The sequence below is a fragment of the Myotis myotis genome, unplaced genomic scaffold (assembly GCF_014108235.1).
Source record: "Myotis myotis isolate mMyoMyo1 unplaced genomic scaffold, mMyoMyo1.p scaffold_m19_p_3, whole genome shotgun sequence".
In the NCBI taxonomy this organism is placed as follows: domain Eukaryota; kingdom Metazoa; phylum Chordata; class Mammalia; order Chiroptera; family Vespertilionidae; genus Myotis; species Myotis myotis.
The window spans coordinates 177,417,539-177,705,896 of NW_023416335.1; the positions used below are offsets into that span (position 1 = coordinate 177,417,539).

At 40.8% G+C, this 288,358-nt stretch overlaps 5 protein-coding genes across 22 annotated transcripts; 1 reads left to right on the forward strand and 4 right to left on the reverse strand.

Annotated features, from left to right (window-relative positions):
* Window positions 1-4,592: 4,592 nt before the first annotated feature.
* On the reverse strand, window positions 4,593-36,437 carry MRPS35 (mitochondrial ribosomal protein S35). 5 transcript variants are annotated; one of them, XM_036299353.1, is made up of 9 exons: window positions 36,259-36,396; window positions 33,795-33,904; window positions 32,566-32,612; window positions 31,150-31,317; window positions 29,733-29,793; window positions 22,651-22,790; window positions 14,068-14,177; window positions 13,055-13,124; window positions 4,593-4,947 (listed from the first exon to the last, which is right to left on the reverse strand). In XM_036299353.1, the coding sequence occupies exons 4-9, from the start codon at window positions 31,291-31,293 to the stop codon at window positions 4,678-4,680; spliced, it is 795 nt and encodes a 264-aa protein (XP_036155246.1). In that variant the 5' UTR covers window positions 31,294-31,317; window positions 32,566-32,612; window positions 33,795-33,904; window positions 36,259-36,396; the 3' UTR covers window positions 4,593-4,677. The 5 variants fall into 5 exon arrangements, with proteins under 5 accessions (XP_036155246.1, XP_036155245.1, XP_036155247.1 ...); XM_036299352.1 differs by having other exon boundaries at window positions 33,780-33,904; XM_036299354.1 differs by lacking the exon at window positions 33,795-33,904 and adding an exon at window positions 35,709-35,823 and having other exon boundaries at window positions 36,259-36,394.
* Window positions 36,438-42,699: 6,262 nt separating this feature from the next.
* Window positions 42,700-44,212, reverse strand: REP15 (RAB15 effector protein). The gene has a single exon (XM_036300695.1). The coding sequence runs from the start codon at window positions 43,738-43,740 to the stop codon at window positions 43,036-43,038; it is 705 nt and encodes a 234-aa protein (XP_036156588.1). The 5' UTR covers window positions 43,741-44,212; the 3' UTR covers window positions 42,700-43,035.
* Window positions 44,213-44,658: 446 nt separating this feature from the next.
* Window positions 44,659-212,509, reverse strand: PPFIBP1 (PPFIA binding protein 1). Of its 13 annotated transcripts, XM_036296582.1 has the most exons (33): window positions 212,293-212,508; window positions 173,460-173,535; window positions 155,914-156,005; window positions 151,373-151,495; window positions 108,156-108,254; window positions 100,366-100,571; window positions 92,566-92,652; window positions 90,824-90,937; window positions 89,844-89,975; window positions 84,983-85,075; window positions 84,568-84,660; window positions 83,048-83,162; window positions 81,329-81,361; window positions 79,814-79,875; window positions 76,500-76,584; window positions 74,503-74,657; window positions 66,702-66,814; window positions 66,084-66,140; window positions 62,166-62,226; window positions 61,769-61,798; window positions 59,925-60,096; window positions 59,427-59,459; window positions 57,174-57,324; window positions 56,741-56,869; window positions 54,959-55,109; window positions 54,132-54,243; window positions 53,916-54,004; window positions 50,662-50,784; window positions 50,008-50,133; window positions 49,084-49,272; window positions 47,398-47,577; window positions 46,624-46,689; window positions 44,659-46,511 (listed from the first exon to the last, which is right to left on the reverse strand). In XM_036296582.1, the coding sequence occupies exons 5-33, from the start codon at window positions 108,217-108,219 to the stop codon at window positions 46,425-46,427; spliced, it is 3,108 nt and encodes a 1,035-aa protein (XP_036152475.1). In that variant the 5' UTR covers window positions 108,220-108,254; window positions 151,373-151,495; window positions 155,914-156,005; window positions 173,460-173,535; window positions 212,293-212,508; the 3' UTR covers window positions 44,659-46,424. The 13 variants fall into 13 exon arrangements, with proteins under 13 accessions (XP_036152475.1, XP_036152473.1, XP_036152474.1 ...); XM_036296580.1 differs by lacking the exon at window positions 173,460-173,535; XM_036296581.1 differs by lacking the exon at window positions 151,373-151,495.
* Window positions 138,733-140,119, forward strand: CUNH12orf71 (chromosome unknown C12orf71 homolog). The gene is made up of 3 exons (XM_036299020.1): window positions 138,733-139,460; window positions 139,672-139,675; window positions 139,777-140,119. The coding sequence occupies exons 1-3, from the start codon at window positions 138,733-138,735 to the stop codon at window positions 140,086-140,088; spliced, it is 1,044 nt and encodes a 347-aa protein (XP_036154913.1). The 3' UTR covers window positions 140,089-140,119.
* A 29,500-nt stretch (window positions 212,510-242,009) lies between the features above and the next one.
* SMCO2 (single-pass membrane protein with coiled-coil domains 2) lies at window positions 242,010-277,093 on the reverse strand. 2 transcript variants are annotated; one of them, XM_036300684.1, is made up of 9 exons: window positions 276,217-277,093; window positions 272,750-272,867; window positions 266,115-266,248; window positions 265,110-265,256; window positions 260,242-260,332; window positions 247,833-247,889; window positions 246,258-246,314; window positions 244,901-245,076; window positions 242,010-242,239 (listed from the first exon to the last, which is right to left on the reverse strand). In XM_036300684.1, exons 2-9 carry the CDS (start codon window positions 272,843-272,845, stop codon window positions 242,041-242,043), a joined length of 957 nt encoding a protein of 318 aa, XP_036156577.1. In that variant the 5' UTR covers window positions 272,846-272,867; window positions 276,217-277,093; the 3' UTR covers window positions 242,010-242,040. The 2 variants fall into 2 exon arrangements, with proteins under 2 accessions (XP_036156577.1, XP_036156578.1); XM_036300685.1 differs by lacking the exon at window positions 247,833-247,889.
* Between the last annotated feature and the right edge of the window lie 11,265 nt (window positions 277,094-288,358).

Consider the following 288,358-nt stretch of genomic DNA (forward strand, 5'->3'; position numbering starts at 1 on the left):
GATGGCAGCTGTTATCTTTGGAGGCGGTTTTGTATTAATCTTACAGCTCTAAGAGTTTGTGATCCTAGGGTCAAGCCTCAGTCCGAGAGCCTTCAGGTCAGTTAGCTAAACTGCAAAGGTTAAAGGTCACAGTCCTGTACAAGACCATCCTCACTTCTGACACCAACTCTAAATTCCGGGTAGGGCAGGAGTTCCCAAACATCCTCAGGTTCAATAACTTACTAGAATTCACAGAACTCAATGAGAGCTGTCATACTCACAGTTGTGGTTTATTATAGGGAAAGTATACAGATTAAAATCAGCCAAGGGAGAAGCTCATAGGATGAAGTCCAGAAAGATTCAAAACTCACAGCTTCCCCAGAGATCAACCAAAGCCATTATGCTCAATTAATATTTGACAAAAGAGGCAAAAGCATACAATGGAGTCAAGGACAGTCTCTTCAATAAATGGTGCTGGGAAAATTGGACAGATACATGCAAAAAAATGAAACTAGAACACCAACTTACACCATACACAAAAATAAATTCAAAATGGATAAAGAACTTAAAGATGGGAAACCATAAAAATCTTAGAAGACTCCATAGGCAGCAAAATAGCAGACATATGTCATAGCAATATCTTTACTGATACAGCTCCTAGGGCAATGGAAACTAAGGAGAAAATAAACAAATGGGGCTACATCAAAATAAAAAGCTTTTGCACAGCAAAAGAAACCATCAACAAAACAACAAGAAAGCCCACTGCATGGGAGAACACATTTGCCAATGTTATCTCCCATAAGGGTTTAATCTCCAAAATGTACAGGGAACTCATACAACAAAAGGAAGATAAACAATCCAATCAAAAAATGGGCAAAGGACTTAAGTAGACACTTCTCAAAAGAGGACATACAGAAGGCCAAGAGACATATGAAGACATGATCAAAGTCACTAATCATCCGAGAGATGCAAATCAAAACAACAATGAGGTACCATCTCACACCTGTCAGGATGGCTATCATCAACAAATCAACAAATCAACAAACTTGACAATTGCTGGCCAGGATGCAGAGTAAACGGAACCCTCCTGCACTGCTGGTGGGAATGCAGACTGGTGTAGTCATTGTGGAGAACAGCATGGTATTTCCTCAAAAAATTAAAAATGGAACTTATATTTGACCCAGTAATCCCACTTCTAGGAATGTATCCCAAGAAAACAGAAACACCAATCAGAAAGGATATATGCATCCCTATGTTCATAGCAGCACAATTTACCATAGCTAAGATCTGGAAACAGCCTAAGTGCCCATCATCAGATGAGTGGATTAGAAAACTGTGGTACAGCTACACAATGGAATACTACACTGCTGTAAAAAAGGAGTTCTTACCACTTGCAACAGCATGGATGGAACTAGAGCATGGGTGGGCAACCCCTGGCACGCGTGCCAAACATGGCACGCCAGTAACTTTTGCTGGCACGCGAAACCCTCTCTTATAATCTTCCATTTTCAATTTTCTTAATATCAACTTTTTTATTTTTCAGATAAATTCAGTCTAGGTGCATCTTAGATAAATAATTTTACATAACAAGTTATCTTAAAGACCATAGACATGGATTGACGAGAGAGGGGAAGAGCAATTTCTATGCCTCTGCCTTAACTCTCCCTGCCTTCCTAGATCCGACCAGTGTTTTGGTTTCATCCACATATGCTTGTGAATCTTTGTTCTCAGTGATGAATTTTGTTAAGTCTCTTAATAGGAGTAGCCTGACGGATGAAAGTAGTAGCTCGTGCATATCTCTGAAGGTCATGAAATATAAACCTGATGTAAAATCTCTGTCATCAGTGATGCAGCAGCAAAAGTCCCACTGATAATATCAAACGGAGTCATAAAGTTTTCTATCAGTGTACATGTATACATTAAAAAGTAAATGTATTTTTCATCATCATATACTGTGTTTTTGTCACTCGAATGAATTTTATTACTTCTTCAAGGTCCTTCACATATGTACACCTTAAGAGATATCAAGTAGGCGTAACATGTTCTCAAAACATTAGGGTTGGCACGCAGAAGAATTTTGAGCCAGTGGTTTTGGCACGCACTCACAAAAAGGCTGCCCACCCCTGAACTAGAGAGTATTATGCTAAGTGAAATAAGCCAGTCAGAGAAAGGTAACTATCACATGATTTCACTCATTTGTGGGATATAGTGAATAACATAAACTGATGAACAAAAATAGAACCAGAGACATAGAAGCATCGAACAGACTGTCCAACCTATGAGGGAAAGTGGGGGGTGAGGGGGTAAGAGATCAACCAAAGGACTTGTATGCATGCATATAAGCAAAACCAATGGACACAGACAGTGGGGGGGGGGGTGGGGGGGGGTGAGGTCTTGTGCTTGGGGGAGGAGGTGGCAGGGGAGAGGTCAATGGGGGGAAAAGGAGACTCATGTCATACTTTAAACAATAAAGAATTTAAAAACAAAAAACAAAAAAAACTCACAACTTCTGGTGTCCTCTACCCCTGGAGGCAGGATGGATTCCTCACCGTTCCAGGGTCTGACATGCCCAGAGTATTGCCAAGCAGGAAAGCTTGCCTGAGCCTCATGTTTAAAGTTTTTATTGAGGCTCCATTACATAGGTATGATTGACTGATTACCTGTGGTTGATCTCAGTTGCCAGGTGCACTGATTTACCAGATGACTCAAAGCCCCCACCCAAAATAACATGGTTGGTTTTTCTGACATGCCTAAGACTATCAGGTGTGGCCAGCCCCACCCTAAAAATCATTGTGAGCAGCTCAGCGTTAAACAAAGACACTTCTATGAGGTATGGCATAGATTACCTCCCAGAAGCTACAGGGAGAAGCCAGACCTTTGGGAAAGGTCAAACTCTTTTATTACACACTAGAGGCCCAATGCACGAAATTTGTACAAGAACAGGCCTTCCTTCCCCTGGCTGCCAGCACCGGCTTCCCTCTAGCACCCAGGACCTGGGCTTGCTTCCCTCTGGCCGCGAGCAGGCACCGGGGCTTCCCTTGCAGCCCCGGCTTCATCTGGAACAGCCATGGGCAAACTACGGCCCGCAGGCCGAATCCGGCCCGTTTGAAATGAACTAAAAAAAAAAAAAAAAAAAAAAGACCGTACCCTTTTATGTAATGATGTTTACTTTGAATTTATATTAGTTCACACAAACACTCCATCCATGCTTTTGTTCCGGCCCTCCGGTCCAGTTTAAGAACCCATTGTGGCCCTCGAGTCAAAAAGTTTGCCCACCCCTGATCTGGAAGGATGGCTGTTCTAATTTGCATATTACGCTTTTATTATTATAGATCATTTCTGCCCCTGCTGACACCTACACTGTACTATTACTATAGGACTGATGATCCTAATCCACCACCTCTTCACATGTTCCTTCCAAATGTTTCCTTCTTTAGTCCTGTTTCTGCAGCTGAGTTTTCCTAACTCTGAGTCTCTAAAAATGTAACATTTCAATGCACTCATGTATGCTTGAAACCTGATCTAAAAATTCAGTTTTATCTACTTTGCTTTTCATTCAGTATTTTCATCCAATGAAATACAACATACCTCTCCTTTTTGCACTCAAAGCCATATTGTTGCCCTTTCTAACCTACCAACTTTTGGGCTTGCTAATACCAAAGCATACCTTCATTTTATATACATCTTTTGGGCAACTGTTTTGAAATTCCTTTTGGCTTTCATTTATGTCCTCTAATTCTGTCCTCTAAAACAAGTCTTAGGTAAAGAAACTCAATAATGCCTTTATTTTTATTTTAAGTTAATCACTTGTGGACAACTTTGGAAGTGTTAAGAAATGACCTCCAGATATACTTAAAAATCCTGAGTTGACAGCTAAATGGAATAGAATGCTTCTTAGGGCATTGCTCAAGTGAGCAAGGCTCTGCAGGAAGGCCCAGACCCTCCCTGTGTGGTGAGCATTGCTTGGTCCTGGCTTCCTGGGGGAAGGGAAGTGGGGGAAGATGGGTGATCTGTCATTTATTCCACTTACACTCCTTATGCCTCATCTCTTTCCTGAGCTGTGGGAGCTCTCCCTGGGGAATCAAGCAATGAATACCAGTTAATCTCCATTTTCAGATTGGGTTTGGAGAAATGAGGCCCAGGAAATAGCAAGTAAGATACTAAACAGAAATGAATCAATATAAAGTGACCCCAAAATAGAGGGATGGAACCAATTTTTTAGGTTAGAAAATACTCCCAAAGACCTGATTCTAATCAGAACTGACATCTGCAAAAATGCATTGGGTGGACAGCAGTTATGTAAACAAAACACTGACTGCGTGGGGCCCGGTTCTAGACCTCACTTCTGAAATAATCACAATTACAATTCAGAAGCATCCAATAAGTGCTACTGTGTAGGGAAACAATGTAGCAGGTGACAAAATAAATATATTATCTGCATTTAAATTCTAAAGTTGTTATAATAGAAGTAAAATCAAAACATGTTAGAACCAGAAGAAATCAGAGATCTAATGAGTCTAATTGCCCCAGAGTATAGTAAGAAAATTTGTGAATATTCATTGTCTTTTGTGCATTAGTATGAAAGGAATAATTTTAACTCGAAAGTAAAACAATATTTTTTAACATTTTCAACTTTATATCAAATTAGATAATTACATATAGGTCATAAAATAAACCAAGCATATTTTTCTACATAATTCATGTCAAATTTAATAGTCTCTTCACTGAGTCTTTGTACTGAGAAAGAGTATTTTCACTGTCCCCTTCGTTCTTAAGACTAACAACGCACTTTTTGTAATCTTCAATCTCTTTAGTTCCAAGGAGCTCTTCTTTAGTTACTTCCAGGTTTTTCTCTGCGGCTTTAATTTGGAGAAGTGTTTCCAGGATATTTTTTTCTGAGGAGCTATTTGTCCATATATACTCTTCCATGTCTGCTTCAGTCTTATTTTTCTCCCAGTCCTCAGTTTTCTGAAAGGAAAGAATGAGTTCTGAATTCTGAGAAATATTATCCAAAGAAAAGACTGGGGTTTTTAGGGGAATAGAAGTTGGCAAAATGTGAATACTCTGTATGTACACTTTGATTTCCCCCTTTATCCAGCACCGCTCTCCACCTGCACCAACAGCTTCAGGATGGCACACGGCTATGTGAACACTCCGTTTCCACTCACTAGTTCTAATTCCACTTATAACGCAATACTGTTTTCCAAAAGATACAGAAAAACTCCTTTTTTGCAGCTTTCTAGTCCCTAAATGCTAACACATCAACAGTTTACATTTCTGTGGTTAAAAATAATGAGAGTGGAGACTGTATTTATCTTTGTAACATGCCTGTGGGGATGACAGGAAAGACCAATTATTATAATAAAATTAAAAATATGAAGTACGTGTGTAATACATAATTTTCAGTCATAATGACTTCATATATTCTGGAATTTTGTTTTGGTATTATCTTCATTTTCTGTTCCTACAATGGAAATAATTTTTGTTACCACTTGTTTTTTTTTCTTACAAAAATTATTACCACGCTATTGAGGGAACACTGGTAGGTTTCATGGTCACACAATTCAGCTTATGACTTAAATGAAGATGTAACATTCTGTGAAAAAGCAAGCAATGCAGCTAGTAAGTAATATGCTCTGCTTCAAAGAAGTGCTGAATACCAACCTCATTCTTTCCAAATTAACAGGGTAAGATTGTGAGTGATAGGCCATTATAAAATCATCTACTATTCTTACAACTTTAAGAAGTTATAACATTTTGAAGTATTAGAAGAGTGGTAGATTTATTTATGAAAACTCCTCTTAAAAGAGACCCCCGCCTGAGCAGACAGATCTCCAAGGCTCCTCAGAGCTACATGAGCAGCAAGATGAGGTAAACAGTTCCACCATGCCTTCCGCCCACCCCCACCCCCATAGAAAGAGAAGTGCACTGGAGATCTGTCCGTCAGAGGGTAAGAGAGAAGCCCCACCAAACGCAAACAGGCCACTGGGATGTCGATGATCCAGCAACCCCCACTGAGCCCTAGGAGAGCGGCTCCCAACCACAGAAACCCCCCAAAAGAAATCCTCCATTTATACTTCAAACTGAGTACCCTCTTTCCTCCAAGGGAAACTAATAGGATGGAGAATGTCTCCTCTGATCAACAAATTCCTTAGCCAATACAGGGTATCTGTACTCACAGCTCCCTATACTGTCTGCCCACCTCTCTGCACGAAATCTATGGCTGAAGATGATGCCTCAACTTATGTTCTAGAAATATCTGGTTGAGAATCAACTCTGTGCTGCCTTCTTATCTGGTAATGAGCTTTAGGCTTGCCTGAGGGGAACGGAAATAATGGAAAATTTTTCTTAGTGTGCCCTGCCCACACAACACTGTGGCAAATAATTTCTAATAGCAAATTTTGATTTTGTGCATTAAAAAAAAAAAAAACCCTGAAAAAATTATCCTACCCGCCTAAATTTAACTGTAATATTTGAGGAAGAAATAAATGTCAGCCACTTTTAAAAATGCTCTAGATGGTTTTATCTACCCTTAGAAATACTTTAAATGTTTCAAGACAATGTCATGGTTTCTTCATAATTGTAATTTACAAGTGAAGCATATTTCATTTAAGAAGTCAACAAATACATTTTATAAAGCATTAAGTAAAATAGTTACTCTATCTCATTCTTGACTGCTAGAGGATAAGTCGTTCAGAGACTTTTATTTCTAATCAAGTAATTAATAAGTTGGCATTAACAGATTACTAGATTAATAAGTTAAAAAAGACTACTTAATGGTTTAAAAAATGTTTCACCTAGATTTATCAAGACTTTCTTAACTGCTTTGAAACAGATGCTTAAACAGGAGGTAACCAAAGTAATAATAATTTCCAACATTTATCTTCTCCTGACATTTGGTATAGAATTCTACACTGGTTTGCCAAGGTGTGTTAGAGATGTGATGTGCCATAATATTGATTCCCTTAGACCTCAGGTGGCTATGTGAGCCTGGAGCAGTCTTCATTTATCTCAAAAATTATACTACGGTGATAATCAGCAAAATTCAAATGATGGAAAACGTACAGCAAAAAACAAACAAACAAGATTTCTTAAACAAATTTTAAGAAAACAGCTCAACAGACAAGACTCCCTTTTGGTTTGTGACTGCTAAGGGACACCTGTTCAAAAAAACATTTACTGAGAACCTACTATATGCTGGGCAGAGCTAGGAGAAGCTCGATGTCTCTAGGCACCCTAGCTAAAAACTAATTCATACCCATACATTTTATGTAAAAGGTACATTTATGTGCTTGTTCATACTGGGCATCCGCTGAAATTACCCTTCAGATGAAATTAAGAACAGAGCTGGCTAAAGCAAAAACCTCATTATTCAAATGTGATAATGCTGAGACTGGTACAAAATTAATTTAATTTTTAAGCTAATAATTTATGAGGCTCTTTAACTCTACTAAATACAATTTTGTTTTTGTGATTAAAAACTCTATTCTAGGAAATTTCAAACAAATACAAAAGTAAAGACAACAGACTGTGAACCTCATGCACCTATCATCCAGTTTCAACAATCAACTCATAGCCAATCTTGTTTTAGATCAGTGGTTCTCAGCCTGTGGGTCACGACCCCTTTGGGGGTAGAACGACTCTTTCGCAGGGGTTGCCTAAGACCATTGGGAAACACATATATAATTACATATTGTTTTTGTGATTAATCACTATGCTTTAATTATGTTCAATTTGTAACAATGAAATTGGGGGGCACCACAACATGAGGAACTGTATTAAAGGGTCGCGGCATTAGGAAGGTTGAGAACCACTGTTTTAGATGCTTCTCTCTATAAGAGCATATAGAAAAGCACTGTTCCCTTATCATGCATTCACTAAATTATTTTGAAGGAAGTCTCAGACTCTGTCATTTTATCCATAATATAGTAGTATTTTTCTTTAAAAAAAGGACTATTTAACTTGCCCATCTGGCCACAGTTCTGGACAATGCCTGACTGAAGCAGAGCCCCCCGCTTGGAGTTTGAATCCAAAGAGAGAATTAAATTTAGCTTAGTTTTGTTTTTAGTTTTGTTCCTTTGCTCCCTTTTTCCTCACCTCAGCCTTCCCCCTCCCCGGGATGACTAGTCCTATAAGATTCTGAAATAGTGAAGGTCACTCTTTCTGACATATAGACTGGAGGAAGAGAGGAAATCAGTCTTCAGACAAAAAAAAAAAAAAAGGCAGCTGCCTGTAGAGCAAGAGCCCACAGAATAAAAACAGCCCTCGCATAGTCTCCTTTCTGTTCATGCCCATTCCTGAGATTTTGTGGGATCCTTGCAATTGTATCTTTTCTGCTTAAGCCAGCTTGAGTGAGTTTCCATGGCTCTCAACAGGGGGTCTCAACTAACACGGTGCTCAGGAGAGAGGTCTGACAATAAGAGTTTGGACTTGGCAGTGTATACAAGATAGAGTGCATCACCTGGGAGAGGTAGAGACTGGGAAAAGGAGGAAAAGGACAAAACGTGGGAAACAATGAGATGTAACTGATTTAGACTAAAACATAGCAGACAGCCCAACATGGCTCAATGGTTAGAGCATTGGCTTCCACATGGGAAGGTCTCGGATTTGATTCCTGGTCAAGCGCACGTACCATGGTTGCAGGTTTGATTCCTGATCCCTGTTAGGGTGAGTGTGGGAGGCAACCAATCGATGTGTCTCCCTCACATCGATGTTTCTTTCTCTCTACCCCCCACTATCCACTTCTATCCACTCAATGGAAAATCCAAGAGAGAAACAGAGATGTGAGAGAGACACATTGCGCAGGGGTTGGGCCTGCAACTGAGGTTTGTACCCTTGACCAGAATCCAACCCGGGACCCTTCGGTTAGAGGGCCAACACTCTATCCACTGAGACAAACTGGCTAGGGCTCTCCTTTTACTTTTAAAGGATAATTTCACTGGATATTGTTAAAATACAAAATTCAACCAAGTAAAAAATAAATAAAGTCAATGGGAAAAAATATCCTAGGGTGAGGATTAACAAAAAAAAAAAGAAAGAAGAAACAGAGCAGACATTTCTAGAAACATGACACATTCAGTTAAAAATATTAAAGTTAAAACGGCTCAGTTTTAGTTCTAAATAAGCGGTATCTCCAAAATGTCATATTTAATAATAATTTTGAAATAAGATTTTTACATTTGTGACTTTAAATAGCCTTTCTGGAAGTTTCCTTTAAAAAAAAAAACCAAAACACATTTTTCTTTAACTTCAATGTCTTTAAGCAAAAGTTCATTGTTATAGTAAGGGCCTCTAATAACAGGGGTTAATGCTAAAGGAATAATTATCCAGAACTGATTTCAGATATAGTATCAGCAGGCTGCAGTTCCATATACAGCTTCCACAGAAAAGATGAAAATTACTGAAAAGGAAAGAAATAACCTGTAATCCTACCACCTCAGGATAACCAATCAGTACTGGTGACACATCATGCATGTCCTAAATCCGTTTTAAAAACACTGCTATGATTAAACTTTATTTATGATGTATAACTTATAATTCAGTCAAAATTTTAGCTTCTAAAATAACACCCAAGATTCAAAGTGGGCAGTTGTTTGAGAGTTTCTTTTTTTTAAGTGTAGTTGGAATGTATTAATTTTAAAGTGTAAACAATAGCATAGTCAAATACTGGGGGACAATAAAAATACCATTGTAAGCTCTAGCTGATCACTTAGGCAAAGAATTTGATGCCTATTTTAATACTTCAATCACTGAATATAACTTCACCATTTAATTTATAAGGGTGGATATTATACACACACATGTATATACATATAGTGTATGGTCTCTCTTTTCTTCCCTCTACGGTGAGAGAACCTGCTCTGACTAGAGTCACCCTAGGAAGCACCTTGCATTCCACAGATACTATTCTCTTTTCCACAGCCAACTCGATTCTTACACTTTAATTCACTCGGTAAATACTGATTGCACAACTACTGCGCTGGACACTGCGCTGGCCTGGAACTGCCAGTCTAGGAGGAGACTTGGAGTTGAGTAGAGGCCAGTTAGATAAAGATTGGGATCCCAGTGGAGGAAAAAGCCGATAAAGGCCTAGAGGACGGAAGAGCTCAGTACATTCGGGGGACTGAATTCAGGCCCGAAAAGGAAAGTGGCATGGGATGAATCTGAATAGCTATTAGAGTACTTGCTATTCTAAGCACCTTCCATATATTAACTCCTTGAACCTTCCCAGCAATCCTATGAGGTAATACTGTTATGCCATCTGTTTTACAGAGCAGGAAACTGAAGCCCAGGGCAACTAAACAATGTGCCCAAATCACACTGCTTGTTAGTGGCAGAACAACATGTTCCAGGGAACACAGAGACATGGTAAAAAGAATATAAAAAGAACAAAAGAATAATTTAATTTGAACCTATTTCTTTCTTCCCCTTGCAAGCATAAATTCAATACAAAGAACAACATATAATAATAGCTAATTCATGCCCTGGTCAGTGTATTCTAACAGAAAGCAAAGAAATATCTGTTCCACTAAAAACACACATTTGTCATCTTCTAACATCTTATTTACAATTCCTTTTGCCTAGGACATGAATCTCAGTAATATTCCACTTCTCATGATTACAAGAAAGACATTGTGCTATTTAAGGGAAAACTGTTTGACCATTACAAATTCCCTAAGTTATTTGAAAATAATAAAAAAATAGATAAATATGCATAATGAATAAAAAGTTATCGCCAATTCTTTCAGTTACCACAGCTAAATTTTTATTTAATATGTCAAGAAGTTCAATTCAATCCAAATCAGTTTTTTAAAATTTTACTGATTGTTGATATGCCGGACAGTACTAGATGCTAGAAATAGAAAGATGAATAAAATGTACAGTCCTTCATCTCACACCTGTCAGAATGGCTATCATCAACAAATCAACAAACGACAAGTGCTGGAGAGGATGCGGAGAAAAGGAACACTCATGCACTGCTGTGGGAATGCAGACTGGTGCAGCCACTATGGAAGACAGTATGGAGTTTCCTCAAAAAGCTAAAAATGGAACTCCCATTTGACCCAGTGATCCCACTTCTAGGAATATATCCCAAGAAACCAGAAACACCAATCAGAAAGGATATATGCATCCCTATGTTCATAGCAGCACAATTTACCATTGTGAAGATCTGGAAACAGCCTAAGTGCCCATCAGCAGATGAATGGATTAGAAAATTGTGGTACATCTACACAATGGAATACTATGCTGCGGTAAAAAGGAAGGAATTCTTACCATTTGCAACAGCATGGATGGAACTGGAGAGCATTATGCTAAGTAAAATAAGCCAGTCAATGAAAGAAAAATACCACATGATCTCACCCATTTATGGATAATAAGGACCATTACAAACTGATGAACAAAAATAGACACAGAGGCAGAGCAGCCTCGAACAGACTGTCAAACTACAGCCGGAAGGCTGGGGAGGGTTGGGGGGCAGGCGGGTGTGGTAAGAGATCAACAGAAGGACTTGTATGCATGCATATAAGCATAACCAATGGACATAAGACACTGGGGGGTAGGGGAGGCTGGGGGATTGTCAAGGTGGGGGGGGGGAGGAGACATATGTAATACTCTTTGTAATACTTTAAGCAATTAAAAAAAAATGTACAGTCCTTGTCCTCAGTGATGTCGGAGTCTGATGGAGTTAGGCAGCCATGCACACAGACAATTACCATAAAAGTAACTGAATGAGGAAGGAGTGGAAAAAGATGGACAGGAAACATATGAGAAGTAACAGCTGAGGTGTATTAAAGGATTCATATGAATTTGTAAGGCTGATATTTGAAAAAAATAAAAGATTATAAGCAAAGAGAACAGCATATGCAATGTTATGAAAGAACACATTATGCTCGTTATGGCTGAGGTATAAGATATATAACCCACATTTCCTGAGTAGCTGATAATGAGGTAGCAATGACTGTGAACAGACAGACAAAGGAGTTTACATTTAGTCCTAGGTAAAGGGGAATCACTGAAGGACGTTATAAAGAAATATGACACAACAGACTTGTTTTTTAGAACAATTACTTTAACAGGAACATGGAAGATGGATAAGACAGGAAAATCAGTAAGACTATTGCAGTTTTTGGGGTAAAAAATGAAGACCTATACCTGGGTAGTAGCAGGAGGGATGAAGAGGAGAAAATAGTTTAACAGATATTTAAAGGCTAACACTGAGAAGACCTAGTGACTAGATATCAAGGGAGAAGATAAGGGAAGAAAAGAGTATAATAATGCTCACATTCATGACTTCAGCCACGGGGTGGGAAAGAACACAAACTTTCCTAAAAGTCTTTAAGTACATGGTAGGCTCTTAAACATGAGAAGTAAAAGGAAATCTTGCCTGAAGGCAAAGAGACATGGGACGCATCACCCTCACCGTATCATTTTCCCGTTCAGGAATCTAGAACAGTTGCCATAGCCTACTACCACATCAAGTCAAAAATATATTTTCTGTCATATGTCTGTCTCCATTTTCTAGACCTCTCATTCATATTTTCATCTGCACCCTCAGCTCTAATACTAGATACATGTTTAAAAAAATTATCTTACAAGAGATATACCAACCTTCTAATCAGTTTCTTTATTAGCAACACTCAAAAGCTAGGGAACTTATTCACAGTCAGAGCTCAGCATCAGAATCACCCGTGGAGTCTAAAATGAAACAAGCCTGAGCCTCCCTGCTAGAGATTTTGATTCTATAGGGGCCAAGCATCTGTAGTTTTAAAAAGCTTCCTTCATGCCCGCAGACCTAAGACTAATTAGCCAATTTTGGTTCAATTCCAGTCAAGGGTACATGCCCAGGTTGCAGGCTCAATCTCCAGTAGGAGGCGTGCAGGAGGCAGCCAATCAATGATTTTCTCTCATCATTGCTGTTTCTATCTTCTCCGTCTTCCTTCCTCTCTGAACTCAATAAAAATATATATTTAAAAAAAACCACACAACTGAGTACTTGCCACACAGACTGTTTTGAAAGGTCAGAACATCACCTAATTTACAGATAAAATGATTAAACATTCACACAATCACTTACCCAAGACTCATGGTATAAAACTGTTAGCAGATACATTGCATAATCATAATTCTGTCTCTTTAAAGGACACCTTCAAAAGAGAGAGAGGGAGGAAGTAAAAATTCTAAAAATTCAATACACAGAATTATTTGCAAAATATATAAATACTAAATATAAAAGAATAACTTGCATTCAGATATTCCTTATCTGCTTTATAAAAATTGTTCTTAGAATAAGAATAATCTGTGTAATTCACTACTTCCACCTCCATACTGCTGCCCTCTCACATGTGCGTCAGGCTACTTCCCACCACCAAGCAGGATATAAAACCTAAGTGGTAATGACACTTCCAAATGCTCTGAAACTGACAAGAAGGGGGAGAGGATAGCGGCTCAATTGCTTTCTCTAAAAGCATGACTTTTATATTTTGACATAATTTATAGATAACCAAAGTATAATTCTAGAAATAAAGTAGCCATTTAGTAAAACAATAATAATAATCTTTCTTTACCTCAAGTGACTTAATTTATACATTTATATAAATTTAATGCTACTTTTATGAATGCTATGCTAGTATTAAATTCTGCTTATTTAAACAAGTACCTTGATAAATTAAATTTCTAGTTAATTTAATAATTTTAATTGTGAACTATGAGATTTTTATATACTTTGACTCTGTAAACACCTGTTTAAGCATTAATTGCTAGCAAATTATACTTGTTTTCTTCTAACCTCTTCTCTGAGTTTTATATACATGGATATATTAAAATCAAGATTAAAAATCACAACAACAAATAATTTAACTCATCAGGCAAGCCTCTCCATGTATATAAAGATCCCACAGTAACAGTAGGCCAGTGTGAGGACATTAAAAATATAAACTAGACAACTTCTCTTGACCTAACAAAGCTAATATAAGTCGATATAAAAGACTATCCTTATTTTCAATGTAATTTCTTTAAAAAGGACTGCTAGGGTATGGGAGGACAATAAAGCAACACATGGCCGATAGGCTGAACTTTTCTTTCTTTTACCTATCTGTTTTGATGGTAAGCACATCTGTGGTCTTGCAGTATCGTTCTCCTACAAGTTTAATAAGTTTCTTCTTTGCATGATCATCTAAATTCAAACTGGAAAGTTTAACCTTAAAAATACAAGAAAAAATTTATTTGAAAAAGATTATTTCATATACTTTCTTTAATGAAAAAGCAGTATTAATATTAAATTAACATTAAAATGAGCAAAAGGAATCCCTTTCAAACTCCTTTCTATACAGAGTTAGCAACAGCATGCATTATGAAGCCTGATCTTACTCATGGAAGAAAAGGGGGGAGCAAACTGTTTGGTGATCTTTGAAAGTGTTGGGCATTCATACCTTTCCTAAAAGAATCAATGGCATGTCTCTTAAATAAATAAAATTAGGCTGCTTATGAGTAGCATTAACTAACAGAATTAAACTGAATTAGTAATAGTAAAGTTGGAATATAGGAATAAATTGATAAAACATAAGGAATTTCTATCATACAATTATGAGACCCCTATCATTCCAACTAGCTTAGGGGCATTTATTTTAAAAGCTACAGATCTCATGGAGGGAGCAAAGGATCAAAACATTTGAAATAACATAGCTCAATATTTCTCAAAATAACAAATCTAGCCCCACAAGCTCCTAAGAATTATTTCTTTAAAAAGACTATCTATTGAATGCATTCAAGAAATGCTGAGTTAAATTGGATTCCCTACAATAGGATTTCTTAGGAGATAATATGCTAATAAACACTGTGAAATTTCAAGATGCAGGGTTGTTATGTAATGATTCCCACATTTATTTGACCTCAGATTCTACTTTTTAAGGGACAGTTCATGGAATTAGTCTTCCTTAAAACATATTTTGGGAAGTGATGGACGAAATGAAAACACTCGTTAATTTGCAGAGAATTATGGCATGGCTGAAGGTATTATCTAGAGATGAAGAGGCTTGACATAGGAGAATAAGTTAGACACTAGAATACAGTTAACCCCTTGAGTGCCAACCAATATCCTAGGAACTATGCTAAAATTGCCAAGGCATTTTTGCTGATTTTACAGCAGTTTAGGAAAAAAATTATGGATCGCAAGTAAATGAAGTTACATATTCAAAAACTTAAGGAAACCTTTACTACATTGACATATTTAGCAATATCATCATCACTAATAAAAGCAGACTTAGAACTGGACGCCATTTCGAAGCTTTGATAGCGCTCCCGGCACTTTTGGCGAAATACAGGAAGAGTGTGATTGCGCTCCCCAGCACTCTAGGGGTTAAATAGGGTAAACCACAGATTATTTTTCCATGGAGAACACTAGGAATAAGAAAGAGTCATAACTGTAAGAAGAAGAAAAAAGGCTAAATAATAAATAAGATTTTGAAATCCCATCTATTTCTTTTCTCTAACTTCTATAACGCTATACTTCCCTCAGGACACTATAACAGAAGAGCTTATTTATTTTTCCATTTTTCCCACTAGACTGCAAACTCTTCAGGGTAAGAATGATGTCTGTCTTGTTCTTGGCAACGGCTTACCACTTAAAAAGCATGTAACACATATTTGCTGAATGAATACATAAGTGAAAACAGGAGAGGGTATACTGTTTTTTTAAGCACTGTGAATTTCTATTTGAACTAGAGAAAACAGAAAACAAATAAATAAATGCAAATGCAGTCTTAAAAGAACACGGATTATTAAATATCAATCCAATAGAATGGTTATATGTTGAAGACAATGTGAACTTCCATAGTCCCCTGGAAAGAATATATATCAACAACCAGGTTATCAGCTTGATTGGTAAAATATGCCATTTTATGCTGGTTATTAAAAATATGGAGAATTATTTATAAGAAAACCATAGAATGGACCTACATTATGATCATAATTATGAAAATATATGCACATATGTATAGATACAGTAGAAAGAAATGAATGGTTTTTACATTAGGATAGTGAGAATGTAGACATTTTTCCCTTTTAAAACTCCCTTTGATGAAATCATATTTAATAATAAATTTTAAAATGTAGCATTTACAAAATTTAAGAGTTCTAGCTTTTCATATGAGAAGTAGTCAAAAAAATGGCAGCAATGTTGACCATTATTGTAACAACTGCTTTAAAACCTGTTTACATTAACATTTTAATGTTCAAAAATTATATAGAGTTTATGCTAGAAACTCATGAACATTTTAGGCACAGCTGTGTGGTGCACTCACGCCACCTGCTAGCACTCAAAGGCACTGCAAAACTGGAGTCTAACCTGGATAATGATCTGATTTTGAAGTTGAGTGGCATCTGTCATTATTCTTTTTTCCAAAATTCAAAAGAATCTATAGGCCTTTCTTTTTTCAAGGTGCTATATTTTAAAGAATCAATACTGTACTATTAACATTATAACCAAAATAATGTTGACATTTAATATAGGAGGTTGTGGTTATTACATATGTATGTTTTTTCAAATGCTCATATTTAAAAGAGCTACATTAATTGAGCAATGTCTAAGTGTGTGAAATAGTTTCTCTATAAGAACAGTGCAGTTAGTTAAGAACTCTGGTATTACACAAAAGACAAGAATTGTGTTTGACTTCTAGATTTGCTACTTATTGGCTAACTCACTTTAAACAATTCATCTGATTTTCCTGTTTCCTCATGTATAAAACAGAAAGGATCCAGAATTTTTGTTAGGAATAAATCAGATTAAATAAAGCATTTTTAAAAATATATATTTTTATTGATTTCAGAGAGGGAGAGGGAGAGAGAGACATCAATGATGAGAGAGAATCATTGATCAGCTGACTCCTGCACGCCCCTACTGGGGACCGAGCCCACATTTTTTCAACATTCTATCCACTGAGCCAAACCAGCTAGGGCAAAGAAAGCACTTTTAAAGTAAAGTCCTATACAAATATTAAGGTAGTTTTAATTTGGAACTACTTTTAGAATATTAAGAAATATGTACCATCTTTCTCTGAATTTAAAAATTTGAGTATCTCTAAATAATACTTTATAATATTTGATTACCTTCACAATGTTGCTTAAGTCATGTCTTGAACTCCATGACACCATTAAGGACACCACACTGAGCCCCAGCAGTCAGTGGGTACAGTGAAGTAAGTCCAGAACAGCAGATATGAATCAGGAGGAAAGGACATAAGGGAGCATGATATGATATAAGTGATATCTGGTGGCATACTTCAAATAAAGCAGTGAGGTTATTGTTTTATGAAATAAAATAAGCAAACTTAAAACTAAAAGGGAATTTAGATGTCTATTCTAGTACTGAAGACTAAGGCCCATAGGAAGGAAGGTGAAACTTAGTTTCCTGACTCTTAGTTCAGAGATTCTCCTTTTATCATCTAATACAGAGCTCAACAGCTGTTTATTGTTGTTGGTGTTATCATTATTATTAAGAGAAGTAACGTTTATGAAGTTCTTAAAAATGTATCAGGTATCATCACTCTATAGGCACTTTATATTACCCTGTCAGTCGAAGGAATGATGTCAGCAGAGTAGAATTTTAAGTTTTCTCTTTTCCTTTTGCTTATTAGACTTTCTAAAATTTATACAGTAAATACATATTGTCTTCCGTAATTATAAAATATTTTCAATTTCTCTAAATGCATAAATATATTGCTATGACATTTACATTACTCTGTGGAATAAAAAAAGGCTGGAAAGCTTCATAAATTCTTTTCATAAAGATGCCATGACCCTGATACCAAAACCTAGCAAAAAAAAGGGAAAATTAGAAATCAATCACAGCTGTATCACTAAAAAAATTACAGTCTATTTGTTAGCATATAATGTAAAAATGGTTGCAGAGATTTTTAACAAATTTTTGCTATACTTAGATGCTCTGATTTAAAATACAGAATAAATGAATAAATAAATGGAAAATAGACAAATTTCCCATATAGAAGAATTCCAAATAATTTATGTGATATTTTTCCCTCAAGAAGGTGGAATATCACTCCCAATTCCTTAAGTGTGGGCTGTGAAAAGTGACTTCCTTTGAAAGAGTACAGTATGGAAAGGAAAAAAAATAGTAATTTTACAGTGGGGAAAACTGGCAAATACGATCTCAGCCAGGTGATCTAGGCTAAGACATGGTAAGAGCCTACACCCTTGTTATCATGTGATGAGAATAGCATTTTTTTCTGCGGTTTTCTTCCCTAAAACACATACCAGTCTAACTATGAGAAAAAGACTTAACAAATCTAAATGGAAGTCATTCCAGAAAACTAGTACTTTTCAAAACTGTCCATGTCATTAAAAACAAGAAAATTTTGAGAAATCATTACAGCCAACACAATAACTAAATGTAATGTGGTACCCCAGATAGGATTATTAACAGAAAAAGAACATTAGGATAAAAGTAAAGAAATGCAAATAAAGTATGGAATTAAAGAATAATGTGTCAAAATTGACTAATTAGTTGTAATGAATATACCATAGTAATGTAAGATGTTAACAACAGGAGAAATTTGGTGTGAAATATAGGGGAACTCTGTACTATCCTAGAAACTTTTCTGTAAGTCTAAAGCTATTCTAAAATTAAAAATTTAATAAAAAAAAGTACATCGGTAACTGCCCCATTCGTACTAAGTTAAAAAGATGTGTTGTGAATATCAAGACTCCTTAAACGAAGGAAACTAATGGTGGTTTCAAGGACTAACTTAAAAGTTACTAGAGCAGAGACTTGCAACTGCAATGGCATATGGCATTCCCTTGGTGAATGAGAGCAGGGAGTTGATGTTTCTCCAAAGCCATATAAGATAAGCACAAATGATCCTAAATGTTCCAATGCAAATGGGACTCTAAAAAAGGACACAGGAACCAACTTAAAAGAGTTACCACAGGCCAAAGTTAGGATATACCCTGAACATCAAAAAGAGTAATGGTTTTACTTGATCAAAACTTACTGAATATATCCACCTAAGGATTACCTGTTCAAGAGAAAAGCAAAAAACAGATAACTTCACAATTGAGAGATCAGGTTGTCAGCCTCTTAGCCAAGAGATCAGTTTTAGCATATTAAGAATGAGGCAACCAAACGTTGTGCCCTCTCATGTACTACAATATAAAATACATGGCAACATCTACCAAGTGACCCCATCAAAATATCTTACTGTACTCTAATCAGTTCTTTACAGCTAACTTCCACTTATCCTACATAATAAAAGGGTAATATGCAAATTGACCCTAACAGCAGAAAAACTGGGAATGACTGGTCACTATGACACACACTGACCACCAGGGGGCAGACGCTCAATGCAGGAGCTGCCCCTGATGGTCAGTGCGCTCTCACAGGGGGAGCTCTGCTCAGCCACAAGCCAGGCTGATGGCTGCCAGTACAGTGGTGGTAGTGGGAGCCTCTCCCGCCTCCTCAGCAGCGCTTAGGATGTCCGACTGCAGCTTAGGCCTGCTCCCCGCTGGCAAGTGGACATCCCCTGAGGGCTCCCGGCCTGCCAGAGGGATGTCTGACTGCCAGCTTAGGCCCAATCCCCCAGGGAGTGGGCCTAAGCCAGCAGGTGGTCATCCCCCAAGGGGTCCCAGACTGTGAGAGGGCACAGGCTGGGCTTAGGGACCCCCTGAGTGCACAAATTTTTGTACACCGGGCCTCTAGTATGAAATATAAGAGATTGAGAAATAAGGTGAATGACATTAGGACACATTCAGACAAACTGAGGTAGGAAATGCTACAGGATAAAATACCTATCTCTTTAACAAGTCTATGCCTTGGGGGAATGAGGAGTAAAAAGAGTAGTAGGGAGGTCCTTTGCTGTTGGAGATTTAAAAAGACATAAGAAACATTACAAGCAAATGCATTAGTCTTTGACTGGATTCTGATTTAAACAAAAGCTATTTAAAAAAACATTTTGGCCGAAACCGGTTTGGCTCAGAGGATAGAGCGTCGGCCTGCGGACTGAAGGTCCCAGGTTTGATTCCGGTCAAGGGCATGTACCTGGGTTGCGGGCATATCCCCAGTAGGAGATGTGCAGGAGGCGGCTGATCGATGTTTCTCTCTCATCGATGTTTCTAACTCTCTATCTCTCTCCCTTCCTCTCTGTAAAAAATCAATAAAATATATTAAAAAAAAAACACAAAACATTTTGGTGAGACTATTTGGAAAATCTGAGTGTGGAGTCGATATTTTAAATAATATTAAATAATTACTCAAACTTTTGTTAGTTGTACTAATTAATTACATTGGAATTATGTAAGAAAATATTTTTAATTTATAGATATAACACTTAAGTATTTTAGTGTAGTAGTAATTTTAAAGAAACACTTAAACAAAAACCACAAAAACATACACATGTATTTCAGTACATGAAGCACTCGATATTTTAAATTTGTCAAAAGGTGCCATGTGTGTTTATTATACTAACTCTATGTCTCCATACATTAAAAATTTTATATAATAAAAGGTTAAAAAGAGAACTTGGCAAAATAGAGAAGTGAAAAGTTAAAAAAATAAACTATGCCATTTTTTATAAGGGTGGCAAGATAATTCAATGAGGAAAGGATCATCTTTTCAACAAACAGTGCTGAGACAGATGAATATCCACATGCAAAAAGAAAAACAATGCTCAGTGGTTGAGCATCGACTTATAAACCAGCAGGTTAGGGTTCAATTCCCAGTCAGGGCATATGCCCAGGTTGCAAGCTCGATCCCCAGTGTGGAGGCATCTGATCGATGATTCTCTCTCATCACTGATGTTTCTATTTCTCTCCCCCCTTCCCTCCCTCTCTGAAATAAATAAAAATATATTTTAAAAATATTATAACAAAAAAAGGAAAAAAATGGACCCCTACCTTACACCATATACAAAAATTAATTTAAAGTAATTCATATACCTAAATGTAAGAGACAAACCTATAAAATTCTTAGAAGAAAACATTGGACTCAATCTTCATGACTCTGAATTATACAACAGTTTCTTACATATGGCACTAAAAGCACCACACCAAAAACAAACAAACAAACAAAAAAAGCCCACAACAAATACATACACTAAACTTCATAAAAAAATGAAACTTCTGTGTTTAAAAAGACACCATCAAAAATGTGAGATGGCCGAAACCGGTTTGGCTTAGTGGACAGAGCGTCGGCCTGCGGAATGAAAGGTCTCAGGTTCGATTTCGATCAAGGGCATGTACCTGGGTTGCGGGCACATCCCCAGTAGGAGATGTGCAGGAGGCAGCTGATCGATGTTTCTCTCTCATCGATGTTTCGAACTCTCTATCTCTCTCCCTTCCTCTCTGTAAAAAATCAATAAAATATATTAAAATAAAAAAAAATAAAAAAATAAAAAAGAATGTGAGATGACAATCCATGGAATGCGAGAAAAAAATCTGCAAGATATATATCTGATAAAGAATTGGTATCCAGAATATATAAAAAACACACTGAACAATGGCAACAAAATTTAATTTAAAAATGGGCAAAGGATTTAAATAGATTTCTCCAAAGAAGATATACAAATGGTCAATAAGTATGAAAAAAATGATCAACATCATTAGTTATTAGGGAAATGCAAACTAAAATCATATTGTATGAGACAATTATATGAAATGTCAAGAGTAGGCAAACCACAGGGACAGAAAGTACTTTAGTAGTTAACAGGGTCTTGGGGGTGGGGAAGAAGAGGGATAATGGGGGATGACTGATAACGGAAATGGGGCTTCTTTTCATGGTGATGAAAGTTTCTGTTAGGTGGTGGTGATGGTTGCACAACTCTGAATATACTAAAAACCACTGAGTTGTACACTTTAAAAGGGTAATTCCATAGTATGTGAATTATATCTCAAATGAGCTGCTAATAAAAAGAAAAAATTAGTATAAAAAATCAATACACCATCAAAAAGGGCAAATGACCCCCCCAAAAAATGCTTTCACAAAGGAATAATTTCTCACCCTCATTAGAATACAGAGGCACAAATTTTAAATAAAAGATCTATTTTTTTACTATAAAATTAATAGGTAATAATAATAATACCTAGGTTGGTGAGGGTACAGAAAAACAGGCTTTCTCACAACCTGTTAGTGCTGTATCTGTTACATTTCCTGTTGTATTTGTTACATTGCAGGAGTTTATAATATAAAATCAAAAAAACGTTTATAATATATATCAAAAGCATCAGAAAGTCTAAAGGTCCCATAATATGGATAATTTAAACAAATTATGGTAGATCTATGTTGTGGAATTACTTGTTTGTATCTCCCACTTCAGTCTCAGAAAAAGGACCATGTCTGATAGATCAACATTGCACTCCAGCTTCAAACACTCTCTTGGTACACAACAGACCTTCACTTAGATGCTATCTTATGTAGTTATTAAATATAATATAAAAGAATTTTTAATATCTTTGGGAAATTTTAAATTCATATTACTAAATGAGAAATAGTATTATCCCATTAATATACAAAAGGTGGATTGCACATACACTAAATTGAGCTCTCACAGTCAATAGTGGTTATTTATAAGTAGTGGAATTATAGGTAATTTTGCTTTATACTTCAAAACACTTTATATTGTTTAAATTTTCTATAATAAATATGTATCAGTTTTAACCATTTCTTACCCTTAAGGTTACTACACGTGCTTTGGGGTTTCGAATAGATGGTCCTGCTGAAACATAATCAGCTGTGTCAATTTCAATTGGAAAATGCTTCTCACATTTTTCATCACTGTCTAGTGCAGCTGGCCACTCAGTGCAGAAATCTGAGAATTAAACAAATTATCTCAATTATAAGTTTGCAAGTAAATTCTCATTGTAATGCATGCTACCAGACAAAACCAAATTATTGAGCTAGATCACTCTCAGTTTACATGAAGTGGAAGAACAGATTCTACTCTGGACTTTATACATGTATCATCAACTCTCTTAGGTGAATCCTATTAGGGAATTTAAGAGAATGATCTGAATAGTTCAGGTTTGGTGGGGAGCAGTTTGTTCAGTTAAAAGGGAACTGTGACTTGATGGAAGCTTATTATAGCTTTGCACATACCTGTTTTAATTCCTCCTCACCAACTAACACCATACAGTTCAGAGGGCCCAGAGCAATACTGTTTTCAAAAAGGCAATAGATAATATTATTCACTTCCAAATGAAGATTACTAAAGATAGCTGAAGGGAAATAAAAGAGGCTCTGAAAAAGCTCTAAGAGAAAACTGAGATATGGTCAACAGTCTTTCAGATATTGAGTTGAATAGGGCCTCAAGATAAAACAGGTCCAAAAGCCTAGGTCATCCTTAAATGGGTTCTTATTATAATTCATGTTTCTTCTATGTGATTTCTGAGCCACTGTGACTAAATGTTAAGAGGTACAGACTTGTCCTCATTTTCAGGCAAGACAGCTAGCCTAGAGAGGAGGTGGAATTGGGTCTGAGACCTGGGTCACAGTAAGAAATTCTCAGCAGCGGGAACATGACCCATTATCTCCACAACACAGAGATATAAACTTGGGCCTCAATTGAGGAGGAAAAAAAACCCAAAACAACCACCTTAGAAGGAAAGGAAATAGCTCCCAGCCTCTACACAACTTTCAGAAATGAGGGACTCCACAGACAGGTAGTGGATTTCATTTTGCCCTATTCCTATTAAGTTAGTGTGAGAGAGGGAGGGCTCAAGCTTGGGATGAAACTCCAGGCACTATCAGGTTCCCTCAATGGAAATCTCATTCCTTCAACAGCCTCATTCTAAGAACAGCTAAATGTAGTCGGCTCCATAGATCAAACACATTAGACCTCAGAGATCCGTACTTTCTCTAAAAAAGCAGGACTGCAAGAGAGACTGCTCACAATCATAGGCAGACCCGGGAGCTCTTCTAGATGATGGTCTAAGGAAGAGTGAAAGGTACTTTGCCAACAACACTTTCCCCAAGCTCACAATTTTCTTATAGTAGGTATTTTATTTAGCTCCCTTTTAGGCTTTAATATCAGAGTCAGAAAATGTCATTTTGGGTTAGAGAGACTTTACAAGATCTGGGACTAACTATATGCTAGCAAATAAGTGTACACAGCTCATACCATTCCCTAAACACACTGTTTAAGAGAGATCAATACTCAGACACCTGGAAGGGAAAGAGAATATCTTTGCAATTAAGAACAATTTGAGCCCAACCAGTTTGGCTCAGTGGATAGAGCATTGGCCTGCAGACTGAAAGGTCCCAGGTTCGATTCCAGTCAAGGGCATGTACCTTGGTTGCAGGCACATCCCCAGTAGGAGGTGTGCAGGAGGCAGGTGATCGATGTTTCTCTCTCATCGATGTTTCTAACTCTCTATCACTCACCCTTCCTCTCTGTAAAAAATCCATAAAATATACTTAAAAAAAAAGAAGAAGAACAATTTGAGCCCTAGCTGGTTTGACTCAGTGGTGAGTGTCAGTCTGCAGACTGAAGGGTACCAGGTTTGATTCCGGTCAAGGGCATGTACCTCGGTTGCAGGCTCCCGGCCCTGGTTGGGGGCATGCGGGAGGCAATCAATCGATGTCTCTCTAACATTGGTGTTTCTCTCTGTCTCTCCCTCTCCCTTCCACTCTATCTAAAAATCAATGAAAAAATATCCTCGGGTGAGGATTAAAAAAAGTAAAGAACAATTTGACATTTAAACAAAATGAATAAGATTACTGAGGTAATTTCATTTCTATCATGGACTAATTCCAACATCCCACACTGTAAGAGCAACAATGCCAAGCAAGTACTTAATAAGAGAGACTGTTTGGGGAATTTTATGAGTTTCTGAGTTTGTACTGAATCTTTTTTTTAAAACTCTGAATAAGTCATTTCAATCACCAGATGATAATTACAGCCTTTATATTAAATGACCTGATTACATGTTTAAAAGAATGCAGCCAACTGGAAAGTACCTAATAGGCCTCTATTAGCCTTTATTCATCTGATAGGTAGAGTAATGACTAGACTTCAGAAAACCTTGGTTTTTTACTTAACTTCTGCCACTGATTATTAAAACTTTGGTAAATTACCTAACTTTCCTGTACTTCAGATTTTCCATCTGCAACTTAGATATAAAATCTAAACTGACCTACTTTGAAAGAAAACTAAGAAGAAATATTTGAAAACCCTTTGAGTTATTTAGAAGATACAATCTACATCCAGAAGCTGGCAGAAGTGTAAAGGCAAAATTAAGGAAAGATTAAAACACTCAAAAGCACTGTAAAATATAATGCTACTCTTCCGAATGTGCTGTATAAAAGCCTTACATTTAAAAACTATAAAGCACTTTAGAAATATCTCATTACAATGATCAGTGTCCAGATTATAAATGCACACTTAAAAATAGTGTTTAAAAAATGCAATTTATCAGTGTAATGCATTTGTCACCTGGATTTACAAAGGATTCAAAAAGTGATATATGATTTGTTCCAGTGAACACAAATTTGTAAGTGTCAGTCTAATACCAGGCACTAATGGATACAGAAACATATAACCTAAAGGGATTGAAAAGCACTCTAATGTCCCAAAACAGAACACTACATAAATGAGAGGAGATAGAAGAGATTTTCTTTCTTCCCTCACTTCAAGAGTAAGATAATTACTCCTACTTTTCAAGACCTCTTTATCTCTTCTTCCTAATACCCTTTTTTAAAAAATATATATTTTTATTGATTTCAGAGAAGAAGGAAGAGGGAGAAAGAGAAACATCTATGATGAGAGAGAATCATTGATCGGCTGCCTCGTGCACACCTCCTACTGGGGATCCAGCCCACAACCCAGGCATGTGCTCTTCACTGGAATCGAACCAGGGCCCTTCAATCCTTAGGCTGATGCTCTATCCACTGAGCCAAACCAGCTAGGGCACAAAGGTACTAACTCTTAAACTACACATTCAATCACTAATAGTCGTGTAAAACAATTCAAATTTGCTTATTCTAGATAGTCCAATGCAAATGAGATCAGAAATTAAATTGGAATATGTACTTATTTTGAGAGCATACATAAAACCATGAGCAAAAAAATGGTCTTTGTCCCTAGCTCCATGCATGTGGAGGATACGAGTAAAATCTAGATTGATATCTAGGAATCAATAGTTATTGCTCAAAATCAATAAATCCAGAATTGGAAGTATAATCATATTCAGGTAATGCATTATATATACTAGTATATACACCTACTATATAGAGTATACATAATATATACACAGAGAATACATACATATATGTTGATTTGATATACTTATATATTATAATATGATTACCACCATAGCTTTGGAAACACCTGTAGTACATCATATAATTACCATTTCTTTTTTGTGGTAAGGACATTTAAGATTTACTCCCTTAGCAAATTTCAGGAATATAATACAGTATTATTAACTATAATCACCATGCGGTATATTAGATTCCCAAAACTTATTCATTTTATAACTGGAAAACTGTACCCTTTGAACAGTATCTGCCTTTTCCCTCTAACCCCTAGGCCCCGCAGCCCATAGAAACCACCATTCTAGAAATTACACATGTGATATTATACAGTATTTGTCTTTTCCTGTCTGACTTATTTCACAAAGCATAATGCCCTCAAGGCCCATCCATGTTGTCACTAAGGACAGAATGCCCTTCTTTCTCACAGTTGAATAATATTCCAATATATATATTTTATTCTTTAACCATTCATCGAGTGATGGACACTTAGGTTGTTTCTCTATCTTGGCTCTTGTGAATAATGCTACATTGCATCTGGGTGTGCAGACATCTCTTTGAGATAGTGATTTCATTTCCTTCAAATAAATCCCAGAAGTGTGGTAGCTGAATCGTGTGATAGTTCAATTTTTAATTCCTTGAGAAACTTCCATACTGTTTGGCATAGACACTGCACCAAGTTACATTCCCACCACCAGGACAAAATAATTCCCTCACCAACACTAAACTCTCTTTTGTCTTTTTGCTCATAGTCATTCCAACAGGTATGAGGTGCTAAGTCATAGTATTTTGATTTGCATTTCCCTGATGATTAGTGATGCTAAACACCTTTTCATGTAACTTCAAACATTTGTACCTCCTTTTTGAAAAACGTCTATTTAGTTCCTCTGTCCATTTTTAAATTGAGTTATTTGTTTTTTGCTGAGTTGTATGAGCTCCCTATATATTTTGGGTATATTAATCCCTTATCAGATATATGATTTGCAAATATTTCCTCCCAATTTGTAGGCTGCGTTTTCATTTTGTTGATGGTCTTTGCTTTGCAGGAGCTTTATAATTTGATGTAGTCTCATTTGTTTATTTTTGCTTTTTTTGGCCTTTGCTTTCAGTGTCAAATCCAAAAAAATTGCCAAAAACAGTATCAAGGAGCTTACCCTGCCTCCTCCCCCACAAACCCATTTTCTTCTAGGAGCTTAGTTTCAGGTGTTACATTCAAGTCTTCAATTCATTTTGAGTTGATTTTCTTGTTAGGTGTAAGATAGGGGTCCAGTTTTACTCCTTTATGTAGCTACCCAGTTTTCTTAACATCATTTATTGAAGAGACTATCCTTTTCCCATTGTATATTCTTGGCCCCTTTGTCATAAAACTTAATTGACCATACATGAGTGGGTTTATTTCTGGGCTCTTCATTCTGTTCCAATGATCTGTTTTATACCAGTAACAAACATACTGTTTTAATTATGACAACTTTGTAATACAATTTGAAATCATTGTTCTTAAGGTTGTTTTGGTTATTCAGGTTCTTTTATGGTTCCACACAAATTTTAGTATTGTTTATTTCTACTTCTGTGAAAAATGCCATTGGAATTTTTATAGGAATTACACTGAAGCTATATAGGCACTATGGGCATTTTAACAATATTAGTTCTTCCAATCCATGAGCACAGACTATCTTCCCATTTATTTGTGTCTTCTTCAGTTTCTTTCACCTTGGTGCATAGATCTTTCACTTCCTTGATTAAACTTATTCCTAAGTTTAATCTCTGCCCCTGCCCCCCGCCATCGCCAGCTCCACCCCTGCCCAGGCCTAATGCCTGTGGCTGAGGCATCAGGCCCTGGCAGGGGACCCCCAGTGTCCCGTGATCACCGACTCCGCCCTTGCTCCCCGCCATCGCTGGCTCCGCCCCTGCCCAGGCCTAACTAACTCCTCAAGGTATTAGGCCTGGGCAGGGGACCCCTAGCTCCGATTGCAGCTGGGCACCTACATATGCAAATTAACCGCCATCTTTGTTTGGTTAATTTGCATACTTATCCGATTGGCTGGTAGGCATAGCGAAGGTACGATCAATTTGCATGTTTGTGTATTATTAGGTTTTATTTGAGTCCTCTCTCTTTTGTTTTTGGTGAGTCTAGCTCAGGGGTGGGCAAACTTTTTGACTTGAGGGCCACAATGGGTTCTTAAACTGGATTTAGAAGAAGGAGCTGCGGCCGTGTTTCCCGATGTTGCCATGTGAACACATTGTATGTGGGAAACATGTTTACACGTTTTACGTATTTATATGTTCTACCAGTGTAGTAGAGCGCGGGACACGTATTGATACGTTTTTTATAGACTAGCGGTAGAATGCGGGTAACGTATAAATACGTAAACTAAAGTTATCGTAATTTTACTGAACGTTACCATTTGCGCAAAAAATTAGCAAAAATGGCCCGCGCCACCTGTTAGCGCGCGATAAAAACTACCCACAAACAATGTGTTAACACTGCTGCTGGTGAAGGAGTGGAGGGGAGAGCAAGAGAACCCTCCGCTCTTTCGGCTCCGCGGGCCAGATAGAACAGCCAAACGGGCCAGATACGGCCCGCAGGCCGTAGTTTGCCCACTGCTGGTCTAGCTTATGGCTTGCGTATTTTGTTTATCTTTTCAAAAAACCAGCTTTAGTTTCATTTATCTTTTCTATTGTTTTTTTTTTTTTTTAGTCTCTATTTCATTTATTTCCACTCTGATCTTTGTTATTTCCTTTCTTCTACTAACTTTGGGCTTAGTTTGTCTTTCTAGTTCCTTAAGGTGTAAAGTTAGGTTATTTGAGACCTTTCTTGTTTCTTAATCTAGGCATTTATTGCTATAAACTTCCCTCTTACAACTAACTGCTTTTGCTAAGTCTCAAAAGGCTTGGTATGTTGTGTTTCCATTTTCATTTATCTCAAGATATTTTTTCATTTCTCTTTTGCTTTCTTCTTTGACCCACTGCTTGTTCAGGGCATGTTGTTTAATCTCCATGTAGTTGTGAATTTTCCAGTTTTCTTCTTGTAATTGATTTCTAGTTTCATACCACTATGGTCAGAGAAGTTGCTTGATATGATTTCAGTCTTCTTAAGTTATTAAGACTTGCTTTGTGACCTAACATGATCTATTCTGAAGAATTTTTCATGTGCATTTGAGGAGAAAGTGTATTCAGCTGCTGTTGAATGGTGTAGTCCTTAAATGTTAAGTCCACCTGATCTAATGTGTAGTTTAAGTCCAACATTTCCTTATTTTCTTCTGTCTGGATGACCTATCTATTGTTGAAAGTAGGGTAGTGAAGTCTCCTACTATTATTGTATTGCTGTCTATTTCTCCCTTCAATTCTGTTAATATTGCTTTATATATTTAGGAGCTCCAATGTTGGGTGCATAAATATTTACAAACATTGTATCCTTTTGATGAATCAATCCCTTTATCATTAGAAATCTGATTCTTAATATTGTGTTCAAAGTCAATTATGTTACAAAATAACCACTTACCTTTAAGAGCTTCACAATGCTTTTTAATTGCTACAGGAGTCAAATGCAAAAAATTGGGGATCTAAAGTAGAAAATTTAAAGGATAAATCAGCCAACTGTCTTAAAAACATGAAAAAAGATAATTTGCTCATACAACTAAATTATAAGCTCAACAAGCCTTATCATAAATAAAATGAGGCAGTTTCTTACAGTATTGTCACAGGTGTTGTGAATTCAAGAAATAAATTCCTGCTTAGCCAGTTTTGCTCAGTGGTTAGAGTGTTGGCCTGTGGACTGAAGGATCTCGGATTCAATTCTGGTCAAGGGCACATACCTCCATTGCAGGTTCAATCCCCGGCCCAGGTCAGAGCACATGCAAGAGAACCAACAGAGGTGTCTCACATTGATGTTTCTCTCTATCTCTCCCCCTCCCTTCCACTCTCTAAAAATCAATGGAAAAAGCATCCTCAGGTGAAGATTAACCAACAATAACAAAAAAATTTCCTTGAAATATAAATTCAGTACCAAGTATTTTAAAATGACAACATTCAAAAAAATTAGCATTATTTGTATAGTACTCTTCCTGTTATGAATCTACAGGTGTACATATTTCCCTTACAGAACTGAAAGGACACAGATTATTATTTAATCACTAGAGGCCCGGTGCACGGGTGGGGTCCCTCTGGGTGGCCTGCAGGGATTGGGCCGAAACCCACAGTCCAACATTGCCTGCCATTCCCACTCATGCTGGTCCCACTGTGCCTGCCGCAGGCTTGCACCCAATCAGTCCCGGCCAAAGGGAATGGAAGGGAGGGGGAGAGACAGAGAGAGTAAAACATCAATGTGAGAGAGACACATCCATCGGTTGCCTCCCGTACCCACCCTAACCTGGGGCCAAGGATCCAGTCTGCAGCCTGCAACTGAGGTGCGCACCCTTGACCAGAAATGAACCCAGGATCCTTCAGTCTATGGGCTGACACTCTATCTACTGAGCCAAACCAGCTAGGGCAGTTACATCCTTAAATGCCTAGGATTCTTTTGAGGGTTTTTTTTTTTTACCACAGAAAATCAAAATATAGCATCTATTATTACCTGAGAAAAAATTTTAAATCAAACACAAGCCCAGTTGGTGGGGCTCAGTGGTTGAGAGTTGACCCATGCATCACTGGTTTGATTCCCGGTCAGGGCACATGCCCAGGTGGTAGGCTTGATCCCCAGTGGGAGGCTGAAGTTCCTCTCTCATCAATGCTTCTATCTCTCTCCCTCTCCCTTCTTCTCTCTCTAAAATCAATAAAAACATATTTTTTAAAAATAAAAATACCCATAAGAAGCTGCTATACACTTAACTTTGAAATATAAGAGGTATAAGGGCAGTGGGAGGAGGATCACTATTTATTTGAACAGAGGTCTTAGCTAATGAATCAGTAACTTATCTTACCTTTAAAAGTTCTAAATTTCCCTCCTTTGCCATGGGCACCCCCATTTTTACTGGGTAACCCATTCGAACAGGAAGAGGTACTGCAGAGGGTTTAAATGGTGCTGCAACGGGGTAGACACTAGGCCAATCCTGGTCAACAGCCATTTTCTCTGTCCTAGGAGGTAGTGCCTAAGAAATAAAAAACAGTTTAATATTTTAAATATAAATATGCATTTTAATTTTAAAGCAAAAGAAAACATGCAATTAAGAAAAACACTAGCAGAATTGCAACCTAGGTAAAATCTGACCTCCCACAAAGTTGCTGCTGCTCAAATGAAAAAATAACAAATCTACCTAAATATTTCTGTACTGTTTCCTCAAACCCTCTGGGGCACGAGGGATGTCCCCTTTAATACAACTTCCATCACTAAAAGCATATCTATCTTATTTATTTACACAGACTTTTAGCAAAGTTTTTACATTTTATTTATGAAGGAGGTGAATAACAATATATTTTGAAATAATTTTTAAAACTCCTTTCATGGAAGTCAGAATGAGGTGACATTGAGAACTTGGAAATAAGTAAATTAAGGTTAAACTAACTGAATAAATACATAAGAAATTATATACCTTCTAGGCCCAGGGAATAACTACATGGTAGCTTAGTTAATCACAATCTCTCTCTCTCTCTCTCTCTATATATATATGACCTAATATGCAAAGTGTCCCTTCGGGAGTTTGACTGACCGGGAGTTGGAGTTCAATTGTTCGCTATGACGTGCGCTGATCACTAGGGGACGGCACGGAACACAGGCAGGCCCTGGCTGGCAGCCGCTAGGGACCCTACCCGTGTACAAATTTTGTGCACTGAGCCTCTAGTATATAATATACTCAACAGAAGGGGATGACCAGCATATGGTTTAAAGAGGCAAAATTTGGCAACACCTACCTAAGCAATACTAGTGTAGCATGTCCTGAAGCAGGTAATATGCCTATGAAAATGACTACTCTAGACAATTATAATTTGATGCCATTTAATGTCCAACTAATATACCTTTGTTTTGACTCCATGCCAACTGACTTTATAATTTGGATTCCTTCACAGAGATGCCCACAGAACAAACTACTAATATTCATGCATATATCCCAGGCTACAAGACTGTTACAAGCATCATCAAAAGTAATTCTATATTCTGGTTTAGGTACCTATTTCCTGGGAATACGTGGGTGAGTCCATCTCTCAAAGATGATCCATTCTCAGGATACTGACAAAGACCAGACCAAGATTAGAGTCAAGATTGTGATAGTCACCAAGTGAACACCCTCTTATGTACCTTTCTTGGGATGTACCCTCCTGCCTCATTGTGAATACCTTCCTCACTTTAGAACTTCAGAAACCATTAAGATAACATATATTAGAGTATGTTAATTGTTCACCTTTCTTCTTGGTGGCCTGTCAAACCTGGATGTTCTTTCTGTTGTACCTAAAAGACAACACAATAGTTAGAGAATTTTATAACATGGATTTATTCAACTGATCGTGATCCTATGATCTGAATACAATTTAAAGTATTCAGTAACAAACAAAGAAACAATAACCCATTTTCTGTAAGCTGAGACTAAAATCATCTTAATGAAAATGAAATGTCAGAAATAGTTAAGAAAATTCCAGTTATTAAGATATAAAATGAAATCATCATATAAAGAAAAACTTTCAATTAATTCTAAGGTTCATAGTCAAATAAACTCACTTCCTCAAGTTAAAATATCTAGATAGAAATAAGTACTTTGTGCCTTTAAAGATAAATGGTTTGAAAGGTTCTAGTTTTAAGTATACCTGCTCATATTTGGAATTATTCTGGTCTTTCTACCAACAACAACAACAAAAAAAGAAAATTGTTAAATTTTTCCTTTTCTATTACATATTAGAACTGCCAATGCTACAATAACAAAAATCACAGCCATTCCTAATAAATCACATAACTGTAGAAGAGGGCAGATTACTTATATACAATATATACCTTTTAAAATATTATTGTATGCCTCTCTAAATAACTGTTTTTGCTATTCTAAAATAATAATAGCTTTATTTATTGAGCACTTGCACATGCTAGATGCTGTGCTAAATGCTTTTCATTACCTTATTTAATGTTATTCTTCACAAGAACTGTGAGTACTATCACTATCCTTATCTAGAAGTCATTTACGGCCAAGAAAACTAAAGACCAAGAGTTGTGAGAGTAGCACAGCTCACAAGACTCTTCAGACTCTGAACCTCACATCACTTTCTTCACACCTCTAGCCTCATTCCCCTTCACAAGGCCCCAAAACTACACTGAACTTCCCTTCAGTCTTTCTGAACTTTATGTTCTCTGCCTGGAATATGCTTCCCTCCCATCTGCTTGACTTCTGTCCCCTTCGGCCTCCCCACCTCAGTTCATGTAAAATTCTTATTCATCCCTCAGTGGTATATATCCCTCATCCCTTCAAAAGTTTTAGAGTGATATTGGGTACTAGAAATTAAGAAGGCAGCAAAGAACAAGAGAAACAAAGTTCTTACTCCCACAAAATGGAGAGTCTGTCAAAATAAGACAACTATTTCATAAGTAATTTCAATAAATAAACAATGATAAATATTAATGGAAACATACAGCAGGGGACCAAACCTAGTCAAATAGTTGGGGAAGAAGAAGTTCCCTGAAGAAGTTGACTTTAAGCTAAACGTCAAGGATGAACAGGAGGCAGCCCTGGGAACCGGCAAGTGAGAAAAAGTGTTCTAGAGAAAGAGAAGATGGAAAAATCAAAGTAAATGAATTTAATATGGTGGAAACTTCAGAGAAGAACAGAGAGTGCACTGAGAAAAGAGACTGGAGATATTTGATGCACATCTCAGATACAACACGTCATTGGCAGAGCTCTAGATTTTCTTCTTCAGTCTTCCCAATCCCTGTACATGGTATTGCCATTCATCCCATTATTCAGGACAAAAATCTAACATGCTTCCTGGAGACTGTTCCTCAAGCCCCATTTCAAATCCACCATTAAGTCTCATTAGCTCTACCATCAAAATGTGTCCCAAATTCAACCATAACAGCCTACTCCACAATTACCTCAACCCAAATCACCATCATCTCATTTGCACTACAGCAACTTCCAAACTGGTCTGCTGAGTTCCACTCTTTCCCTCCTGAAGTCGGCTCTCCACACAGCATCACTGCCCTGCTTAACATCTTCCAGTGTGACCCCAACTTAAAATACAAGTCAAGCCAAATGCCCATAAGCCGTTACAAGATCAGGCCGTCACTCACCTTTCTTACACTAGAACTCTCCTCTTTGCTCACTTAGCTCCAGCCGCGCTGGCCTTTTCTCTGTTCCCTGACCACACCCATAAGCTTATTCTCACCCTGGGCCTCTGCACTAGCAATTCCCAACTCCAACAATGCTCTTTCCCCACCTCAGCATGGTTCTGGGCTCTGCTCAAATGTCACTTCCCCAAGCAGGGGACGTCTTTCCAGACAATCTATCTTATCCAACCCTATAGTCACTACTCCTCCAATTCATCATTCCCAACATCCTGCTTTATTTTTTTATATGTATTTTATTGATTTTTACAGAGAGGAAGGGAGAGGAATAGAGAGTTAGAAACATCGATGAGAGAGAAACATCGATCAGCTGCCTCCTGCACATCTCCTACTGGGGATGTGCCCGCAACCAAGGTACATGCCCTTGATCGGAATTGAACCTGGGACCCTTCAGTCTGCAGGAAGACGCTCTATCCACTGAGCCAAACCAGTTAGGGCTTGCTTTATTTTTCTTCAAAGCACTAATCACTACCTTACATGGTGCTGACATTGTTTATCTATTTATAGTCTGACTTCCCTCAATGTATGTAAACTTCAAGAGGTAAAGGACTTTTGCTCTATTCTGGTATCTAGAGTATCGCCTAGCACACAGTAGGAATCAAGTATTTACAGAATGAATGAAAAATTAAAAAGATGTGTTAAGCCCTAACCAGTCTGGCTTAGTGGACAGAGCGTCCTCCTGCGGACTGAAGGGTCCCAGGTTCGATTCCCATCAAGGGCATGTACCTGGGTTGCGGGCACATCCCCCGTGCGGGGTGTGCAGGAGGCAGCTGATCGATGTTTCTCTCTCACCGATGTTTCTCTCTATCCCTCTCCCTTCCTCTCTGTAAAATATCAGTAACATATATTTTTTTAAAAAGCATGTTAAGACTATTAAGGGCCAATATAATACATTGAGGAATTTATCACTTATCTTAAAGCAATGAGGACTGCTTGTAGATTTTGAATAAGGGAGTGGCAAGATAAGATTTGCTATTTGAACACCTCACTCTGGCCGTTGTGAGAATGCAATGCAGGGAGCAACTGCGGAAATGGTAAAGCAACTGTTGCAGAAGCGAGAGATGGTGGCCTCGGCGGGGCTGTGAGCAGGGTGAAGGTCAGATCTTCCAGGAGGCAGCACGGGTAGCACCTGGTGTAACTGGACAGAGCTGTCCTCCCCTCCCGCGGGCTCCGCCACGATGCTCCTACAGAACCCCATTCTCGCTTCTTGTTAGGCACCTCACACTGAGCAGTCAGCGTTCACAAAGGTCCTCGATTCCTTTTCACTGATTCCTCCAGGGCGGGCGCGGCGCCAGGCACCCCTGCTCTCTCTGAGCGAAGGTCACCTCCAAGGCTGTGAATGAAGGTCATCCCATTTGGCGGCATGGCGAGGCCTGGATTCAGAACTGCAGTTTGTCCCGGGGCAGCTATATGTTTCCCTTAACACTCGAGAAAACCGAGGTTCAGCACCCCCTGGAAACGCTGCCGAGCACCCTCACTAGAGAGACCCGTGCCGGCGACCGCGAGACCGGCACCGAAGCGCGAGTCCTCGGGAGGGCGGGGCAGGCTGGTGGCGCGCAGAGGCCCCAGCGCAGCAATCCGCGGCTAGGAACGGGGCGACACCCGGGCGGCGGGCAGACCCACAGGCAGGGCTTTCCCGCCAGGCGGCAGGGCCAGGGACACCCCGGCCTCCCCGGGGCGGCGCAGGTTCCACCGCGGCGGCCTCCAGGGATCCGATATTCCGCCCTCACCTCCCCCAGAGCCCGGAGGCGACGCGGCAGACACTCACTCGGGCGTGGGTTCCCGGGGAGAGTGGTGGGAGACGCTGCAGTGGAGAAGGCACGCAGGGTCCTGGCCCCCGGCTGCAGGCGCCGCCACGCGGGGAGCGACGCGGCCGCCATGGCTGCGGAGACGGCAAGCCGGGCAGGCCAAGCGCGACCCCGCTCTTGGGGGCGGGCCTGAGGCCGCTACCGCGCATGCTCGGGCAGGACAAGCGCGATCCCGTTGGTCAGGGGGCGGGTCTGAGGCCGCTACCGCGCATGCTCGGGCAGGACAAGCGCGATCCTGTTGGTCAGGGAGCAGGCCTGAGGCCGCTACCGCGCATGCTCGCCCGCTTTGCCCCGCCCCTGGGTGCATAAACAGGATACACGTGGGCCTGGGAAGTCAGCGCCAGAGTCAAAAGTGCACCACAGAAAAGAGAAAAAAAAAGTCATGAAAAGGAAGCAAAACGCTTAAAAGATATATCGAAGCAGGCAGTCCAAAGACAATTGCAAATAATGATCATAAGGTGATGGAGAAATGTCGCTCACAGAGGGCAGGTGTGGTCTGGGTGGGACCTCATATGGCCCGGGTCTACCCTAGAGCCCTGCTCATTTGCAATGGCTGCTTTTCTACAGGTTCTTGCATTAAAGAATGTGTTCAGCTAGTGCAATGGACACATTCCAAGGGGAGAGGCAGTATCTGATAGTTAAAAGGATACTTGACTTTAAAACTTGGTTTCCCCATTTCTAGGCTGTGTGGGCCTAATAAAGTTAATATAGACAAACATCTGGGTACAATATTGGCCTACAATGAGTGTTATGTCCTCATTGGATGTAACTGTTTTCAGTGATTTGGTTAGTTCGTTTGTAGATGAGTTTAGAATTACAAAATTTCAGTATTCATCAGGACTTAGAATATAATGGTCATTCTTTTTCATTAGTTTTTTGTTTGTTTGTTTTTTACCCTAGGATGAATTAACATACAACCCTTAATAAAAATTATTCCCTATTTTTTTCAGCTGGTATGTATAATATTTAATCAAAGTACAAAATTATAATAAGAACAACATGGAACAAACACAACTGACTCTTGGTAAGCATGTAACTGGTGGAGCAGAAGTATGCTGGTGTCCCAGGGTATCCTATCTATGAGCATTCAGTGCGCATGGGCATCAATCAGTATGTGATGGGAGTGGGGTTGAGGTGGGGGTGGGGGGAATAGCATGATAGGGACAAGTATTTGTTAACGTGTGTGTTTTGTTAATCCTCACCGGAGGAGGATAGCAACTGGGACCCTTCAGTCCTCTGGCCAACGCTCTATCCAGTGAGCCAAATTAGCTAGGGCAGGGAGAAGTATTTGTAATAATCACCATTCTCATCTCTTTTGGCCTCTTACTATCCATTATTGTTCCAAAGCAGAAGTATTAGATGTATTAGTTTTCTAGAGCCGCTGTAACAAATAATACAAACTAGGTGACTTAAAACAACAGAGATTTATACTCTCACAGTTCTAGAGACTAGAACTTCAAAATCCAGGCATAGGCTGGGTTGGTGGTTCCTTCTGGAAGTTCAGAGGGAGAATCTGTCTATGCCCCTCTCTTAGCTTCTGGTGATTGTTGGCAATCCATGGCATTCCTTGGCTTGTAGACACATCACTCCAATCTCTGCCTCTATGTTCACATAGTGTTTTACCTTCTCTTCTATTTTTAAGATGAAAAGTATGGTGTTTTAACAGATGAATATGGAGTTTGAACCCAGGCTCTGCTTTTTTTGTGAGCTTGGGCAAGTCCACCTAACATCCCTGAGCTTCAATTTCAAAGAAAATAGAAACAATAATATCTTCCTCAGGACCACTGTGATTGAGTTATATTTCAGAAGGTGTAATATAAATGGTGGCCATTAGAATTAAGCTGAGTCAATACAGCAGCCAGTTTTTCTCTCTTGAGTTTGTATATTTTAGTATAATAAAGTGCAAGGCCTATACCATAGAAATTTAGAGACGAAAAAATATATGAATCATTATAAAATTAATTTTCATTCAGAGAACTCTCAATTTCTGAGTAAGATGTTAAGAGACTTAGGTCCTCAGTCTACCTTCCTATGCTTTCTGTCTTTTGTTTATTCTTTCTCTAAGAATAAAGTGGATAGATATGATTAGAGTTAGTGGAGCCAGAGAAACACTTATTGTTTTCCCAGGCATCAAGTACAATAAAGTTCATTCTATATTCATAGTTAAAAATCATTTGCAATGCTATCAACAGTCAATAGTAATAACTGGTTCATGCAGTGTAAAGAGTAAAGCATACTTTGGCCAGTGTGGTTGAGTTGGTTGGCCATTGTCCCATGCACCAAAAGGTTGTCAGTTCTATTCCTGGTCATGGCACATGCCCCTGTTGTGGGCTTGATCCCCAGCAAGGAGCCTGCAGGAGGCAGGGGATTAATGTTTCCCTAGCATCGCATCAATGTTTCTTTCTCTCTCTCTCCTTCTCCCTTCCCCTCTTTCTAAAAATCATCAATACAAATATTTTTTTAAAAGAGTAAAGCATGTACTATTGTGTACAAAGGAGTTACTAAGAATTACATAACTTTTTAATTGGAAAAGAAGTTAATGTGCAACCACTTACTATGATAAAAATCTTTCCTTCAGCCTTCATGACCAAATATCCCAACATACCTATTGTAGAAACAAAACTGGTTTCATAGGCATGTGACTTGCACTTAGAAGAGCCCTATGCTTGGTGAATGCTCTGCTGTGCATCTTGAAATTTTTTATAATTTTTGAACAAGGACCCCACATTTTCATTTCGCATGGGCATTACAAATTACGTAGCCAGTCCTTGTGTAGAACAATTTTAAGTATTAAGGTGTTTTTAATAATGGGCTTTTATTATACTTAAAACCTAGTTTAATCCAATGACTTTCCGTCTGAGCTATTAATCAAAACTAATTTCTTTATAAAAAGTGAATTAAGTATATCTATTCACAAGCATAGTAAATAGACAATATGCAAATATCCAGGTATGTGGATATACTTCGCAACCTAAATATCCATCAAAACAGTATTGGTTAGCGCAGCCAGTGTGGCTCAATGGTTGATCAATGTTTCCTTTGCTCTCTCTCTCTCTCTCTCTCCTTTTCTCTCTCTGAAATCAGAATTGGTTCAATATACTATGGTTTATACAATATAGAATACTATTTAGACATATGGGTCTTAATCCTGTTTGAACATTAGAATTATCTCAGAAGATACTTAAAAAATGGTGTAGGGTCCCTCCTTCTGAGATGCTGATCCATTGGTCTAGGTGTGTTTCGAGCAATGGTGTTTTATTGTTTTTAAGTTCCCCAAGTAACTCTAATATGCAGACAGGCCTGAGAAGCATTGATGTCAGCCTTAAAAAAAACCGTGTAGATATAAATCTATTAGCGTGGAAAATGGTCCACAATACCTAAGTTTTTAATGTGAAAAGGCATTTATGGATGATATGCTTCTGTTTGTATAAAATACTTTTAATATACAGTACAGGTTCTGGATGGGTAAAGAGCAAACTAGAGGGAGTGGCTATGGAGGGAGGGCGGGGAGGTGAGACTCTTGAAGACTTAACTTTCCACACTTCTGTACTTTAATTTTTATATCAGAATGCAGATTTTTAAATAAGAGAATACAGTATTATTTATTTATTTATTTATTTATTTATTTACTTATTTTTATTATTATTTTTAGGATCAATCTGTTTTATTGAGGGCCTTCAGGGGAGGATTGATGTGCTGGGAAGACAATGAGATCTGATGTCCTTGGCCCGGCCAGATCTCCCAAGTTTCACAGCCACAAAAAAAAAGCAAAAAAAAAAATTAAAAAAGCTATTTTTTAAATAAGCAAAAGCTTCACATTTTTATTTTAATTTAAAAAATATGGTGAGTCTTTGGTTTATATCACCCAGCTGATTATAACATGAAGACTTACAATTTGTACTAGACTTCAAAATCTTGGTAAGCTTATACTATAGTATAGAGAATGTCACAAGCATTGTCTTCTTTGAATTAGTTGAAGTCATTGCCATTTTCCAGATTAAAAAAACTCAAAGAGTTAAGCGGGTAGACTTTGCTCTTAAGAGAACTGAGACTCAAACCCACATCTGATTCCAAGTTGAATACTGGTTTTCCTATGCTACACCAACATCTTGATAGCTTATTATACACAGCATTGCTGCAGACAGGGGTCACTATATAACAAGGAAACATTAACTGGGTATTATAACCTTCTAGGAACAAAGTAGGAATAATTGTTTAACAGCTTCAAGAGATGTCTCCTGAGCCTATTCATGTTCACTTACTAAAGGCAGAGAGGGCTTAAATGCTTTCCTTGATCTTTGGGTTTCCTGGAATGAAGAAACATCAAAGGCAAATATAGTTCTGTCTTTGCATATATTCATAATATTTAAGAAGTTTGGAAATACAACATTGTAATTGTGATATACTTCATACTCCTCATCCAATCATCAGCCGTATGTTTTTAACCTTCAACTAGTTCTAAATCTGACCTCTTCACCCCTCCTCCTCCACCACTTTGGTCCAGGCCACACTTTTCTCTATCAAATGGTTTCCTTTAATAGCTTCCTACCTGTCCTCCTGGGCACTGCTGTCACTCTTTCCTCCCTACAGTCTAGTCCAGTGATGGCGAACCTATGACACGCGTGTCAGAGGTGACACGCGAACTCATTTTTTTGGTTGATTTTTCTTTGTTAAATGGCATTTAAATATATAAAATAAATATCAAAAATATAAGTCTTTGTTTTACTATGGTTGCAAATATCAAAAAATTTCTATATGTGACACGGCACCAGAGTTAAGTTAGGGTTTTTCAAAATGCTGACACGCCGAGCTCAAAAGGTTCACCATCACTGGTTCTAGTCTCTACCCAGCAATCAAATGAAGGCATTTAAAGGGTCAGTCAGAGCAAGGCATTTGTCTCCCCATATCACTCAGAATAAAATCCAGCCTTACAAGTCCTATCTGCTTGATGTGTTTGCTGGCTACCTCCCTGACCTCATCTCCTATTACCCTTCCCCTGGCTCACTCTGCTCCATCCACACCAGCCTCCTCTGCTATGCCTCAAACATATCAAATACACGCCCTTTTGCCATTCCCTATGCCTAGAACACTTTTCCAGATATTTGCACTGATATGCTCTCTCTTAATTCAATCCAGATTTCTACTTGGCCCTTTTCATTGAGGCTTTCCTTAACTACCCCATATAAAATAGCACCTCCTTCACTCTATCCTCTTACCCATGCTTTATTTTTCTCTACAGCACCTGTTATATTTCTTAAATATACATTTTAAACATATGTATATATTTTATTTTCTGTCTTCCACCATTAAGAGGGAAACTAACCCCAAATAGGATATGATTCTTTTTACTGCTGATTGTCAGGGCATAGAACACGGCCTTAAGATAGGCATTTAGCGATCAAGTGTGAATGAATCTATCTTCCGTTTACACTTCTAAGCACTCTTTGCTTCTACCATCTAGAGGAGTAGGGGAAAAACTATTTTTCCTCCCACCCAGGATTTGAAGCAAAGATGGTTTTAATATATGTATACATTATCTTTACTGCAAAGGCTAAATAAATGTTTAGCATTAGTACAAGTGATTGTTAAATGGGTTAGTGTGTTTAAATCACAGGACAAGGTAACACTGAAGCAGATCCCAAAGTGAATCCCACCAGGGGTTCAGATTCCAGAACCAGCAACGCCTCCCTGGACATCCCCACACCATTGCTCTGCTGGGAGGACATCAGCACCCTGAAGCCAGAGACTACACCTGGGGGAACTTAGCAGCTTTGGCACAGCTGATTCTGGCTTCATTGGAGTAGTGGCCCTTGTCCAAGGCCCTGAAGAAATGGAGGCACAATTTTTTAAGAAACAACTGAGGCATCAGACCAACTTTCTCCGCAAATCTTTGGAGCTTTCCTGCCATGCGGATGCCATATATTCCAAGACGATCAACCTGCCCCTCTGGAAAGCGGATGACTTCACTGTCTATGCCAACATGTCCCCTTTTTGATCGCCCCAGGAGGGCATTGCCAGACCACGTGGAATACACCTCCATTGTATTCCACTCATGGGAAGCCGATGAGAACTCCAGTGTGGAGTCAGACCTGCATCCCAGCTGAATCTGGATACAGCTTTTGCTTTAGATGTGTGTGTGTGTGTGTGTGTGTGTGTGTGTGTGTGTGTGTGTTTTAAAAAATGCATAAAACATATTCTAATGAAAAAAGAAAAAACTACACAGAAGAAGCAGTTTGAGGTGACATGGGAGCAAGGGCAGGGGTCAGAGGAAGAAAGCAGTTTGAGATTTCACTTGGTAGTCCTGAATTGAGACTGGTGTTGTAAATGTAACTAAACCTGTTCTGTAGTCTTATGCACCACCTCACCCTACCCATCTCTCACCCACAGCAGTCAAGTCACATTTTACACTGTCCAGAGCTAGACTTGTTATTTCAAACAAAGACATTTTTTTTTTTTGCAAATCAAACTTTAAGGGTGACTTTATTATTCTCCCCTCCCATTTTTATCATTGAGTAAATAAGTGAAAGAGTAAGCTAAATTGTCAGTTTTCCCAACAATATGGAAATCTCCATAATCATGACACTCATATGTTTTGTCCAGGTGATCATTTTCATTCAGTGTGGGAGAGGGAGGGGGAATTCCATGCTGGGATGATGCCAAGTGGAAGGGCTTGCTTATTAGAAGAAAATATCTTTTCCTTTTCATCTCACCGGCCAGTCTCATCACACCAATCTAGTTCAGAGGATGCGAATATAAACCTTGCCCACCTCCCGTAGCCCGTCTTTTTTACTCAGACAGCTTCCAAGCAGCTCTCTAACGGAGACACAGTCTTTAGTTTGCAGGACAAATTGTGCCACTGCCTTCCCTCCGGGCAGACGGCCCCTGGCCATCTCCCTTTTGACACTGTCCAGGACAACTCCCCTGATGTCTTTAGGCTTTCCTGGCACACCAAAGATGAGAAACAGGCCCAGACAATCCTCTCCTATCAAGCTACAGAATTCGTCCAGCTTTTCAAATCTACTCTTCCGGGAAGACTCTGCCCTGGATTCTGGGTTGGAGGACTCACAAGGCTTAGACTCTACAGGAGGAAGAGAAGACATCCGCAGGGTCTGTACCGCCAGCTGGAGCCTTATTTGCTTATCAGATCCCCAAAAGGTCCAAATCCAGTCGGCCCCAAACAGGAAGGCTTGGTGCTTGGTCATCTTGGTGGTGGTGAGCCACTCATCAACGCCCTTTTCTTGGCAGAAAGTGACGAAGTGGATTAAGAAGATCTCATTCAGAGTGTCTGGAGCTGGGCTCAGATTGCTCAGAGGGTCTTCAAATCCAAGGTACTCCTCCAATTTCTGAGCGGCATGCACGATAGCTCCACTGAACACCTCACAGACGCTGACAACCTCTTGGCTGTCCTTGGGAGGCGACTGTTGCGAAGGTTTCTGCCCCATTTCCTCTGCACTCAATCAATACCGCTTCCAAATATCAAACATGTGGCCTTCGATCAGAATGACTTCTTTTTCGGAGTGAACGTCTTGCAGTGAAGTCGCATCTGTTAATGTGGTCCCAGTTTTCTAACTCCGCAGCTTACTTGGTGTAGCTAAGCATATATGCATACAACTAAACAAATAGCTCTCCCTGTTTGCCAACTGGGTGTGTTTTATTCATGCAGATTGCTGCTGGTTTACTAAAGTGAGAGATACTTTCACAAAAAGCATCTGTTCTTCTCTGGGTATAGTCACCGTACTTTTCCTATTTGGTAATCTTTTCTAAGATATGCTGCATCTTTTCAAATTTCAGATCAGTTAAAAATAGCATTTAATTCCTTAAAGAACCATATACTTTCTACAACTAACTTCTTTTTAAGTGTTCTTTAAAAATTTTTTTTATTGGTTCAGAGAGGAAAGGAGAGGGAGGGATAGAAACATCAATGATGAGAATCATTGATTCGCTGCCTCCTGTACGCCCCCCATTGGGGATTAAGCCTGCAACCCCGGCATGAGCCCTGACCGGGAATCTAACCATGACCTCTTGGTTCATAGGTTGATGCTCAACCACTGAGCCATGCCGGCTGGGCTCTACAACTAACTTCTTCAAATCTGCAGGCGAGTCATTTCCCTTTGCTTTTCCAGGATCCTCTCTGCCATGACTCCTCATCCCCCAGCTCAGCGGCCCGTGCTTCCTTCCACACAAATGTTTCTCAACAAACGTCTCATATTCCTACCTGTTGGTACATGCTATGAATCCCACGCAAAATATTTTATGGGAGTTTGTGAATTATCAAGAGTTCGTTATTGTTCTCTATATCAGAAATAAAGCCTACTGGTTATACTGAACAAAGGGAAATAAAGTAACAGACAATAAAAATATGACGCAATTATCAGCTGACTTTATTTCTTTTCATATGGTGATACCAGCAGTGTATAATATTTTGTAAATAAAATATATCATCAAAAAAAAATTTAACCTCATCACATAGAATCAGTTATATTACAATGTCCTGAATAAAGAATATTTGGCCTCTGTAACAGTCTCCTGGTATTTTTAACCAGGTTGGAATATCAAATTTTTTTTTTCAAATGGTGACAAATATCCACATAAAAATAAAACACAAGTACATTAAGAGTCCCATACAGTTACCAAATAATGCATGGTAGGGAGCAAAAGATTATTGTTAACATCAAATCATTGTAGTCATGAATAAATAGTAATGTAGTATTATAGGTTCTTTGATGAAAAGCTTGGTAAGTTGCTGATGACTTGAAAGATCCTATCACTGACATTCAAATATAGTTTGTAAGTAAGCCCACCGGTGTATACTGAACTGCCCACCCCATGCCAATTTGTGAAAAACAGTCTTTACCACAGTTGGCTATCATGGTAATGACGTAGTACTGAATAAAAAAATAGAATATTATTTCTGATACCCCTAAAAAGAATAATAAACACAGTGACAGTTTTTGCTGCAGCTTTGTATTTCCTTTATAAAGAATATTTGGGCCCTGTGCTATGGAAAAACATGAACTACATTTTATTATCACAAGATAGGCATTCTTTTCCAGCCTCAGAGTTATTAAACTCTGATTGAGACAAAATGTTCAGGCAGATATTCGGCTTTTTAAAAAGGATTCCTTCCATTCATGGGTAGTCTGAGAAATGTACATTAATCAGGCTGCTGGTATTTTTGAGACAATGGTCTATTTAGCAAAGAGGAAAATAAGAAGCTTAATACTGTAAAGGTTTTTATTTTGGTTTCTTCAGAAATCATTTCTACAAAATTTGGGGAAGCTTCCGAATGCGTTCAAGTTAATAGAATGTAAATGTCCCTCAAGTTCTTCCTTATGAGTTTAAAAGAATCCAAGATTAAAGGCCAAAATTTTTAAAAAACCAACAATTTTGTCATGGGTCATCGAAGAAGAGTTATTTCACATACACTAATTTAGTCCGAGTGATCAACATCATTAAAATGCGGTTGTGGAGAAAGATTATCCTGACTCGTCCAAGAACCAGCTGGCACATGAAAAATTTGATCACCGTATTTTTTTCAATGTGATCTTTTTTTTTTTTTTTTTTTTTTTACCATCTTCCTTAGGTATGTCACAAAATAAAAGTTCTATGTTCTGTGTACTAAATATATACAGATATTTAGAAAAATATATAAAAATAGGACACTAGGGGGCAAGTGGAGGTGTGGCTGGCATTTAGTGGGCACGCTGGATCTTAGAGAGATTCCACATCCTGATTTTAAAAGCACGTGTTCTGCTTCAGTGGCTACACCGACCTGACAGAATCAGCCACCTGTGAGTTCCCGCTCTCCCAAGTCCTCCATACCGTGAACATGACCGGAAACACTATGGTAAAGTCCTCTCATAGTAAATGCAACACTTTAAATATAATATATCACAGATTTTTACATTAAATAGAGGAAAAACAATTATACTCTCATTCACCAGTGTCTCACTTTCCGCGGCAGCTTTAAAATAGGCACAGATCCCCGGCTTTCCATTTCCACTTCTAAATGAGCAGAAGTTGGTTGATTAACAATATACAACCCGCTACTTGCTGGATATACTGGGAGTGTAGAAATAAAGTGGAAAGGGACCAAGGGCGGCTCATGCTCGTCCAGGTGCTACGATCAAACGTTTGAGTCTTCGTCAGTAATGCTGGCGCTGGGGGACCGGGCAGCGAAATCTTTAAACATGTCATCTTCCTTTAGCATGTGCTGGGAAACAAAGAGACGGGAGTCACACACACTGCGCTCTACGTGCAGACCCTTGGGGTGATTTTCAAACGTATTCTTAGAATAAGATTTTAAGCTCATTTCACAAACCTACCGTGAGGTTGTTGATGCCTTCAGAGAATGCACCTATCTGCCTCACGGTCCCTTCGGAATCCTCCATCTGCAAAGAGCACACCATAACGTGACAAACTCATCTGTACAATTGCAAGGAAAGTGTGGCAAAATGAACAAACATCTGAGAAGAAATAACACAAGTTGTGTTGAATGGGAGAGGAGCAACGGAATACTTCTGATGATAATCACCTTGCACTCTGTGATTAGATGTGGAAATTCAGAAGAAACACTTCATTGGCACTTCTAGACAAAATGCTCTGATGCTGACAATGGCACCAAAGGATTACTGATTAAAGGACAATTTTCAGTCCCATGACTTCATACTGAAAAGGCTAAGTAGTATGAGCTGTCCATTCCTGATTCGTTTTCATACTCAGATTTCCTTAATACAGAGCTAGGGTAACGTAGGTAAGGCACAGGGTTGGGAGCCAGACTGGCAAGTTGGAATCCCAGCTCTTCTATCTTAGGTCAGTTACTTAATCTCTCTGTGCCCCAGTGTCCTGATCTCTAAAATTAAGATGAGAATACTCCCTATGCTTTAGGATTACTGTGAACATTAATATATGTTAAGTGCTTAGGAAAGTGCCTGGGATATAGTAAGCAGTCTGCAAGTGTTCACCATCATTTTATTATTACCTTTATTTTTAAGCATTGGAAGAAAACTTCTTTGCTTAGTGGAAACAATACGAAAAGTTTCCATTGAGTGTTTCAATGCTGGGAGAACTTGAAAATAGTTAGGTAACGTTGCACTTACCTGCTCTAACCGGTCCAAATCATCCTCGTCATACAGGCGCATCTCCAGGCCAGCTTTAGGTCCTTTCTTAGACACACTTCCTGAGGCCTGTCCCAATTCCATTGGGCAAACATATTCTTCCCCATCTTCCTGTTTCTTCTTTCTCAGATTCCCAAAATTGCTGAAGGTGAGCTTCCTTGGCTTTAAAACAAAGAAAACAGTAACCTCCAGGGATTTGATAAAATTCATATAAAAAAGGACTAATAACATGTATAATTTCATTTCATCATACAGAGAAAAGCAACTGAATGATTAAATTTGTATAACAAAAACTAAGGCATCCTAGGCCTATGGCTGATGCATCCAAATATGATCAATGATCCCTTAAAAATCTCAGAAGATTACATTTGTTCTCCTTATTCACTCCAACTAGCTAGGTAGTCACAGTTATAAAAGCAAAATATGTAAAGAGCCTTAGTTTTGCTTCAACAGGACTTAATGCAAATGAGATTCCTCGGGGCTAAATACAATTTTACAAGGTTTTCCAGTCTAAGATCAGCAAAAGAAAATGGCCCTTACTGTATTTTCTTTTTGGGTGAGGCTGTGATTATTTTATATGCCTGTTATGCTTCTATAACAGGGTGGTGACTGCTAAAAGAATCCTTGCTCTTTAGGAGAAAAAACTTCCAGTGAGACTTAGAAGAGAAACTACATCTTAGTCACTGGGTAGTTACGGAAACTGTTAAGTAGATGGTAATTGGCTGATGCAGAGAATTTGTATAGAACAGAATCTCTCAGAGTTTCAAATCTGGCACATCTTCTAAAGGAGAAAGGGAGGTGAAGAGAAAGTGTCAAGCAGGTAGAGGGGGTTAAAAAAAAAGAACTTGAGCTCTAGCTGGTCCGGCTCAGTGGATAAAACATTGGCCTGCGGACTGAAGGGTTCCTAGCTCGATTCCTGTCAAGGGCACATGCCGGGGTTGCTGCTTGATCTGCAGTAGGGGGCGTGCAGGAGGCAGCCAATCAATGATTCTCTCTCATCATTGATGTTTCTCTTTCTCCCTCTTCCTTCCTCTCTGAAATCAATAAAAATATATTTTAAAAAAAGAACTTGATATGTATTTGTGAAGGAGTCAATAAACCCTACATCCACATTAAGCTGGTTAAGATAACACGCAGAAGAGTTAGCTCAGGAATCATTTAAAAGAAGAAATAGAAGTCTGAAGTTCGTATGCTCTATGAATCCAGGCAAACTAGGAACATCCATTCTCTGCTGGCGTGCCTTTGTCTAACTTGCAAGGTTGGTCAATTATAGGCCAAACTGTAATTGTATGAGGAGAAAGCAAAATCTGTATGAGGAGAAAGGCAACTCATACATTTGATTTATCCACAGCAAAAATAGGACAACTGCAATCAATATTTGGGCCCAAGTCATGGGCTCTCTGCCTTGGCAATGTATCCATTACCGAGACCAACATCATGTTCTTTATTATTGTTAACCCTAATAAAATAAATGATTTTAGCAAAAATTCCCCCAGAAGAAAACCTTCAAAATTGTATTTTATTGATTATAGTTAAAGATGCACATGCCTTCAACCCATCCACAAAACTTAGTAAATCCCAGAAAATGGGATAGCCGGGTAACAGAACTGAGCCTTTGTTCTCGTTTTTGGTATAACCAATTATCAAATGATGCGAGCTTGAACTAACCTTCACTTTGGCAGTGGCTGTTAAAAGTACATAATCTGGTAACTCCATGGCATCACGCTTCTGGTGTTGGGCCTCAACACCAATCAGAAGGTTGAAATGAGTGGCCAAATGTCTTCTCAACAGGGTCTTACTCGGCGGGATGTTCAGCAGCTGAGCCATTGTCTCTACATTAAAACGGGGTTCTAGAACCTATAAGAAAAATAAAGGTGTGTAAGGTACGGTATAGCACACATGCCTGCACTGTGCTTTATAATTTGCAAAGCTCTTTCATTTAGTTTTCTCCAATGACCTACTCAGTGAGATACACTGCGTATAAACTTTAATCTTTAATTTCTTTTCTTTTCTTTATTCTGCCCAAGCTAGTGAGAAGAGAGCTGGTCCTGACATCCAGGCTTCTACCTCTCTGAGGTATAGCATTTGGGATGTCTTTGAATACAGGCGTTTGTTTAATTTTTTTTTTTTTTTTTAAAACTGATTTGAGAGAGAGATGAAGAGAGAGAAATATTGACTTGTTGTTCTACTTATTTATGCATTCATTGGTTGATTCTCGTATGTGCCCTGGCCAGGAATCGAACCCGCAACCTTGGCGTATGGGGACGATGCTCTAACCAACTGAGCCTTCCAGCCAGAGCAACATTTGGGATGCTTTTGGCAGCCAACTTCTTTGCAACATCTGCGTGCAGAAATACAATCTGTATCTTTGCAGAGGTTTTAAAACATGATCATATGAGGGCCAGCAGCCACATGTTATCCAACAGAAAAGAGGACAATGGAAGAGAGGGGTTTAAATCTGATCTAGAGTAAAAAATACGGGGGAAAAAAACATGCTGAAAGTAAAAATCCACTAGAAATAGTGCAGTAGGGTTGGGTTAGCCATCTTATCAAATGATAAGAAGTCAATTTCAAATTAAAACAGTTTTTTACCATGAGCCCACCATGAACACCACTGCCTCTGAGATTGGGGGCATATTCTGCCAAGTCCACGGAACGCAGCCACTCCATCACCCGGTGGTTGGTCCACTGCTGCACCTCTGATGGGGTGATGCTATTCTATGGGAACAGAGGAAACCAAGAGCTTTAGTCACTGACGATGGGATTCCTAATATCCCACCTGCACAATCCATCCAAAAGTCTGCCCCACAGAACCTCCCACTAAATGTTCACAGAAAGGGTAAAAAAGTGATTGCTAATTTGAATTCTCTTTGAAAGAATATTGGCACAAAGTTTCAAGCTTTTTTTTACACACCATTAGAGCAGGGCTTTAGGAAAGGAAGTCTTTAGAGTGATATTTAAGCTTCTGGTTTAAGGAGGAAGGAAAATAAAATACACTCAAGAAAAGGAGGAAGGGAAACTAAATCACAACCCTTGGCTTCCATGACACAGGTAGGACCGTCATGGGAAGGAGGGAAGGATACAGGAAAACAAAGCCAAAAACGTAAACGAGGCTGGATGTGAGGCTCTGAGGGAACCAGCAGCCCTCCCCGCAGTTTCCAAGAAGAAATGGGTTTCAGTTTTGCACACGCGGACAGTCGTATGCATGGAAGGCACGTGCTGAGTAACCCTCAACTCAGATGCTACCTCATCAGACGGCCGCCTCCGTAGACAGTTGGGTTCAAAGTTGTTGATCCTCAGGACCTGGATGGCCCTTTTGATGCTGAGATGGTGCAGCACACTCACGACCTTCAAAGACAGCAAGTCATCCTGCAGAAAAGAACAAAATGCAGGGCTCCTGAGCAGGACGACCTCCTCAAGGAAGTCTCAGAAAACGCACATAAAAGTGGAAAAGCCCCTCTCCTAATCGACCCCGAGGGCTTGTCATTGTGTTCAAAGCCTTTATTTAATAGCAAGACCCTTTTCCTTGTTCCAATCAAAATCTTCTCCAGGACCCCAATATATCAGAAAACCAAAATTAATGTTGTCCTGACTGACACTGACTTCCATCTATTTCTCTCCCAAACATTCTGGGATAGGCTTGTGGGACCCCTTCGCTCTGAAACACACAGTTTGGAAAGCACTCGCTGGGTCGTGACAAACAGTGACCTGCTTTGATAAAGCAGATAGCTAAGAGCAAGTGATGTTCATTGACTACCGAGGTTTGCGTTTCTGAGCTAACACACATCAGTTTTGGGAAAAACCATAAGAGTGGGCACACACTATCCCCCCAACCTCAAGAAATCCCTAGCTCTAGATCTGTATGTGTTATCCAGCAGACACTATGGAAATTTTTAGAAAATGTATGTCAGCCAAAGCAAAGGTCTTGTTCAGAGTTGAGTGTAAAGAAATTAAGAAGCTATATGTAAGTATCTACACATATCACCAATCATTTCCTTCCAGGAATAACTTTGGCCAGTCTGTGGTTACTGGGCACATTTCAAACATACCAAACACACCAAAACAAATTATTTTAGAAGAAGGTGATTTGGGTGGCAGTGTCAACATAAGCACAGGTTTACATCCAAACACACCCAGAAAATAAACAAAGAAAACATCCATGTTAGACACATCTTACTGATAACATTCCTTATGAGGAAAAAAAAATCAATCTATTATAAAAATATTTTCTAAATATTAGGCAATCAGTTTAAATCCTTAAAGGCTACTAACTGAGCAAAAATTCTTTCCTAAATTTTTCTGGATTAACTTCTTAAAGGTAGTGCCTTGTAAATTAGAAAGGACATTTGACAATCTAAGATTGAAACACCCATTTAAAACATTTGCATGTGGGCTATTTTCAACTTAAAATCTATCAGATTTAAAAAAAAAAATAAATGCATAATGTTCATAACATAAATAAAATTTTACTAGCTTAAGAAATTTTAAAAGTAGGGACCATTTCCTTTTTTAATCAAAACACTTTTTTGGATTTTTAAAAAATCTTTTATTTTTATGTACTATTAGATTTACAGAAGAGTTGCCAATAATAGTATAGAGAGTTCCATATACCCTTTACCCAGCTTCCCTTAGAGTTAACATATAACTATAACTTATCCACTAAAACTAAGAAATTAACATAGACAATAATAAAATTAAACAAACTACAGACTTCACTCAGATTTCAACAGTTTTGTCATGAAGGTCCTTTTTCTATCCCAGGATCCAACCCAGGATACCACATTAAAAACAGATATTTTATGACTTAGAACTTCCAGGATCAAATTTTCTAAGGTCATTTATTCATTTACTCGAGGCCCGATGCACGAAATTCGTGTAAGAGTAGGCTTTCCTTCCCCGGCCGAGGGCACCTGGGCTTCCCTTCAGCTGCCAGCACCTGGGACCTGGGCATCCCTCGCAGAGGGAGGTCCTGCCCACTTGCCACAGCCCGCTGGTCGGTGGCCTGGGCCTCCCTCTTTGGGGTGATCATGGGGTGATGGCCGGGTCCCCGACCAATCGCATCGCACCCGCCTTGGATGGCCTGGCACCAGTGGGTGTCATAGTGTGGTCATGGATGGTCCTCCGGATGGTCGTTCTGCTGTTCGACTGTTCGGTCGATTTGCATATTACACTTTTATTATATAGGGTAGCTATGAGAGTTATAGACATACTTTTTATAAAGATTTTAAGCCTGAATTTGCTCACATTCCTAGGGGAGCGTACTTAGACCTAGCTAGGCAGGCCAATATTTACTGAATTTGCTCCAGGTGGAGCTGTGAACTATCAAGAGCAGGGGTCTGGAAACTGCGTAGGTTCAAATGCCATATGATGTTTCTCCTACTCTGTAACTGTGGAAGCTTGGTCAAGTTACCTGATTTCTGGGTTCTTTCTCTTCCTCATCTAAAAACTGAGGATAATAAGAATGCTAGCTCAAGGACTGCCGAGACCTCAGTATTGATCCCAGTAAAGTGCCTGGCACACAGCAAATGTGCAACATACCACCTGTTAGTGTAGCAAGATGTGCCCACCAAGATATAGACTTGGTTCAATGATAGAGAAGAAAGCAAATCCCATGAGCTGATCTCCAAGTTTCTTAATATTGGATAATTCTCATTTAAGTTAGCTGTTTGAAACTTTCAGCTTATTTAAAGGAGATACTTATGGTAGTTGAATCCATAGCCCAGCTCACAAAAAAATAAAATAAAATAAAATAAAATAAAATAAAATAAAATAAAATAAAATAAAATAAAATAAATAAAATAAAATAAAATAAAATAAAATAAAATAAAATAAATTTTGTTTCAGTAAAAGTATGTCAGGTAGAACCCAGGTAGTACTGTGGCATCTAGAAAACGTTCTCCTGGAATCTATCTCTCCCCACTGTTGTAAAGCAGGGGAAAGTCCTTCTACCCCTGGGGCAAAAGGCTAGACATATGAAACCATAATGAAGGAATGAGAGTGAAAGTCAACCTTTCCCCTACTTCTTTACCCCAGGGTGACTCCCGCCCTAGCAGAACTGGGCAGAAGTGAGAAGGTTCCAGGTAACAGTTCTCAAATGTGGGAGGGAAGGGAGAAGACAAGCCCCTCTGGATTTCAGGCCAGAAGGGTAGCCTTTCCTGAGTGGTCACTGCATTTAGGAATATAAAATTTAGAAACTGCCAGGGATTAAAAACTCCACACTCTATTTTCAAAAAAACATAAGATATAATTCACTCACCATACAATTCGCCCATTCAAAGTATGCACTTCAATGTCTACAATATTGATTATACATGAAATCAATTTTCTGGATAGTTTGACTTAAATTAGGTTTTAAATCCTCCAACACTGTTGCAACCACCAAATCCTACAATTTAAACCTAACGGGAAATATTCCTGCCCCTATCTTCAAGTTAAAGCAACGTATTCAAACTTGGTGGATTCTTGTGAAAACCCCCACACCCCAGGAGGGAATCACTTACGATAGTCATGTAATGGAGCATTCGACCATCTACCCGGCCTTCATCAAACTGGGTCTTGTACTGGGGGAGGCCAATGTCATCCAACCACCCTAAAGGAGAGAAATCCGCGTTGTTAATGTGCCACAGAATACCTGTTCTTGTGATTAAAAAGGAAGAGTGGCATTATTTATTTGCTTGCTTCCTTATTTAGGAGTTCAAGAATTTAAAACCTCTTACTAGTGACCCAGTTGAAATCCAGCTTTCCGTGATTGGTTTCCTCTTCAGATCCCAGAGCTTGCAATGCCAGCTGGAGTTTCTTTCGATGAAGTGAATGCTTGATTCCAAGTTCCTGAAATAATAAACAGAAACACTGGCTTTACAATCCTGTCAATACGGGCTGGGTGCCACTGGCAATGGATGCAAATTCCTCCAAAATGAAGCGAACATCCGAGAGCCAACAATGACATTAAATCAGAATGCTAACTCTGGCTAGTAAAGAGTTGCTGAACAAAAGGCCCCTACAAGGCCAAGACCACTGGAGTTAGTTCAGTGGGGAGTGTGAGACATTCACTAGCAGGCTCCTTTCTGGGCAAGACTGGAACTGTAGGATGCAGAACAGGAATTCTACTCTTATTAAATAATTGGGAAATAATTGGGAAATGTTAAATGATGGAACATAAAATGTAGAGCTCTTTTTTTGTTGTTGTTGCCTTTTGCAAAGTGAAGTTGAATTGCATATATTACATTGGGGAGACGGGTTAATAACGATAAAGCCACAGAATGATTTTGAGAAATATGAGCTTAAGGTTTATTATTATGGCCATACAATTATTTTTCATTAAAATGCCCAGTGGCTTAAGTGTTCCATAAGGAATCATTACAACCAGACCCTTTGTTTTTAGTCCATGAAATAAAATAAGCACGAAGCAGGAAAACCAGACTTTTCCAAGAGCACTTACTGGTTCCTCCCATTCCCATTTAAGGCATAGAAAACAATCCTACATTCACATTCTCTATCTCTCTCTCAGAATTCATTATGTAAACAAAAACAAAGAAGCAGTCACCTTCTCTAGATCTTGTTGAGAAGCCTGCAAAAGTGTTTGGCCAGATGCAATCCAGTGCTTGCCAGAATTCAGGTAGGACCCCAAGCCCTGTTCCACAAGCCAATTGCAAACCTGCTCCTTGGTCCATTTGGCAAATGGCATATCCAAGTCACTACAGGAAAATGAACAATTGTATGAAAAACAATTCAAAGCCAATCCTATGGCTTATCATCAAGGTTGAACAACTGTATGTACAACAGATATGGGTATTTACTGGTGGTACACATTGGACTGTGCAAAGCTTAATATCAGTACATATTTGGAAGAGGAAGTGGCACTGGAGTTGAAAGTGACCTTGTGAGACCAATCTTTATTTCAAATGAAACCACAAAAGATGCAATGTGGGTTAGCAAAAGCATGTTCTGTAGAAGACCGAGTTGAACCAACAAGTCAAGTCATTGTACTAGTTTCAACCAATGTTGTTTGAAGACTGAATTCACAAACAGAAAACACTAGGTCAGATGAAAAGAAACTCAAGTAAAACTTGAATTAATTTTAGCAGAATGATGGTTTCTTTCCAGGTGGTAATCAACGAGAAGGGGGCAATATGTCATCACTGATTATAAGAAAGTATAATCAAAGCAAATTTCTGTTTTCTTTTACTTTGACACACAAATAGTATTCCTGTTTGAAAAAAAAAAAAAGTGGTGATAAGACTTTTGTTTGTTTTAGCAGCACAAGGAGGTTCTCTACTGTGTACCAAGAGAACATATGGCAAATGAACATATGGCTCAGTATTTGGAGAAGGCTAAATAGAGTTAAAAGACTTAGTATCAATGATTGGTGCTAGATGTTTGCCAACCCCACCCTTTTTATGCTCAGTAGGTCAGTATAGTACAGGTAGTTCCAAACCAGTCCTGAACTGTGGGAAAGGTGTAGGAAAAGTTCTTAGGCTCATAATAACTAAAACATTACATAGTCCTAATAAGTTTAAGATTTCTGATAGAATCTATATCTTTAGGTGCTTTCACAGGTTCCATTGTTTATTAAACAGTGATTTGTCAGATACTTAGCACAAATAAACTAATTTAATCTTCAAAACCATTTTTCGGGAAAGATACTAATACATACCACAAGAAACAGAGACACAACGCATGAAAGTAGCTGTTCAACGTTATCCAGCTTATAGAAAGTGGTAAGACTAGAAATCAGACCCAAGCAATCTGCCTCTAGAACAGTGGTTCTCAACCTTCTGGTCCTTTAACTACAGTTCCTCATGTAGTGACCCAACCATAAAATTATTTTTGTTGCTACTTCATAACTGTAATGTTGCTACGGTTATAAATCATAATGTAAATATATGATATGCAGGATGGTCTTAGGCGACCCCTGTGAAAGGGTGGTTCGACCGCCAAAGGGGTCGTGACCCACAGGTTGAGAACTGTTGCTCTAGAACCTACTTGTAAACCTACTTGTCCTATCTTTGCAAGGCTATGCTTTAGAGTACTTATAATTATTTTCTTTGAAAACTAAGTCTGATATTCATTCTAATACAGATGTTGCGGGCACTTCAGCTGTGGCTCCTCACCTAGCTCAGATAGCCCACATCTGCTGCACAGTTGTTCACCAACCATTGCCAAATTACACTGCTCTAAAGATGGCGGACCCTTCCAGTAGGCATGGCAGTAAGCAATGGATCTGACTGTGCAACCCAGGGACAATACTAGCATTGCTGGTGCCCATGAGACTCCCCCCTGATGATTGGGTAGAGATGCGGAAGTCCATTAGTTTGGATGTTCTTACCTATTAGATTGTCCCAAATCTCGAGACCAACCCAATCGGGGCCCAGCAGTTGCCCTCGTCCCTCCTCGTTTGAATTCAGTTTCAGACATGTCATCTGGGTTGAATGTAGTTGACTGACTTCTCCTAAGTCTGAAGAAAAGATACAACACACATTGCCTTGTATTCGACCTGAGGAGGCCTTAGACTAAGAGGAACATTTGTAATCGGTGTATACATTTGAGTTACTCCTCTTTGTCTGTCATTAGAGTAGACATTTGGATTTAAAGTTTGAGACCCAATGACTTAATGAATCCCAAATCACAATCTTCCTTCCAGAAGAGGAACACGGAAGCTTTACAATTTCATATCCATTTTCAGCCAATTTTCCATTTCTTCCTACGTTTGAACAACATATAAGACAAAGTCCATTCCACTTGTTCACCCTGTTACTTACTTCCCAAAGAGTTTCATGATGCCTCGGGATTTCTTTTTGGAATCTGGAGATGATGGGGACATCTGGAAGGGGCTGCTCCCCTGTGAACCTTTTGGCCGAGGAGATACACCAGCCAGGTCTAGGTGCTCGGCTGTCTCCTTTTCTGTTTCAGCTATTCCAAGAAGAGAAAACAAACTCAATGAATTTTAATATAGAAAATGAGCATGATTAGAGGTTAGGTTCTTGGCTTTAACAACTGGTAAGAATTCTTCTGTTGGCCTATAAACCCAAAAGCACCCTGTTCTACTCTACATCAGTTGTGTGTAAAGTCAATTAACTTAAGAAATACAACACCTTTGAGATTCAAAGGTGTGATAGGATTGCCATATTCTTTCCTTAAGTAATTTAATTCATAATGGAATTATCCTCAATATTGCTATACCATTTGGTACTGCTGACTATCTCCTACATCCTTCAGAGTCATCATCTTCCTTAGCTTCTTGGCATGACTCTCTCCTAGATCTGCTATCTGATAGTTCCTTCTTTGCTATAGCACCTGTTTTCCCTTCCTCCTCCACTCCACTCCAAGATTCTTTTCTAAGTTCCCTCTGCAGGATCTCTTAACAAGCCCACCCACTCTATGCTCAGCACTAAATGATGGCTTCACTCACTGATAAGCAGTTGGCATCAAAATCCATGGGCCTCATCTTTCTCTCCAGCCTCAGTATCTGCTGTGTATATTCCCAGTTCAGTGTGCCAGGGGTATCTCGGACTCAGCAAAATTCCCATACAATTTTTTTCTGAGTCTTCTCTTGATGTCCTTATTTAATATTTCATTGATATTAATTAATAGGTTCCTTGCACTCCAGTTCAAACTCTTTGTCATTTTCTTTTCATTCCTTCCTTACCTTTGGCATTTATTTCAAATCGGTTACCAAGTTCTGGCAATTCTTTATTCAAGAAATGTATTTTTGTTCATAACCTATTACATCCTAGGCACTGAGAGAAGAATGAACTGAATATGAATAATTTTTTTGTTTGATATAAAATTAGTGTCTGTTGATTCTGCCTTACAAAAATAACATCCAAATTTGCTACTCTTGGATCTCCAAGCATTAACTATTTTAGTTCTTTTAACTGTTCCTTAACGGGTGATCCCACACTAGCAAACACAAGGGCTACTGTTTCTTCAATGTGAGTTTTTACACTTTTATGGAGGAAAGTAAAAGTTGTACAAAAATCACAGGAGAAGTGTCTTAGAGAGTGGTAAAGGTTGCAGAGGTTGACTTTTCTATGAAGCAGAGCTGTGGTTATAGGTTACAGTAAGCAGCATTTTCCTCTTAGCATTGACAATACCTTTCTAAGAAAGGTAACAAAACATTTGAAAATAGTTATCTGGATGAATCAGTTTATTTTATTCATCCAGTGTTCATTTTAGACATTTAAGGCTACAAAGAGAGAGGAGTCACCTTTGATGACCCATGTGAACAGATATGTGGATATCTATACAAGGTAAGAGAGCCTGTTGGGAAAACCCAAAGGAACTTTCCATTCAAATCCTTACAGCCATGATGGGTATTGATGTTCCTGGAAAGTTGCCTACCCCACCCTCATTTCAAAAGCATCTCATTTTTATGTTTAGACTTTTTTTTTCTCCCCCCTCTGGGAAGCCTGCCCTTTAAAGAGGAAAACTGAACTTCCTCCTCGGAAAATCACTTTGGGGGCAACTCCTCAAAGAACACATTGAGTTACCTGTGTCATCATGAAATGTTCCCTCTATCTTCAAAGCAATAACATGTCAGGAGAACGTTCCCCTAAGAGAATTAAGTCTAAAAAACCATTTTCAAACTCTTCCACAGATCTCTCTATTTGGCTAAAAATATATCTTTTTGGAGGCTGGGGAAGATGGAAACATGGGGCAGGAACAGCAAGGACCTGGGCGTTAGCGTGAGAGGAACTGTGCTTCAAGGGTGAAAGCTGTTTAAATGCCAGGACACGCCTGCCCTGCACTCAGAGGGATGCTGTGTGCGCTGGATCCCCCCAGTGCTGCTCGCAAGGTGTCATTAGCATTGCTTACAACAGCATTTCCACTTGAAAGCAAAGGTTCTACAGAGAGTCCTTCTTAGCAGAAGGTGGAAAGAATCCTCCGGAGTAGAGAACTACATTTTTTGGATGCTGCCAGCGCGCTTTCTAGAGATCACAGATGCCAAGAGCAGGGATTAGCCCGGTTTGGAGCGCAGCGCTAGGCGAGGCTGGCATGCAGGGGTACGATACCTAAGGTGGGTGCACTGGCACTTCGTTTACGATCTTCAGATATCCCAACAACGCACACAATCACACGCAGCCCAATGGAGAGAACACAGGGGAATGACAAAATGAAACACAGATCAGACTCCTACTCCCAAAGTACACACGGTGGAGGGATGGCGAGTTCCACATGACTCCACGCGCAGTGTCAACATGGGGTTAATTTGTCCACGTGAAAAACAGATGGGAAGCTGGTTACAATGAAGTCAGAGGGAATCATGGTTTTAGGTCTTCCTTCTGTGTACACCCCCGAAGAGATAGCCAGGGAGTCTACACAGAGCTACCTTCAGCAGACTACTGAATTAAATCCACGGAAGCATTTTTTTTTGCTAATTTCCTCCCTACGTCATTCACCTTCATTTCTGAGAAAGAGAAATGCATAAATAGATGAGTTGGGGAAGGGAAGAGACTGTTCCCTTCCTGGTTCTGATGGAATTCGGGCAAAGGCGTTTTGGCCAGACCTACCCAAGTTCGGCGCACTTGCTGTCCTCTTATTACTTTTTATTTTAAAGAAGCCACGACCAAAGGAAGATCTGCCTTTTCGGGTGCCAAAGGGGTTGTCATCCAAGCAGGCATCGTGCCCTGGGGCTTTGGGCGGGAGGGTCCCAAACGGGCTGCTTTCTACTGAAGCTTTATCCTGAGAGAGAAATAAAAATAAATGAAGCAACACCAATGCACATAATTATGAGCACCTGTCAGGCACATACTGAATATGTTACATATGTGATTGCAGTTAAAGGAATAACTAAACTAGTACATTGATTATGAATACCAAGTGCCACATGAGAAGTTCAAAAAGTCAATTCTTAAGCTACTTAAGAAACAACAAAACATGCTTGTCACTAACTTATAATTCATATTTAAATATTAGGGACTTTAAAAATTAGGATAGACAGAGAAATTCTCAAGTGTTCTTTGCCTTATTCCCCCCCCCCAAAAAAAACACATAGAGATAAAAAACCAGAATAGCAATAGACTTCTTTTCCAATAATTATGACACAGATCTGGCTATGAGACAGTTCATAGTCTTTATAAATGAAATCCTGGGATATATTCATATCCTGCCTGAAAGTTGCTAAATTTGGATTAACAATTTTCAAAAACTGTGATATATTCAGATACCCTTACCTAAAACTAAACTGACTATAATTAAATTGTTCTTGGTTGATTCAGAAGCTACTTCAGATTTCTACAGTATTTCAGAACTTCCATTGTGATTAAATTATGCTTTTTAATGCTGCTTATTATTTTTAGCTTTCTGGTTATTTGAACTGGCAATTATAGTAACATGGTCTTTTATATGGTTTCAGTATTATGCAACAATGCTTTTGTTTGGATGCTCTCATTTCTCTAACATCTCCTGCCCTCTGTTTCTTCCGAAGTGGAGAAAAGGGCAAGGGGATGGATATAGGCTCTTAAGGTGGTTGGTTCTTTTACTCTACATATTTACTGCTCATAGTAACTAAAAGTTTACAGATGCCACAGATTAGTGGCACTAATATTCATGTCTTAGCGCTGATGTCAAAAGCACTCCGCTATTGAGTTGGCAGGGCAAAAGAACAGAGGATGGCTTTAATTACAGCTGTGCCCGCTGTCTGTGCTTCCTCAGCTCTACCTACACTATGACTCAAGGCACCGAGAGCCAATAGCCAATAAATTGCATCTGGAAGTAGCCTGTCTACCAGACGGTAACCTCTACGAGGCTAATGATCGAAAATCAGAGGAAAGAAGACCCAGAGCACATCTCAATGATGCCTCTAAAATAGCAGACTGCTGTAGGTGGACAGTGGTTGCATAAAATAAATCCCTGGTGATCTAAGAAGGGCCTTCTGTGAGGTCAAAGGAAGACCAGTGACAATCGCTAAGAACGTTAAGCTGCGTGACTGAGAGTTTGGCATTTTCTTTTTGTTTTTCCAATAACCTATTGAGGTGAAATTCATGTAACATAAAAGTAACTATTCTAAAGTAATGCAGTGGCATTTAGTACAGTCACAATGTGTTGCAAACAACCGCCTCTATCTAGTTCCAAAAGGCCTCCATGTTCTAAAGGAAAACCCCTTAGCATTAAGCGGCTTCTCCCGCTTCCACTCTCCTCCGCCCCTGGCAACCACCAGCCTCCGAGCTGTCTCTATGAATTTATCTAGCCTGGATATTTCACATAAATGGAATCATATAATACGCAATCATTTGTGTCTGGCTTCTTTCATTTAGTATGTTTCTGAGAGTTTTGTCTACTAGAGGCATTTAAGCAATCTTATGCATTAGAAGTCTAAAACATTTTTACATTGCAACCTGGACATGAAAATTACCTCTGGAGGCTTCTGAATAGACTCCTTTTCCTGTTCAAAACAACAACAGTTAAGATTGTTATAGGAATCCCTTATATATTCATAGTTTGTCACATACAATTCCATAAATTAAAATAAATTTACATATATATCCCAGCTTCAAAATCTGTTTCATTTATTTCCAACAACGTTTTATTATTAAAGTCTCTATTTTTGTTTTTATGCACTACTTTCAATCCTTCCTACCATACTTCTTGATATTTATCCTTAACCCAATCATTTCCTATTATCTAATAATTTTCCGTCAAGAAACCACAAGCTCTTCTTAAGAGTTTTACTTGCAACATGGGAAAAGATGAAGATCCCTAAATATTTTCTTCTCAGGGTAACAGACAGGAAAAAAAAACACAGAACCAACCCCATCTGATGACTCTTTCTTCAGATTGCCCAGGCTGCTAGACTTCTGCAGACTTGAAGTTCTAAAAATAACAATAATAATAATTAGGATTAATAATAAGTGGCTCTGGTGCCACTGTTTTTAAGTAGGATATCTTTGAAAGAAACTAGAATTGTGTGTGGGTTGAATCCTGGTAATAAAAGAACATCTGGATTCCGGCAGTCACTTATGTGCTTAAGAAAATTATAACATTTAGTTCTTTTAAAAGCAGGGGTGGTTAACTGTCCTGCCAATAACTGTAAACGTTCTGCACATGTTTGAGTAGCTGGAAAAACACTTAGGACTATTCTTGTGATGTCAATATTTGAAAATTTAAACCAGTTTTCCGAGGCCTAATGTTATATCCTTTGCAAATATACCTTTATACACTGGGAACTTTTTAAGTATTCATATACTGTCCTATCTAATAACAGACAAACATGGTAATTGACCATACCTTTGCTACACCTCCCATTGGCTAATCAGCACGATATGCAAATTAACCCAACCAAGATGACGGCCGGCAGCCACGCACTGAAGCAAGCAGGAGGCTTGCTTGCTCCAGTGATGGAGGAAGCCAAGGTTCCCCGCCTGCTGCAGCCCAGCTCTGAGCTCCGAAAGCAACAAAGTTTCAATTATAGAAGCTAAACAAACCCCAGCTACCTGCTTTCAGCAGGCCGTGGCCTCAGAGCTGGAGCGAGCAGGAGCCGGCTCTCAGCTCCAGTGACAGCAACAAAGTTTCAATTATAGAAGGTAAATAAATCCCAGAATAAAAGAAAAACAAAATGGAGAGGCTGGGAGCTTCAGTCGCTGGCCAGTCTGAAAACGGCCCTCAGCCCCTCACCCAGACTGGCCAGGCACCCTAGTGGGGACCCCCACCCTAAAGGGGGTGTGGCCAGCCTGAAAACAGCCATCAGCCCCTCATCCAGACTGGCCAGGCACCCCAGCAGGACCCCCACCCTGATCCGGGACACCATTCACGGCAAACCAGCTGGCCCCCACCCGTGCACCAGGCCTCTATCCTATATAGTAAAAGGGTAATATGCAAACTGACCCTAACAGCAGAAAGACTGGGAATGACTGGTCACTATGACACACACTGACCACCAGGGGGCAGACGTTCAATGCAGGAGCTGCCCTCTGGTGGTCAGTGTGCTCCCACATGGGGGAGCTCTGCTCAGCCACAAGCCAGGCTGATGGCTGCCAGTACAGCGGTGGTGGTGGGAGCCTTTCTTGCCTCCTCAACAGCGCTAAGCATGTCCGACTGCAGCTTAGGCCTGCTCCCCACTGGCAAGTGGACATCCCCCGAGGGCTGCTGGGCTGCCAGAAGGGTGTCTGATTGCCAGCTTAGGCCCAATCCCCCAGGGAGCAGGCCTAAGCCAGCAGGTGGTCATCCCCCGAGGGGTCCCAGACTGCGAGAGGGCACAGGCTGGGCGGAGGGAACCCCCCCCCCCCGAGTGCACAAATTTTTGTGCACCGGGCCTCTAGTTTACATATAATCCTCTAATTAAAATAAAGGATGAAGCCCTGGCCAGTGTGGCTCGGTTGGTTGGGTGTTATCCTGTGCACCGAAAGGTTACTGGTTCCACTCCTGGTCAGGGCACATGCCTGGGTTGTGGACTAGGTCTCCAGTAGGGGGAGTGCAGGAGGCAGCCAATCGATGTTTTGCTCTCACACCAGTCAATGTTTCTCTCTCCCTCTCCTTTCCTCTCTCTCTAAAAATCAATTTAAAAAATCTCTTACAAAAATAAATAAAGCATGAAATTTTACTTTTCAATTCTCAAAGAAATCGATTTTCTGAGTCTGACAGAGCACTTCATTTGTAATTCTGATCAAAGCATAGTAGAGGAATTCCTCTTACTGTCCGTATAAATTCATTTGCTATCCTCGTTACAGCAAAGTGACATTGTAAACATTCGAAGGCACTCTCTTTAACAGGAATAGCATTCAGTTTTATAGAGCTGGTCTTATTTAAAACTGAAGGCAGGAATATGTTACTAGTTTCAAAAGAGAGAGGAAAAAAGTAATACTTTTGCTCAAAGAAACAGAATAATATAAATACCAGGTGTACCAGTTAATAATGTAGATTTTGCAATCAAAGAAAACGTGATCATTTCAAGAGAAACATCAAAAGTGCTTTATTCAAAGTAATGTCCATCGCTAGCTATACATTTCCCCCATCCTTCAGGTAATTTGTGGGTACCATCTCAATAGAACGTTTTTTGTTTTGAGGCAAACATTTCAGAGACCCAATTTTCCCCTTCTTCGTACGTTTTGAAATGCTGCTCAGAGATTGCGTGTGCCATCATCAGAACAAGTGGTAATCTGAAGAAGCAAGGTCTGGTGAATACAGTGAGTGGGTTAATACTTTCCAGGCAATATCTTTTACCATGTCTTTAACTGGTTTAAATGTGTGATGGTGCGTCATCATGAAGCAAAATTACTTTGCTGTCTTCTGGCCCATTCTGGTCGTTTCACAATCAAATCGCGGTTTCAAATTGATTATTTGTTGTCGGTAGCGATCAGTATTAACGGTTTCACCTGGTTTTAGAAGCTCATAATACACCACACCTTCCTGATCCCGCCAAACACAGAGCATTGTCTTCTTTCCGAAGCGATTTGGCCTTGCAGTCGATGTTGATGGTTGACCTGGATCAACACATGATTTTGTGCGTTTGGGATTCTCAAAATAAATCCACTTTTCATCGCCAGTCACAATTCGATGCAAAAATGAATTTCTTTCGTGTCGTTGAAGCAACATTTTACTGATGACTTTTCGGTTTTCTATTTGTCTTTCGTTCAGTTGATGTGGCACCCATTTTCCTTCCTTTAAAATCTTTCCCATTGCTTGTAAACGATCAGAAATTGTTTGCTGAGCAACGTTTAATCTTTCTGCAAGTTGTTTTTGAGTTTGACATGCATCTTCATCCAATAATGCTTGTAATTGTTGGTCTTCAAACTTTTTCAGTTGACCTGGATGTACTTTGTCTTTCACATCGAAATCATAACTTTTAAAGCATTTAAACCAGCGTTCACAAGTATCTTGAGATGGAGCATGCTCACCATAAGCTTCCTGAAGTATACGATAACTTTCAGCAGCACTTTTCTTCAAAATAAAGTTATGAATTAAAACTTCCCGCAAATACTCTTTTTTTGGCACAAAATTTGACATTTTTAAGCATAAAAAATATCTATGAGGTTAATCCCTTCAGCAAATTTGACATATGAAGTTTTGAAGCTTGCTGTCAATACAACAAAACAGCATACATATCAAATCGCATATATATCAACATATGTGTAACTCCACCGGTTAAAAAAAAATCCGCACTAGTAACTGGTACACCTGGCATACAAACAGATGTTTAAAAGGCATTTGTCATGTATTTTTGTGTAAATACGTTGCCTGAAGTGTCTGCCACCATATAAAGTATAATGGTGAAAAAGATCTTATCTTTGAGTACTTTTTGAGGAATACATTTTCCTAATTTAATCCAGACTTGAATTTGGATAAACATAGATATTAGGTCAGTTTATCAATTTGAAAGTGCAGAAAACCAATGCAGACTTTCCAGCCACCACACTACTCTGTGATTCTGTTCTGCAAGATTTAATATATCAGCACAAAAGTGAAATTATAAGCACTGAACTTCAGGGGAAAACTGGTAAAGAAGGCTAAAGATCTACAGAAACTTGGCATGAGACAATGATAAGTGAGCAAGTATTTCTTTGTCAACTTACATCCCCCACCCTCACCTCACCTCCACTTTATCATTACAGTTTCATTCATTAATTCAGGCCTCATAGTCACTCACTTTCAATACTGGTTATTGTTAGTGTAAGGGAAGCTTCCTCTACCAAAGTACCAACCACATTTTTCACATTCAATCACTTATAACTTACGAAAGACTGTCAGACATTTGGGTTTCAACAGCAGCGCCAAGGGTTCTTTTTCCATCACTAAAATGTAAAAAAAAAGAAAGTATTTGTAAACTTCATGAAGAAAAGACCATATATATTCCAAGTGAACAGAACTGTCAAAAACAAACACTTGGGCAAGGAAAGCTATTTCTCTTTTTTTGGTATTGTGTTTTATTTTATTTTGTTTAACTGTAAGATTAGGCAATTAATTTGGGACTATGTTCCCCCAAAATCCTATTTGCCTATGCAAAAACTATTGTATCCCTGTCCTATCTCCTTCATAGCCATTGTCCAGTCTCAGGCACAGGACTGCTGTTATTCTGCTCGCAGCCCTTTGAGGGGCACCCAGGACCTAGGACAAGACCCCCCTCTCTAACCTGACCCAAAGCACATCCTCAGCCTCCTCTCCAGTTACTTCTGGCTTCACACCTGTTATTTCAATAACACAAAACTGATAAGGTTTCCTGGCGCATGTCTTACTGTTTCTTGCTTCTCTGGGTAAGAAATCGTGTCTGTCAATAAATGCAAAGCACCCTTGTTTTTGGTTGACCTACTTTTCCAAACATTTATATTTGCAACGTTAGGACATTAATGACATACTTCTCAAATGAAGTCTCGGACTTAGGAGGCAATTTTGCTTTCTCAGGCGTTTCCAAGCCTTTAGATGCTGGTAATAAAGAAGGGGTTGACACCTGCAAGATGCTGGTGTGGAACTGTAATATAATAATAAAAAGTCAAAAGTGAGTCACATCAAACAAAACACAAGCCACAGAGCAACCAAAATTCAGGATATAAACACCTAGAAATGCTAATCAGAGAAAACATTCTGGAGGAAGGTAATTTTTGAACCTGGTTCTGTATAAGATACTGAATATTGTAAGACACAATAAATACCATTAATTAAGTTAATAGTAAAATCTTAACACTTGCCTAAGGCAACTCACTTCACTTGGCATCAATTTTCTCTGTAAAATGAGCACTACTTTCACTTTAGTTTCTACTGCTAGTCTAAAATAAAATGTTGGTCACTCCAGTTAATTATTATTTTGTGTGTGAGCAAGCTAATTTCAATGAACAGAATTAATGAAAAATAAAATTAAAACAATTTATAATATACTTTGTGATTATACTATTTAAAACACTTTGCTTAATAGTAACAATATTACAACAACAACAAAAATGCACTTTCCTACACAAATGCCTTGTGTATCCTGAGGATGGACTCTGTGAAAAAAAATTATATACCCTGATTTTCAATAATTTCTGACAACCAGAGAACAGTTAGATGGTTGGACACATCATGATCAAATAAATGAAACACTTGTAGCAAATATTTCGGTAAAAAAGTGAACAAAACTCGCCTCAGTGAGTTGACTCACTTCTGCAGGTCAACCAACCATGACTCACCTCTGTAAGCCAGCCACCAAGGTAGGGACTCACACCAGCAAACACACCTCTAAATGCCACCCAGTCAACAGCAGTCTCACCTTCATAACCACATCCGGCTGCTGTCAACTCACTCCTGCTTCCTCTGAAGGTCCACCAGTCCCTGAGCTCCAAGCATCCTAAAATCCTCTATATCAGTGGTTCTCAACCTTCCTAATGCTGCGACCCTTTAATACAGTTCCTCATGTTGTGGTGACCCCCAACCATAAAATTATTTTTGTTGCTACTTCATAACTGTAATTTTGCTACTCTTATGAATCATAATGTAAATATCTGATATGCAGGATGTATTTTCATTGCTACAAATTGAACATAATTAAACCATAGTGATTAGTCACAAAAACAATATGTAATTATATATGTGTTTTCCAATGGTCTTAGGCGACCCCTGTGAAAGGGTCATTCGACCCCCAAAGGGGTCGCGACCCACAGGTTGAGAACCACTGCTCTATATGATCAGCTTGGAGAGGGTGTCCCTGACCAACGAAGTCCACTCTCTTAAATAAGCAATAAATTCAGCTTTGTGAGTTTTGTTTCAGTTACTGAGCGGTGGCCTCATCCCTGGACACTATCAAAGGTTATAAAATGTGAAATCTGTTAAAGTAACCGGATTGGGCCCAAGATGGTGTGGGTCATGCTAAGCCCGGCATCAGCAAACCTGAACGGAATGAAATGTCTGTGCTCAGCTCTCCCAGAAAAGGAGGGCCTAGGTCAGCCCAGCAGTACTTCTTGCTCCCACAAGCTACCTGACGGGGCTCCAAGACTTCCCTTTGCTCCATGTAAGGAAAGTAACCCTGTTTTAACCAATCAGCAAGTGCCTCACATAACTTCCCTGCTCCTGCTCACTTCTACAAAAAGCCTTTCATCTTGTACAGCTCCTTGGACCTTTCTATCTCATCTCCTAGATTGGATGCTGCTGGATTCATGAATTGATGCATTAAGCCAACAAGACTTTTTAAATTTACTCAGTCGAATTTTGTTCTTTAATAAGTCATCTTATTATAAAAGAGATTATTTCACTATCTTTTTTTTTTTTTTTCCAGTTTGAATCTTTATGATTTATCCGGGACAACTTATTTAATGATCATCCCTGCTTCCTGAAGTTCTTATCTCCTTGGGTTCCTATTCATGATAAAAGGAATAAATGAACTTCCACTAGCAGACTGATTTTCTTTATTTCCTTTCAAACTTTAGGGCTTTAAATCCAACTTCAAGTCTCCCTCCTGGCATTTAGTTTAAAACTAGTGACCCCGTGCACAAATTTGTGCACATTGAAAGGAAATTAATTAGAAGGCAGGACTGGGTGAGATGGGGCCAGACTCGCCCTGGAGCCAACCTCTTGCAGTCTGGTGTCTGCAGAGTGAGTGGGGTCCCTCTGGCAGGTGGGGTCCCTCGGCCTGGCCTGGAGGGATCGGGCCAAAACTGGGGATTGGGCCAAAACCGGCTCTCCGACATCCCCCGAGGGGTCCCAGAGTGTGAGAGGGCACTCTGCAAAGTTGCTGTAGTACAGGGTGTGAAATGCAAATGCAAGTGTGCAATAAATCATATTTGGGGCCAACAGTGCCCCAGTGTGACCCTGTGAGGAATTGGGCTCTCTCCTCTCTGGTTTTGGGGTGCGTCACTCAAGAACCACTGCTGCCAAGTCATTGCTGCTTGGCCGCTCCAGCATTGAGCATCTGCCCCCTGGTGGTTAGTGCACATTATAGCGACTAGTCAGGTGGTCGAACACTTAGCATATTAGCCTTTTATATCTATACTAGAGGCCCGGTGCACAAAAATTTGTGCATTCGGGGGGGAGGGGCGTCCCTCAGCCCGGCCTCTGCCCTCTCGCAGTCTGGGACCCCTTGGGAGATAACGACCTGCTGGCTTAGGCCTGTTCCTGGGTGGCAGAGGGCAGGCCCAATCCCTAGGTGCAGCCCCTGGTCGGGCTCAGAGCACGGCCGATTGGGGCGTTGGGGCGCCGCCCCGTCATGCACAGAGCAGGGCGATCGGGAGGTTGTGATGCCACCCTCAGTCACGCTCAGGGTAGGGCCGATTGGGGGGTTGGGGCACCGCCCCCTGTCACACTCAAGGCAGGGTCAATGGGGAGGTTGCGGCGCCACCCCCTGTCACGCACAGAGCAGGGCCAATCAGGGGGTTGGGGCGCTGCCCCCTGTCATGCACAGAGCAGGGCCCATCAGGGGGTTGGGGCGCCGCACCCTGTCACACACAGAGCCGCAGGGTGATCAGGGGGTTGGGGAGCTCCCCCCATCAGGCACAGAGCAGGGCTGATCGGGGGTTGGGGCGCCTTCCCCTGTCAGGACAGAGCAGGGTGGATAGGGAGGTTGTGGCCCTGCCCCCATCACACACAGAGCCGCAGGGCGATCAGGGGGTTTGGGCACTGCCCCGTCACGCTGATCCCGGTGCCAGGAGGCCTCTCGGCTCTGCTGATCCCGGTGCTGGGAGGCATATTACCCTTTTACTATATAGGGTAGAGGCCTGGTGCATGGGTGGGTGCTGGCTGGTTTGCCCTGAAGGGTGTCCTGGATCAGGGTGGGGGTCCCCACTAGGGTGCCTGGCCAGCCTGGGTGAGGGGATGATGGCTGTTTGCAGCTGGTCACACATCCTTCAGGGTGGGGGTCCCCACTGGGGTGCCTGGTCAGCCTGGGTGAGGGGATAATGGCTGTTTGCAGCTGGTCACACACCCTTCAGGGTGGGAGTCCTCACTGGGGTGACTGGCCAGTCTGGGTGAGGGGCTGAGGGCTGTTTTTAGGCTTGGGGTGACTGAAGCTCCCAACCGCTCCTTTTTTTCTTTTTTTCTTTTTATTCTGGGCCAGCTTTAGCTTTGAGGCTTGGCTCCAGCTCTTAGGCCTCTGCTGCTGAAAGTAGGTTTCTGGCCTTTGCTTACAATGTTGCGATCCTGCTGGCTGAAACCGGGCGGACCAAAGCAGGTTTCTGGGGTTTTGTTTAGCTTCTATATTTGTTACATAGTTGCTTAGAGTTGCAGCTCAGAGGCCGGCAAGGCAGGCGGGGAACGTTGGAGTCCTCCGTCACTGAAGCAAGCAAGCCTCATGTTAGTTTCAAGCTGCCTGGCTGCCGGCTGCCATCTTGGCTGGCAGTTAATTTGCATATTGCCCTGATTAGCCAATGGGAAGGGTAGCGGTCGTACGCTAATTACCATGTTTCTCTTTTATTAGATAGGATCTATATCTATATCTATCGATATCTAGATAGATAGATGTGGCTGAACACCTTCAATCCTCATCAAATCATTCTTGCTCCAAACTCAAAATCTCTCATTAAAACTAAAATGCTGGGCCCTGGCCAGTGTGGCTCATTTGGTTGAGCGCCATCCTATGCACCAAAAGGTTGTCGGTTAGATTCCTGGTAAGGGCACATTCCTCAGGTTTCAAGCTCCATCCCTGGTAGGGTGTGTGCAAGAAGCAGTTGATCAAAGTTACACTCTTGCCTGGATGTTTCTCTTTTCTCCTTTCCTCTCTCTCTAAAAATAAATAAACTATTGTTTAACACCCCCACCCAAAAAAAAACCAAACAAAAGAAAAAAATTGCAATGCACCCAGCAAAGACTTTTTTAAGGATATGAGATTATCTGGGTGCATCCAACATATAGCAGCATCCTGTCTCTATAAATATAGCTCACTCAATGGCTGTTGAGTGTAACTTTCCCTTAACCCCTAGAGTGCCGGGGAGCACGATCGCGCTCCTCCTGTCTTTCGCCAAAAGTGCCGGGAGCGCTATCAAAGCTTCGAAATGGCGTCCATTTCTAAGTGTGCTTTTATTAGTGATGATGATATTGCTAAATATATCAATGTAGTGAAGGTTTCCTTAAGTTTTTGAATATGTAACTTCATTTACTTGTGATTCATAATTTTTTTCCTAAACTGCTGTAAAATCAGCAAAAATGCCTTGGCAATTTTAGCATAGTTCCTAGGATATTGGTTGGCACTCAAAGGGTTAAGCAGTAAATATATATTCGGCTTCCGGCAAGGGACCTTTTCCCTCTAAAACATTTCTTATTTCTTAGCGAGTCCCTTTTTCCCCCAATTTTATTGACATATAATTGACATACAGCACTGTATAAGTTTCAGGTTTACGGCATAATGACTTGACTGATTTATATTCTGAAAATGATTACCACAATAAGTTTAGTTAACGCCCATCACCTACGAGACTAAAAAAAGGGAAGAAAATGTTTTTGTTTTCCCTTGTCATTAAAACTTTTAGGATGTACTCTCTTAGTAACTTTCAAATATACTACACATCAGTGTTAATTATAGTCATATGATTGTACATTACATTCCCAGTAGTTATATTTATCTTATAACTGGAAATTTGTACCTTTTACCACCAATCCACCCACTACTAATCCTTGCTAATGACATATTTTAGCCCTCTCTTATATTTAAGAGAAATGCTAATTGTTGTCTCCCTGAATTCATTTTCATTCAATTCAAATTTCATCTTCTCATTATGTAATTATCAGCAACAGATGTAAAAAGTAAAGATGCCATTTGGTGTCTTCTAATTACTTACTGAGATGAGCAAATAAGGAACTGTTAAATATAAGGGACCTAAGGTTGTTTTGTTAAAAAATAAAACTTTTTCCCATTCCCAGTCTCTCCAGACAGCACATTATATTAAAACTAGAGGCCTGGTGCATGGATTCGTGCACTGGGGTGGGGGGGTGTCCCTCGCACCGGTGCACAATTAGGAGCAGGGAGGGACCGCAGCAGGGCTCCAGGGCATGTCCAGCCCATCTCGCCCAGTCCCAATCAGCCGGACCCCAGCAGCAAGCTAACCTACCAGATGAAGCATCTGCCTCCTAGTGGTCAGTGCGCATCATAGCTACTGGTCAAACAGTTGCTTAGGCTTTTATATATATAGATTAAGAAATGGTTTGAGGGGGCTGTCAGGAAAACAGTCTTAAAATGAAGACATGTGTGTGTCTTTGTTAAGACCTTAGGAAGATTTAAGGGGGTGCTGTCTCACTGACCCTTAAAAACAGATCTTAAACTCTAAAAATAAAGGGATATCCCACAGTAGCCTTACAGGGAACCTAAGGTAGAGAAGGATTATTGTGAAGGTATCTCATTAATCAGATAATGCTTTTATCTAATGGAGTGGATAACAAATTGACTCATAAGAAATTCTGAATGTTTAAAATATTGTACCAAAGGGACTAAAAGGGACAAAGATAGGAAAAAATTAAAGGCGGCTTTGGACCTATATGGACACTTTTACAGAAAACTACTACCTGCAAGTACATCCCCTTCTTGTAGGAAAGGAAGGATGACTCAGAAGGAAAAACCAAGAGCCCAGAGGACTGAGTCCTAACAAAGGAACTGGCACCACACGCCTGGCTAGATTTTGGAATTGCTATGAACTAGTGATGCCTGTGTCCCTTCTGTTGTCCCTCTTTTAAATGAGAGTGCCTGGAGCAGTTATGTTATACCTATCCCACAATTGCATGTCAGGTGTGTGGGGGACAGAGAGCTTGTCCCTTAAGTTCCCGGTTCTTAAACTGAATGGAGTGTACCCAAGAAGCTGTTCCCAAGAAGATGCACCTGGGGAGCGTTGTGTACATCATGACCTGGTCTGGATGACAAGTTCCTGGGATGCTGATGCCTAATTGGAATGAAACTAAGGGGTCTTTGGAGAGGGGTTGGGTACACTGCGCATGGGAGAGGGATATAAACTGTTGTAGCCAGAGAGTGAGGGACAGATTTATTTTCCAAATGTGGTTGCACCAAGAGATCCCATCTCACATGTTCTTACAATGTGACATTGCCACTTGTCCATCAAGAGGTAACTGATAACTTGCCGAAACCGGTTTGGCTCAGTGGATAGAGCGTCGGCCTGCGGACTGAAAGGTCCCAGGTTTGATTCCGGTGAAGGGCATGTACCTGGGTTGTGGGCACATCCCCAGTGGGAGATGTGCAGGAGGCAGCTGATCGATGTTTCTCTCTCATTGATGTTTCTAACTCTCTATCTCTCTCCCTTCCTCTCTGTAAAAAAAATCAATAAAATATATTAAAAAAAAAAAAGGTAACTGATAACTCCTTCTCCATGAATCTGGGTGGGCCTATGACTAAGGAGAAGAGATGCTACATGACTTCTGAGAAACATCATAAAAGGTAATACGAATTTGCCTAGTCCTCTTCTTGGGATGCTCATCTTCAGGACCAGCCATTGTATTATGAGGAGGCCAAGCAGTCACATGCAGTGGGTCCAGCCAGGGCCTCAGCTGAAGTCCCAGCCAATGGCCAGCCTCAACCACCAGATAGAAGAATGGGCGGCCTTCAGGTGACTCAAGCCCCAGCCTTTGCGCCACTCCTGCTGCTGCCAAGTGGAGCAGAGAACAGATGTTCCTGCTGAGCCCGGTCCAAAGGGCAGATTCGTCAGCAAAATAAATGTTGTCATTCAAGACACAAAGTTTTGGGGTGGGGCGCAATAGATAATGGAGAAAGGTATCAGTGGCAATTTGATATGAAAGTAAAATAAGTGAGTTTAAGACTTTATTCTCCTCCAGTTGCTTCTTCCAAATCTAAAGAAGTCAGAGGAAAATTTCAATCCTTCATCTTACAGCGTCTCCATCAAAGGTGACTCAAATCCACTTCTCTATATAATCTCACTTTATCCCCCCTTTATTTATTCCCTAATTATTTAATATGTAGATTAGAATCCCGTATTTAAGGTGACATCTATTTCCCAAGGGATTCTTATATTTTTCCTGAATTACATAAGCAATTTTGACATTGCCCAGGGCATTTATTTATTAAAGAGAAGGGGGAAAAAAACCTACACACATTTCAAATAAAAACCTATAGAAAAAAAACTTTCAGGGCAAACCAAGACATCAGTATCAAACTGAGAAAAAATCCCATGTCCACAGCACTTTAACTTCCAATGACACACTCTCTCCAGCAGGAAGAGACTATTGGGAGTCTATACATACCTCTTCTGGAACACTTGTGTTCAGTGGGTCACGACTGGGAGACCCCATCACTGGCGTGGATGACAGACCTTTCTCCAGTTCCCCCAAACCCTGTACTTCCAGCAAAGTGGAGATGGAACTGGAAGTGGGCAGGTCGTCATAGTCACCCTCTTGGCCTAGGAAAAGACAAAGAAAACAGAGGGCCAGCAGCAAATTTTCATTTATAGTTCACTTTTGGAAGAAGAATCCCAAATATATTAAATGTAAAAATTTTTCTGATCCTCAAAAAAAAAAAAAAAAATCAAAGGGTCAGCTTCTGGAATCACTTGAAAAAACACAGGACCTAGGAAACAACACCTTCAACTGGTAGCATCTGAGGCCCTGGGGCTTTGGGCCACGTGAGTAACCAGCAGTGGTATTAATAGAGGTATTAACTGATAGTGGTGTCAACAGGGGCAATGATAGACTCACAAGATTAAAATTAAAAAGTGAATTCAGTCTGGCCGGCGTGGCGCAGTGGTTGAGCATCTGCCTATGAACTACGATGTCACAGTTCGATTCCCGGTCAGGGCATATGCCTGGGTTGCGGGCTTGATCCCCAATGTGGGGCGTGTAGGAGGCAGCCAATCAATGAATCTCTCTCCTCATTGATGTTTCTCTCCCTCTCTCCCTCTCCCTTCCTCTCTGAAATCAATAAAAATATCTTTTTTCTAAAAAAGTGAATTCAGTTCAACAACTCTCCTGTACTTTCGTTTCAAAATTTGGAGGCTTTACACAAATTTCAGTTCAGAAATAAGCAAGCTGAGAAATACCAGTGGTACCAAGAGAGTCACCATTTAAACAACTCCGTTTTCATCACTACCAAGCTCCTAAAGAAAAAAGAAAAACATAGAAAGAGAAGAAAAAGAGATAACGCCCTTTTGATCCCCCAAAAGGATCCTTTTATTCCACACATTTTAAAGCAGAAAGAACAGCATAATGGGAAAAAGCAACCACGAGTGTCTTCCAAAAGACTTGCTAATCTCCAGTGCTTATTTTTAGAGCAAATAACCCCATCTATGCATTGATAATAAACAAGAGACCTTTTAAAGTCCTTAACATTTCTGTTTGTTTTGAATGACTCCAAAAGTTTTCCACATTTGAGGACAACCGATAAATAATAAATACAACAAACTGCATAACTATCTTTACTTAGATGTCTTACAGGGTGTGTGTGTGTGTGTGTGTGTTCTTTTAATTTAACATTTTCAAAATCGGACATGATGCCCCTTAACCATGCCAATGTTCCTTCTCTAGGTTTCTCTATCTTGGAAAATGGAACTATCATCCAGCCAATTGCATTAATCAGAGGTCTTTCTTAATTCTATCTCTTCTTCATTCAATACATCAACATCTATCTCCACTCATTCAATACATCAACACCAAAATATATTTCCAGTCAGTACCATCAGATCTTTCCACTTGGAATACTGCCACGGTCTCTTAAATAGCTTACCTTCCTTCCAACACTGCTCCTTCCCAGTATGGTCTATTTGATACAAAGATCTTATCATTGACTTGTTAAGACCCTTCAGTGGATCCCTAGGGGACAAGTAAGAGGGAAAACTCCCCACCTGTATGATCTGGTTGGTACTCACCTCTAATAATTCTATTTCACTCTTTCCCCTAATCACTACCTTCCAGTTATACTGGTCTTTTACTTCTTAAACACACCAACTCCTCCCTAACCGTCCCCCCATCCCCACTCAAAAAGTTCTTGCATGTGCTGTTGTACTCTCTTTCTGGAACGCTATCTAATGGATTCCTTAGAAAGGCTCTCCCTGGTCATCCAATCTACAGTATGCTCTTTAGCCTATATGCTTTCAGGCAGCGAACAGATGCTGAACAATATCACTGAATGAATGAGCTATCTAATTAGAGATAATGGGTATGTTTCATAAAAGAAATTGAGGCCAAATATAAAAGATTATGGCCACTTAAAAATCAAGTTAAGTAGAAAACATTTAGAGCTACAGTACCTTTTTTACCTTGGGCCAGTAACACCGTATCTTGCATTTTCTTGTACCTGTTCAGGCATTGTCGAAGATCTTCTATTTTCCGATCCTATTAATAAAATAAATTATCTTCTAATGCTATGATTTTAAAATGGTAAAAGTAATTGCAACACAAAGATAAGTAGACATGAGTTATTTACATTATTTAAAGAATATTTCTAAACTTTAGTAAAACTACTAATATCTAGAACATCTTTCCTACATATATCAGAGATATATAAAAAGTACCTCTAAATTTAGAGATCCTATCACTCAGCTGCCATCTTTAAAAAACAAAAACAAAACAAGGTATTAATATAAAAAAAAAAAAAAAAAAGAAAGAAAAAGAAAACAAGAAAAAAAAGTCAACTTTAATTACTTTCCTCTCTAACTTATATGCCAAGTCTTGAAAAACAGATCTACACCTGCTGTGTTTATCAGCTGTCATTCATGGCCACCTGGCTTTTCCCTTCTCAAAACATGCCTTTCAATTAGTCATCAGAGAGCTATTTACTAAAAACAATGAACACTTTTATATTTTCTCTAATTTGACCTCTAGTTGGCACTTGATTGACTCCACTCTTTCCTTCCTCTTTTACTTTTCTTTCCACTCTTTCTTTTCTTCTATTTTGGTTTCTTAATCCCTTGATGAGATAGATATTCCACTTCTATAACCCCACTATTACCCAACCCAGCCAATAAAATATAGAGCCTTACGGTTTTGTCCTTTACCCTCTTCTCTTTTCCCCATGCCCTTAACTGTGGTGGGTTATAAAAGTGAGCTCTCTAGCTCCTCCCACACTGAGTGTGGGCTTGGCCATGTGACCCACTTTGGCAAATAAGATATCAATAAATGTGGTTTAAGCAAAGGCTTGAAAAGTATTTTAACTTTGAGGCTTGCCCTCTCCTGCTGCTCTAAGGCCACTATGTGTAGAAGCATAGGCGCTAGCTAGTCTCCTGGAAGAAGAGAGACCATTTAGAGAAGAGATATCTCAGCTGGGCCAACCTAGACCAAGACTGGTCAATCAACAGACACGTGAGTCACACCATCCTATACCATCCAGCCCTCTCCCAGACACTGGCTAATCATAGAGATCAGCTAAGCCAGACCAGACCAGAAGAACCACCTAGCTAACCCACAGAAGTATCAGAAAAATAATAAAAGTGATTTGTCACAGAGCCAAAGCTAACTAATACATTAACCATAGTTTAGTTCCCACCAACCCACAACTAATTATATATTTCTCCTAGCATTGATGAAATTCACTCCCTACTAATCTATAATTCCATAAAAATCCTAAAATTTAGATTTATTTTCAACTTTCTATGAGAAATCTCCTTTTAGATGTCCCATGAACACATCAAATAGAATGTATCCAAAATGAATCTCATTATCTGCCCCTAGTACTTCAGCTTCGCTTGGATGTCCTTAACTCGTGGAGGGCACCATCATTTACCCCACTGATCAAACCAGAAACTCTAAAATCCAAAGATTTTTAAATTTTTTCAACCTGCAAATTTCTCTAAAATATCTTCCCCTCCTTACCACTTCACTGTCATTGCCTTACTTCAACCTCTCCATTTCTCATCTAGCTTAATTGTTCAATCTTTACTCGCCCTCCCTTATTCCTGCCTCTGTTCTGATACCAGAGTTAGCTTCCAAATGGCAATTTAATTATGTCACTGCCCAACACCTACAACCTAAGGTCCCAGATCATTAGCCTGGCATACAAGGTTGCCTATTATTCACTGTAGCTCTTTTGTTAGTCTTATACACTCTTCACCTATATCTCATGTTCCAGAACTTTCCCAGGATGCACTGGGCTGTTTCAAGCCTTGATTTTGAAACATGGTTTCACTCATGGATGCTTTGCCAAGAAGCCTTCATTTTCCTGATGAGCAACTCTTGCTATTCTTCAGAATTTGCTCAAATATGTCCTCTTTGAAGCCTTCTGAAACTACCAAGAAGTTATGTCACTCTTGGTGCAGCTATAGCAGTTTGAGCATCCTGTGAGGCCTCATTCAACATTGGGAGTTTTGTTATTGTTGCATTTTGAGGGAGAAAAATTAAAACAAAATGAATTTGAGTGATTTTCTTAAAAAAAAAAAAAAAAAAAAAGCTCTGCGTGCAGCTTGCTAAGGACTTCTAGTTTTATTCAACAGTAGGAAAGACTAGCCAAAAGAATATATATATATCTGGTTGGGTGGGTAAGACAATGAGTTTATTTCCAAGGAGTAAAGAACAAATGAAGAGAATGAAAGGCAAAGATAAATCAACAAGTAAAACAGAGTAGGCATGAATTAGAAAAAGAAACTTATGATCAATTAGATAAAGTCCAAGAGAAAGTTTTTTGGCATGGCTTGATTTTCACTTTCTTGAAATTACTCTTTTCTTGGGAAAATGCCTCCTTGTTCTATTCATTTAGGGCAGCGGTTCTCAACCTGTGGGTCGCGACCCCTTTGGGGGTCGAACGACCCTTTCACAGGGGTCACCTAAGACCATCCTGCATATCGGATATTCACATTACGATTCATAACAGTAGCAACATTACAGTTATGAAGTAGCAACGAAAATAATTTTATGGCTGGGTCACAACATGAGGAACTGTATTTAAAGGGCCAGAAATTTGAGAACCACTGATTTAGGGACACGAGAGGGGAGCAATTCTGATGACAGGAGCTGGACCCAACTGCTGCTGCCTGCTGGCCGGAGGGTCAGGAAAGCCGTGAAGAAACGCATTTCTTTAGTAGAGTAACTGCATCCCTGCTCTTAGCAGGATGAAGTGGGGAGGAACAACCAGAAGAAACAAGCTTCTGGAGACATGGCATTGGGCCACCACAGCTAAAACAGAGCCTAGGGCCATATTGATTTCATGGTGCCTTGGCCTCTCTTTTCTGGTATCTCACTACTCAGGAGAACAGAGACAATCCCCAATGTGAAAGAGGTCAGCAGTATGAAGGAGAAAAAAAGGGACATGACCACGAAGCTAAAGTTGTTTGGAGTTCAAACATTAGCCCAGATTTGATAGCTCAAACATTTTCTGAATTCATGCAGGGAGGAGAGAGAGAATTCTCAGTGGAGCCAGTGCTGCTGGTCTCCATTCCTATGCTCAGCCACAGTAACAAGTGTGACCCCCTGACAGTGGACACACTTGGGCAGGAAGGGAGAAGGCTTGCCCTCAATGTCAGTAGTGCATAGGGTGTGTTCTTTCAAACTGCAATATCTCAAGAGAATACGCAGAATGATCAAAATGGTGCTATTACACATCTAAACAAATATTTAAATTTCATCTAGATACCTTTTCTTCATTTGCTGCCATCAAAGACTCCACAGCCTTTTTCATTTTTTGTACTTCAATATCTGAAAATATCACAACATAAAATCAGAAGTCAGTTTAGTTAATGTGTGTGACAGTAATGAGAAGCTACTGACTCTTCAGATTGAAGTGTTTTAAAGTAAAAATGTTACTGATTTGTTTTATTTGTTTGTTTTTAAAAGGGCACATTTACCATACATATTGTCTTTTAGGGAAAATCTGAAAAATGAACACCTTCTATCTCGCCTGAATAGTCACAGGGTAAGTGAGAGCTAACCACCCTCTCTCAAAGCAACAAGAAAATCTTCTAGAGAACAATGAAATGTCAGGGCTAACAATAAAAACACAGAGTTTTCAAAAAAGCAGTGGGCAAAAGCAATGAACAAAGTGCACATGACAAAAGCAGACAAAATGATACTCAGTTATAACCAAGATGGAGACACAAATGATAAGAGCCTGGTGGAATGCGATATTTACACGAGTAGTCATGCTAAGCTGTAGGTTCCATACAGAAGGATATTAAGTACTTTGCTTCATCTATAAACCTCATTTCCAAATGCTATTTGAAAACATAAAGGCCAGAGTGAGACGAATGTAATTTCACTTAAAATTTGATATTCGAATACAAAAGCATGCTACTTTAATACTAAAAAGCAAATATTCTAAAGATCAAAAGTCAACCTAGAATGAAATCACAAATTAAAAAAAATTGAAACAGAGAAAAAAAATTCAGCTAAAATTTCCACCTTTTTTGAAAACAAACAAACAAACAAACAAAATAAACGACTAAAGGTACTTTTTAAAACAGTGATGGGTCGTTCAGTGCTGATATAACTATTTTCAATTAAGGTATATTTTATACGAATTGCCTTTCTTTTCTTTGCTTTTTTTTTTTTTAAAGGCAAATTCCCTTGACTTAAGAATTCAATGTCTGGAGGAGAGAGCCCTTTAAGATTTATCTTTATGCTGCCTTAAATAATCCAGGCTCCATGAAACATCCTGGGTTATTTAATGCAATTAAATAATGACACTCTCTTTCAAAACACTAAGAGGGTGTGTTTAAAAAACCTCCTAAAGTAGATCTCAGTGAAAAAGTGGGCTACAAAACATTTGAAAGCAAAGTTCAAAACGATCTTTCAACTATGACAAACCTCAAAAACAGGTTTCATAGGAGGGTAAACATTATTTCCTTCTCTGACCCTGCATCTCCTGGACCCCAGAGAAAATGCTCTCTCACCTCCACCACTCTGGGTGCCCTGCTGTGTCCTATGGAGCAAAAGAGCTGAATCAGATAAAATCTGCTAAGGGACCTTTTACTCCTCGTTTTTATTTTTTGTTTACCCTCTATTTTGTATGCTTCAAAGAAATGGAGAGCTTATCGATGAAGCAACTTCACATTTTTGGTGAGAGAAATGTTTTAAAAACACATGCAAAGAACAGTCCAAGTATTACTTTTGGTGAATGTAAAGGCTGATGGAAATACACCAAAAACCTTACTTTTGTCTTTGAGCTTCTTTTTAAAATTTTCATCTGTGCAGGAAAACCCATTGAATTGGAAGTTAGCATACATTACAACAGTAAATAATATTTTAAAAGCACTATTATTGTCTCCTTTTACCTACAATAAAGAGACTCTAAACTCATAAAGACTGAATATTAAGCACTATTTTGTGACGTCAGGGCTGGTATTATACTACATAACGCTCTGTGTGCAGTTAAAAAGAGAATCTAATGTAATTAATCCAGAAGACCTAACGTTGAGTTACTACCTCTGTTACGTTAACTTTCTGAACCTTGACTTTCTCTCCCTGAAATTGGGTCGATGGAGTACAGCGCTCCTGACACAGTGTGTGGTGAACAGCTGGTTAATGTTGCCTTGGTCGTTTTTCACATTTCCATTACCACCCGATATTGGACTCCTGATCATGACCAGTACATTGCTTCTGTCACAGTCAACTCACCACTCGAGTTCAATAACACTGAAGTGGCGTAGCTCCTGCTCCATGCGAGTCCACTGATCATGCAGTTAGATGTTATGTCAACACCATATTGCTGGGAAGTTTCTAACCATTTGCTCTCAGTCCCTATATGTCCTTGGTGGTGCACTGGTAGCAAGCAGTTCACAGACTGGCACCAGTCCTTGGACTGGACTTTGGGTAGCACTATTCTAACATACCCTCTAGCTTACAAGTCCTAGGATCCCATTGTTATCTTAAAATCCTAAAAGCGTGACCTGTTTGTGAATGTCCTTTCCGAACATACAATTCCATTTTTCTGAATGTTTGATGAATTAAGTTTCCTGATGGATAGAGAACTGTGATACCTTTGGGTATATAAAGCCAGGATATTCCAGAGTCAAGAAGACTTTACAGGTCATCTAATTCAAGCTCCTCATTGAATAGACAATAACGGTACCAGTGTTCACAGGTAAAAATGTACCAAAGCTATACTAAATGAAATTTGTTCTGTTTCCAACAAATCAGAAGTTGCTTTGCCACAGTCATCATTTGTAATAACAAAAAGAGGTTAACTTTGATCTAGTGTTGTCAGATGTTACATGCATTTATGTTTCCAAATATAATTCAGAAAAACACATTGCATTCACAGTATTTTCTACCAAGTAGAAGCTACAGTATTAAAAATTACAGTCCACATAATATCTAGGACAAACCTCCTCAATTATGAAAACCATTTTTGGATAAATTCATGCACTTTTCCAAAAAGAAATTAGCCTATTTTTTGCTTTCTTGAAGGTTAAGAAATTTTCATTGAGTTTTCCAAAGACAGAGCCTTTTCTTTTCTTCTCTCAACAGGGCAGACAAGGTTTCTAAATGTCTTTCTGTTGTCTCAAGTTCAGTTTAGAGGAAAATAGTCTTGGGACATCGTAATGGTTCCTTTTCATTCTTTTTGACACTTGTTTATTTTGCAATTTGGATAAAACTCTCTCCTGATGGTAATTTACAATTTAGTCATCTCAACGAAACACCCAGTAGGGTCCAGAGCTGCTTCTCCAGCGGCGGGCGAGGAAGCTCAGGGCTCCCTGAGCACAGGAAAGAGCCCGGAGCATTCATTCCCTGTGGCCCTCGGCTACATGGCTCCTGCTATTCTTTTCTTTGACGCTAAAATTACACATCAAATAACAGTAGATTTTTTTTTTTTCAGATCTTAGAGTTTTTTAACAAAAGAAGGTAACCAATATTAAATACATATTCCTACCTCGGTCAAAAATTTCTAACCCTTCTCCTTTCATCTTGCAAAACAATTTTTCTTGTAGCTGTTTCACTTCAGATTCTTTCTCTTCCAGTTGTTCTTTTAAAGATGCCAGTTCATCCTACAAATGATCATTCATTTAAAAAGAGTAGCTTATGAATAAAAGAGAATATTCAGAGAGTATGTTCTTAAGTCAATAATTAGTGATTTAGATGCAAAGATGCAAACTTCAGAAATCAGACAGTGGTGATGATAAACAAAAAGCAAGGCAATTATTAAAATCCAATTTATAATAATTATGGTATACTTATTTCAAGTTTCTTTGTGAACAAATTAAAAAAGAAATCTTTTAAAGTGTAAGTAGGACTAATGTAGCCCTAAGGTGGTATATGTTATGTTAAATAAAAAATCTGACCAAGCTAATAAAAAAAAAAAAAAGATGCTTAGTATCGTAAAAGCAAAGTAAAATGCAAATTGGAAAATAGATATTAAGACTTGCTTGACATTTATTCAGCATTTCAAGATGGCAGTTAGGTTCCCTGGACAAGGTAGACCCTAAGTAGTGGGTAAAGTAGCAGGTGATGTACAACTTTAGTCAAATCTTGGGACTGAATATTTATCCTCATTACTAAGATAACAGAACAGAATCTCCTACAGCAATGCAAAAAAAAAAAAAAAGAAAGAAAGAAAAAAAGATTTAGAAAATGGATTTTAATTCTTCTTTTGTAAAACTACATGACTGTTAAGGATGCCATGTTCAATGTTCTACCTATTTACTAATGTTTTAACTTTCAGTTTCCTTTTGGTAAAGAGCTTTAGCAAATTCAGTTCTGCTGGCTGCATGTAACACCGAAAAAAATCCTAGGTGATGCTTATAAATGCACCTTTATTTTTAATTTTATATTCATAAAATAATTTCATTTTCAAACATTTTATTTTCAGTCTTTTCTAAAGATATGGGTTACATTTAGTACTATGAGAAGGTTTAACTCTCCAATGAAGCTAAGACGTTTTTACTTATGGAAGGAGTGAATATCAAGCACAAGAAATTTTCAGAAGCACTGGCAAGAAGTGCCACTGGTCTTACTGTGCTTATTGTCAGCAGTAATTTCCACTCGCTGCCATGATAGTTAACTGCCGAATACATTTACCTTCCAGAAAATCCCAAAGGAAAAAAGCAATGTCTACTATTGGTACATAACAGAATTCTTTCACAGGTGAACTTGTTACAATTATTTTGCCAAGCCTGGATCTCAGATAGCCTAACAGAGTGAGATTTCGTTTACAAACAAACACTTTCATTTACCTGTTTATTATTTTTTACTAATTATTTCATAGGTTTCTAAAAACAAATTAAGGATCACACTGTCCCTTTAATTAGCTTTAAACATATTTTTTTTAAAAAAAATAGGTGGCACACGGACAAAATAAATGCACACACCACTAAAAACACCATCACAGCAAAGCAACAACACAAGCCAGAAAGCAACAAGCCATGGACCCACATTCCCCAATGTCTACCGCACCTTCAGCGACTCCCATTTTTGTTCCATCCGCTGCTTTTCATACTGCATCTGACCCACCTTGATTTTCATGCTAGAAACTTTGGCCATTAAGGACTGGTAGAGAGACAGAGGAGTAAAAGAAAACTACAGATAGAAAGAGATAAGCTAAATAACCAAGAAAACAGTATCAGTTTACACAGGAGGTTAGAGAATTAAGAGAAATGACAGGTAATATGTTCTATCAGATTAGTTAAGCCCTGGTTTTTATTCAGAATAGTGCTTAAATCAAGAAGGTCTCCAGCTCAGAGAAAAAGTTCACTTGTAAAATACCTTCTTTGTCATATACTGAGTAGAAAGCATATTGCATCTATATGAATGATCATAGATAAGCAGTGGAGCCATTTGGTTAAAAATTGTTGTCATTGAGAAAACTTACTTTGGTTGATTTCAGCTTTTTTTCATACTGAAGCCTTTCACTGTCCATTTCACTGATTCTTAACCTCAAGTCATTGATCTCCTGCATCAGCCCCTGTCCAGAAAGAAACAGGGAAATACATTAGGAAAGTGGTAATACACTTCAACATACCGAAATGGCAGCTTGGGAATCTTAAATCCACAATCCCTTAGACCAGACAAATAACAACAGTGTTCCTCCTTGAGAACGATCTTTCCATTTAAAATCCTGTTTTAAATTTCTAATTCTTCGGCCTTACAATGATGAGATCGTGAAAATAAAGATCACGAATGTTTATTAAGAGGCAGCTAGGACCTTCCTATCATTGACCAGGTATTTCTAGACTAAAATTCACTATATCAACTTTCACTTTTAAAATAAACCAGAGAAATTTTCTTTAGTAAAACCAATTGCTTTTTAGGGTATTTCCAGGGATATGATGGATGCTTATAAAAATATTTTTATCATTTCTTCATTAGTCTATAAAGTACAGACCGTTCATCAACCCATTTGGGAGTATGGAGTGAAATTTAAAACCTTTAAACCAAAGATTCTCAACCTAAGAATGGATGAGGGCCCTGTCATTTAAAAATATATTCAGTGTCATAATGGATTTTTATATTTGGAAAATAAAAAAGATAGCAATCCTAATGTTTTCATAATACAAATACAGTATAATTAGATATCTTTTCTACTGCCACCTTTATAAAAAACTTATATGCTTGTCAAATTTGGATAAATATTGTGAGAAATACTGATATACTTTTTTATTCAGAGCCCAGAGAGTAGGACAATTAAATGAGAATGCTAAATAGCAACTCTTCCCACCCCACCCCCAAAAAAAGGGCTCAAATACTCTGTGAAGGAGATTATTATTTTTTTATATATATATTTTATTGATTTTTTACAGAGAGGAAGGGAGAGAGATAGAGAGTTAGAAACATCGATGGGAGAGAAACATCAATCAGCCGCCTCCTGCACATCTCCCACTGGGGATGTGCCCGCAACCCAGGTACATGCCCTTGACCGGAATCGAACCTGGGACCCCTCAGTCCGCAGGCCGACGCTCTATCCACTGAGCCAAACCGGTTATGGCAAGTTCCTCTCTTTTACGAGACATTTATTCCTGAGCCACAAATTCATGGATGACAGAACAGAATTATACAAGAATGCCATACAAAAAAATAGCCCAGCCTTTGTGGCTCAGTTGGTTGAGCATCGTCCCATGCACCAGGAGGCCACAGGTTTGATTCCTGGTCAGGGCACAGGCCCGGGTTGTGGGCTTGATCCCCAGTGGGGGTGTGCAGGAGGCAGCTGATTGGTGTTTCTCTCTCACAGATGTTTCCATCTCTCTCTCCTTCTCCTTCCTCTCTCTGAAAGCAATAAAAACAAATTAAAAAAAAAAAATAGAACAATGCTATAAGAAGGAAAACTTAGTTAATGAGGAATTACTCTAAACTTTTAAGTATAACCTCACAAAGGCTAGGAAAAAGGATGCTACAATCAAATACACTTTCCAGAAAACTCACAGGCTTTTAAACTGTTCCTGTTTTAAAGCATTTCTTGTAAAATGGGGAAAAGTATTACCCAGCATTATCATATAATAATTACTTATTAATATTATTAATACAATGTTTCAATAAAAGGGTGTCTATTTTCTCCTTTTGTGAATGAGGTCAAGAACTATTTGACATCATTTAATAACATTTTAGTTTGTGATTCCTAATCTATAAACTCAGAATTCAAGTTCAGAAAAAAGTCAGTTTCTCCCATTTATTATCTTCCATTTATCAATCATCCTTGCATAATACGAGTTCTCAGTGATATTCCCTCATCGATCTGGTCTGTTTAATATATATATGTACCCACTTTTCTCATTCTGAAGAAACAGCTTTGAATTCTTGTTAGGTATTGTATGCATTTACCACTTCATTTAGAAATATCAGCAATTTGAAAAGAAGAAACAATGGAAGAAAACAGAATTATAAACTGAGACCATTTTTCTATTGAAAACAAACAAACACAAAACTACCCAATTATCCTTTGTGGCAACACTTCCCATGATAACTCAAGCTGGAAAAATCTGAAATTAGCTCCTTAATATGAAACTTTAGAACGTGATATACAAATTATTTCCAACTAATAGCTTATCAGAAGTTCAGTCCTTTTTAAGACGAAAATCCCTGTTACCTTCCCCTTTTCCCTTCTAAAGAACTCCTTTGGACTTCCACAAAAATTCAGTTTCTGACATTTGTGCTGTTACCAGAAGGGGGCACTGTGGAACGATGTTAACCATCTCTCAGCAATTCCTGCGACAGGCACATACATCCTCAATCTTCAAGGTTTTAAGACTTTTACCCCCAGTCTGTGGAAGTACCTGTACTTCTTTCCCACTCCAATATATTCTTAGAACTTAATCTCCAAGTAATCCAGACTTCTAAGACAAAGTTAAAGAATTTTGGATTCCTGAAACAGCCAGGGAAACATTTTATTTTTATCAAGGGAACAGTAATAGGGAAACGAGCATACTCAATTCAGTTTTAATTTTGACGACTATTTTAATTATGTTCATATATAACAAAGTTTATCAAACATCCCATAATCTCTGGGAATGTTCACCCTACATTTTATCAATAGTGTTAAATATTTATTGAAAATTTTCAGGGATCGAGTTTCCTGGAAGTTGATGACAGGATCACTTCGCACAGGATTGAGAATGCAGCACCGGGGAAAAAAGTTTTATAAAAATGCAGATGCACTCAAGAGATGTAAGTACTGCTCTGGGGTCTTATCAAAAAATCATACAACATCTACTTCAAGTTAGTCCTGATGTTTCGTTAACATTTCGTATCCAAATGACCCAGTCACACAGGTTAAGACATCCCCTAAACGCTGTGTCTGTAACATAGGAGGCCATCTCTCGATCCCCAAACAGTGTCACTTCTTCCCCTGCAGGAGGGTTAGCTCCGTGCCATGCCACCTGCGGACTGAATTCTACTATTGTGTTATGAATGGCAGAAGAAAAACTGTTTCTTTTTTTTAAAAAAGCACAAGAGCAACGTTACAGAAATTGAGTAACATCCTAAGGTCTAAGAGCACCAGTCTCAATCAAATGAGAAACATGCTCACACAGGTGACTGACAAAAAGCTCTACAGATAAGACATGCACCAAGTTAGGGATTTCCTTTTGTTCCTGGGGAAGTAATACGTGTGACAAGACTTCCCGTCATCGTGAGACCTGTGGCAGACATTTTGCTTTTGAAAAAGGCAATGAAGCAAACCTCATTCAATTCAAATCTATGAAGGGCTTTCATACAGTGATTAATATATGTATAATGTAGTACCTCATAGCATGATGGCATTTAGTTGGCATGAAATAAATGTTTAAAATGAAGATGGGGGAGGGGGAAGAAGTAAATGATTTCTACTCCTCTCTCCTCCTTGGTACCCTTTTAAATAATCCAATATGACATCTCTCCACACCCCAACTGAGGAAACAAAATAGAGGAAAAAGGAGAGCTGGCCCTAGCAGAGAAGGACTTTCCACAGCCTTTAATATTTTTCAAATTAATAAATTTCAAATGGATATGCCTTCCTCCCCAACAAAGCAATAAGCAAATAAATTAGAAGACCTGGATTAACAATAAAATGGCACAAATGAGTATGTGTGGCCACAAAAATGGGTACTTCAAGTAGTAAAGTCTACCCTGAATTTCACAAAAGAATAGTGAACTTTACTTCATTGGAATGATTTATGTGTGGAATAGACCAAAAGTAGAAGTCCAAATTAAATGACCTCTAAAGAGTTGTGATTTTTATGATTATATAATGAAAGCATGTCTTCTATATATACTTAAAAATCTTATTATATAATAATTAGTGTGCCTAAATAATAGCTAAATAAACAGTAAAATCATTCACTTAAACCCATAATTTCCACAATGAAGGAAACCAGTACAAATGGACAGAGAATGGACAAACAGAAAGATACAAGCTCCAAAAGCCTAAAGTCACAAGTATTTCTAAAGGCTAATGAAAGGATTACTATTTCATATCAAAAGTCTAAAACCAGCCCGGCCAGCATGGTTCAGTGGCTGAGTGTTGACCTATGAACCAGGAGGTCATAGTTCCATTCCGTCAGGGCACATGCCTGGGTTGCAGGCTCGATCTCCAGTGTGGGGCGTGCAGGAGGCAGCCAACCAATGATTCTCTCTCTCTCATCATTGATGTTTCTCTGTCTCTTTCCCTCTCCCTTCCTCTCTGAAATCAGTAACAATATGTTTTTTAAAATGTCTGAAAATAAAAACATAATACATGATGAGGAACTCAACAGATGAGGAAGCTGAGGAACAGAGAGGTTAAAAGTTTGCCAAAAGTCACACAGCATGGAAATGGCAGAGCAGGGACTCAAAACTAAGCAATCTTGCTCCAGTGTGTATTCTATCCATTAGCATTTAATGATAAAAAGTCAACTTAATTAAGGATTATTCTTAAAAAGAAGCATAGAAGGATCCACCAATGAACTCACATGCATATGTGCATAACCCAAGGACACACAGGCAGTGGGTGGTGAAGGTTTGTGGGGGGGGGGGGGGGGGGAGGGTAGGGTGGTGGGAAGGGGGGGAGAGGACAATGAGAGGAAAAAGGGACATATGTAATACCTTCAACAATTAAGATTAAAAAAAGAAAAGAAACATAGATGAATGAGGGCACATGTAATTAACTGCCTCTCCCTCACACCTCCAAGGAATTTCAACTTGCTCTAGGAATATATGTGTGTGATATATACATATATACACATATGTATGTATATGTACGTAAAAAGAGAGAGGGTGCCGCTTACCTCTGTGTCTCTGAACCTATCTTCATAATCCAATCTGTCTTTCTCGACAGCCGTCAGTTTTAACTTCAAGTTAGATATCTCAGCCATCAGATCCAACTTCTGAGTTTCCAAGGATGTCCTACTCAGAAGCTCCTATTAGAATTTAAGAGATACATTCAAAAGTTGTTTCATTACAAACAGCCACATGTAGACGTGTCTCACTTATGCCTGCAAAGCAGTAACTGTCAAATAGAGGATTTGATGATTAATTACTAAATAGATACATTGAACACTAAACACGTCTGCTTATTGGGGAGATACATTTCGTAGATACACACATATATAAACCTTATATATAGTATGAAGCCTGATAACACTGATGATGATGATGATGATGTTATGTGTGCCATGTGCTAGGCACTGTTCTGACATGTACTTAGTGGTCTGAGCCTCAAAACAACCTTATGAGGTAGAAAGTCATAAGGATAATGCATGATGAGGAACTCAACAGATGAGGAAGCTGAGGAACAGAGAGGTTAAAAGTTTGCCAAAAGTCACACAGCATGGAAATGGCAGAGCAGGGACTCAAAACTAAGCAATCTTGCTCCAGTGTGTATTCTATCCATTATATTATAGGTCCTCTCATATATGAGCATCATGTATGTCTGTGTACAAATTTTTTCTAATAAAGAAAAAATTTATCTTTTTTCTTAATCACATAAATATGCTCTTGGTTGGGAGTTAGGAAACCATATGAAAGCATAAAGAAGATAATTAAAATTACCTGTAATTCTAGTAATATTTTATTTCAGATTCTAGTTACATGAGCACATTTTTATTGTGTGTATGTATTTTGAGAGCCTGCTACCCTAGGTTTTTACTTAAAATATGCCAGTGTAAGTGAACTACGAAATGTACTGCTCCATCAGAGCAAACACAACAATGGAACACCTCAAACAATTCAGCAGGAAAATCCCGCTGGGGGCCAGCTTCGTACGCACCTGCTGCAGCATTTCCTCTGTGGCGTTCAACTTCTCTCTGTGCTCTTCCAGACAAAACTCCAAATCTCGAATCTTCTCTCCCTGCGCCTCCACCTGGTCTGTCAACACACTTACCTGTATTTAGAGCAAAACGTCTCAATGGATTAGGAAGAATTTGGGTCCCACTGCAAACTTTATTTCTCTAAATAGAACAAAAACTGGAATGCTGTCACCACTCATTTGGATGTAAAGCGGGGGTGGTGGGGGGGGACCCGAAAATTAATGACAGCAGCCCTTCACACTCCTCTATATGTGGTGCTTGTTGACCTGAGGACTCCTATTCAATACTTAAGAAAGGTCGGGCTCACTGGGGGTGTACAGTGCTTTATAGGTTCAAACCATGTCAACCATTTACGAGAGGGAGCACACACACAGATTAGCATTTAGGGGTGTTGGGGTGAGCTGAGGGTAGGAGGTAGTATTAGAGATTGAGAAAATGGAGTTAACTTTTAGAGGAGAGTTATCAAGGACTATTCAAGTTTGATACTTCAGGAGGAATAAAGAAAATAAACCAGAGAATTCAAATTCCATGAGATCTTTCATGATCACATTATCCACACATGTTTTCAAAGCCAGGATGAACTCTCAGGCCCCTGAGGAGCCACCGGGTTAGTCCTTCATCCTCAGTGCTTACTGCAAACTCACCGTTTCCCCCCAATGAGCACCAACCTAGTAAACACACTAGGCTCGTAAAAGTATTTGTCAACTATTTAAAACAACATGGATGGACTTAGAGGGTATTATACCAAGCGAGGTAAGTCAGAGAAAGACAAAATACAATTTGATTTCACTTATATGTAGAATCTATAAAAACAAAACAGGAACAAACTCAAAGGTACAGAGAACAAACTCATAGTTGCCAGAGGGGAGAAAGGTTAAGGGGATGAGTGAAAAGGTGAAGGGGATTACAATTTTTCGTTATAAAACAGATAAATCACGGACTGCAAATGTACAGCATAGGGAATATAGTCAGTAATACAGTAATAACACTGTATGGTAACAGATGGTTACTAGACATCGTAGTGATCACTTCATAAGTGTATAAATATTGAATCATTACATTGAACACCTGACACTAATATAATATTGTATGTCAACTATACTTTAATAATAATAACAATATATATATATATATATATATATATATATATATATATATATAACAAGGGAAAAAATAACATTCTGAACAAGAAAACTCAAATTTAGCCTACAAATAGGACGTCACCACTCACTTTGTTTGGCCCATGGTATCATTTTTTTAAACTGAAATATTAAATATTAAATATATAAATATATAAATATTAAATATATACTCAGAGGTACTTATTCAGATTCATGAGTCTATGTTATGTATATACAGTATACATGTGTGTGTGTGTGTGCGTATATATATATATATATATATAGTACCAAACCAGAATTTCTGGTATATATTAAAAAATCAGATCAGATGACTGTGCTGGTCATCAGACTGGCTCTGGAAGGGTGTGTTGGATTAAGGGCTGCTCATGCTAGACAGGTTATGCACACCCTGGTTCTACCACAGTCCTCACCGCTCCCTACTGAGCACAGATGGCCTGCAGCATTTACCAGTAGGTCTCTTAGCAATCTGGCTCCTGTAAGCACCTGAATGTGCCATCCCAGTTTTAAATGTCTTTGTAAATATGTCATGAGGAACGAACAGCATTTAAAAAATCACTTGCCTGAAGGACGAGGGATTCTTTATCATTTTCCAAACGCGCTAGCCTTTCTTGGTACACATCTCCGTTCCCGGGTAGGTGTCCATTTGTCTGAAAAGGAAGTAACTAGGGTGAGTCTGGCCCTCTTTACGTTTGAACCGCTGTGGGTAAATAAAAAATTTGCATCTGTCTTTAATTCAAGGCACCTGAACTGAGTTTAGCACAGCTGTGATTGACGGCCATGAACAGAAAATACAAGAATAAAACTTGGTTCATTTACCTCAAAATAGGTAAGGTAGGCATGTTAGGCATGTTTTTACCAAACCATACAACTTCTCATCAAGCAGAAAATAATGATCTAAAAGGAACAGTGGCTAAAAGGAACATTCACTGTCAAGTGGGGCACACCTGGGGCACACGAAGCTTTGCAAGTGTGTGGTCGGGCATCAAACTTCTATTTCCCCCAAATGCTCAATGCCATAATTCTGAGTGGAGATAGTGGGAGTGGCCTGGGACTCCCCCTAAGTCCCAAATGCAGGACTGCACATGCCTCCCCTTAAATGGGAGACAACAGGGGTAACTTACAGGCTTCTTCCTGCTACTCAAGTCTCCAAATCACAGGGCAAACCTCTCCTTCCTCTTTGAAGCCTTTCTCTCTCCCCCAAAACTTAAACTCTCAGTATGCAAGACACCACCACACCCCCTCCCCCCACCACACCTCCCCACCCCCGTCCCCAGCAGCCCTGACCAGCTGAGCTCACTGGAGATTTAGCATTTTCCTTCCTGAATTCCCTAACTTCTCATGAGCTTGCTTGTTCATATAACGCTATGCAAGCTCCAGGGCAGAGCCTATACAAGGCATCATGTTGTAACCTCCATAGCACCTGGCCCAAGGCCAGCGGTTCTCAACCTGTGGGTCGCGACCCCTTTGGCGGTCGAACGACCCTTTCACAGGGGTCGCCTAAGACCATCCTGCATATCAGATATTTACGTTATGATTCATAACAGCAGCAACATTACAGGTATGATGTAGCAACGAAAATAATTTTATGGTTGGGTCACAACATGAGGAACTGTATTTAAAGGGCCAGAAGGTGGAGAACCACTGGCTTAGACCACTGCTCACTCTTTTTTCTCCCTGCAAACCCCTCCCCGCCACTTATTTAAAAAATATATTTTTATTGATTTCAGAGAGGAAGAGAGAGGGAGAGAGAGATAGAAACTGATTGGCTGCCTCCTGCATGCCCCACACCGGGGACAGAGCCCACGACCCAGGCATGTGCCCTTGGCCGGAATCAAACCTGGGACCCTTCAGTCCGTAGGCTGATACTCTATCCGCTGAGCCAAACAGGCTAGGGCCCTCCCTGCCACTTGTTATCAGACTTGGGCATATTCCCACATGCTCTACATGCTGAAGTATGGATTGGGAGAGCAAGTGAGGGTTTTTTTCTCAGTCATCTTACAGATGCAAGGCTTTATGGAAACACATGAAAAGGCTGACAGAGAGCAGACAACATAAAAATGTCATTTTGAAACATAGTCGTGTATGTGCTATGTCCCCTGTTATCTCACTTACACAGTTCACAGCCATATAATATGTAATCCCAATAGAATGTCCTGGTTCCTCTTTCAAATACAACAGAAATAAAAGCCAGTGGAGTCCAAAATGGTTAGACGAAGCCATCCAGAGTTCAATCAAAACAGCAAATAACAACTTCCAAGTTACAACCAGAGTAGATATAAACTGTACCTCCTTACCACCAAGCTCCTATCTGATGTGACATCCATTATTTTTCCAGAATTAACTGGTAGTCATGCAGTTTCCAGTATAAATTCTGGGAATAACCCAAGTTATAGGTTGAAAAAAACACACAACACAAAAAGGTGCTTTAACAAAAAAGAAAATTTTAGGATATTTCTTCTAAAAACTATGCACACTGGATATACTTCCCCTGAGGCCACACACAAAAAATCAGAAACAAATTTAGTAAGTGTGCGATGTATATTTAGAATGAATAAAATGTTTAATTTAACATCAGCTGCTTGGTCACATACCTGCACCATCACCTCAGCATAATTCTGTTCATGTTGTAAACTGAAGTGCCCAGAATTAAGTGACAAGTATTACGAGGAGCCTGATGGAGTGGCCTGGACGACTTCCATCCCTGGGGACGACCACGAAGTGAAATTTATGGAGCTTCCTGAAGACAGCTTTTTGGGGAAAAGCCAGGATGCATAATGCATGTTCTCCATCTAAGCAAGTGCTGAGACGGGCCCGCCACAGCTTTAAATCCCTCGTTTTAATTAAGGATATTAGCATGCACCTGCTTTTCGATTCCCACACGGGCAACGTTTTATCAATAAATGCATTTAATTAAGGAGGGAAGAAAGCTTTCTGCTCAGGGAGGATACAAAGCAAAGGTCGTCTTTCTTCTGCCTGAAGAAAATTACAGCAAGATTACAAGTATTTCATAGCAAGTTCTAGAAGTGTTTTATGAAGCTACTGCATATGATATGAAAATAGAAAATGTTCCAAAACCAGTCCTACAGAATTATCCTAAGAGAACAACAAATACTAAAAATTGGCTCACAATGAGAATGCTCACGTTTCTCAACACTGTATTAATATTTACAAGCGCTCATAATGCCCAGGAGGATATTAGTTTAAAAAAAAACAACATGAAAAGTTAGCCTGGCTGGTGTGGCTCAGTGGTTGAGTGTCGACCTACGAACCAGGAGGTCAGGACCCATATCCCAGTTGCAGACTCAATCCCTGGTAGGGAGCGTGCAGGAGGCAGCTGGTTAGCTGATCAATGGTTCTCTTTCATCACTGATGTTTCTATCTTTCTCTCCCTTTCCCTTCCTCTCTGAAATCAATAAAAATATATTTAAAAACAAAAACAAAAAACACAAACACACGAAAAGTCACTATAGGAACATTAAGCCAAAGTTGAGAGCTACCACTCACTGGACTAGTTCCATACTTTTAAAACACTGTGTTGACTTACTCAGGTAGGTCAAGGTTTCTCCTAGTCACACCCTTATTTTGTTACCTTTGCCTTAACAATGTTAGAGAGAGATAAGTTCCAATAGGCAAATACCCTGCTGCCTCTGTGCTTTTCCCAACTCCTGTGCTCCACCTGCCAGACCACTCAAAACCTCCGCGAACACAGAATGCTCTCTCACACACTGATTGTCTCCCTTCAGCATGGACCGTATTTCCCGCCCTTTCTTCCTCTTTCCTCCTCCCTTATGGTCCACCTCCGCTGGGGTTTGCTGTGTGATGTCTTCCTCGCATTACGTGCTCGCTCACGTGCCAGTTACAGCATCTGGATGCATCTCCATTTCAGCACGCGTCACACGGAATGGACTAGGCTAGAGCCGGCTACATGTGTGTCTCTCTGCCAGCACACTTTTTTTTTTTTTAAGTGCTTAAGAGTTTAATAACCCAGGCCAATGTTCTAAATGGTTTACATAGATTATCTCTTCTCATCCTCATAACCCTATTAGGTACACAGATTTCACAATGTAGTGGTCTGATTCCAAATCCTACACTCTGAACTATGCAGTACTGTAAGATAGAGGTTTTATCTAGTTTTTATGTCAACACTGTGTAGTTTTATTATGAATATATTCTTTCATTCCATTTGCTATCTTTTAAAGTTTTTATTTTTCAATTACAGTTTACGTTCAGTATTATTCTGTATTAATTGCAGATGTACAGCATACTGGTTAGAAAGCCATGTACTTGACACCAATACACTCTTGATTTCATGATTCTAGTTTTTAAAATTCAGTATCAAGAGAGGAAAAGGAAGGCTCAGTCCACTAAAGCTCCTTTAATTAAACATTATCTCTAGCTACCAAAAGGAGTATCTAACACAGGGTCTCTCGTGTCCTAATCAGTATTAGATCTCCACCACTGCATGCAATCATTTATTGCCTGCTCTCCACTAAACACTGTACTAGGAGGGGAGATTGAGATAAGATTTGAATCCCTCAACCATGAATATCGCCATCATATTTCATTTGTGACCAACCCGATAAATCATCTCATGCTCTGCTGTCCAGAGTCAGAGGACAGGACACCAACGGTGGAAATCAAGCCCCAGGCAGAGACCCTGCTCTGCCCCCGTCCTCTCCCGGAGAGCAGTGAGGCTCTACCCTGGTGCTGTAAATCATCGCCTCAGGGCAACAACGCTGCCTTCCAGGCCAGTGGAGCATCCCTTCCAAGTGCGAGGGTCCCTGTGTACTGCAGCACCTCCGACTGGGTCAGTCTTGCATACAGCCCGCTTATTTTCCCCTCCTACATTTCTCATGCAGTTCAAAAGAGGAAATAACATGGCAGGGCAATAAGGACTCTTCATTTCCCCCACTTATACTCTACGTATCTCACGGGTTATGATGCCTGGTCTGACGTTCTTACCATCAGCATTTTCACTCGCTCTGTCGAAAACTGTATTTTTGTACTTTCTGCAGATTTTGAGATTGCCTCATAACTAAAACTGCCAAATAACCAGACACTTTGGGGATTTCTTGACCTGATCCAGGTCAGGAAACTCTCAGCTTCATTTATTGAAAAAAGGCACTAGGGCAATTCATCATGTTAGACCTAAAATAAGCAAAAACCACTTGCTTGGCTCAAACAAACATGTTTTCCTATTTGCACTCTTGGACTTGGAGTTTGCTAAAGCATTGTTAAATATTTGTGTTAAACTTTTAAATCATAAAATATACCTATTCATTCCTAGAAGGCTAAAGCTATAGGCACCCTATTAACACAAATTCATTCTTGTAGATTTACAATCCCTTCACTATAACAGGCAGCTAGTGTTACTATTTTCTTTTTTTCTTATCCAGCTTCTGATCCTAAAAACCATTAAATGGGCCTGCATCCTACAGTAAACCAGGGGATCTCTCTGGCCCAGGCAAAATAATAAGAAGAACTATAAATACCCAGTTGCATTAATGAGAACATTATAGTATCAGCCTTAAGTAACGGACTGTCAAGTTGGTCATCATTAAATCTTAATTATGTAACAAGTGTTAGTAATTTTTTCTAAATTATTATGGAAACTTCTTCACAGTCTGACAAATGCCTGTACTCTTTTGTCAAAAAAGTGAACTATGGCTCAGCCACTGTGGCTCAAAGGTTGAGCATTGACCTATGAACCAGGAGGTCACGGCTGGATCCCCAGTGGGGGGTGTGCAGGAGGCAGCCGATCAGTGAATCTCTGTTATCATTGATGTTTCTATCTCTCTTTCCCTCTCCCTTCCTCTCTGAAATCAATAAAAATATATATTTTTTTAAAAAGTGAACTATGTATGAGTAATTTGTAACCTAGCTCCAAGGCAAAATTCTCAGATTCTTGATATTTACATTCCAGTTGGATAGACCGAAAAGAAATGATATAAACATGGCAAATCCATACTATGTAAGAAAGTGGTAAGTGCTAAGAAAATAAAAAGCAGAGAGATGTAATAATAGGAATGAATATGTAAAATTTTAGATAGGCTGTCCAGGGAAGGCCTCACCAAGAACACAACTTTCAATATCAGAGACTGAGAAAACTAACCATACAGATATCTGGGGAAAGAGCTTTCCCGACAGAGTGAACAGCTAGTGCAAAGGCGCTGAGGCCAGTTTGCCCAGTGCGTCTCAGAACCAGTGAGACTGTTTGTGAATCAGTGAAGGAGCCAGTGTGCCTAGAGTGAAGTGAAAGAGAAGTGTAATGACACATAAGGTCAAAGAATAATGAGGAGCAATGCCTAGAAGGCCTTGCAATCCAGAGTTAGCATCTGGCTTTTCCTCTGAGTGCGAAGTGACTACCACTGGGAAGTTTCTGAGAAAGAAGTGAAGGACACGATCTGATTTATATTCAGATATCATCATTATCCTTTTTACTCTTTTCCAGAAAGACTTTAACAGAACAGATGGAGCACGTGTGAATGGAAATGTTTTGGGGCATACAATTTTGGTTTTAGACAACACTTGTTTTTGAACACAAGTTAAAAATTCAATCGCAGGTACCCTTGAGCTATGGCTGCCATCGGCAGCCTCTGGATGTGAGCCAGGAATAGGTTCTGCTGCCAATAGTAAATTCCTTTCCCATTAGGTGATGAATTATCAGAAAAATGTGGAGTAAAAAGGGGGTGAGAGAGGAAGAAGAAATAGCCTAGGGAACAGCTAAAACACATCTAATTTTAGAGCATGAAGCAATTCCCCAACGAAATCAGAAAACCTGGATACTTCAATCTATAGAGAAGAAACTTGCAGAGCAAATAATAAAGTATAATAATAAGGCTCTAGCTGGTTTGGCTCAGTGGATAGAGTGTCGGCCTGAGGACTGAAGAGTCCCAGGTTTGAGTCCGGTCAAGGGCACATACCTTGGTTGCAGGCTTTTCCCCGGCCTGGGCCCTGGTCGGGATGCGTGCAGGAGGCAACCAATCAATGTGTTTCTCTCACATCGATGTCTCTCTCTGTCTTTCCCTCTCTCTTCCACGCTTTCTAAAAAAGCTCAATGGAAAATATCCTCGGGTGAGGATTAACCAAAAAGAAAAAAGTATAATAATAAGGTATCATGTATTATAAAAAAATAAAATATCTCCAGCTGTCAAGTTTGTGTAGCTGCACCACCACTTAAAAACTGTCAGAAATGGGAGGCATGTTGGCTGGGACATGAGCACACTCGGCATGGGACTGGCTGGGGACATGCGTATTTGTGTCACATCATGTGAACATGTTTTAGCTGCAGGATGTTGTATTAAGGTAGCAGCAAACAGAACCAAAAATATATCTCAATTCTTTCATACAATGATCATTAGCTTTTATACTAACACAATTAACCCATAAGCATATTAATGCAAATTCCTGAAAACTGAGTGTTCTTTAAATACTTACAAAATAACACCCTTCCTATCTTTTCCCTTGAATTTGTGTTTGTGATATCCTTTAGATTTTATGTGTTTGACGCATATTAAAACCATGGTATCTACCATTGTATTCAGGGAAAGAGCAGATGGGCCATGTCATCAATTTTTTGAGAAGGATGTCTAGAAAGAGTCCTCACTGTTCAGTGAATACGAGTATCATTTAAAAGCCCAACAACGCAGCTTACTAGTAACTTGTACACTGGAATTGAAATGACCACCACAAGCCACTAGATGGCACTTCATATCAAAGACTGCTACAAACCTCTTGCTCTTTGAGAGTCTGCCTATTTAGAATTGCCACCGAGTCCTTTTACAGTGAACCGCCCAATAGTACTGCTAAGCATCTATGATGTGCAAGGTTCCTTCTCTTATAGGACTATTTGCTCGAAGCCACAGTAGGTCATTCGGTCACAATCGAAAGGCTAGTCCACTTTTATGAGAACCATCAGGTGACTTACTGGGCCCCCAAGAAATGTACATAAAGAGCCCTTCGTAAAAATAACCCTTAGAGCAGGGGTGGGCAAACTTTTTGACTCGAGGGCCACAATGGGTTCTTAAACTGGACCGGAGGGCCGGAACAAAAGCATGGATGGAGTGTTTGTGTGAACTAATATAAATTCAAAGTAAACATCATTACATAAAAGGGTACGGTCTTTTTTTTTTTTTTTTTTTTTTTAGTTTTATTCATTTCAAACGGCCAGATCCGGCCCGCAGGCCGTAGTTTGCCCACGGCTGCCTTAGAGTCAAAAGGGAACTGGGAGCTCTTTAGGGAAAACTTGTGTTGCCCTATATATTTTTTCTTCTTGCTCTAATTGGCTATTCTATGTTCTAAATTTTGGAATAAGCAACAAAAGATTCACAGCATGGGAGGTGCAACATGAAGGAATCTACCATTTGACTTTGAAGCCATTCGATGAGCGTTTCTGCGGTTGAATCTGGGATCTGACATCTCAGGCCTTCCTTCTCATCTGTTTCCATCATCTCTAACAGTCCACGCAGGTCTTCCACCAGGTGCAGGGCTCGCAAGCTTCCCATGAACGGGGAGGTGGGGGACTGGCAATCAAAAATCCCATTGGAATATTCCAGGGCCTTAGAACCTAGGTTTAAAAAAATCAAAGAAAGCCACAGGATTTATATTAGACACGACACCAAAGCTGAAGGTGGCAAGCAAATCCAGCAGTCCAGTCACCGGGGGTGGGGGGGTGTATGGAGGGACTGAGCAAAAAAGAAAAGAAAAAAAAAACCTCATGGATACAAACAACAGTGTGGTGATTGCCAGGGGGAGGTGAGAAGTGGAGGGGGGTATTGGGGTGATAAATGGCGATGGACAGAAACTTGACTTGGGGTGGTGAACACACAGCACGGTGTACAGACAATGTGTTGTAGATTGTGCGCCTGCCACCTGTATAATTTTGTTAACCAGTGTCACCCCAATAAATTCAGTAAAAAGGAAAAAAGAAGAAGGAAGAGATAATTTGATCAGGTAAATCTCTCAAAGGCATAGTTATTTGGTGCAAAAATCAAAACCATATAACTGATGGTGAATATCAATGGTCAAATATCTAACAGGTGGGCCACCAACTGCGTGGTGGGCTTCGGTGTAAGAGGTGCTAACCTCACAGACACAGGGGTTAAGAAGGTAGCAGATCAGTTTGCGTGGAGCCATGTATTACAAAAAACACAAATGAATTTTAGGGACCATAAAGGATTTCATTTCCTAGAAATAAGCTACACGCTGAGGTGGAAATTGCGTAGCATAATTTCAAAGGCAAGAGGGCCAGCTCCCAGGTAACTTGCCAGAACTTAATCTCTGAAGAAGTGCAATGAATTACATGTATATATTCGTATGTGGATGTGTGAGCAAGTGTGTATCAACATTTCCACCATGATTTTGTTTGCAGCCTCACATCAAATGCTCTTGCTAAAATTAGCTTTACAAAATAATTTTACAGCCATTGTTGTTTTCAATTACTTATAAGAGAAAAATATTCTGCTATTTAAGCCCACACATCTGACCCACAGCCCATTCTGAAAGCACTCGTATAGACCTCTTCATCTCTTTGGTTTTTATGTTCTAGTCTGTTAAATAAACATACTGTCAAATATAAATACAAACTTCACACTTAAATATCAATAATTACAATATTTAGGTTATCACCTCATAAATCTGGAAATCTTACAACTGGATGATACTTGAGAACCAACATGTTAGCTGTCTCTCCAGTTGGCTGTCTGGCTTGATCAATTCTAACAACGGGGGAGAGTCTCTACTAGTCCATTCCACTGAGCCTCCTAATACTGGACAGATGATCTGGACTCAAATCTGCCAAACTATAACAATGGCTGCCATCAATATGCTAAGCACAGTGCTAAATGCTTCACATAACCCTCTCTACCAATTTCCACAGAAACCCTGTAAAGCTGAGATGAAGGGCTATGGAATTAGCCAAAGACTGCTAGAGAGGTTTCTGAGGAAATATAATGGCTCAATTTTTAAAAAAATAATGACATTGATGTATCTATGGGATATTTCAGGGGAAATACCTTACTGGCAGTAAGAGAGAGAGATATGAAGCATAACAAAAGAATTGGGAAAGTAAGTAGATGTGAGTCACTGGTGAAAAGTGAATGTTAAATTCAAGAAAACAGATCAGAACACTCATGGATACTGGGAAGAGCAGTATCCTTCAAAGTGTTGTCCATAGACTACCAGGAACCTTGATCAGAATCCCAAGATGCTATCGGAATTTTTGACATCTTAAAGTAAAATTTAAGAATACTTCTGGCCCTGACTGGTTTGGCTCAGTGGATAGAGCGTCGGCCTGCAGACTCAAGGGTCCCAGGTTTGATTCTGGTCAAGGGCATGTACCTTGGTTGTAGGCACATACCCAGGAGGGAGTGTGCAAGAGGCAACTGATCGATGTTTCTCTCTCATCGATGTTTCTAACTCTCTATCCCTCTCCCTTACTCTCTGTAAAAAATCAATAAAATATATTTTTTTAAAAAAGAATACTTCTGGAAAGGGGGTTTGGTCAAGATGGCAGAGTAGGTATCTGCTGTACTTATCTCCTCACATGTGGCAATTAAGAATCTGGAGGGATATCTCAGCTGCCGAGGTCCCCCCACACCTAACATAAATCCTCCCCCTAACCATAATACTGAAATAAACACAAACATTTTACCTTAACCCTAACCCTAATTCTAAACTAAACTGTAATCCTAATCCTACCTTTAAAACTAAGCCTAACCCTAATCCTAACATCAGCCCAACCCATGACCCAAAATTTAAAGCTAACCCTAAACCTAATACTGAACTCACCATGAACACTAAAACTAACCCTTATCTTAAATCTAACTCTAAACCTAACCTCAAACCTAAGCTAAACCCTGAACCAAATTCTAACCTAAACATAATACTAACCCAGGAGGAGTTCCAATCAACAGGATGGTAGGTAGGTGGACAGTGCACTCACCTCCTCCCATGACCACATAAAATTACAACGAAATTATAGAACAACCAACCTGGACAACCACCTGAAAGCTGGCTGAACAGAAGCCCTATCCCTAAAGGATATAAAGAAGCAACCACATTGAGACTGATAGGAGGGGCGGAGATGTGGAACAGGCTGGCTGGACACCCACAGGTGGCGGTTGAAAATCCAGAGTGATATTTCAGCTGCAGAGGTACTCCCTGAGGAGTGAGGGGTCTCAGCTCCACACCAGGCTTCCCAGCATGAAACACCAGTGCTGGGAAGAGGAGCCCACTTAACAACTGGGTGAAACGGAAGGGTGTTAGAAACACAGGCATCTTCTTAAATGGCCCACCCACGCAAAAAAAAATTCTTGCTGGCAGGCACTCACCTTGGGCTCTGGTGGAGAGACAGCAGCTTGGAGGGACTCCAAAGACATACAGGGAGAAACTGAGTTGTGTGGCACTGCCGCCACTGTCCCTGTGTTGAGTCCTCTTCCCATGAGGCCAAATCTGTATCTGCATTAACCTGGTGAAGTCCACTCGTTCCACCCTGACAACTCCCTGAGACCTTGCCCTGCCCAACTTGCACAAGCCCTGAGGCTCTTTCAACAGCAGCGACCCTGAGTCCGCATGGCAGTCTTTCTTTAAAAACTCTCGAGGAAGGCCGAAACCGGTTTGGCTCAGTGGATAGAGCGTCGGCCTGCGGACTGAAGGGTCCCAGGTTCGATTCCGGTCAAGGGCATGTACCTGGGTTGTGGGCACATCCCCAGTAGGAGGTGTGCAGGAGGCAGCTGATCGATGTTTCTCTCTCCTCGATGTTTCTAACTCTCTATCTCTCTCCCTTCCTCTCTGTAAAAATCAATAAAATATATTAAAAAATAAATAAATAAAATAAAAACTCTGGAGGAATTCTTATCACGCTCCAGGGGTGCCAGAGACATACAGAGAGAAAGTGAGTGTGTGGTTTTAGGGAAAGGGCTAAAGGACAGCTACCATTGTCCCTGTGTTGAGTCCTCCCCTCACTTGGCCGAATCTGAATCTGTATTAGACTGGTGAACTCCACCAGCTCCACCCTGGTGACTTCCTGAGAGCCACCCCCACCCCCACCACTCACAAAGGTCCACAGGCCTCAGGCAGATGGTGGCTAGCCCCATTGAGACTTTTGCTGAGTGTCCTCATGGTCAGCACTGGTGCAAAATATGAATCTGTATTAACTTGGAGAACACACCACTCACCCCACCCTGGGGACTCCCTGAGACCCTGCCTCACCAAACTTACATATCACTGAAAGTTCTTTTAGCAGCTGAGCCTTAAAGGTAGCTGGCAGGCAGCTGCAGGTCTCAGGGTGCCTTGGACCTTTTGCTGACCTGCCCTAGACCCAATACTGGTGGCAGCTGGTCTTGGTTCACAGTGTGACATCTTGCATGTGCATCCAGATCCAATATAGACAGCCACCAACCACAGGTAGCCCCAGACCAATTAGAGGAAGTGTCTAACATTGACCTGCACTGGAGACCCTCACAAGAAACCTTGGAACAAACACAGAGCACTCCCAGTGGCTAGCTTCAGACCATAATGGAGCACTACCAGACTAGCTGCACAGGTGGCATGCCCAAAGAGCAGTCAGCAGGCATTAGACGCCACTAGGGCAAATCCCGCTCCCTGGGATCAACACTGCACAGCAGCATGTACACTGTGGTCGTGGCCAATCTTCCTGCCAGTAAACCTGAGAGTCAATTGCACCTACTGAAGTCTCAATGGCAATTAAGTCTCAACTACAACAGGAAGGTACATAGAACCCACACAAGGGATATTCCTGAAACACCTGGCTCAGGTGATAAGGGAGACTGTGCAATTTGGCCCCACAGAACACATACTACATAAGGCCACCCCACGAAGACTGGAAGATGTAGCAGATGTATATAATACATAGAAACAAACACAAAGAGACAGCCAAAATGGGGAGACTAAGAAACATGTCACAAATAAAAGAACAAGGGAAATCTTCAGAAAAAGAACAAAATGAAATAGAGGCAAGCAATCTACCACATACAGAGTTTAAAACACTGGTTTTAAGGATGCTCAAGGAACTTAGTGAGAACTTCTACAAAGAGAGTAAGCATAAAAAAGAACATAGAAACCATAAGAAAGAACCAGTCAGAAATGAATAATTCACTAGAAGGAATCAACAGCAGATTAGGTGGAGCAGAGGATCAAATAAGAGATCTGGAAGTGAAGGTAGCAAAAAACACCCACCCAAATGAAGATATTTAAGGTACCTCTGGGACAATGTCAAGCATAAAAACATTTGCATCATAAGGGTACCAGAAGGCAGAGAGAAAGAGCAAAAAATTGAGACCCTAACTGAAAAAATTACTAAAAACGTCCCTAATCTAAAGAAGAAAATAGACATACAAGTTGAGGAAGCAGAGAGTCCCAAACAAGATGAAATGCAAAGAGGCATATACCAAGACTCCTCATAATAAAAATGGCAAATATTAAAGACAAAGACAGAATTTTAAAAGCAGCAAAGTAAAGCGAGTTACCTACAAAGGAGCTTCCAGAAATTGACTGTCAGACAATTTCTCAACAAAAGCATGGCATGCCAAAAGGAGTTGGCTCAAAATATTCAAAGTGGTGAAAAGTAAGAACCTACAACCAGACTACTTTACACAGAAAGACTATCATTTAAAATTGAAAGCATGATAAAGAGATTCCCAGACAAGAAAAAGCTAACAGAGTTCATCACCACCAAATCAGTATTATATGAAATGTTAAAGGTCTTCTTTAGAAAATTAAAAATTAAAAAAAGATAAAAAATATGAACAATAAAATGGCAATAAATACATGTCCATCAATAAATTGACTCTAAAAAGCACACAAAATGAACAGACCAACAGAACAGAAACAGATTCACAGATATAGAGAACGTTTTGATGGTTGCCAGATGGGAAGGGGGTTGGGGAATGGGTGAAAAAAGTGAAGGGATTAAGCAGTACAAATTGGTTGTTACAGAATAGTCATGGGGATGTAAAGTACAGCATAGGGAATACAGTCAATAATATTCTAACAACTATGCATAGTGTCAGATGGGTGCAAGATTTATTGGGTTGATCACTTAGTAAGTTATGTAATGTCTAATCACTAGGGTGTACACCTGAAACTAATATTAAAATCTATGTCAACTGTAATTGATAAATAAAAAATGATTTAAAATTTTAAAAATGAATACTTTTGTAGTATTAAGTAATCCTATACAATACTGGGAACAAATATACTAACAAATTATTTGTTGTTTTTCTGAGATTCAAATTAAAAAAAACACATACACAAAGAAACAAGACAAATCACATATAAACAACCTAACCTTACACCTAAAGGAACTAGAAAAACAGTAACAAACAGAACCCAGAGTGAATAGAAGGAAATAGTAAAAATCAGAGTGGAAATAAACAAAATAGAGCCAAAAAAAAACAAAAAAAAAAACCACAAAAAAAAACAGTACAAAAGATTAATGAAACCAAGAGCTGGTTCTTTGAAAACCTTTAACAATACTCATTAAGAAAAAAGAGAGGACCCAAATAAATAAAACCAGAAAACTTAGACAGTGAACTCTCTGACATTGTTCTTAGTAATATTTTTTTTTCTGATATATCTCCTTGGGAAACAAAAGAAAAAAAATACACAAATGGAACTCACAGCAAAAGAAACAAAACAAATAACAAATGAAAATAAAATCTACTGAATGGAAAAAGATATTTGCCAATGATTAATCCGATAAGGGGTTTATATCCAAAACTCATACGCCTTAACACCAAAAAAATAGACTATCCAATTCAAAAAATGGGCAGAGGATATGATAGACATTTCTCCAAAGAGGACACACAGATGAGCAATAGACATATGAAACGCTCAATGTCACTAACCAGAGAAATTAAATTAAAACCACAATAAAATATCACCTCACACCTGTCAGAATTTGCTATCATCTATAAATCGACAATGAGCAAATGTTGGTGAGGATGCGAAGGAAAGGAAACCCTCCTACACTGCTGGGATTGCAAATTGGTGCAGCCACTATGGAAAACAGCATGGAGCTTCCTTAAAAATAGAATTACCTTATGACCCATCAATTACACTTACTTGATATATAAATCTGAAAAAAATCCAAAACACTAATTAAATTCAACACTAATACCCCTATGTTCACTGAAGCAGTATTTATAATAGCCAAGATATGGAAGTAATCCAAGTGCCCATCAATAGATATTGGATAAAGAAGATATGATACATCTATACAATAGAATATTACTCAGCCATAAAAAAAAGAATGAAGTTTCACCATTTGTGACAATATGGATTGACCTAGAGCAGTGATGGCGAACCTATGACACGCATGTCAGAGGTGACACACGAACTCATTTTTTTGGTTGATTTTTCTTTGTTAAATGGCACTTAAATATATAAAATAAATATATCAAAAATATAAGTCTCTGTTTTACTATGGTTGCAAATATCAAAAAATTTCTATATGTGACAGGGCACTGGAGTTAAGTTAGGGTTTTTCAAAATGCTGACACGCCGAGCTCAAAAGGTTCGCCATCACTGGCCTAGAGGGTATTAGGCTAAGTAAAATAAGTCAGTAAGAGAAAAACAATACCATATGACTCCACTTATATGTGGACTCTAAAGAACATAATAAATCAACAAACAAAACAGAAACAGACTCATAGATACAGAGAACAGACTGCTGGTTACCAGAGGAGAGGGGATTAGGGGGATTGGGTGAAAAAGGTGAAGAGATTAAGTACAGATTGGTAGTTACTAAATAGTCATGGAGATGTAAAGTATAGTATAGGGAATATAGTCAATAATATTGTAATAACTAGGTATGGTGCCAAGTGACTACTAGAATTACTGACAGATCACTTCATAAATTACATAATCATCTGACCACTATGCTATACACCTGAAACTAATATAAAATAATATTGAATGTCAACTCTAACTGAAAATTTTTTGAAAAAATAAACATTCTGGAAGAAAATGGGAAGGAGGGTCAAGGATGAAACCATGGGGAACCTAAAGGCATTGGGGAGAGCCAATAAGTGAAAATAAGAAAGTGGAAAGGTAATAAAACAGCTGTAATGCAAAAGCCAAGAGAGCAGAATAAATGGCATGATTCCATATTTTAGAGGATGCACATTACCTGCTATAATACCATCCATCTGCTCCAACGCCGCAGCCAACATGTCACTTGCATCACTCATCATTTTGTTATTTGTGAAGGGCAAATTCCAACCTAGATCTGAAAAAATAACGATGTTATCATTACATCCTTTAAATGACTCATGCTTCCTGGCAGGTTTGATAATTCAACTTCAAATGATAACTCCACCTGGCAGGCAAATCGAGGGAATTTCTGAAGTAGTAGACCTGAATTAATTGAACCATTTAACGAGCTGCGGTCAACCGTCATTTACTATACTGAGAGACCACATGCTATACCTGTATCAGTTAATGAAACAAGATTCAGTTCTTGCACTCAAGGTGTTTAAAGTCCAGAAGAATGCTTTCCATGCCGCACTCTATAGAGCTCTAGGTCTCCATGAGGGCTATCAGGCATGGCTATGGAGCCTTGCTCGGGGCCTTGAGGAATGCTGGGTAGACCAGAACTTCCTCCCTCTCTATTCCAGCCCAAACCAATCTCTACTCTCTTAATTTTGCCCCCTTTTTTCTGTATAAGGATTACAAGACTTGTGTAAGAAAATGGTTCTCATTGTGTGCATATATAGTAAACACACACAAATCGACTGCTATTTTTTAATGCAACAATAGCTACCATGCATTAAGTGTCTATAGTGGTCCCTATACATTTACATACATTATCCACAATCCTTAATCATAACAGCAACCCTATAAAATGGATACATTCATCTTCGTTTTACAAATGAAATCAAAGATGTTTGTTGATTTTTGCAAGGAAACATGCCAAGTAAATATAGCAAAGACCAGTTTTTAGCCTAGGTCTGATTTCCAACAATATTATATTTGCTTATCTGACTCTCTATCTGAAAGATAGGTTTATACTGAAATTGTCACAGTCTACTCACTCTTTTACTTATTCAAAAAATTGACTGAACTTAGCCCTGCAAGAAATTTGGTCAAAGCAGGAAAAAGTCAAATTACGTGGTTTTCAATATTAATTAACGCATTTCAGGTGCCAGACTAAGTAGCATACAAATTTTCCCAATAGGCCTAAATAAGGCTTCTGCGACTTTGCAGATACTGTGGTGTAACAAATACCTGGGAAATGAAGGGTATGTTGTTTAATAGAAACCTTTGCCCTTTGTTTCCAGGCAGCCAGATCTCACCACTTTATTTTTACAAACACATTCACAGTTCTGATAAAAAGCTTGTTGGATCAGTTCTTATGTACATTCATTTTAATAATATGCCATTTAATCATTGTGAAATATTACTTCGTTTTTATAGTTTTTATAGATTTCATCTAAGAGTTTCCCAGAACTTTACTTACCTCAGAAGGTATAAAATATCTCTACCATGTGATGTGGAAATACTACAGCACGAAAATACCTAAGGCGTGCATTTACAGTGACCAGAATTCAGGTGGTTAACAAGCCAGGATATGAGCCTAGGTAGCTCTCAAAAACTTACTCGCATATTTAGCTCGTCCAGCGAGGTGGGGCACAGATTTAATAATCACACTTCAGGCTGGAAAACTTAAAACGTGAAAACTGAGAACATAAAGGATTAAGCTGAACAGCCTTCAGTCCTTTACTTTCATATAATTAAGTGGCTTGCATTACCTTCATTTTAAAAGTTGCACTTCAAAGCACTCTAGATATCATGAGATATATAGAAAGGGACACACGTCAGCTCAGCAATAAACATGGGAAATGCTAATAAAACAAAGTAAAGCTCACAATGAAAAAGCTCTCACTGCCCCACCAATTTATAAAAGCAAGGATTGATTTTCTTTGCTAGCAACTATGATTTGTGTAGGGCACGAAACACTTCCAAGTATGACAGGTAATTATCTACTTCTCTGTTCTGTCCAGAACCTTTCAAATACTACGACATGGAGGTATAAGAATCTAGGCCATAATTTTCAAAGCAGAAAAGAATCAATTTTTTAAAAACATTTCCAATTCTTTAGGGCCCAATCCTTTGTTTAATAACATAAAACTATGATGACAATATTTCACTGTTAAAAAACTTAAAAAATGTTTACTCTTGATCTCTATATTTATCACATAATTCACTACATGTAACAATAAGGAGAGGACAGACAGTAAACATAATAAATATGTATGTAATATGGAAAAGGTGGGTGATAACTAAAGCGTACAGAATTACTTTTGTTGTTAATCCTCACCCGAGGATATTTTCCATTGATTTTTAGAGAGAGTGAAGGGGCGGGGGGGGGGGGGGGGGGGGGAGAGAGAGAGAGAGAGAGAGAGAGAGAGAGAGAGAAAGAAACATTGATATGAGGGAGATACATCCATTGGTTGCCTCCTGCATATGCCCCAACGGGGATCTAGCCTGCAACCAAGGTATGTGCCCTTGACCAGAATCGAACCCGGGACCCTTCAGTCTGTGGACCGACACTCTATCCACTGAGCCAAACCTGTTAGGGCAGGATTACTTTTTAGGGTGGTGAAAATGTAACCATCTCGACCTAATTCAATTTATAGAACAAAACACTTAAATGCAGAATATACATTTCAAGTCCAAGTTATGATCACCATGATGGGCCATGTACTCAAGGCCACAAAATAAGTCTCAATAAATTCCAAATGGGCTTTAAAGGATTACAGAGAATAAGAACAGAAGCCTGAAGTGGTGAAGCACTAACACTAAGAATAGAATTTCCATATATATTAAAACTCAGACTTGCCAATGGCCTGAGGTATTTTAGAGTCCGCCTAACTGAGTGAGCATCTGTGTTGATAAAACTATGCCAATCATCATGAATGGGTCAAAGTATTTTCAAAAATAGAAAGGCTAAATAAAAGGGCGTCGGAAAATACTATGCTCTTAAAGAGATTGTCCTATATCCTCAAAAACACGTCTGAGAGGAAGATTTCCCCTGTGCGTTCTCACATACTTAATGCAATGGAATGTTATTCCAATACAATGAAATATTACTCCACAATAAAAAAGACTGAACTGTTGATACATACATGCAACAGTATGTTGAGCAAAAGAAGCCAGACATAAATGACTAGGTACTGTATGATTCCTTTTATATGAAACTCAAGAACGGGCAATCTATGGTGATAGAAAGTAGAACAATAGTTATCTGTAGGAAGTGGCAAATGATTAAAGGAGGTATTGGGGAACCTCCTGTTTAATATGTTGATTGAAGTATTAGTTACACAAGTTTATACATTTGTCAAATTCATCAAACTATACATTTAAGATGTGTGCATTTCAATATATGGAAATTTCACCTCAAATTTTTAAAACTAGGAATGAAGATGCTTGTTAGAAATTAAAAATAAAATTGTATTTTAAAAAATTAACTAAATAAGTAGATGAATGATATAATGGAGGAAATGCATGGACTTATAGTGACAATACATCACAAATCAAGGATAATGAATAATCCAAGTTCAGATCTGAGGTCCGAAAATAAAAGACAGAATATCCAGGTCCCTTTGTTCTAATTTTTTGTTTACCCAGAGACATGCTGATTATAATTTGGTCTTTTGGATGGAGAAAACCATTTAGAAAATTAAAACTTCAACATCTAATGATTCCCAGATAATAGAAAATTGATTTCTGGATTCTAAATAACTAATATATACTTCTTTGAATGACTTGCTGAAGGAAAAGGTACCAGAAAATACAACCACCACAACAAAGGAATTCCGTTTGGGTTAAAGGTCAGGGTTCAAACCTGAGAAAACCCTTACTTGTGTGATGTGAACAGAGAAGACCAGCTCTGTTTGTAGGAGTCCTCCATCTAGTGGTTTCCTATTCCCATGACTTAATTAAAAATAAGTTTAGAATAGTCTTAGAAAAATAAGAACCTGGGAATAATATTCACATACTATTCATATAGAGTAAGGGACAAAAAGAGACCCAACAGAAGCAAGTTTGGGGTATATTTCAAGCTTCGTTAGGACCCGTTTAGAGCATATTTGAATGGGGTAAAATATCAGGGAAAGTTCCAGCAATGGGTGTGGTGGCTAAAGGTTTGGCAGAAAAAACACAATTTTTTGCAGAGTTGCTGACTAACTGATGTTTTAGGTCAGGCTAGCCGCCCAGTCTCTCTGTGAAAAAAGAAAGAGAGACAGGCTGTGAGAAAATTACAAAGTCTGTTTTAAACTTTGGTGAGAATGACATTTGTTCTAGCTTTCTTCTCAGCTTTCCTTAGGTAGAATGTTAAGGTTTGAAAGAGAACTTCTAATTTTGTGCCGCGAGATGGATACAATTCACTGAGATTAAGACACTTAAGAGGAAAAAAAAAATCCTTCATTGAAAGAAAGAATGTTCCATGCAGTGGGAGATGGAGGGGGGGATAGGGGACACTGTCAACGATAAAAAACAAACTTAAAAAAATAAACTAAAGTAATCCTTAACTAGACCAATAAGCTGATGGCATTTTGAAAAAAAGAAAAATGAAAGCATGTTTACATCCATTCCACTAGGCTGGTGAAGCACCATATTATCATATGATCATTATAAAAACAATATATTTTCATATAAATCACCCACAGGTTTTTCACCAATTTTTCCCCAAAGATGCTCACTAGGGATGTTAAATCAATTACACAATGGGTTCCCATGTATGCAGCAATAGGAAAGATAAAATGTCTTAAAAATGGAAAGACCAACAGGGAGTAGGAAGGACTATCAGTGGTTATCAAGCTGTGGTTCCCGGGCCAGCAGCAGCATCACCTGGGAGTTAGTTAGAATGTACATCCTTGGGCCCCACCAACCTGGGTTTTTACAATCTGTTCATGTGATTCTACAGCACACTCCATCCCAGGACTAAAGAGGCCATTTTTCCTCCTGGGACACACGCCCCATCCAGATGAGGTTGGAACTGGCTACCAAGGTAAACAAGGGCAGAGCTCCTCTCCCCAGTCCCCGCTTCTTACTTTTGATCCAAGAATCACAGCTCTGAAGAAGCAATTATGTTTTAACCTGAAAAATCCTCCCTTGAAACTTCCACTAAGTCCTGATGTCTGCAACATGTTTAGATTCTTAAGCAATCCTCCTTGCTTTCTTGTTGTCTGCTATGTATCTGTCATCACATACTTTCTCCTCCCCACTGTGTTAGTCCAAATCCTTTCACCTTCAATCTGCTCTAACATCCCAGTAAAATTAATTCAGAGTCATGTGAAAAAAAAAAAACATGTTAAGAACTGGGGATCAAGGGACAGACCAAGTGCTGAAATAAAAAACGATGGGGATATTAGCAGCAGGGGTGATATCTAATATTACAGCACATTAAAAAGTTTGTCAAACTGTAAAATCTATACTAATAAAAGGGTAATATGCTAATTAGACCAGATAGACCGGACATCTTCTAGACTTCCTTCCGGACAAAGCCACGGTGACGGGGGCCAAGACAGAGGCGGTTGGGGCAATCAGGCCAGCAGGAGAGAGTAGTTAGAGGCTATCAGGCCAGCAGGGGAGAGCAGTTAGGGGAGATCAGGCCAGTGGGAGGAGCAGTTAGGACCAATCAGGCTGGCAGGGGGGAGCAGTTAGGGGCGATCAGGCAGGCAGGCAGAGTGGTTGGGGTGATCAAGCAGGCAAGCAGGTGAGCAGTTAGGAGCCAGCGGTCCTGAATTGCGAGAAGGATGTCTGACCGAGGGGTACTGGATTGGAGAGGGTGCAGGCAGGGCTGAGGGGCCCCCTGCCCCTGTGCACAAATTTCATGCACCAGGCCTCTATTAAGTAAAATATTGATGATATAACTGGGAATTTGAACATTGACTGTATTTAGTGATATTAAGGAATTATTTTAATTTTGAAGTTTTAATAGTTCTTTTTGTAAGAGCTCTTATTTTTGGAGATGATTAGTAAAATATTTATGAATGAAATAATACAATATGTGGAATTTGCTTTAAAATAATAAAGGAGAATAGAATAGGGTAAAGATATAGATGAAATAAGATTAGCCATGATTTGATCATTGTTGAAGGTGAGGGATAAGTATATGGGGTAACATTAGCTTATTCTACCTAATTTTCATATATTTGAGATTTTCCATAATAAAATATTTCATTTTTCCATTCATATCTTTAGACAACAGGATTTTCAAACACCCTACATCATGACATGCTGTCTTAAATATTTTTATTTTTTTCTATCATAACTTCAAGCATACCAAAGACTCAGCAAATATTTACAAACCAAATAAGAAAATACTTGTTATATTAATCACCTGCATAAACACAAACATACTCAGAAAATAGAACAGCCTCTCACAGAGAATTGTAAGGCAGGCCATAAAAAGGGGAGTATAAATGACCGTGTATTAGTAAAAGTTACTTCTCTTGCTCACTAACATAAAGAGCAACAAAAATGATGGGGCAAAGCTGGGAAGTACTAAAATAAATGGAGCAGCATGGGAAAATGGGGGAAGATGAAAGGAAATGAGCTTTTCATCTGCATGCCATTAATATTTAGGAATGACAACCAGAAAGGAGTTGATACAAAAGTTCATACAATAAGCCAAGATCTTTCACTTTTTGAATAAGAGGATGTTGCTGCTATTTGAAAAACTGATATGTATTAAATATCAGTAAGTCTGAAGATACTGTGATACATCGAAAGAATGTCCCCCGTCTCCCAATCTACTGTTGTTGGTACTATGGCTGCACAAAGTTTTAAATTTGTCCAAGGTAACTCAGGAAGTAAGATTTGAGACCAAAACTCATGTTGTTCCCAAGCGTGCTTCTCATTGAAGTCAGTAGGTATTAATCACACAGCTCCTTTGCCCTGACTAGGATGACCAACCTCCAAGAAGAGCCTTAATTTAACAGTATCTGTCTCCTTGATTAAGCTGTGAGCTCCGTGAAAACAGAGGCTGTGTGTGATCTCTGAGCCCAGGACCTCATGTGGAGGACATCAAAGGCTTGCAGCGCGGTGCTCCGCTCCGGGGGCTACACACACACACACACACACACACTTTTATGTCATAACTATTCCAGCCCCCACAGCCCCTGTTTTGGCCCACAGTGTGACCTCCCTCTTAACTGCATAAGCCAGAAACCTATCTCCTCATCTTAACTTTTAAGATAAATGTGGATAAATTTGATCATTGCTCTTACCCTTTCTATCTATAATCTCACAGGAGGAATTTTTATACTGTTCAAGACTTGGGTGAACCCAATTCACTGTGCTCCTTCGGAACGATGTCAATCCTAAGGGTTTGCAAACTTAGCTCCCAATATGATGGAGGAGCATCAGGGGGCCTGAGCAGGTTTTAACTTCTAATTTTTCAAACCACTCTACCCCTAACCCCCACCCATCTCTTCTTTGTTCTTAAAAAAATCTGTAGACTCCATCTGGCTCCCAGTACCCTACCTAAGTCTACTAACCCAGGCTTAGCTGGCTAAGAGGTAAGCAGTTCTGGGCTGTTGGGACCCAGACTGAAGTAAGGGGTACGGAGGGCAGGGGTACGGGAGAGCTACTCCAGGCTCTGGAAAGGAGGGGAAGGACAAGTTGCCTACATATAAGCAGCCTCTACACGAGTGTTTTATAAGTCATGGGTCATGACCCTAAGATTAGAAGGAAGTGAAATAAATTTAGTAGACTGCAATCTACATTTATTTAGCAAAACAGACAACATAAGAGTGTCTTACAGGAAGAAAAGGTTAAGTACTGTTCTGAGAAACTTTTGATTCTGTTACATATACACATCTGCATGCAGTAAGTATGAAAGGCCTACCCTGTGCCAGGCACTAGAGATAGAACAGCGAAGACAACAAGCAAAAAAAGAAAACCGTTTCTGCCTTTAGGTAGCTGACATCCCAGTGTTTTCAGAATGTGTGCGTTCATGTGGACATGGATATGTATGTCTTGCAGCACATACAAGAAAGTATATCTTATACTGTGTCAAAAGCATTTGAAAAAGGCTGCTCTAAAGTCATGCTATTTAAAATGCGGTCTGTGCCCTAACCGGTCTGGCTCAGTGGATAGAGAGTCGGTCTGCGGACTGAAGGGTCCCGGGTTCGATTCCAGTCAAGGGCATGTACCTTGGTTGTGGGCACATCCCCTGTGCGGGGTGTGCAGGAGGCAGCTGATGGATGTTTCTCTCTCATCGATGTTTCTAACTCTCTATCCCTCTCCCTTCCTCTCTGTAAAAAATCAATAAAAATATATTTAAAATGCGTCTGTGAGCTGGTGTTCGTCCACCCGCTGGTACTGGTCCACTATGTGGTAAGTCCAGAAATTGAGAAGAAGTATTTAGAATATTTTATAACAACCTGACCTTTCTGTGATATCCAATTATATGACAAATTTTTCTGGCCTAGCCATTTTTTTAAAAAAAAATTGGGTTTTACAGAAAGAATCAATCCATGATAGATTGAAAAACAAAACAAGCCTGGCTGGCGTGGCGCAGTGGTTGAGTGTCGACCTATGATCCAGGAGGTCATGGTTCGATTCCTGGTCAGGTCACCTGCCTGCGTTGTGGGCTAAATCCCCAGTGTGGGACGTGCAGGAGGAAGCTGATCCATGATTCTCTCTCATCTCTCCCTCCCTTCCACCTTCCCTCCCTCCCTCCCTCCCTCTCTCCCTCGCTCTTCCTCTCTGAAATCAATAAAAAAGAAAGAAAAGAAAAGAAAAAAGAAAAGCAAAAGAAGAAACTGGTCCTTCAGCAGAGATGGCTGGAGGAGCACTGCTCTGGAGGCCCCTGCATGTGTGTGTTGGGAGCAAGTGTGTGCACAAGCACCGGGATTGGACGCTGCAGCCACGGACCCTGGATGGAGAGAGAAGGGGCAACGCAGGGAGTGAGAGCCCCAAGAACTGGGGAGTGTGGTTCAGATTTGTTCTCTCGGCACACACGTCAAATGATAAAAATAATGAAATGGCAAGTAGAAAACTGTTAGCACTGACACGATGACATACGGTTAAATTCAGAAGTGAAACCAAGATTTCTGGTTGTATAAAATTAACAGCAATGGCAGCCATACACTTGAACTACTATACGTCTAATTACAAGGCAGCACAGCACCCGCACAGTGCCAATTTCTGATCCACTTTGTTTCCATTACAGCAATAAAGGCTACGTATTTTGTGCTAAGTTTTCATCATTTGGCATTCATACAGCATAGCCCAAAACATGCGATGTTTGAAAATGGAAGAATCTTGCCAGCATACCAAATTGACTGGGAAGAGTGAGAAAAACTGTGGGCGAGCGGACAGTTTTGTGGAGGAATAAGATTTTATAATGATTTTAAAAAAGAAACTGTCGTCTAGTGGGTAATTTCTGTTGCTTTCTCTTTCCACTGGGTGTTAGTTACACTTGTGGCTGTGCAGTAAGTGGAATGTCAACGTTTTTTGCTTTTATAGCATACATGTTTCTGGCCACCATCATCAGTAGAGATATGTTTTCAGCTGTTGGGGGGCGGGGGGGGGGGGGGGGGGGGAGGCACAAAATAAAAGCCAGAGCCCTGAAATTTTCCAGTTGAAATACAAAATACATCCCTGACATTGTTATTCACTATTAAAGTCTTAAAAGCCATGGAAATTCTGTACAATTAATGAGTACAGACCCAGGTAATAATAGGTAACGATGCTTTTCAAGTCATTTATATTTCAGTTCTGAATGGCTGGCCTTGGCTGCAGGAGATGTGCTTAAGGAAGGGGTGATGAGAACCAGGAAAGCAAGGCCAAAAATTATTTCCCAACCCAGGCGGTGGCAAACTGCAGCCCACAGGCCAAATCTGGCTCACTGCCCGTTCTTGGAAATAAAGTTTCATTAGAAGAGAGTCACAGTCATTCATTATTATCATCAGTGGCCGCTTTCACGCTATTTGCAGATTTGAGTAGTTAAAACCCTCAAAGCCCAAAATATTTACTATCTGGCCCTTGGCAGCAAAAGTTTGCCAACTCCTGTCCCAACCCATCCCATTGCCTCTCGAAGTGCACAGACCCCTCTCCTATTCGCTATTCACCCCCTGACTAAACATTTCTTGAGTATCTATTACTAGTATACACCAGGTCCAAGCGATGAGGATATAACAGGAAAGAAAAAGAAGAGAAAGAAAATTAAAAGTTGTTGCTCTAAAGTCAAGAAACCATAAACAAGTAAATATATATATTTAAATATACAGTAGGTGACCCGGTGACACATAATATGGTAAACAAAGCAAGGCAGGAGGATTAACATTAGCTTACTATGGACCAGGCTCTGTTTTTAAGTGCTTTTCATGTATTGATTCAGTGAATCCTCACAATAACCCCATTGACACAATATTTACTCCTATTTTATAGGTGATAAATCAGAGGCACAGACAGGGCACCCAAGACATACAGCAGCTGGAAAATGGATTTGAAGCCAGACAGGCGGACTCCAGGGCCCATGATCTTAATTTTACGCTGTGCTGGCTCTTTGTGCAGAAAGAAAACAGCAGGAGTTACAATTTTACTGTGATAGCCAGGGAAGGCCCCACTGATAAAGTGACATTGAGCAAAGCCCTGGAAGAGGTGAGGGAGAAAGTCATGTGGAAAACAACAGCCAATACAAAGGCCCAGTGGGAGGGAGGGCTTTATGTACTTAGTACTGAGAGAAGAAGGGAGGGAGGGAGGGAGGGAGGGAGGGAGGGGGAGAGGAAAGGAGGGAGGGAGAGAGGAAGGAAGGAGGGAGGGAGGGAGGGAGGGAGAGAGGGAGGGAGGGAGGGAGGGAGGGAGTGAGGGAGGGAGGGAGGGAAGGAGGAAGGGGAAAGGAAGAATTTACATAGAGTGAAATGCACAGGTCTTAACTGTACAATGTGATGAGTTCTGATGAATGCACACACCTATGTAACACATATCAACATTCGTATCACCTTGTATATATTTTGGTGGAAAAGCTAACGGAATTTGATATAGTGCTTGGGAACAAGAAATGACTCAAGGGCTGTGGCCTACTCCACAGAAGGATGGAGTGGCCATTTACTAAGGCAACTGACTACCCAGCCCCAGCCCCAGGCATAACAGTACTGCCTCCATCCACCGAAGAAAGGAAGCAAGAAGAATTATAAAATTATCACCCACGGAGAGTCATCACCTGCCATCCTGTACAGTAAGGCATAATGAAATAGCTGGATCTTGCCCGTGAAAGCTGTATGTCATGGCAGAATACCCAAGCCAAACCCATTACCACAAACAGCATTACGAACTCTCATAACACTTTAAAAACAAAATGAAACTCTATTATCAGGTACATGTGGAAGCATGGCTTATCTCTACCAAATTACTATACCTGGTGAGGGAAAAGGTATGTCTCTGGAAGGTGGGCTCCCTTAGCTTGGGTCCATGGGATGTTGTCTCTATCACACTGAGCTTTTAAAGAATGAAGGCCCCACTTTTAATCGCTTCTATGCCAAGCTTAGCTCAGGACATGGTGCTCGGCAAAGGACTGAAGAATAAATGAATAACCACCAACAAAATTATTCATTAATCGCCACCAAACATGCTAGGTAGTGCTGCATATGAAACAACAGTGCAATAATGGACTTGTTTGGTTCTTTTAGGTCTTAGATCATCAACCTAGATTTTGTTTTCACTTGAATAAAAGTCCTGGTATCCCATAGCTTTTAGGAGAGGGATTGGGGGCGGGGGGAGGGAGGGGGCTGAAGAAAAGTAGAGCCAGTAAATATGTTGCATTGTTTTGACATGAATTTGAAAGCTTGCTTTTATTCTACTGATATGCTGAATGACTGGGGCAAGACTACCAAATAGCCAATGTAATCAGCACTTTCCATATTTTACCATATCTGGTAGGACTAGTGCTTCAAAATGACATGGATAAATTTATTCATATGTATATATTCAATATCTATCATTTGCCCACCAGGTGCCAGAAACTATTCCAGGCACTGAGGAGTTTCCATTCCAGCGACCATCCGCCAATTTCTGCATTTGTTCTCCAATAAAGTCCATCTCACGGACCTGATTACGTGAGACCACCTGCAGGAGACATAACTTTCCTAGCCAAGGATAGCATCTGTCTTATTTTCAAGTGGCACCCCCAAAGTTAGATATTCTAAGTGATGGGGGCACAAATTCTACTTAACATGGTGCTTGAGTTTAGAAACACGCCAGGGAATAATATACTTGGCTTTTACATTTTTGCTGCTTACACCATATGCATTGAATGTCTGTGAATTATCTTAATTTCAGGATGCCTCAAGTCCTTCCTTCTGTTAAGAAGTTACTTAGTATTAAAAGTGTATTTTTCCTTATGAAACTTCTTGCTATGTCTTGATTCAGCTGTACCAAGCACTGCAAGAGAAAGTGGGGTTGGCTCCACTTCAAATGCCTGATATCTAACTTCAACCTTGACTGAGCACTTCATGTTACTCAACAATCCTTTTATTCATCATTAGTTCCCTCCCTATCACATTCCTCATAATGGCTGTCTCTAAAAATTCCTATAAAATTCTCCCCTAATCTATTCCTATTCGTGCAGACCCTTAATCTCAGTAGATTACTTCTTAGCCTACCATACAGAGAATCCTGAGAGCTCTCCTCTAGCTAAAATTTCTACGTACACTTACTTGCCTATTCCAGGATCACAGTCTTCTGCCAAAACTTTTCATCCTTATTCTTGATTTCATCCCAGCCTTTTAAACAATGACTCCCTCATTCTTTTATATCTTCAATCACAAAGTAATCCTCAGTTTCCTTCTGTTCCATGAATAATATGTTGAAAATCTTTTGGCCCTAATTTTCCCAGCCAGAAACAAAAAACAACTCCCAAATCCTTCTCTTCACCCTTTATAAGTTACAGATCTAGCTCTGACTCTTCACAATTACACGTTAAAATGAGTGATCCCCACATGCTATTTCTCCTGATCCCTACTGCAATTTGGGATATCCTAGCACCAAAAAAATGTCATCAAAGAGTCATCATCACTTGAAGAGGTTGCATGGCTGCAAAGTGACAGAGAAGAGATTCAAACAAAAACAGAATTATAACACCCTAAATGTGCATCAATGGGGTTTTCAATATGTACTTGTGGAATTGAATCCATAATATTTTGTAAATAAGGCCAAAAAATTGGATTGAAACAATTCCTCTAGGCAACAAAACAAACAAGTGGGACTACACTAACAAAAAAACAAAAACAAAAACAAAAGGTTTTGCAAAGCAAAAGAAACCATCAATAAAATGAAAAAGCAACCGATGCAATGGAAGAAAATATTTGCAAATCATATATCTGATAAAGGGTTAGTATCCAAAATATATTTTAAAAATATTCATACACCTCAATAGCAAATGAACAACTTGATCAAAAAATGGACAGAGGACCTGAATAGGCATTATTTTAAAGAAAACATATGGGTGACCAACTCATACATGAAAGGATGCCCAACATCACTAATCATCAGGGAAATGCAAATCAAAACCACAATGAGCTATCATCTCATACCTGTGAAAATGACTTACCAAAAGACAAAAAATAACATGTTGGTGAGGATAGAGAGAAAATGAGACCCTTGTGCTCTGTTGGTGGGAATGTAAATGATACAGCCACTATGAAAAACAGAATAGAGTTTCCTCAAAAAATTAAAAATAGAATTACATATGATCCAGCAATTCCACTTCTGAATATTTATGTGAAAACAACAAAAACACTAAATCCAAAGATATATGCACCCCTGTGTTCACTGCAGCACTACTTACAATAGCTAATAAAGGAAAACAACCTGCAGTGGCATATTATTTTGCCATAAACAGAATGAAATTTTGTCATTTATAACAACATCAGTGGACACTGAGGGCACTATGCTAAGTGAAATAAGACAAAGACAAATACCATATGTTCTCACTTATATGTGGAATCCGAACAAACAAACAAACAAATAAAAACTGGCTCATAGACATAGAGAATAGATTGGTGGTTGCCAGAGGTGGGGGGCAGGGGAAGGAGAGGAATGATGATGGCAAAATGGGTAAAGAGGGTCAAAAGGTACTTCCAGTTATAAAAGAAAGAAGTCCTGGAGATGTAATATACATCATGTGACTATAGTTAAGAACACTGTATTGCATATTTGAAAGTCATTAACAGAGTAAAACTTTGTTTTTTTTCTTTTTTAAAAAATTCTTTATTGTTTAAAGTATCACTAAAGTTTTCATCACAAGAAAAAATAGTTGTGTAACTCTGTATGGTGATAAATGTTAACTTCACTTATTGTGGTGATCAATTCATAATAGATACAAATATCAAATCATTATGTTGTACACTTGAAACTAATAAAATGTTGTATGTCAATTTTACCTTAAAAAAGGAGGGGTGGGTGAAAAACAAACAAATGGTTCTGAAAACAAAGACAGAGAGATAGCCATTGATCAGAGTATAAGAAAAATTCCATAGAATATTAGTTAACACAAGAGTGACAGAAATCCTTTATGTCCTCCCTCAATTTCTGTGCTCCTATAAGTCAGAGCACAGGATTGTAATCTTTTCTTTGTAATTAATTTACTTATTTAAAAATTATAGATGACATACAATATTAAATTAGTTTCAAGTGCACAACGTAAAGTGATTTGACATTTATATACCTTACAAGTGATTCCACGATAAGTCTAGAAACTTTCACTATACAAAGTTGTATTACAGTATTATTAACTAGATTCCTACGCTATATATTACAGCCCCACGGTTTATTTTAGAGCTACAATCTTTTCAATGTAAGGGAGCAGCTCTTTTGAGTTTGCAGAGTTCAGAAAATGGTTTGAGAAAATGTGTGTGAGGTGCCTTGCATATGCCTGGTCCATTTTAAGGGCTCCATAAATATCGGCTCCAAGCAACTACATTTTCTGTCTCTGCCAGATACCAACTGAGAACATCGTGTGTGGGCCTTTTACGCTTACCTTCTGCTCTATATGAAGTCCAGAGCTCAGCATCCTTCATTGGTTCCATAAATACTTTCTCATGACAGACCTCTCCTACCCTACAAATTATGCTAAAAACAACAACAATGATGATAAGGACATAAAAAGGAAAGAAAGAAAAAAAGAAGGGAGGAGGTGGAGAAACAGGGAAGAAAAAACGTAAGAAAAGCAAATACCGTTTATTAAGTGCTCACCCCACTGAGAGAGCTGGGGCATCAGTGCCTAGGACTGTGACAGTAAAAAGAGATAAGCCCTCCAAAAGCTATGCAGAACCCTTTTTTTAATACTCACCCAAGAATATGTTTATTGATTTTAGGAAAAGAAGGAAGAAGACAGAGGGAGGGAGGGAGGAAGGGAGGAAAGGAGAGAGATAAAGAGAGAAACATTGATTGGTTGCCTCCCTTATGCTCCCGGAACAGGGATGGAATCTGCAACCTAGGTATGTGCCCTGACTTGGAATCAAACCTGTAACCTTTTGGTGTATGGAATGACATTCCAACCAACTGAGCTACCCAGCGAGGTACTCAGACTCGGGGGAGGACAGAAAGAAAGGAGAGTTCGCTTTTTAATGAAAAAAGAGAGAACTGGCCTTTTGTCTTAGGGAAATCCTATATAATAAAACCCTAATATGCAAATCAACTGAATGGCAGAACGACTGGTCACTATGACATGCACTGACCACCAGGGGGCAGACACTCAATGCAGGAGCTGCCACCTGGTGGTCAGTGGGCTTCCATGGGGACCACCGCTCAGCCAGAAGCCGGGCTCATAGCTAGCTGGCAAGCGAGCAGGCAGCACTAAGGACCCCTCGGGGGATGTCCAACTGCCGGGTTAGGCTCACTAAGCCAGCAGGCAGACATCCCCAGAGGGGTCCCGCACTGCAAGAGGGCGCAGGCCAAGTTGAGGGACTCCGCTCCCCAGTGCACCGGGCCTCTAGTATATATACTATAACCTACTTTATCTTAATAGTAACTATTACGGGGGCCTTTCCCACAGAGTCAGAAAGCACCTCGACCTCGTCTCCTTCCATACTGTTACAGGCTCACAGAGGCATAATGAAGCTGTCATGTGGTATCTAACCAGCCCTAAATTCTGTTTCCACAGTGATGGTAGTTTTGTTAACAGATTGCTGACACTTTAGGATATACTTGATGGGAGACAAAAGTTGACTTACTTAGTAGAGACAGGAGAGAAGATCCCATTCATCCCTGTCTCTGAGGCTAAGAGAAACAAAATTAGAGTCGTGCCTCAACACCCAGAAGCCTAAGAAGATCCATACCCACCACATTAACACATGGCACATTGGGGAACAGGGCATGAGGTCAGCTTAAAACACAGAGAGGGGCAGACAAGTATGACAGGACCCTGCGTTTTTCAGAGGAAGAGGTTTGGAAGATGCCTGATCTCTCAGGAACTTGGAAAGGCCCAGAGGAGAAAAGGAAGACATCCTTCAGCTCAAGGATCTGCAGCTCTGAAGGGGTCACTGGACAGCATCACAAGCTGCCAGCACTTGGCATAAACCGTCAGACCAAAGCATTGGAACTGTGGCTGTCAAAACCACTCAACTACACAAGGCTTATGTGGAAAATGAAGGATATGCAAGAACAGTGTGACTAAAACATGTGTCAAGTAAAAACACATCACGGGTCACCGTGTTATTATATTTTAAATCCTTGAAACTTGGAACAGGTTAGGCATTTTACAGGTCATGGACTTGGATAGGAAGGGAGTGACTGAAGTCCCCTTATTAAAGGTGCTGCTCTCATCTTTGTTTTCATTTCACTTAACACTTTTTGATCTCGTGACTCATGAAATAAGTGAGGGAGAGAGCCCTGCTATCTGCAGAACCAACACCGCCAACATGAGGTGCTCTGCTGGGTCAGGAAAAGAGGTGAAAATTCAGCTAATTTACAGATTTATTTTGGTGACTTATAGAAGATCCCCAAATGAATATTGCTAGATTTCTGAGGTTAATTTGTATCGAAGCTCTACTATATGTGTTCTACTGGGCTGAACTGTGTCTCCCCAAAATTCCTATGTTGACATCCCAACCCCCAGTACCCCAGAATGTGACCTTATTTGGAGATAGGTTGTATGTGACCTTATTTGGAGATAGGTTCTTTTCAGAGATAATAAAGTTAAAATGGGATCACTAGGGTGAGTCGTATTCCAATATGACCAGTTTCCTTATAAAAAGGGGGAAATTTGGACCCAGAAATGTGCACAGAAGGAAGATGATCTGAAAAAGAAGACAGCCATCTGCAAGCCAAGGAGAGGAGCCTGGAACAGGTCCATCCCTTGAAGTCCTCAGTAGGTTCCAATCCTGCCGACACTCTGATTATGGAGTTCCAGTCTCTTGGAAAGACACCCAGTTTGTGGTGCTTTGTTATGGCAGCCCTGGCAAACTAATACAAGTGGCGAGATGCTGAGTCGGGCATGATTACAAAGGTACAGGGCATCCCATGAGGCAGAGTTTAGAGTGCAACTGGCCTGAGAAACCCAGCCACTGCTCTATATAGACGAATGTGTTTTATAGGCAACGATCTGCTGGACATGTTATATTCTTTTCAGTGACAACACTCAACAGCTGCCTTTTATAACCTGGCAATGAGCATAACACACTAATCCTATTAGATGCAACATATTCAGCGATTTCCATTTCAAAACAAACATTTACAGAGCGATTACTTGCTCCCAGATTCAAATCCGATTCCTACTGAGAGACCCAAAAATGACCTCCAGAGAATGTCCATTAGTTTTAAAATCACAAAGTATTGCATATGCTTGGTTGCATTTCATATTTTCTTATACTACCCTTGCCACATATAATGTGTTGGCACATCCATAAAGCTGAAAAAAAAAAGATTTAAAAAGACAAAAACAACATTCAACATTGAGTTGAAAAACAAGAAACAAAACTGTCCCCAAATCAAAGGCAAAATTATCATAATGGTATTTACTCAGTGTTTGCTCAGGGAGAGATTTATGCTAGGATCCTGGCAGAGGATATGTGGATATAGAACATGTACATCAAAGCAATCTAGGACTGATGAATAGTTTTGTACCAACAATGAAAGTGCTTAATAAAACGCTCGATTTAAATTTTTATAAGATGACTCATGCCTACCAAGAATGAGGTCTCCTCCCATTTCTTCTCCTGCCAGGTCTCACATACTTCAAGTCATTTTCACAAGAGCAAACATGTCAGATGAAAGAATGTCATGCCACTCCAACAAGTTGGAGGCCCTCCTCCACATACTAAAACCACGGTAGCCTGTTGGCTTTAGGTATTCCGTTCCAAACTTACATGCTAGCATTTAAACACATTCTAGGTTGTAAATTACTCCTAATCTTCAACTGTGAGACAGGGCTAGTATGTTAAGCAGCACAGATATGTTTTCAAGCAACATGCTGGCTTGGAAAGACACATCCAGGATATCCTAGTCACGCAAAAACCAATTTGTACAGCTTCATGGCAGGAGCCTTTTTATATTTACAATGATTACTACATCAGCAGGCTACCGGGGATTTCAAAACCTTGTCCAGGACTCTGCTTCGAAATAGGACAAACAGACCTATTTTCATTTGGAGGCAAACCAAGTGACACATCGAGTGAGGGTCACCATTCTGGCTAAGCAGGTTGTGTCCCACACAGGGTGCCCTGCCCTGGCAAGTGGAGGCTGAGATCCAGCCTGTCCCAGCACAAGGGCCACATCTGCCTGCAGGGCCGCCATCTTCTAATCCCACGAACACTTCCTAAGGACCACACCACTCTCCCCTGCTTCTCTGTGGATACCCTTGGAACAGAGGTCTAGCATCACCTCAGCAAAGAGCATGGTTTTACATGTGTTTAGTTCAAGCAGTGAAACAGTGACTGGGACAGGAGGTTAACGAACAGAGAGGGAGATGTTGGCAGGGACCATGTCATGCAGGGCCCATGAGGGCCATTTTAAGAATCTAAAGATTATTCAGGGCTGTCACTGAAGGGTCTTAAGCACAGGGGTGACCTGATATGGAGTTTGTGTTTCTTAAAAAAAACCTTTCTGGCTCCTACATAGGTGAGGAATCAGAAGGAAGCCAGAGAATATGGGGGAAGGTCCAGGTGAGAATTGGTGGGCAAAATGATGAGGACAAAGTAGACAGGTTGTATTAGAAGATGGAACTGACCGGGCTTTGTGACTGACCAGTTGCGGGGAGAAAGTGTGAGAGAGAAGGAATGATGTCCAGGAAGACACCCAGCCTGTGCCACGAAAAATTGGGCCAATGATGCTGCTGTTTATAAAGAGCACTGGAGGAGGAGCAGGTTTGAGGGGTTAAGGTCATGAGTTCTATGGAGTTGAGACTTCCATAGAGCAGTGGGTTAATACGCCTTAGAGTAAAAATTAGTACTAAAATATGAAATACCTTTCTTACATTTTTTCTTTACAAAATCTGAGAAATACAATTATGACCAGAGTTTTAAAAGCACCGTGGCTCCATGCTGAATATAAGACTTGTAGTTCTCAAATTATTCTCGATGACCACATTCCTGTCCCCACCCCCAGAACATTCTTGGTTGGACCAGCTGCCCTAAAAGTAAACAAATCTCAGAAGAAAAGGGGGAAAAGATAAGTCCATGTGATAGGAGTTGTAGGTCACATAACACCCGGATGACCACCCCCTTCTCCATCTTGCTCCCACAATCTGTTCCTATCCTCACCTATAGATTGTTTATACATTCAATAAGAGCCGTGAGTCCCACAGTGTGATCCCCAGACCAAGCAGCCTCAGCAGAACTTGAGAATTTGTTAGACATGGAAATTCTCAGGCCCCATCCCAGACCTACTGAATGGGAAACTCTGAGGGTGGGACTCAGCAGTCTGTGCTTGAACAAGTCCTGCAGGTGATTCTAGGGCACGCTCAAATTCAAGAACCACTGACAATGAGATTTCCTTCATGTCTTCTTGCTAATTTCCGTATTTCTTTTTGCCTGTTAACAGTTCCTCAGTGTCCAAAACTGCAGCCGATATCAAAACAAAGCTCCTCCCCCAGGTGATGCCATCCTCCCTCTTGGTTCTCACACTACCTCCCTCCTCAAAGTGCTCAGACACCCAGTTTCGTCTCCACTAAACTGAATCCACCCCATACCCTTGTGTCACTTGGTGGCATGGCCCTTGGGCTCTGAGTTCCTTCACTTGATCCCAACTGTCCCACTCAAGAAGCCTGCTTTGTGCTGTAAGCTGCGTGAGCATGTTCACAACAGGAGCCCTGCCTTTTATTTGAATTCATCATAGTGCCGGATAATAGAGAAAACCTAATAAAAGTCTAACTGGTTGTTCTAAATCAGTGTTTCCCAAGGAGGAGTCTACCGGCATGTTGAGGGTGCAGATTCTAGGCCCCATTTCTATCTATTAAACTAGAAATTTCTGGGGACAGGGACCTACATTTTCAATGCACAATGAAATTTGATCACCTCTGAGGTAGACAAAATTCATCTTGAAAGGGGCAGACTTTGCTTAACTGCTTCTAGAGCGCAGGATACTGAACTAAGAAGAAGAAACAAAAGGCGAAGAGCTTACCTCCTTCTTAACCTGGGGCCTACTTCTTTAATGTATTCCGCAGCTTGTCAGGTTCAAAACCAGGACACCACACTTGGTCCTCTCGAATGTTGTGGAATAATCTATCAGTGTGTCTTCCCAGCCAACACTTATGGGGTTGGTTTTCTGACCCTAATGAATTTTATCTTTTTAATATTCAGTCCAGGAATTTGGGCTTTAAGACTAGTTAGAAGTTATTCTTTCCACCTATTTCTCCTAGACCTATTCATTTGTATGGTCAGTATTGACAAAATGTAAACATGGAATTTTTTTTTTTTTTTAGGTGTAAAAAGAAAACACCAAAATAGCTGCCAAATGGCAAATGGCATTATTTATAACCCGTGACACATTGTTCCACAACCAAAAATACCTCCTGGCTTTAGTTCTGAAAGTTAAACTTACTCTCCCACAACCAACTGCTCCACAACCTCCTCCTATCAAGAGGTATGTGCTCCATCCCCCCTATACACACCCCCAAAATGCCTACAGCTAGACAGATTGACTGTCAACGTAGTTACTACAAAGCATGCTATGTAACAGAAGCAGAAGGAAGTCCGAGACAAGTGACTTTTAATGCTATTGCAAGAGAAGTGGTTATGAAACAGAAATGACAAGTTCTTTCCTAGAATTAGCATTGATTGGGTCCTTTCTCAAAACAATTTGTGCTCATCTTTATCTTGTCAAACACATGCAAATCCTTTTTTTAAAACATCACTAATTAAATTTTCACCAGTCCTTTCTAAACTAAGCTGTGTAGGAAACACACACACACACACACACACACACACACACACACACACACCTAAAGTCTCTAAAAATAATTAGCTCTTACTTTTTACTTTTTTAAATTGCCAAATTCTATTTCTGGGCTTCATTTTAAGGGGATAATTTTAATAAATGTTCATGGGAAGAAGCTATATTGGCTCATTTTGGCTAGCAGAAATCTGTGTTTGTTTGTTTTTTATATTGAGTATACTTAACATGGTAAAAGTCACTCTTTTTAGGTGTACAAGTCAATGAGTTCTGGTAAATGTACACAGTCGGGTAACCACCACCAAAATTAGAAAATTAAAAGGTACTGGCTTGCATTTGTAGCCCAATTATTGGACAGTGCTGGTAGAGATTATGGCTGTTCCCTCAGTCCCTCTGCAGCAGTGACCATGTCCCCACCACTAGCTCCTGACAACCTGTCGTCTGATTTCTACACTTAAAGTTTTGTCTTTGTTTAAAATATTTCTTCTTTTTGTCTTGTATCTTCTAATTTTCCATAATACCTAGTATTGTTTTTTGTAATTTAAGCACAGTTATTTTTATCTTCAAAATATTTGAAAAAGCTGTGAACATTTCCTATAGTTTTCATTAGCCAATGTCATTTTCATTAACCAATGTCATTTCATTAACCAGTTCCTAAATTAGGAGGCCACCACACATGCATTCTGGGTAACAAGCTATCTTCCAAAAGACGACGTGCACAAAGTGGTTCATAATTGAATAGAGACCATTGTGCAGGCGCACAAGAGCATCTATTCACAGATGCTGGGGGAGATCTGAGCCAGAGGTGGGGAACTTCCTGTAGCTTAATTTTATTTAGCCTCAGGCCTGTGGAGAGAAAGCTTTATCTGTGCGAAGGAAAGGTTGGAGAGAAATGTAAAGCACTGAATTGGTAAATAATTTACGAGTGGGAGGGGGAGCAGGGATGGGAGGTTTTGGTCCACAGAGAGTGTCTACTGGAGGAAACTCTATAATGGCTAAGGATAAATGGCCAGAGAGATGCAGAAAACACCCACTCTAGACTCACCTGTTCCCATTCTGCTTTTCTTCTAGTTCCCTTCTAATAATACTGAATTACTATTTATAATAGGCATTCACATTTCCTGCTCCTATTCACACTCATTCTTCATTTGTACTTCAGATATCATCTTTCCGATTTTCTAGAATATAAGAAAAACACTGTAGGCTACCTCTTATCCTTATGTTCTCCCACTGGGTTAGCTGTTTTAAGATGCTTTGGATGGAATATTGTCACCTGGTCCCGATAAGTAAGTTAGCTAAGTCTTGATGCTAGAATTTCGTCCCATCGGCCTCTAATGAAACTTCCTTTTGTTGAGAGTGTTACCCAAATTCACAAAAGGGCAGAGCATAGGGAACTCCAGGGCAACAGAACCTCTGCGATGGTGAAAATATTTTTTTTCCCTTATGCAATAAGGTAGCCGCTAGTTACAGGTGGTCATTGAGCACTCGGAAAAAAATAAACTTTTAATTTCATTTTAAATATAACTGCTACATGTGGCTAGTGGCTACCCTGCAAGATAGCACAGTTCTGGAGCCTACAAAACAAGGCTGTTCGATGTTTTTAGGCCTGCTTGCCATTAAATGCTTGTATGTGCGGCAGAATTTGCTCTGTGAATTGCTTTCATGGCCATACTGGGAGGTGAAGATGTGTAAAAGGAGACGATAGTTCCCATCTACTGTCGTTGGCTAATCATATCAAGCCTTGAGGTATAACCAGCTGAGGCCAGTTCTCAGCGGCGGCTCGAGCCTCTGGCTCTGGAGGCAGATCTGAACTGCACAAGTAAGCCTGGGTGAAATACACCACTCAGAGGCTTGTCATGAAGATGAAATGATCCATCATGTGAAAGCAGCTAGCAGAGGACCGGTAACATTGAACTTTGCATACACCACAACACTACTTTCACCATCCTCCTCCGCTAATGAAGTCCATGAGCTTCGATAAGGTCTTGTCTGTTTGGGAAAGGACATATAAATAGAGCATAGGAAACTGCACCCATCCTCTCCCCACCCCCCAAAATAAACACTGTAAATACTTCAGCTAGGAATCTGGGTGGGGAAAATGATGGCCTTGTCACAACAATTCTTATAAAACAGAACAAGCTATGAGAATAAGGCACTTCCTCTTTTCTAAAGAGTATCCCTTATAGTCTGTATACATTACCCCCCCCCCCAAGTTATTTTTATTGTGGTAAAATAAACATAACAAAAGTTACCATCTTAACCATTTTAAGTGTCCAGTGCAGTGGTATGGAGACTAAATTTACATTGGTTTTTGTCTTCAAAGGTAAAACAATATCGTATTTATTTGTAAATCTTGATGCTAGAATATCATCCCATCTGCCTCTAATGAACTAAAATGCTATTAAAGCCTGCAGGAGATAAATAGCATTTTCAGAATAGTGTTCATGGCAGAAGTGGGGAAGGAAGGGAACCAGGGAAGGCACACAAGGGGGCATAAATCATGATGTGGAAGGATGTATTTCTTTTCAAAGAAGTAATGGATCAACTATGGCAAACTTGACCAAAATGAGCTATAAGTATATAGGTTTTTGTTGCATCATTTACTCTACTTACATATTTAATTTTTTTTTTCAGTTTTGACTTAATTTTAGACATACAGAGAAGTTGCAAACACAATCCCTCACCTTAATGTTAGCATCTTAACACAAAAATAATCAGGCCAGGAAATTAACTTTAGTATAATATTATTAACTAAAAGGAACATATTGCGATCTCCCCAGGTTTTACACCCATGTCCTTCATCTACTCTATGATCCCATCTAGAATCCCCAGGCATTAGGTGGTTTTTTTTCCTTCGCCTCCTGCAGTCTGTGACACTTTCTCAGTCTTGCCTTGTCTCTTATGACCTTGACACTTGAAAGTTACTTTGTTGAAGGTCTCACAATTGGGGTTTATCTCATTACTAGGGTAAGAGTATGCATTTTTGGCAAGACTACCACAGAAATGATGTTGTGTCCTCAATGCATCATATCATGGGGCCAAGGATGTCTCTTTTTGTCTGGTTAAAAATATTTCATTATTTCCAAAAATGAAGAATAAGTAGCTATTTTAGCCTGGGTCCTCCAGAGAAACAGAACCAATAGTACAAATATGTATATTTATATGCACACATATGTATATGTATATACACACATATAAAAAATACAGACACACACACTAATTTTAAAAAATAGATTTACTGTAAGAAACTGGCTTACACGGTCATGGAAGCTGAAGTCTCAAGAGCTGCTCTCAGTAAGCTGGAGACCTGGGAGGGCCAATGCTACTTCTCTAGTCAGAATCCAAAGGCCTGAGAAGCAGGAAAACTGACAATGTAAGTTCCAGCCCAAGTCCAGAGTCCCAAGAACCAGGAGAGCTGAGGACTTCACATCCAGTCTGAGTACAAAGATAAGAGCAGACCAATGTCCCAATAGTCAGAGGGAGAGCGAATTCTTACTTCGTTTTTTGTTCCCTTCAGGTCTTCAAAGGATTGGATGTGCCCCCCCCCCCCCCCCCCCCCCCACACACACACACACTGGGGAGGGCTATCTGCTTTACTCAGTCTAACGATGCAAATGTCCCTCTCATCCAGAAACACCCTCCCAGACACCCCCAGAATAAGGTTTAACCAAATAAATATCTGGGTAGCCTGTGGCCCAATCAGATTAATACATAAAATTAACCAAAGCGGCAGCTTCTAAATTATAAGCCTCCTACTCTATATATTTAACTTCCAAATGCCATCAAGTCAGATGGATTTTAGGAAGTGGTCCAAATTTTAAAGTTACCATTATTATTGGCTTTGGGCCTAAAACATTGTAAATTCATGACATACTGTCATTTTAAAACCTGGAGAAGCTTTATTATGGATGATTTTGCTTCGAGAGAAAAGGTAATGATGAGCCAGCTTATCCTATTTAGGTAATATGACTGTGATCCAAGAGAAGCTAGACCAGCAAGTCAAATTAAGGCCTTAAAGAAATGAACACAAGTGGGAATGTTAATGAAAACCCCAATCCCCGGATCTGTTATTAGAGGTGAAAGCTAAGCTGTGTTTCAGAACTGACTACACTCTCTGCAGCATGACATTCTAAGGGTGATGCGTGTCACTGTTTCTTCCAGAAAAAATACCCGAGTGAATCAATCTACATAAAACTATTAATAGCAATTATCTGTTGAGGGCCGCTGGCAAAACACTCGGGCATCTTTAAATATGGTGGCTGAAACTCAGAGCGAAGGCAGAGCCATGCCCTGGGGGTGGACCTCGTCAACAGACCAGGACACCACTCAGTTTGACCTTCTCACCCAGTGTTAAGAGGTGGATCTCATGATGTCGCCAGGAACTCAAGGCCCACCAGATGTGATGGAACTTCCTGTTATTCGAGTATTTAATAAATCTGCTTGTGGTGCTGACCCTCTCTGTGTCCCTTCATCAGAGGGCAGACGCCACACCCAGGCCCAGCTTTCACCCTATTTCTGTCTCAGTCTTGTGTTTTTTCATTTTTCCTTAAACCTTGTCGCATTCTAATCAAGATTCATCAACCCCCTTGTTCTCTCTCTCTGTTCTGGTTGCGGGAAGAGAGAAACCCCACTCCTATAATTATCCTTTTTATTCTGGAGAAAAATGGACGTTTCAGGGACTTTAACATAATATATATAGACACACACACACACACACACACACACACACACACACACACACGAGACCCAGTGCACAAAAATTCGTGCACTCGGCAGGCGGGGGGCGGGGGGGCCCTTCAGCCTGGCCTGCACCCTTTCACAGTCTGGGAGTCAGTCCTCAGGAGATGTCCTACTGATGCGGGGAGCAGGCCTAAGCTGCAGTCTGGCCTCCCTGTGCAGGAGGCAACCAGGCTGGCTGATCAGGAGACAGCGCCACCCCCATTACCCAGCCGGGCCTCCCACTGTGGAAGGCAAATGGATGGGCAGATCAGGGGACAGTAATGTGCCCCCCACCTCATCACCCTCCCGCCGCCGCTGCTGATCACCACCCCCCCATCACAGTTCCCTCCTTCTGCCCACTGGCATAGGCCTTGGCTGGCCTGGCACTGCCTGCTCACTGGTCCTGCTCCCCTCCTCGCCCCCTGCCACCATTCGGTCAATTTGCATATTACGCTTTTATTATATAGGATGGAGAGAGAGAGAGAGAGAGAGAGAGAGAGAGAGAGAGAGAGAGAGAGAGAGAGAAGAGAAAGAAAGGGAGATAAATGATAGAAATAAAATTTTAAAATACCAAGTTTTCTCAGAGGCTGCCCCCATTTGAAACTCTTTTATCTTACAGATGACTCTAATCTTTAGTAGTTTAGGTAGGAAATATGTTTTCCTACTTAAATGTTTATATTTATTTCAAAGTGTTCTATTTCAATGGGTACCGGAACCACATACACCTTCATCCCAGCTGCAGAGAAAGAGAGCTACTTCTGAGTTCTTCCCTAGGCTCCCAGTGTTCTGGAAGGCAGGCATAGTTTCTATGGAAAGCCACAGCAGTGGGATCCAGATCTCTTGGGCCAAAGAGGAAGCTGAATACTTATTTTAAATCTCATTCGAGTCTGCCCCAAATGTGGACACAATTGTTTCGGGCCAGTCCTGTGTACCACCTCGTACAGGTATTTTAGAACATGCTGCTTTACTCAAAGGAGTTTCTTTCAAGAAACCAGAATGCAGGTTTGATTTTGGACTGGGTCAACTCTCCCAAGAATCTTTCAGAGAGGAGGTGAACAGTCAGACTCCTGAAAGACAAGACTGTGTAAAGGATAAGAATAGGTTCTCTGGAGACAGACTGCCTATATTTGAATCTAGGCTGTAGAGTTTATGATCTGGGATGGTGGGCAGGTTATACTTTGGTTCCTTCTTCATTAAAACAGAGCAAATAATGATAATTGACTGGGTTGCTGTAACATATAAACAAACACATGTAAAGTGCTTAGGACAGGATCTGGCATGTAGTAAGTGCACCACAAATGCCAGGGAATATGTTGCTCCTGACTTACAACCCCAGGGATTAGTCTAGGTCCCCAACCACTCAAGAGGGTGGTGAGCAGTTTGTGGCTAAGTGCCAAGCAGCCTCTATTGGGTAGTAGAGATGATTTCTCCCCAGCTCCAACTCTATTTCTTACATTATGCCATCATAACTCCTGAAACAGAGTCACCTAAAATACTCTTAGTTAAGCCCTGATCGGTTTGGCTCAGTGAATACTCTTAGTTAATACAATCTACAAATTTAAACCCGTACAACAGTGACAAACCTGACAGTCATACCCAAGTTCTTGTTTAATGGAAATAAAGACAGAGAAAAATATTTGGAAAAGATCTTATGCAACCGATAGATTCCAATGAATTGAGGTTCTTTTAAGTCAGACCAGTGTTTCTTGGTGTGTGTGTGTGTGTGTGTGTGTGTGTGTGTGTGTGTGTGTGTGTGTGTTTAAAGCCATGACTCTTTTTGATAAATATGAAAACCTTATGGTTTCTTTTAATGCTATTTGAAACTTGAAAATTTAAAAAACCAAAAGCAAATCTAAGCAATGTTAAGAATATGCTTTTCCAAATTACATATGTACTCCATCCCTAGGAAACTCTGAGTCGATGCCCTACTCCCTTCCTGAAAATAAGTGAATTGACTACAAACAATCTCCCATAGCCTCACAGCTTAGACTGGACTGGAGGTTGCTATAACGACATTGGCCATGGTCACTGCTCATAGAAAAGGCTCTTTGGTTTAGTCTATGCAACTGAGAGCCTTCAGTCCTACAGAAGAACCCACATTTGTCTTCAGAATCACATATTTGGAAACAGAGAATGAAAGATTTACTATCTCTGCCATGAAGTACCCACTGAGAACACCATAGCAGTGAAGGCAAAGTGGCCAGACTGGATCACTGGGGAGCCATGATCTGACCAGCCCCCAAATAATGTCATGATGCCATTGGAAGGGAAGGGCAGCCTTGGGGGGAGGGGGGGGAGGGGGCTTGGTGAGCAGTAGGAATGCCCAGAGCAAGAAGAAGACAAGGAAAAGCAATTCTAGAAGAACCAAGACACTTCATGTTTCTGAAGAGGCTGAGGCTGTCAAGATAATGTTGGGAACAAGGAGAATAAGAACAGAGATCCAGTTAACAGAATTAATTTAAAAAAAAGAAAGAAAGAAAGAAAGAAAGAAAGAAAGAAAGAAAGAAAGAAAGAAGCAGATTTAACCTCAGAAATAAGGAAGAAGCCTAGCTGAAAAATTCAAATAAAATGTGGTACTTAACAATGCATTTCTCCAAATTTTTCCATATCCATCTTCATTTTTTCCTTCCAATATTATGGAACAACATATTCCTTTTATTACAACTAACCCGTCAGCTCATGGCATGGATCCCACCCTTAGTTTCTCTAAACAAAGCAGCCAAGTTTTATATTTTGAACTCTTTCCTGTATTGATTCCTTACCTCTTTTTTATTTGGAGGGTAGCTGTGGAACTGAACCTCAACTCTGCACCCTCACTTTCTCAGACACCCCTAAAGTATAGTCTATATGCACTGTTCCTACTTCTTCTCCTCCCATTCCCCTCAACCCAGTGCAAACTTATTGATTCCCTTCGCATTAAAGCCAAGCAATAACATTCATGCTGCCAAGTCCACTGGAAGTTTTGTTTGTTTTAACCATGTCAAGTATTTCAATATACTTTGAATTGCCTGGAAGAGGGCCTGATAAATGAACACTACCATCCACGTATAGGCTTCAGGATAAAATCCAGGTTCCCTAATGGAAGGGAGGGGGCCTTCCATGATCTCACTGGCCCCTGCTTGACCTCTCCACACCACTGGCTGCTTCTCACCTCAGTGTCCCTGCTCATGCCCTCTCCTCTGCCTGAAAGGCCCTCCCCACACCCCTGCTTTACACCTAACTTCTTCCCTCCTACATACATGAGAAGCAATGTCCTCCACTGGCCTTTTCCTGACCCCTCAATCTCTACCACGGCTGCACGAGGTGCCTCCTTTTGTTCTTCCACACCGTTATTTTTAAGTTCTGTTGCTGCACTCACCTCTCTGTGCGATAATAGGGTGTTTATGTCCATCTCACCAATAGGCTCTAAATTACCTTAAGTTAGGAACCATCTTAGACATGCACATGGCAAGAGGGAAGCAACCGCCATCGCAGAAGTAACCATCCTCTGCCCTCGAGAGGGATCCTCTTCAGCCCAGGATGGTATGGTTAGAGAATATTTTGGAAGCAAAGGCTCGCTCCTGTGGCTTTCTATCCCTTCTTGCTCTTGCCATTTCTCTGACTTGGGCTCTTGTGTTGCCGTGGTAACCAACGGTCCCAGAACACAGACTTCGGGCAGTTGAGCTTCCAGCTACTGAGACTCAGGATCTGAAGGATTTTGAACATCCTCAGTTTAGGGCTAAGTTGGTAGCACCTCTTTCACATGGGCGGCCACCACAGCAGAAAATGGGAGTCTGCAATGTGGGTGTGTGTGTGCATGTGTGTTGTGTGCCTCCTCTCTCGCTACCCCCATTTACTTATTGGGACATCATAGAAAAAGCTGGACAAAAAAGTGCCATCAGATGGTGGGAGGATGGGCGTACAAATGGCTATAACCTTTCTGGAAAGCAATTTGGTATCAACTATCAGAAGCCTTTAATATGTTTGTGATCTTTGATCCATTAAACCCACATATAGGAATATAAAGAGAGATAAAAATTTACTGACAAGAGGGTTTAATGCAAATTTATTTATTATAACAATAATTACCAGCTAATGGTCATTAATGAGAAAGTGGTTAAAAGTGACAGAATAGAAAAAAAACATACTTTTATTGCAGGTTATGCCATAAAATAATTTGTTTGAATTGATGTGACGTTATGTCGACACATGTATGTGAATGGGAGTATGTATGTGTATAAATATGTGTACATATGGAAAGAAAAAGATTACAAGGAAATCCACCAAAATGTTTTTATAATGATCACCATTATTTCTGGATCAAGGGATCATAGGCATATTTATTTTCATCTTATATATATTTTTATATTTTTCAAATTTTATACAATGGTAATTTTTCTTTCAACTGTAGTAAGATGATGTGGGGCAACAGGTGAAAATGCTTAGTAGAAGGAATTGTGATACAACGAAAGAGATTTTTAAAGGGAGAGGGCTGCCTCTTTTGCCTTTCATTGGAGATTGCAAAATAGGATGAACTACTTCTACCAGAGACAAATAGTTCCAAATAGAAAAAGGAATAGATAACATTACTGCTTACTAGTCTCATCTATTTTTCTTTATTTTGAAGATTCCTGAGATGAGGGAGACCTAATATTTGATTGAACTCCATGGCAGACTCATTCTCTTACAGCAACTGTGCTGACACTGGGGACTGCAGCTCCGAATCAAACCTGAGCCTCTCTGTGGGCTACTACCCCAATGAAGACACCTTCTCCAATGAGAATACAACCTCCTGTGAAGACCCATCTTCCAACAACCCCTCAATCCATTTTGTCCCTCTGTTCCAAGGGTCATGGCGGACTGAAAGTAAAGGGACACTCCTGGAGAGACAAGACCAAATTCAGGACAGCACAGAGCAGTTTGGCAAACTCAACATCACCCTGGCCTGGGATGGCTGTAACCATTCAGACTCAATCATTAATTGGGATCTACATGGAGACAACCAGTGGACAGACAAATATCCTGAAGAGAAGACAAAACTGACTCTCAGCAAACTGAATGGGCTGGTACAAAGGCTTGAGCAATTTCTAGAAAATCAGAAAGATGACGAAGATGATGAGTTTGTATTCCCTGAATCTGCTCAAAAGGAGGATTTCCAGCTGTCCAGCAGCACCCCTCCAGATGTGGCTCAGGTCAGTCATCAAGAACATGATGCTTGTCTTCAAGATTTGCCCACGTTCAGCCCACCAGAAAATGATGCCATCCAGTGTCCACAGACTCCTCCAAAGTTTCAGGAACATGAACTTGCTGAGGTGAGCACAGTGATGCCTCATAGGCAAGCAGGGGGCAGGCCTGGTGGAGGGGCCTGGGTGGAATTCAGGGAACATTGCTACCTGCTATGAAGCAGGGCGGGCCCTCTGGGTGTCTGACATGGCTGGGAGTGGAAGAAGGATAACATCAAGGAAAAGGGTCAGGGTGGAGCTGAAGGAAAAATACCAAGGACCACGGAGGGAGAGAAAAGGATAGGAAAGTAAAGTAAAGGCTAACAATTAGGGCCCCCCAAAAGTGTGTCTGTATTAATGAGTATGGAAACTTTGCATTTACAGATGGGTTATTTTTGATAAAAGGACTTGAGTCCCAATAATGGGTAGTTATGGACCCCATGTTGTCCAGGTTGCACATAACTCACTTATCATTCATTTCCTTGGCAGACAAAGGGACAGACAACTGGCAGACAAAGAACAAGCACTACAGAGACCTGCTCAATCTCATCAGATAAGCCGAAGGGGGAGGACACTCATTCTAGTACACAACCCCTCTCCTTTCTCAACTTCAGGTGGGTCTTCCGCTGGCTAAGGCAGCGAATCCTCTCCTCATTTTGGGGAAGAGAGCATCCCAAGAAGGCCCCCAAGAACCCCCGTAAGCTGACACAAAGGAAAAGATTCTCTCACAGAAGCAAAATCCAACCTCAAGAACCCATTGAAGGAGAATACTCTATATTGCCAGATTTTAAAACTTTTTGATTGCCCCTATTCTACAATTCCCATGAATCATCTCCCCTCACCTCCAATAAACAAAACACATATTTTTATAATCCATGTCTTCCTCTTCCAGCTCACCATCCTGACTTGACTCAGGCTAACAGTATATATGCTATCTAGAAGACTGAAACATATTCTCTGGGAATTTTAAGCAGTATCATTCTTCCTAACATGAAAGTGTCCTTTTTCTCTCCTTCTTATTCTATTTTTACCCTATCTCATCATTAACCCAGATCTCTGTTCTCAGAAGGTAGCAGTATAACCCAACAGATTCCCAACCTGGCAGTACAGTTTTGGTTGAACTTCTGGGGCTCAAGCAAGTGGCAGTGGGTACTTGATCACTCAGGAAGGGCTTCAACTGGCAGTGTCTCAAGAGTTCAGACAGTCCTTCTGATGCTCCTAGGGGACCTCACTGGTTCTAGCATGCGTCGCCTTGGCTATAAACTAAGTAGGTCCATTTAGGAGGAATGTGAGGATGGGGAATGCTACTTAATCACTCTAAACCAAACTTTCCTCATTCATGAAATGGGAAAGATGATAATACATATCTCATAGGGCTGTTGAGAGAATAAATGAGATAATATAAGCACTTCATAAATATTTTTATTGTTGTTGCTATTATCCATTCTCCCCAGATGTCTTCATCCAAGAGACATCCAAGAGTAAGAATTTAAAAGTCAATTCTCATTGTAATATTTCCCACATAGAAGCAGTATTTACTCAAATTTATGGATTTGGGCAGATCTTGACTCAATCAAGTCCTCTCCCAACCCATTCTCCACTGTGGCCTCTGATAATTCCTTTATATGTCATTAAACTTTCCTCTAAATGTCAACTTCTTTGAAGAAGGCTGTCCATACTCCCCCTCCTTGCACTGACCTCTCCCCGTTATTATTCTTAACGCACCTCCCTAATACCACTACCATCCTCCTCATTCACCCACAGCTACTCAAAACTCTCCTTCTTCAGCTTTTGCTACTTCCTACATAATCTTCAGAGTTCACATAGTAAAGTGTATAATTCTTTAATCTCAAATTCCTCCCGTCTCTCAATTTCAATTTCCTTATCCAATTCCTTCCTCTTTTCTTTTCTCCCTTCCACAAATGCTTAGCACACAGGACTGTCAGACACTTTTCTGGCTTACCCAAAACAAAATAAAAACAAACTGTGGATTCAAGTGGCTTATCATTTAAGAGATAAAGCCATGTAAACACATAACTATAAAGAGATATAGATGAGAATAGTCTTATGAGTTACACACTGGGTACCAAAGAATAATCAATTCAACATGGGAAGGTTGATTTAAAAGGTTTTATATCAGAGTTTCCTTGAGTTACAAATATGGTTAGTTTAAGCCACTGAATAAAATGGTGTGGAAGTAAGGCACGCAATCTGGGCTGGTTATATGTGAGAGACAGTGGAGATGATATTCCCCAAGGAAAGACAGTCCCATGAGAGGTAAAGGATCAAAGTATAGGGCCTTCTTAGCAATATGCTCCTGATCACACCTTGAGTCTCTTCAAAGCCAGACTCCTCATTTTATCCACCTCTCTGAGAACATTTTTCTATTCGACAAGCTCCTCCACCTTCACTTGCTCTTTGACTTCACCAAGACTTTGAGTCCCTTTACCATACCTGTTCCAAGATGTTCATTCACTTCCTTCCAGGTCCGACCTATGCACCTCCTTCCCAAACTGCAGCATATCCACCACCTCTGGCAGCATTCACAATGCCTTGCTCTCTTCTTTTCCTAGATATATATATTTTTAAATCTACATTCCCCAAATTCCCCAACAGGATACTCTTGCTTCTCATAAGGGCCAATGTACAAAACATAGGGACTACTTTCTCCATTCCCTGGAGAATTTCCCCCATTCCCTTCCCAAGTCCCCCACTGCCAGGGGCACCTGTTCTTAAAGACTCTACTCTAGGGTTACTGTGAAGCCAAGACTCATCCTTCTAAATAAAATTGACCATGCCTTTCCTTAAACTGCCCCCTGGTCCCCACTCTGCCACCCCCACACCATGACTTGTACTTTTCAGACTTCTCTACATGATTAATTCCCCTAGTCTAGACTCTAACCCAGCCGTGGGCAAACTACGGCCCGCGGGCCGGATCCGGCACGTTTGAAATGAATAAAACTAAAAAAAAAAAAAGACCGTACCCTTTTATCTAGTGATGTTTACTTTGAATTTATATTAGTTCACACAAAAACTCCATCCATGCTTTTGTTCCGGCCCTCCGGTCCAGTTTAAGAACCCATTGTGGCCCTCAAGTCAAAAAGTTTGCCCACCCCTGCTAACCTCTTGAGGGTAAGCACCAGGTCTTAGTTTGTTTTTACTACAAGATCCTAACACAGTATCTGGTACAGAGAGGTCTTTCTGCCTCTATATGACCAGCCATGTTAAAAGCAGGGACCAGATTGGGGTGAGGGAAGGGTGGTGGCAGTAAGAAGAGAAAATGACAGCCTATGAAAGCTCAAGTGAGGTGGGAACTACAGACTGAGAAACCTAAGACTAGAGGAATTTAGCAACTAATTTGAAAATTTAACTCAACAAATATACATGGAGCCTTAATGTTGCTTTAGACACTACAATATGCCTAAAGATGGATGACATCTACCATCACAGCACATGTAACCAGAGTTTTGTTATCATTTTAAGTAAAGCTGTAAGAAAAACTCAACTAAAATGAACTGGTTTTATTTATTTGTTTTAATTGTTTTATTGCTTAAAGTATTACAAAGAGTATTATATATGTCTCCTTTTTTATTCTCCCCTCGACCTTCCCCTAGCCTCCCATGCCCCCCAGTGTCTTGTGTCCATTGGTTATGCTCGTATGCATGCATACAAGTCCTTCGGATGATCTCTTACCGCCCCCCCCACCTAACTCTCCCCAGCCTTCCCGCTGTAGTTTGACAGTCTGTTCAATGTTGCTCTGCCTCTGTATCTATTTTTGCTCATCAGTTTATAATGGTCTTAATTATCCATAAATGAGTGAGATCATGTGGTATTTTTCTTTCATTGACTGGCTTATTTCACTTAGCATAATGCTCTCCAGTTCCATCCATGCTGTCACAAATGGTAAGAATTCCTTCTTTTTTACAGCAGCATAGTATTCCATTGTGTAGATGTACCACAGTTTTCTAATCCATTCATCTGCTGATGGGCACTTAGGCTGTTTCCAGATCTTAGCTATGGTGTGAACCGGTTTTAAAAGATTGCCCACACTAAATAAGTAAGCCCTGTTCATTTTTCAGTGTTCCATAAACCTGCTTGACAAGTAGGAACGTACCTCTGTGATTCAAGCAATGTACTCTACAAGTCCTTATACTAAATATTCTTTGCAAAGAATCAGAATTCTAAATATTCTTTGGAGTTGCCATGCTACCTCTCAGAAAGCGAGTCAAAGTGTTTAAAAACAGGAAATATTCCAGTACCTCCTCAGTCATTACGGTGTCAAATATGCTATGAAGCTATTAGCTGCATGTCAACTGTGACTAATGATTCACTGTTTTGTGTCACATACATGGGGCTGGAGCTGGGGCTGAGGCTGGAGGACGCCCACTACACATCAAGAGCATGGGAAGTAGTCACAGAAAGACACTATCTTTGGTGTAACCTCAAGCTGCTTGTAGAACTATTGTACTTGCCAGGCACATGCTAATCTAATTAACCAATAAGTTTTGGGATTCATTGTCTCAAGCCTCAAAGCTAAAATCATTCCTTTAAGTCAGTGGTCGGCAAACTGCGGCTCGCGAGCCACATGCGGCTCTTTGGCCCCTTGAGTGTGGCCACGAAGTTTCAATCGCGCTGTACATGCACGCCCGCACGTGGTATTTTGTGGAAGAGCCACACTCAAGGGGCCGCAGTTTGCCAACCACTGCTTTAAGTGAACTGCTCGACCCTGTAACCCAGAAAGGCCAGCTGCTTGAATTAGCAAGATACTGCCGTAAATACTCACATTCTAGACTCTATAACAACACCGTAAGATGAATCAGAAACACAGTGTGAGAACTTACCAACACAGTGTCAGCTCTCACCAAACACAGAATTGGAATAATCTAATGTAAATTTTATAGACCACCCCATACCAAGCCAATTTCTTATTCAGCAGGATCCCACTAACACACAAAAAAAGTGTGTGATCATACCATACCAGCAAAACAGAGGCAAACCACTCTTCCAGACTTAAAGGATACAATATGAAAATTCATGGCTCAAGAAACTGCACAGGTCCAGGTCTACCTATCACAAAAACAGGGTCCAGCCCAGCTGGTGTGGCTCAGTGACTGAGCATCAACCCATGCACCAAGAGATGACCCGTTACATTCCAGGTTACAGGCTCAATCCCTGGTGAGGGGCGTGCAGGAGACAACCAACTGATGTTCTCACTCATCGAAGTTTCTATCTCTCTCTCTCTCTTTCCCTTCCTCTCTCTAAAAAAATCAATAAAACATATTTTTTTAAAAACTAGTGACCTGCCCAGGCAGTGTGGCAAGTGGTTAAGCATCGACCTATGAACTAGGAGGTCACAGTTTGATTCCCTGTCAGGGCACATACCCAGGTTTCCGAGTCAATCCCTGGGGGGGGGGGGGGGGGGGGGGGGGGGGGGGGGGGGGGCATGCAGAAGACAGCAAATCACTCTCTCTCTCTCTCATCATTGATGTTCTATCTCTCTCCCTCTCCCTTCTTCTCTAAAATCAATAAAAATATATGTTTTTAAAAAACAGTGTCCAATGTCCTCTTACAAAACACTGAAAAGAAAAATAAAGCAAATTGTAAATTAATTCATAGAGAGGCCCTTGTAAGGTCCTTACTCCAAAATTTAAACAGTTTTGCTTAAGTAGGATGGATAGTTAAGTGAACATCTTTTCTTATGAATTGCAAGTGGGAGAACTTATATTGCATACAGTGTACTCTCTAATGTTGAGATGGATGGAACTTATATTGCATTGCCTAAAGCCAACCTTTTCCTAATACTGCAACAAAGAGAACAACACTGCTTTCAAAAGTGAAATAATATCCTCATCAGATAACACTGAGTCACTGAGTGAGCCAGTCAGCAGCAGGGTAGATATGAAAGCCTTAGGACAAATTCCCAAAAGGATTATAAGCCTACATCAAGAAATCCCCCTACTAAAAAATTTCTGTTTACTATCCCATCTTTCAAAAGAATCCCATGGTGTTGGTACTCATTTGATTTCAATCTAATAAACCTCATAAAGAACTACTTGTGAGGCATTTTCAAATGAAAGGGCAAACATCAAATAGTTTTTCAGATTGTAACTGTTGAATGAGAATTCATTTCATTCTTAGTGAACTACCTTAGTGTAGAAGGAAATAAGAATGGCCGTTTGTTTTTCCTCGTCTGCATCAATGAAGATTTATTATTTTAAGTGCAAATCCCCAAACTAAGCATTCTCTCTCTCTCTCTCTCTCTCTCTCTCTCTCTCTCTCTCTCTCTCTCTCTCTCTCTCTCTCTCTCTTTCTCTCTCTATGTTTCTGTCTGTCTCAGAAATTTCCTGTACACAAAGTAAAAGAAGACACTTTGCACATTTTAAATTTAACATATGTTTGCATAGTTGTCTTCAGGTTTCATTTTTTATCAACTTCTCTGCCACCTGTTTGGGGCCTAAGTTTTTTTCCCCAAACAGGGATAGGGATGAACAGGAGACTTTTCCCCCAGTAAAGTGACTTCAAAAATTCAATGAGCACCATATTGCAGCCACCAACATAACTGACTCACATAAGCATAAAAACTGAATGCTAAAGCCACTGGGCCAATGACTGACTGTTGGGGAACAAGCTACGCATATGGTCTCCAAGAACTGCCCCACAGGTTGTTTATTCGTTACCAAGGAGATTAGGTGCCTTTACAAGGGAGAGGTCCAGTGAACAACAACTTCATCAAGTAATTGAAATTAGCCTGCCTAAAACAGACCCAGAGGCAGAAAAGCATCGAACAGACCGTCAATCCTCAGAGAGAAGGCAAGGGGCGGGTGGTAGGAGATCAACCAAAGGACTTGTATGCATGCATATAAGCATGACCAATGGACACAGACACAGGGGGGTGAGGGCATGTGTTGGGGGGTGGGTGTGGCCGGGGAAGGGTCATTTGGGGGAAAAGGAGACATATGTAATACTTTAAACAATAAAAACATTTTTTTAAAAGACTAAAAATAAATAAATACAATTAGCCTGCCTAACTCCATATCATGTACCTTTGGAAGAGAAGCAGTGTATTCTTGCTAGCAATGTTTAACCAGAATGTAATCATCAGGGAACAAGTCAGATGAACCCAGGGTGAAAGGCACGTGTCCAGACAACTGTCTCATGTTAATGTCATGAAATACCAAATAAGAAAAGAAAAAAAAAAAGGTAGGAAGATAAGACTGTTCATAAAGGAGATGAAAGAGACATGACAATCAGTGGCTATATATAATCCTTGATTGAATCCTTGATCAAATCTACAAAACTATGATAAAATATATTTTGTAGTTGGAAACATCTGAATATGGATTGTATATGAGGTACTTTCAAATGGTCCATGAAAAAAATATAAAATAGAAAGTGAGAAAGCAAAGATGAGAAAAATATTAAGAAAAGCTCCATTGAGTAGGAAATCCAGATCCCTCCTATTAAAGAATTACATTTGCTATGCTTGTGTGACAGAAATATATTCGAAATGTACATATTTAAAGCACAAAAATTTTAACTAAAAAAATCTTAGGTATTAATCCGATTTCTCCAGTGATATTAGCTGAACAATTCTTTAATCTGCATTCATTCATTTATGCTGGCACCTGCCTTTGGATTCACCATTGGCAGCAATGAATTTTCAGTCTCATGGACTAATACATATTCATCCCATATATGTCCCTCTAACCATAAAAAGACAGGTGAGTGTCTGGGCATTTTTCAAAAACATTTCAGATTTCAGGAGTTTATTTAGCTTTTGTTGAAATTTAAAAGAATAATTTTTGCCCAGTGGGAGGCTAGGCTCTCTGCCCTCAAATAATCACAAGTTTCAAGGCCTGGATAGCTCATGTTTACCATCAAAAGAACTTCTTGGACATTTTCTCTGGTTCTCACAATCAGGAACAGTCTGCCACTTATAATACCAACTAGAGGCCCGGTGCACGAAATTCGTGCGGGGGGGGGGGGGGGGGGGCGGGTGGCGGGGCCTCAGCCCAGCCTGCACTCTCTCCAATCTGGGATCCCTCTCGCAATCCAGGACTATTGGCTCTTAACCACTCACCTGCCTGCCTGACTAATGCCCTTAACTGTTCCCCTGCCTGTCTGATCGCCCCTAACCGCCTCTGCTTGCCTGCCTGGTTGCCCCTAATGGCCCTCGTCTGCTGGCCTGGTTGCCCCCAACGTGCATAAGGCTGGGGTCCCTCAGCCCAGCCTGTGCTCTCTCGCAGTCCGGGAGCCCTCAGGGGACGTCCTCAGGGGAGTGGGCCTAAGCCAGCAGTCAGACATCCTTAGCTCTGCTATGGAGGCAGGAGAAGCTCCCGCCACTGCTGCTGTGCTTGCCAGCCATAAGCCCAGCTCAGGGCTTCTGGCTGAATTACACTCCCCCTGTGGGAGCACACTGACCACCAGGGGGCAGTTCCTGCATTGAGCGCCTGCCCTTGGTGATCAGTGTGCATCACAGGGACTGGTTGTTCCACCATTTGGTTGATTTGCATATTAGCCTTTTATTATATAGGATTCCTGCAAGTTATTTTGACATTTCCTTTTATTTTGAGCAATGCCAGATTGTTCTGCTTCTTGCAACCTTAGAAGCAGCATAAGCATAAAGTCGCCATCCCTGAATACACTGGAGGACTCTTGAGAGCAAAAGAGAGTGATGCTATAGTCTTTATTTACCTTTTATGTTGCATACCTCTTGTGTGATTAAAGCTATAGATGTTTTTTCTTAAACAAATGCACACATTCATATATACGAAATACTTTCATTCATATATACGAAATACTTTCCAAACAATTTAAAAAGTCCAGAGTCTTCCTGAATCCTCTAATCAATCCTAAGTTCGAAACCCAAATTCTTATAGAAGACTCCCTGGCTTCAAGTCCCAGGTCCTCACTGATTCGCTATGGATCCTTGGCAAGTTACTCAACCTCTCTGGACTTTCCATTATATCTATAAAATGTTATAAGACTATTATCCTAATAGTCTTAAACTCAAAGTGTTGTGAGAATTTAGTAAAAGTGCTTGGCATGTTGTAAATGCTTACAAATTTTAGCTGATGCTAGTTGCTGACATGTACTTCCTTTGTTTTAAAAATCTGCCACGGCTCTGGCTGATGTGGCTCAGTTGGTTGAATGTCATCCCATGCACCGAAAGGTCTCAGGTTCGAATCCTGTCAGGGCACACACCTGGGTTGCAGGTTCGATCCCCAGTATGGGGCATGAAAAAGGCAGCCAGTCAATATTTCTCTCTCTTTGATGATTTTTTCTCTCTCTTTCCTTTCCCTTCTCTCTAAAATCAAGAAAAAACTCTTTTTACAATCTGCCATGACCCTAATGACCACAGAATTAAGTCCAAATAAATTGCCATTAAATTTCTACAACAGGATCCTGACATACTTTTCCAGTCTTGTTTTAACAATGCTCCCCCTCAACTCTGACACTCCTTGCAGTACTTGTCTCCTGTTGTTGCTCCCTGTACTTTCCTGCCTCCGTGCCTTTGCTTATATGGTTCCCTCTCCTTGGAACTGCCCTAATGTTACTCTTTCCTTTTGCCCTGCTACCTACTAAACTACCCCCAAATGACCCTTCAGGGCACAGGTTAAATTCAAGCTCTTCTATGGAGCTGAGCAGGCTGGAAACAATCACTCCTTCCTTTATGCTACCATAGCACTGCCTGTAGTAAGTGCATATTTTATCCTGTTTTAAAGAAATGTGCTTCCATATCTTTCTCTCTCATTAGACAAAAGCCCTTGTGTTCTGCTTATCTTTTCATGCTCCATAGCCTTTGGCCCAGATCCTTGTACACAGAAACTCCATGATAAACATTTGGTGAAACAAATGGTTAATCTGCAGGAAATAATTAAATAGATAATATCTGAAATTGAATGTCATTTCCTCTCACATAAAATTTAACTAGCTTCTACTTTAATTAAATCTAGTCCCTGGATGTTGATATCGGGGGCCAGGGAGCATGGCATAGTATAGATGTTTCCTGAGTGGAAAAGCTCAGTTTTGTACAACAGACAAAGCTAATTAACAAAAGAATGGCCACATCTTTCTACTTGTCTGAACTCAGAAATTGATATTCTAGCCTCTTTTTTATTTAAAAGGGTTTAAAAAAAAAAAGCCTTCACATTTCCAAATTTTCCAGATAATGTTTAGATTCATTCACTTGTTTAAATACATTTACGGAATATTAAAATGCTAGAGCAGCGGTTCTCAACCCGTGGGTTGCGACCCTTTTGGTGGTCAAACGACCCTTTCACAGGGGTCGCCTAAGACCATCCTGCATATCAGATATTTACATTACGATTCATAACAGTAGCAACATTACAGTTATGAAGTAGCAACGAAAATAATTTTATGGTTGGGTCACAACATGAGGAACTGTATTTAAAGGGCCAGAAGGTTGAGAACCACTGTGCACAAAGATGAGACTAATAGAGCCCTGCCCTGAACAGCTCATACCTGTGGGCGAGATGGGCATCTCACCAGCGACAGCACAGAAGCTATAATCTGAACTAGAGCTGAGAATGAGGGAACAGCCTGCGGGAAGGACAGAAGTCTTAAAAGGCATGTTTGGGAAACAGTGGAAAGCCCAGTTCCACTTGAGCAGCGGGTGAACTTCAGTGCAATGGTAAGAGACAGAAGTCTCAAGTGTAGGGATGGAACCAGATCACTATGGTGTTTTGATTGTATCTTATGGGATGAGTGCAGTTTTTGAAGCAAGAGATGGAGATGACCAAATCCGTGTTCTAGACTGACATTTCTAGTAACAGCAGTGTAGGAGTGGGACTAAAGTGGAGAGAAGCTGGTGGCAGAAATACCAGAGAAAAAACTTCAAACCAGGCTCCATGGCAAGATGGAAGAAAGAGTCAAATACTTGTTCTAGCCCTTAAGTAGTTTTCTCAATATGGTTGGTGGTACTCCTGTTCCTATCTCAGGCCCAGCTACGATACACTTCATGCTACACCAGCTCTAAGGCACTACAGTTTCTGACAATTAGTAACCATTGACTTGAGAAGCGGACAGAAAATTATCTAAGCTGAAAAGAGGCACCAGACTCCTAAAGTGCCCTGAAGGGGACGGTAACGCATCACAAGCAGGTAGAATCTCCTTGCTCTTTCATTCGTTCACTCATTCATTCATTCATTTATTTAGTGTTCATTCACTTGCTGAGGTCATTATCACCCTTCACGCCAAGGACATGGCGATACACAAGACATTGTTCCTACTCTCTATATGGTCAAAGCCTGGCAGAGTGTTAACTGTCATCTGTTACAAAACAGGATTTAATAATTGGGCAAGTTGTCCTTGAGAGTCTTCACCTTACATGAGGCTGTTTAAAATTGTGTCTGGATATCAGTCACGTTACCAACTTGGAACTCATTTTTACCTTAAATGATTAGTTTGCTACATGAACTGTGGAGCTGGCACCAGACAGTTAGGGGGCTCCTGCCACAATAATTGGGATTATTTCATATTATACAGTAGACATATTCCCACTCAAGAATTTATTCATAACCTCAAAATCAATGCTGGTGGTGCCTTCGTGGTCATCCATGGACATATACAGGCAGCAAAGCATTTGAGGTGCCCGTGAGCACAGTCCCAGCTGAGGGGATGCTCTACCTTCTTGTTGCAGCTCAGCTTTCATACTATAAACAAGTGTCCTTGTTGTTCCACTTTTTGTCGTTTTTGTTGGTGATTTTGAAGTTTAAAATGGCCCCAAGCATACGGCTGAAGTGCTATCTAGTGTTCCTACGTGCAAGAAAGCTGTGATCAGCCTTGCGGAGAAAATGCATGTGTTAGATAAGCCTTGCTGAGGCATGAATTACAGTATCATGAGTTCAATGTTAATGAATCAATAATAAAGTAAGGTGCCTTTAAACAGAAACAAGGTTATATATTGATCAGTTGAGAAAATGTCATGGCAGAGGCTCACGGGAACCTAAGCCTGTTACATCTCCTACAAGCAATGACTCAGTATAGAAATGATAGCAAGCATCGCCTGTTTTATATCGGGTATTGGGTAAAGAGTGCAAAGAACCAGCCATAACACACTGACTTTTTTCAGCTTCACCGGAAACAGAAGTCACTTTCTGGATCCTGCAACACTCCAGTAGAATTAGTATTTTCTGTCCCTCTAGAATCACTCACACAGAGAAGTGCTTGCTGCTCTGCTGGTTAACTAGAGGAAGAAAGAGAAGAAGTCAACAGGCCAGGAGGTGCTGTGGGTCAATGTAAATCTGTTGCTGTTTTCTCCTGGGAGAGGTCTTATACTTGAAGTTCTGCTACTTTTTTTTTTTATATATATATTTTTATTGATTTTTATCGAGAAGGGAAGGGAGAGGGAGAGAAAGAGAAACATCACTGATGAGAGAGAATCATTGATTGGCTGCCTCCTGCCTGCCCTCTACTGAGGATCGAGGCCGCAACCTGGGCATGTGCCCTGACTTGGAATCAAACCCGCAACCTTTCGGTGCCTGGGATGCTGCCCAACCAACTGAGCCACACTGGCCAGGGCAGTTCTGCTACTGCTTGGGGGCCACTTATTTCCTGCTCGATATTCGGTTATCTCCCCCCAACAACACACGAAGCCCAAGCTGGTGCAGGCCTCTGAAAGGTGTGTTCTGTGCCAAACCTCAGGCAAGACCAATTTAGACTGTGACACCAAAAAGTCAACTTTTCTCTGCAAATAATCCATTCTTCAGTTTCTAAAGATGTCTAAGCAAGACCATTTAATCCCACCAATCACCCAGGGCTTCTGAGAATGCCTCCGGAAACATGCTGCCCTGTGGAAAAGCTAACCTCCTCAAGCAGGAAACACCTTCGACGGTGGTGTATTGGAAGCCGGCTTCCTGCTCCAGGAATCCCACACGCTAGAACCAGAAGCATTCACGGAGCGTTCCGTCTGTCTTCTCGACTCCCTCCCAAAGCTGAGGCTGTGTATTTGCTGCACGAAGCAGTCGTCCAATTACTACTGAAAAGCTTCCAAGCACGACGAGAGGCCAAGGCAAGGGGCAGGAACAGCTCATCAAAGGCAAGGAAAGCTGGATCCAAAATAAATCCAGTACAAAATGCCCAGAATAGCCCAGAAAGACAGCTGATGACCTTTTCTTCTAAAATCTCTTAATATCACAGTGTCAAATGGCCTATGCAACTAAAGCCAAGCACATAATTACTACCATGAGGGTAAAGGAATAAAGTAAAAACGAACATACAAGTAAGAAAAGCTGATCGTACGATGACAACTTGTGTTTTGAAATGCAAATTGAAACACAGAAGACAAATATAATTACTGGACTATGCTTAGGAGTCAGCCATTGGCGAGGGAAGACCTCTCAGTTCAAGGTAATAGTCACAGGAAACTGTCAAGGCTATTTCAAGCTCTGAAAGCTACCACATTTTCTAAAGAGATAGCATATATTATTTTTTTTTTCCTAAAGACAAAATGAATCCTGCTACAATGGCTTAAACCACCACACCCTTAATTGAAGTCTCCTCTTGGTTGAACCAGCTCTGGGCTGTGATTTGAGGAGAGGACAGCATTATGCAAGGAACACATCCTGGGAACCCCCAATTCAAGCCTCAAGCTGCTGCTAAATGAAGATTTAAGTATATTGAAATCCCTTCTTCCACTTCTTCATTCCTGAAGCAATGGAGAGCCTTGGCTAATTGACATCCTGGTTTCCGAAGAATGCCATAATATTAAACCACTGATCCACCGAGAGTCAAAATTCCCTTGAACCTTCTCCCTCCTTCTTAAAAAACTGCTGAGACGACATAACTAAGTGCCATCAGAGATGCTAAGCCCTCCTAATTAAATGTATAAATGCATTTTGAAAGAAAAACACACCACTGGTTCAATTATAGAGTTACCGTGTGCTCACACCCACATACAAACACCTCCCCACACATTTTGCTAAAGGTGTAAACATTCCCTTTCTGTCTGCAGCTATACGCTTGCATGTCTGTATTAAGAAGAAAAGAAAAAAATCAAAGCCACTGACTGACATTTCCAAAGAGGTGAGGAGAAAACAAAGCAACCAAGAATAAAGACTGCTAGCTTCACCCTGGATGGTGTGGCTTCGTTGGCTGGAGCGTCGTCCTGTACACCAAAAGATGGTGGGTTCCATTCCCAGTCAGGACAACATACCCAGGTTTCAGGTTCAATCTCAGGTTGGGGTTCATGAGGAAAGCAGCTGATTATGTTTCTCTTTCACATGGATATCTGTCTGTCTCTCTCTCTCTAATACCAATTCTTTTTAAAGTTGAAGCAAATAAAAATTTTTTAAAAAGAAAAGACTTCTAGCTTCAGCAGCCCTCAAACTCCATCCACACCCTCACGCACAAAAGAAATGTATGCTTGAGGGAATGGCTCTAAAAGCAAAACTACACCTCCATTCAATAGTAAAGATGATCTTAGATATTTGGTTGGAGAGGGAGAAATTTCTAAAGGAGAAAAAAATGGAAGGGAAAAATCTTGTGTAAGTTTCATGATGAAAAGAAATTCATTTATTCATTGTCTCAAGTTATAATGAACCAAGGATACCACCTAAGTGACACACACGTTCAAGTAAGATTGTTACCCCCAAGTTTTTTTCAGAATTTTTAGTATGAATTGCCTAGAATAAAGACTATTTGAGCCCTGGCTGGTGTGGCTCAGTTGGTGGAGTGCCATCCCATTCCGGTCAGGGCACATGCTTGGGTTTCTGGCTGGATCCCCAGTAGGGGGCCTGCAGAAGGCAGCCAATAGATCAGCCGTGGGCAAACTACGGCCCGCGGGCCGGATCCGGCCCGTTTGAAATGAATAAATTTGAATTTATATTAGTTCACACAAACACTCCATCCATGCTTTTGTTCCGGCCCTCCGGTCCAGTTTAAGAACCCATTGTGGCCCTCGAGTCAAAAAGTTTGCCCACCCCTGCAATAGATGCTTCTCTCTTCCTAACTTGCATGCTTAGAACATCCTGTTGAAACAGACAAATCACCTGGCGACCTAAAATCAACCTGTCTGCTTTCACAGGCGTCTACTTCAGCATCACTCCACAGAGACGCAGAATCTAAATGACTGAGTGGTCCCTGAACACACAAAACACAATCATCATCGAAATATATGCACAAAAATATTCAATGGAGCACTATTTGTAATACATCCAAATTGGAAAACTACCTAAATATCCACCAATTGTAAAAGACATGGATAATTGAGTAGCATAATAGCAAGGAAAATGAAAAATGTAATATCATAGATGAATTTCACAACCATAATAAGGAAATTAAGCCAGACACAAAGGAAGATATACTGTATGATGCTATTTACATAAACTTTAAAAACAGGCAAACTAATCAATGAATGGCATTAGAAATCAGGACGTAGATTATTCCTGGGAGCATTAGGAAAGAGGGTGCTGGCATGCTGTTACCCAGGTGTGTCCACTGTGTCATAATTATCCCAGCAAGCCATCTACTTCTGATCTGTGCTCTTTCCTCTACGTAAAAGATACGTCAATAAAAAGCTGATTGAAAAAGAACCTGGGGAACATCTGGTCTGCTCTCCTTGGTTGGCATAAAAGTAATTGTTTCCCCAGCGGTTAAATATCTCAAGGACACAGGAAATCCAAGGCAAGGCTGGGACTGAACATTAGGTCTCTTAACTCCCCATCCAGGTGCCAAAACTACCTCTCGAAGGTGGGAGGATGTTTCTCCAACTCCAGTCCTTGTTGTGTCTACAGCCACAGTTTAGAAGGATTAGGGTCACATTCGTATTAAGAATACAACCCAGACATTTCCAGTCTCCTACCGACAGATGCGCCATAAAAAGCTTTAAACACTATTTAGGATGTGGCGAATCAGAAAGTCAGACGGCGCTGTGCTCTCACCCCAGGTTCTGCCACTTACTAGCTGTGTGACCATCTGCATGCTCCTTACCACTCTCTGAATCTCAATATCCTCATCTAGATCACTAAAATATTAACTCCTACTCTGCAAGGTTGGCAGGAGGACGATCTAAGGCAATAGTGTCAGAGCAGTACCTGGTGCGTGGCAAGCACTCAGAAAAAGTAGTCATTGAATGAAAATTGAACTGAATTAGTCAAGTGCTTGTCACTTAGCACAACCTCAATAAATAATTGTTGTTATTATTACTGAGCAAGAGAAACAGGGAGGAAAGGAGTAAGTAAGCTTATATGAAAACACTTGGTTTTTCTAAGCCTATAGGGTCCTTAATGAGCTGACCGATTCTCACTGACTTTGATGGGGGCACTGAAATGGTCTGAGATAAAGAACAGTAAAGGATTTGAAGAGCAGGCGGTGCTTTTTATGTGCTACCAGGTCTGTGTTTTCCTTCTCAGTAACAAAAAATGACTTGCTCAGTGACAGTCACAACAAGCCTAAATTCACAGCCATCTATGTAAGTCGTATTATTTTTAGAATTAAAAAATTTTAAATGGGGTGGGTCACAGATTATCATAGGCATAATGAGTAGACCGACATAGTCAAGTAACTTTACTAGTGGAAAAAATTTACACACTGAGTATCCAGAAAGGTAACTGCAGGCTTTAAAGATGTGAGAAACAAACAATGGTGATGAGTGAGTTTACTTACATTAAAACGGAAGGTTTAGCACTGATTTCTCCTTCAGCTCTTCAAATCTTGCTTGTACTTATTAGCAGGCTGATCCATAAAGTTCTTTAATACTGAAAAGATATGGAAAAGATAAATTAACACTAATTTCCAATTATAGCAGACCAGAGGAAAAATAAAATCCATTGGTGGGTAAGTTGTTGTATAAGCAAAGAAGATAACACACGTGTTAAGAAAATGTGTGAAGGACCAAGAGATTTAACTGATAATCCTTCCCTTTATCTTTCTACCGTTTCCTCCTCCATGTCCCCTCCTCTTCCTTCCTTCCTTCTCCCCATCCAGCACCGCCTCCCTCTCTTCTTCCTTATTTCCTGTTACTGGACAACCTCAAATATTCCTCGAAGCCTGAGTTTCTGCTACCACCAGCATTAAATGTTATAGTCCAAAGTGCCTGACACATGTTAGGTCCTCTATGAGTGTTTGTTGAGTAAATAAAAAAACCCCACAGTTTTCCAATATCTCTTTACGAATAAAAAATGAAGAGATTTATTATTTTCTTGTCCAACAAGAATAATATGTAGACAATATTGTAGAAGCATATACACTGTTTTTTAGACTTGTTTTTCTGATTGATTCCCTTTTAAATAATATATACTTAGAAAAAAAATTCCCATTAGTATTCCTATGGACATGTAGATTCACACCATTATAGTTATAAAATATAGTAAAGGTAATAAAGGAATGTTTAGGAGATGGGAGTTCCTTTTGAGGTGCTCACTCTTCAGACACCCCAGGATTCCCTCCATCTACATGAGAAAGCAAAGTAGCTCCAAGTTAAACATGGCCTCACATGTGATCTCAAATGTATATATAGTCGGGGCCAGGCCCAGACAAAACTGTGAGGTAGGAGTGGAGCAGCTTCCTTCTTCTATCTGTGCCTTTGAGGAGTCAGTGACTCCAGATGTTTCAATAAGTAGGAAAAATAGGATCGGCTCCCAAGTTCCAACAACTTGATGGATATCCTTCCTGAGGACATTTTCATTAAAAAAAAAAAAAAAAAAAAAAAAAAAAAAAAAAGAGAGAGAGAGAGAGAGAGAGAGAGAGAGCTTCAGAAGGCAGATGCTTGACACCAAAATAAAATGCATTACTGACAATGGAATTTCAAGTACGAATGAGGGATACAGATTGTCTTGAAGGAATTTCTTGACTCAGGTTCACATCTGTCCATTTGGCCTCCCCAAAAGCTTGCTTCATGTATGACCAATATTCAGGGGTGGGCAAATGTAGGTTTACAGTTGTCATACAAATAAATAATACAAGAAATCTAACCTAATAAAAGAGAAACATGCAAATTGACCACACCTCCACTATGTCCAAGCCACACCCACCAGCCAATCAGAGCAACTATATGCAAATTAACCCAAACAAGATGGCGGCCGGCAGCCATGGAGCTGGAGCAAGCAGGAGGCTTGGTTGCCCCCACGATGGAGGAAGCCAAGCTTCCTGCCTGCCCTGGCAAGCTGTGGCCTCTGCTCAAGGCAACAAAGTTTCAATTATAGAAGATAAATAAATCCCAGATACCTGCTTCCAGCCAGCATCCACTGGGAGCTTGGGTGGGTGGGGGCCGTGGCCAGCCTGCAAACAGCCATCAGCCCCTCACCCAGGCTGGCCAAGCACCCCAGCGGGACTCCCACCCTGATCCGGGACACCCACCCTGATCTGGGACACCCTTCAGGGCAAACCAGCTGGCCCCCACACATGCACCAGGCTTCTATCCTCTATAATAAAAGAGTAATATGCAAATTGACCCTAACAGCAGAAGGACCGGGAATGACTGGTCACTATGACAGACACTGACCACCAGGGGGCAGACGCTCAATGCAAGAGCTGCCCCCTGGTGGTCAGTGCACTCCCACAGGGGGAGCTCTGCTCAGCCACAAGCCAGGCTGATGGCTGCCAATATAGCAGTGGTGGTGGGAGCTTCTCCCGCCTCCTCAGCAGCGCTAAGGATGTCCGACTGCAGCTTAGGCCTGCTCCCCGCTGGCAAGTGGACATCCCCCGAGGGCTGCCAGGCTACCAGATGGATGTCTGACTGCCAGCTTAGGCCCAATCCCCTCCAGGGAGCGGGCCTAAGCCAGCAGGTGGTCATCCCCTGAGGGGTCCCAGACTGCGAGAGGGCACAGGCCGGGCTGAGGGACCCCCCCCCCCCCAGTGCACAAATTTTTGTGCACCAGGCCTCTAGCAATAAATAATACAAGAGCTGTTTCAAATACTCACAATCTAGGTAAATTTTAAGCACTTAGTGATGCATACATAGGCAAGCCCAACTTTAAGATTAGTGTGTGCTCCAAAAGCAAAGTTATATTAATCAGCAGTTTTCAAAGTGCATGCCTAGGAACTCTCTCCCATGGGTGCTTCTGAGAATGGAGGCAGGAGAGTGAGTGGATGTGTAGTACTGGGCTGAGCACATTATTATTTCTCTTATAATTTGATCCAAAACTTACTCGGAGAAGAGGTTCCTTGAGCTGCTTATAAAAGGGTTGAAACTAAATGATGATTAAAGCTAGTGCAGAAAATTTCCAGTGAGTTCATAGCACAACACAGCTGATCGAGCACAGTAATCATACCAAAATCCAACCACCCTCCCTAACAGAGTCTTTTTGGAAAAATGTGAATTCTAAGTTGGGTCCCAGAACATAGGTCATCCTGGGTCCAAGCAGGCAGGAGCCAGGCCTTCTCTTCCTTCTTACCCAATGCCTTTGTCCTCTGCCCTGGAACATACACTTATACTTCCATGAGGACTAAACCAACAGTAAGGGGGTGAGAAGAAGGTGGAGAGGGCCTGTGGATATTCCAGAGTGGGGGAGATGGGGGCTCCAGCAGGGAGTAAGACACAGTGGGTTTCTGTGAGTCATTCACTACCCCAGACCCTGCCCCAAACCTCACCAGCCTCCTTGCTAGAAATTACATGTGCAAAGCTTACAAACTTCTCATATGTCCAGGCCTTTTAGGAATGAGGAAGAGAAAGTCAGTGGAACCGTTTAAAGAGAAGAAAAAGGTATACCTATGTTCTGTAAGACCAAATTTAAAAACAACATATAAAATTAGAAAACAATTTTTTAAGAGAAAATTCTAAGAAAGCATTGCCTGAACTTGCCCCCGAAGAATTCTCTGAATTAAGAGGCACTGAGTATATTCATCCCTCCCTCCACACAGAGCTTCGATTATTCGATTCAACCAGGACTGAATACATAAAAACATTTATAAACATAAACCACTGGATTTTTTGAGTTTCCATCATGAACCTTGTATAAGTCTGTCAAAGATTCCCTTTGTTATACAGTTTTGACCAAATGCAAGAGACTTTAGTCATTTCCTCAGAAACAGACGTGAGCTATAAATATGAACAAACCAACACAGCCAGTCACTCACAAAAAGGCTCACTGAAAAGTTTAATTTAAAAACAAGAGCACATTATTAAACTAAAAAAATAAGCCAAAAAAAATCCAAACCCATGCAAACAACATTCTTAGCAGAAAAACTCAGTGTAATGACAAAGATAATTACAAATAGCTTTTATTTGACTCCTAAACTTTTCCTATACAGAATTTTCAAAAACAAAAATTAAAAAAAGTCTGTATTTGTGTTCACTTAATAAAGCAAACCATTGACATCCTGCCCAAATCTCAGAACATACATTCCAAGAAAATCCTCCAAACCATTAAATAAATGGCTTCTGTATATCCCTTTGTGATAGAAAACACTACTATTGCTTATTTTCAAAATCCCTTTAATATTCTAATCTAATTCATGACCTTTATAACTGAGAGTAACATGTTAAGACATAATAATTAGGAAGTGAAGTTACTATTTATTATAATATCATATTTCTTAATTTGAAACTAAACCAAAATCCAAAGTCTCTATTCAGGTATGACATAGGCATCTAAAGCAGGCATCTGAACACAGGGCAAATATGGCCTGCCACCAATTTTTGTAAATAAAGTTTTATTGAAACATAGCCATGCCCATTTACTTACATATTATCTATAGCTGCTTTTTAATAATTATTATTACTAGTGCCCTGGTGCATAAAATTCGTGCACATTAAAAGGGAATTAATTAGAGGAAATATTTTAATATTGCTATTTGCCCTTTCTTTATAATATAAGTATCAGAGATGAAAGAAAATTAGTAAAATGTGTATGAAAATCTCCCTCCTGTCAGAGTCTGGGGCGCACCACGGGAACCAGAGTCAAGTCCCCGCCCATCCTCGTGCGCTTCGAAATCACACAAAACCCAGACTTGGCCAGCCCCACCCATCAAGCCCCGCAGGGCAGGGGGCACCGGCCTCAGGTCCCCCATCAAGCCCTGCCAGGCCGAGGGGGCACAGCTTCAGGTCCCCCGGCCCAAGCGCCGGGGCGGGGACGTGGCCTCAGGTCCCCCGGCCCCTGCGCCTGGGCAGGGGGTGTGGTCTCAGGTCCTCTGGGCCCAGCCTCAGGTCCCGTGGCCCCAGCGATGGCACAGGGGGTGCGAGGGCACAAGGGCATGATGACCATTTGCATATTAGCTCTTTACTATATAGGATTATTATTATTACTAGAGGCCCAATGCATGAAGATTCGTGCAAGAATAGGCCTTCCTTCCCCTGGCTGCTGGCACCGCCTTCTGCCTTCACATGCTGCCTAGAGGCCTGGAGCGGCCGGCCGGGGCAGGATGGAATGCCTGCATCATCGCCATGGCGACGATGCAAGCGTCCCAGCCCGGCGGCCGCCATCTTTGTCACATCAATTTGCATATTCTCTCCTTATTGGCTGTGGGTGCCGCCATCTTTGTCACAAAGCGATGATCAATTTGCATATTCTGTCTTTATTAGATAGAATTTTTTTCTTTTAGAGAGAGAGACTTAATTGATTGCCTCCGACAGAGGATTGAACCTGCAAACTGGGTATGTGACCTGACTGGGAATTGAGTCCACAGGCTTTTGGTGTATAGGAAGATGCTCCAACCAACTGAGTCAGCTGGCGAGGGCTAGAGCTGCTTTTGCAATGATTGAGTGAAGTAGTTACACCAGAGCCTGCAGGACTCTTAAAGTATAAAATATTTACTAACTGATCTGACCCTCTAAGAAAAAGCTTGCTGACTTCTGATCTAGGAAACAGCTGCCTCACTGCACTAAATCTTGAAATGAGAAACATGAATCCTGGTTTAATCATCTTGCTGGATACTACCTAAGTCATTTAACCTTTAGCTACTTTAATGTTCTCATTTACAGTACAATAACAGACAATATTTATTGGGAATTTATGCATCGGGCACTATTCTAAGGGCTTTACATTTAGTAAATTAACAACGAATTCACTCATTTAATTCTGACTAAAACCCTGTGAGGAGAGTATATGATTAGCCCCATCTTACAGATGAGGAAACTGAGGCAGAGGGGTTAAATAACTTGCCCAAAGCCACATTACTGTTAAATGGAAAAGTCAGGGTCAGAGCCCAGGCAATCCAGGTTCAAAGCTGGTATTATACATCTCTCTGCTAGATTGATGATCATTTTAATTTTATGAAAGTTACAGATAATAAAAGGAAATCTTAAAAAGGCCTACTAGTAAGCAATGTTAGTTAAAGACAGTAAAGTACACCTCTGCACAGTTTAGGATAAGATACCTAAAATAAGACTATAAATGGACTTCCACAGACTTTTAAGAGCCTTCTGATTTCTAAGATTAGGGCTAACCTTGGGATACTGGGAACATAAAAGCCCACAATATCCTTTTTTGTTTTTTTACCACAAGTAATAAAAACAAAAAATCAAACTAACTGACCAATGTCTGTCTTCCTCTTGGTGAGTGGGGCCTCTCCAGGCAGTTCAGCCCTTCAGAAAGGCTTTGGGACACAAGCTTACTGGAGGGACCTTAAATCTCCCACATTAGTTCCCATCTAGTCTTTTCCTCTGCCTAGCTTCCATCTGGGAAAAGGCTGAGCAAACAGAAGTTATGGAAAAATTTTAATAGCCTGGCAAGAAGAGCTCTATCCAGATAGTAACTGTCACATGAAGATGTCCCCGTGCTGAACTAACCCCACTTCCTGATGTGCCCCAGGATGTTTGCAGCAAATGCGTCACCTACAGGTGAACCCGTGCTCTTTTGTACTAAAAGATAGGTTTACATGATCCAAATAAAATAAGGGGAGCCCTAACCGGTTTGGCTCAGTGGATAGAGCGTCGGTCTGCAAACTGAAAGGTCCCAGGTTCAACCTTGGTTGTGGGCACATCCCCAATAGAAGGTGTGCAGGAGGCAGCTGATCGATGTTTCTCTCTCATCGATGTTTCTAACTCTCTATCCCTCTCCCTTCCTCTCTGTAAAAAATCAATAGAATATATTTTAAAAAAATAAGGGGAAAATATACTGCTAGATTAGTCATCACCAATTTCACTTTTAGATAGAGGTGATCTTAACCATCTTTTTTGCCAGTCTTTAACTGGCTATCAGTGTCTGCAGAGTAAAGTCAAATCCTTGAGTTTGACATTTCAGCTTACCCCTTACCTACTTTTCCAGTCTTACCTCCTTCTGTTTTTGGTCTTTCATGTAACCCGGATGGCCTGTTTTTTTCTTCTGAGAACATACATATTCTGTACTCCCCTATTTTCTCTTTCACTACCAACATCACATCCAGTGAAGCGGTCACATCTCTGTGCTAAATATTGTGGGATACAATCTGCATTTCCTGGGAGGACTGGATTCTCACCATCCAGTAGAGAAAAAGGTACACAAAGGACTACACTAAAGCTTCATATTCAAGGTCCAAAGTGCTGTAGGACTCTGATTAGGGGATCCAAAAAGACTTTAGACAGAAGCCATCAATGAGTTGGACCTTAAAGGAAGGGGGACAGAGTGTACTGAAGTTTATAAAGTTGGAGGGTAACCAGATAGGATAAAAATTTATTATCAGAAACTTCAGAACCCAACAGGGTCCAAAATCCTGGCTCCCTTTGACTAGTAATAGGGATTGTTGGAGTTATAATCAAATAAAGCAGGTTGATGCTAACCATGCTGAAAACCATATTTGTAGCCAGTTTCATGTCTTGGTCAAATAACAAAGCCTTTTAATTCCGTCCCTACATAGTCTTCCCCTTCTCTCATTGCCAACAGCATTGAATATTTCAACCCATTCATTCATGTGGGCATTTAATCACATGTGGACTTTCACTGTTTAAATATTCTAGAAGGTTGTTTTCCCTCCTCAATAAGACTTTGTTATCAAAGAATAGGTTCTTTCAAATAGACCCTTGGCATTGTTGAATTTTAGGTTCAAGGTCCCTGACAAGTAATGCTAGTTTAGCTGAGAAGCAAATTTAAATTATGAGGTCGGGCTGTTTGGCTAGTAACACAATGCCCAGTCAACCATAAACATCTGTATTCCAACATGGCTTTGCTTTCTGCCTATCCATTAACTCATATGAACTGATCTAAAACGTCTTTCTGTGTGCAATGGTCAGGAAAAAAGCTAACAACTAGGGTTAGTGATGGAAGGAAAGATCAAGTTAAAGCAGCACAAGAAAGCAGTGGCTCATAGCCAAAATATAGACATTAAAGTGTTTAATAAATTACACATTACAGTATATCTGCAAATGTGAGGATGAACAAAGAGCTTGAACTTTATCCCTTATGTTTTAAAAAGGGTCAGTGTATAGTTTTTTGTGTGTTCCCACAATACCAAGCACTGTGCTATAAATACTAGCTAAATGAATAATGTGATGATCTCTGATGTCCCATAGTCCTTAGTGAACCTATTTGTCATGCCACAATCCAATTGATTATAGTCAAATTTCCCTCAAGACTCCAGAATTGTAGCATTTGCAATGTCTACTGACATACTACATTAAATAAGGCCCACATATTTTTAAGTGAGCATATTGCTTCACAATCATATTTGCAGTGTTTAGTAATGGTTGCCTTTGTCTTTAATGCATAGCTTTCTTTGCCAATACCGGCAAATTATTTTTTTATTTCCCTCCAAAAAAATTATAATTCAAAGATGCTAAGCAATTTTGGAATTCAAAAGTTACGATTTGAAAGTTTTGACTGAATTGAATGGAATTATTAAAGCCTGCCATAAAGTTACATATACTAGTAAAAATATACGTATGCCTGGCTACATGTGGTGTGGGACAGTATTCTGGAGCTGGGTGTGAGGAAATCCACATGGCTCAGCTTCCTAGCACACCAATTTTTCTTTGTGGCAAACATTAAACTTTATTTTTTATGACAAATATCATGACCTATAGTGAAAGTATTATATAACAATGTATAAAAATGTTTATATGAAAAATATTATGGACTATAATATAAAATTTTCCTAACAATATATTTATACAATGGGTTTCAAACACATTTTGGGCAAGAACTTTAGAACAGATGTTCCCATTAGTTGCACACATCTTGAAGCATAGGGTAGTTTGGTAGAAATCAGAGGTTGTTGACCACATAGTCAGTCATTTCCTCAGAGAGAAAATTTCTACAAATGTTCTGAAATATGTCCTATCCCTTTGAAAGCGGAGGAGAAAGCTGTGATAGCCAAGAAATTCTACAGGTTCAAGTCCTTCCACCTTTATCATTAACTAACATGTTATTACAAATATCTTTCAAAAAATATGAAGACAAGCCACTTCAACCCCACTAGCATTCCGAAAGAGCATTCTGAACTAATGTGGAATTTATAACAGTGATTGTTTTAATAAAACAGTGACTTCATCCCGCTGGTACATAACACTATCAATACACTGGTATATAACACTACCACGCCAGAACTGCGAGAACCAACAGACCTCAGTGAGGTCATCTTGCTGTGAGAGGGGTTGGACCATTATGAACGTGATCATCGCTGACCCAGCAGGAACAGTAAGGACTCTTCCCCTTAAATTTCCCCACATGAAATAGATGTATTTTCATTGTTAGACTAGGACCATGGTTTCTGCAACATGTGTGTTTTAAAAAGAGGTTTTTCTGCCTAAAATAGGTCTTACCCAGCGACCGTCTATTAGAAATCCTGTCAACCAACATAAGACCCTGAAGTTTTATAGACACACTTAAACTAGAATAGGATAGAAATACTGCAGGTAAAATATCTGACTATTTTATTTTCAGCTTCCATATTCAGAAAGACACATTGACCTATAAATTCTCTAAATCTCACAGAGAACCCACTGCAATTCTAAAAAAAAAAAAAAAAAAAAGATATAGGATGAACTTTTTAATGCTTTGCTACCCACATACCCATCACCACTGATAAGAAGAAGAAAAAATACAAGGGACATAAGGCAGCTCACTTCTATCATGAAAGATTTTTATTGTGTGTGTTGTTTTTTAAAAAAACCTCACCTGAGGATATGTTTATTGATTTTAGGGAGAGAAAGAGGTGGGAAGAGAAAGGAGGGAAGGAGGGAGGAGAGACAGAGAGAAACATCCATTGATATTATCTTCTATGCAACCTTAGTGCATACTAACTTTTTAGGCAAATTATTTCCTAAGATAAATGCATTGGAATGGAAGTCCTCTTACTGCAACAGAGCATTGCAGTACAAAAGTATTAAATACAGTGCCACTAGCAATTTACTACCAGACTGAAACTATGTTAGGATTTTTTCTTTCATTTGGAATTGAAATGGTAACTGAGGGCTGCTTAATATATGTTTCTGGTTACCATTGTGAATGAAAATTTCCCCGTGATTTTATTTATATACTAGGGGCCCAGCGTGCGAAATCGCGTGAGACCCAGACCCGGCGCACTGTGGGATGCAGCGTAAAGTGCACCCATCAATGTACCTCCTGATGACCAGTCTTTGGTCGTTATGGTGTTGCAACCACTGGGTTTTTATTATATAGATTTTCTCTTTTCAGACTGGAAGGGAGAGAGGGACAGGGAGAGAGAACCTGCAAGTCCCAGAACGTATATCATTTCTTTCATGAGTATTTCAGTATATCTCTCTAAAACAGTGGTTCTCAACCTTCTGGCCCTTTAAATACAGTTCCTCATGTGACCCAACCGTACAATTATTTTCGTTGCTATTTCATAACTGTAATGTTGCTACTGTTATGAATTGTAATGTAAATATCTGATATGCAGGATGGTCTTAGGCAACCCCTGTGAAAGGGTCGTTCAACCACCAAAGGGGTCGCAACCCACAGGTTGAGAACCACTGCTCTAAAAGATCGTTTAACTATAAGACTATCATCACACACCTCAAAATTAGTAATAATTCTTATTGTTAGGAAGAGGTATTTCTATTTCAATACCATCACATTTCTAGTCAATGAGCACATTTCCAATTGCCTTATAAAAGCCATATTTTCAAAAACCATTTGTTTGTTCTCATTAGAGTCCACAATTGTGGTCAGTTGATAGATCTGTTAAGAATTTTTTAATCTATAGGTTCCGCCCTACATCTCTTTTCTTTCTCCTTGAAAGTTATTTATTGAAGAAACTGGCTTGTTTGTCCTGTAGAGTATCCCATAGCTGATTATGTTCCTAAGTGCAATTTAACATGCATCAGCTCACCTTCAAAATTCAGGTTGGTTAAATTTTTTCCTGTCCCTTGTGTAAAGGTAGATATGCAGATGTAGATAGCTCATGGACTACCGAACAAAAACCATGTGCTCTTCTATTCCACTGACATTGAGTAATAAGGAAAAGAAATAGGGACGATTTTCAAGGATCCTATAAAAACTATCTCTGAGGCAAGAAGTTGAACCCTGGGCTTATAAAGTAGTACAGGGAGGGGTAAAAGTAGGTTTACAATTGTGAGTACCCAAAACACAAAGTTTACTCTTGTATTATTATTTATGAATTATTGTATTATTTTCTATAGGAACAACTATAAATCTACTGCCCCACCCTGTACTTAAATCAAAGGAACGAGAACAGGAAACAAATGTTGCAGACCGATCCTTTCCTCCCCTTCCCAACTCCTTCTGCCATTACAGACAGGGTAGGGAAAGCTCTAGCAAGCAGTTTGGGTTGACTCCCAGCTCCACCTCTCTAGCTGTGCCGCCTGCAATAATCTTACTTAACTTCTCTGGGCTTCAGGGTCCTTATCCATAAAATGAAGACAATACACAGCACACCTACTATGTGAGAGTTCAGTGAGGTAATTCAGAAAAAGAGCTTGGCACACAGTAAGCTCTCAAACAAAAGGCTGTTAATTATTATCCTCTTTTAATCGTTATGATCCCCTAATAAAAATCTCCTCCTTAAAACTTTGGGGTGCCACCTCTTCCCCTAAGTGACTCAAGTGAGTTTCACCCTAAAGGCTTTTACCTTGAGTTCTTGCCAATGTCTGTCTATAATTGTACTTCTGAACAAAAACTACTCCTGCTATGCGATAATACATCTTCCAAATTTTGCAAACAGCAGGCAGAATCAGTTGTCCTCGAACACTCATGAAACTAATCTTCTTGGCTGTTCATGAAACATTCAAGTGAGGAACAGAGAATTTTTTTCCCCTTGACTAAGAGCCTGCCATGTGCCAAGCATGGCACTTAGCACTAGAAACGTCATGAATTCTAGTTAGCTGGGGTTGGGGAGGCATTCAATGTTCTTATGTTTTAATTATTAATAACCCAAAAGTTCTCACTTAAAATATGTATTCAGGACCTACCACTGGGCTATGTACTACAGGGGGTAAAAAATTAATAAATAATAAAGCATAGTCTCTGGGGAAAAAATTTACAGTCCATTAGAAGAGAAGTATGCTAATGATCCATAATCTATAATAATAAAAGCATAATATGCTAATTAAACCGGATGTCCTTCTAGACAACCTTCCGGACGAAGCCAGGGCTGCAAAGGAAGCCCAGTCTCAGGTGCCTGCTGGTGGCAGGAGAGAAGCCTGGGTCCCGGGTGCCAGAGGGAAGCCGGTGTGGGCAACTGGAGGAAGGAAGGCCTACTCTTGCACGAATTTTGTGCATCGGGTCTCTAGTGTAACATAATAGATCATGAGAGGGGCAAATGAAATGATAGGAAAAAAAAATCCGGAGGGAAAAATAATTTACAGTGAAGGGTAGTTTTGGGGGGGCTATTTAAAAAAAAGAGAGAGAGATAATGGGTAAGATGAAAGTTTGAGCAATGACTAAGATTTTGAAAGAGCAGAGGAAGAGTTGGAAGAAGCAGGGAAAAAGAATTTCAGACAGAGGAAACAGAAGCATGGGGGCTGAAATGCAGGGGTTGTTCAGGGAACAGCAGTAGTTGTGGTTGGATGGAGTGCCAAATGTGTGAAGGGACAGTAACAGGGGTGGCTGGATCCTACAAGCCCTGGATGAGTAAGGAAGTTGGACTAGATTTGGTAAGTAACTAAGAGGTTTTGAGGTTTTCTGAGTCAGAGTGGGATGGTCAGAGTTGTGTTTTACATAAATTAATATGGATGTATTAATATGAATCACCTGTTTCCTAATTCAGGCATCAAGGGCCTTTGAATCAAGACGAGGAAGGAGAACCAAAGACACAAATACCAGCTATAATTGGAATGGAGAAAATATGACTTGGTGATTGAAATGACAGAAGTAAAGAAGAACTCAAAGATGGCTTCCAAGTTTTGAACCTAAACACCTGCAAAAAATAGTGGTGTCATCAACAAAAATACGAGTCAATTCAAAGAGCTGGGTTTGGGAGAGAGGTAAGATAGTTAACCCCATTTGAATATGTTGAATCTGATGTACCAGCAGAACACACACAGCGGGCACCAGAACCAACAGGAACAGTGAAGTGAGCGGGCCAGTGAGAAAAGCTTAGAGAAATAATATGTTTAGGATATAGTAAGGTGAACTAGTGAAAGTAGAGTAGTGTCCAGAGAAGAACATTCCGTTTAGTACAAATCATAGGATCTGAAAAATGAAAGAGCCTTAGAAGAGTCAGGAAGACAAAAGGCAGCGGTCAAAGGAATAAATGAAGAAGTAAAGGCAATGAATGAAGACCACTTATTTAATAAATTCAATATAAAAGAATAAAGAAAAGATGGGATATTCGGAACATGGGCAAGAGCACTAAAGAAAGTAAAGGAAAAAAGAGGAAAGGGGATATCCTAGATGTTTTTATGTAGACAAAAGGTGGTAGAGAGGAAACAACTGGCTCTCTGAGACAGGAAGGAAAACAAATGATCAAAGAACTGGAGGCAAATGCAAATACAGAAGTATGTTAGAGTGAAAGATGAAAATGAAGCTTGAGAATCAAGATGACTAACTGCCAGATCTGTTTTCTTGGCCTACAAAGAGTTTCAAAATATGTGATTTAAACTTGAAGAGATTTCACATAGAAAACAGAAAACGACACCACTGGGCCAAGGCTTCTACAGGACAACAACCCTGCTGTCCCCACCACAGACACAGCAGGTACTCTGCAGTTTACCACAGTCCCTACCTATCCCCTCATTCATTTTAGTAATTTTGATGGCCCCTGTTGGCAGTTGAGTTTGTGACTCCTTTTCAATAAAAGAGAGGATGAGATCCTTAGAGAGTGATGGCTATAGACTGAAACCTGAAAAAACAGTGATCAAAGTAAACAGGTTAGGAAGTCAATAAGAGAGGATTGTGGTCTGTTAGCCTGCTGAGACCAGTGACTCATCATTCTGCCTGGCAGTGCCCTGGAAGCAGGGGTCACAGGGCAGTCATGGCATCAGACAGGAAGACAAGGGGTTCTAGGGTGCTAGAGGGGACCTCAGTGAGGAGCCTGGACAACACCTGCCCTTGATGGGGACTGTGAAGGGGCTCTCCTGGGAGAATGGAAAAGAGACAGCATGGGAACAAAGAGCAGATGTGGGGGAGAGAGGGTGGTGGGAGAGACCTAAAAGGCAAGATAAAAAGGATTCTCCTGGGCTTTTTCTGGCAAGAACTTGAAAGTGTCATCTGTGTAAAATATTAGAGGACAGACACACATCAAAGGCTAAGGGGAGAGTTAGGAAGCTTTGGGAGGAAAGTAAAAGCAAGTATAATTAGTACAAAAGGGGAAAATCAGTCCTGTAGAAATTTACCATTAGTGAGCCCTAGCTGGTTGGCTCAGTGGCAAGAGCATCAGCCTACAAACTGAAAGGTCCCGGGTTCGATTCCAATCAAGGGCACATGCCTAGGTTGTGGGCTTGATCCCCATTAGGGGGCATGCAGGAGGCAGCCAATCAATGATTCTCTCTCATCATTGATGTTTCTCTCTCTCTGTCTCTCTCTCTCTCTCTCTCTCTCTCTCTCTCTCTCTCTCTCTCTCCCCTTTCCTCTCTGAAATCAATAAAAATATATATGTTTTAAAAATTTACCATTAGTGTATCTTCATCTCCCTGCTCTTCAACTCCCAGAAAAAATAACCCAGAACAGATTTTCTTTTTCTTTTTTTTTAAAAATGAAAACATGACCAGACTTGGCAAATCATAATGAAAGAATTGTATTTTTGTGAAATGAGCCATGTGAATGTTAAAGATTATTTTTAAACTACACACTTGAATTCCTTTCAAATATCCTTAAATACGATTGTAGAGATAAAAAATGTACACTCATTCTTTGTTCTTATATGCAGAGGGTTGTATACATTATCTAAAGTTTTAAAGTAGGAAGGAGATCAAAAGTTCGATGTTTAGTAAGTCTTCAATGTCTCACACAGCAAATGCATATAAACAGAAAAGAAACCCACCGTTCATGACCAGCTAGCCCAGTGCCTGAACCTTTGGGGCCTGCATATTTCCTAAGTCCCTTTATGTTTAAGAGAAACACACACACACACACACAAACCAAAACAACATATTAAATGCTGAGAATAATTCTACAAGGTTATACCCAGACAGGCAGCTCTGGAGGGAGCAATGCAATGGGTGGTAGAGCCATGAGGAAGCAGAGATGGGGGAACTTCGACTTTATCTTTGGTACTTGAGTTATTTGTTTTTACAATGAGAATGTATTTGTAAATTTTTTAAAAATAAATTAAATTGTAATAAGATGAAGCTAAAGCAACCTTTCAAGTGATCAAAGAAATGTAAATCAAAGTGAGACCCATTGTTTTGCGGACTAAAAGACCAGGTAGACATACTATTTGTGAAGCTGTGGGAAAACAGGAAGTCTAACAGAGTGTTGTTGCTGGTGGTGTGTTTCATGGCACAGAGTTTAAAATGTACAAAAGGACCTATTCTAAAAAGTAATTCTCCTTCCCTCTCCTATGCCTGATACACAGTTCTTCTTCTTGGAATCAACTACTCTTGAGAGTTCCTTGGGTGTCCTTCAAGAAGTCTACTAAAGTATGGGAGGGACTGTAAACTGATTCACTTTATTGAATGACAGTTTAGCAGCATCTGTCATCATTTCCAATACACAGACCTTGTTACCTGGTAACTCCACTTATAAGACTCTACAAAAAACAACTATGGACCCAAATGCTCATGACAACATTTTAGAGTTAATGAATAATTGGAAACTATCTAAGTGTAAATAAATACAGTTCATCCGTCCAATGAAACACTATGTAGTCATAAGACATGGAGAGCTGTCTACACAGATACAAAAAGATGTTTCGTGACACATTAGGAAAGGAAAAAAAGGAGGCTGTTAAACAATATAATAGTATGACAGTGCTTGTGAACAAACAAAAATTTCTGAATATGCACATGTGTGTATTAATGTTGTATATGCCTGGGATGATAACCCAACAATTTTTCATTTCTGTGAATTACAGAGGATCAGAAATAGGAAAGAAGTGTGGGAAAAGAGGAAGGGAAGATTTCCATTTTTAATCCTATATTGTTTGAAATTTACAATAAGCACATAGTTAGTGCTTTGGTAACTTAAGAGTTTAAGAATAAATTTAAATAATAAAGCTAATAGAAATCAGTACTACATGGAAAAAAAATAGCCACCTGTAAAATATTTTGCATGTACATTATTAAAAAGAGGGTAGGTGCAGGCTTAACATTCAAGAGCTGCCGCAAAGGCCCAGCATGAACCAATTCACGATTGTACTGAAGGATAAACAGGAACCATGCATGCAGAGGGTTGCTGGTGAAGGAAAGGAAAGCGGCCCAGCCATCCACAAAACACAAGTTTCTTTCTCGTCTTATAGACCCAAACTCGTTCACGTTTCTGAATTGAATATATTGGGGATGAGCAAAGGTGATGGACATGGAAAGGAGATCTAATAAAAATAGTCCTGAATATAGGAATTCTTGAAGATCTCCAGGAATATTCCTAAGGTCCACTTTCTAAATTTTGGCCAGAAGCCAAACTTCTTTCCTGAAAAGCCATAAACTATAAAAGATAAACTGTAATCCAAAAACATTTGTGATAAGGAAGTGCTATGATGGGAATAGTTGCTTAAAAAAAGGAGAGTTAGCCCGGCCGATATGGCTCAGTGGTTGAGTGTCGACCTATGAACCAAGAATCACAGTACGATTCCCAGTCAGGGCACATGCCTGGGTTGTGGGCTCGATCCCCAGTAGCAGGTATGCAGGAGGCAGCCAATCAATGATTCTCACTCATCATTGATGTTTCTATCTCTCTCTCCATCTTCCTTCCTCTCTAAAATCAACAAATATATATTAAAAACATAAGTAAGAGTCAGACTATTAGAATGCATTGGTATCCCCCTATCCCCAGCACTGATCAAGAGGAAGGAGGCATTCCTATTCCATGGAAGTTTCCCAGTCTTTCCAGCAGATAAACCTCTGGAAAGGAGAATGCTCCATGAGGCAACGTTCATTCAGAAATGTGATGGCTGAAGACCAGCAAATGTCTTTGACAACAGCTACGCCCAAACATCCTGCCCATGTTGGTCTTATTTCTCAAACTCGAACTCACTGTATTCGTTTTCTATTGTTACCACAACAAACAACCACAGATGGCGCAGCCTAACACAGCTCCTCTTTGTTATCTCACAGGTTTTTGTGGATCAGAAGTTGGGCACAGCATGGCTGGTTGTCTGCTCCAGGTTTCACAGGCAGAAATCATGGTGGCGGCAGGACTGTGTTCCTTTCTGGAGTCTTTGGGGATGAGCTCATTCAGATTGTTGACAAAAGTATAATTCCCAGTGGCTGTAGGATTGAGGTTCCCACTTCCTTGCTGGCTGTGAACGGGGGCTGTTCTGAATGTATAGAGACCACTTGGCTTGTAGTATCCTTCAAAATCAGCCATGGCGCCCAGCCAGTGTGGCTCAGTGGTTGAGGGTCAACACATGAATCAAGAGGCTACCGGTTTGATTCCTGGTCAGGGAACATACCTAGGTTGTGGGCTCGATCACCAGTAGGGGGCGTGCAGGAGGCAGCCGATTAATGTCTCTCTCATCAATGTTTCTATCTCTCTATCATTCTTCCTTCCTCTAAGTCAACAAAAACATTTTTTAAATTTAATCAGCAATGGTGGATCAAGTTCCTCTCACTCTTCAATCTGTCTGACTTCCCTCTCTGCCTCATCTCTCAGCCGCCTCCCTCTTCTGCGCCACCTCTCTGATTGAGCCATACCTTTTCATGGCATATGTAATTACTTACATTGGATTCCTCTGGATAATTGAGGCTACCCTCCCTATCTTAAGATCAGCTAATCACTCACCTTAATTCCATCTGCTAAGTTTCATCACAGTAGTACCCAGACTAGTGTTTGCTTGAACAACCAGAAGACAGGAATTCTAGGGAAGAGGGATGGGGGAGGGGGCATCTTTAGAATTATGCCCACCACATTCATTTATATTCTCAGGTGGAAAAAAAAATTAGCTGAAGGATTCCCATCTGCCAAAATTTTTCGGAGTATAATAACAAAGTAGCATTGCTCTCGCATGAGCTATTCTGATTAAACCTGCAAATGACTCTGCTAAGTCAACATTATCACACTATCTCTATAATCAACAAAACCATGGCTCAGAAATTAACTTGCCTGAGAACACAAGAAGAGAGGGAATCAGTATGAAACCCAGATCTAGCAGTCTAAAAAGCCCATTTCCTTTAATATATCTGAAAACATGACACAATTATGACTTTAGGAAAGGAATGGCTTAGTACTAATGAGAATAAGGAATATCAATGTTTAAAGCGCAGGGAGAGGAAACCCAACAGGAGTTAGCAACTAATTAGTTCTGTAAATTAAAGGTGAAAGAATAATAAAATCAAAGCCAACTACCAAGGAAGGATAATCTGAGGGTAACAAATCATGTAGGTCCAATGTAACCTCAATAATGTAATGGAAAAATAGCCCTATCATAGTATGGGACACCAGTCCTAATTCTAAGCAGGCTACAAAACACCATATATAAGACAAGTGCATGGCGTATGTGCACATGCATTGGTGCATCTTCACATGCACATTTTCATTTATTTTGTTTATTAAACAAATATTTATGGAGCTTCTCTTAGGTTCCAGACACTTGCCTAGTTGCCGAGGATATGGCAATAAAACAAAATAAAGTCCCTGCCTGGAAACAACAAATAAATAAATAAACAAGTGAAAACGTAAGAGCTAGTGATAATACCGTGGAGAGAATTAAGCGGAGTAAGGAGACAGCTCAAAGAGGAGAACTGTTCTTTTATATAAGCTGGTCAGGGAAGGCTGCACTGATGTGGTGACATCAGAACATGGTGCTGAAGCAACTGAGTGACTGCCATTCAGTTTCTGGGGGAAGCATTCCCAGCAGCAGGAACAGCAAGTGCAAATGTCCTGAGGCAGGAGTGTGCTTGGAGAATGGGAGGAACAAAAAGTAAAGAAGGTGGGGAGGAGCAGGAGGAAAGATCAGAGAAGTTGGGGGTGGGAGATGACACAGGACTTCTGTGTCATCTTAAAGACTTTGGATGTGATTTCCTTCTGAGGAAGATAAGAAGCCATCGGAAGATTCTGTGTACGAGAAAAATGGCATGGAGGGGTAAGATTGATAATAATGGTACAAACTGCAACAAGTAGTAAATAAGTCATAGAGATCTAATGCCCAGTATAATGAAGACAGACAATACTGTACTACAATCGTCAAACTTGCTAAGAGACTAAAACTCAATTCTCTCAACCACTAAAAGAAAGATTATGTAATGTGATAGAGGCGCTAAATATCACTATAATGGCAATCATATTACAATATATAAATGTATCAAATTAACACACTGTACAACTTAAATATGCACTATGTTCTATGTCAAATATATTCAATAAAAAAGAAAAATGGCATAGTTTATCCATAAGTAAAGAATCAAAGTTCAAAATACCATACCTAGTAATAATTACTTGATGAGGAGATCATTTATGAACTTTTGTTTTCCAGTTTTACTTATTTATTACTTAAAAGGTGCAGTACACAGGCTATCAAGTTAGTTTCCAAGTGCACAGAAGTGGCCCTGACGGTGGTTCTCCGGCAGTGGTTCTCAACCTTCCCAATGCCGTGACCCTTTAATACAGTCCCTTATGTTGTGGTGACCCCCAATGTCATTGTTACAAATTGAACATAATTAAAGCACAGTGATTAATCACAAAAACAATATGTAATTATATATGTGTTTTCCGATGGTCTTAGGCGACCCCTGTGAAAGGGTCATTCGATCCCCAAAGGGGTCGCGACCCACGAGTTGAGAACCGCTGTTCTAGGGAGACAGAATGGTTAGGTTTATGGGCTCTGGATCTGGAAGGCTGGACTTGGCTGCTGGTTTTGTGCCCATTCAAGCTGCCCAATGCCTGTCAACCTCAGTAGACTTAGCTTGAAGTAGAGGTAGTAATACCCACCTCATCTGGCTGTAAGTAAAGCATTCATACAGTACTAGGCTCATAATAAGAGCCCAAAAAGTGGTATCTGTTAGTATCACCTCCAAGCTTTCAGGAACAGTTAAAATACCCTGGGAATCTGTAGCTTGTATTGGATTCAGATCACGTGCTAACCTAGACTTCTCCCTTCGTGTACCCTCGGCAAGTTTCTCTCAAAGATAAGTCCAATCTACTTAATTGCCATAACCCAAACTGATAGGATCCATGAGGTTTTGCAGCAAAGGACACCAAATCCAAACCAACAAAACAAGTAGATTTATTTAGCATTTAATTCATTCCTGTGGGTTTGTGAACTCATCTCTCCTCAGGAAAATTGTAATCCTCTATCCCTTTCAAATTTTTCAGTCCAAGTCTAAACCAGCCAATGATTTGAGTTTAAAATGCTGTTTCAGAACAAAGAGAAAACCTTAGATTTTCAAAGGTTCAAAAAGCAATGATATATTTTAACAAGGACAAATTTCCTTGTGCAAATTTTGAAAACATTCAAATGTGTCAAGTTTTCCCTGTGAAATATTTACCTGTCAAATTCTCTCCACAGATGAAGAACACTGCATAGACTTTATTTATCACTAAGGAACGCCTCAGCCACATTCTAGCTTAAATGACAATTACAGTGTTTTGTTTTCTGAGGGGGAGGAATGAACAACTTTAGCATCTCCCAGTCTATGTGTCCTCTCTAGAATGTCAACTTGGCCCAATTACATTTACTTTTCATGTAGGAAAATAGTAGGGTTTGTTCCACATCGGTGCTGTGTGTGTGCATAGAAATTTCACCATTTAATTTTGTGTCTGGAAGAAGAGGAGTTTATAATTATTCCTTGAGGTATAACTATAATTAGGTTTTCAAGTATCATAGGTACCCCAGTGATCCAATTGTAAAATAACAGAGTTCTGGTACTGTTATTGGGTTGGCTTTCTTTCTCCCTTGAACCATCACATTCCTCAAACCTCAGGAAGCATGAGGAAATCTTATCGTTAAAAAAGATTTTTTTAAATAAAGAAAGTAAGCTAATAGAAACTGTTATTGGTATTCAGCACTGATGAGAATTTCATACATACTTGGTGTTTAAAATTATTGTTAGGACTATGAGTTATATCCAGCAAATTAGGTAACTGGCAAGTTTAGGTTAATTAAGTTTAACCTTATTACCTCTGGTGACGCCAATAAGACTTTATAATAACACAACTTCCTAATTAAGGCCATACAGGGCACTTTACACATGCTCCTTATACTTCCATTTTGCGGACGGGGAAACACACATACAATGTAAAGGTCTTACTAAGCAGCAAGTCTGTGTCTGTGTGTGTACGTTGTTTGTGTGAGGAGGTGGCAGGCAGGGGAGGAATATACCTACACTGACCCTCATTTCCCCAACCACCCTCAAAAAAGGAGTAAGATATTTCTTGACCTACGTAGGATGGTGTGTGTGATACGTAATATGTAATATCCTATATAATTACATATTCCCACTTTTCTGTGCTGCTCCCATTCTGGGAAGAGGGAGATGAAATGAAAATAAGCACTCTCAATTCCTGGTTGTCCAGTATGATCTAATTCCTGGAAGTAGCCCTGCTCATTTAAAATCAGTTATAGGGCCGAAACCGGTTTGGCTCAGTGGATAGAGCGTCGGCCTGCGGACTGAAGGGTCCCAGGTTCGATTCCGGTCAAGGGCATGTACCTGGGTTGCGGGCACATCCCCAGTGGGAGATGTGCAGGAGGCAGCTGATCTATGTTTCTCTCTCATCGATGTTTCTCTCTCTCTCCCTTCCTCTCTGTAAAAAATCAATAAAATATATTTTTTTAAAAAAAATCAGTTATAGGTTCAAAACACCAAATAATCTTACAAAACCCTGGAAGGGTTTTTAGGAAAAAGGCAAAGGTATGAGAAAGAGAATATAGGAACACTCTAATAAACTATTTATAAACTATAAAGTGCCTAATAATTTTATTCCAAATTATTTCAAGAGTCAACTTCCACTCAAACATATCCCCTGCATTACTAAAACACTATGGAGTAAGATAAGGCCATGTTTTAAACAAGAACAGACTCCAGGAAATAAAAGAATAGAGCATCAAATAAAATGGGATCCCTTGCCCTGCCACTGTGGCTCAGTGGTTGAGTGTCAACCTATGAACCAGGAGGTCAGATTCAATTCCCAGTCAGGGCACATGCCTGGGTTTTAGGCTCAATCCCCAGTGAGGGGCATGCAGGAGGCATCCAATCAATGATTCTTTCTCATCATTGGTGTTTCTATCTCTCTCTCCCTTTCCCTTCTTCTTTGAAATAAATAAAAATATATATGTATATATATTTTTATTATTATTAGTTAAGGTATTACAAATGTGTCCTCATCCCCCCCATTAACCCCAACCCCACCCCCACCCCACCCCACCCCCCCGCCCCGCACACTCATGCTCCCATCCCCCTGTTGTCCATGTGCATTGGTTTGGCTTATATACATGTATTTTTAAATGAGATCCCTTCAACAACTGAGTGGTTCTCAGCTCCCAGGATTATCAGAAAACAAACTATATTAGAGACTCTATTTAGGATCTGTAAGAGAAAGAGAACTCTTTTGAGGACTTGGAAATGTAGGGAGGCAGTTCACATTCCAGTAATTCAGGTTTGTCCCAATAAAAGCTGCATCACTCATCCTATCTATTAAAAGCCCAGCAACCAAAATGGCAGAATGACAAGAACAACCAGAGACCAGAATGACCACAGCCCCTCACCCAGGCTGGCCCCACACCCCAGCGGGGACTCCCACCCGGATCGGGGGTGTGACCAGCCTGCAAACCATCTGTGGCCCCTCGCCTAGGCTGGTCCTGCCCACCAGCAGGGACCTCAACCCCGATCAAGGGTGTGGCCAGCCTGCAAACCGCCCGTGGCCTCTTGCTCAGCCGACCCCACCCCTAACAGGGACCCCCCACCCTGATCCGGGGCCCCCATCAGGGCAAGCCAGCTGGCCCACACCCGTGCACCAGGCCTCTATTCTATATAATGAAAGGGTAATATGCAAATTGACCCTAATGGCGGAACAACCAGAATGACTGCTGGACCAGTCACTATGAGGTGCACTGACCACCTCTTGATCCCTTTCCCCAGCCAGCAGGCTCCAATCACCTGATGGCAAATGGGGAATGGGGGGTGGGTGGCAGGGGACACGGGCGGTGCCAGGCCAAGGCCCCCATCTCACCGGTTGTCCCACACACAGAGGGCAACCAGTGGCGGGGGTGGGGCCGGCGAGTATGAGCAGCAGACCTCTTGGTCCCTTCCCCCAACCAGCAGGCACCGATCACCCAATGACGAATGGGGAACTGGGGGTGGGTGGCGGCAGGGGTTGGGGCCTATTGCAGGCAGCTGGGGAAAATGGCCCTGATTGCAGGCCAGGCCTAGGGACCGTACCGGGACCGTACCAGCGCACGAATTTCGTGTGCTGGGCCTCTAGTTTCTCATAGAAAACTTATAAGGGGACAAAATGTAATAGGTCTACCGAGCTGGAAACTTACAATCTGAACTAACAGTAAAAAAACACAAGTGAAGAAAGTGATATTCAAAAGACAGGGCTCTTGTAAGTAGTAAATCTCCCCATGTAAACATCTCCATTAAGTATTTTAGGTACTTGGTAAATACCTTCCCATTTTTAATTTTTCAGATTATTCTTTTTCCTTGTGTAAAAGTATTGCTACCATGATGTTACTTCTAAAAATAAAATAATATAATACAAAACAGCTTAGCAGGAAAGAAAAATTTTCTCTTCATTAATTTAAAAATAACTCAAGCTGTAAGAGATTTCTAAAGCAGACTCCCTCTCCTTTTCCCTAAAATACATATGAAGCCAGTCATGGAGGGTTATCAAATAAAAGGACCTAATGCAATGCCAGATTTTTAATTCAACAAACAAAAGTCAAGCCATTTAAATAATTCAGTAAGCCATGTCTCAAAGTTGTTTTTAGGGGAGGGGGAAGCCTCAGGGCAGACCTAAAAGGTGCCTTTATTGAGATTTTAAGACACTTAATCCCTTTCCCTCCTTCTCCCCCTCCTTATACATATGCTGGAGCAAATGTAAAATAATCACTCTTCTTAGAAATGCAGGCCTACAACGATTAATTTATTAGCCTGCAACAACCCAACAATTTCAAGAAGGAACCTGTTTGAAATCTGAAGCAGAGAGGTTAGATGATTTATTAGTAATTCTGTGAGTCATGCTTCCAACTTGTTCTCTCCTGGTCAGTGCTGGATGCTAGGGCTGTGTTTGCCCAAAGTAGCCTACAAGAAGAAAACTCTAAAACAAGACAAATCCAGACCGCCAACAGCAAAGCACAATGGAAGTTTCCTGTCCCTTCAGTAAAGGACAACAACCCTAATGTAGAAGGCATTTGATTCTTGGGAGACAGAAACAATAAACATGAAACTCCAGTTTTAGTTCCTAACTACTGGAAACTTAGCCCATCAAATCTTTCACAAAATCTGTATAACTAACTACTAATGCAAACTAAGCCCACAACAGCGAGTCTTTTATCAGTTTTCTTCTGGTGACATCCCAAAGTTTTTCACTTTATAACAACAAATGTTATCAGTGGCAAAGAATGGAAACATGGTTAAAGATTAAATCTCACCCTGGCCAGTGGTTAGAGCATCAGTCCACACACAGAAGGGTCCCAGGTTCAATTCCTGGTCAAGGGCATATACCTGGGTTGCAGGTTCCATCCCTGGCCCTTGTCAGGGTGCATGCGGGAGACAACCAATCCAGGTGTTTCTGTCATTGATGATTCTTTCTCTCTCCCACTCTTTCCTTTCCACTCTCTAACAATCAAGGGGAAAAAAATCTTCAGGTGAGGATTAACAAAACAAAAACAAGATTAAGTCTCATAGAATTTTTTATGTCTTTCAACGTTTATGTGTTTCATTAAAATCCAGAAATGAAGGTTAATGCTCTTGGTTACTCCCAGGTGGCAATGGAAATGGCCATGTTAGCCATGTATGCGTCAGAAACCTTATTAGGCATGTCGGAAATCAGAAGCCTAGGCTGACCTTTGATTTTTCCAGCAGATCTTGGAACTGGCTTATCAACCACAACAAAATGACTCAAAACCAACCTGTTATTATGCCAAAAAATACTTGACTCCAAAAGCAACAGATGTATTCAGGAAACAGTTTTATTCAGTGGGCTAATTGCTAATTTCAAAATATTCTGTATTCATTACTCATAATTCAATTTAAATTTCACAATTGAAGTTCTAAACATTGAATGGTTCTCTCCACCCCCACCTTCCACAGCGTCTTTAACCATAAAGCTATGATTTAAGAAGCTATTCATAATTTTATGTAAAATGGTGCCCAACATGCTTGGAAGAATAAATATACTTGCCAATAGGACCGGGACCATTAACATAAAACAGGGACATCACCTCCCCTCCCCCCTCCCCCATCCCTCCCAACCCCGCCCGCCAGCAATACAATTTCTAAAAAGGCTCTGACTTAATGAAAATACAAGCCTGCTAACAGGTAAACGGCTTTGATGCTTTAATTCTGTCTTACGGTGCTACGGCGTTGCCAAGTGATTGTTGCTCTGTAGAGAAAGGGGGAAGAGTTGGGTTAAAATATCTTTTTCCCTTCAATCCTGATTTATGATTTCCTCCAAAGAAAAGCACAATTTCTGCCAAGAAGAAGAAAACAAGGCTTAGCTTTCACATCAGGGAAAAAAATAGTAGCAATCCCTTTTGCATATAATAATGACTATTATTCAGCCCACTCAAGTAAAACACAAAACCAAAGAAAGGAATAAGGAATCTATAGTCCTGACAGGCTCTGCAGTAAAGAAGAAACAAGAAAAGTCACGTTTCGAGAAGTTTCCAGAGCTTTTCCAGCTCTCAGCAGAAACAAGCAGTGATTGTATTCCTATGACCTGTCTCCCAGGAAAGAGGTGCCTTTCTTCCACCATGCTGTCTCTCTGAATAACATACATTTTGAAAAGAACAAGAGGAGCTGGCTCTTTTACAAAATCAGAGAACTTTATTGTTGAAAGGACCTAAGCCAACCCAAGATTCAAGCGCTCTCTCGGAGCCTGGATATGTTCTGATGCCTCGCGAGGAATTCTGCCACCTCCGCTATCGGGCTAGATAGACGCACTTGGTTCTTGGAAGGGCCTGTCCCACCCCCATCTCAGCACCCGCTGAGGGCTGTCCTCAGGGACCAAACAATACAAGCCTATTCCCTCTTCCGCTTGGAAACTGGACAAGGGTTTTCTAATAGCAGCCCTGTCTCCCTTAACTTCATGGGACATCAAGCTCCAGTTCAAGCCATTCCTAACAGGACACAATTTCCTGACCTCTGGTCACACTACTTCCACACCCCACCCTGGACACCTTCCAGATCAGCCACATCAAATGCAGCGTATGGAGTCCAGTACAAGACTCTCCCACACAGAGCACAAAGGGGCCGTTATCTCCAGGAAATGGGACACTAACGTGCATTACATCTGCTCAACGTGGCTTAGGTTAACTTTCCTTAACTTTCCACGATCAGAGCATCACATCTGGGAAGCTTTTGTCAAACCAACTCATCTCCATTTTTAGTTGACTTTTAAAAACATAAATTCACAACCTGACAAAGAGCCCTGTTAGTTAAAATATTACCAGTGTCACCTTACCACCTCATTTTGTATGGATTTGTTCCTGAATGTAGACTGTCATCAGGTATCGCCCCCAGCTTTGTCTCAACCACAAGCCCCAGTCACAGATAAAAATGCTGAATAGAACGTAGTGGCAAGTGCTTCTAAATTCCAAATCATTTCCTCCTGGTGCATATCATTTTTAACCCAAGAACATAAAATTTTCCTAAAGCAATCATTTTAAATAGGATGAACAGCTTCCCTGGGCTAAGAAATCTGGTGAACAGCAACATATAAGGAAGGAATAGTTGGTTAAAAACAGTTCTTCTGTTAAGCCCTAGCTGGTTTTGCTCAGTGGATAGAGCATCAGCCTGCGGACTAAAGGGTCCCATGTTAGATTCCGGTCAAGGGCACATGCCCAGGTTGTGGGCTTGATTCCCAATAGGGGGCATGCATGAGGCAGCCAATCAATGATTCTCTCTCATCATTATTATTTCTATCTCTCCCTCTCTCTTGCTCTCTGAAATCAATAAAAATATATTTTTAAAAAACAACAGTTCTGTTGGAATGAGTGTGATAGCTATCTCTACGAGCATTGGTATCTGCTGTTATCTTAATTACACCCGGATATGTGCATTATCTCTAAGATTTAAAAGGAATCTTAACAGGAATGCCAGCTAACATCCACAAGTGACCAGTTTTAATTCATTTGCCATAATATACACTTAAGCACTCAATGCTAACCACATAGGTATTGTTAAGCAGCCCTTGGTATCAAGTTACATTTTGTTGAAACACTGCCATTCCCAAATGACACTGCTCAATTTTGTGACAGAAGGTTGATCCAAGGCACTTAGCAGGAGTTGCTTGCAATGGAGAGCATATATACAATGGAATACTGCTCAGGAAAAGATAAGATGAAGTACCACCATTTGAAATATCATGGATGGATCTTGAGAATATGCTAAGCAAAGTCAGTCAGACAGAAGTAAAGAACCGTGATTTCACTCATATCCTATCTAATAAAAGACAAAAAGGGTAATTAACCGTACCTCCACTACGCTTCCCATTGGCTAATCAGGGTGATATGCAAATTAACTGCCAACAAAGATGGCGGCCGGCAGCCATGCAGCTGAAGCGAGCAGGAGGCTTGCTTGCTCCAGTGATGGAGGAAGCCAAGGTTCCCCACCTGCAGCGGCCCGGCTCTGAACTCCGAAAGCAACAGCTTTGAAAGCAACAATGTTTCAATTATCGAAGCTAAACAAACCCCAGATACCTGCTTTCAGCCAGCGGCGGCCTCAGAGCTGGGAGCACCAGTGACAACAATGTTTCAATTATAGAAGGTAAAAAATCCCAGAATAAAAAAAAAAGAAAAAAAGGAGAGGCTGGGAGCTTCAGTCACTGGCCAGCCTGAAAACAGCCCTCAGCCCCTCACCCAGACTGGCCAGGCACCCCAGTGGGGACCCCCAGCCTAAAGGAGGTGTGGCCAGCCTGAAAACAGCCATCAGCCCCTCACCCAGGCTGGCCAGGCATCCCAGTGGGGACCCCCACCCTGAAGGGGGTGTGACCAGCTACAAACACCCATCAGCCCCTCACCCAGGCTGGCCAGGCACCGAAGTGGGACCCCCACCCTGATCTGGGACACCCTTCAAGGCAAACCAGCCGCCCCCCACCCATGCACCAGGTCTCTATCCTATATAGTAAAAGGGTAATATGCAAACTGACCCTAACAGCAGAAAGACTGGGAATGACTGGTCACTATGACACACACTGACCACCAGGGGGCAGACGCTCAATGCAGGAGCTGCCCTCTGGTGGTCAGTGCTTTCCCACATGGGGGAGCTCTGCTCAGCCACAAGCCAGGCTGATGGCTGCCAGTACAGTGGTGGTGGTGGGAGCCTCTCCTGCCTCCTCAGCAGCGCTAAGGATGTCTGACTGCAGCTTAGGTCTGCTCCCTGCTGGCAAGTGGACATCCCCCGAGGGCTGCCGGGCTGCCAGAGGGATGTCTGATTGCCATCTTAGGCCCAATCCCCCAGGGAGCAGGCCTAAGCCAGCAAGTGGTCATCCCCCGAGGGGTCCCAGACTGCGAGAGGGCACAGGCCAGGCTGAGGGCCCCCCCCCAAGTGCACAAATTTTTGTGCACCAGGCCTCTAGTGTGGCTATAAAACTGAAAGCAACAAATAAACAAGACAAACATAAAAACCCAGACAACAGTATGGCAGTTACCAGAGGGAAGAGGTAGGAAGAGGTAGAAGAGGGTAAAGGGAGACAAATACATGGTGAATGAAGACTTGACTTTGGGTGGTGAACACACAATTCAATATATATATATGATATATTATAGAATTGTACACCTGAAACCCATATAATTTTTAAATATATTTTTTATTTCAGGTTGAAGCTCAACCACTGAGCAACACCAGCTGGGTGAAACCCATAAATTGTATTTAACCAATTTATTAATACCCCTATTTAACCAATGTAACCCAAATACGTTTAATAAAAATTTTTTAAAAGAGTTGCTTATAGCCAAAACCGGTTTGGCTCAGTGGATAGAGCGTCGGCCTGCGGACTGAAAGGTCCCAGGTTCGATTCCGGTCAAGGGCATGTACCTGGGTTGCGGGCACATCCCCAGTGGGAGATGTGCAGGAGGCAGCTGATCGATGTTTCTCTCTCATCGATGTTTCTAACTATCTCTCTCCCTTCCTCTCTGTAAAAAATCAATAAAATATATTTTAAAAAAAGAAAAAAAAAAGAGTTGCTTATAAATTGCCTCTTTAATCAATTATGTAAGAAACACATATAATTCAGAACGTATTCTAGTTAATCAATTTGGAAGACATGGAGGAGGGAAGAAAAGCCGGAACCATTTGATCATTGTTTGCAGCCAACTCCATCTCAGATTTAAACAATCTTATGAACCAGCATCCATATTACTGCTCTTTCAAGTCCCAATACATTAGTTGTCCTCTTATCTATGCCTGTTTTATCTTCACCTGTTCCAATAGAGGACACCAGAAAATGTTCTCAAAGGTATGGAGATTATTAAGGAAATCAAATATAGGCTAGGGATATAAATGATGTGAATAGCATGCCCTAGAGCTGTGCATGCTGAGTCCCTGAGTATAAGGCTCAAAATGATCAATGAAGCCCAGCTAGTGTGGCTTAGTGGCTGAGCGTCCACCTATGAACCAGAGGTCATGGTTCAATTATCAGTCAGGGCACATGCCTGGTTGCAGGCTCTATCTTCAGTAGGGGGTATGCAGAAGGCAGCCGATCAATGATTCTCTCTCATCAATGTTTCTATCTCTGTCTCCCTCTCCCTTCCTATCTGAAATAACAAAAAACAAAAAAAATTTTTTTAAAATGATGAGTGAATTTCTTAGGGACCTTTTCCTTATCATCCCAGATAAACTTCGTGAAGAAGAATTGTTTTCTATTCAATTCATAAGTCACCAATTCAAGGGAAATCAATTTCCCCTAGAGAGTTAGCCACCGAATGTGAAAACTGCTTATTGAAAACTGATCAAGTACCAGGGACTTTGCCAGCATGTGCCATGCAGCGTATCAGTCCCGTAATACATTGGGCACTCTTTGCTCTGCACTCTTACAGAAAGTTCTCAGCTTCTGCAGGGTCATTCATGAAGTCTGTTCATACATGGTTGACAGGCTATGCAGCAGGGCAGCCAAAGTTCTTCAGCCTCCAGACAGTTGAGAGAGCGGTGGGGGCAACCCATCTGTGAGCCAGAAAGGGCTGCAGAAGAACGCAGCATAGCAGGGCACAAAACCGCATTCACTCGCAGCCCTGATGAGCACACTCCCCAGCCCAGCTGGCCTGCGTGATGACAGAGGCAGCATTGTTGAAGGCCCGCGGGAGAGATCAGACTTGTCAGTCACCACGTTAAAGAAATTTCACTCTCTTCATACCAGTGTAAACCCGAGTTCGTCTTTATTTCCCATTACCCTCTATCCCCCACCCAGGGCAGTAACCAGGGTCATGCACAATATATTTAGTTCAGTGTTACCAAATAGCCTTGAAGCAAGGGAAAGGAGAACCTTTTCCCCCAGTGGGACTCGGACTTGGAATCACCCCTTTACAATCCCACCTGGGGCATAGAGGGCTGAATATGAAGCATTTCTTTCCCCTCCCACCCTGAGCCCTGTCCGACCCTCAGTCCGAACCATGATGTTCCATTGCACAGCTGGGCCTCTCTCAAGCAACCCAAACAACTGTCCTCTGCTCCAGACGTCCCTTCAATAAACCTATACACAGTGCCGGTTCCTCACCGCAGTCCAGGACAGCTCAGCTAGACGCTGGCTGTGGGGCTGACTGTCAGGGAGTATTGCAGCCAAAGGGCATTTTGACCCTCCCCTCAAAACCTACCCCAGCTCAATTCTCGGTGTTAACAATAAGGCTCTCTATTCACAAGATGTGTGTGTGTGTATGTGTGTGTGTGGGGGGAGTGGATGTCCAAAATACTTTGCCTTTGAAATGCAATCTGCAGGTGAACAAAATATAAAATATAGTATTTATTTCAATTCACTGACAACAGAAGTCAGAAACCAAAAGAACTCAACATTTGGGATGAGGCAGACCACCACCACCACCTCCCCGCCACCCCCCCCCCCCCCATCCCCGGTGAATTAGAACAAAAGCTGTGTTAGAATTGATCAGAAATGTTTTGAGTCAAAAGAATTTTGAATTTTATTATATAGGATTGGAACTCTTAAGTACCATGGTATAGAATTTACCTTTAATACCAGCTATGTGACCTTGGGAACTTTTCTGTGTGTCAGTTTTTCATTTGAAAATGGGAGAGTATCTACCTATAAGTTTCCTTATTTATAAAAAAAAAAAAAAAGAGAGAGAGAGAGAGAGAGAGAGAGAGAGAGAATGTAACAGTATCCACCTCAGATTTAAACAATCTTATGAACCAGCATCCATACTACTGCTCTTTCAAGTCCCAATACATTAGTTGTCCTCTTATCTATGCCTGTTTTATCTTCACCAGCTGGACAGATAAGCCCGTGTGTGTATGTGTGTGTGTGTGTGTGTGTGTGTGTGTGTGTGTGTGTGTGTTGCGGGTTAACAAAAACAAAAAAAAAAAACACAAGCTTTGAAATCAGACAGAAATGGGGTAGCCTACAGGCTCTGTTATTTACTACATTTCATTAAGTAAAAATATTTTTTTCACACTTTAATATTGCTGAAATTAGAATAGGTCTTATAATTAATGGCATCTTACATTCCATTGGATATTATCTCTGAACCTGAGCAAGTTATGAAATCTGTATAAAACTGGTGATAGTGCCTTCCTCTCCCAAAGGTGCCATAAGGCACAAATAACATAACCGTGCAAACCCCTAACACACAACAGGCAGCACTAATACCCTATTGCATTTTGCACCCTTATGTGGCCAGTGTCGTGTGTATGAGGGATGCCTAGGAAGTGCATAAATATTTATGTGTATTTAATGGAGCAACCATTGTCCATGGAAATTTAAAAAGAGTGCCTGGATGCGCTTCAAGCTCATGTGTCTGATGTCCCTGCCGGAGCAGCCTACAGGACAGATGGGGGACGTTAAGTCCAGGGATGTTCAGGAGGGGCGATGTACAGACACTCAGGGCCCTTTACAAGGACCTGCAGCTGCTTTAAGCCACACACCCAGAGCCTTGGGTCACTGTCCAGCCCCCACATGGGGCCATTTATAGAGTCTCACACCCTCCGAGACTGCACTCAGGCTCCAAGTTTATATGGTGGGGCCAGTAGTGGAGGGTGCTTCTTACAAACCCAGTTACAGCTCTTGTTATGTTAACAGTTAGCTAGTGTTGAGCACGTCATTATCCTCCACTAAACCCTTCACAATACCCCTAGGAAATATAAGCAACCTCAAGCAGCATCCCTGTTTTCTGAGGCCCAGCATTTAAGTCAGATCCTGTTAAGTGGCGGACGTCCACCTGCTTCCCAAGCTGTGTCCTTCACCACTGTGTCCTTCCTCAGGGAGGTTATGCAACAACAGCCACAGAAGCGCAGCTTTCCCACACTTCCAGGTCTCACCTTCAAAACCGCCAAACAGCATCCTCCCCAGAAGTGTGTCAGAGCCTCCTGCCCCAGGTGCATGGAGGCCAAAGCGGGTGGAGGGCAAGTAGATAGGGCAGGTGTGTGTGGACTGAGTTTCAAGTGGGTTTCCAAGCCCAGTTGGTGCTGTGTCCTCAAGCTCCGGCCAGCCCTACCAGGCAATGCTTTCGACCCTTTTCCATTTCTCTTGCTCCGGATTTATTTCCCATAGCTCCAGGCACCACCCTGCAGATTTACTTCCAGTTCTCCCTTTTCATGATAGGCTTCCTCCATCTTTTTTATTTTATTTTAGTTTTTTAAATTCTGGTTCTTCTTTGCCAGTAGGTGTGGCTTGGTGGTTGAGCGTCAACCTATGAACCAGGAGGTCACAGCTCGATTCCCGGTCAGGGCACATGCCCGGGGTTGCAGGCTCAAGCCCTAGTAGGGGATGTGCAGGAGGCAGCTGATCAATGATTCTCTCACATCATTGATGTTTCTCTCTCTCCCTCTCCCTTCTGCTCTGAAATCAATTAAAAATATATTTTAAAAAATATATAAATAAAATAAAAATTTTTGTTTCTTCAAAATTTTCTCTCCTAATAAGTTATTTCTCTTGACACAGCCCTGCACTTCCTGAAAACTCTTCTTTATTCATCCTTGGCAGACGTGAGTCACAATGAAAAGGCAAAGCTGAAGAGTCCTCATCTGAACTTTCCAGAACCCCAGTGATAAACACCCATGTGGAGGCATGTCAGAAAGTCGGAGAAGCCAGGGGAAGACGTGCTCAAGGTTATGACTTTCCTGCCCCCAAGGAGGATGTCTGCTCCTGGTACTATAGGATCACCTGAGACTGCAGGGTCACTCAGAGAAAAGAGGGAAGAGTTCCAGACAACAAAGCACGGCTGTTGGACAGCCTCACCGTGGGCCATTCCCCTACAGCAGTCGCTATGCTACATTCACTTCCCTCTCCTCCGAGGAAACCTTGGGAGCTTTGATTGTATGCCGCCTCCCATTTCCAGACAATACAATAAACCAGCGGGCAGATGGTCTACTTCACATGCAATCTCCAGTCGTCACATCTCTCCAGGAGGTTCAGAGATGTGTGTTTTTTAACATGGAACCTCTCACCACGGCAGCTGGAGTTTTCCAGTTTCTGCATAAGGACCCGTGGCCCCATAATGGAAACAGGTTGGTAACATGGTTTATGACTTGGCATTACAGAGCTCCTGGGTAGCAACGCAGGTGGAGGCAAAGGCCCCGGAGCTATAGAGGAGGTCAGGGGACTTCCTGGGAAGTGAAGACCATTCATTGGTCAGAACACACACACACTCTGTCACCTTTGCTGTGCAGCGAGCCCATATCATCGGACTTCCTTACTTCCAGTCCCCCCAACCCACTCACACTACTGAGATGATGGGTCAGCAGGACGCATCGCCTCCTTCACTTACTAGAAGACAGGAAATGAAAGAGGACCATAGATAGGACTGAGTCTGCAGTTGGGAAAGACATTAAGTACGACTTTCGGGCTTGTTTACTCATCCCTCAAACCATGCCAGACAGTTTCAGACATTTGCTGAATACACTGGCTTTTGTAAATGCCAGAACACTGATTCATTTCTTCACAGCATATTAACTTATCCTCTGGCAGTAGAACTCCTAAATCATTATCCTTAACCACGGCTGCAATACCACACCAGGTGATTGGAATTTCGATACAAGCTATACTCTCCCCTATTTGCCCTCCATCCCTAGGGTTCCCTGGAAAAGTCTGGGTTTGATGGTCTGTGCACCTTTTGTGGTGACAAACCACCAATTCTATAAACTCAACATGAATTAAATATCTCAGAAACAACTGCTTTTATGTCCACATGTAATTAATATTCTAAACAGGCAGTAGTAATTCACACTCGGAAAATTATGGGTCAACCGTTTCACAAACATAGAAAGAAGCTGGCTCCTGCTACACCATAAGTAGGTGGAAATGTTATCCAAGTATCTCATACAGTTTTGAGAGGCTAGAGATCCGATTTACCATTCACAAAGGGGTATGGTCTCTTCCTTCAGCTTTGCTAAGGGATCCAACTTTCTAACTTCGCAGATACAGAGTCTGACCATGCACTGGGATTTTGGTGCTGCCTATGGCTGTCTGGTTCTTTTTTAAGGAGTTAGGTTTTGGGGGAACAGGACAGTAGATACTGGTGTACTCCACACAGGCCCCATTTTTAGGACCAGCACACCGATCCCTGGCTGCTCATGGCCCACAGGGAAGGTCCCAGCCAGCTACAGGACACTGCTTCACCCCAAGTTACACCTCAGAAGGGGTTGCTAAGCTGCCAACAACTGGCTGACTCGGGGATACACAGGTCCAGCCCTTTGCCTCAACTGGGGACAACTCAGAAAGCCATCCCAGCTTGAGCTCCCCATCAGGACAGCTGGGACTTCAGCTGCAGCTGCATTGCTGGTCAGCTTCTCTTCTGTCCAACCTTGCCACCCTCCTTTCCTCACCCATAAAATCCTTCAGCACCCAACTCCTGGTTTCACTGGGCTTCGGTCGAACCCAGTCAAAGACCAGCAGTTTTCTAAATATCAAGCTATCTTTTCACTGTTCTGAGAAAGTTACAGGTCCCACAGGGATATGCTCTATCAGAAGTACGATGAAGACGAAAGCAGTCTTTGAAAAAATACTTGTGATTCAGTTTAAAAATGACAAATTTTTGGCCCAGCCAGGGTGGCTCAGTGGTTGAGTGTCGACCCATGAGCCAAGAGGTCACCGGTTCGATTCCAGGTCAGGGCACATGCCCAGGTTTCGGGTTCAACCCTCTGTGGGGGGCATGAAGGAGGCAACCAATCAATGTTTCTCCCTCATCAGTGTTTCTATCTCTCTAACCGTCTCCTTTCCCCTCTCTCTAAAAATAAAAAAAAAACATATTAAAGAAATTACAAATTTTTGATAATCAGTTCAGATCACTTTCTGAACACCACCCCAACAGGATCAACAGAGACAGCAGTTAAATAATGCCCAGGAGTTTCACAGGCTCACAAGCAAGGGAGGTGAGACATCACCAGGCTAGGAATTTGCACCTCACAAGATCATGTTGCATTCAACACCGACACCAAAGGACAGGATGCTGGCTCTGGAGTTCTCAGCCTTAACCATTAGAGTCTGCCCCTCCCCCAGCCCCAAGACATACATGCTTTATAACCTCAAATCCCAGCAAATCTTCATGCTAATGTTATAGAAAAGAACAGTTCTACATAGAGGTATGAAAATGCATTCTGAATACTTTATTGCCAACATCTCAAACTTTTGATCACAGAGAACCATTCCTGGAGCTGATAGATTATTGATGACTCTGTAGTATTGACTGCAGCCCCGAGAAAGCAGATGGCAGGCAGGTCTGAGCAGGAATCCAGAGCAGCTGCTACCATGTTGCCCAGGAGGCAGTACCATCTCCCAGAAAATTTCAAGGAGCTGCCTAGTAGTCACTCAGGCTCTGGCCCAATTGAGGGTCCAGGGATGGAGTTAGAGATGTCACAGGAGTGCAAGTCAAAGGAAACGCAGATACTTGCCTAGTGTCTGTACCTTATTATCAGAGGTTTCGGTGCAGGATGTTAAAAATGTAGATAATGTACTTCAGATGAAAATCTCAACCTAAAATCATACTATTGCCTAACATTTTACAGCTTTTTACACATCGTCTCATTTGACCCTCTGAGCTCTCCCTGTGAGGACCAGGCTGATATAATTATCTCAGCTGCATGACTGATTAAAAGACTTGCCCAGGATCATACAACTGATCAATGTTGGGACAAGATTACCAGATTATTGGTTCAGGGTTCTTTCCTATAAAATTATAATTTGTATGAGTGGCTCAGTTTGTTGGACTGTTGCCCCATATGCCAAATGGTTGCTGGATCGATTCCCAGTCAGGGCACATACCTGGGTTGCAGGTTCAATACCCCCTGGTTCAGGCACGTATAAAAGGCAACTGATCAATATTTCTTTCACACATCAATGTTTCTCTCTCTCTCTCTTTCTCTCTCTCTCTCTCAGCATGTTCTCAATAAGGATTAAAAAATAAAATAAGCCGAAACCGGTTTGGCTCAATGGATAGAGCGTCGGCCTGTGGACTGAAAGGTCCCAGGTTCGATTCCGGTCAAGGGCATGTACCTTGGCTACGGGCACATCCCCAGTAGGAGATGTGCAGGAGGCAGCTGATCGATGTTTCTCTCTCATCGACGTTTCTAACTCTCTATCTCTCTCCCTTCCTCTCTGTAAAAAATCAATAAAATATATTTAAAAAATAAAAATTAAAATAAAATAAAATAGAAATTATGCCAATTTAAAATTTTTCTATATATTTCTCCAGGCTTGTGTGCAAAACATTGTCTCCCTCCTTCTCCTTTTCTGTATTTCATAGGAACAAGGACTATTGATAGCAAGTGGTCCTAAAAAGGGTCATAAACCACCATCAAAGGTCGGTCTCTCTCTGTCTGTCTCTCTCTCAAGGACTTAAAACAATCCAGACCCTGTTGATGCAGACCACAGCTTCTGAAGTACAACTGACAAGCTAAAGGGATCAAGTTATATGACTACCAGTATTCAATGTCTGTGACTAACCTGGTTCATGGAAGTCATATACACAAGAAGGGGGAAAAAAAAAAAAAAAAAAAAAAGAATAAAAAGCTTCAAACAGCTCACTGGTTTCTTAGACACAGTCATTGTTCTCAGGAAAGCCTTTCCACCCCGGTCAGTAAGTTCGGCTATTTGAAGCACTTGTTGGATTTCACTCTTGCCAAGTTGGCATTCTGTTTCTGCAATGTGAAAATCCTGGACTGAAGAGATCAGATGAGGGTTTTCATGGTCTCAGTAACAGAAGCAATGAGCATCCCTGCCTCAGGTGGATGTATTACAGCTTGTGGGAGTGTTAATGAGAGCTAATTACTCTATTTACTCCATTAGCCAACCAGCCAGCAACAAGAAATACCCAGTAAAACTTGCTGGGTTCTTAGGCTTTGTTTCAAAGGGCTGTTGCCAACATGATTTGGCTGAAGTGATCAGCACAGGGCTGCTCAACTGGGCTGTTATCTCAGGATCACAAGGCATAGTCTTTAGTCCTTTGTATCCTGTAAATCAAGTCAAGTCAGCACCAACTCTATTCTTCCACACTCTCTTTACCATTATCACCACTACCACCTCTGCCCTTAGTGGAGACTTTGGCTGCAAATTAAGAAATTAAATGATAGGCCTGGAATTTTAGGAAAACAAGTATCCACTGACCATTAAAACTGGGTGTGGCATTTTATAATGCCCGATACTCAATTTGCAATAGTCACAAGATTTGGCCAGCAGTTCACTCACTTTGATCCTTGAACTCTAGACCTAAGAGGTAACTTAAAAACCATGTAAATTTCACTTAATCACTGAAACTTAACTGTATCCATGTTTTATGCAAAGTATATCCACATATGGCATTCATTATATAAAAATGAATTCATGAATTTATATAAATTATATTTAAAAAGGCTTTCCCATTCTTACCTTTTTATTCCTACCAGGTGGGGGAGTGGGGTGCAGAGGGTGGAAAAACCATAGGACGACAGATCTAAATTTCCCAGAATAGGAGCTAGAAGTTTAGTTATTAACCCTACACGTTAACCTTTCCCATATTCCAATATAAGATGATGTACAGTTGAAAATGCAACTGTGGCTTCAGGGACAAAAAAAAAAAGAAGTTCCAAGACATATTACAAAGAAGATTCTCAAAGCGTGTTATCTTTAACTCCATAGAAAAAAGACTGCATTTGGATTACATTATAATTCAAAGAAAACGACACTTATAATTACTTGGCTCAATTTATTAAAATGAAAAAGTCTAAGCAAACATACAGTTCTCTTTATGTGGTTATCAAGATCTAGCATAAAGCCAATAAAATCTAACCCAACTTATATGTGGCATAAAAAATGAAGATTTACTCAACAACTTTTCTCCTGAGTTTTTTAACACTTGTCTTCTCTCATGATTTTCTACAGCCTTTTTTTCTTTCTTTTAAAGACTGCCTTATTGCTGAATTCTTATTATACATGGACAAGTAACAGCTCCATGAATGATGCCAAAATCTTGCCTACAGTAAAGCAGGGGTGGGGAAGTCCGGCCTGCGGGCTGTATAAGGCGTGAGAAACCATTTGGTCTGGCTCTGCCAAGGCATTAGGGGTGAGTTAATTAAGTGTTTGACCAAATATACTAGTAGCAGGCTGGTTTTTAGTTGGTAATTTTATCAACTAAACATCAATGATGTTATAAATATCCAAATGGCCCTTGGCAGAAGAAAGGTTCCCCACTCCTAGTGTAAAAGGATGACTGAGTTGCTGCCATTCCAAAAAGCTGTCTCTGCTTTTTACACAAACACACAGACAATTCATGTTTTATTTTGGCTGTGAGAAGAGTCCTAAGCTGGGGATTCATCATGAAATTTCCCAAGCAGAAGGATTTCAGAAAATCAGGTGACATCCTTAACAGGAAAAAAAAAACACACACTACTAAACAGAAAAATAAGGAGGTAAGATTAAAAAAAAAAGTTTCTTGTATTTAAATACCCATAATATTTACTAAAAGTTTACAAGACTGAACAGGTTTACCAGTTATACTAAAATTTTTAAACAAAGAACAACAGCAGCATTTTTAACTTTGAGATGGGAAACAATCGTTATTGAGCTCCTGCACTGAATGAGCCAGGTACTGTGCTCAGCATCTTGAATGGATTATCTTTTTAAAAAATATATCTATATTGATTTCAGAGAGGAAGGGAGAGGGAGAGAGAAATAGAAACATCAATGATGAGAGAGAATCATTGATTGGCTGCCTCCTGCACGCCCCACACTGGGGATGGAGCCCACAACTAGGTCATGTGCCCTGACTGGGAATCTAACCATGACCTGGTTCAAAGGTCTATGCTCAACCACTGAGCCACGCTGGTCAGGCTTGACTGTATTATCTTAATTTAATCTTTCTAGTATTCCTACAAGGTAGACATTGTTCCCCTCTTACAGGTGAGAAAACTGAGGCTCAGGTTGGGTGAGTAATAAAGTCGCAATGTTAAGACATGACTGTGCTTGGATTCCACCAAGGTATGTCTGACTCTAAAACTTAAAATAGTTGCTACTACCCTCTGCCTCAACAGCACCACCAAGAAATTACAATGATAGAATTGTTCCATAAGTAGAGAGGATCAGGTCTTGAGTCAGATGCTCTCCATGTTAATTATGTTTCTACTGTGTGGTAGTTTCCTCCATATGAATGGAGATGAAAATACTAGTAGAATTTAATCTCATAAGATTGAGTTGAGAAGCATATAAAAAGGCCCCAGTGAACAGGCTTTGCAAAATAGATCAACACTAGTTGTTATTGTTACCTCCCTATTCTTGGCTAATGCAGCTGGAGGACTGTAACAGGGCTATGGGTTGCTGTGCTGAGTCTGCCCACAGGACAGGGAGTTGCCTTGAGGAGGCTGAGCAAGGCAGAGCCTGGAGCCCAAGAGAACAAAACTAGGGAGCGAGGAGTGAAGGGGACTTTGTCTTCCCATGCACTAAACAAAAAAACTGCTGTGGGCCAACTCTGCCAGGCATAGCCACAGAGTCTATGGAAGCTCCCTGCCTGCAGGAAACTCATTTCCACCAGGAGCGAAAATAAATTCAAACCAAACCAAAGGAGCCTTGGTCCACATCAATTTCTCGTTCTCTCTCTCTCTCTCTCTCTCTCTCTCTCTCTCTCTCTCTCTCTCTCTCTCACACACACACACACACACACACACACACACACACACACACACACATGGTTTTCCATGGGATATAATGGGTGGCCATCTTAGAATAAGCACTTGAGGTCCATTTATCCTCATTAGGAAACTCTATAGTGGTCATTTGGGGATTGGGTTTTAAACACAGATGGCACAGTATAGTGACTTCCAGAGCAGAAAGGGTTCATTTCAGTATAGGCAAAGTTGAAGACCCCAGGTGGAAAAGGAAACCAATAGATTTGACTACCTACAATTTTTAAACTTTTATATGACTAAAAACAAAATTAAAAGGCAAACAAAAAAATCAGGGGGAAAAAACTAGGTGAAAATGTTTGCAGTAACTATGAAGGTTAATTAAGTGAAATATGATAAACTAGAGTTTATGACAAGAAAACTAGATAAAATGGACAAAGTACATGAACAGTTTGTTAAGAACAGGAAATATAGCCAGTAGTCATATAAACATTAATATGAAATAAAAAAGAAAAACAAAATACTCCTAGAAAATTATCAAATATTATTAAAATAAAAATATCACTCTGCTAAAGGCAGCAAAAGTTAATAGAAATGTTTGGCAACTAACAGCAGTATCGACTGAGATATCCATACATGTCCACATCCTTTGGTTCTACTTCTGATCATGCATTGTAAAGATCAGAACATTCTGAAATACAGAAAATGCTGACTGCATAAAGATACTCATCAACGATTCCAAACAGGCTGTATGCTCTACAATGGTGAGGTGGGGATAACAAGCTAGAAAAATTGCTTGGCAAGTGGAATGGAGAAAATGAGACCCATAGCTGAACAAACTGGCTGAGCAATTTACAGCCACGTACAAAAGGTCACCAGGGCGGAAGGCCCCAGGTGCCTAGCCATGAGCAAATCTGGTGCTGGGCCTCACCCCTAGGTTGCCTTTCTTGCCCTGGCATTTCGCTGGTCATGCGGTTTAGATCCCCCCCCACCCCCACCTTCCCCTCCTTGGAGATAACATCTAGGCCTCAGTTGTATTTCAGCTCCAGACCCAAAAAATCAGCAAAACCAGGTAAGTGGGAGAAGAGATGTCAGGACCAGCTCCCATGACAAATGATCCCTTGTCATGGAAAACTGATTAATCTTCTGTTGAAACCTCCCCTAAATGCAAAGCTTTTAAAAACTCTCAAAATAGCCCTAACCGGTTTGACTCAGTGAATAGAGTGTTGGCCTACAGACTCAAGGGTCCCAGGTTCGATTCTGGTCAAGGGCCTGTACCTTGGTTGTTGGCACATACCCAGTAGGGAACGTGCAGGAGGCAGTTTCTCTCTCATTGATGTTTCTAACTCTCTATCCCTCTCCCTTCCTCTCTGCAAAAAAATCAATAAAATATATTTTTAAAAAAATAAAAATAAAAACCCTCAAAATAAAGGACCCAGCATCCTCAAAGGAGTATATCCTCCTCCCCCTTCCCCCCACACATGCATCTCCTAAACTCTAAGCATCCTTGAGACTTACAACCTGGAGAGCAATAGGCAGTGGCAGCTCATCCTGGGCTCACCCACTGAACCTGTCTCCAAGGCCCCCTTTTCTCTGAGCCCTGCCTAGGCTCTCCTGTTGCTTCTTCTATCCTAGGCCCTTCCTTATTTCAGTGTCCTGAGCTTTAATCAACATCCTCTCAAAATCACTTGGACTCATATTGTGAAATCTTTCCTGCACAAAGTCTAAGAACCCACACACAACAGGCCAGCCCGGGGCAGACCTGCTCAGGACCAGGTCCCTGTCTGGTAACAATGGGATTGAATAAATCATGAAGCAAATATAAATGGAATATTTTACAGTTCTTAGAAACAATATTTACAGACATTTTAATAGTGTGGGGAAAGGCAAATAAAATATGTTAACTAAAAAAGTAGAACACAAAAATCATATGCTCAGAGTATTCCAAATGGGGGGGAAAGCCCAGGTGGGTATGGCTCAGTTGGTCTCATGTACCGAGGAGTTGCCGGTTAGATTCCTGGTCAGAGCACATGCCTGGGTTTCAGGCTCCACCCCAGTAGGGGGTGTGCAGGAGACAGCTGATCCATGTCCGCTCTCTCCCTTCCTTTCTCTCTAAAAAATCAATTAAAATATTTTTTAAAATATGGAAAAAATATCTGAATGAAAGAAATGAAAGGAAGCACACCCACAGTAGTTGTACCTTTGTGTGGTAGGGTTACTGATGACTTTTTTTTTTTTAACTGTATCTTTTTTTTTTTTCTCTACTGCTCAAATCTTCCAAGTGGTGCATATATTACTTTTATAATTACAAAAAAATTTACGTAACAATCTCAACTGCAAATCTACAATAAACAATAGATGGAAATCCAACAGCTCTCCACACCACTCCCACAAACACCAAAACACTGTGCAAGAGGCAGGCGTGGCAGTAAACAAGGGGAAAGGTGCCTTTGTCTTAAACCCAGGGCTAGAAAAACATTAGGTTTCTTGATGTGAAAACAAACACTTTTCACGCCCCACTTACCAAAACACAACTTGGAAATTCACTAACTAAAACATCCTCCATCAGAAGAGGATTTAAATGCACGCACCAAAATTATCTCCACCGAACAAACTAGTTAAGCAAGCAGGAAGTTTACCAGAAACACCCTAAAAATTAATGATTGTTTTTACAGCTCTGATAAACCCACGCCAGCTCATGTTAGTACATAGTGTAACACTCTAACAATCTTCAGTGAGTCTTGTCACCACTTCTAAACAGGAGAGCACGAAATCCTGAACATAGGGCTCTTCCCTGGCAAGTATCACAAACGCTGCTGAAATTAAGCCTTTTGGCGTCCCCTTCTTGAAAGCTGATTTTGCAATCTTTGAGATGGTTTTCTCAGAGTAACAGTTAACTAGGCCAAACTCGCTGCATTCATTATCTTGCTTCATCTTCACAACCCTACCAGGCAGGGCTTCTCAACTTTGGCACCACTGACATTTGGGGCTGGGTGATGCTTTGTTATAGGGGCTGTCCACGCGTTATAAGGTATTTAGCAGCATCCCTGGACCCTACTCACTAAATGTCAGTACTCCCTCCACCCTACTTATGACACGCACAAAATTTCCTGACACTGCCAAATGACTCCTCCAGGGTAAAGTCACTCTGATCAAAAACATGATATCAAATACATACTATTATTGGCCCCACTTTACAATAGAAAAAACTGAGGCATAGCTATAGGCCCATCTAACTCCAAACCGGCAAGATCCAGAACTCTATATTGTAATTGTGCACAGGTGGAAGCATATGTTATCGTATAACTGATACACACCCATCTTTTCAACTTGCATCCCCACGGAGCCTCGTCTAGGCCTCAATACATATTGGTCGAGTGAACCATTATTCTCATCACATAAACATTATTGAGTCCCCGCTGGGTAACAGGGCCTACCAACAGAGGCACAGTCATGGCTTTCAATATGACTCCCAACACTCCCTCAGAAACAAGTATAAGATCTATTTGGAGAAATAAGACACAACCACAGATAATCCATTTGGAGTGTCAGTTTTGAAGAAAACTCCACTTCCTCATCTGTAAAATGGACATAATGCTAGCGCTGCCCTCATAATTAACCGAGACAGTGCAAGCAAAGTTCCTTTCACAAAGTACAACTTCAAAAACCAACTAAATACTACAGGTGTGGCAATAAATAGGCACAGGCATTGGAAGAACCACAGCAGCTCAGAATCACTGGGCTGGAAGGAACCTTAGAACACAGCCTGGGCTCAGCACCCTCTTGGTCCTTGAGCATTTTAAAACCTAAAAGTTTCATCACCTACGTCCAGCAGAGTTCACGGGCTGGGCGCTGACAGAGGCTCTTAGCAAAGGTTTCCTGGGCTGCTTTCAGTGGGCCTGGAGAGAAGAGGGTTTGAGCAAAGAGAAGAGCAACAGGAAAGGCAGAAAGGTTGGGAGGGCCAAAAGCGCTCTAGGGGTGCAGCGCCTGGTCTGAGCATGAGGGACAGGGGAAGACAAGCTTGGAGAAAGCGGTCAAGATCAGAAGAGGTCAAAAAGTGACCTCAAGGTGACCAATGGTGACACTGGCTAGAAATATTTCTCCTAAGAAAGCAACCCAGGGCTGCTACAAAGCATCTATCAACTTATATGATGAAGGTGGAGAACTTCATTTCTCAGATAACAGATCAGCATTCCCAATTGCTTCATGGCACTCCCTCAGAAACTTGCTTTACATTTACATAAGTGAAAGTGATGATTTTGCCAGAACACAGTCTGCCCTAAAAGCAAACCCAAATTATCTTCCTCCCCACATCCATGGGTTCTCTAGGGCACCAGCCCAGCAAAACAAGAGCCCAGAGTAGCCAAGTCTTCTCTTTGCAAAATCTGAATTTCAATAGGTGAAATCTCCAAAACTTTAAGTATTGGCTTTAATTTCTTAAAATACATACTGGTATTGTGTAGGTCAAACCAAACCGGTGTCCATGCAGTCTCTATACCAGGACCATCAAGATGAGAAGTCTGCTGTAAGCTATGGCCTATAGAAGATCAAAACTCATACCAGAGGAAAGATTTGTCAGGCTATGAGGTGTAGAAACAAGTCTGCAGGGGTCCAGGGTGAAGACAGCTACAGGGTGTATGTCAGAGATGGCAGGGATGTGAACCGGAGAATGGTAGAGGCAATGGAGAGTTATTAATAATATATCTGAAAGGCAAAAATGACAGTGCTGATGGCCAAGGATCCCAGACAGAAACCTGCCCATCAAAAACTTGATAATGAAGGTGAGTCTTTAAGACAGGAGGGAAACTCAGGCTTAAAGTGACCTCTTTGACTTCTGAGAACAGGGCTGCCTTCATGGATTTGTGACCTTTGAGGTCACACAGAACCCTATGTTCAGAAAGGCTCCACGGTTGGTTTAATGCTCTGCTGTCAACGTCTTGAGATTCTTAATAACTGTAACTTTGAACTTGTGCTTGTGAATGAGGTCTGACGGACCAAGGGAGCGTGCGTGTGAGCAGAGAAGAACCCATTCAATGTGTGCGGCCACACGATTCCATGCCACCCCATTCATACATAGTGTTGGCAATGCCCCATGAGCACAGGATTTCTGTGGATTCAGAATGCATGGAAGTTCAGCAAGACTAGTTCAAAGTGTGTCACAAACACTGAGTGAGCAGATGGGTGGGTGCTAACAGCTCCAAGAAGCCATAGTTTCCATTCAAAGCAATGTCTTTCTAAGAAACACAACCAAGGATTCCTATCACATCCTCTCTTATTCCCATCACCTCCCTGTATTAGCCACCCACTTATGCTGACAATGATGGCATAGAAGGAAACTGAAAGATAGAAAAGTCCATAGTCCTTTTCCCTTTCAGTCCTTTCTTACTCTTCTTTCTGTAAACCAAAGGTTGTTAAATGCACAAATCAAGAAGTAAAATAAAAGTAGTGAGTGAGTTTTGTGCAGTGTTTCCACTGTTTTGGTAAGAACAATATACATATGCAACAAAAAAGAAAGTGTGTGATCTCAGTAATTCTGCATACACATTAAATGCTCTTATTTTGAATTTATAACTGGCATTGCACAATATAAAGATGAACAGTAAAATTCATGCTAATAATTTTACTTTTTCTTCACTTACAATATCATTAAGTAGCAAGTAAATACCAGGATGAGTCAAGAGGGAGACTATAGACAAAAAGGAAAAGCTTTTTATGTTAGTACCTTTAACAGCACTTTTTAAAAATGTATTTATGGATTTGAGAGAAAGAAAGAGAGAGAGAGAGAGAGAGAGAGAGAGAGAGAGAGAGAGAGAGAGAGAGAGAAACATCCACCCATTTATGCATTCACTGGTTGCCTCTTATATGTGCCCTGACCGGGGATAAAACCCACAACCTTGGGTACATCGGGACAACACTCCAACCAACTGAGCACCCAGCCAAAGCTTTTTAAAGACGCCATACATTTTCATTTCATACGGGGCTCCACAATTCCGATGATGGCCCCACGGAGAACCATTTAACTCAAGAATATGATGCCTATCTAAATATGCTGCACACACTTAGATGAGTTTTCACTGAAGTCTTTCTAAGCAACCCCAAGGGACGTGCCAATGGATTGATGGAGAGGAGCTGATTTTTAGTACCATGCTGTTAATTACTGAATCGCTTCAGTCCTTTCCCCCCCCCTCCCCCCCCCCCCCCCCGCCACTAATGTCATTACAACAGCAAATCTGCTGAAACACTGCAACCCAATGATCTCTCTTGAAATAATTAGTTAAACTGAAGACCAAAGGAGCAGCATCTAATGCTAAGGCCTCTCCACTGACAACTCCCTTCCGTAAAATGTCCCCGGAGCTTTGGTGGTTCGGTTTTAACCAAACCCAGGCTGTGGTTCCAGAACCAGGCTTTCTCAGCACTCAGAGCGCTCAGGTTCTCCCTGGGCGGTGGTTCTGCAAACCATTAAGTCTGGTTGGCTAAAAATTCCTCCATGACACAGTCAGGTTTTCCTTTGTCTCATTTCATTCTCCTCTTCTTTTCTGTACCACTGCTTTCCACTTGAACACATGAATTTCCTGCCGGGAGACACATCCTGGCAAATGTGTCAGTTTGTGTTGTTTTGATGAGACACTGGCATTCTTTCGAATTCTTCCTCCCTACCAATAACCCGGAGGGCCAGCCTCTCAGGAGCCTGCGCTACTTGTCTATACACTTCACTTCACTGCCTCCCATTAGACTGAAAAAAAGGGAAGATTGCCTGGGGTGAACTTTCTCAACTTATCTCTTCCAATCACATTTTTTCCCTATTTTCCCCGATCCTTTCTTCTATCCCATCTAAAGCCGGTTCTTGTGGATTTCAAGGCGAATCTGCCATTCTACACTTGATTTTGAATCTATCCCTTTATGCCCATTCTCACCTCTTTTTTGCTCCTTTGATATCACCCTGTCTACCTGTACCTTCCTCAAACCCAGGCTATCACAGCCTGCCTCTCCTTGTTCAATTCCTTGAAAGGCTGGGCTAACGGGGCCAAATGCAACTCATCGCCTCCCATGTATTTCTCAAATTTTTGCACTTTGCCCCTAGCCGGTTTGGCTCAGTGGATAAAGCATCAGCCTGCGGACTGAAGGGTCCCAGGTTCGATTCTGGTCAAGGACACTTGGCCAGGTTGCAGGTTTGATTCCCAGTGTGGGGAGTGCAGGAGGCAGCCAATCAATGATTCTCTCTCATTGTTGATGTTTCTATCTCTTTCTCCCTCTCCCTTCCTCTCTGAAATCAATAAAAATATATTTAAAAAAAAAATTTTGGCACTCTGGATTTCATCTCTATTGTGCTAGTGAAACCGCTCTCCAAGTTCACAAATGGTCTGGCAGCTGGACAGGGGCAGTTTCTCAGAGCCGACCTCGAAATGGGTCAGCAGGGGATGGCGCGGACCACCCACTTCGGCTGGGTGTGCTTCCCTTTGCCACCACCATCCTCTGCTCCTCTGGCGTGCCTGCTCTATCTAACTTCTCTTGGCCTGACCATGTCTAAATGTCAAGAGTCCCCTAAAGGCTAGTCCTCACTTACCATCCTCAATGGGTACTTGGAAACTGCAACTTTAGGCAGCATGAAATATAAGGAAATAGTTTTATCGTAGACGAATCGATATAAATAGAGTTAAGTTCCTATAGCTTATTTCTGGTCACAAAAACTAAATAAGACTCAAAACAATTCTAATACTACATGTTGAAATAAATGAGCTATACATACATTTTTAAAAGATTAATAAAAATTAAGATGATGATTCCACTTATTCCAAATCAGGGCTACTGTTGGTTGGAGCCTATCCCGGCCCCTCAGGGCACCAGGCGGGCACCCACCCTGGACAGCACGCCCTTCCATCGCAGGGTGCACTCACCCCCACACCCACAGTCGCTGAGAATGGGGCATCTTTGGGATGGGGGAGGAAACCGGAGGACTGGAGAAAACCCACACAGACATGGGGAGAACAGGCAAGCTCTACACAGACAGTGGTTCCCACCAGAAACCATTTGTTTTTCCTCATCAAAGTTATAACAAAACAATGTTATCTGAGGACCTGCTATACTTCCTTCTCTTTTAGTCTACACCCTCTTCTTCGGCAAGTTCATCTACTCTCAGTCTTTATGTAACAGCCCTATGGAGATGATCCATCAATCCAGGGTTTTGCCTAAACTCCAAACCTAAATTTCTAAATTCCTGCTTCATGTCTTCATGTGGGTAAGATCAACTAGCAGTTCTTAATAGCTTTTAACACATCAAGTATAAAACTAAGCCAGAGGCAGAAATATAAAGAGGCTGAGGATACTGACCCTAAAGGCTGTACCTGCACTTAAATCCTGAGTCCAGCACACACAGTGGGAAACTCAATGAGCCTGTCTGTGCCTCAGATTCCTCATCTGTATTTTTGTTGTTGTTGTTGTTGTTAGTCCTCACCCGAGGATATTTTTCCATTGATCTTTAGAGAGAGTGGAAGGGACGAGGAGGGATAGAGACAGAGAAACACTGATGTGAGAGAAACACATCAATTGGTTGCCTCCCGCACATGCCCGCCCAGGGCCTCTTTTTCTTAAAATATATATCACAGACATCTGTATAAATCAGTGTATTTTCTCAACTTTTTAACAGCTACATAGTATTTTAAACCTGTTTTATGTTACAGTTATGTATAAAGAGGGCCATCCCCTTCCTACGCCCATCTCCTGCATATGAATATTCTTAAGGGTAAAGAGCATCTTTTATTTGTCCTTACATACCCAAGAGGACCTCATACCAAGGCCAAGAATTGCTTAACAAGTGTTTAATGAAATAACATCTGCCATCAATCCAGTGCTCATTCTGTGCCAGGAAAACAGCTGTTAAGAGCTTCGTTTACTGGTATGTTAGCATATTTATTAATAACCACCCAATTATTCCCATTTCACAGAAGCCAGAATCACACAGCTAGTAAGGACCAGGCACTCTAATCAACAGCCCTCTCCCTTCATGCCTATGCTACAGCTAATACATTTTTCATAAGGATATCCTTTGTTTTTTCAACCAAAGTTGGAGAACAGAAGAGCTCCAAGTATTCTGGTCCAGGCAGGAAAGACTGAGGGTAAGAGAAGGGCGTTAAAATAAATGGCGAGTAGATGGGGGCGAATCGAGTCATTGCAGCTCTAAAGCTAATCTACCATTCAGCCATTCAATCTGTTTACTGAGAACCTACTAGAAGTTGAATTACTTGCTTCCCCTTCTTCAGGCTCCCCACTACACTCTCCTTCAGTAATAATTGCCACCATGTGTTGAAAATCTATGTGACAAATGTGCCATTATTGTTTTTATTAAAAATTTCTATTTACTTTTAATACTGACAAAAATTCTATGAGATAAATATCAGTACCACCATTTCACAGATGGGAAAACTGAGACCCAAAGAAGTTGAATTACTTGCCAATATTAGACTGTAATGAATAGCAAAGCAGGATTCAAGTGTAGAGAGTCTGTAAAGCAAAATCCAACCCCCCCCCCTTTTTTAAATATATTTTTATTGATTTCAGAGAGGAAGGGAGAGGAAGAGATAGAAACATCAATGATGAGAGAGAATCACTGATCAGCTGCCTCCTGCATGCCCCCTACTGGGAATCGATCCCGCAGCCCAGGCATGGGCCCTTGACTGGAATCGAACCTGGCACCCTTCTGTCCACAGGCTGACGCTCTATCCACTGAGCCAAACCAGCCAGGGCCGACCCCCTTTTTTTGTCACACAGAGAATACTGCCTTCTAATTTTTAGAGAAAAGATGAACTATGACTAACATTTAAACTCGGTTAAAATCACATCTGGCTGCAAGTAACAGATCTAACTTTGGTGGATTAACCAAATTTTCTTTTCCTCACAAAAAGTCAAGAGATGGCAGGAGAGATCTGGTGCAGCAGTTCCAGAATACCATCAGCTTCCCACCCTGCTCACCCCTCCAGGTCCTTGCCTTTGGTCACAAGAAGGTTCTCCACTTGGAAAACAGCATCCATGTTCCAGGGAGAAAGAAGGACAGAGAGCAAAAGGCCTAACCTGTGAGCACATACTGTCCACCCCATTATAAGAGCTTTGTGGGGGAGTCCCACCCAGTTACTTACATCTCATTGGCCAGGGCTATATCCTACAACCTCCAACTGCAAGGGATGCTGGGAAGTCAAGTTTGTTTCTTTTTCTAACTAGCCATGGTGCCAAATTAAACAAAATGGGTTCAGCTATAGGGAAGAAGTGGGTGACATGGACATTGGTTGGGCATCTAGCTGTGTGTGTCCCACAGTGATGTAGAGCACAAGTCATAATAGGACAGCGGTTCTCAACCTTCTGGCCCTTTAAATACAGTTCCTCATGTTGTGACCCAGCCATAAAATTATTTTCGTTGCTACTTCATAACTGTCATGTTGCTACCGTTATGAATCGTAATGTAAATATCTGATATGCAGGATGGTCTTAGGCGACCCCTGTGAAAGGGTCGTTCGACCGCGAAAGGGGTCGCGACCCACAGGTTGAGAACCGCTGTCCTAGAGAATCAAGGTACCCTGCAAAGAGAAAAGCCATAAAAGAACCTTAAGTCTGTGTTTGAAAGCCCTCTTGGGCACCCACGGATGGGAGTGGAGGCCGGAAGAATGTGGAAGTGTTACAGAAGCATCCAAGCAGCTGATCCTGAGGAAAAACACGGAGTCCCAGGTGACCTCACACAAATCATCCTGGCAGACTCAGAGGCTCGACCCGCGTGTTTCCTCCGAGTTGTCCCTGTTTTCCTTCCTCCCACTACTCGCTTCCCATGGTTCCTTTAGACGAGGACCCACACGCTCATTCCACTCTTCAAATTCCACTTCAAGCAAAACAAAATTCTCTACTATGTGTTGTTTTGAGAAGCAGCATCTTTAGAAAAAGATAATGATGGCAGGGACGTTATTTATGCAACTGCAGTCACACCGTCAAGTTATATTAAGAAAGTAGGCCACAGAGTTTTAGCCTTGTTTTCACTTTCTCCCAACTAAAGTAAGTTCAGTAAACTTTCCTCATAAAACCTCATACAACTCTGTGGTGGCAAGATGGCATTGTGTAAAATATTACAGATGAAGAGAAGGATGACAAAAAGCCAGCAAAGGGACCTCTGTGAGCTAGATAGGAGACATATGAGATAGCACAGGCATATTTAGTGATATGGTATAATATTACATTCATAGCAAGGGAAGAGTTCATATCCTTCCCAATGGGCCTATCTACTTCTTGCTTGCCTAAAGAATTTAGCCACTTATTTATGAATGGACTTGCCACTGAAAACAGCATCTTTAGCCTCCCCTTCACCAGGTAAAATTAGATTTTCCCTTGTTAGCAAGGCACACACACTAGAAATCAGTATACCTGCTCCCTTGAACGTGCGTCTGTTTTTATGGCAAATGTCTGATGGCCCTAAACTAGAAGTGAAAATACTTAGCCTTACTCTGGAGTTCATAGGAAGTCCATAAAAGCTAAGGCCAGGCCCAAACATTATAGTACTTGATCTCCCTCCACAATCCGTATTTCAGACATGAGCCTTTGCCAGGATGGCTGCAACTCAGTGCAATTAGAGTTTGTACACTTCCTTTGAGTCGTGAGCATTTTTAGGTGCACCACTGGAACAGAAACCACTAAATGATCTTTCTATTCTGAACTCATTCCATTTGCCAACCAAAACAAGGATGTGCGTGTGAACCAGTCAAAATGTGAGTCACGCTGCCCTGGCCGGTGTGGCTCAGTTGGTTGGAGCATGGTTCCACGCACCAGAAGGTGGCAGGTTCGACTCCCGGTCTGGGGCATATGCCCAGATTGCGGGTTTGATTCCCAGTAGGGGCTTGTGCTGGAGACGGCAGATTGATGTTTCTCTCTTTCCCTTCCTCTCTCTCTCAAATCAATTTTTTTTTTTTATGTGAGTCACACCAAGCTCCAGGGAAACATATAACCAAAGTTTAGTCATAAACTGTGACAACACACCCACATGGACCACTGACTCCAAACCCACATTTCAGAAATAGCTCTTCAATGGATACAGACTGACTCACATTTCATTGAGACCTTCCTCTCCCCTCAAAACTGCCCAGCCCATGTGCAAACTTAAAACTCCCGGAAGGGCCCGATTTTTCAATCTAAAATCCAGTTTGTTGTTCTAGATCCTTCAACTTGGAAAAAAAATATTGAAGTAGAAGAAACTCACCACTTGGCTTTTTGAAACATTATCAACTAACGCCAAACAGGCGTCAATAATGACTATACTGAAAATGAAGAGTGTAAAAGAAACACTAAGAGTTTGTATTTTGTATGTTTAGTTCAGTTTAGTTTTTTAAGCATTAGCTGCATATAATACAGCATCAATCTTTGTGGTGGTGATTATGTGACAAAAGCTGCAGGCTTTTCGACTAGGGAAAAGGTTCTGACATGCACAGCAATGAATTTCAGAAACTAATGACATAATATACTATAGATGCACGGAACTGCACCAGCCCAGAGCCGTTTTTGGATAGTGTCAACTTTTGGATAATTTGATGACTGATTTAATTACGAAATGATCAATCTTTAGTAGAAAGAAAATGCTGGCTGAAGGGCAGACACTTTGTTCCCTTCATCCCCAAACAACACTCAGCATCACTAAACTTAACAGCTTTGAATCTGGTACTTAAATGCATCTGTTCGACCATGGTGACATTAATAATCATAATCATGGCTCCCTGAAAGATTTCATGATTGGCTGCTCAGCTGTGATATTTTTTCTCCTCTCAATTTCAGAGCTAACATGGCTTTCTAGGGAAGTCTCTGGGAAGCAAAAGCCATCATTGTGCAGTATCTCTTGCCTATGTTTTCACCATGAAGCAACATTTCTTTAATAAAGAATCAAGACACAGACCCAACGGTGAATGCACATTCATTCATTAATTCACTCATTCATGCGGTGTTTGGAAAAGGTGATTCAAATCAGGTCAGAAACATGTAATATCTTTGAAAGGACAGAATGATGAATAAGGTCTTTTAGTGAACAGTTTGGAAGATGTGTTATTTGGGATATAAGTACTTTTAAAAATGGGGGGACGGGTGAGGGGTGGAGGGAGACAATGAGGAAATAAAGGGGACATATATAGTACTTTCAACAATAAAGATAAATTTAACAAAATAAATGAAAATGGGAGGTGGAAAGCTAAAAAAGGTATTTTTAATGTAACAAATTACCAACGTAATCTAAATTAATTACAAAATGAACTATTTCAGGAATATAAAAGCAGGTTTTAGAAAGAAATCAGCTAGTGAGTAACTGAGGCGGGAGTTGAGGGGGGAAGGCATGACCTTGCTCTGATACATCTCATGCTGGTACAGAGAGTGACAAGCAGACTACAGAAACAGTAAATGAACTCTCCTTCACTGAATTTGTTTCCAAAAAAATGTCTATGGTGGCCTTGAAATTAGGCACTATTGATCTGGAACTACAGTGTGCCCTAGATTTCAAGTCAACATTTGTCCACAAAGGCCAGATTACCCAATTTTTTAAAAAATAGCTACCAGAACTATTGACAGTTGCTGGTCAAAGATAATGAAATAAAAACCTGAGCCTAGCCCTAGCCGGTTGCTCAGTGGTTAGAACGTCGTCGGCCTACGGACTGAAGAGTCCTGGGTTTGATTCTAGTCAAGGGTATGTGCCCGGGTTTAGGCTCAAGCCCCAGTAGGTAGCCAATCAATGATTCTCTCTCATCATTAATGTTTCTATCTCTCTCTCCCTCTCCCGCTCTGAAATCAATAAAAATACACTGAGTGGCCAGATTATTATGACCGGCCAGATTATTGACCACCCCATCAGTACTTCATTGACACTTCCAAAAATACTGAATATTGAAAACTTCCTAAGCAAATACTCTCAAGGTTTTATTATTATTATTGTTATTTGCATACTAATTCACTTCATTTTACTGATGGGGTGGTCATAATAATCTGGCCGGTCATAATAATCTGGCCACTCAGATTATTAAAAAACACACACCTGAGCCTACCTTTCTCAATAACAAACATATTTCAAGTTTTGTCTTTTGAAAGTACCGTGTTTTACTATACCACATCTGCCTCATAAACTAGGACCACGAAAGAGAAATATTGGTTAAAACTAAGTATGTAAAATTACTGCTATTACTCAAAAACTGTTAATAAAATTTAAAGCTTTGGTATATTCAAGCCCCTAAGCCAGGACTAGTTTCTTGGGGCGGGGGGGGTGGGGGTGTTAAGGGGGAGCCTAAATCTGAATTTGGCACATCAGGATAACATCCCAAAGGTATTTTTTTACTTGACTGGTTTTTGCAGCTCCATCCCTGGGTATTACACACTCCAGTTTGAACACTCCATCAGCCAGGGCTCCAGTGAGCTCACATCAGCCCACAGGAATTCCACATCACCTCCTTCTCTTTCCCACTGAAAAATACTGTGTTTTACGTGCTTCCTACAGAACATAAATAGAAAGGACTTGTCCCCCAGGATTTCAGAGCCATCAGGAAATTTCTGCGTCTAAAACACAAACCAAAGTGAAAATAGTCTGGCCTTTCCAGTAAAGCACACCTTCCCTTTGCAAAAATCCTGCTCTTTAATCCACCCTGTGCTAATTAATTTTTTCAGAAACGGAGAACAATACAGAGCCAGGTGTTTTTAAAAACAGCCAACAAATTCTTCTTTCTAGCTCTGAACTTTAATTGTCATCTGGCTAGAAAGATAGAGAGCCCCGTCTATGAAGTCCTGTAACTCCACACTTCCTGACTTGGTTTTATGAGACATAATGTGGTGGCTTCTTTCCTTCCTCACCTCCTGGACATGCCCTTTGGTTCAGGCACCGGGATGCAGCTTTCGACTCACAATGAAGTCCACACCCATTTCCTCCCAGACCAGGCAACAGAAGGGTCCTGTCTGTGAGGAACAGTGGTGAGCGAAAAGGGAAATTTGACTCAGGCTTCTCTCAGCCCATACATTTTTTTCCTGCTCCAGAAGAAAGAGCCTTAAGCACTGTTAAGTGAGAGTTCTGAATCCGTTTGTGGAGTTAAGTTTTTCCCCCAGAAAATCAATCACACCCAGTTAGTGAGTGACCTGGGCACACAAATCTCCAAGCGGGGTGGGGTGGGGTGGGGGGGTGGGGGGGTGAGGGAGGTTTGAAACAGGAAATAAAATATTAGAATTCTATACTTCCAGTTCTCAAACTATCTTTTCCTCCCCTCCCGGTAGGCAATTGCTTTCCCTAATTACCAAACTTGGACACTAAATCAAACCCTCGTTCTATTGCTCTCTGCACTTCTTAGTGAAAGGAAGGATTTGTTTCGGTCCCACATGTTGAAAAATACATGTTCCTATAATTAAGAGTCTGCATGCCACGCCTTCTGCCACATTTCCCTGTTAAAAGTCCCTTTTCTAAAAATGATCCCTGAAAACACAACTGCCAGCCCTCATCCTTTTCTCAGCCACGGAACACAGATCTGAAGACCTTCAGCAGCCCTCCTAACCCCGCCGGGTCAGAGTGGGCAATGATACGGATTCTCGGTTAAAATGTAAGAGTGCAAAGAGCTGGAGTTTTTACAAGTGTGGTCCCAAGAGACTCGTTTTCCCACAAGCTCATAATGAATTCACCCCAAGTGAATTTCTCACATCCTGACTGGACTATATAAAAAGACTGCATAAGCTGCTATATAACAATACATAAGAATAACCATTACATTCTTTCAGTTAAATCCCACTATGTAATAGGCCACACGGGATCTAAAAAGATACAACACTTTTGTTCTCTCGCAAAAAGCCCCATTTTTTAGTCAATATTTCATAAACTTTTTGTGACATTTTAAAATACTGCCCCCCCCCCCCCCCCAATCATCCCAATCCTCATACTCCCAAGTATTATTGGGAGACCAGGGTATATGGGGAAGGGGGTGGTCTAAGGATACAGACAAGTCCTTACACGTCCAGTCCTGGAGGTATTTTTCACACATAAGCTCATCGGGAGCCCGAGGAGTAAACCTTACACCACCCCCCCACCCCCCCAAAAGTGCCCGATCCCATTGGGAAACAGGAGTTCAGGAAAGGAAATCGACCCGGGGAGCAGGAGGCGCAGCTGCTACACCCAGCTGCAGCCACACAACGGTGCCGCTGCTCTCGGGTCTCCGAGAGGCGTCCAGCGCCCTTACCTGGGGGTGGGCGCCGCCGGCACTAGTTCCAAAAGTTCTGGATCACCTTCTCCCGGAGTTCAAAGCCCCAGCACTCTGGCCCCGCCACGGGCCAGCAACCCCGAGTCCGGTCCCGTCCCGCTCCCGCCGTCCCCACCCTCCGGGCCCTACACCATGTCAGGAATCCGGGCAGACACCGAGCTGGGAGCTGACATCACTCCCGGGCCCAGGTACCTCCCCCTCCCTCCGCCGCCTCTCTCCTCCCTCCCGGCAGGGATTTAGCCAAAGAGCGTTCGCAGGGGGGCGGGGTCGGCAGCGCCCCGGCTCCCGCTGATTGGGCCGGGGCGCAGTCACTCAGAGGAGCCAACTAATTTTATACATTCCTCGCTGAGCCAGACCAGGGCTGGAAGTGGGTGTTGATGGAAAAAAAAATGCTGCCTTTCCTGCTATCTCTCAGGGAAGGAGATGTATGGGGAAGCACCTCGCGGGCCGGGGTTTTAAACTTTTCTTTGGCGTATTCACTGCATCCCAGATCAGAAATGAAACTAACCCACCCCAACCGCCTTTTTAAGGAAAAACCATTGCCTCGGTGTCACGGGCAAGTCCGAGTCCGGCGGTGCGCGGAGCAGAAAATGGCTAGCTGTAAAAAGCATGCAAATAAAGGAACACGCCAGCTCCCTCTGCTCCCCTTTTACCTGGGGACTGCTGGGTGTTGCCCTAGACGGGAGATTTAGAACTTCAAAGGCACTTGGGGAAAATTTGAAAGCCAATGCTAGGAAAGGCGACCAGCTGTGAATTGTTAACTTGCAGCGTTATCCGACCATGTGACTGCGTTTGCTGTTCGCGATGAAAATCAATCACACCACGCGAGCTTCCAGGCAAATAAAAGCGAAATAAGAAAAATTATTATTTACCTGTTTCCCAGCCTTAACGCTGCTGTTTCCATGCACAACTGAAAAGGAGGGGAACTCACAACTGAGCTGAACAAGTCACAGGAGAATAATTACTGTTGAATGGAACCAATTGCAGAGGCTGAGCAATCAATTAAGAATTAACTAACATTTACCCTCGACGGATATCGCGCTGTATAATCCCCTTGCCTAACAGAACAGAAAGATTCTCAGGAGATGGTTCTTTCGATGTGTCTCTCTGCTCCCGGGCAGAACTGCAGGGTGAGAAGTGGCTCTATTTATATGAGACATATAGGTAGCTTATTATCCATCATATTCTGGAAGGACAATGAATTAATTATTGACTTTCTGTTGGATTAGATTTTCTATGATGGATGACAATGTTATACATTTCACCATCCTGCCATATTTGTAGAGGGATGCAGAGTCCAACACTGTGCCTCATTTAATCCTCACCACCATCCTGTAAAGTGGGCATCATTGGCCTCATTTTTTTATCTAACAGTTTTATTTTTTAATAACTTTATTTTTATTGTTGATACTATTACAGATGTCCCCACCTCCTGCCGCCATTAGCCCCTTTTTAACCTAAGAATCAAAGGCTCCGCCAGGTTACCTAAGTAAATTTCTCCAGAACACTCAGAACTGGGGTTGAAACCAAGATCCATTAGACTCCAAAGCCATTTTTTCTCTTTACTTGAAAGAAATGACTGCCCACAATCTACACTCATTCGAACAGTATAATGCTAAAAAAATAAATAAATAAAAATCCACAGACCTACTTTATGTTATTGCCATTGTTAGACCTACACCATTCCAAGCTCCTACCTTACACTTCTGACTCCATTTTCCCCCAGCTCTGTGCACCCCTACCAGATGAGTTTTCTAAAACACTGTTTGGTTTTGCCATCAAGATCTTCCCCTATAAATTCTGGCCCCCTTTCTCTGCAATTGTTGGCTAGCCATTTAACACTCTCCCTAACCTAGTCTATTTACCTCTCCCACCTTATCTCCCACTTCAGTCCTGGGGAACACTGCGACAGACTAACTGGTCTCCTCACAGATCTCGGCTTGATTCTCTTCTTCTGGCCTAACTAGAAACCCCACTCTTCTGTGTGTGTGTGTGGCGGGGGGGGGGGGGGGGGGGAAGAACAGGGGAAGGTTGTTGTTTTTGTTTTTTTGAAAAAGAACTTTTAAGAGCTATTCTCTTAGCAACTTTCAAATATGTAATACAGTATTATTAACTATAGTCACCGTGCTACACATTACATCCCCATGACTATTTTATAACCGGGAGTTGGTACCTTCTGACCCTCTTCTGCATTTTAAGTCCTACCCTTCTCTCAAAGCTTAATTAATCAAAGTCCTGTCCTTGCTGTGCACTATGTGGACAGAAAAAGGGCTTGGAGTCCATTGCCCAGTTCTGCTACTTACTTGCTGTGTAACTTGGCCAAGTCACTAAAACATTCATCAGTTACCTCTTCTATGAAATGGGGCTGGTGATGCATCCAAGGTTATGGTAAGCTTTATTGCGATTGTACAGATGTGTAAACATATGGTAATATATGTCTACCTATATACATTTTCTATCTTCCCAAACCCCCCTCCATCCCTTAAATAAACCATACCCGGAAATACCCCCAAATAATCTTGAAGCCAAGATTAAGCCAAGAATAACCTTGAACCCATCTCTCTCTCCCTCCCCCACCCCTTTGGCCAGAGTCCTTCCCTCTTCCCACTCTGCCACCATTCATGCGACAGTCCTTCACCCTGTCAGATATTTTATGCACCAAACACTTAACCTGCCTCTTAGCCACTCATCCTTCGCTCCCACAGTCAGGGACACACTTGTCTGTCGTGCCTGTTGCCTGCCTTGCCTTCCCAAATGCCTTCTAACAGTGGCTGAGTGGCTAGCAGTCATTCTTCTAGCCCCAGTCATAGGATGGCTACACTCAGGCTCACATTCTACAACCAGCAGCAGAAAATGAGGGAGGGAATGTCCCACCCCCATAGGGATGGCAGGATAGAATAACAGGAAGTTGCCTCCCATCCCCTCCACAGCTGGAGTGATAACAGCTGCCATCAGAGTCCGGAAAACAAAAGACTCAAAGGAAAGCTGAAAACTGGCCCTGGCTGAAGCAGCAGTGTTCAAGCCAGGGGTTCCAGAGTGGGTGAGAAAGGAATCGATGGGCCAGATTTCAGGCTCCTTCTCCCCAGCCTCTCCCCTCCCCCTTAATCAGAGTTACAGCTGTTCTCTGTTCTACATTTAGGCTTCACCATAATGCTTCATTTTTAAAAGAGACTCTAACACTTAAAGAAATATACTGAAACCACTGGCCTCTGTGTATCTTAGGGAAGCCCCAAAGAATAAAGACATCTCAGCAGAAGTGAACTAGGGTGTCCAGGGAGCAGTGACCCTGAGTTTACCCACTCCTCTGAATCTTAGCTGACTTAATAGAAAAGTCTGTTTATGATTCTGTGGTTTCAACACGAATCGGCTCTGAAGATCAGATATCTATTATCTGCCTAATCATTCCGATGATCAGCCTTACCTTTAGTACCTATGAATTTTGCCAGATACTGTCACTGTGGGGTGAAGTGTGGAGGAGGACACTTTGAAAGCAAGAGAAAACATACAGAAAATAACAAAATTAGAACGTGGAATGGATCCTATAGGTCATCTGATGCAACTACCTATTGGAGGCAAGAATCCTTTCCATAGCATTCCTGACAAGTAGCCCTCTAGCACCCACTTGAATTTATCTGGCAACAATGAGCACTTGAGCTAGGAGAGCAGCCCACCACTAAAGATCTTTCTCCTAGGGGGCCAGGTCCTGCTTTTCTGACTATTCCCCCAAAGATCTCTGTCTTGTGTCTCGTTTAATCCTCACAACCATCCAACAAGGTGAGTGTTATTAGCCCTATTATGATGTAAGAATCAAAGGCTCAGCAAACTATAATAATGAAAGTGTAATATGCTAATTAGACCGGACATCCTTCAGGACGACCTTCTGGACGAAGCCGGGGCTGAGAGGGAAGCCCAGGTCCCGGGTGCCAGAGGGAAGCTGGTGCCGGCAGCCGGGGGAAAGAAGGCTTACTCTTGCACGAATTTCATGCATCGGGCCTCTAGTCTAGTGTTACATAAGTAACTTGCTCCGGAACACCCAGAACTGGGATTGAAACCAAGGTCTCTGACTGCAAGCCATTTTTCTTTATATGCATCTAAAGCATTGATTGCCCACAACCTACTCACTTTCAGTGCTGCCCACTGGAGTCACAGATTGAAGATTGACTCTTTTTATTACCTCCAGCCCCAAGCCTGTGCATGCATGAGGATGCTTTCCATACTTAGTTTGTTTAGATGCAGATACAGGAAAAGCTCACCCAACTCATCAGGGTCATGTCATCTGCCTGTCTGGTCTTTACAGGCTTCCAGCTGCAGGTCTCTATAGCATAGTCCTGATTACTCTAGATGCCTATCAAAGCGCTTGAATGTCTCCCCTCTACCTCTCTGAACTTATCACTGCACTTCATACATTCGGACTGTGCAAACTGAGTCACTCTGCACCCACATCCCCATTTTTACCCATTTCTTCTAAAATCCATCTCACAGGATTGTTGCAAGGATCTGATGAGATGTCATATGCATGATGACTGAGCATGTTGCCTGACACATCGTAAATCATCAGTACACATATTTTTATTTTTCTAATGACATAAAACAATTATAGTATTATTTTTACATATGGCTTATGTCCTGCACTAACTGTAAGTTTCTTACAGTTCTTGAGGGTAGGATGCCAATTTTTTTTTTTTATCTTTATGTCCTTTATGGGGTTTAGAACTATGTGTTGTCCCATGAAAAGTCAACAAAATTTACTGAATGAGCCCTGGTTGAGTGACTCCCACACACCAAAAAGACTGTGGCTTGGGTGACAAATTGGGCAAATGTGGGAGGCAGACCATTAAAGTTCCTCTCCAACATCAATGTTTCTCTCCCTCTCTTCCCCCTTCCTTTCTCTCTAAAATCAATAAAAAAACATTCTCAGATGAGGATTAAAAAAAAAAAAATTACTGAATGAATGAATGCCATCCTTTGCTTAAAACTTCTAATCTTCTGTTTAGAAATTCATGAGGAACTTGACCAGAGTGGTCTTAAAGTGAGGTGGGCTAGTAAGAAGCTCGGAAAATTCCTTGACAAGGGGAATGGGAAAACTGAGACAGATAGCTGAACAAACCGGGGGAGCAATTTATAGTCAGATACAGAAGGCCACCAGGGCAGAAGGCCCCGGGTACCTAGCAATAGGCAAAACTGCTGCCAGACCTCACCCTGGGTGGCCTTTCTTCCCCTGGCATGTCGCTGGTCATGTGGTTCAGACCTTTCAGATCACTGGTCATGCGGTTTAGACCCCTTGTGCCCTTTCCTCCCTAGAGATAATATCTAGGCCTCGGTTGTATTTCAGCTTCAGGCCCAGAAGAGCAGCAAAACCATGTGGTTGACACCAGGACCGGCTATGGTGACTAATGACCCCCTGCCCTGTTGCTGACTAATCAGTGGAGACCAGACCCTGAAAGATACACCTGGAAAAGCTGTTAAATGCTCTATTGAGGTGCTTCCCTGAGACCTCCCTTTACTCCCAGCCTTTAAAACCCTCAAGCTGAAGGACCCAGGGCACACTCTTCCTCCTGGGAACACACCCATGCCTTTCCCTCCCCTCCCTTCTCCCCACTAAGGTTGCATCTCCTAAACTGTAAGGACCCCATGAGACTTGCAACCAGGGAGCAATGGGCAGTAGCAGCTAGTCCCAAGCTAACCCCTGAACCTGTTTCCAAGGTCCCCTTTTCTCTGAATTTCCACTGAGCTGACAGCAGCCCCACCTTGGCTCACTTCTTTCCTGTGGCATTTCTACAGAGCCAGGCAGAGCAGCACCTAGGTCTCTCCTGTTGCTTTTTCTATCCTAGGCCCTTCCTTGTTTCACTGTCCCCAGCTTTAATAAACGTCCTCTCAGAGCCACCTGGACTCGTGTTGTGAAATCTTTCCTGCACTAAGTCAAGAACCCACACACTACAGGCCAGCCTGAGGCAGACCCACATTAGGCCCACTCTGGCCCTGTCCCTTTCTGGGAGAATCTGGGAGCCTCAGATTGTTCTCATTCCAGTCACATTGATGAAGACAGAGGAGGGTGACCACATGGTATACATCATGAACCCACATTCAAATGAAGCCAGCTTAGCTTTCGAATTCCTTCTAAAGGAAGTTGCTGCATATTCTGTCTGATTCTAAGTATGGCATTGCTGATAACCCAGACACCGTTTTAATATCCTTTCACTGGAGACTGTCACTACTCGGCTACCACCACTGATATCAATTCTGAATCCAACCCTCCTCCTTATTCCCTTTCTGCCCATGGGGACAGGTTAGAAGTCTACCCAGTGGCTCCCTCCAAGCAAAGCTTTATTTTAATCATTCTTTCCTTATAACCAAGATTGTGCTGGTTATTCTCTAGTCTAGTACTTGCCGGATAAATCCAAAAACCTAGTTACAGTCAGTCAACTCCCCCAATCTATCATTCTCTTTAAAATGGAAAACCATTTTAATTAAAAATAGACTGTCTTTTTCATGGTCTTTGATTAATGTTCAATTAGTGACTAAAGGAAACAAATTAAGTTCTCTCAAGCAATTAACCCCATTTACAAACATGGTAAATTGAATTTACCAAAAGTATGTGTCTGATTCCTATACTCTGAAAGAGGCCAACCAGAAGGAGAATCAGCCTTTTCGATATATAGCAGCAATTCCTATTTTCCATCCCATGCGGATGCTCTGCATAGCATTCTTCCCCGGGCTGTCAGGCCTTTTCAGGATTGACAAGTCACTGCCATTTCTTCCTACCAACACGCACTGTGCACAGACAGACCTCTTTAGAGGTCCTGGGAACGTGCTCAATCAGCAATAAAGCATTACCCATAACCACTGACTCCCACCTTGATTTTCACCTGCCACAATATTAAGTAAAGTTCATTTCTCAAAAAAAAAAAAAATATCATGGCTCATTATTAATCACAATTTTCCCAGTGTGATATTGTGGGGCACCCCCTTCTCTGGACCAGTACCATGTATGGTGCCCAGGCCTCTAACTAATTCATTCATTCCTATCCCACTCACCTGTTCAGCTAGACAATCATTAATTTACTGTGGCTTTATTCAGCCTCTCCTAATCCTTAACTAGAATTCTCCCACTTAACTAGAATTTACACTTAAAAATGGCATGTTAGACTTCAATCCCAGAAACTTCTAAGAGGACTAAGACGAATGAGTGTTAGCTATAAACAGATGTAAGATAAGCATGGGACAACTGGTTTACGTAAATACTTTCATTAGAGGAACTTTGCTGGCAAGTTGAAACAAGTTGCTGATTAACAAATCTTCGAGCTAGAGCCTCCTACCTCCCAAAGCCTGCAAAAAGAAACCCCGAGTTCTCTGCTGCTTTCCCTTGCTCCTCCCGATCCTATCTCCTCCAGCCTATCTCCAGAAAAGCCTTTCCACGGAAGCATGCTGACTGTGTAGCATCTGAATTGCCAGGTAATTAGTACTGCGGTTTGTTAAACTGCCCAGGGTATTAAGGGAGCAAAGAGAAAGTTACAAGCATCCCTTTAGCATGTCTGTCTTTTTAAATGCTTTAAACCTCTTTCCTCTTATTTCATCTTAGATAATTTCCATTTGATTCTATATTGCTTGAGTTCCGAAGTAGATATCATGTAGTAGCCACAGAACTACCTTTTGTATTGCAAGATGCCATTTCTGAAAAAGATCATCACCCATTCCCGAGTAAAAGGAAGCGTAAGAAATGGCACCTTTTCTTTGGGAAAATTAAATAAAGGTCTAGGGTCACTTGACATTGTTGAGCTTCAGTTTCTCCATCTGTGAATGGGCTGGTGACAATGTTAAAGGAAGAGTGTACTAGAGTGAAGTCATGAAACCCTAGATCAGTGGTTCTCAGCCTTCCTAATGCCACGACCCTTTAATACAGTTCCTCGTGTTGTGGTGACCCCCAACCATAACATTATTTTTTTGCTACTTCATAACTGTAATTTTGCTACTCTTATGAATCGTAATGTAAATATCTGATATGCAGGATGTATTTTCTTTACAAATTGAACGTAAAGCATAGTGATTATCACAAAAACAATATGTAATTTTATATGTGTTTTCCGGTGGTCTTAGGCGACCCCTGTGAAAGGGTCGTTCGACCCGCAAAGGGGTTGCAACCCACAGGTTGAGAACCGCTGCCCTAGATGCTGTATCCCTGACAGGTTCCTTCTGACAGAGTCCAAAATTGTTCTCTACACACAGGATTCTCAGTTAACATCCTGAGACGCTTGCTATCTTGAACAGTACTGGTTGGACCATGGACTCTCACCTGAATCAAAGAATAGTACAGTCAAGTCTAAACTTGCCAGCAGCCTGAAGCAAATAAACATGGAACTCCTCAGCAGAGCTCCATACTGAATAGTCACTAAGTGGACCTATCAAATCCTCTCTCAAGACAGTGAATGTAAGACACATAGAAAACCAGAAAATAGAGTAGAAAAGAAAGAAGCAAAGAAGCAAGTAAATTGAAGGCAATAAAACAGAATAAAGAGTCTATGGAAGCATGGATTATGGAAAATTAGATAAGGAGAAAGTCACTAACTTAGGTAAAATAGAAAGCAGAAAAAGCTCAATGCTGAGAGTCACACATAGAAAAGGTAGTGTTTGGAACCATGAGACAGTAGACATCATGAGGGTAGTGGAGAGTAGCCACAGAATTAATGGAAAATAGAACAACGGTAATAAAAAAGAAAAGAATAATAGGAAACACCAATATCTGTGTGTCTGGTACTATTTTAAAGGTTTTAAATATATTCAACCCTGTGAGTCTGTTTCCATTTCACAGACTAGGAAACTAAGCCTCAGAGAGCTTCAGTCACTTGCCCAGGGTCACATGCTGGGAAGAAGCATAACTGAACCCAGTTTGGCACTGGAATCTGTGCAGAGGGAGAAGCTGAGTTACAGGAATGATAGACCAGCAGAGTTAATGTTAAATTCTTAACCAGGTTCCAGTTCTCCTGAGGCTCAATGGTTCAGTGGTTTCCTGCACTTCCTTCGTTCCCCAGGTGGTCCCACACTAACTCCCCATCCCCTGAAGTAACCTGAACACTCGTTAATGCGTCTTGAGAGAGCCTAACACTTACATCAGGACTTCAAGTGAAATAATAAATGTGACACAGTGAAGTTTTTTTATTCTGAAATGAGGTGAAAGTTCTGAAGCTATGGCCTAGTGACCAAGATAGAGTTTGTCTCTAAATCATGTTCCTTTGTGACATTCTCTGGGCCAGCCTCACTCTGTCTTGGCAGTATATTGTGCCACACACTGTGGGAATTCTAGAAAGTATTAGTTTTCAACATGTAATTATCATTACTTATTAATTAAATATAATTATATTAATTACATGGCCCTGTTCTACCTCATTTCTTCCCTAAGCAACTAGAATGAAGAGGCTATGATTATAGAGGCACTGAACAAAGACCAAAAGAAAGGGAGCTTGAATATAGTTTTATCTCCCTACCACCTCTCACCACGGCAGTCAGATCACTTAGGCTCTTGACAGAGTTTATATTTATTCTAATTATAATGAGAAAAAAGTCACGGAATACCTTATTACCATTTTCTTGTTTCAGTAAAAAACAAAAACCTTCCCTCAATCAGCCTCGTTTTGCTTTAACTGAGCACATTTGTGAGCGAAACCACGGGTATGAGGACAGGTGCTGCTTTCTTGCAGGACTCCTGGGCAAGGGTCTGAGCTTTGCTATCAGAAGGGAAATCAATGGAGGCCTGGCCGGCGTGGCTCAGTGGTTGAGCGTCGACCTATGAATCAGAGGTCAGGGTTTGATGCCCGGGTTGTAGGCTCAATCCCCAGTAGCCAGCATGCAGGAGGCAGCTGATCATTGATTCTCTCTCATCATTGATGTTTCTATCTCCCTCTCCCTTCCTCTCTGAAATCAATAAAAATATACCTTTTTTTAAAAAGGGAAGTCAATGGGTATTGTGAATCAGTGATTCCATCATCATGTGAAGAAAGAAAAGAGCTGGAGCCTAGGTGCAATCCTGCCTTAGGAGAGGTTAAACTTAAACAAACAAACAAACAAACAAAACCCAAAATCTGCTGAAAACCAATAGAAGATTTAGAACTTTTTCTTGCACTAAAAATTCTTTCCGTAGGATATTATTGTTTGAAAGATTACTCGTGTTGGGCATCTTATTCTAATCCTTTTAACCCACTGGCTTCTAAATTCTTTTAGAAGATAATACATAGGTCAAAGAAAATAATCACCCTCTTCCAAAATGCCACTCACACTCCCCTGACTTACCCTCCGAGTGGGGAGTGCTCTTATAAGGATCAGCTTGATTTGTCCTGCCCTATTTTAGACCTCAGGGTTGGGTTCTGTTGCCTGCTACAGCTTTATTTGTTTATTTATAGAACAAAAGAGTCATATGTGTGGAAATAATAACACTTTTGTCAGAAAGTCAAGCGGCAGCATGGGAGCTCTGGGGTCCAAATGCCACTTTCAGAGGATTTCCTCAGGAACGAGCCAGGAGAGAGAGGAGGAGAAAGAAATGGCACGCCCTGCAGCACAGACCCTAAAACTATAAATACCAAGTTATCAAACAGCCTGCACTGCTCATCCCAGCAGAGTGGCTCAGCTCTGAGACATGTCTGTCCCACCCACTGCATCCCCACGTGCAAATTCTCCCCGCCCACTGATGGCTCATTGAATGTAAATTGAGAAAAAGAAAAAAAATGGATTCTTTCTAGTGATCCTGGGACTCAACCTGGGCTGGACATTTAATGTTCAAAATTGAACACCTTTCTCGGCCTCTTTTCATGCTCTCTGAGAGCCTAGTCCTAGAATCTGATTTAATCTCCCCAACAAACCTAATGGCAAGTGCAATTATTCTCACCACTTTCCAGAGAAGAACACTAAAGGCTGTAAGCAAAGCCGGCTTCCCACCCTTGGCTTAATCCTCTGCTGTCCTCTTGAAATTCTTAATGATTTTTTCACAAGGGGCCCCACATTTTTATTTTGCACTAGGCCTCACAGATTATGTGGTTTATCCTTCCTAGCAGGGTTAACCTACTTTCCCAAGCTCTCTGTTATTTTGCTAAGGCTGCCATAACAAAGTACCACAGATTGGGTGTCTTGGGCAACAGAAATATATTTTCTCACAACTCCGGAGACTAGAATTCCAAAATCAGTGTGTTGACAGGATTGGTTCCTTCTGAAGTCTCTCTCTTTGGCTTGCTGGCTGCCTTCTCTCTGTCTCCACTGGGTCTTCTGGATTAGGGTCCAACTCTAATGACCTCATTTGAACTTACCTCCTTAAAGACCCTCTCTCCAGTTTCAGTCACATTCTGAGGTCAGGGGTTAGGACCAGGGGTCCTCAAACTTTTTAAACGGGGGGGCCAGTTCACCGCTCAGACCGTTGGAGGGCCGGACTATAGTTTAAAAAAAGAAACTATGAACAAATTCCTATGCACACTGCACATATATTATTTTGAAGTAAAAAAACAAAACGGGAACAAATACAATATTTGTTTTTGCATGTGTTCCGCGGGCCGTAGTTTGAGGACCCCTGGTTAGGACTTTAATGTATGAGTTTAGTGGTGGGGTGACACATAGTTCAGCCCATACAGTCCCATATCAGCCAGGAAGTGGGAGAGCCACCAGATCTGTTCATTTCACTGTGCCCCCGCAAGAGCACAACGGCAGCTCCTGTTGTCACCAGTGGGAGAAGTGGAGGCACACGAAGTCCAGTACTTGCTAGTGTGAAGCAAAATGGCAATACAGGAGATATATTCGTATATTGATAGCACTGGGTCCACACCTCCTCTCTCCTGGCACTAAATCTACCGCTGGACTTGTACCGCCTTTGACAACCTACACGCACAGACACTGCTGCCAGAGAAGACCGTCCCCCTCTACAATTATAGGTTCTTGGGCTGTCTGTCTTCGGTAATTTCCAAAATAGCACAGTTGACTCTATGTCTATCCAAGGCGGGGAAATCATTGCTCTTCTACTCACAAGTTTTACAAAGGCACCTCTGTGGAATGCACCCAACATACGCTTGGTATAGCCTCTTTATCTCATTCTTTTGCTGGCTCCAGGCTGTGGGAGGTGAGCAGTGAGAAGTGGGTTTAGGGGAGATAACTGGGGAGTAAGGTAACTCATTTACATGATAAAACAGGAAACCCATTTCCAGTTTGGTCATGGATAGTGTTTTAATGCGAACAGATCTGGAATCTGGACTGAAGACCTGGGGGTATTATAATACGAACTGGCAAGGGGGGTGGGGTGGGGGAGGGTGCACCAGATTTCTTCTTTCGAAGAAAAGAGCTCTTTGGTGACAGCTGGGCCAGGGAAAGCATTTGTTGTGCTTTGGCTCACAGGTCTAGCGGAGCAGGAAGGGAGGCAGGTCAGGCACAGGGTACTCTGGTCTATGTCCTGGCTCTGATACTAACGTCGGGCAGGTTACCTTACCTCTCCAGACCTTAGTTTATTCTCTGCAACTTGATGCTTTAAAGTCCCATTCTATCTTTCAAATTCAGTACCTTTGATGGGGTGGAATAAGTGTTCTTTGCACAAATGAGAGAGCATGACATACCAGTTTTCATTACATTCACTCTCTGGTTATTGCAATGTGATCTTTTACCATTTGTTTTTGTCCAAATGTATTTTTTAAAATACATTTCCTTCATGATTATAAAAAAAAAAAAAAAATAGCCCTAGCTGGTTTGGCTCAGTGGATAGAGCATTGGCCTGCGAACTGAAGGGTCCAGGGTTCAGTTCCGGTCAGGGGCACATGCCTGGGTTGCGGGCTCGATCCCCAGTGTGGGGCGTGCAGGAGGCAGCCAATCGATGATTCTCTCTCATCATTGATGTTTCTATCTCTCTCTCCCTCTCCCTTCCACTCTGAAGTCAATAAAAAAATAAAAAAAATCATATACCACTGAGAAAACTAGACAACACCTTGCTCAGGTGATTAAAATTAACATCCCCAATGAAGGACTGATGAACTTTGCATGCCTCCAGATATGACACTCTGAGAAGGACACAGTGCCACTCAGGCAATATTCTGGCCCAAATGCATAGTCTGAATCTAATCACAAGGAAACAGTAAACAAGCCCAAATTGAGGACATTCTGTAAAATGTATGCCTTACTCTTAAAAAATGTCAGTGATATGAAAGACAAAGAGGGGTTGAGGGACTTGTTCACTTGAAAGGAGACTAAAAAGACAAATATAGCAAGTAAGACATGATCTTGGACTAGATCTTATATGGAAAAATGTTTCTATAAAGGATAGTATTGGTACAATAGACAAAATTAGGATATGGGTTTTTAATTAATGTATCAATGTTAAATTTCCTAAATTTTTCAACCATACTGTTGTTCTATAAGTAAATTTTCTTATTATTAGGATATATACATTCAAATATTGTGGAGTAAAGGGAATGATATATGCAGACTTTCAAATCATTAGAAAGAAGAGAAATTGATGAGACAAATGGTGGCAAAATGTTAAATATTGGTAAATTGGGGTACAGGATATATAAGAGTACCTCATATATGTAAAATAATTTGAAATTAATTTAAAATAATTTGAAATTATTTTTAAATAATTTGAAATTATTTTAAAATAAAGGGTGTTTTTTTAAAAAATAATACATGTCCATTGCATGAAATTTTCTGAAGAAGAAAAGCCACATGCAATCCCTCCACCTTTTGTATATACAGGCACCCCTCAGAGATAGGGTGGGTTCAGTTCTAGACCACCGCAATGAAGCCAAAATCTATTTTTGGAGGGTCTTGCCTTTAATTTGTGAAAAAGACCTGTGAAGCAAAATAAAGTGAAGGACAATAAAATTAGGTAGGCTTTGTACCCAATTTCTTTTGAAGAGGAGAGTTCATTGGTAACAGTTGGGTGTTTGTTGTCCTTTGGCTCAAAAGTACTGGGTAGAGGGAAGGGTGGCAGATCATGGCCAGTCATTGATTTGTTGGGCCCTATAATCTAGTCCGGCCAATGATTCTCAAGAGGAAACCTGCTGGGACCTTCTGGAAAATACCAAGTTGTGTCATGTGAAGACATTTGGAGCAAAAATAGCCATCGTGGGATCATAAAGGGAAAGCCAAGAGAATGGAAGTGAAGGTGTTTCAAGATCCTGACATCATTGAGCTGCTTAATTAACCAACACTGGAACCACCCTAGTTGCAGAACATGATGTAATAAATGCCCTTATTCTTTAAGCCAATACTATTTTGATATTCTGCTACAGACAAAAGTATCCTAACTGTTAAACCTCTACTTTTAAACACGATAATGCAACTATTTGCTTTGCTCGTTTATCAATCACATGTAATAAAAGCTCTTCCAAATGGAAACAAAAGATCATGGGACCGAATCTGGTTTTGAGCATGTGGTTAGTGTGTTCACCAGCCAGAAGCTAAAGGGAACACAAGTTTCCAGATTGGAACAGGCAATGTGGGCTTCATGCCCAGAAAGTCAGAAAGGGAGAGCCAACCTCACTGTCTGGTGCAGAGAGGCCCTGAGGACCAGAAAAAGTAACTGGACTTTAGAATGGCTTTGCCTTCCAGAGGGGATTCAATCTGGGGAGTAGACAAAGTGGAGGAGGCAGAAAACATGTAACCCCCGGAGTAGCCTGGTACCTGTGCCTCACATACAGGCTGGCGGAAGAGTGGGCCATTGGCCATTCCAAGCCTACATCGATGCCCTGTGCATCCGTATGGCTCCTGGGAGCAGTGATCAACGGCAGAGATGATGCCAGAGAGAGGCATGTGGCCGGTGGTATCTGAAAGCTTTAGCACCAATGGAGGCTGCACTCGACACTTAATAAATGCTAGTTAGTTGATTAATTAATAAATATTTATTGAGCACTTGCTATCTTCTAAGTGATGTACTACATGCTAAATATGCAAGGCTTAATATGGCATTTTTTCTTGCTCTCACAGAGCTTGTAATGCAATTTGGGGAGGCTGTGTGCCACTCAGCAATTGCAGCCAGACAGATCTAGATTCAAATCCTGACTCTATCATTTACAATGGACCCATGAACAAATTACTTATCCTCTTTGTGCCTCAATCACATGTATAAAAATGGGGATAACAGCAATAACTGGCTTATAAAGTAATTGTGAGAATTAAATAATAAAATATATATGAAGTGCTTAACATATCTATTATTAGTGGACTAGAGACCCAATGCACAAAATTCGTGCAAGGGGCTAGGCCCTCACAGCCCCGGCTTCGTCCAGAAGGCCATCCAGAAGGTTGTCCAGATGATTGTTCTGCTGTTCAGTCATCCGGTCTAATTAGCATATCATGCTTTTATTATTTTAGATAACAATAATTATTACTGTTATTATTAATATTATTATTTACATTTATGCACCTGTTGTGCTAAAGAGAATGGAATTTTGCTGAACATAATCTGCCCTGAAGCTGATCTGCAAAGCCACTGAAGGAAATTGGGTTGGGTTGATGTGTTCAATGTCTTGGAATCAGAAAACATTCATTCCTCTCTGTTCCTCAACACCTTTCACATAAGCAGATGAGAGCTGGAGTGTCAGAGGCTGTGAAAGTCTCAGAAACTCCAGAACAATTCTCCCCTCAAACCAGCCATACTCTCCCACCTGGAGAGATAACCTCAATCTGAGAGGTAAGAAAGCACCTTTCCCAACTGCAAAGAAAGCATCATTCACTTTTCAAAGGGATTGGTATCATTTAAAAAATCCCCCGAAGCCAGGGGCTTATCAGTTGCTTGATAGGCTATGAAAGATTCTCCTTTTCCCCCTTTGTGCCTCTCTGATCATATCTTGAGGAGGAAAATGTGAAAAAGAGAAACAAACGATGCCTGTATCCACACATAGCAGCCTTAACTGTGGGCAGAATGTCACACTGGTGTTGTTTTGAAAAGGCCGGAGGCCTGGACCTCATCAAGTACAATCAGGAGGCCATTTGGCCAGGCATGAGGCTGCTTGTTAGTCAAGTGCTTTTCCTTAGGTAAACACCAGTGTCGCAATAGACACTACTGCTTGTTATTATTTTGGAAAGCAAAATAGCCACACAAACACCGGCATTTGGTAAAGCAGTAGTTTAATCACCAAAAGAACTCCCTTCATTCAAACACACAAAACTTCATCCTCCTCCTAGGCTCATATTTCACTCAAGTACACTTAATTATGTACTTAGTGGCAGACTCAGTAAACCTTTATTTGCTGCCATTTATTTTCAAGATGGCAGTTACCCATTAATTCTCTGGATTCACTTAATTAAGGAAAATAAAAATCACTCAATTTATATATCATATATATAATTTTTTTTAAAGAAAAATAAACTTTGAAAAGTAATCATCTCATTCACCTCTGCCCTCTCCTCCTCAGGTTCCCTTCTCAGATCTGAATCTGAGAGTCTTGCACATTGAGAAAGGTAGATGCAATAGGACTGTGCAGATTGGATTAATTGGATACCATTGAGCACCCAGGCTATTTCTATCTCTCTGTGGTATCTATCAGCCTTCTCCTAATGGTTGCAAGCCCAAACTAGATTGTACAGTCCCTCCATGGTTGCAAGATGACCTAAGGAATTTCAAGTGTCAAACCTGTGACATCCAAAAGTAAAAAAAGGGATATTTCTCCCTACTGTCTCTTTTTAATATAAAGGAAACTTTTCCCCAGAAACCATCCTTGCCCCAGGAGATATACCTCCAGGTCTCATTGGTCAGAATTGAATCACATGTTTACATCTGAGCCAATCACTGGCAAGGGATTCTGGGCCACTCTAATAGCTTTAGAACAATTAGGATCTGATCCAGAGTCACACAGGACAGGTGTAGACACCTGCACGGTAATAAGGGGAAGTGAGGAATGGCAGCTGGATAAACACTGCTACATTATTATGCACTTTGTCTTATTTGTTAAGCAAAATTATTTGGAGATTGGTCTATATTAGTAAAATCAGTTTCCCAAATTGAGGAGAAATAGAATAAAAGCAATTATCCTAAGCAGTCAAGTTCAAACAAAAACCATGTGTTACTTGGTTAGTAACTATTCTGAGATGTTGAATATGAATGAATCTCATAAAATCCATATAGAAGAGATTCCAAAATTAAAACCAAAATGGTTTCACAGTTCACAAAATTATGCCAAAATTGAAGCTAATCTCCTCCGTTACTAACAGGCCCTCTAATGACATAGGGCAGTGATGGTGAACCTATGACACGCGTGTCAGAGGTGACACGTGAACTCATTTTTTTGGTTGATTTTTCTTTGTTAAATGGCATTTAAGTATATAAAATAAATATCAAAAATGTAAGTCTTTGTTTTACTATGGTTGCAAATATCAAAAAATTTCTATATGTGACACGGCACCAGAGTTAAGTTAAGGTTTTTCAAAACGCTGACACGCCGAGCTCAAAAGGTTCGCCATCACTGACATAGGGGATATCCTTCCTCGCACCTGCTCACCTTTACACACACCATCCCCATTGCAAATGTCCTGTGGGCAGTTTCCACCTTTCCCTGGTTAGGATTGGCCATAGGCCTGGGGCTCTTAATTTAAAGATACTATATCATCCAGTCTCAAGCCAAGCTGTGTAACCCTAGGCTCCATTCCACCAGCCAGTGAATTTAGTTTTGCTTCCTTGGGACCCAGTAAGTCCTGTACATTGTCCCCACCTCTGTAGCCTGGGGTCGTTACACAGTCTATATGAATGAATTTAGTCAGAACTTGGAAACCCCCTGCTACACATGGAACACATTTTTCTCCTCTTCCTTGAATCCTTCTTTAGGTACAAACCTCTCACAAATCCACTCCTTTTCCTCCTTTGTAATCACCCACCCCATTTCTTCACCCTGGATATAGCTTTTTCCTCTACAGTCTTTAGCATTCAGAGTAAAATAATATCAGAAAAATTTTCTAGTAATTATAATGTCAATATCCCCACTTTCAAATGGACATATTTTCTGACTGTATATACATATATATAATGTACTCTGTGTATAGTCCTGGTTTTTAGTGTTTACTCTTGTGGAGCTTGCATTTTAATGGAAAGAGACAGATAAACAATAAACAAAATATGGGTAAATTATCTATACCAATAATAGACAAATATGTAAATTGACCATCCCTCTGTGATGCCCACAGCCAATCAGGAGTATGCAAATTAACCCAACAAAGATGGCAGGCCTGTGGGCAGCGTGCATGCTCACAGGCACCGAGTGGCCAGGGGCAGGGCGGGAGAGCGGGCGAGAGTGGGCAGCTTGGGGGGCTTGGCAGAGTGGGAGAGAGGACAGAGAGTGGGTAGCTTAGGGGGCTAGGCTCCCTCAGTCGCCCCAGCTTCCTCATCGCTGCTGTGGAGACTGACAGAATCAGCTGTTGGTGAGACAGCTCTCTGTGGCCAGCAGAGTGTCTGGTCCTGTCAGCCCAGCATGGAGGCGCCTGAAGTTCCCAGTCCTTTTGGTTTCTGCAGCTCCTGGACCAGAAGTGGAAACCAAGAGTGTGGGGAGCACCACAGATTCTGGGAATCATAGTTCTGGTGGCAGACACATTGCTGGATCTCCTAGACCAGGAGTCCTCAAACTACGGCCTGTGGGCCACATGCAAATATAAATATTGTATTTGTTCCCATTTTGTTTTTTTTACTTCAAAATAAGATATGTGCAGTGTGCATAGGAATTTGTTCATAGTTTTTTTTTAAAACTATAGTCCGGCCCTCCAACAGTGTGAGGGACAGTGAACTGGCCTCCTGTTTAAAAAGTTTGAGGACCCCTGTCCTAGACACTAGAGAAAAGTGAGCCTGGAGCCAGTTACTGTTGCGGGTGGGGGGTAGAGGGAAAGCAAAGGTGAGAGACATAAGTAAAGTCAGAATGTCGAGGAAAAATTAAAAGGAAGATATCCTGCAACTTCTAGGAAATCTCCACCAATGGAGCAAAGAAAAAAAAATGCCTGTATTATTCTGTGAGCACCACACCAAACTGGGTTGGGGTCTCAGACAATTTGCTCATATGATTACAAAGACAGACAGAAACTCCAAGATTGGAGAGGGTGCAGGTCAGGTTAAGGGACCCACCCCCTCCCCCATGCATGAATTTCATGCACTGGGCCCCTAGTCTAATCTAATAAAAGATAAATAGGGTAATTAACAGTACCTCTGACACACTTCCCATTGGCTAATCAGGGAGATATGCAAATTAACTGCCAACCAAGATGGAGGCCGGCAGCCACACAGCTGAAGTGAACAGGAGGCTTGGTTGCCCCAGCGATGGAGGAAGCCAAGATTCCCCGCCTGCCACACCAGGCTCTGAGCTGCACTCTAAGCAACTATGTTGCAATTATAGAAGCTAAACAAACTCCAGATACCTGCTTTCAGCCAGCTGGGCCTCAGAGCTGGAGCTGCAACAGTGTATCAATTATAGAAGCCAAACCAACCCAGACACCTGCTTTCAGCAGCCGAGGTCTCAGAGCTGGAGCCGAGCCTCAGAGCTAAAGTCAGCTCTCGGCTCCAGTGACAGTCATAGAAGGTAAATAAATCCCAGAATAAAAAAGAAAAGAAAAAAAGGAGAGGTTGGGAGCTTCAGTCACCCACCAGCCTGAAAATGGCCCTCAGCCCCTCATCCAGGCTGGCCAGGCATCCAAGCGGGACCCCCACCCTGATCTGGGACACCCTTCAGGGCAAACCAGCTGGCCCCCACCCGTACACCAGGCCTCTATCCTATATAGTAAAAGGGTAATATGCAAACTGACCCTAACAGCAGAAAGACTGGGAATGACTGGTCACTATGACACACACTGACCACCAGGGGACAGACGCTCAATGCAGGAGCTGCCCTCTGGTGGTCAGTGCTTTCCCACATGGGGGAGCTCTGCTCAGCCACAAGCCAGGCTGATGGCTGCCAGTACAGTGGTGGTGGTGGGAGCCTCTCCTGCCTCCTCAGCAGCGCTAAGGATGTCCAACTGCAGTTTAGGCCTGCTCCCCACTGGCAAGTGGACATCCGCCGAGGGCTGCCGGGCTGCCAGAGGGATGTCTGATTGCCATCTTAGGCCCAATCCCCCGGCAAGCAGGCCTAAGCCAGCAAGTGGTCATCCCCCGAGGGGTCCCAGACTGCAAGAGGGCACGGACTGGGCTGAGGGACCTCCCCTTCCCCCCCGCCCCGCCCCAGTGCACAAATTTTTGTGCACCGGGCCTCTAGTATATTATATTACAAATCATTGCAAAATATAGAACGGAGAGAGCAATTAGTAAGGTTGGGATGGGGATGGGTTGGGAGGATTGCAATTTTATATATGATGTTCAGATGGCTCTCATTATGATGGTGACATTAAAAAATTGAGATATAATTCACATACCACAACATTTATCATTTTAAAGTGTGCAATTCAGTGATTTTTAGTATATTCACAAAGTTGTGCTACCATCACCACTGTGAAATTCTGGAATATAGTACACATTTTATCTTGTCTCTATGGATTTGCCTATTCTGGACATTTCATATTAATGGACTCATATAATATGTGCCCATTTGTGTCTGGCTTCTTTAATTTAACATAATATTTTCAAGGCTCATTTACATTGTAGATGCATCAGTATTTTATTATATGGATATACCATATTTTGTGTATCCATCATTTGATGGATATTTGAATTATTTCTGCTTTTAGCTATTATGAAATGCTACTATGAACATTCATGTACAGGTTTTTTGTTTTGTTTTTTATTTTTTTTAATTAAATCTTTATTGTTCAGATTATTACATTTGTTCCTCTTTTTTCCCCCCATAACTCCCCTCCTCCCAGTTCCCACCCCACCCTCCACCCTCACTCCCCACCCACTGTCCTCATCCATAGATGCACGATTTTTGTCCAGTCTCTTCCCGCATCTCCCACACCCCTTTCCCCCCCAAGAATAGTCAGTCCATTCCCTTTCTATGTCCCTGATTCTATTATGATCACCAGATTATTTATTCACTTGATTCTTAGATTCACTTGTTGATAGATGCATGTTTGTTGTTCATAATTTGTATCTTTACCTTTTTCTTCCTCTTCCTCTTCTTAAAGGATACCTTTCAGCATTTCATATAATCCTGGTTTGGTGGTGATGAACTCCTTTAGCTTTTCCTTATCTGTGAAGCTCTTTATCTGACCTTCAGTTCTGAATGATAGCTTTGCTGGATAAAGTAATCTTGGTTGTAGGTTCTTGGTATTCATCACTTTGAATATTTCTTGCCATTCCCTTCTGGCCTGCATGGTTTCTGTTGAGAAATCAGCTGACAGTCATATGGGTATTCCCTTGTAGGTAACTGAGTTTCTTTCTCTTGCTGCTCTTAAGAGTCTCTCTTTGTCTTTTGCTCTTGGCATTTTAATTATGATGTGTCTTGGTGTGGTCCTCTTTGGATTCCTTTTGTTTGGGGTTCTCTGTGCTTCCTGGACCTGTAAGTCTATTTCTTTCACCAGGTAGGGGAAGTTTTCTGTCATTATTTCTTCAAATAGGTTTTCAATATCTTGCTCCCTCTCTTCTTCTGGCACCCCTATAATTCGGATGTTGGTACGCTTGAAGCTGTCCCAGAGGCTCCTTACACTATCTTCGTATTTTCGGATTCTTTTTTCATTTTGCTTTTCCAGTTGGGTGTTTTTTGCTTCTTCGTATTTCGAATCTTTGACTGGATTCTTGCGCTCCTCTGGTCTGCTGTTGGGTGTCTCTATAATATTCTTTTTTTTTTTTTTTTTTTTTTTTTTTTTTTATATTTTATTGATTTTTCACAGAGAGGAAGAGAGAGAGATAGAGAGTTAGAAACATCGATGAGAGAGAAACATCGACCAGCTGCCTCCTGCACATCTCCCACTGGGGATGTGCCCGCAACCCAGGTACATGCCCTTGACCGGAATCGAACCCGGGACCTTTCAGTCCGCAGGCCGACGCTCTATCCACTGAGCCAAACCGGTATCGGCTATAATATTCTTTATTTCAGTCAGTGTATGCTTAATTTCTAGTTGGTTCTTTATCACAACATCGAGGGTCTCATTAGTTTTCTTGTAGATCTCATTAAGTTTATCTGCAGTTTCTAGAAACTTATTGAAAGACCTTAAAAGTGTGGTTTTGAGCTCTGTATCCTCCATTTCTGTCATGTTTCTTTGTCTCCGCATTTTTTATGCTTTCTTGGTGCACCCCCTTGTGGTCTTTGTGCGCAGTCTTGTTGTAGTTAAACCTTGGTTGTTGTAGGTAATACTGGCGGGGATTTGACCTCCAGGCCAACTGGCTATGAGAATCAGCTGTGTCTTCAGTGGGAGAACTTCTGTGCTGGATCTCTAGGGCAGTGCTAATCTAGCCTTTGCCTGAGGCTATCCGGCAAATGCCTCCGTGCAGGGCTTGGGCGGGGCGGGTCCCCGGGGATCTACAGGGCGGGCTGGAGGGAGCAGTTATGGCTGCTCTCAGTTCCGTCCCTAGGTGCTCTGCCTCACCGAGTCCCAGCAACCGCTGCAAACCTCGGAGAGAAAGCTGCCTTCGAGTTCCGACCGAAGCCAGACAGTCCCACTTCTCCCGTTTGAGTCTGGGTCCCTAGAGACTCGCCCGGATCTGGAGCTCAGAGTCTGAGACTCCCTCCCGATTGAAAACAACAACCGTGCCCTCCGCCACCAGCCCGCTCCGCACACACTCCGCACCTGAGTATTTCACTTCAGCACTGCGCCTCCTCTGAGTCTGGGTATGATATTCTCTTTCCTCCTAGTTGTAGAATTTCCACTCAGCCAGCCTTCCTGTGGTTCTGGATGATGTTCATTCCGTCTTTTAGGTGTAATTTGAATTGGTTGTTCGAGGCAGCAATCTCTGGCGTTAACCTATGCCGCCATCTTTGTTTCTCCTGTTTTGTTTTTTAAATATATTTTATTGATTTTTTACAGAGAGGAAGAGAGAGAGATAGAGAGTTAGAAACATTGATGAGAGAGAAACATCAGTCAGCTGCCTCCTGCACATCCCCCACTGGGGAAGTGCCCACAACCCAGGTACATGCCCTTGACTGGAATCGAACCTGGGACCTTTCAGTCCGCAGGCCGACGCTCTATCCACTGAGCCAAACCGGTTTCAGCCATGTACAGGTTTTTGTGTGGACATATGTTTGAAGTTCCTTTGGAGATATACCTACCAGTGAAATTACTGGGTCATATGGCTATATCATTTCACATTCCCATCAGCACTATATTAAGGTCCCAATTTCTTCACATCCTCACCAACACTTGTTATTATCTGTTTTTCTTATTATAGCCAAGAAGATGACATTTATGCTAAGATTTGCAGGCACTGTGGGAGTGAGCCATGTGGATATGCAGGGAAAGAGACTGCCAGGCAGAGGGGCCAGCCAAGGCAAAACCCTTGAGGTAAGAGTGTGCCTGATGTGCTCCAGGAATAGCAAGGTGGACAGTGTAAGCAGAGTGATATGATCAAAGGAAGTGAGGGCCAAACACATAGTTGAAAGCCATTGTAAGGACTTTGGCTTTTACTCTACAAGATATGAGAAACCATTGAAGGGCTTTAGAGTAGAAGGGTGATGTGATTTGACAATATAGCACTATCACTCTGATTGTTGAATTATACGTGGGCAAGGATGTCATAGGGAGAATCAAAGAGAGAATTGGTAGACTTTTGTAATAATGGTGTCCTGTAGAGTAGTTGGTATCAGGGAGTGGTGAGAAGTAGTTGAATTCTGTATATGTTTTAAGGTAGAACCCACAGGGTTTCTACCAGAGTGGAACATGAGAAAGAAGGGAATCAAAATTTATGGTTCACTGATTTTTACTTCAAAGATATAGTATATCAGGAAATACATTCAAATTCATTTCTTTCCTATCAGACCAGATCCAAAGTTCTTAGTTGGGTGATTTCACATGTTAAAAATATTGTCCATGCCAAAACCGGTTTGGCTCAGTGGATAGAGCGTCGGCCTGTGGACTGAAGGGTCCTAGGTTCGATTCCGGACAAGGGCATGTACCTGGGTTGCGGGCACGTCCCCAGTGGGAGATGTGCAGGAGGCAGCTGGTCGATGTTTCTAACTCTCTGTCTCTCTCCCTTCCTCTCTGTAAAAAATCAATAAAATATATTTTAAAAAAATATTGTCCATGGTAATTAATAATAATGATAATAATAATAATATCCAACTATCTCTTGAGGCACATTTCCCTCAATTTATACATGTAAACAAAAATGTGATTAATAACTGACAGCTTCCCTAATTTTTGTCCCCCTTCCAAGCTAGGACCAACCAGAAAAAGTCAAATATGCCCACCCCCTCTAACTATTATATAGAATTTCCTGCTTCTAGTTAGTCCACCTATATTTTCCATATGCCAACAGCCTCCAATCAGGGCATACTGGAAGCCTTTCTCCTTTTCTGCTATAAAACTTTCCCACTTCTCTGCCTTCCTTGAATATGTGTTAAGTCACCAGTGATGGTGGCTGATTCCCTTGTTACAGCGAACTCAGAATAAATAGCCTTTGCTTGTTCTCATTTGGTTAGTTTTCATTTATTTCCACAGGGATGGTAGGTCAAGTTTCCCAGGAAATGGACATTGAATTGAAGGCTTGAGTGTAAGTTTATTGGGAAAACTCTTGAGATCATCCCCTGTGACGAGGATGTTGGGAACAGGACTAGGCAGAGGGAGAAGCTGATTTGGGACACAGTTGCACTAGCGGCTTTAACCAATTCTATGAGGAGCTCTGAGACTGGGATGGCCCTTTAGAAATGTACCCTGGCCTGGATCTGTCATTGAATGCAGGTTACCACTGAGAAAGGAGAGGAACCTTAGGTGAAGCAGGTCTCCTTAACCAAAGCAGGTCCAAGGGAAGATCTAGCTGTGAACTCTCAGCAGTCAGCACTATTGGCAGCTGGGGAAGGAGAGCGTGGCTCCCTGTTGGGAGTGCACAGTTGGCAGCAGATCAACTCACCTTTGAATCCAAGTTTAAAGCTCTTTTCACTACATCATAGCTGTCTTCACTCAAAAAAAAAAAATGACAAATGGAGATTTTTGTGACCACTCATTTTCTTTCCTCCTAGTCCAAAACCAAGACCATATTTGTAAAGTGATCCTGACATTTTTAGTAAGTGATGTTGAATATAGCCATTGTCTCAATTTAATATGGCATTTAAGAGATATGAAAAAAGACCCGACCAACCAAAGTAGTTAGCTGAATTACCACATGTGGACACGTATATTAACTTAATATTAAATGTTTCCCTCTCGGAATAGAGCAGGACATTGTGATATCCAGCTTTTCAGCCCAAGAAACTACAAATTGAAAATAAATTGATACAAAATAGTATCACTCCCACTTTAAGGATATTGATTCTCCAGGGGAAATTATTGTCTTAACTAAAATCCTAATAAAATATGTCTTGAAATTTACTAAACAATTAATGTATTCTTTCAAAGAATCAGGTTCCCTACCTTACTTCCTAGTGTTATATGATTATTGCAATACTTTGAGCTTTATTTGACCTATTTAAACTCAATAGCTCTTTTTTTGGTTTTACAAATAAATCAGCCAATACTGTATCCAGCAATACCTGAAGATGATTTTATTTATTTATTTTTTAATTAAATGTTTATTGTTCAGATTATTACATTTGTTCCTCTTTCCCCCCCCCCCCATAACTCCCCTCCTCCCAGTTCCTGCCCCACCCTCCGCCCTCACTCCCTACCCACTGTCCTCATCCATAGGTGCACGATTTTTGTCCAGTCTCTTCCCGCATCTCCCACACCCCTTTCCCCCCCAAGAATAGTCAGTCCATTCCCTTTCTATGTCCCTGATTCTATTATAATCACCAGTTCATTCTGTTCATCAGATTATTTATTCACTTGATTCTTAGATTCACTTGTTGATAGATGCATATTTGTTGTTCATAATTTGTATCTTTACCTTTTTCTTCCTCTTCCTCTTCTTAAAGGATACCTTTCAGCATTTCATATAATCCTGGTTTGGTGGTGATGAACTCCTTTAGCTTTTCCTTATCTGTGAAGCTCTTTAACTGACCTTCAATTCTGAATGATAGCTTTGCTGGATAAAATAATCTTGGTTGTAGGTTCTTGGTATTCATCACTTTGAATATTTCTTGCCACTCCCTTCTGGCCTGCAAAGTTTCTGTTGAGAAATCAGCTGACAGTCGTATGGGTACGCCCTTGTAGGTAACTGAGTTTCTTTCTCTTGCTGTTTTTAAGATTCTCTCTTTATCTTTTGCTCTTGGCATTTTAATTATGATGTCTTGGTGTGGTCCTCTTTGGATTCCTTTTGTTTGGGGTTCTCCGAGCTTCTTGGACCTGTAAGTCCATTTCTTTCACCAGGTGGGGGAAGTTTTCTGTCATTATTTCTTCAAATAGGTTTTCAATATCTTGCTCTCTCTCTCATCTTCTGGCACCCCTATAATTCTGATGTTGGTACGCTTGAAGCTGTCCCAGAGGCTCCTTACACTATCCTTGCATTTTTGGATTCTTTTTTCATTTTGCTTTTCCGGTTGGGTGTTTTTTGCTTCCTCGCATTTCAAATCATTGACTTGATTCTTGCGCTCCTCTGGTCTGCTGTTGGGAGTCTGTATAATATTCGTTATTTCAGTCCGTGTATGCTTAATTTCTAGTTGGTTCCCCAATATAACATCGAGGGTCTCATTAGTTTTCTTGTAGATCTCATTAAGTTTATCGGCGGCTTCTAAGCAGTTCTTGAGAGACCTTAAAAGTGTGGTTCAGAACTCTATATCGTGAAGATGATTTTAAAAAATACACCCAGCTCTGCCTAAAATTTGGTCTGAATTGTCCCTTTACCTGTAAACAAGTCTAGCTGTGACTTTAAAAAAATCTGTCTGTCAGCATATCCTTTCACTGCCAGTAGACCTTTTGAATATATTACTCATTGTTGCCAGAACTCTGGCTTTTCCCTTTGTGTATGTCCTGGAAATCCCCTCACTCATCCCCCAGCCTCCTCCTCCCCTCCAAAGTGAGTCACTTCTTGGTAGCCTTGTATGGGATCTCAGCCAAATTGTAATCTCAGGTAGCTTTTGCACATTACATTGCATAGCGGTTCTTAAACTTTGAGTCATAAACATTGTCAGGGGAAACTATTAAAACAGAAGATTTTAGAGACTCATCCTTGATCTAGAGAGTCCAAATTTCTGGAGGAGATGTGCAGGCAAATGTATAATTATAATTAAATGTCTCTTTGTGGAATTCTGTTAAACATCCCGGCTTAAGAACCACTCACAAGGAAACTTCACATTTCTAGCAACGGATATAGATTCCTGGCTGTAGATGATCAGGCTACAAGTGGCATTTGGCACTGATTCTTTTCTACAATTGTATATATAACTAGAGGCCCGGTGAACAAAATTCATGAACTGGGAGAGGGGTCCCTCAGCCCAGCCTGTGCCCTCTCACAGTCTGGGACCCCTGGCACCTTACCACCCGCCTGCAGTGGAGGCAGGAGAGGCTCCGCCACCACAGCTGCACTCGCCAGTGTGAGCCTGGCTTTTGGCTGAGCAGCACTACCCATGTGGGAGCACACTGACCACCAGGGGCAGCTCTTGCATTGAGCGTCTGCCCCCTGGTGGTCAGTGTACATCATAGTGACCGGTTGTTCCTCTGTTCAGTCAATTTGCATATTACACTTTTCTTATATAGGATAGAAGTCTAGGAAAGTTGAAACAATAGGGTGGCTTTCCCAGTAAGACATTTGTATGATAAGGCCTATCAGAATGGAAAGATTATAAATACAAAGAATAATGGCTGATATGGGAATAATTGCTGTGGAAGAATTGGAAGACCTGATTATTTCTGGAAGGTTAAAATAAAAAGATCATAAAGGAATTGAAGATTACTTCAAGGGAGTGAGAAGATGGCACTGGAAAAATGGCTATCATGGAAATTATTGAACAAATATTGAATGAGCACTGGATGAAGTGATGGGAAGCTCACAAAGATAAGAACACATAATTTAATTTACTTCAACAGGTATTTCTTGAGTACCTGTTATGTGCATTGCATTGTCCTAAAATGTACTAAGACGTGGTGCCAAAATTTGCATTTGTATTAGATTCAGATGGGGAGACTTTTTAAAAAAAAAAAATTCATGGACCTCATACTAGCGCTGTTGGATCTAAATATCTGGGATTGGAGTCAGAAATCCCTAATGTATAAAGCTCCCAAGTGATTCTGATGCATGTAATCAAAGGACCACTATTTGGGAATCCCTTATACCAGAGACCAAAAAATGAATGGGGCACAGTGTTTGTTTTTAAGGGATGTACAAAGTGGTATATTGAGCAATATGCTCCACCAACTTTCTTGACTGCCTTATATTCATGGCTTCTGTTTTATTCATGATGTGTCTTTTCTCTGAAATGCCTTTTCCTCCTCTCTGCCATGAAATTATTATCCATCCTTCAAATGTGAGAATTGGAACGGTGTTCCATAATTTCCCTGTCACCACTCGTCCAATCTCACATCCATTACACAACCAAATAGAAAATCTACCCTTAGATATTCTTCACCCATCATCTCCTTTTCATCCCCATGCCCACCCCTTTAGCTCATCTGGACCAGTGAATGGCCATTTAACTGATCTTTCATCTCCATCTGCCCTCCTACCACAATTTATTTTTTATGGTTGTATTAATCTTGCACAGTTCAATTGTAAACAGGAAACAATTTACTGTTTTCAGTAAACAATTTAGCATTTTTATATTGAAAATAAAGGTTACTATGTCCTCATTACCTACAGAGTTAGGGCTAAAAATGCTCCAGTCTTACATTTAAAACTACTGCATCAATTAGACTTCCTTTGATTATAAGCAACAAAACCAACTCTGGCTAGCTTAAGCAGGAAAAGATATGGACTAGTTCACCAAATTTAAGTTCCAATCATTTCCCTTCTTTGTATGATTCTCAAGATTCTCATTCTTAGAGATTTTATGATTCAACATATTTCCAACTCTTCTTAATAGGGCAACGGGAGACATTGACTGAAAGACCACCTAGAATTATGTTCACTAAGGAAAGATACTTCTTTCAAAGTAAAATGAGGGCGCTGTTACCAAAACCATAAATGAATGTTAGGGAGCAAAACTAAATAATGTCCATACACCCAAAGTATGGCTCCCACCCAATTTAAGTAAAATGGGAAACAATGGAGAGGAATTCTGCGCTTTCCTTTCTGAGACATCAGAGGTCAGACGGGTGAAATAACCGAGGTAGCTAATACTGGGTAGTCTCGGTGTCCTCACTGCTGGAGGATGAAAGAGGTTAGTGGTTTGAAGTAAGTGTTTTAATCAATGTGTGGAATGATTTGAGGAATCATTGTGTGTTTAAGGGTAGAGATAAACTGCTTCCGGGTTTTTTTCTGTCTGTGATCAACCAATTGCTACATGACTACCATGTCCTTTGCCAAACACCCTATAGCAGCGGTTCTCAACCTGTGGGTCGCGACCCCTTTGGCGGTCGAACGACCCTTTCACAGGGGTCGCCTAAGACCATCCTGCATATCAGATATTTACATGACGATTCATAACAGTAGCGACATTACAGTTATGAAGTAGCAACGAAAATAATTTTATGGTTGGGTCACAACATGAGGAACTGTATTTAAAGGGCCAGAAGGTTGAGAACCACTGCTATAGTATTTTTTTAAAAATAGGTTAACCACCATAACACAAGAACAGCCAGAATTTTATTGGGGAGAAAGTCAGTAGTGTAACAGCAATTTGTGTATCTTTAGGAGGGTAACAAGTCTTCCACTTCCAAATTTAAGAAAGGCACAATAATCTCCCGTAGTTCCCACGTTCTGCGGCGCCCAAGCATTGTAGGGAGCACGCTTTCAAAGATAAACGTGGCATCAAAAAATAATATGTAACATGAAAGTACAGTGAAGGTGAGGGCATAAAATATGATGAAAATCCTCAGTGCCCGTTTCCTACAAGGAAAGAAAACATGTTAAGAACATTCTGAAGAAAACCACACTGATGTGACTCCTGTCTCCTCCACCCAGGGAGCTCTATAGCTTCGAGTAAGTAACTGAAATTCTCTTGACTTCAGTTGACATCTGCAAAATAGTTGAGCACTTAAGTTCATTTTAGGACTGATACTGGAATCCTAACATTCCATAGTCATGAAACAATGAAACCCTCTATAATGTGAGATTCTTTCCTCTGAAATGGTCTTCTCATAGATGATTGCCATCTTTACCTCATTTATGAGGTTTATATGATGCCTATTTGGGAGAAACTAAAGGCACGGGGCAGTTAGAGTTTCCTTAGGACACAAAATACAATGTGGCAAATGGAACTCAGGCCTCTCTGTCGCCATTTTTGTCCTGGCATCAGAATTATCCTTGTAAAGTAATAGAAGCTTTGCCAAGTCTGAGGACTCCTCCTCCTGGGCTGTAACTATGATGTAGTTTATTTATTTGCTTTTCACTCCTTGCATTATTATTTACTAATTATAAATACAATACATGATTAGGGTAGAAGATCTGGGAAAGCCAGAAAAACACCAAGAAGAAAAGAAATGTCACAGATTAGCCAGTTACCTGAAGGTAATCACCATCTGTAATACATTTCAGAAGAGAAACTCTAGCGCGCAGTTCAAGCTAACTATGGGTCTATTTTGTGACCTCACTCAGTGGATTCTGTAAATCTGAGTCAAGTTTCTCAGCATTATCACCACTGGCTATCTCTTGGTAGTTCTACAAATAATTGCTTCACACATTTATTAAAGAGAACAATTCCATGGCTTTTAGTTTATTCATAAGCTTGTTCAACCATCACTACTATGTAATTTCAGGGTGTTTTTATCACCCCAAAAAGAAAACCTGTACCCATGAACAGTTGCTTTCTATTTCCCATTACCCCCAGGCCTGCCAACCACTAATCTATGTTCTATTTATATGGATTTTCCTATTTTGAACATTTCATATGAATAGAATCATATAGTGTGTGTCCTTTTGTGTCTGACTTCTTTCACTTAGCATAACATTTTCAAGGGTCATCTATGTTATAGCAACTATCGTAGTTTATTCTCTTTTGTGGCTGAAAAATTCCACATTTTATTTACCTATTCATTGATTACTGAATATTTGTATTGTTTCTACTTGTTAACTATTATGAAAACGCTGCTGTGAGCATTCATGTACAGGTGTTTTGTGAGCATATATATTCAGTTCTTTTGGGTGCATACCTAGGAGTGGGTCATATGGTAGCTCCGTTCACATTTTTAGGAACTGCCAAGTTGTTTCCAAAGTGACTGCACCATTTTACAATCCCACTAGTAATACCTAAGGGTTTTAAATTCTCCACATGCTTGTTATTGTCTGTCTTTTTAACTATACTTAACTTGGTGGTGTAGTAAAGAGGTGTCTTGTGATTTTTGTTTGCATTTCCCAAATGACCAATGATGTTGAACATCTTTTTATGTGCTTGTTGGCCATTTGTGTATCTTCTTTGAAGAAATGCCCATTCAACTCCTTTGTTCATTTAGAAAATCAGGTTGTTTGTCTTTTTGTTTTTGGATTGTAAGAGTACTTTATATATTCTGGATACTGGGATCCTTAATTTACAGGTTTCTGCAAAAAACTGTTCTGACCATTTTTTTCCAGCTCTCTTGTTGACTTTATAGAGGAGGAAATGTGGGGAGTCTTTATTCCACCATTTTCGTTGACATGACTCCTCACTTAACTAATTTTTGTTGAACATGATGACTATCTTTTTAAAAAATGTTTTTATTGATTTCAGAGAGGAAGGGAGAGAGACAGAGAGATAGGAACATCAATGATGAGAGAGAATCACCAATCAGCTGCCTCCTGCACGCCCCACACTGAAGAGCAAGCCTGCAACCCGGGCATGTGCCCTGACTGGGAATTGAACCATGACCTCTTGGTTCTTAGGTCAATGCTCAACCACTGAGCCACACTGGTCAGATTCTACATCTGATTCTTTATCCCCAACCACCAAACCAGAAGAATCTTCAGCTCCCTCTTTTGTGTGCACTGTACCTTGCATGTAATCCTGAGATAGGGCCCACAGCATATTATTGCCATTAAATTATTTTAAATCTGTCTCCTAATACTCCATGGGCTACTAAAGGCAGAAATCTTGATCATTTGGGGACTTGAAATATAAAAGACGTTCATCATATATATTTTTTAAAAAGTATATATGCTCAAGGTATATGTGATGGTGTGGCATCTCTAGGAAGAAGTTCAAGGAGTCAGAATTTGCCATTATGTATGTCTTCAGTACTGTACACGGGAGAGGCATCCTGTTCAGCATGCAGAGGTTTTCAAATCTGCTTAGCAGGCATGCTTCTCTGGTGGAGGTGGCTGCATCACACTCTGCAGACACCATCCTTTAAGATTTTATACATATAGTTATCTAAAGCAATAAGAAATATACGTGTGTGTGTGTATCTAATGCAATTGATCTATATCTAAAAATCAAAATACTATGACTTTTAAAGAACAGAAATAATTTATAAAAGGAGACGAAACAACACTTAATTAACACTTGAAGCTTAATCTTACTATTGTTCATACACACGAGGGCCTGTCCAGCCCCCACAGCTCCTTTCTCTGACTCACCACAAGGTACTGCGAGGAGGGGAGTTCTGCACTGAAGGGGTCAGGGGAGCCTGAAGAAGCAGATGCTCCATTTCTTCCCTACCCGTGTCTTCAGGACTCCAAGAGTCTGTGTGCTCTTCTCTCATTGGGTACATCCCCAGTCTTTTACTCATCACAGTCATGTCCTTGCAGAAGTTCTGGAAAGAAGAACAATCAACTATCATTTTTTTTTAAATGATTCCAGCCTGGCCAGTGTTGCTCAGTGGTTGAGCATCAACCTATGAACCAGGAAGTCACTGTTTGATTCCGGTCAGGGCACATGCCCGGGTTGCGGGTTGATCTTCAGTGTGGGCCAATAAATGATTCTCTCTCATCATTGATGTTTCTATCTCTCTTTCCCTCTCCCGTCCTCTCTGAAATCAATAAAAATATATTTTAAAAAATGATTCTAGGTATCTGCCAGTCTTATTCTAGATGATGCAGAGTGCTTTTCTCCCAGAACACCTCAGGGGTCCACATTGAATCACTTGAGGAGGTCATTGGCAGACATTCTCACCTATTAGAAAGAGACACTATCACAGAGTAAGTTAGCACCATGGGTATAAAATTAAACAAAACCCACATGTTGATCTTTGCTGGACTATTCATGTAGAAAGATAATTATCCTTGTACTGAATTTATCTATCCAATTTGTTCATCTATGTAGGACACATTTTTTTTGGTGATTCCTACCAGGCACTGTTCTAGGATGCAGTGGCTAACAAAATAGACAAGGAATGTGCATTGTATTGCATGGAGGCTTTTTAAAGCAAATTAGACAAAGAATTACATGCTACACACATATACACATTAGACGTTATAGATTAAGATACATGCCAAAGACAAAATAAACTAGGTGATGGGACAGAGTAGTTAAGTCTTGGTGGTGGGCACCTACTCTAGAAAGTGGGGTCATCAGGTACCTCTGAGCAGGTGATAGGTTGGTTCATTTATTCATTGTTTCATTCACCCATTCATTCACACTTACCTCACTGTATAAGATCTTGTGGGAGGAGTTCAATATTGAGTCATTTTTCTGGGTAAGGAAGATTAGGGAGGGTCTAAAAGAGATGACATGTGAGCTGAGCCTTGAAGAATGGGTAATATGTATACATAGAGGGTAAGCTCCAGATGGAGGAGACGTGGAAGCAGCCCAGGGGTGCGAGATGTTCTGTTGGCCCAAAGCAGAAGGCTAGGAGGGGAAGAGGACAGCAGTAAGGGTAGAGAGAGATCAGTATGCAGTACATTCTCCACTTCTAGGGAAAGGATTGCCTCTGTACTTATATTTGATTCATTTTATCTTACCATTATTTGAACTAATGTAACAGTAAAATCTTACCTCTATTTTTGCAACGAGTTTCTCCTTTAATTCATGAGCTTCATTACAAGCATCAGCCTGAAAAGACACCCATAATTTGGGGTAAAATAGAAATTATATTTATTCTACAATAAAGTCTGACTCATTTTGATGCCACTTAATTATAAAGTAGCTTTAACAAAATTTATTTTTACTCAGTAAAATCCTTGGTCCCTGGAGTAAAGACACAGTGTAATCATGATAAATTGCAGGAGGAATAACCAAAAGATTAATACAATTATTTTTAATGTTTTAGAAGTGTAAATTTATATTAACAACTGCTTAAAATAAATCGTCTTTTTTCTTATTGCTCTTCCCTTGCTCCTTAAAAACCATCCACCAGGACACTAGTTAGAGAAACATAGTGTAATTATGAGGAAAAAAAGAAAATTATATGAATTTTAAATATTTAAAAATTTATACTATATACATGTTAAGTCCTCATTATGTTAGTTGAATATTTGGGCCTTATGGTTTAGCAAAAGAACCATAAAACCTGTGTTTCCTCTTTCCCTTCCATGTCTCCTAGAGGTTGCCAGGTAGAGGTAACAGACGGCTCTGGTTGGCTTCTATCGTAAGATCAAGACACAAGCCGAAAGCAAACCATCACCTTCTAAGACATAAATGCCAATTGCACATACGTCAGGAGTAAAACATTTTAAAGATTTTAAATAATCATCCCATAATAGATTTGCAGCATGACTTGAAGAGCAGAGCTATAGCAGGAAGAATAGTATTTTGGGATTCAAGGAAGATGGGTTCTAGATAGAGATGCCATTTCTAGAAATTTATTGACTTGGAGTGGTAAACACACCATACAATATGCAGATGATATATTGTAGAATTGTACACTTGAAACCTGTATAATTTTATTAACCAATGTCACCCCAATAAATTCAATTTTAAAATTTATTTATTTATTTATTTATTTATTTAAAAATAGAAATTGGTTATTAAAGAAGCCCTTGCCAAGACAAGCAAAGAACATGTCCTCGGGTGAGAATTAAAAAAATAATGTTCACCATGTTTATTGTTGAGTGAGTAGGATTTTTCATATGTAATATCAAAAATTTCTATAATGTTTTACTTATTAAAGTAACCATGTATTAATTTTGTTAAGAGAAAAATATATACATTTAAATATAAATATTTTGGTATATTTAGATATATAAATACATGTACATATTAAAATAAATACATATATTCATATATATTCAAAATATATACATTACATCAACATATACATATATTCAAAATATATACATATATTTAAAATATATACATACATATGAATATATACATATATTCATTTATGGGAGAGCAAGAACAAGACTGATTCTTTTCATCTGGAAATATAGGCAGATCACTTCATATTCCTAAGTCATGCTTTTCTCTTCTGAAAATGAGGGCATAGATTATAAGACCCTAAGTTCCCTTCTAGGTTTAAAATTCTATCTTTTATCAAATTTTAGATTCCATCACTAATATTCTCTAAATCTGAGATTTCTTTGAAGAACTGTTTTTCTTCCTCAATTATAAAGCCATTTTTATTATTACCTGGACAAATTTGTTATCCATTTCTCCTAGTTGCTTTTTAATTTCCACAATCTTCTCCTTTAAAACAAAGGGTATAAATCAAAAGTTATAAAGAATGATTTATGAAATTGAGACAAAACAAATTATGACTTTCAGAAGAAAGCTAATTCATGATCAAAAGTTTGAGATTTAATAGAAGCCATTTTTTCCTTATTATTCTGGGGGCTGATATCCAAAATCAATATTAAATTAAATCAACATATTATTGGCCATATCCTATGTAAGAGACTACTGAGCTAGGCACTGTGCTGATTGGATATCAGTAAGTATTTGCCCTCAAACAGCTATAGAAAATGTATAGTCTACAGTCCAGGGGTGGGCAAACTTTTTGACTCAAGGGCCACAATGGGTTCTTAAACTGGACCGGAGGGCCGGAACAAAAGCATGGATGGAGTGTTTGTGTGGACTAATATAAATTCAAAGTAAACATCATTACATAAAAGGGTACGGTCTTTTTTTTTTTTTTTTTAGTTTTATTCATTTCAAACGGGCCGGATCCGGCCCACGGGCCGTAGTTTGCCCACGGCTGGACCCTTCTTTACCAAGTTTGTTCATTACCTACCCCTGAACTGTGGCATTTAATTATTTAGAAAATAGCTGTGATATAATCATCATATTTTACTTGGTGCCCTGGTTTGTTTACTATCAAAGATAACTGAGATGGGAGTAAGTCTCAGAATGAAAGTCTAGATATTCTTATGGAGATTTCAGAAAATGTGTGGACTTGGGGACTCAACAGGAGACAACACCCCACATCTGCCTCAAAGGTAGATTTAAACTACTCTTAGTTTAAAGGTCTTTCACATTTGGGGTGTGTGTGTGTGTGTGTGTGTGTGTTTAAATGCTTTTACCAAATTTCCCTTCTCCTCTTTTATGGCTTGCTGAGTTATACCATTTCTTCATGAGAAATAAATAAGCCAATTCATGTGATATTTAAAACTTCATTAACTTATTTCTCCTTTAATTTTCCCAAACTTTGTTTGCTGTTCCCATGTCTGTTTCTAACAATGCTCACTTTTCCCTTCATTAGAGTAAACCTAGAACCATTCCTACTGACTTTGCATCTGTAACAATTATATTTAAAGTTTCTTACTCATTAAACCACTGCATTTGTTTTTACGCAGGCTTTCCCATCAACCATTAGACTTATTGAGGACAGAACCTGTGTCCATTTTTTAAAAGTCATGTTTATTGAGGTAATAATTTATGTACAGTAAAACTCACCTTTTTAAAAAGTGTGCAATTCTATGAATTTTGACCAATGCACAGTGTCATATAATCACCACCACAACAAGGTCTGGAATATGTCCATCACACCCCAAATTTCCTGTGCCCTTTTGTTGATCTCCTACTCCTCTTACCCTCTTGACTCTAGCAATCACTAATCTATTTTTTGTTCCTATTTTTGCCCTTTTCGGTGTTACACAAATGGAATCATGAATTATGGATCTTCTGAGTCTGGCTTTTTTCACTTAGCATAATGCACTTGAGATCCATTCATGTGGTTGGATGAATAGGAAGGCCATTCCTTTTTATTGCTTAGTAGTATTCCATTTTACAACATGTGTTACAATTTATCCACATGTCACTTGGTGGATATTTATGCTGTTTTTAATTTTTAAGTTTGAGACTATATATTTTTTTTAATTTTAATTTTTTTTATTTATTGCTTAAAGTATTACAAAGGGTATTACATATGTGTCCATTTTATCCCCCCGCCCTAGACAGTCCCCTAGCCTCCCCTATCCCCCAGTGTCTTATGTCCATTGGTTATGCTTATATGCATGCATACAAGTCCTTTAGTTGATCTCTTACCCCCCTACCTCCTGCCCCCCAACCCTCCCCGGCCTTCCCGCTGCAGTTTGACAATCTGTTTGAGGCAGCTCTGCCTCTGTATCTATTATTGTTCAAAAGGTTATAATGGCCTCTATTATCCATGAATGAGTGAGATCATGTGGTATTTTTCCTTCATTGACTGGCTTATTTCACTTTGCATAATGCTCTCCAGTTCCATCCATGACGTTGCAAATGGTAAGAGTTCCTTCCTTTTTAGAGCAGCATAGTATTCCATCGTGTAGATGTACCACAGTTTTCTAATCCATTCATCTACTGATGGGCACTTAGGCTGTTTCCAGATCTTAGCTATGGTGAATTGTGCTGCTATGAACATAGGGGTGCATATATCCTTTCTGATTGGTGTTTCTGGTTTCTTGGGATATATTCCTAGAAGTGTGATCACAGGGTCAAATGGGAGTTCCATTTTCAGTTTTTTAAGGAAACTCCATACTGTCTTCCATAGTGGCTGCACCAGTCTGCATTCCCACCAGCAGTGCACAAGTGTTCCTTTTTCTCCACATCCTCTCCAGCACTTGTTGTTTGTTGATTTGTTGATGATAGCCAGTCTGACAGGTGTGAGATGGTACCTCATTGTTGTTTTGATTTGCATCTCTCGGATGATTGGTGACTTTGAGCATGTTTTCATATGTCTCTTGGCTTTCTGAATGTCCTCTTTTGAAAGGTGTCTATTTAGGTCCTTTGCCCATTTTTTGATTGGATTGTTTATCTTCCTTTTGTTAAGTTGTATGAGTTCCCTATAAATTTTGGAGATTAGGCCCTTATCAGATATGACATTGGCAAATATGTTTTCCCACACAGTGGGTTTTCTCGTTGTTTTGTTGATGGTTTCTTTTGCTGTGCAGAAGCTTTTTATTTTGGTGTAGTCCCATTTGTTCATTTTCTCTTTCGTTTCAAGTGCCCTAGGAGCTGTATCAGTGAAGAAATTGCTTCGGCATATGTCTGAGATTGTGTTGCCTTTGGATTCTTCTAGAATTTTTATGGTTTCCTGTCGTACATTTAAGTCCTTTATCCATTTTGAGTTTATTTTTGTGTATGGTGTAAGTTGGTGGTCTAGTTTCATTTTATTGCATATATCTGTCCAATTTTCCCAACACCATTTATTGAAGAGACTATCTTGGCTCCATTGTATGTTCTTGCCTCCTTTGTCAAATATTAATTGAGCATATTGGTTCGGGCCGATTTCTGGGCTCTCTATTCTATTCCATTGATCTATATGCCTATTCTTGTGCCAGTACCAGGCAGTTTTGAGAACAGTGGCTTTGTAATACAACTTGATATCTGGTATTGAGATCCCACCTACTTTGGTCTTTTTCAGGATTGCTGCAGCTATTCGGGGTCTTTTTTTATTCCAGATGAATTTTTGGAGAGTTCCTTCTAGATCTCTGAAGTATGCCGTTGGTATTTTAATGGGAAGTGCGTTGAATTTATAGATTGCTTTGGGTAGTATGGGCATTTTTTTTTTTAATTAAATCTTTATTGTTCAGATTATTACATTTGTTCCTCTTTTTTTTCCCCCCCATAACTCCCCTCCTCCCAGTTCCCGCCCCACCCTCCGCCCTCACTCCCCACCCACTGTCCTCATCCATAGGTGCACGATTTTTGTCCAGTCTCTTCCCGCATCTCCCACACCCCTTTTCCCCCCCAGGAATAGTCAGTCCATTCCCTTTCTATGTCCCTGATTCTATTATAATCACCAGTTCATTCTGTTCATCAGATTATTTATTCACTTGATTCTTAGATTCACTTGTTGATAGATGCATATTTGTTGTTCATAATTTGTATCTTTATCTTTTACTTCCTCTTCCTCTTCTTAAAGGATACCTTTCAGCATTTCATATAATCCTGGTTTGGTGGTGATGAAGTCCTTTAGCTTTTCCTTATCTGTGAAGCTCTTTATCTGACCTTCAATTCGGAATGATAGCTTTGCTGGATAAAGTAATCTTGGTTGTAGGTTCTTGGTATTCATCACTTTGAATATTTCTTGCCACTCCCTTCTGGCCTGCAAAGTTTCTGTTGAGAAATCAGCTGACAGTCGTATGGGTATTCCCTTGTAGGTAACTGAGTTTCTTTCTCTTGCTGTTTTTAAGATTCTCTCTTTATCTTTTGCTCTTGGCATTTTAATGATGATGTGTCTTGGTGTGGTCCTCTTTGGATTCCTTTTGTTTGGGGTTCTCCGCGCTTCTTGGACCTGTAAGTCCATTTCTTTCACCAGGTGGGGGAAGTTTTCTGTCATTATTTCTTCAAATAGGTTTTCAATATCTTGCTCTCTCTCATCTTCTGGCACCCCTATAATTCTGATGTTGGTACGCTTGAAGCTGTCCCAGAGGCTCCTTACACTATCCTCGCATTTTTGGATTCTTTTTTCATTTTGCTTTTCCGGTTGGGTGTTTTTTGCTTCCTCGCATTTCAAATCATTGACTTGATTCTTGCGCTCCTCTGGTCTGCTGTCGGGAGTCTGTATAATATTCGTTATTTCAGTCCGTGTATGCTTAATTTCTAGTTGGTTCTTTATCATAACATCGAGGGTCTCATTAGATTTCTTGAGGATCTCACTACATTTATCGGCGGCTTCTAAACAGTTCTTGAGAGACCTTAAAAGTGTGGTTCTGAACTCTATATCTTCCATTGACAATTTTGTCCTGTTTCTTTGTCTCCGCATTTTGTTATGCTTTCTTGGTGCACCCCCTAGTGGTCTTTGTTCGAAGTCTTATAGTTAAATCTTGATTGTTGTAGCTAATTCCAGGGAGGGTTTGACCTCCAGGCCAAGTGGCTATGAGAATCAGCTGTGTCAGCAGTGAGAGAACTTCTGTCCTCTAGGGAGGTGCTAATCTAGCCTTTGCCTGAGGCTATCCGGCAAAAGCCTCTGTGCAGGGCTTGGGCGGGCGGGTCGAACAGGATCAACAGGGTGGGCCAGAGAGAGCAGTTATGGCGGCTCTCAGTCCTGTCCCCAGGGGCTCTGCCTCTCTGAGTCCCAGCACCCACTGCAAAGTTCAGAGAGAAAGCTGCACTCGCTCTGACCGAAGCCAGACAGTCCCGCTTCTCCTGTTTGAGTCTGGGTCCCTAAAGACTCGCCCGGATCTGGAGCTCAGAGACTGCGACTCCCTCCCGATTGAAAACGCCAACCGCGCCCTCCGCCGCCAGCCCGCTCCGAGCACTCCGCACCTCAGAATTTGACTTCAGCACTGCGCCTCCTCTGAGTGTCCGTGTGCGTTTCTCTTTCCTCCTAGTTGTAGGACTTCCACTCAGCCAGCGTTCCTGTGGTTCTGGGTGATGTCCCTTCTGTTTTTTGGTTTCACTTTTGAAGTAGTTGTTCAAAGCAGCAAACTCCGGCGTTAACCTATGCCGCCATCTTGGTTACGTGACTTCTGGACATTTTAATGATGTTGATTCTACCAATCCATGAACACGGTATGTTCTTCCATCTGTTTATGTCTTCCTCTATATCTTTTTTCAACGTCCTGTAGTTTTCTGAGTACAGGTCTTTTACCTCTTTAGTTAAGTTTATTCCTAGGTAGCTTAATTTTTTTGGTGCGATGGTAAACGGGATTGTTTTTATAATCTCTCTTTCTGAAAGTTCACTATTGGTGTATAGAAATGCCTCAGATTTCTTGGGGTTAATTTTGTATCCTGCTACATTGCCAAATTCATGTATTAAGTCTAGTAGCTTTTTGATGGAGTCTCTAGGGTTTTGTATGTATAATATCATGTCGTCTGCAAATAAGGACAGTTTTACTTCCTCTTTTCCAATTTGGATGCCTTTTATTTCTTCTTCTTGCCGAATTGCAATGGCTAACACTTCCAGTACTATGTTGAACAGGAGTGGTGAGAGGGGGCATCCCTGTCTTGTTCCTGTTCTTAGGGGAAATGGTGTTAGTTTTTGTCCATTGAGTATGATGTTGGCTGTGGGCCTGTCATATATGGCTTTTATTATGTTGAGGTATGATCCTTCTACTCCCACCTTGCTGAGAGCTTTTATCAAAAATGGGTGTTGAATTTTGTCAAATGCTTTTTCTGCATCAATTGATATGACCATGTGGTTTTTTTCTTTCAATTTGTTTATGTGATGTATCACGTTTATTGATTTGCGGATATTGTACCATCCTTGCATCCCTGGGATAAATCCTACTTGGTCATGGTGTATGATCTTTCTGATGTACTGCTGGATCCGATTTGCTAAGATTTTGTTGAGGATTTTGGCATCTATGTTCATGAGGGATATTGGCCTGTAATTCTCTTTCATTGTGTTGTCTTTACCTGGTTTTGGTATTAGGGTGATGCTGGCTTCATAGAATGAGCTTGGAAGTGTTCCTTCCTCTTGAATTTTTTGTAGTAGTCTGAGGAGGATAGGTTTTAGTTCTTCCTTGAATGTTTGGTAAAACTCCCCTGTGAAGCCATCTGGTCCTGGGCTTTTGTTTGATGGAAGCTTTTTGATGACTGCTTCAATTTCTTCCATAGTTATTGGCCTGTTGAGATTTTTAGATTCTTCCTGATTGAGTTTTGGAATGTTGTATTTTTCTAGGAATTTGTCCATTTCCTCCAGGTTGTCTAGTTTGTTGGAGTAGAACTGTCCATAGTATTTTTTAACAATCATTTGTATTTCTGTGGGGTCTGTTGTTATTTCGCCTCTATCGTTTCTGATTTTGTTTATTTGGGTCCTCTCTCTTTGCTTCTTGGTGAGTCTGGCTAGAGGTTTGTCAATCTTGTTTATCCTTTCAAAGAACCAGCTCTTGGTTTCATTGATTTTCTGTATTGTTTTTTTGGTCTCTATGTCATTTATTTCTGCTCTAATCTTTATTATCTCCTTCCTTCTGCTCACTCTGGGGTTTTCTTGTTGCTCTCTTTCTAATTCTTTGAGTTGTAGAGTTAGATGATTTACTACCATTTTTTCTTGTTTTTTGAGATAGGCCTGTAGAGCTATAAACTTCCCTCTCAGGACTGCTTTCATTGTGTCCCATAGGTTTTGGATTGTTGTGTTTTCATTGTCATTAGTTTCCAGGATGTTTTTAATTTCTTCTTTGATTTCATTGGTAACCCAATCAATATTTAATAGCATGCTATTCAGCTTCCAGGTGTTTGAGTATTTTGGGTTGTTTTTATTGTAGTTTATTTCTAATATTATGCCATCGTGGTCTGCGAAGATGCTTTTTATGATTTCAATCTTCTTGAATTTGGGGATACTTTGCTTGTGACCCAATATATGGTCTATTTTTGAATATGTGTTATGAGCACTTGAGGAGAATGTATATTCCGTGGCATTGGGGTGAAGTGTTCTGAAGATGTCTATTAAGTCCATCTGATCTAGTGAGTCATTTAGGATTGCTGTATCTTTGCTGATTGTTTGTCTAGAGGACTTATCCAGTGCTGTCAGTGGTGTATTAAAGTCCCCTACTATGATTGTATTATTGTTGATCTCTCCTTTGATATCTTCCAGGAGTTTTTTTATGAATTTGAGTGCTCCTGCATTTGGTGCATATATGTTTGCCAGGGTTATATCTTCTTGTTGTATTGATCCCTTTAGTATTATGAAGTGGCCTTCCTTATCTCTTATTATGGCCTTCACTTTGAGGTCTATTTTGTCCAATATAAGTATTGCTACCCCAGCTTTCTTTTCCTTTCCATTTGCCTGAAAGATATTTTTCCATCCTTTCACTTTCAGTCTGTGTGAGTCCCTTCTAATGAGGTGGGTTTCTTGTAGACAGCAGATGTATGAGTCATGTTTTTTTATCCATTCAGCCACTCGATGTCTTTTGTTTGGAGCATTTAGTCCGTTTACGTTTAAAGTTATTATTGAAAGGTACTTGTTTGTAGCCATTCCTTTTTTGTGTGGCTGTTTTCTTTCTGAGCTTTTTATTTCTTATTTTTATACCAGTCCCTTTAGCACTCCTTGCTTTGCTGGCTTGGTGGTGATAAACTCCCTTAGCCTTTTTTTGTCTGTGAAGCTTCTTATTTCCCCTTCAAGTTTGAATGATAGCCTTGCTGGATAGAGTATTCTTGGATTCAGTCCTTTGCTTTGCATCACTTTGTAAATTTATGTCCATTCTTTTCTGGCCTGATGTGTTTCTGTTGAGAAATCATTTGACAATCTAATGGGAGATCCCTTGTATGTAACTTTCCGTCTCTCTCTTGCAGCCTGTAAGATTCTCTTTTTGTCCTGAACATTTGCCATGGTAATTATGATGTGTCTTGGTGTGGGTCTTTTCGGGTTCACCTTGTTTGGGACTCTCTGGGCTTGTGTGACTTTTTTCTTCCCCACCTCAGGGAAGTTTTCTGATATTATTTCTTCTAATAGGTTTTCTAATCCTTGTTCATCCTTCTGTTGTTCTGGTACCCCTATTATTCGTATGTTGTTTCGTTTCATGTTGTCCCAAAGCTCCCTTAGGCTCTCCTCCTGTCTTTTAATTTTTTTCTCCAATTGCAGTACATTTTGGGTGTGTTTTGCTTCCTTGTCTTCTAATTCACTAATTCGGTCCTCCGCTTCTCCTAGTCTACTGTTGATACTTTCAATGGAGTTTTTCATTGCAGCTATATCACTCTTCATTTCTTCTTGGGTCTTACTTAAGTTGTTGATTTTTTCATCTGTTTCTTCTAGCTTCTTCCATAGGTTGTCGATTTTTTCCTCCATCCGGTTTATGCACTCTAGGACCCTTATTCTGAATTCTTTTTCTGTCATGTTGCATGCCTCTGTATTACTTAGCTGCTTTTCTGGAGAGTCCTCCTTCTCTTTCCTTTGGGGGTTTCTTTGTCTACCCATGTTTGATCTCACTGACATATCTAGATGTTGAGTCGTTCAGTGGTTGCTCCCTTGGTGGCAGTGACTCCTTGGTCTGTGGTTGCTCTTCGGGCGGTTGCGGTAGCAGCTTCTCTTCAGTTGGCAGCAGCTCCTCTGGTGGGTGCTGTTCACAGCTGTGGTGGCTCTTCTGGCTGGTGGGGCGAGGTTTCACGTACAGCTGCTGTTCCTCATCAGAGGGTGTGGTGCTCAGGAGGTTGCTGTTGCTTGGATCTGCTGCGTTGATTTAAAGGCACAAAATACAACACAACAAGGCACCACGTACCAGGCACTATACACAAATATATTCACGATATTAATAACCCCAAATAAAGGTGACCACATGAATTAAGAGAATTAGGGGATAAGGAAGAAGGAAGAGAAAAAGATAAAAGAGAAAAAAGAGCCCTAACCGGTTTGCCTCAGTGGATAGAGCATGAGCCTGTGGACTCAAGGGTCCCAGGTTTGATTCTGGTCAAGGGCATGTACCTTGGTTGTGGACACATCCCCAGTAGGGAGTGTGCAAGAGCCAGCTGATCGATGTTTCTCTTTCATTGATGTTTCTAACTCTCTATCCCTCTCCCTTCCTCTCTGTAAAAAATCAATAAAATATTAAAAAAAAAAAAGAGAGAGAAAAAAGAAAAGAAAAGTAGGGACCAAAAAAAGGAGTGCAAAAATGAAATTGGGAAAAAGGAGGGGGGAAAATAAAAGCGAGAAAAGAAAAGAAAAGAAAAAAAAAACAAAAAGAGCGAAAAGAGAGAATGAAGTGGAAGAGGGGAAGAGACTTTTTTATATGGAGAATACTCCTATAGAACAGCCATTAATCCCAACAAATTCCAGCAACAGCTCCCTGGAGATGAATGCAAACTAGAAAGAACCAATAATATAACGATGAAAATAGAATGGAGAACACTAATCCCAAAATAAAATAAAGAGGAAATAAAATGGCACTTTAAAAAAAATGGTAAAATGGTAGCAGTAATAATACTGGTTAAAAATAAGAAGGTATCCGAAACCGGTTTGGCTCAGTGGATAGAGCGTCAGCCTGCGGACTGAAGGGTCCCAGGTTCGATTCCGGTCAAGGGCATGTACCTGGGTTGCGGGCATATCCCCAGTAGGAGATGTGCAGGAGGCAGCTGATCAATGTTTCTCTCTCATCGATGTTTCTAACTATCTCTCTCCCTTCCTCTCTGTAAAAAATCAATAAAATATATTTTTTTAAAAAAATAAGAAGGTAGTAATTAAAAGGGTAAAATCAGGTGATGGAAAAAGAAGAAAAAAAAAGAAAAAAAAGAAGAAGAAAAAAAAGAAAAAAAATTGGTTTCTTAGTTAAAAGGTGAAAAAAGAAAAAAAAAATTGCAGTAGTGAAGGTCCTTCGGTTCTTCTATTCTTCAGTGTGGCTCGCCTTAGACCTGCCAGGTATTCAGGAGAGCGTTGAGTTTCCCTGCGATACACTGTTCCTCTGTGTTGTAAACCACAGTCCTTATTTTAAAGCAGGCCGCATTTGTTTCCCAGACTGCCTTATTTTGTGTTTAGCAAAGAGTCAGTTTGTGGGTCAGCCTCTGGGTGGCAGTGTTCTGGGGTTGTCCTCTGAGGCTATAGGGCCTCTCTGTCCAGTGGAAGTTCACTGCCCAGAGCTGGCTGCGTAATAGTTAGTTACTGGCGCTGTGTTGTTGCTGGGATTGAAAATCCCTCTATAGGCCAGACCCTGTTAACTCCCAGGGACTGATCAGGTTATTTTAATCCTTGATCTGGTACAGGGTGGAATCTGGGTGTGGCTGTGCTCCTTGCCTGGGGGCTGGGGGGAGGAGTCTCACTCTCCGGAGAGAATGGCTGCCCCAGTCCTGGGCTCAGGGGTGTCTCAGCATTCAATTCGCTGCCACCTCTCCCGGCCCCCCTTCTCTCCTCAGTCTCTCCCCAGATTCCACTCCTCCGCACACTCTCCCTCTCTTCAGCACAGGTGAGTGTCTGTATCCGAAATGTCCCATGAACAGGATTCAGTGAAAACAAACAAACAAACGCCGGCCGCGGAAACGGGGAAGGCTTGGTTTCTGTAAGCTTCTTCTCTTACAGGGACTGCATGGTCTGGTCAGCTCTTCAGGCTGCCCCCTTTAGGCTCAGTCCTCCGTGATCACAGAACCCAGCTCGCAATTCCCCCGGCAGCGCCAGGAATCCCGCGGTTCTCCTTTCCCCTGTTAGGGGCTGTGCCTGTCCCAAGGGATGCGGCTGTCTGCCACGCGGTCTCCCTCCGACTCTCTGGGCTCAGAGGTCTGGCAAACTTTCCTGCCCAAATCCCTGGTTTTTTTTACCTTTCCAGGGGAGTTCTGCTCTTCCCGGCTGCAAACCGTCTCACCAGCTGAGCAATTTCGCCATTTCGGGGTGGATGTTACTAGTTTCAGCTGCTCACTCCATTTGCTCAGGGACACGACCTGGGACGCGTCTGCCTATACCGCCGCCATCTTCCGTCTCGAGACTATATTTTTTAAGTGCATACACAGCTATGTAACTTCAGAGAGAATCTTCATACATATCTGTGATGTCTTTCCCTTTCAAAGTATCCATAGCTCTTATTTGTTTTTTTTTTTAAATCTCACTTTCATTTATTTTTGTGCTTGTTTATCTTCCTCCTCATTCCTTTGATATTCATCCCTCCCTAGCCCTAACTCCTGCTGAAATCCACATTCCTGTAGTACAGCTGACTTTTGAAGGAATTTTCTAAGGCAGAATAGTTCTTGACCTTTGTCCTCTTCCCTCTTTTCACAGTTTGCAATTTCCAAAACCCAAGGACTGTGAAAAAAATTCTTGACTTTTCAACTAGCACCAAATGAGGTTGCTACCTTAAAACGCTGGACCGAGTCACGGTTAAAAGTAATTTTTTCCTTGGTAATAAATCTGTGCTAATCTGTAGATGGCTTTTCATATGTGAGGGTTTGAATTACATTACCTTCTTACAATAAAAGAGCTATTTCTCCTTTACTTCTTCCAAAATCCACTTAGTTTAAACTCTTTGGCTTAAGCTAAAGCTGGGGCTGGCAATTTCAGTAAAAAAAAAAAAAAGAAAGAAAGAAAGAAAAAAGAAAAGTGGGGGGCGGGGGAAGCTAGACACAGACTTTTTCTTTTTTTAGACTTTTCTTCAAAGGCCTGAAGTTTAGTAGAGCAGAAAAAGTTATCAGTCAGGGCTCTAAAGTCTAATTATTTTCTAGAGTTGATCACTACCTTTCTTGCAATATTTTATGAATCATTATAAAAGGGAAAATCAAACCTTTCTCTAAAAAACGTAAGGAGACAAAAACAACAGGAAAACTTAGGAGAGTGAAAACCAACAGAGAACTCTTCATGAAGGAAGCAAAGACAGATGCAACTATATCTCGCACACTCTAAGAATGCAGTTCTTCACAAATACTTATTTCGTGTCTTCTCTGTACTGTTAGGTGGTGGGATACAAGGATGAAGAAGAGTTTTCCCATAAGGTACTCATCATTATCTTAAGATGGCATCAAGATATAAACCTATCTTTTTTGTCTGACTGATTTTCTAGATAGAATTTTTAAAATCTGGCCTTTTTCTTTCATCAGAGAACAGACGTGTACCCAGGCGAAAGGGGCTCAGAACTGACCACCAGATCGCATTCCTTCCTTCTTGCGACAGTAGATGGGTTTTAATTCTTGTTATGACCCTGTTAAATAATACAAGCGATGGCAGGGTCCCCACAGCCTCCCTGTTGTCCTTCCTAAGCCTCCAGCTTACCTTGATGTTTTCCCCCTTGTCAGGGTCACGGCCCTGGTGTAACTCCAGCTTTTCAATTTGGCCCTCCAAAGACATCACCTCACTTAACAAGCTGCGAACAGACCAGGAGATGGGCTAAGTCTGTGGATTAAGAAAAATCTCATAATCTTTTTTTGATCTTTTTAGAAGGATCAATTTTAATCTTTAAAAAAAAATTAAATCCAATTCCTATAACAGAAGACTCTTGGATAGTGCTTGTGTTGGAATGGGGAGACATAAATGCAATTCAAAAAAAGTAAAAAACAATAACACTCTAAATAATTTAGATAATAGCAAAGAAATGGAAGCCCTGCCCAGCCAGTGTGGCTCAGTCAGTGGTTGAGTGTTGACCTATAAACCAAGAGATCGTGGTTGATTCCCGGTTGCGGGCTTGATCCCCAGTAGGGGGTGTGCAGGAGGCAGTTGATCAATATTCTCTCTCATCATTGATGTTTCTATCTCCCTCTCCCTTCCTCTCTGAAATCAATAAAAATATATTTTTAAAAAAACTCTCCAATTAGAAAATGAACAAAAGACATGCACAGAAATTTCACCAAAAAAAAAAAATGTATAGATGGCAAAAAACACATGAAAGGATTTTTAACACCATTAGTCATGAAAGATTTGCAAATTTAAAACTACAGTGAGATATCACTACACGTGTAACTTATCAGATAGCTAAGATGGAAAATAGTAATATCACCAAATGGATGTGGAGAATTTGGATCACTCATACATTGGTGGTGGGCGGGAATATAAAATGGTATGGACAATCTGGAAAATAGTTTGGCAGTTTCTGTCAAAATTAAACTAAAAACAGACTTACCCTATGACCCAGTGATTTTACTCTGGGACAACTGAGAAATTAAGATTTATTTTCATACAGGAAGTTGTACAAGAATGTTTAAAGTAGCTTTTTTCATAATAACCCAAAACTAGAAATTGTGCAATTGACTTTTGGTGGGTGAATGATTAAACAAACTCTCTCTCTCTCTCTCTCTCTCTCTCTCTCTCTCTCTCTCTCTCTCTCTCTCTCTCTCTCTCTCTCTCTCGTATGGATATATATATCCATACCACAGACTACTATTCAGTAATGGAAAGGAAGGAACTGTTGATATATGCAACAACTTGAGTGAACCTCAAAGAAATTGTGCCAAGTGAAAAACTAATCTCAAAGGGATACATATTGCATGATTTGATTTATGTAATGTTCATGAAACAATATAATTATAGAAAACAGATTTGTTGTTGCCAGGAATTGGGAGAATGAATGGCTGTGGCTATAAAGAGGTAGCATAAAGGAGTTAAAAATCTTACCACAATGAAACATCCAGGAAATATGACTTCCTGGTGAATTCAACTAAACATATAAGGAATAAACTATGCAAGTTCCACACAAACAGGTAGGAAAACATCCAAGTTTTTCCTATGAGACAAGTATTCTTCTACTAACACTACACATTACAAGAAAATAAAAGCATGGACCAATATCTCCCATTAACATACTTCTAAAAATTTCACTTTAGTGAAGTGAATCCAACAATATATAAAAAGGATAACATATTATGACCAAATGAGCTTTATTCTGTGAATTCAAGGCTGATTCAGCATTCAAAAATTAGTCATTATACCACACCATGTCAAGAGACTATAAACAAATACAAAATGATCATTCATAGAATTGAAAAAAATCAGATTATTCTGATGTTAAAAAAAATCTCAGTAAATTAGAAATATAAGAAATTTTCTCAGTTTGAGAAAGGGCATCTTTAAAAAAAGCATCTAGCCCCGACTGGTTGGGCTCAGTGGATAAAGCATCGGCCTGTGGACTGAAAGGTCCCAGGTTCGATTCCGGTCAAGGGCATGTACCTTGGTTGCAGGCATATCCCCAGTGGGGAGTGTGTGGGAGGCAGCTGATTGATGTTTCTCTCTCATCGATGTTTCTAACTCTCTATCCCTCTCCCTTACTCTCTGTAAAAAATCAATAAAATATATTTTTTTAAAAAGCATCTAACATCAACAAAACAAGGTAAGTATGTCCATCTCTCCACTTATTCAACATTGTACTAGAGAGGTTCTAGCCAATACAACTAGGCAACAAAAAGAAGTAAAAGGCATATAGATTGGAAAGGAAGATATAAAGCTGTCTCTATTTGCTCATGATATGGTTATCTATGTGGAAAATCCCAAATAACCTACAAAAACTACTGGAGATAATAAATGAGTTTATTAAAGTCACAGGACAGGTTAATGCACAAAAATCAACTCTATATAACAACAATTAACTATTAGGAGTTGAAAATTTTAAAGTACCATTTATAGTAGTACCAAAAGCATGAATACATAGGCATAAACCTAAAGAAATAAAAAATATTTCGTATTTCTACAATGAACACTATGCAACACTGTTAGAAGGAATCAAAGGCCTAAATAAATATAGTGATATACTCTATTCATTAAGTGAAGGAGTCAATATGATAAAATGTTAATTCTTCCAAAATTTATTAATGGTAGTTTTTAAAAAAATCACAACAGAGTTGACAAGCTGATTCTAAAATCTACATGGAAAAGCAAATATATATATATATTTTAAAACTGAATAGCCAAAAATCTGTGTGTCTTTATTGTCAAAAATACACTAAATGTGCTTCAATTAGTGAATGGATAAACTGTGATATATTTGCATAATGGAATACTATCCAGCAACAAAAAGAAACAAACTGCTGATACATGCAACAAAATCGGTGAATCTCAAATGTATTAGACTAAGTGAAAGAAGATAAACTCAAAAGGTTGCATACAGTACAATTTCATTTATGTGACAGACTGGGAAAGGCAAAACTGTAGGGATTGAGAGCAGATCAGTGTTGACCAGCAGCTTAGCCAGGGGAGAGTGGTTAACCCAAAAGGCATGAGATTTGATGAGTGGTGAAAGTGTTCTATGTCACTGTGGTGGCTGTATAACTGTATGCATTTTTCTTTTCTTTTTTTTTTTTTTTAAATATATTTTTATTGATTTTTTACAGAGAGGAAGGGAGAGAGATAGAGAGTTAGAAACATCGATGGGAGAGAAACATCGATCAGCCGCCTCCTGCACACCTCCCACTGGGGATGTGCCCGCAGCCCAGGTACATGCCCTTGACCGGAATCGAACCTGGGACCCCTCAGTCTGCAGGCCGACGCTCTATCCACTGAGCCAAACCGGTTTCGGCTGTATGCATTTTTCAAAACTTGCAATAAAAACATAATTTTGCTCTGGCCAGTGTGGCTCGGTTGGTTGGGCGTTGTCCCATGCACCAAAAGATTACCAGTTCCATTCCCAGGTCAGGTCACATGACCAGGTTTCAGGCTTGATCGCTGGTAGGGGGTATGCAGGAAGCTGCCGAGAGGTGTTTCTCTCTCTTTCTCTCTCTATATAAAATTAAAATATTTTTTTAAAAACATAATTTTACTTTATATAAATTATGCTTTAATTTTTAAAGTAATTAAAATTAATGTATAGGATTTGAATAAAAACCACAAACTCTTTTAAAAAGCAAATATTAGTGTTTTGGAAGAAAAAGCTATTTGGGGTAGGATTGTCAGAAGAAGGCTGCTAGGAAGGGATATTTAAGTGAAAGGCATGGTAATGCTTAACTCCTTGGGAAGATATTTAACTGAAAGGCGAGGAAGTGCCTACAGGAAGAGTAGCCCTGCAGTGGGAAAGCATTTAGAATGTGGTAGGATGGTTCAGAAGGCCAGAGGAATTTATTTCTAAGAATAACTTGCATTTATTGTTTATTGTGTATCAGACACTGTGTTAAATTCTTTACCTACAGTAGTTTATTTAATTCCCACAAGAAACCAATGAAATGGCTGTCATCAGCCCCTTTTTTATAGACAATAAAAGTAAAGAGTCACGCCGAAACCGGTTTGGCTCAGTGGATAGAGCGTCGGCCTGCGGACTGAAAGGTCCCAGGTTCGATTCCGGTCAAGGGCATGTACCTGGGTTGCGGGCACATCCCCGGTGGGGGATGTGCAGGAGGCGGCTGGTCGATGTTTCTCTCTCATCGATGTTTCTGACTCTCTATCTCTCTCCCTTCCTCTCTGTAAAAAATCAATAAAATATATTTAAAAAAAAAAAAAAAGTAAAGAGTCAGAAAAGGCTGATTAACTTATCCAAGAAATGCCAATGTCAGGATTCAGACGAGATCAGGCGCGTTCAGGGTGGTGTGGCCGTAGACCCAATGTCAGGATTCAAACCTGGGTCCTTCTAACTCCAAAGTCCATTCTCTTTATACCAGTGATTAGATAGATAACAATTTTATTTTTCCTGTTTCATCTTAAAACTTTGCACTTAAATTCATATATGCATTAAACAAATACAATTTAATATTTTTTCATGCTGAACTGGTGGGATTCTTTTAGATAGTACTGGATAAAACTCAAGGATCATTGGGGACCTGTAAACCCCCCTTTGATACCTATTAGCATGACTTCTGGAATACACTGATGGGTCTACAATTGAAAGAACCCAGAAGTGGAATCACTGAGTCATATGGCAGTTTAATTTTTAATTTTTTAAGGTAACTCCATACTGCTTTCCCCAGTAGCTGCACCAGTCTGTGTTCCCACCAATTGTACATGAGGGTTCATTTTTCTCCACATCCTCCCCAACTGTTGTTGTTTGTTGATTTATTGATGATAGCCATTCTGACAGGTGTGACATTAACTTCTAACATAAGACTTTATACTTCTCATCCTAGAGATTTCCCTAAGAACTTTACCACCTTAAGCCCCAAGTTTCTAAAATTTCTGAAGCTATGAAAATTTTAATCATTTTCTGACCAACCTCAGCACTTTACAATTACCTCTTCACTGTGCTTTCTGATAGGGTTACTCTTTGTATAATACTGTTAATTTTCTTCATCCAGCCCATGTGATCGTCTCCGAGTTCCTTCACTTGTAGACCCGTCTGTGTATTCCAGTGGTGTAGCTGGAAAAATATGTTCTGACTCCTGCAAAAATATGATTATAATCAGTTTTAAGGTAAAAACAATGGGAAACATCTCACATGGTCCAAACTCTTTTCTTTTAAAGGGTAAGTTGGTTTGCTTATTCATTTTCTGTCACCAAAATAGGCCCCAGAGGCAGTTAGGCCTCAAGAAAGAAGTTTGGGAATGTATTTGATACCCATTATAACAGATCTTTTCAAGAATGGAGAAAATAAAGCCTATTTTTATATTTAGTAAAAACAATAGCTATATTTTTAATTTCCCTGTATAGAGTGAATGTTAAGTATTGATTTCAGGATAGTGGTGGCAGCTCAGCGGGATGGAGAGGTATACAATAGGGAAAGGGTCTACAAAGGCCTAACAATATATTTTAATGATAATTAGAATACTTTCCATATCTAGAAAATTGTCTGAGAGTGATATGGCTCTACCTATATCCTTATAAATGTCTTTATTCTGCATTCTTGCTGAACATGTAGGTAGTTACTTGTGCACATGAGTGCTTCATGGTTTAATTCAAGTATGTATTTTATTTTTTTAAAATATATTTTTATTGATTTTTTACAGAGAGGAAGGGAGAGAGATAGAGAGTTAGAAACATCGATGAGAGAGAAACATCGATCAGCTGCCTCCTGCGCATCTCCTACTGGGGATGTGCCCGCAACCCTGGTACATGCCCTTGACCGGAATCAAACCTGGGACCTTTCAGTCCGCAGGCCGACGCTCTATCCACTGAGCCAAACCGGTTTCGGCAAGTATGTATTTTAAATCTCCAAAGCCTTCCCTAACTTCTCTGCTAAGTTTCATTTTCCCCTCCAAAAAACATATTACATGTTTCCTTTAGCTTATGTCGAAGCTTACAGTTTAGGGATGTTCTCTGAAAACTGCAAAGATGTGGAGAGTTGAGGGTCCTCACACTGAGCATCATGTGTTTCTTGCTCATCCTGTTTACTCTGCAGGTCCTGGTCATGCTCAGCCTCCAGCTCCAACATATCCTGATAGTGATCATGAAAGTAGCAAAGCAGAACAGAAGGGTTATCACAACAGGTGGTGGCCCCTCTAGCCTCCCCAGGCCCCTTCTCTGGGGGCAAGCACATACTAGTAGCCTTCTCTGAAGCCAGAGCCTTCTAATGCATTTGTAAGACATGCTCTCCTGCTCCGTTGACAGAGGAAGGCTGGGGCAGGGACATGTAGAACCTCGGCGTCCACATACACAGCTCTTTTCAGTGCTGATGAGCACTAGAATTCCATTTTTCCACGGACTCTAGCACTGGTCTCTTCAAAAAAAAGTCAGTGTCAAGGAAAAGAAAAAGGGGGTGGGACTGTTCTATATTAAGAGAGTGTAAAGAGATATAACAACCAAATGCATTGCATAGATCTTGTTTGGATACTGGGTTTTTTTAAAAAAAAATACAGCCACAAAAGACATTTGGATGTTAATTAGAGAATTAGAATATTTAGAGAATTGAGACTATTAGATTACTGTGTAGAATTATTGCTAATTTTTCTAAAGCGATAATGACATTTTGCTTGTATAGAAGAAAGTGTTTTTAGTGATGCTATCTGAAATAAACAGAGATGAAGTGTCATGCTTTGACCTACTTTTAAATGGCTGGGAATATTCCATCTATTTACATATATAAAGATAAAGCAAATGTGGCAAATGGCAACAATTTTAAAATATAAGCATGAGAATATGAGAAATCAATATATATATTTTACGTTTTTAAAAATTATTGATTGATTAATTATAGAGAGAGAGATAGGGAGGAAAAGAGAGAGAAAGAGAAAACCACCAATTTTTGTCCCGCTTATTTATGTCCTCATTGGTTGCCTCTTGTATGTGCCCTGACCAGATATCGAACCCACAACCTGGTGTATTGGGACCACACTCTAACCAACTGGGCTACCTGGCCAGGGCTGAGTTGATTTTTTTGTTTGCTTTTGTTTATAATAAAGAGTTTAGAGGGAAAAACCTACTCTGTCAGTTTGACTTACAAAATTTATTTCTTTGTTTCTTTATTCTTTGCCTTGTTCTAGAAAAACATCTAAGGCATTTTCTGGTCTTTCAAGTCTGTGCACGCACACAACTGACAATGATTTCTCTCTGAACGTTTCTTATCTTTAGTGACTACATGGTAACATGCTTCTCCTTCCCTTTGAAAAAGATTGGTCTGAAATCCTTGTGCTTCAGCAAAACTATTCTTAGACGGAAAGGAGAAAAGGTCAGAGCGGAGATCAGTCTCTTATTGAAACCTTTGTATAAATTACTGACCAAGTCAGTAGAATAACTAGCATTCACATAACTCTTTACAAATTTCTTTCGTGTGTGTTATTTCTTTTAATTCTCATGATGGACGTTAGGTGGATAAAGGAAGGTATTGAAACCCCCTCTCCCGTTCACCTTTAGTGATTTGCCCAAGGTCATATGGTGTAGTGGGCTAAGCAGTCACCTCAAAAAGTTACGACGGTCTTAAGACCCTGTCGTGTGACCTTATTGGGTAAAAGAGTCTTTGCAAATGTAAGTTAAGGATCTTGGGATGAGATCCTTTTTAATTACCTGGCTGGGCTCTAAATTCAATGAGTGTCCTAATGAGAGACAGAAGAGAGAACACAAACACAACGGAGACGATCACGTGAAAACAGGCATCCACAAGCCAAGGAGTGCCTGGAGCCACCCAACACTGGGAAAGTCAGGGAAGAGTTCTCCTCTAGAGCCTTCCCAGGGGGCGTGGCTCTGCGACCCCTTGGTTTCGGAATTCTGGCCTCCAGAACTCTGAGAGAATACTTTTTTTAAAAAATATGTTTTATTGATTTTTTACAGAGGGGAAGGGAGAGGGATAGAGAGTTAGAAACATCGATGAGAGAGAAACAGTGACCAGCTGCCTCCTGCACACCCCCTACTGGGGATGTGCCCGCAACCAAGGTACATGCCCTTGATCAGAATCGAACCCGGGACCCTTCAATCCTCAGGCCGATGCTCTATCCACTGAGCCAAACTGGTTAGGGTGAGAGAATACTTTTTTAATACATTGCTTATTGTGGTCATTTGTTACAGCAAACATGGGAAAACAATACATATGGCTAGTAAGTGTATGGACCAAAACTTGAATTTGTTTTTCTGATTCCAAAACCATGGCTCTTCTCATCATATCCAGGCCTTGAGTTCAGATTAAGAAATATCTAGTCCCTATCACTGTCACTTTCACAACCCACTGGCACCACATCAGTGATATGACGATCATTATCACATTTATAGATGAAGAAACCATGGCTAGATTTCCCAAGTATTATATGACTCAACTATATTTAACTACCTCTTCATGGAAAAAAGGCATCTACAATTTCAATTTCTTTCTATCAAATCTTTTCTTTTTAAATCCTCACCTGAGTATAAATTTTTATTGATTTAGAGAGAGAAAGAGAGAGGGAGAGAACAATCAATTGGGTTGCCTCCTGTATGTGCCCCAACCTGGGATTGAACCCACAACCTAGGTACTTGCCTTGACTGGGAATCAAACCTGCCACCGTTTGATGTGTGAGAGGATGATCCAACCAAATGAGCCACCTGGTTAGGCCCACTAATCCATATGATTAGAAAGTCAAAAGCAGCGGATACACTGAGATGTAGAGAAAGGTTGGGAATTGGAGGATCTTAATTCTAAGCCTTGTTTTACTGCTGTGGATGCTGAACCATCCACCTAACCCTCTAAAGCTGTTTTCTGTTCTAGAATAAGAAAATTGGACGGGATCATGTCTAGAGTTCTATGTCTGATAATCTATGACGATATTTCTTGCTTTTAGTAATCAATCCACTGGAATGGTTAATGTGCCACAAAAGGGTCAAAGGGCAGAAAATGTAAATAAAAGATATTCTTAAGTCTGCACGATTGGACACATAAAGAATTGTGTATATATGTTTTTTTTTATATTTTATTGATTTTTTACAGAGAGAAAGAGAGAGAGATAGAAACATCGATGAGAGAGAAACATCGACCAGCTTCCTCCTGCACACCCCCCACCGGGGATGTGCCCGCAACCCAGGTACATGCCCTTGACCGGAATCGAACCTGGGACCTTTCAGTCCGCAGGCCGGCGCTCTATCCACTGAGCCAAACTGGTTTCGGCATGTGTATATGTTTTAATAACAAACTAAAAGTGTGCTTGTATGAGATACATATCCCAGTCACTATTTTCTATTTCTGGGCAGCTCTTTGAAGAGCTCCTATGTCTCCATTTGGATGTGCCATAGGCACCTCAGTTTCAGCAAGCAAAAAACTGAACTCGTCGTATTCCCCTCTACCTTGTCCAGGTTCCCCATCCTCTCATATGGGCTCCTTATCCATCCAGATGCCTCTGCCAGATGCTGGAAGAGGTCCTGGCATTTTCCTGGCAGACATCGCTTTTTCTCTTTATTATCCATGTCATACCCACTTGGTGTCCAGCCCAAGAACACCTGTCTTTAAGTCAGTGTCCTTTCCCCCATCTTCATGGCCTCCTGCTGCCAGTCAGTGCCTTCCTTCAGTCCTCATCAGTTCTTGACGCCTAGCAATGTCCTGGCTTCCAGCCTGCATCCTACATTATCTCCACATCTTAGTGTCCTGCCTACCTACTTGCCCATCATACCTTTCCTTTCCCAGAACCCTTCCTCTCTCAGAACACAATTCTTTTTGGACCCTCTGTCTTTGCATGTGTAGTCCCATCTTTTTGAAATGTTTTCCCCATCCAGTTTATCCTTCAAAACTCGGTTGTCAGGCAGACACAGCTGATTCTCACAGCCACTTGGCCTGGGGGTCAAACCCTCCCTGGTATTAGCTACAACAATCAAGGCTTAACTACAAGACTGCGCACAAAGACCACTAGGGGGTGCACCAAGAAAGCATAACAAAATGCGGAGACAAAGAAACAGGACAAAATTGTCAATGGAAGATATAGAGTTCAGAACCACACTTTTAAGGTCTCTCAAGAACTGTTTAGAAGCCGCCGATAGACTTAATGAGATCTACAAGAAAACTAATGAGACCCTCGATGTTATGATGGGTAACCAACTAGAAATTAAGCATACACAGACTGAAATAACGGATATTATACAGACTCCTGACAGCAGACCAGAGGAGCGCAAGAATCAAGTCAATGATTTGAAATGCGAGGAAGCAAAAAACACCCAACCGGAAAAGCAAAATGAAAAAAGAATCCAAAAATGCGAGGATAGTGTAAGGAGCCTCTGGGACAGCTTCAAGCGTACCAACATCAGAATTATAGGGGTGCCAGAAGATGAGAGAGAGCAAGATATTGAAAACCTATTTGAAGAAATAATGACAGAAAACTTCCCCCACCTGGTGAAAGAAATGGACTTACAGGTCCAAGAAGCACGGAGAACCCCAAACAAAAGGAATCCAAAGAGGACCACACCAAGACACATCATAATTAAAATGCCAAGAGCAAAAGACAAAGAGAGAATCTTAAAAGCAGCAAGAGAAAGAAACTCAATTACCTACAAGGGAATACCCATACGACTGTCAGCTGATTTCTCAACAGAAACTTTGCAGGCCAGAAGGGAGTGGCAAGAAATATTCAAAGTGATGAATACCAAGAACCTACAACCAAGATTACTTTATCCAGCAAAGCTATCATTCAGAACTGAAGGTCAGATAAAGAGCTTCACAGATAAGGAAAAGCTAAAGGAGTTCATCACCACCAAACCAGGATTATATGAAATGCTGAAAGGTATCCTTTAAGAAGAAAGAGGAAGAGGAAGAAAAAGGTAAAGATACAAATTATGAACAACAAATATGCATCTATCAAAAAAAAAAAAAAAAAACTCGGTTGTCATATTCCTGGTCATCTCCCTGTACGGCCCCTGCCATGACTCTGTAGCACATCCAAGACTCCTGGCATGGATCTGTTGCACATGACTGTTATCTCCTTGTTTGAGCCCTTCCTAGTATGAGTGCTCACTGAGGGGAAAGAGGTTGTACCTATGTCTCCCCACACTTCACAGTGCCCAGCACATAACGGATGCTCAATAAGCAGTTTTAGAATAAACAGACTCCAGAAGTAGGCAAAATACATTTTGCTTGTGAGAGATGCAGACAAAAGCAGGAAATAGGAAAGTGTGTTCACTCACCTGGCATCCAAAATCAACACTGTGTAGAACAGTGGAAGAAATCAGGAATGTGAAACCAGAGCAAAATAGTATTCATTTCTAAATATTGGGTGGGCAGGGTGTGCTTTGATGGTTAGATAGAGCAGCTTTGGCAGTTTGACTAAAGTCGATTTTATTAATTAAACCAACAATTGTGTGTGTGTGTTTTAACTTCTATTAACTCTGTTCATTTCCTGAACCTGTCCTTTAAATCTTCCGATCTTCCCTTATAAAAACAAAAAAGTGACAGTTTATGCCAAGTATAGACCTTCTGGTTTGCTTTCAGAGAATAAGAGAAAAATGTTTCTTTCTCAAGTAGTCATAGATTTTTCCTATTATCAGCAGAGAGGCTAATTTATGAAAACAAAGTGTTAATTATGCACCTGCATGTGATTTATTTATGCAATTGTAGATTTTTCCGTGTAAATAAATTAATAGGAAGAATACAGTCATAACAATTTAAAAATGTTTTGTTAAACCTTGTGCCCTGACTTGAAATTTGTAAGGAATAGTCTGAGAGTGTGGTCTATTCGATAAACTCGTACACAGGGAATAATGTTATTCTCTAATTAGACTTATTCTGTCCTGGGTCAACAAGTGATGGTGTCACAGTTCACTGACTAACAGCACTCAGGAGGGCACGTGAAGGCAGGAGAGATGTGGGGCAAAGCGGGTCTAATGGTATAGCCTTTTCCTGGAATCCAGGCACGAGATGCCCACAAAGAATCAGATGAAACTATTGGTAAAGTGATCGCTTCAATTCATGTTTCCCAAGATCATAGACACCACCCCCCCCCCAACTCCAACACACACACACCTCAATTTCCCTATAGCCAAAATGCCTGGGGAATCTATGGAAATATTGTTCAACAATAAGAGAGGGGGCCTTGGCCTTTGCTTTGATCTAAATGGTAGTGAAAGCATAACCTCTTTCCAGGACAAGCTCAGGCTTTGTCTTAACTCCCCCCACTCCTTGTCAGCTGGGTGACTGAATTTCAAAGACTGAGCAGGGTTTAGACTGAATTAAGAGTAACTAGATATTTCTGATGCCTTCTGTTGGAAGACAACCTGTGAGCAAGGGGGATTTTACATGTGGTAATTTGAACGAAGGTGAAAAATGTCACTAATCCCAGAGACAAGAGTAACATGTGCTGCACAGTTTTCTGCAGGCGGCTAACTCGCCTCTGCAGTGCTCACAGCAGCCCTCAGAGGAGACAAAGCCTCCCTCCTGGTTGCAAGCTCAGGAGGTCTTGCACGGATGTACCACGAGGAAACCCTCGGAGATTGCCTTTGCGCTTGGAGATAAGAAGTTCCTCTCTTCCCCACCGTGACATTGAAGTCTCTCCCTTACCTGTTTTTTAGTGGCTGCCTCTTGAAGGAAGTCAGTTTGAGGATTTTCAAAGAAAATGTTGTCCTCATCATCTGATCTGTCCAAGATGTGATCCATTTCGGTAAATTTCCTTAGCCAACTGCAAGGCACACAATCAACACAGATGCTGTGATTATGCCTTCTGTCTACAGCTTAGGCTTGCCCTGAATACTGTTAGAGGGAGAACACTGGGACCTCTCCAGGCCCCAAGGAACACCAGCTGTCCTTGTACTGATTCCATTCTGCCTGAAGGATGTCTAGCTCAGTAGATTGCACACGATGGGAAGAAAGAGGCTGGGTAACGATTTGTTGACTGACTCAATACATGATTTAACAGTGAGGGTCCAAATTCCAAAGCCATCGTGGCTGTGTCGCTCTGTGTGGAAATATTAGTGAGCAATACAAAATAGCCAGGCTAGGGAGGTGGGAACCTTTATTTGTATGACCTCTTTCTGATTATATGTAGGGTATCCCCCCAAAATGTATACATACACTTGGAATAATTATAAAGGCAGTGTCTATTAAAATAAACACTTCATTTTTAAAATTGAGCTATCAGCTATTAAAGTATTACTTTTTGGGGGGACGCCCCATATATGCACATTATAAAAAATAGAAATTGGCAAAAGAAAATAAAAATCACTGGTACTCCAGGGATAAGCAGAGATACCCCACAGTTATACAAACAAAAGCACTGTTAATATTTTGGTATATGTATTTCCATTTTAAATGTGATGGGTTTTTAAATTCTTTTACTATTATTGACCGTTAGATTTTTTCTATTTTTTTTACTATTATAAATAATACAGTAATGAATTTCCTTATTTAGTCATTTCCAGAGCATCTCTATAATTTACTTAGGATACTTCCCTAGAAGTGGAAATACTGGGAATACAATATATACATTTTTAAAGACTTAGAAAAATATTCCCAAATTACTTTTTTAAAGATTCGACCAATGTACACCATCTGCAGCTGGTGGTCTGAGAACAGGAACCTTCACTCCAGCCTGACAGGCAAGGGTAGCTGGAGAGCAGAGAGGGAATCTTAGGGTACGTTGGGAGCAAGAAAAACAAAGGTGAAAGGAAATGGGAGAGAAGGGAGAGAAGATAGAGAGGCATGAGACGAGTTCTAATATGCTCAGAAGAAGACCTATAATAGTGATTCTCAACCTTCTGGCCCTTTAAATACAGTTCCTCATGTTGTGACCCCCAACCATAAATTATTTTTGTTGCTACTTCATAACTGTAATGTTGCTACTGTTATGAATCATAATGTAAATATCTGATATGCAGGATGGTCTTAGGCAACCCCGGTGAAAGGGTCGTTCGACCGCCAAAGGGGTCGCGACCCACAGGTTGAGAACCGCTGAGCTATAAGAAAGAATATGAAACGTAACTCCCAGTAATTGACAGAAAGCAGAAGGATTGTACCCAGCACTAAACAGGAAGCAAACTTCCCCTCTGTGTACTCCAATGAGTGACAACAGCGACATGGCCTAGAATTGGAGGGTAGCCTGGCACCTAGGGTCCTGAAGGACAGAGGAGACGGTGGAGTGATGGGGAGGGAAGTGATATCATGCAGGAATTTCCCTGGAAAGGTGATTTACAGCTGGGATTAGGAACAGGAGGAAGGAAAATGGCACGGGGAACCTAAGGGATGTTGAAACCAAGGGCTGGTCTTTCACTCTGTGGCAAAATTGAGCTTTGTCCTTGATCCATGTGGGGATCTCCAGTGGCTGCAATTCAAAGGGGTCCCCTGTGAAGGAGAAGCAGCGGGAAAAGGCTCCATCCTCCTTAACTGGGAGTCTGACAAAGAAGAATAAACCTTTGGTCTCATTCAGGAAGGCCACTGAGACCCACCCAGTTTCATCCCAGCTCCTATCTGGACAGTTGCATCTGTTTCCTGAAGGTGTTAAGGATTACGAAGTCAATTCCAAGCTCTGAAAGATGGATGACCACTGAGATCTTTCCTGTTGAAAAATTAGAATACTGCACAAATAATATTTCCTGATTTTGGTAACTCTCTGGCATCCTAGTAGCATGTATTGGGCGATTTAAAAGGAGATATGGTTCTCTCAATCCAGCTACCTACACAAATTCTGCCTCCGTACATTTTCTCACGTTTCAAGTACCACTTAGAATCCTAATGATGACTTGTGTTTGTGCAGCTCCTAAGATTACAAAGTGCTTTTCACATGTTTTCTTGTTCAGTTCCCACCACAACACAGTGAGGAAGGTATGTGTGCAGTAACTGAGGCTCTGGTGGGTGGTGTGATTTGCTAAGAGTTGTATAGCTGGTGAACTAGCAAAGTCAGGACTCAGAAATTCGAGGTCCTTACAGCTCCTTGCAAGAGATTTCGCCCCCACCCTCAGTGATGACTTAGACCATGGCTCTGCAGTAAAACTTCCTGGGATGGTGGAAATGTTCTCTGTGTTGTTCAGTACAGCAGGCACTAGCCACGTGTGTCCACTAAACATCTGAGATGTAGTTAATGCCACTGAGTAACTTAATTTTTAACTTAAATCTAAACAGCCACCCTACTGGACAGGTCAGAATTTTCTAGACCAGGAATTAGCAAACGGTAGCCCACAGGCCAAATCCATCCTGCCACCTGTTCCCGTAAATAACATTTTATTGGAACATAGCCACGCCCATTCCTTTATGTATTGTCAATGGCGGCGTTTGTGACAGGGCTGAGTAATTGCAAAAGACCTACACGTGGCATGAAAAGCCTAAAATATTTAACATCTCGCCCTTTGCAGAAAGAGTTGGCCAACTCCTATTCTAAGCCGTCACCTTCTTCTGTGATGCTGGGTGTTTGTTACAGTGAGTCAACTGAAAGTAGTGAATAAGAGTTTGAATTTTGGAGAGTCAGGCTGAGTTCCCATCACAACTCTTAGTGCCTAAGCATAATCTTAATGCTCCAAGTCTTATTTCCATCACCTGTAAAATGTGGCTAACATTGCACTACTAACGTTATTGAAGTTGTGAAGAGTAAACCAAACAATTCTTGCTGTGCTTCACACAGTGTCAGATGGATGCAAACACTTGTCAATGTTAAAAATAAGATAAAACCAGTAGAAAGGGGAGCTATCACTAAGGTTTATTTAGCTTAAGTAATATAACAAACTAGTAGTAATAATAATACATGCACAGCTCTTTCAGTTTATGAAGCATTTTCACTCAGTTGTTTCATTTAATCCTCACATCTACCCTGTGGTCAAGCAACCCAGACAGATCTTATTACTTCCATTTGTTTTTTCTTTTTTACATGAGGAAACCAAGACTCAGAGAGGATCCACGATTTGCCTAAAATGTTATTGCTCAAAAATGGTAGGATCAGGATTTAAACCTCCCAATCCTGGCTGAAAGTTTTACAATCATCCTATTATACATAACATTTAATGCCCATTATGTTTTAATGGATTGGTCCACAGCCTTCTTACCTCAAACACAAGCCGTCTTTTTGAAGTTAACTTTGGACCGGTCTGCAGACCAGCAGCACCTGGGAACTGGCTCAACACGCAGAATCGCAGGCTCCACCCTCAACTCACTGAGTCAGCCTCTGCGTTGTCACAAGCTCCCAGGTGATTCATATACATAGTAAAGTGTAGACCCTATAAACTGCAAACCCTTTTCTCCCTCCACCCCATGTATCCATTCCTATATGTGTACACCACTGACCTCTAGGACTACTTGGTAAAACTGGAATGAACCCCTCCGCCTTGCCCCCACTTCAACAAAACCTTTACAATTACAAATTTGGAAAAACATGAATCAAAAAGAACAGATCAACTACTTTAAAAGACAGCTGAAGAAATCTCTAGCTTATATTTTGTGGGCATTTTCTCCAGGCCGAACCACCCAGATCACCCCCTTCCATACCTTCTAGCTAGACAATTTGGAAATCTCAGGAGTTTTAAAGCGTGTTTCCACTAATCAAGGCTTTGCTGTCACCAGAGGCTCCTGGCAAGGTTATAATGAGTTGGTACAGCTGTGAAATATAATGTAAACCTGGTAATGTCCTTGTTCTTCCCCGTTTGGTAATCACAAATACCTCTGAATTCAGTGGTGCAGACTAGCAAAAGTCAAGCTTCTCTGGAAAGTTCTGGTGATGCCAAATCCTTCTTTTCCCGGCACCAGAGGCAGAGAGGAGGCCATTGATGAGTGGTCCACACCTAGGCAGGTAAGTTTGCAGTTGGACTTGCCCGCTCTGACATTCCACTTGGAATGGGGCACATGCAACCCTTCAACCCCCTCTCCCAGGGTTCCAGGGAGACGCTGCTCTCCTGCTTTTCCTTGAACTTGCGTCCCCAGCTCCCAGCTTCCTTGCCAATTCTTTGAAAACGAATTCCTTCTCCCACCCCAGCCCTCTGTCCATCCATCTATAAGCCTCTGACATGATGCTCTGGATGCTCTCCCAACCTCAGCTGCTTCTGCCACGCCTGCCTCTTGCGCCTCCTTATCTGAGACCTTCCACATGGAGGACAGGACTTCTCCCACTGCTTCTCCACCAGGGCTGCCCCTACTTTATGCTCTGGTACCTACTCAGCCTTGAAGTCCACACTTCCCCTTACCCACCCTTCACAGCCCACTCTCACTTCCCCCAGGATTTCAGTGCCAAGGTCACATTGCCCTCTGTACCTCAGCTTCTCCCTTCACTCTTGGGGAACTCAGCACCCACGGGAGGGGCCTACCAGTCTGACCTTATAGGCTCCAAGCCCCTCAACCCTTAGGCTTTCCTCTGCACCCACCAAAATCATTCAGCAGCACAGAAATGAAACACAGAACCGTTTTTATAAGCATAAACTTTAACATTAGGTCAGTGTTTGAAACTTGGCTTTGCCATTTATTAGCTATTTGGTTTGGGGCAGAGTTTAATTTTTTTGTCTGAAAAAAAAAATGGGTTTGAAAATACCTACCTAATTGGTTTGTCAGGGAGATAAAGGCCATGGTGTGAGGAAGGAGCTGAGGTCAAGCTTGCGCTAGAATGTAGGCTCCATGGGGACAGGGATGTTTGTGTGTTTTGTTGACTACTGTATCCCCAGCCCTAGAAGAATGGCTGGCACGTAGTAGGTGCTCAAAACAATTTTTGGCAAAGGAATTGGATGAATGCTACATGGTCACCATGACTTTTACGGCAACATTTTGGGTCTTGTCATCATTTCCTCAGCTAAATGCTGAAGCTCAGATGTCTCACTTTTATTCTTCTGAGCTTTACTACCTTCCCTACCAAGTTAGAAATCCAGACCCCATCACCTTGTGACCTCTCACAGTGCCTGCTGGGCCACTCCGCAGCCTTGGGTTCATGCCTCATACCATGACTATGATCCTACCTTTGGCTGTCCCAGGTAACCTCATGTTTCTTTAAGAAAAATCTCAAGATTCTTATATGAGTGGTTCCACCACAACTTCAACAGCAATAGCCAACATTTACTAGGTGCTTGCTAATGTGCCAGGCATTCTCCTACGTGTTTTACATATGTTACCTAATTTAATTCTTACCACCTTTTCGGAAGGAAGGGATCTGGGATTCAAACCCAAACCTGGTTCGTCGGGCTCCAGGGACTGTGCCCTTAAGCACCGCCATATGGACTATCCTTCACATTGGGTTCTCACTCTTACTCGGCGGAGAGTTAGGCATCTCTTGTTGACTCCCAAACATGTGGGCCACAACAGCTGTTCTCTGTCCTGCTCAGTGCCTTTCCCACTCTGCCCCACTCCCAAACACTGCCAGCTCCCTCTGAGAGCACTGACCGGGCTTCCCACATAACCAAACAGATAGGGGCCATCTGATGGGAGTCTTCCCACTGCCCAACGGCTCCCTTCAGAACACCCCAGTGTTTCCCTCACCCTCTCCCACTCCCTTTCTAGGTCAGAGAAAGTACTTTTCCGCTCTCCTTGCTCTGACTCCCATGATTCAGACCTTTGTTTATTCTTTAGGATTGTATTCCATTAATTATCAATTCTCTTGCCATTTCAAAACTTCTCTTGAGTGCCTCTTTTGGCAGTTCACCAGGAGCTCACAATTTCTCTGGGGAGCAAGACATAAAAGTATATTTCTTCATCTTCAAGCTCTGCCTTTACGTGGTTGCTTGGCCTCTGTGTGCAAACATGCTTCTGTTTCCCCTCCTGTAGGAAAAAAAAAAATCCTTCATTTTGTGTATTTGAGCGACCATCTTGTCTCTCTCATTTCATTTAACAGAAATTTCTCAACATTTCAGAAAACGTAGATGTCATTTCTATTGCTCATGACATATTCTTATCTTAAATGCTTTCTGTATGGCTTCTTGATTGCAAGGATTTTTTTTTTTTTTGGAGGGGGAGGTTATGTTTGTAATTTAGGAGCCTTGAATAATCTAATTTCTTCGGTGGGGTGACAATAGTACACTGTTTCTCACACTTCTTTGACCCCACAGCTATTTCTGTGCTCACAGCACTGTTTCAGGGGCCATGTTTTGGGAAAACCTGTTGTAAGGTTGTAGCTGATGTAAATAAAGTTCTAGGCACACAGGATGCTCGTGTACAATAAACAGCGGCAACCACAGTCATGGGACATCCCTGGCCCTGCTTCTGGATTTTACGACCCTGAGAGCTTTCCTGTCATCCGGTGTCATAATCACTAGGTGCTCAGAAAGAGCCTTCTATGCGGGCCTGCGGCTGGGCTAACCCCCAGCATCTGACCTACCCCAGCGGGAGGTTCTGGCTGTGGTCCCAGCTCATCCTGCCTGCCCGTCATCAGACCAAACCAGCCCAGTGAGTCCTGAGATGTGACCCCTGGTATCAAGAAAGATGTTGGATCCCTGTGGGCCAATGAAGGGAACAGAGATCTCAGAAATTAAAGCAGGGAAGGAGCAAGTACATGTTCACTTATATTCTCAAAGGAATTGGAAGCTTTAATGAGCACCTTTCCTTGAGGGGGTTTGTAAGATTTTTTTAAAGTACATTTTTATTGATTTCAGAGAGGAAGGGAGTAGGAAAGAGAGATAAAAACATCAATGATGAGAAAGAATCATTGATCAGCTGCCTCCTGCATGCCCCCTACTGGGGATCGAGCCCACAACGCAGGCATGAACCCTGACTGGGAATCGAAATGTGACCTCCTGGTTCATAGGTAAATGTGCAACCACTGAGCCACACCGGCTGGGCAAGTTTGTAATATTTTAATTTTGTGATGCTGGGAGTTACGTCAGCAAACCTGCTTTGACTGTGCCTCTTTTTAAACCTTGCCAGGGAAGAGAGAATACCTGCAAGTGCCTCTGAGCTTCCCTTTACTCACCAGCAACATGGGGAGCATCCACCCGCAGGCCGCTGTGAACAGGGATTGGAGTGACTGTGTATACAGCACCTGGTACAGTCCCTGGAACACAGTAGGCCCAGAAAGGAGAAGTGACCGCCTCGAGGAATAGAATATGTAAACCTCATGGTAAAGGTCTTGACCACCAGGATAAGGACACCATTCTTTATTCTCCATCTGGGAAGCCCCTGGTTTTTAGCCCTTTTTTTAAAAAAAAAAAAAAAAAGTCAAGTCACTGTTTTAAAGATGGTGAGTTGAAAGACAGAAAAAGAGAGAAAGAAAGAAAGAGGAAGACGGAGTATGAGGGAGAGGGGGGAAAAAACCATGTCATGTGCTATTATTATATTAAGGAAACATCTTGGAAGCCAAAACTCTCCCATTAGACCCTGAACAAGAGTCTTGACAGGTTTGGAACTATAGAATTTGATAGGAAGCACATACAGTGAGAAAGAATAGGGATGGTGGTGCCTACGGATTCACAGATACTTAGGAATAAGACATCAAGGTGAAGTCCCCTTATGAGGTGGTAACAGCATCCTCGTCCTTATTATCAAATATTCATCAGCTGCTTATCGAATCTAGGGCACTGTGCTAAATAAGGCAGTGGATAAAAGGATGTCCAAGACAGTTTCCCTTCAGTTTAGAAAAGAGAAATAGCACAACAGCCAGTATATATTGAATGGCAAATGCTGAGTGGCATATACAGTGAGCACAATAGGATGGCAGAGCAAAGGGACCATTGAAAGGATGCCTACAGGGGTAGGGCAGCTTTTTAAAGAGTTTCCCACAGTAAGTGTGACTCAAATCGAATATTGTTTGGATAAATGAAGAATCAGAAAGTTTTCCAGGGAATGGGAACTATCTTAAATACCAGTGTAAGGAGTTTGAACTAGAATTTGATGAAATAGTTTTTCTGACTAATTTTGTTGCACTTTATTCAATTGTCATTTAATTGATGTTTTACAATGAAATGAAAGAAAAGGCAATGGTGAAAGACATTTATATAAATAGTTATTTATAGCCCTATGTATATTTTTCTTTATATAGATAACTAGAGGCCCAGTGCAAGAAATTCGTGCACTCAGGCGGGGGGGTCCCTCAGCCCAGCCTGTGCCCTCTTGCAGTCTGGGAGCCCTCGGGGGGATGTCCAACTGACGGCTTAGGCCCCTCCCCCACAGGGCCTAAGCCATCAGTCAGACATCCTTAGGGCTACCACAGAGGCGGGAGAGGCTCCCGCCACCACTGCTGCACTTGCCAGCCATGAGTATGGCTCAGGGTTCCTGGCTGAGCAGCGCTCCCCCTGTGGGAGTGTACTGACAACCAGGGGACAGCTCCTGCATTGAGCATCTTGCTCCTGATGGTCAGTATGCATCATAGCAACTGGTCATTCTGCCTTTCAGTCAATTTGCATATTAGCCCTTTATTTTATAGGATTTGCAGGCTATTCACTCACCGGTTACAAGTGGCTATTTCGGAGTGGTGGGAATACTCATGAGTTTTCTGTACAGTACAGGTTTCAGAAAGGGAGAAAGAAAGGAAGACAGGTGAGAAAGCCTGCTGCAGGGGGAATCAGTGAGGATTCCTGTGTGAGACATGCTATAAGAACGTGATGTCGGGCAAGGTTTTCGAAAGGAATGCAAGGTGTCTAAGCAACCTGTTAGAAAGGGAAGCCGTGGTTTCTGGGCTGCTGGCGTGGGTTTTCCAAGACAAGCCTTGTGAGATTCACTTCATTTCCTTTGCATGACAGATGCAATTAGTCTTTTCTGCACACAAAATCTAATCTAAAACATTAAACAGTTCAATTGACATAGAATGAGAAAAATGGAATCATTAGAAGCCCAAGTAAGTAAGCCATAAGAAGAAATTTTTTTTTTTTTTCAAAAAGGAGGTAGAATACAGATTTTCTCATGTTCTTCCTCTATCTGAAACATCGGCCATCCTGCTTCCTCTAGCAGTGGTTCTCAACCTTCCTAATGCCGCAACCCTTTAATACAGTTCCTCATGTTGTGGTGACCCCCAACCAAACAATTGTTTTTGTTGCTACTTCATAACTGTAATTTTGCTACTCTTATGAATCGTAATGTAAATATCTGATATGCAGGATGTATTTTCATTGTTTGCAACCCACAGGTTGAGAACCGCTGCAAGGGGAGATGACAAACTATTACATTTCATTTTTAACCAAAAGTTCTGGTTGAAGCGTTTTATTTATTATGTCATATGCAGATTTTTCACTTAATGTGTACAAGTGCTATAGATGTACAGTGCTATTGACATGCTTTTGATTGCAAAGATTTGAGCCCCTAAATTGCCTGAAATCCTCAGTCACTTAAAGCCATGATTTTGGGACCTGGATGCCGGGGGGGCTGCTCAGAACGCTTCTCAGGAGGCTGACTCCCCAGGCCTCCTGGTTGGCTAGGGAGCGCTTCTGATACTTTGAAAGCTCACAAAAGACCTCTGGAACTCAGGGTGTCTAATCTATAATCTACGTCATGACCGGCTACATCCCTTGGGAGGCCTGGTGCAGGGTGAAAAGGTGGGACCCCTTATTCAAAAACCACTAAGAATTGCAAGGCTCAGACAGCAGAGCACTAAGTCAAGTGTGGGCCTTGTGTGACTGTGAAGGTCTCAGGCTCTTGCTCTTGTTTTATAATTAGATCAGTACTACTTTAGGTTGTATATATATTGGAATTTCACTTAAAAGTTTGGGTCAGGGGAGGAATTATTTTGCTGGGGGGGGGGAGGAGAAAACAAAAGATAAGGTGACTTCACACCTTGTATTGGAAAGAATATCATTAAAAATCACCATAAGAGCCGAAACCGGTTTGGCTCTGTGGATAGAGCGTTGGCCTGCGGACTGAAGGGTCCCTGGTTCGATTCCAGTCAAAGGCATGTACCTGGGTTGCGGGCACATCCCCAGTGGGAGATGTGCAGGAGGCAGCTGATCGATGTTTCTCTCTCATCAATGTTTCTAACTCTCTGTCTCTCTCCCTTTCTCTCTGTGAAAAATCAATAAAATATATTTTTTTTAAAAAAATCACCATAAGAATAGTTTATCATTCTAAGAATTCAAGCACTGTAACAATATACAGACTGAAAATAAGAAAACCTTTTACTTGCCTTATAATCCTACTTCTCTCCCCGAGGTATCCATATTTTGATGTGTGTTCTTCTCAGACATACATATATTTATGTATTTTACTTTACATATTCAAATACTTTTTCGTATACCCCTACTGTGCTCATACTGCACACCCTGTTCTATCACTTGCTTTTCCTTCTCAGTGTGTCTTAGACCTTTCCATGTCAGTCATACTTCTTCATTCTTTCTAATCATTTTGTAATATTTCATGACATGGATGATCATAATTCCCCCTATTCTTGAATATTTCATTTGTTTTCGATTTCGGGGGGGGGGAAGTTGTTATTCTTATGATAAACAACACTCCGGTGAATGTTCATGTATGTGTCTCTTTTTATAAGAGTATTTTTGTAGCCCAGCTGATGTGGCTCAGTGGATTGAGCATCATTCCGTGGACTAAGAGGACCTGGGTTTGATTCCTGGTCAGGGCACACACCCAGGTTGCTGGCTCAGTCCTCAGTAGGGGATGTGAGAAAGCAGCCGATCTCATGTTTCTATCTCCCTTTCCCTTCCTCTCTATCTAAGAAAAAAATAAAAGAGTATTTTGTAAATACAAAAGTGTTTTTTTCTTAGATACACACCTATAAGTAGATTTGCTGGGTTGGGAGGAACTGAAATGCAAAAAAAAAAAAAAAACATACCCTACAGCATACATATTTTAATGGTAAAGTTCAAAAGTAATAGTTTATGGTTAAAAAAATTAGATTGGTAAAAATATAAATTGTGGTAACTTTTGAAAAACAATTTGGAACTACATACTAAAAGCCCTGTGAATGTATCATATCTTTTGATTCAGCAAAGGTGCACCTAGGAATAATCAGAGATCTTTGCAAAACTATAAACTTGTTCATAGCTGTTCTATTTGTAATATCGATACATACCCCAATATTTGTATCAGTAGGACCATATGAGTTCTTAAAATAATGAAAATCTTTTGTGTCATTGATAAACAGATGCTGCCTGTAGCCTTCCTTTGTGTACCCCTACATTGCTTGTCTCCTGGATCCTCCCCTAGAGTTCCCTGCCATTCAAACACTAAACTAAGGTTCACGCCAGGCACAGGGTGGGGTATCCAGAACCCAGTTCCGGTCTGATTGGCTGGTCCTCCGTGCCTGCTGGCTGTTAACTGCTTTCTATGTATTTTGAATGCAATTCCAGGGGGGAAATGTGAAAGTTAAACAATAGGAATTGGTTAAAAGAATTATGACCTGAAGACCATGCAACTATTAGAAATGGCTGTGGTGGTCTGGGGGAGGGTGTTGATAAGGGCAGAGGCTCTGCATGTGGGGAGTCAGAGAGTACACCGTAAATCTCTGCACCTTCTGCTCAGTTTTGCTCTAAACCTAAAAACTGCTCTAAAAAGTAGCCTATTTTTTAAAACGATGTTCTGAAGATATGTGATAGCATGCCAAGATGTTTAGAATATATTGCCAAGTGGGAGAAAAAGGCAGCATACAAAACGATATATCTAATATAATCCCATGGAAAATGTGATCTATTCATATTGATTCCTAAAGAAAGGCTATAAAAAACAATAACAATGTCAATGATTATATCTGGTTGATGAGGTTACAGTTATTTCTGTCATTTGTTTTGTTGCTCATCTGCATTTTCCAACTTTTTTTGCGATGAGCCTGACAACTTTCATATTTAGAAGAAAAAAAAGATCATTTAAAAATAAGCGAACACTAAAATTGCTTAGCCAGGAAAAGGCAATCTTTCTTCTTGATTTATGCAACATTTGCCATACTTGCTTGACTACGGCTCCCTGGGGAATGAGCCAAAGAGTAAGCCAAGAAGGCTGACAGAAGCTCAGCGAAAACATCTGTAGGGAGGGAGGCTGAGGGTGGGAGGGAGGAGAGGCCAGGAAACCAGCCAACATCCAGCCTCCCCTCACTTTGTCTACCTCCTTTTGTTCAGACAGTTCATTTTGGTGAGGCCGCAGGCATTTTTGAAATTCTGCAACGTGGGGAGCTGCTACAGGCAGCCTCGCTGTTCTTTCATGTCTGAGCACATGTGGCTGTGTTTCAGAGAATACATGCAAGGGAATGTTCCATTTCTTAGCTGGGCTTTCATCCAAGGTATAGATTTACAGAACTGTGTACACAGCCACTAAAATAACACTCATGTGCCCCAGCACGGGATGGGGCAGCAGCTTTTATCTCAGCAGGCTCTGGTTGGAGTCATCCTTTTATAATGATAAACGTTTAAACAATAGGCAGCAGACCCAAACCACGCTGGAGAACCTTTACCACGCTTGAAAAGTTGTCATGGTCCCGTCCAGCCAGCTCCTGGAGGAGGCACTTCCAAGGCCAGGGATCTCCCACGATAGCATGGATGCTCAACCCCAGAACCCCACCTGGTTGAACACTTGGGGCCAATGGACAGATATGTCTCTCCTTGGACACTGAGTCGGGAGCTTAAAATACTCCTGGGAAGGCCAGCAGGAGTGGGCTGGGGAGCTCATGCTCTGAGACTGCGGGCCTCAAACAGAACTCCAGCACCATGGACTTCATGGGACATATGTTACAACCAGAGGCCTGGGAAGAAAGTTCCACTTTCCAGAACAGGTGGTCCCTCATATGATGTGATGTCAGAAATGTGCCTTCCTGACCCTCATTTCCCCTAATATCCACCTTACTACTCAATAGAATCGCAATTTTGCTATTGAAGTTATATCCTACATCATTAAGGAACAGATTTTACAAAATTGTAAATATCTCTGGAGCAGGTATAGATTGTATCAGCTATGATCTCTCTCTCTCTTTTTTAAATATACATTTGTATTGATTTCAGAGAGGAAGAGAGATAGAAACATCGATGATGAGAGAGAATCAATGATTGGCTGCCTCCTGCACACCCCACTCTGGGGATCGAGCCCACAACCCGGGCATATGCCCTGACTGGGAATTGAATCGGGACCTCCTGGTTCATAGGTCAACACTAAACCACTGAGCACACCAGCCAGGCTCAGCTATGATCTCTTAAATGTGTTTGAATTGACTGCATCTCATTCATGCTAGCTCACATATGTTCCTCAGAGAATTGTAGATGTGAAGTGACTTTAAAAGGGGGTGATTGGGTGGGAAGGGTCCATTAAGGACCTTGTCTCAGGAAAGCAGGCCCAGAAGAGTTCTAGAAAAGAAGGCCAAGAATGAGGGTGCTGGAGAGAGAGGCCGATGGGAACCAAGCATTTATATAGTCATCCTCATTACTCACAGATTCCATATTGGCGAATTGACTTACTCACTAAAATTTATTTGTAAACCCCAAAATACTCTTGGCACTTTTTTAAACATTAAAAATATGTTTTTATTTATTTTAGAGAGAGAGAAGGGGTGATGGAGAGAAACATCAATGAGAGAAACATGGATCAGCTGCCTCCTGCATGCCCCTTCCTAGGGATCAAGCCAGCAACTGGGGCATGTGCCCTGACCAGGAATTGAACCGGTAACCTCTTGTGAATGGGACAAAGCTCAACCAACTGAGCCACACTGGCCAGGACAATACTCTTGGCACTTTGCAGTCATGTGTGACCTTGCACAGAGCAGTGAAAAGTTTGACCATATGCTCCCAGCTGAGGTTGGACAAGCTGCTGCTCTGTCTGCTCCTTTCAGCTCTTATATTGTAAACAAGTATCTTTGGGGGACTATACAGTACCACATTTTTGCATTTTTGTGGGGTTTTGCTGACGATTTCACTATTTATAATGTCCCCCAAACTTAATGCTAACATGCTGTCTAGCGTTCCTTTGCACAAGAAGGGAGTGATGTGCCTTACAGAGAAATAACAGGTATCAGGTAAGCTTCATCTAAGCATGAGTTACAGTGCTGTTGGCTGAATCAATATTAATGAATCAATAATATATTAAATGTTGTGTCTTTAAATAGAGACACAGCCATAACAAAGTTATGTATTGATCGGTTGACGAAAATGTGACCATAGGCTTACAGGAGCCTAACCCAGTATATCCCCTAGGAGCATCAGTTCAATGTTTGCCAAGTCAGTGTTCAAGAGCAATTCTGTAGACCATAACTACTACAAATAATAGGAATCAGCTGTAAGCTGAATTTTGGAAGGAGAAGAAATGGCAAATGGTAAATAACTATTGTTAGGGATGAAATAAATAACTGTATTTGTATCTTCCTATTATTCACATGAGAAAAGATACATGAAAGCCTCAGCTTGGTCATTTGTAAAATTTATCAAAACCTAGAATTCCTTATAACATATCAATGTTTCATAAAAATTCTAAAATTTTGCTTTCACTGTCCCCAAGGAATCATTTAGGGAAGCAATTCTTTTCCTCTGGGGATAACCTTGTTCATGGACACGTACTTGTACTCACTGTTTGAAGACAGTGTTACAAAAAGGTCAAGAAACTTCCACCTAGAAAGATTTAGCCCATTTTACCTTAATATTTGCCTATAATTTTCATAATTTTATTTTATATGACAGGCAAAGTTGCCTGAAATGCCATTTTTAAATAACGAAAGGAACAGTCCTTCACCAAGGAGCATCGTGTCTCACATGCCCTGGGTAACTAGGATATTCTCTGTTTCAAATTTGGATACAGATTCAAAGTGCTGCCCTCTCCAGAAGGACTCTGGACCACAGTCCCGAGTATGCTAATCCACCCATCCTGAAGGGTGGATTCCCAAGAACCCCCAGGGGGGTACAGGTTAACGTGAATTGACACAACACATCTGTCATGTAAGCTACTAATATATAGAAGTAACTGTCCTAGTCGTCCTAGTAGTGTTAGAAGCTAACAAACTTATCTGAGTAAGAAGAAGCCTCAGCTAATTGATAACATCCACTTATGATGAGGACACAAAGTGGGTCAGTGAAAACCGGCATCAGGAGAAAAGAGGCCAGGTCAAGTGGTGCTTGTCAGACAAGCCAGCCCTGTCTGCAGGGGTTGGGGTGGAGGGCGGAGTGGGCGGGGGATACTGAAGAAATAGGGTGCTTGTCTCATACCCAAGGAAGGGACAAGAAGGCCTGAATCAGGAGTAGAGACTAGGATTAGGTGACCAGGTGTGACCCTCAGGACAGGACAGGCTGAGGCTGCCAGAGGAAATGACCTCCACGTGCCTGAGAGGAACAGAGGGGAGCCCTGACTGAGCACAGCATCATTCCTCGCTGCGTT

Coding starts and splice junctions, on each gene's coding strand:
- SMCO2 (XM_036300684.1), bottom strand. CDS start 272,845: ATGGATCACATCTTGGACAGATCAGATGATGAGGACAACATTTTCTTT. Junction 266,249..272,749: donor AGGCAGCCACTAAAAAACAG/GTAAGGGAGAGA, acceptor GATCACTATCAG/GATATGTTGGAGCTGGAGGC. Junction 242,240..244,900: donor CCTCCTCGCAGTACCTTGTG/GTGAGTCAGAGA, acceptor CTTTCCTTGTAG/GAAACGGGCACTGAGGATTT.
- CUNH12orf71 (XM_036299020.1), top strand. CDS start 138,733: ATGGCAGACTCATTCTCTTACAGCAACTGTGCTGACACTGGGGACTGC.
- MRPS35 (XM_036299350.1), bottom strand. CDS start 36,370: ATGGCGGCCGCGTCGCTCCCCGCGTGGCGGCGCCTGCAGCCGGGGGCC. Junction 31,318..32,565: donor ACAGGCCACCAAGAAGAAAG/GTGAACAATTAA, acceptor TTTATTTCTTAG/GCACTACCTCCTAGGACAGA. Junction 22,791..29,732: donor GCATTGTGAAGCTCTTAAAG/GTAAGTGGTTAT, acceptor TTTAATTCTCAG/ATTTCTGCACTGAGTGGCCA.
- PPFIBP1 (XM_036296578.1), bottom strand. CDS start 108,219: ATGATGAGTGATGCAAGTGACATGTTGGCTGCGGCGTTGGAGCAGATG. Junction 92,653..100,365: donor AATGGCTTCAAAGTCAAATG/GTAGATTCCTTC, acceptor CTTCCTTTTCAG/ACAAATGGACACCTACCCGG. Junction 59,460..59,924: donor AGCAAGTGCGCCGAACTTGG/GTAGGTCTGGCC, acceptor GGATATCTGAAG/ATCGTAAACGAAGTGCCAGT.
- REP15 (XM_036300695.1), bottom strand. CDS start 43,740: ATGGGGCAGAAACCTTCGCAACAGTCGCCTCCCAAGGACAGCCAAGAG.